The sequence below is a fragment of the Scyliorhinus canicula genome, chromosome 11, assembly GCF_902713615.1.
Source record: "Scyliorhinus canicula chromosome 11, sScyCan1.1, whole genome shotgun sequence".
NCBI lineage: Eukaryota > Metazoa > Chordata > Chondrichthyes > Carcharhiniformes > Scyliorhinidae > Scyliorhinus > Scyliorhinus canicula.
In genome coordinates, this window is record NC_052156.1 from 33343908 (window position 1) to 33632265 (window position 288358).

A 288358-nucleotide genomic window follows, 5' to 3' on the forward strand; every position below is an offset into this window, starting at 1 on the left:
AAGCCGAACAGGGTAAAGACACTGTGCAGGGCTCTGATGACTGTATGGGAGGTCATATCGGGGCACGGGATGGCAAAGGGGAAGCGGGAGAATTCGTCTATGACGTTGAAGAAGTACACATTTCGATTGGTCGAGGGGAGTGGCCCTTTGAAATCGATGCTCAGGCGTTCAAAGGGCCGGGAAGCTTTTACCAGGTGGGCCCTGTCTGGTCTGTAGAAGTGCGGTTTGCACTCCGCGCAGATCGGGCAATCCCTGGTGATGGCTTTTACCTCCTCGGTGGAGAAAGGCAGATTTCGGGCTTTGATGTAGTGGGCGAGCCGGGTGACCCCCGGGTGGCAGAGGTCGTTGTGGATAGCCTTTAATTGGTCGTCTTGCGTGCTGGCGCATGTGCCGCAGGACAGGGTATCTGGGGGCTCGTTGAGCTTCCCCGGCCGATATATGATGTCATAATTATAGGTGGAGAGTTCGATCCTCCACCTCAAGATTTTATCGTTTTTTATTTTGCTCCTTTGCGAACATGAAAGCAAACGATCTCTGGTCGGTGATGAGGGTGAACCTCCGACCTGCGAGGTAGTGCCTCCAGTGCTGTACGGCTTCCACAATGGCTTGAGCTTCTTTTTCGACTGAGGAGTGTCGAAGTTCTGAAGCGGAGAGGGTTCCGGAGAAGAAAGCTACAGGTCTCCCTGCCTGTTTCAGAGTGGCGGCGAGGGCGACCTCTGAGGCATCGCTCTCCACCTGGAAGGGGACGGATTCATCCACCGCCCGCATGGCGGCCTTATACCCCCCTCACTTTCTGCAGCCTCACGTCCCTCAAGGTCGAGGGCCTCAGTGTACGAGTCGGTACTGTTGAGTTGTGTAGAGATGCGATGGCTCACCAGTGCGTGCAGTAGGTTGAGTTTCTGCTCATCTGTAGTAGCGGAAGTAGTCGACGCAGCCAGGTAGGCCTTGAAACATCGAAGCCAGTGTAGAAAGATTTCCTTCGCCTCTGCAGCCTGCGGGTCGGGTTCTAGTCGATCAGGTTTCAGGGCTGATTCCATAGTAGTTTTCTTAAGTCTATTAAATTGATGTGACCATCAATTCACTCGAGACATGATAGGAAGTAAACTGTGGCTTTAATAGACTTACAACTGAGCCTGCCTGCGACCAGAAGAACTGAGGGCAGACTCACAAGGCTGCAGCACTTTATACTTCCGGTAGTGGGAGGGGCCATGAGCGGAGCCATGGGCGGAGCCGAGGGTGGAGCCCTGTACAAGCTCCTCATCTCCCCCTGTGGGCAGATGTACATTCATCACAGGCTGGTGTTACAGTGTGAAGATTGGATAGGTGGTCTTTTGAAGTGTTAGTGCAGGCTTGATAGGCCAAATGGGCTCTTTCTGCACTGTACGGATTCTGTGATTTTAAATAACCCCCTACTGGAACCTCACTACTGCAAAATCTCCTTTCTACAACCCACCGGTAATACCACTTGATGAACGTCTGTCCATTTCTCATCTGCTTTAATTGGTAAAGGTCTCCATTCTCATCAATACTTTATTTATAATGTAATAACATTCTGGTATACACTCAGATTCCATTTCTGTATATGCTTTCTGATATAATTGCTTTATCTCTGAATTTTTCTATTGTAATTCAACCAACTTGAACTAAAGATATCCACTTCATGCACCATCTGCTCTTGTCCTTTACTAACCATCTGATAAAACATTGCTTTATTGGCACTCCTCAAGTCTCCTCTTCCTCCTGTCACAGCCTGTGGCTTTTTGATCTGGTTACCACACAATCAGGAAACCCTCCGGGATATACTTCTTACAACATCCAGTTGTTTGACTCTCTACTGGCTTTTTAACCACAGTAGGCTGCACTTCCACATGTGATCCAACTATATAATTACCGGATAATTTGTACCCCTGAAAAAGATAATTTTTCTATTACTCCCACTACCACTTCGCCACTTTTCAATGGACTCTCTAACCTTACCTCACATAGTGGCACACTCCTGCCCTCACCACTAATTCCACATATTACCACCTTTTTTGACAATACTCCATCCAAACTACATATCTCCATTTCTCCCACCATTAGAGATTGACTTGCTCCTATATCCCTTAAGATGTTAATCTCCTTACCTACTCCACCTTGTACATGAGTAAACCTTACGCTCACCAATAAAATCCTTAAAACGTTCAGAGGCTGCATTCTCCGACTCCCCCGCTGGGTCGTAGAATCGTCGGGGGGGGGGGGGGCAGCGTGAATCCCGCCCCCGCCGTCCCCCGAAGTCTCCGGCACCAGATATTCGGCGGGGGCGGGAATCACGCTGCGCGTATCGTCGGGACCCCCCTCGGCGATTCTCCGGCCCACATGGGCCAAAGTCCCGCTGCTGTCATGCCGGTCCCGCCGGTGGGAATCAAACCACCTACCTTACCAGCGGGAGTGGCGGCGCGGGCGGACTCCGGGGTCCTGAGGGGGGGGGCGGGGCGAACTGGCCCCGGGAGGTGCCCCCACGGTGCCACCCTCGGCTGGCCCACCCCCTGGCCCACCATCGGAGCCCACCGATCGGCCGGCGGGCCTGTGCCATGGGGGCACTCTTTTCCTTCCGCGTTCGCCATAGCATTCATGATGGTGGACGCGGAAGTGACCCCCTCCTCAGCGCATGCACGGGGATGACGTCAGCAGCCGCTGACGCTCCGGCGCATGCGCGGACTTCCGCTGGCCGGCGAAGTCCCTTCGGCCCCGGCTGGCATGGCGCCAAAGGCCTTCTCCGCTGGCTGGTGGGGCACCAACCACTCTGGCGCGGGCCTAGCCCCTCAAGGTTAGGGCTTGGCCCCTAAAGGTGCGGAGAAATCCGCACCTTTGGGGCGGCCCGACGCTGGACCCCCTGCCCCACTGGGTAGGGGAGAATCTCGGCCAATGTTTTTTTTCTCCCCCTTTAATAAAGCCCACTGGCTTGTCCTGTTTTTCTGAATTTGTCTTCCCAGTGCTCTTTGTAAACCACCAACACTGCGACGTCACATGTCCAACGTTATTACAATGAAATCACTTAAGTTTTCTTATCTCTCTACCACTATCATAGGTTTCCTTGTTACTCTGAGGCACACTCTCTTTAACATCATCAGCTAAACCTCCTTTGCACTGACCACCTGTGAATTTCTCAATTCCCCTATTCCTATCCTTCACAGATTGAAATTGATGTTGAAAACCAAACATTGTTTTATGAACCAATTCAAAAATATTGGTCATTTCCACGTCCTGTCTAACAGTTTTAACTCTTTGCTCATCCACGTGAGTTTTCACTATTTTGGAAAGTGAATCTTTAAATTTGTCCTAAATAACTATTTCCCCAAGAGCATCATAAATTTGGTCTATTTTTAATGCTCTTATCCACCTGTCAAATTTATTTTGTTTAATTCTTTTGAATTCTATATATGTCTGACCTGGTTCTTTCCTTAGATTTCTAAACTTTTGTCTGAAGGCATCTGGCACTGGTTCACATGCACTCAATGTGGGTTTCCTCCCTCATTATAATCTCTACATATCTCCTCTGATAGTGATGTAAACAGTTGTTTCACTCAACCTACCAACTTTGTTTGAACCAACACTAGCCACATGGTCTTTGGCAAATTCAATTATTTATCCACTTTCTCATATGAGATGAAATAGGCTTCCACATCTTTCACATCAAATCTTGGCAATGCTCGAATACATTTAAACATACGCCTACTAAGCTTTTCAATAGGAAGTATTTCTTTTTCCTCTAGAACTTCCTCAGCTCCTGCCTTTAACTCCAACCATTAAGTTGATGTTCTCCTTGCCCAGCACATATGTGCAAAAGACAAGACTGAGGCATTCGCAACAATTTTCAACTAGAAGTGCCAAGTGGATGATCAATCTCAGTCTCCTCCAGAGGTCCCCAGCATCACAGATATCAGTCTTCAGCCAATACGATTCACTCCATGTGATATCAAGAAACAGCTGAAGGCACTGGATACTGCAATGGCTACGGGCCCTGACAATATTCCACCAATAGTACTGAAGACTTGTGCTCCAGAACTGGCCGCATTCATAGCCAAGCTGTTCTAGTACAATTACAACGCAGGCATCTACCCGGCAATGTGGAAAATTGCCCAGGTATGCCCTGTACACAAGAAACAGGACAGATCCAACCCAGCCGATTACCACCCTGTCAGTCTACTCTCCATCATCAGCAAAGTGATGGAAGGAATCATAAACAGTGCTATCGAGCAGCCCTTACTCAGCCATAACCTACTCATGGACGCTCAGTTTGGGTTCCGCCAGAGTCACTCAGCTCCTGATCTCATTACAGCCTTGGTTCAAACATGGCTAAAAGACCTGAATGCCAGAGATGAGGTGACTGCCCTTAACACCAAGGCAACATTTGACCGAGTATGGCATCAATGAGCCCTAGCTAAACTGGAGCCAATGGGAATCAGGGGGAAAACTGTCATTGGTTGGAGCAGACCTGGCACAAAGGAAGATGGTTGTGGTGGTTGGAGGCAGCGCCAGCCCTAGGGTTGCTGGCTCCCCGGGCAAGCTGAACATCGGCGCCCTTGGGGGGGGGGCGGGGCTGATGGGGGGGCGGGCGGGGCCGAGGGGGGGGCGGACCCGAGAGGGGGGGGCGGACCCGAGGGGGGGGGGCGGACCCGGGGGGGGGGGGGCGGCGCCCTGGGGGAGGGCGGCCACCGTGGGGGAGGGCGGCCACTGCGGGGGAGGGTGGTCACCACGCATGCGCTGGTTGGCACCGGCCCAACTGCGCATGCGCGGGACCCGAGTCTCTGGCGCCCCCTAGCACATAGCACCCCGGGCGACTGCCCGAGTTGCCAGTGCCTTGAGCTGGCCCTGGTTGGAGGTCATCACTGCAGGAGTTCCTCAGGGTAGTGTCCTCGGCCCAACCATTTTAGTTGCTTTATCAATGATCTCCCTTCCATCATAAGGTCAGAAGTGGGGATGTTGGCAGATGCACAATGTTCAGGACCATTCGCGACTCCTCCGATAATGAAGCAGTCCATGTCCAAATGCAGCAAGACCTGGACAATATCCAGGCTTGGGCTGACAAGTGGTAAGTTACATTCACAGCACACAAGTGCCAGGCAATAACCATCTCTTACAAGAGAGGATCTAACCATCGCCCCTTCACATTCAATGGCATTACCATCGCTGAATCCTCCACAATCAACATCCGGGGAGTTACCATTGATCAGAAACTGAACTGGACCAGCCATATTAATACTGTGGCTATCAGGGCAGGTCAAAGGATAGGAATCCTATGGCGGATAAATCACCTTCTGATCCCCCAAAGCCTGTCCACCATCTGAAAGGCAGAAGTCAGGAGTGTAATGGAATACTCTCCACTTGCCTGGATGAGTGCAGCTCAACACTCAAGAAGCTTGACACCATCCAGGACAAACAGCCCACTTGATTTCACCCCTTCCACAAACATTCAAACCCTCCACCAACGACGAACAGTGGCAGCCATGTGCACCATCTATAAGATGCACTGCAGTAACTCACCAAGGTTCCTTAGACAACACCTTCCAAACCCACAACCACTATCATCAAGAAGGACAAAAGCAGCAGATACATGGGAACACCACCACCTGGAGGTTTCCCTCCAAGTCACTCACCATCCTGACTTGGAAATATATCACCATTCCTTCACTGTTGCAACATCCTGGAACTCCCTCCCTAACAGCACAGTGGATGTACCCACACCTCAAGGACTGCAGCGATTCAAGAAAGCAACTCACCACCACCTTCTGAAGGGCAACTAGGGATGGGCAATAAATGCTGGCCTAACCAGCGATGCCATATTCCGTAAATGAATATTTAAAATGCCAGTTTCCGATGTTCAAATTCTCTCTCCTTATCCTTTTCTTCCTTTGCTAATCTGTCCATTTCTATATCAATCTTCCTCTCTTCCTCATTTCTATTTCATTTTGAGAAGCTCTCTTTTTCCTTTTCTTCCATCATTGCTAATCTCTCCTTTTCTTCCATTTCCAATTTCTTAGATTCTATTTCTTTCTGTTTATCTTTTTCCAGCATTTATAATTATTTCTTTTGTTATTGAATTCTAGTTAAGTCTAATGATTCAGTCGGTGTCTCTAGAAAATGTAAATATCAAGCAATGGCGTGCATCATCTCTACCTTTCTCACCGCTTTAGATAGGGTTAACTTAAGCTTCTTTGCCACACCCAAAAGTTTTGCTTTAGTCTTCCTTTGTAACTCATCCCGAGTAATCGCTTCCATCCCAGGATACGTTTTGCAACGGAAAGGGCCATCTCCAGTCACTCCCTATTTAAATTTCAAACCCTGAAAGAATGCAATCATTCCACACACACTCACTGTCTTTAAATTCAATAATCCCAAGCCAAACAAGGAATTATACTTACACATCCCGGTAAAGAATCCCCAATTTTATTACCATCCAAGACCAGACCCCAACAGTGGTTAGGATACTGGACCTAGACCCCAATATTTTAATTTGTTTATAAGACTGTGCAGAAAGAATGATTTGCTCCAGGAATGATTTCATGAAGAAATGAAATGAAATGAAATGAAAATCGCTTATTGTCACAAGTAGGCTTCAAATGAATTTACTGTGAAAAGCCCCTAGTCACCACATTCCGGAGCCTGTTCGGGGAGGCTGATACGGGAATCGAACCGTGCTGCTGGCCTGCTTTCAAAGCCAGCGATTTAGCCCTGTGCTAAACAGCCCCTTAAAAAAACTTGCTCCAACACAGAGCTGCGGTCTTGGCTTTGGTACTTTTTAGAACAACACTTTATTATGAAGACAGTATTAAACTTTTTAATTTCACACCCGAAAAGGAAAGTTTACAACTACACCTGAAACACTACTACTCAATTTCCCATTAAACAGCAAGAAAAGAAACATACAGCTCTCAATCTATTTTACTGTGGCAGAATTGTGGATTCAGTGTCATACAGATCAGATCGGTGGGCCGGCCTCTCTGAAGGAGGACCTCCATTCCTCCACCGCCCCGCAAGATCCATCCGACATCTTCTTGAGGGGCGGCTGCAGCGAGGACAGCAACCCCGCATTCGTGGGTTGGCGCCGGCCAACCTGCGCATGCGCGGGTGACATCATTCATGCGGCGTTGGCCGCGTCATTTATGCGGTGCCGCTTTTACGCGGCGCTAAGGCCAGGCGCGCGTAAATGACGCGGTGCCGCTCCTAACCTCCCCTCCGGGGGCGGGAGAATAGGGGGCTGGGAGCGGCCTCCGACACCGGAGTGAATCACCCCAGTTTTCACTCCGACGTCGGGACTTAGTCTCCCGATGGGAGAATTGCGCCCATTAACTCCCCAGGGCAGCCAGGCCCTGTATAACATCAGTCAAACACACTCTAACCCAGGTGTTTAACCCTTAAATTGCTCAATACTTAGAATCTAATATTCCGAAAGTCTTCCAAACGTCACAGGAGAGGTTGGAAAATTTAGGACTGTTCTCTTTAAAACTGAAAAGATTAGGAGGTGACCTAGTAACGGTTTACAAGATGATTAAAGGTTTTGATAGAGTAGATGGGACAAACGTATTCCCTGCACTTCATGGGTCAATAATCAGAGGTCACAGATTGAATAGTTCCCAAAAGATCTAGAGGGGAGATTATTCACTCGGTTGTCAACATCTGGAATGCTCCAACTGAAACGGTGGTGAAAGCGTAGTCCATAAATAATTTTGAAAAGGTGGTGGACCAACAATTGAGGATAAGGAGCTTTCAGGGCTACAGCCGAAAAGCTGGATGTGGGACTAAGCACAGCAGCACTTTCCAAAAGCCAGCACAGGCAGGTTGGGCCATATTTAACTCCTTTTCTGTTGTAAGTTTCTATGACCCTATGCTTGTTCTGCCATTTGTAAAGTTAAGGCTGTATTCACGAGAGCAAACAAGGTTTCAGGAGGATCAAATAGAAGTATCCAACATTTATGAAAGGATAAATGATGAAAGATCACTTCCATTAGTTAGTGGATTACTAATCTAAGATTAGTATAGAAGTATAATAGGGAGGCAAGAAGAATTACTTTGACAATGGGATTATGGATGCCCTACCCCTGCTCTTATTTCATCTGTTTGTATGTAATACCATAAATATGATTGAAGCGGTCAGTACAACATTTAAGAAGAGATAAATATTCATAAAAATATTAAAGGATAAACAAATTACAGTACATAGGTCTGTGAAAAATTGGTACTGATACTGACATAAACGGTTTATTTCTGGACTCAAATCGCTACGATTCTATTACATATAATATAGGATGGTAATGTCAAACAAACTCTACAAGCTAGTCACACTAAATGAATGGTTAATTCTACTAAGCAAAATTAAAATAAACAATGGATATTCATGGACAAACCTTTGACCTCACTAGTTCAGGCCTCTGAATTTACATTGACTCAATCAAAGGTATGGTCATCTCTAATTACTTCCTGTATCTATCACTATTCGCAACTTTATTTCTTGCTGTATCTGTATTTTCAAATTGTCCAGTGTCTAGCCTTTGGCCTTGCAAACATCAAATTCCTCCAACAATAGTATCTATGAGTGGCTGAGAGAAGCCCCAGGCTAAATCCTTGGGTCACTCCAGAGATAATGTTCAAGGGTTGGAAGATGGGTAATTTCTGGGAATTATCTGGATATGATTGGACAGGTAAGATTAGAACCAGCAAAAGACAGTCCCATTTAATTGGAGAATGGACAGGTTGATCTAGTTGATCATGTCAAAGACTGAGAGATTGAAAAGGATCATGACGAGGACTGCTTCAGTCCTCTGGCAAGAACAAAAACTAGATTGAACCAATGTGCTGCTGTGGATGTAGCTCTGCATTTTGCAGAAAACATGTTCGAAGGTCTGGAGAGGAAGGATTAAGAGAAAAGGGAGGTTGCAGATGATGCAGTAGCTTATAAAAACAGAGGCATTGAGAGTTTAGGATTTAGACATTTTATAAATATGAATGTTGTTAGCCAAAGAAAATCTCGATGGTTTATTTTATTTGTGTGGGCTTGTGCACAAAGTCAATTATCTGTTGAATTGTAACCACCTGAGTTAAAGCTTCCTGGGACTGGAAAAGAATGTTCCTTACTTGAAACATATAAATCAATCTGCATGCATATTTTTTTTGCACTTAGCATTTATTGTTGTTCTACGGTGTGGAAGTTTAACAAACTAAAGCTAGGGCATGTAATGGTTAAAATTTGAGGCAAGCTGGAATCTTTTGTGGTTAGAGCCCAGGGAGTTGGGTTTTTTGTATGAGGTCCAGACCTTTCTGCAAGGTGGTCTTAAATGTTTCTGCATCAGAGTTTGGATTTTTGCATATGAAGGCTTACCTTAGTGTCATATTTTTGTATATGGAGAATGAACAGTTTATGGAGAGCTGTGGATTTTTTTTCTGTTGGAGAAAGATTGACTGTTTTTGTATGTTGGAGTTTAGATTTTTTTTTGAGTACGGTGGTTTCCAATTTTTTGTACAAGATATTAAGAATCCCTTTTCACTCTGGTTTATGGTGAACCTTTGAGATTTGATTTATCTTCTGTCAGGAAGGAGCTTCGTGCAACTTATTTTGATATACAGTTGTTTTAAAAAGAGGAACGTTGAACACAAGAAACATACTGCAAACTAAATTAGACCTTTGGGAGCTAATTTGGAGTTTAAATCATGATAAAATGCTGCCCAAGAGGTGCACATTCCAACAAACTTCAATCCTCCAAATGCTCAGGTCAATAACACATCTTTTCTCAATCAAAACATATGCCTCAATGTTACTCTGGAAACAACTGCAAACTTCATTTTGTTGTTAAAAAGCAAGTCTGGTTAGCATTTGTTTTTCACATGATGGTTTTATCCAGGTGAAGCAATACTTGAAAAACGTCAAAGACATTAAAATCTTGCTCCTGTGAATTGGCTTTAAATGTTCAATTGTGTACCATTCTGCAGATGATCTCAGCTCAGTGTGCTTAATATTGAACACTCTAGTCTCTGTCATATTATATTGCTACTCCTGGTAGCATGTTATATTACTGGGTTCAAAGTAATATATGTCGTTACTAACTGTAGATGATGTTGAAGAACACACGAGTCTTCAAAGTAAACTGAACAAATTTATTAAGTGACGATAAAACTAATAAATGAGTTCGACACTCCACTGAACTAACTCTAGCAATAAAGTAAGGATAACTAACTGTACAAACTGTATCTAAGCTACACGTGGTGGCTCGGCTGAGATCTTCTCTGCTACACTGCTGTTCTCTGGTACCTCCTGCTGGAAAAGAGAGCTGAAAAGAGAGCTAGAGCTTCTGGGAACTAAGTTATATAGTAGTGGATCTAGTAATGCCCTCTAGTGGTAGTGTTACAGCTAGGTGTTGTATTAACACTTTAGTTATATGTCTGTCGACATATCATTACAACCTCCAAGCATCATATTTCTCTGCAAGTTGCAGAAGAAACTCATTTGTTTGGGAGAAATAACTTGAAGACATGTCATGGTCCCAAAATTATTTTTGGTAAGCCTCCTCTCCTCCCTATGCCACTTCAAAAAGTGCGCTGCATTTACATGTAAATGTACCAAAATTTTCAACTGCAGAGTTGGATAGGCCAGCAGAGGTCAGACAAACTAAATTCTAAATTTCGGAACCTTGTCCTCCTCTATTTGCATATACACTGTGTTCATGTTTAATTTTAAACCAGCAAACCTTGTTGCTGTTTTTGCACACTAACAAATAGAATTAATTAAATATATTACATTTTCAGGTGCCGATTAAAACAGTAAAATAGTTAAAATTAGTTTTAACTAATTTATGAGAGGCCTTCCATATTTTCGCTAATTTTAAGTACTATATAATGAGGTGAAGGACAAAGAACAATACAGCACAGGAACAGGCCCTTCGGCCCTCCAAGCCTGTACCGGTCATGATACGAACCTTGACCAAAACCCTCAGCACTCCCTTGTGCCGTATCCCTCTATACCCATTTTATCTATTTATTTGTCAAAATGCCTTTTGAACGTTGCCTTTTGTGTTGCCCACAATTCTTATATATAGATGAGTGAGGTGTCAAAAAAGGCATAAAATAACTTGAGCTGTTCGATGCATCCTGTTGTTGTTGTACTTCGGGATATTGCGATTCAGCTGAAACACAGTTCCTTTAGAATATCATTGGATTTTCTAAACTGGTGTTGAGTTAACACAGACTAATTAAACTAGTTTGTAGATTATTTCATGTTCAATGCCAGTTGTAACAATTTTGCTTCAGATCTTTGAGAAATAATTATAGTAAATGAAGGCAGAAAAAAAAAATGCCTTTTGAACATCGGTAATGTATCTGCTTCCACAACTTCCCTTGGCAACACTCACCACCCTCTATGTAAAAAGACCTGCCTCACACATCTTCTCTAAACTTTGTCCCATGGACCTTAAACCTATGCGCCCTGGTGACTGACCCCTCCACTCTTGGAAAGAGTGCTTGCCCATCCGCTCTATCCATGCCCCTCACATTCTTGTAGACCTCTATCAGGTCACCCCTCAACCTCCGTCATTGTAATGAAAATAGTCTGAGTCTATTCAACCTCTCCGCATAGCTAACAAACAGTACTTATTGAAATTTATCATAGAAATCATAGAAACACTACAGGGCAGGAGGACATTCGGCCCATTGATTCTGCACCGACCCTATGAAAGGACACTCTACTTATGCCCACTCCCCACGCCCTATCCCCGTAACCCCATTTAACCCTTGGACACTAAGGGCAATTTAGCATGGCCAATCCATGGCCACTGAACCGGCACATCTTTGGGCTGTGGGAGGAAACCGGAGTACCTGGAGGAAACCTACGCAGACATGGGGAGAACGTACAAATTCCACACAGATGATTATCCAAAGATGGAATTGAGTCTGGGTCCCTGGCGCTGTGAGGCAACAGAGTAAGCCATTGTGCCACCCAATGGCACTATTAAGTAAGTAACTATTAAGGAATAAAATGCAATAATATGTACACAAAAAGTCTGCAAACAGGAAATGAGACAATGAGCAGCTACTTTGCTTTTGATTATATTGATTGCAGATCTAGGACACATGAACAAATAGTGCTATGGGGTCTTCTGTATTCAGTGGAGCAGGTGGACAGGTCTCTATTCAAGAAACCCCCAAAAAAATCTCCAAAAGAGCAAAGAGATGCAGAAAAAAGTTTCAGGGCAATCCTGGGGCCTGAATCCTAAACATTGGGGTTAAGCCAAATGTTGGGGCACAATGGTGGGAATTTCATTTTGCAGCATATGCCAAACCCGACAGAGAAATGCTTGATGCAGACTCTAGGTGCCAAAGCCAATAAAATGCATCAATTGCCCAACACTAACATCTCTTCACCTTGCTGAGTAAATACTGAAAAACAATTTCAAGGGGAAATTAAGAAAAATAGCTTGAGTTTACACTCACACTATGCCTTTGCTAAGTTTCTGTTTGCATTGTGCCCAGAGGATGGGTCTGCAGTTGAAGATAATAATAATAATAATCGCTTATTGTCACAAGTAGGCTTCAATGAAGTTTATTCATAGTGGAGCAGTTAAAACACAAACACAAGAACAACTAGATTGCTCTCCCGCTTCTTCTAGTGGCTAGCAAGATAATGTGCTAACCACTGTGCTATGGACAATCATATGCAGAGCACAAAGACATTAATAACACTCTCAACCAAATAAATGAATTGTAACATGGGATATTCTTCCTAAAGAGGGAGAAGGAAATGACATCCATATGGATATAATTGTAAATGATTTACATGACACTGTGCATGTTGAATCAACACCAAGGAAAGTATTCATGGCAATGTTAGAAAGATCATTGAATAAGGCTGTGTAAGTTGAGGGAAGGCTGCAGAGAAGAGGAGCGGCACTAGGGAAAGGAAGGGGAGATGAGAAAAGGCACAGTGAGGAAAAGGTGAGGAGAGGTTCATGGAAACTGTCTCTCAATATGGAAAATTCTCTCCAGGAGAGATAGGGCGGAAGGCATAATCAGACCAAAAATAAGATGCAGGTGCAGAAATAGGCCTCTCAGCACATCAAATCCACTCCACCATTCAATGAGATCATGGCCGATCTGATATAATCCCCAACTCCACTTTCCTGCTTTATCCACATAACCTTTGATTCCCTTACTAATTAAAAATCTGGCCATCTCCCATTGGGTGGCAATCATCGGTTCATCCCAGGGAACAGGGATGGGGGATTTAGGCGGTGGCAAAGTGCGGGCACAGTAAATTGAGGGACCTGTTTATTGGCGGGAGGTTTGCGGGCCTGGGGGAACTGGAAGATAAATTTGGCCTTCCCCAAGGGAACATGTTCAGATGCTTGCAGGTAAAGGCGTTTTCTGGGCGACAGGTAGAGGGATTCCCTTTGCTGCCCTCGCGGGGGACGATGGACAGAGTGCTTTTGGGGGTGTGGGTCGGAGAGGGGAAGGTGTCTGACATCTATAAGGTGGTGCAGGGGGTGGAGGAGTCGTCGGTGGAGGAGCTGAAGGCTGGATGGGCGGGGAACTCGGGGAGCAGATAGAGGACGGGACTTGGGCGGATGCCTTAGAGAGTGTCAACTCTTCCTCCTCATGTGCAAGGCTTAGTCTCATCCAATTTAAGGTGCTGCACCGGGCCCACATGTTCGGGACTAGGATGAGTAGGTTCTTTGGGGGTGAGGACAGGTGCACCAGATGTTCGGGGAGTCCAGCGAACCATGCCCATATGTTCTGGGCATGCCCAGCACTGGAAGAATTCTGGAAGGGGGTGGCGGGGACGGTGCCGAGGGTGGTTGGATCCAGTGTCAAACCAGGGTGGGGACTCGCAATTTTTGGAGTTGCGGTAGAGCCGGGAGTGCAGGAGGCGAAAGAGGCCGGTGTCCTGGCCTTTGCGTCCCTAGTAGCCCGACGAAGGATCTTGCTACAGTGGAAGGATGCGAGGCCCCCAAGTGTGGAGACCTGGATCAGTGACATGGCGGGATTTATAAAATTGGAAAGGGTCAAATTTGCCCTGAGAGGATCAATACAAGGGTTCTATAAACGATGGCATCCTTTTCTGGACTTCCTGGCTCAAAGATAGGTATCTTGGTCAATAGCAGCAGCAACCCGGGGTGGGGGGGGTTGTTCCTTATTGTAGTTTCTATTATGTAACTTTATATTGTGTTAATTTGCATTGTTGTTAAAATGCTGTGTTGTCCATGGAGGTGTGGCGAATGTTTATAATTGATAATATTATTGTTATTTTTGGTATTTTACTATGGTGCGTTATTGTTGTATAAATTCAAAATTTTTCAATAAAAATTATTTCAAAAAAAAAAAATCTGTCCATCTCAGCCTTAAACATAGAACATACAGTGCAGAAGGAGGCCATTCGGCCCATCGAGTCTGCAACGACCCACTTCTACCCTATCCCCATAACCCAATAACCCCTCCTATCCTTTTTTTGGACACTAAGGGCAATTTAGTATGGCCAATCCACACAACCTGCATATCTTTGGACTGTGGGAGCAATCCGGAGCACCAGGAGGAAACCCATGCAGACACGGGGAGAACGTGCATACTCCGCACAGACAGTGACCCAGCAGGGAATCGAATCTGGGATCCTGGCGCTGTGAAGTCACAGTGCTATCCACTTATGCCACAGTGCTGCCCTTAATGATTAATGATCTTCATGATCCAACCTCTCCAGCTCCCTGTGATAAAATATTCGACACATTTACTACCTCAGAGAAGAAATCTCCTCATCTTTGTCTTAAGTGGGGAAAACCCTTACTCCGAGATTATGCCTTCTGGTCCCACACTCTCCCACAACTGGAAACATCCTCTCAGTATCTACCCTGTCTTGCCCACTAAAAATCCTATACATCTCAATAAGGTCACCTCTCATTCTTCTAAATTCCAATGAGTACAAGCCCAACCTACTGAACCTCTCCTCATAAGAAAATTCCTCCGCACCAAAGATCAACCTAGTGAACCTTCCCTGGACTGCTTCTAATTACAGTATATCTTTCCAAGGGGATCAAAACTGTTCATAGTATTCCAGGTGTGGTGTAACCAGTGCCTAGTATAGTTTTAGCAGGGTTTCCCTATTTTTATACTCGTTTCCTTTGAAATAAAGGCGGAAATGCCTTTGCCCTCCCAATTATCTAAACTTGCATGCAAGCTTTTTGTGATTCATGCAGGACCTCCAAATCCCTCTGTGCTGCCGTTTTCTGCAGCCTTTCTTCATTTAAATTTTCAGCTCCTTTATTCTTCCGACCAAAGTACATAACTTCACATTTTCCACCATTATATCCCATCTGCCAAGTTTTGCCCACTCAACTAACCTGTCTATACCTGTCTGTAGACTCTTTGTGTCCTCCTTCCCACTTGCCTTCCATCCTATTTTTATGCCATGCGTAAACTTGGCAATAGTGCATTCACTTCCCTCATCCAAGTCAATATATATTGTAAATAATTGTGGATGCAGCACGGATCCATGTGATGCTCTACTAGTCACAGATTGCCATCCTGATAACACCCCTTTACCCAACTCTGTCTTCTATTAGTTAGCCAATCTTCTATCCATGCTAATATACTAGCTCCAATACCTTGGACTCTTATCTTATTAAGTAGCCTTTTGTGTGGTACCTTATTGAATGCTTTTTGGAAATCCAAGTATATTACATGTACTGGTTCCCCTTCATCTATGCTGCTCATTACCACCTCAAATAATTTAAATAAATTTGTCAGGCATGATTTCCCCTTCATGAAGCCATGCTCTTTGATTACAGAACCACTACAATGCAAAAGTAGGCCATTCAGCCGAAAAGGTCTGCACCGACCCTCTGAAAGAACACCCTACCTAAGGCCCACAACCCTGCCTTATTCCCATAACCCCACCTGACTTTGGACATGAAGGGGCAATTTAGCATGGCCAGTCCAACTAACCTGTACTTCTTTGGACTATGAGAGGAAACTGGAGCACCTGGAGGAAACGCACGCAGACCTGCGGAGAAAGTGCAATTCCACAGAGATAGTCACCCAGGGTGTGAAGGGGTACATGTCTATCTTTGTCAGTCTAATATGGAATACTGATCTCCCAGAACTAAACTTGTAGCGTGAAATACACTTACAAAGAGAGTAATAAAGTAAATTGTCTATCATTTGAGAGTGATTGTTGCCAAACACTGCCAAGACACTTTTAGCCCGAGAGTAGATTGATTTGGGCCGTGGTTGAATTTATATACATTTCTATCTCTGTTTCACTCACTGATCCAACTCGGTAGTGATTTATGCTACCACTCCCTACTTCCTAACTGGGTCAAGCATGGTGAACATTTCATCAGTAGAATTATTTTTCTTATCCCATCTCTTTCTGATAGTTAATTCACTGGCAATTTTGATCCTGTCTTGGGGAAGATGTGGCCTCTCCACCTGCATCACCCGCTTATCTTGTGGGCATGGCAACAGTGGATCTACTATTCATTATTTCAGAGGTGGGTTTCCTCCGGGTGCTCCGGTTTCCTCCCACAGTTCAATGATGTGCAGGTTAGGTGGATTGGCCATGGTAAGTTGCCCTTAGTGTCCAAAACGTTTAGGTGGGGTCACTGAGTTGCGGGGATAGGGTAGACGTGTGGGGTGCTCTTTCCAGGAGCCGGTGCAGACTCTATGGGCCGAATGGCCTCCTTTTGCACTGTAAATTCTATGATTCTATGAGGACATATTAGGCATATCATATTATATTACGCATTTCTAAATGCTCTGCTTTTACATCCTTTACAAAGGACTCTAACATTTTCCCAATGACAGAAGTTAAGCTAACTTAACTTAACTTAGTTAATTGTTGTCTCCCTCCTTTTTTGAATAAAGGTTACATTGGCAATTTTCTGATCCTCTAGGACTTTTCCAGAATTTAAGGATTCTTGGAAGATTGCTGCTAGTACATCCACTATCTCTGCAGCTACTTTCTTTAATATCCTGGGATGCAACCCATCAGGTCCAGTGGAGTTATCAGCTTTTAGTTCCATTGGTTTCCCTAATACCTTTCCCCCAGTGATTGATATTGTATTTATTTGCTCCCCCCCGGCCCCTTTCCCCCAGTGATTGATATTGTATTTATTTGCTCCCCCCCGGCCCCTTTCCCCCAGTGATTGATATTGTATTTATTTGCTCCCCCCACCCCTGATTATTTAATATTTTTAGAATGTTATCCGTGTCTTCCACCGAGAAGGCTGACGCAAAGTATTTGTTTTACTCCTCTGCCATTTCCTGGTTACCCATTATTATTTTCCCAGGCTCATTCTTTGGGGTGGGGGGTGGGGGGGGGGGGGGGAGACATTCACAATGGCCTCGCTGTTCCTTTTTAAATATCTAAGGAAGCTCTTGCTGTCCATTTTGTATTACTTCCTAGTTTACCCTCATAGTATATTTTCTCCCTCTTTATTATTTTTGGCCATCTTTTGTTGGTTTTTGAAACTTTCCCAATAATATGTTTTTTCTTTCAGTTTAATACTATCTTTCACTTCCTTGGTTAACCATGGTTGATTTGTTCCCTTCATCAAATCCCTTTTCATCACTAGGATATATCTTTGTTTTTAGTCATGAATTATTTTGAGAAATGGCTGCCATTGCTGATCAACCATCTTCTCTGCTAGGTTCCTTTCCCAGTCCACGCCAGCCAAATTTGTCCCAATTCCTTTACAACTACCCTTATTTAAGTTTTTCACTCTCAAACTGACTGCGAAATGCCACCATATTCAGAGGCGGGATTCTCCGACCCCCCACCGGGCCAGAGAATCGCCGGGGGCCGGCGTCAATCCCGCCCCCACCTTGTCCCGAAGTCTCCGGCACCAGAGATTCGGCGGGGGCGGGAATAGCGCGCGCCTGTCGGCGGCCCCCCCCCGCGATTCTCCGGCCCGCAATGGGCCGAAGTCTCGCCACTGTCATGCCGGTCCCGCTGGCGGGAATCAAACCACATACCTTACCGGCGGGACCAGGCGGCGTGGGCAGGCTCCGGGGGGTGACCCCACGGTGGCCGGGCCCGCGATCGGGGCCCACCGATCGGCGGGCGGGCCTGTGCCGTGGGGGCACTCTTTTCTTTCCGCCTTCGCCATAGTCTTCATGATGGCGGAGGCGGAAGTGACCCCTCCCCTGCGCATGCGTGGGGATTACATCAGCAGCCCGTGACGCTCTGGCGCATGTACAAACTTCCGCCAGCCAGCAAAGTCCCTTTGGCCCCGGCTGGCGTGGCGCCAAAAGCCATTCCTGCCAGCCAGCGGGGCGCCAACCACTCCGGCGCGGGCCTAGCCCCTCAATGTTAGGGCTTAGCCCCTAAAGATGCGGAGACGTCTGCACCTTTGGGGCGGCCAGACGCTGGAGTGGTTCACGCCACTCCATCCCGCCGGGACCCCCCCCGCCCCGCCGGGTAGGGGAGAATCCCGCCCCCAGTTTCTGATATCATGGGGATCTTTTATTCTGAGATGTTTATTAAACCTGTATGATTACACAGTACCAAATCCAAAATAGCCTGATCATGGTAGGATTCACAGCATATTGCTCGAGGAAATTGTGCCAAATACACAAAATGAATTCTTCCTCATGGCTACCTCTGCCAATTTGATTTTCCTAATCTACATGAAGATTACAGCCACCCATGATTAAAGTACTGGCTTTTTTACATGCCTTTGTACACTCTGTCCCTTTCTGTCACACTCTGGGTATCATTACCTAAATAGCTGTTTTGTTATGCTGTCATATCCGTTTGCGTTGTAAGCCTCCATAGCCCCCCTCTAGATCAGCCCCCATCCCCCTATTAGTTTAAAGCCCTATTTCCTTAGTTACGTAGTTTGCAAGAACACTGATCCCAGCACAGTTCAGATGTAGGCCATCCCAACGATACAGCTCCCGCTTTCCTCAGTACTGACGGCATTGCCTCACAAACCAAAACCCATTTTTCCCCACACCAGTCTTTGAGCCATGTATTCATTTCTCTTATGTACCTATGTCAATTTTCACATGGTTTGGATAATAATCCAGAGATTATAAACTTGGACGTTTTGTTTAATTTAGTGCCTAGCTCCTGAAACTCTCTATGCAGACCTCTTTCCTTGTTCTACCTATTTTGTTGGTCCCTAGGACCTAAACAATGCGATCCACCCCCTCCCACTACACCTGGAGCAGATGTCCTGAACCCTGGCACTGGTCAGGCAACACAGCCATTGGAAGTTTTGATTCTGTCTGCAGAACAGTATCTATCCCCTAACTATACTATTCCCGACTACAAATGCATTTTTCTTTTCTTCCCCTACTTGAATGGCTCCCTGTACCATGGCGCTATGGTCAGTTTAAACATCCTCTCTGCAATCCCCATTCTCGTCCACACAGGGAGCAAGAATGTCAAGCCTGTTGGACAAGGGCAGGGCTGTGGCTCTGGCAATGCTACTTCTTGGATCTCTCAACCTGCCTCACTTGGTAGTTACACCCTCCTTTCTCTGACCATTGACCAAATTGAAGATAGTTGATTTAAGGGGTGTGACTGCCTCCTGAAACACAGTATCCAGGTAACTGTCATCCTCCCTGACGTATTTCAATGTCTGAAGCTTGGACTCCAGCTCATTAACTTCCCTAAGCAACCAAAATTTGCTACAGATGGAGTCCACCATTTCCCACATGCTGCAGCTGCAACACATCGCCTTGCCCTGCATCCCTATTTTATTTAATTAGATATTCAATTTGTTTTTAATTTTATTACTGTAGTTTTCACACTAACTTTTTTCTATCTTGTCTTCAATCTCAAAGCAAGTCTGAAAAGGTAGAAGAGAGAAATACTCACCCACCAAACACTTGCCTGTGATATTACAGGGGTGTGCTTACTCGATGTTGCAGAACTGCTGCAACTTATCTCCCAGCTCTCTGGCCTTGGTCTGCTGCTGCCACCACTGATCTGTGAGCATAGTAATGGGATCAAGGCACAGTAAAACCTCCCTACCCCACTTCACTAAACTCCCACGGTTAACTAAATCCCAGAGTTTCACTCACTGAAGCTAGCACTCCATAATGATGTACATAAAATGGGCGGAGGGGATATGGATCCCTGATAGGTCCAGGACAGCTTTACCTGAATCGAAGAGGTTCCAAAAGCTGGAAAATTCAGTCAACATGGACTGATGGAGGTGACAATGCCTGAAAATTCAGTATGTTGTTGGATTAAATCGGACTCAATGCCAGCAGGCAGTGGAGTCTTCTGGGTGCAGGTATTAACTGTATAGTTTGGGAAAGGTTGGGCTGCCATTCTCTTATGAGATAATGCTGCTTAATAGTCAATAGGCAGTACAGAGAAAAGGTGCTGGACCAATGCTACGAAGTGCTAAAGGAGAAAGAATGGGCAACAAGCTCAAGAATAGCAATAACACTTCACAGATAACAGCACAGGAATCAGAATGGGGTTATGGCCAGAAATCATGCTGGTACAGGTCTGGCAACAGTGAGGTGAGCGTTTTATTAGCCCAATAATAATTTATGAACAGAACATATATTTTATCAATATCTCTGATAAGGGCTTCCTTGTTCCAAGGCTATCAACCAGTGTCTTGGTAATGAAACTGCATACTGATACTGACTCGAGTCCCAAATACTATTCAGTGGAGAATTTTGCACCCACTTAGCGGATAAACATTTAATACTACAAATGTTGTACAAGGTTGCACTTACAGGCATTACAGGTACTGCAGGTAAATGGTAGCATATTTAAAGTATCTCTTCCCATCAGCAAAACTTAACTTTGGATTATTTAATGTATGAAGAATCTGAATGTTTTGGGGCGCCATGTTGGCGCAGTGTCGCACTATTGCCTCATAGTGCTGAGTACCCGGTTCGATCCTGGCTCTTGGTCACTGTCCGTGTGGAGTTTGCACATTTTCCCCATGTCTGCGTGGACCTCATGCCCAAGACCCAAAGACGTGCAGGGTAGGTGGATTGGCTATGTTAAATTGCCCCTTTATTGGAAAAAAAATGAGTCTGAATGTTTTGAACCAGCTCACTCTTTCCCACACTAAACACATGGCTTTGCCATAAACATTATTATAAAATTTGTATGTTTCGAAGTGCCTTTATACATCCATATTTTCCCTGTGATACCAATAAGTGGTATTCCAGTTGGAATTTTTTTGATTATTGTATAACTTGCTTGTCACAACTCTATCACAGAGTGCTGAATCATGCTTTTCTCAAAAATCACTCAAAATGCTGTATTGAATCAAATTATTGTCCATGTAAAATGTCCAATTCCAAATTCCAAAATAAGCTTTCAAACAAACCAAAACACTCAAAAAATCTGCATATTTCACAACAATCCAATTGAATTATTTGTTGTCCAAAAGCCGGAGTGGGACTTGATATTTTTGCTAAGAGCTTAAGTAGTCTGCACATGTGGCAAGCATCCAATTTCTGTGAATGTATCAGCATTGGTCAGTCAGATGAACCACAACCTTTTCCTTCATCCTTCAACAGTTTTGCTCAGTTATTTTTAAAAATTATTTAATGGAAAGCTCTGGGGCAAATTTCAAAACGTCTATCCAGGCAAAGTATACAAGGGGCGGGATTCTTCCCTACCCGGCTGGGTGGGCCGTACCAGTGTCGAGGAGTGGCATGAACCACTCCGGCATCGGGCCGCTTGGAAGGTGCAGATTCCACACCTTCAGGGGCTAGGCCGGCGCGGAACGGCTTGGAGCAGCGCCAACCGCCGCCAAAGGGCCTCTGCCAGCCGGCGCGAGTTGGCGCATGCGCGGGAGTGCCAGAGTGTGCTGGCGCCATCCCAGCGCATGCGCTGGGGGGTTCTTCTCCGCGCCGGCCATGGCAGAGGTTGACAGCAGCCAACGCGGAGGGAAAGAGTGCCCCATGGCACAGGCCCGCCCGCGGATCGGTGGGCCCCGGTCGCGGACCAGGCCACCGTGGGGGCCCGCCCGGGGCCAGAACTCCCCCCCCTCCCGCCCCGAGGACACTGCAGGCCTTTAGAGCCAGGTCCCACCGGTACGGAACTGGTTTGATTTACACTGGCGGGACCGGCCGAAAATGGGCAGCTGCTCGGCCCATCGCGGAGCGGAGAATCACCGGGGGGGGGGGGGGGGGGGGGCACTGCCCCCGACCTGCGCGGCACAATTCCCGCCCCCGCCAAACCCCGGCGCCGGAGAATTCAGAGAATCTATGATTTTGTCTTGCCTGTTTGTGTTGTCTTTGACTTGCTAAGTGTGCTTGGTTCTTTTGCTTTTATCTTTGTATCTCAGTTTGCATTTTGAATGCTTTGATGTTATGTTCATGCAGGGATGCTGGGAAAACAGGTCTCAAGAGTCTAAACTGTAGTGTGCAATTCCAATTTTGCCAGTTTACAAATCAGAACAAGAACTCCGAAATTGAGACACCACTGAAATGAGAATCTAGCTGACCTGATGTTTAAGGTCAGATGCACATATAGAATTAGCCATTTGACCAAAGCAAACAAACAATGCAGATATTCTAGATTCTGAACTTCTTATACCACAGCAATGATGTTCAAAACCATTTGGAATTTTTCAGATACTAGATGCTGAAGCAGCCCATGTCCAAATACAGGTTTGGGGCTGATAAGTTCAAGTAACATTCACGCCACACAAGTGCCAGACAATGGCCATCTCCAACAAGATAAAATCTAACCATTGCCCCTTGACATTCAATGGCAGCAACATTGCTGAATCCCCCACTATCAATATTTTGGGGGGTTACCATTGACCAGAAACTGAACTGGATTAGCCACGTAAATACTGTGTATACAAGGGCAGGTCAGAGGCTAGGAATCTGGCAGCGAATAACTCATTCGACTCCCCAGGGCCTGTCCACCATCTGTAAGGCACAGGTCGGGAGTGTAGGAATATTCTCCACTTGCCTGGTTGAGTGCAGCTCTAATAACACTCAAGAAGCTTGACGTCATCCAAGACATAGTAGCGCACTTGCTTGGCACCCCATCCACCCACAAAAATTGCATGGTCGCAGCAACGTGTACCATCTACACGAAGCACTGCAGGAACCCACCAAGAGTCCTTTGACAGCACCTTCCAAACCCATGACCGCTACCAATCTAGAAGGACAAGGGCAGCAGGCATGTGGGAAGACCACCACCTGAAAGTTCCCCTCCAAAGCACTCACCATCCTGACTTGGAAATATATTGCCCTCCCTTGTTACTGGGTCAAAATCCTGAAACTTCTTCCCTCACAGCACTGTGTGTATAGCTACATCACATGGCTTGCGGCGGTTCAAGAAGGCAGCTCACCACTGCCTTTTCAAGGGCAATTGTGGACCGGCAATAAATGTTAGCCTAGCCAATGACACCCACATCCCATAAATGAACAAAAGAAAGGTTACTCACACATAATTCCACAAACGTCTGCACATGATTATGTAAGCCTGGTTAGTGGAGATTTTCCTGGAACTGACTATGGATGATGCCATTCAAGATCATGTCAGCTGGAAATACTTCAGCTCTGGCCCACCTCCCACCATCTTCGTGCCCGCATCCCCCCAAACAACTGTGAGGGAACATCTGCTCATGGTAATTGTGCTCATGAGCAAAATCATCAAGAGCTACAGTTTATGGGAAAGAATAGGTGTTGAGGTGTGGTTCTCCTCCTCCATCTGTATCTTTTGTTTCCCTGTGACGAAGAAAAAAAAAATCCCACATTGATACAGCACATATTCTGGAGTAGAATTGACGGAGGTCAAAATTCTTGGAATGCAAAAACATTAGTCTAAATCAAGGCCCCAACTGTAGAATAGTTTTATTATGTAGAATTATTCAAACATCCATCTTCACTCCTTTTGAAAGAAAGTAAGACGACTGAGGGCAGACCAGGAAACAAGCTGAGACACAGTGGGCTGGATTCTCAGCCGGAGAATCAAAGTACCCGACCAAATTGTGGGGCGGCACCGCTTTCGCAATGCGCCGCCCCCTCCAAAGTGGCAGACTCAGATTGTATGCAGCGCCACATATCAATGGACTCAGGACATTGCCTGAGGCCCGCCCCCTCCCAATGTTCTGTCCCCGACCGGCCGAGTTCCCAACGGCGTTGGTCGCATGTGGTCTCATCCGTTGGGATCTGGGCGTGGTGCCTGCGGACTCAGTCCAGCGCTGCCACTGTCGGGGGAGGGCCGATCCGTGGGTAGGGGGGCACTTCATCAGGGGCTGGGGGCACTGCAGGGCGGTGGTACGGGGCACGCGAGCCGGCCGAAGGGGGGAATTATTTTGCAGGCCGGGTCCACGAGCAGCCAGCGCCATGTAGCACGGCCCGGCCTCTGCAGGCTGCCACTGTGCACATGCGCAGCTACGGACCCAGCAATTCTCCGGGCCATATCGGCAGCTAAAGCCAGATGCTCTACGCTGCAGGCATGCTAGCCCCCAGCAAAACGGGGAATCAGTGTCCGTTTTACGCTATTTTTTCTGGCCATTCCCACAACGGCGTGGGGAAATAGCCTCAGAATCGGAGAATCCAGCCCAATGTTATCTACCTCGGAGGAAAATTCAACTGCTTTGCTTTTTTTGCAAAGAACGAAAGAAGGCAATGAGGAATGGAGGTGGTGAAGAACAGGCTATTTGGGTCATTGGAGTAGATGGTGCAGAATTGCAGCTCATAAATGTTATCAGATAGGGTATGGTGAAGTTCTGAAAACAGGGTAAGTACTTTAAAATTGATTCACAGGGCAAAAAAAACTAGCTTCCTCAGCAAGGTCAAAGAATATGTAGGATCATCTGCAGGTCACAAAGCAGATAGGCTGGAGTTCATAGATGGGGTGATCAGCAGAGTATTGAATAAATCAATCGTCAAGGTGATAAAAGCGATTGATTTATCCAAAGTTACACACAAGTTAAATAAATTGGAATTTTTTTGTTTTACAACTACTTTTACTCGTGCAAAAATTACACTTTTAACTTTAAGAAGAACAACCATAGGGGCTGGTTTAGCACAGGGCTGAATCGCTGGCTTTGAAAGCCGACCAAGGCAGGCCAGCAGCACGGTTCAATTCCCGTACCAGCCTTCCTGAACAGGCGCCGGAATGTGGTGACTAGGGGATTTTCACAGTAACTTCATTTGAAGCCTACTTGTGACAATAAGCGATTTTTCATTTCATCATCTTCTCTGAACATATTACACTACGTATATTGGTGGTTGAAACAGGTAGAATTGTATTTTTAAAGAATTTATAGAAAATATGAGGCCCCACATAATAAACTGAAGCTGCAAAAGGATCATATGCTTTCAATAGAAACATTATGAAATATTTTACATTGCTCATATTCTATAAATTAACATTCCTATGACATAGGTATGCCAGAGGGTAATATCTTCATACATCTCCTCACACAAAAGTCTGCTGACCAGCACTTTTTAAGATTGGGTTTGAATTCATAAACATCATATTTCCATCATGCTTAGTTGTGAAAAATACATAGGGAGCTATCTGTTCAAACCATCATACCAATTAAATGGTACTTAATATGCTTAGGGAATAATTCAAACTCAGTAATAAATAATTCAGTGCCACATGGTGTATTCCAACCTAAAGACAATTCAAACGCATTTATTAACATCTCAATTACATATATTTTGTTGAAGTTTTAAATACACTAAGAATGTAATCATTAGTATAAAATACAGTTGCTGGGTAATGCATTTATTAAAAGTTCATACAAAGTCTAAACTGTCAAGAGTTTTCTCTTCCTACATTTTTCAAGTAGACTTTCATTTCTCATGTAACATTGGATTACTGCATTAGACAAACAAACACTTGACATGGAAAGCAATAAAATAAATATTTCACAAATAAAAAACATTTATACAAAATATACCATATGACTGTAAACAGTAAATGTGTTCAAAATAATAAAACATCTTGCCACATTAATATTTGGCACTTAAAATCATGGCAGGTTTTAAACAATTTGTTCTGACACCTCATTTAATGCTGGTGGCCAGTTCATATATTTAATGGGCAAGTTTGAGAGCAGGGTATTTTTCATTAGGATATCTTGTTCTTTTAAAACAAAACTATAATTTTCATAAAACATACACTGTCAACAATCAAATGTGTGATACTGGAATTTATTTAAATTTTTACTGCCTAATTATAGTGCGTTATTCTACAATATAGAGCTTTTCAAATACTCACTGTAGTTCCTATCTTTTGGGGAATTATCACAGGAACAGTGATAAAAGTGAATGGTTTACATTCTTGCTCAGTGAATCTGCAAATCTACATTTTGTGCACAGTTATTAGAAACATCACAATCTGCAAGTTTTGCTTGTTTTTCTTCTAAGATTGGCTTTAGTATGGTCTTGAGCGTATTGTAAACCTTAGGACCTTCATCAGCATCAAAACTGACCTGGGAAAACAAAAAAACAGAAATACCTAACATTAACCAAATGACAATTTAGAAATACGAATGCAAAGGTTCCTGTCTCTCCTGTGGCAGTCAGTCACAATAAGGTTAGATTCAAGACACAATAATTATTAACGAAAGCTAAGCAATTGGGACAACCATATCAATTTTTTTTCTTTTTATTTTGAAGTTTTCCTCTTTCAATCTCCTCCCTCACCCACCTGAAGGCATTGAATAGTTTTTTAAAACAAATTCAGAGTACTCAATTCTTTTTTTCCCAATTAAGGGGCAATTTAGCATGACTAATTCACCTACTCTACACATCTTTTGGGGTTGTGGGGGCGAGACCCACGAAGATATGGGGAGAATGTGCAAACTCCACACGGACAGTGACCAGGGCCGGGGTCGAACCAGGGTCCTCAACACAGTGAGGCAGCAGTGTTAACCACTGCGCCATCTTGCTGCCCTGGCATTGACCAGTTGTAGAAATGCAGTTTCCCGTGTACAAATTGATTTTATAGCTGAGATTTCTGTACATGCTTTGACATTGAATGTCAGAAAACACTTTGATGGCAGAGTGGATCACATTGTTGTCATTCAATGCCAACAAATGTGCAACTCGGCAGAGGTTCCTGTACAGAAATCAGAAACAGGAATCCTGGTTGGCTGTTCCCTCCCAAATGAATTGTAGCCCCCATAACTGTTCTGTTGTGCTGAGCCCCTTATTACAGGTCAGGAATAGACGCATGAACCTCCACGATTTCATTAGCTCCACTATTGAGTGTGTTGTTTGCTCCTTTTTTTTAATAAATGTTTTTATTCTCCATTTTCGCATTTTCCTCCAAAATTTACACCCCACCCACAAACAGTAAACGGTAACAAATACAAAATCAATCCCCTTAACAATAACAACTATCCCATCCTCCCACCACCCCAAACAACGGCCCACCTGTCAATATATGCATCCAATAAAACAAACCATCCCAAGGTGGAAACAAAAAGCAAAGGAGAAAAAGAAACAAAAAGGAGTCTGGGACCGCTCATAATCACCATAGAGTCCACCCCCCCCCCCCCCCCCCCCCCCCACACACACACACACACACTCAACGCTGTCCAACCTCTGAAAGAGTGCCGTACATGATACCCAAGAGTTGTAAACCCCCCCCCCCCCCCACTCCTTCCCAACTCCTCCCGTCCACTACCTCTTGTAAAACTCCTTCCCCCAACCTCGGTTCCTTCCCCTCCAACTTTCCATCCCGGCTAGAGCACTTGGACCCTGTTCTGCCAGGCTCCGATGGCCGCAGCCCCTCCTCCCACCTCACTCCTGTTCACTGGCAGGCATAGACCGGCCAGCGTGGAGGCCCCCGCCCTGGTCCCTTTCCCCCTTGCCCAACCCTAGGAAAGCCCACAAATCCCCCTTTTAGCGCACAAACCCCGCATATCCACCTACACCCCAAAGAGCCCTCACTTCGAGTGACAGTCCCATCACTTCCCTTGTCCAAATATATACAACATTGGCTCCTGTAGCCCATACACCAGCATGCAGTGAAACAAACAAACAAAAAAAAAAGAAAATACAGTCATGAGATTACATCAGCACATGGTCATTTCTTAATTTCTCAGTTCTGCCACAGTCCTTCTGCCTTCGCAAACTCCTCCGCTGCCTCCGCCGTTCCAAAATAAAAGTCCTTGAGCTTGTAAGTCACCCTCAGCTTCGCTGGATCTACAATGCCGCACTGCACCTTGCTAATGTACAGTGCCCTCTTCACCCGGTTGAAAGCAGCCCGCCTCCTCGCCAGCTCCACTGTAAAGTCCTGGTATACACGTATACCAGCTCCAGCCCACTGCACCACCCGCTTCTGCTTGGCCCAGCACAGGACCTTCTCCTTCACACTGTACCTACGGAAGCACAGAGTCTCTACCCTTGGCGGATCACTCGCCTTTGGTACAGGCCTCCACGACCGATGAGCCCGATCCAGTTCATATCGGGAGGGATCCTCCCCCTCCCCCAATATTTTCGCCAGCATCGCGGCAAAATACTCAGTCGGCCTCGGCCCTTCAACTCCTTCGGGCAGCCCAACAAACCTTAAATTCTGTCGCCTGGACCTGTTTTCCAGGTCTTCCATTTTTCCTCGCAGTTCCTTGTTAATCTCCATCACCTTCTGCATCTCCTTCCCCATCGAGGTAAGTTGATCATTGTGCTGCAATAATGTCTCCTCCACTTCCTTCAGTGCCTCCCCTTGCTCCTGCACCTCTGCCACTGCACTCGCCACCGCCGTCGTCACCGGGGAAATTGCCTCCTCCACCAGCACACTCAAAACCTCCCTCATCTCCTTCCTCATTGTCTCCATGTATTTTGTAAACTGCCTTTTGAATTCCGCAGCCATTACCTTAGTTATTTCTTCAGCCATAAGCAATGTGGCCTCCCCTGATGCTCCAGCCTCCACTTTCCTTGGTGACCCCGCGGTGACCTTTCCACCCCCCGACGAACTCCCTGGCCTTCACCGCCTTCGCTGCCCCTAGGACCGGGCGTCAATCCCCGACAATGCCGTTCCCGAATGGGAGCCTTCCAACGCGCGGCTGCCTCCCGCCCGCCGTCACCGGAAGTCAGCCGTCACCGCTTCTTTAATGGCCTTGGTGAGATCTTTTCACTGTTGTTCCCTCTGCTGCTAGAATTCAGCTTTCATAAAGGCCCTCAAGTCAGCCTGAGGCCTTTAAGCTCTCCCTTCACCCGCCTGCATGCTGGAAGAAGCTTTTGTCTCTGCTGTAGCTTCAGCCAAATCTTTCACTGTTTCTGCGGGTCTGGTAACCAAGAAACATACCATTCCTGGGGGAAAGTACTCCTCCAACATTCACCTACGCCTTTTCATCAAAATTCCACACCGTATTGCTTAAAAAAGAGCTCTTTTTTGTAACCTTGGGCAGGAGCTGCCTTTTGTGTGACCACTTACTCCATGGTGCACACTGGAAGCCCCGTGTTGTTTGCTCCTTTCACAGATTTTCATGTGATCAGGTAATCCTCCATTACAACAGCTGCAAAAGCAACACATCCTTTTTCTAAAATCACTCAGATCATTTGATTGAAGGCTATACCTTAGTTTAGTGATGTGGAAACAATATGCAGATCCAGTTACATTCAGCAAATAGCCAGCAAATTTAAATGCTGAGCTATGACTTGTACTATCTCCATCTTTCTTACCCCTTCAGGTAAAATCAAGTGCCAATTGTCTACCAAACCCAACCACCCTTTGTAAACCAGCCTGAGTGACCTCAACCACACCCAGAATTTTATTTGTAACAGTGAGCACCATTATCCAGTCACTCCCTATTTAAACTTCAACACTTGAAAGAAAGCAACAGTTCCACACATACGCACTGTCTTTAAATTCAATAATCCCGAGACAAACAAGGAATTATACTTTTAAATCCCGGTAAGGAGCCCACAAATTTATTACGATCCCGGACCAACCTCCCATTTTATTACAATCCCCGGCCAGACCCCAACAGTTGCTATCTGGACAGCACCCCAATATTTGGACAGAACCGGATATAAACCCAATATTTAATCTAATTTGTAAGATTGTAAAGAAAGGATTACTTTGCTCCAAGAGTGATTCTGCGCAAAAATAGGGATATGGTATATTAACATATGGATATGGTATATTACTAACACAAATAACTTTAACATCATACAAGAAAACAGCTTACGATTACCCATTAAACAATGCTTAATAATAACAATGAAACACTAACTCCTAATTGCTGTATTTTATCTCCACTCAAGCAATACACATCTCAGGCCAAGGTCCACTTTTAAATACATTTAGCCAACCCAGGAATATTTGCTGTGAAGAGTTGTCTTGGAAAAACCATGATGAGAGATCCTCCAGGAAACAGCTTGCAGATTCTTGCCTGTGTCAAACTACTGTTTAGCCTGCCAGCCTTTTCAGAAACTGCTATTCTGTCACAGGCAAAAGTTTTTTAACTAAACTGCTTCGAGAGATACTGCTAGTCTGTTCACTGACAGAAATAAACTGAATTTAAACCCCTAATTGCTTCAGCCCCTGGCTCCACCCATGAACTACATCATGTTACTAAAGCTAAACATAATGGGCTAGTCTCTTCGTTGGCAAGATACCCATTTCACCGGCAGCACACTCACGCCCGCGGATTTTCCGACGGCGTGGGGGTGCCCACAATGGGAACCCCATTGGCTGGCTGCCGGATGGAGAATCCCGCCCAATGTCTACTCCCCAGGGAACAGTCATTCCATAACAAAATTCCATTCGCTCAACTTTTATGATGCTTTAATTGCACTTCTTGGAGCCACAAAGCCTGACTGGCTTGCAAGCCAGGATTTTTAAAAACAATACTACAGTTGTCACATACTAACCCAGGCTTTTAACCCTTACTGAACCAAATACATATAATACAATATATCTGAAATTCCTACATTGATCAAAATGGGAACATCACCACCTACAAGTTCCCCTCCAGGCCACACACCTGACTCGGAACTATATACTTCACTGTCACTGTGTCAAAATCTTGGAACTGCCTCCCTAACAGCACTGTGGGTGCACCTCTACCACATGGACTGCAGTGGTTCAAGAATGCATTTCACCGCCATTTTCTCAAGGCTATTAACAATGGACAATAAATGCTGGCCTAGCCAGCAACGTTCACATCCTGTGAAATAATAAAAAATCCTCTCTTCCAGAAAGTGGCCATCTGGTAATATGGAGTTGTGTAAAGGTATCTAAGTCTGGGATTGCTTTATAATTTCTTGATGTTCTTTAAAACATTTGCAAGATCACCACTTGATTCCCTGATTAAATCCATGTATGTCCACATGTTTATTTGCTCAGTTCTTAGCTGAAAGGCATCAAAATCTTAGAAAAGTCTATCTCCAGCACAATATCACATGTGCTCATCGAGGCAACAATTGCAGATTGTTTTAATAGTTTTGTAGCTAGCAGAATACAAGTGGGTTGTCACGGCCCTGATTTTTCTCATTGTGGCATTTCTCTACATAATTTGCTGGCGAAAGAACTTGGCACAATGGGGTCAAAAAGTTATGGTCTTCATATTGGGTTCTTGCTTTGATGGGCGATAGCATTCAGACAAATATCACAGAAGAAGTTATAAAAAGATGCAAGAAAAGCAATGACCAGAGACAAATTTACGTAACAAATGTTTCAGAGAAACAGATTACAGTCACCATGTAATCTGAAACCAGATATCCTACTTTTTCCTAACTGTATACCTTTGATCCATTGTTTATTCCTCAGCTAACACCAACAAAAAAATAACTGGTCATTATCTCACTACTATTTGTGGTATATTAAGCAAATATAATAGTGAGTTGACTTCAGAAGTAATTAATTGAATGGGAAACACTTAGGGACATTAAGGGAAAAGCTTCTTGATTAATTTGCATGCAATTGGAAAAGACATTCAGGATTGAACATCGGAATAAAACAAACTTCTTCAGTTCTATTCAATCAAAATGTTTTTCTCAATTTTTTTCAAGATGCAGTACTTGCCTTAGTAAAAGCTCTAATTGCCCGAGTAAGTATAGCATCTTCTACATCAAATGGCAGGTCACGCAATTGTGCCATACAATCAATAATGCAAAGCAGTGTCTGATATTGGCCCTGTTTAAAGTGATAGAACACTCTGTAAGTGATGATTATGCTAACAATACAACCATGCATGATTATACTATGTTATTCAATTATTTCCATTTCACACAAAATAATCACATTTTAAAAATTCATTACAAAATTAAAGCCAATTAATTCTTAAATATGGATGAGTCACACCCCATAACAGAGTACTTCTCTCCCTCTTTTCTTAGTGAGAACTGTTTAAACTGTACAATATATAGGTTTAATAAAATAATGCTAGTGAAAAACTTATTTTACTATGGTAATATTTAGAATATATAGATATGAAAATAAAAATGCTGAAGATTACCTTTCCCAGTGAGTAAAAAGCTTTATTGGGGTCCATATATTTATGTGCTAAGGATTCCACATCTTCCTTACTTATAACAGGTTCTTTCAACTGCTCAAGCCAGGACCACATAAGACTGCACAATACATAAGGATTCTTCTCTGTACGAATCCTTTCCCAAGTTCCTTCTCTGACATTTAGTTCACGCTAAAACAAAATGAAAATATTGGTTACAATTAATTTTAACAAAACTCTTGACCAGATGATGTTAACAATCAAATCTACAAAAACACACACCTATTGACAGGCATATACAAATAATGAGAACATAAGAATTCTAAAATAATCCCTGGCACCGCTCTAACAATGGCCTTTTCCAAGATCAACTTTGGAATATTTGAGCTTCATTAACAGGTAGTTCTGAAGTTTCCAAGTATAGCGAGTAGCTAAAATGGATTGTCATGCAGTCTCATATATAGAAATTCACATTGAAAGATAGATTTATTCAATCTTTGAGCCTATTCTTCAATCTTCAATTGCGTAATCTATTCAGAATTAAATGAGTGGGTAGAGTACACATGATGTTATTTTAGCGTTGATGCATGGTTTATCTCTTTGGAAAAGAGTGCAAAGAGGAATAATTTCAATCTGATGTCACTGTTTCTGTCCCATACAGACAAACAATTACACAGTTTCTCCTCTAACTAGAATTGGTGCAAGACATTGGTTAGGCCATAGTTGGAACACCACAGACCTCAAAGACACAGAAAGTATACAATAAAGATTCACCATTATGATGCCAAGAATGAGTCATTATAGTTAAGAATTTGTCTTTTGCTCAGATGTGTATAAGGTTCAGGGGCAGTCTGATTTTTGTTTTCAAAATTATGGCAGAGTTTTAGGGGATAAATGGTAAAGATTGTTCCCAGTTCTTGGTAAATGGGGTTAACTTAGGGTTGAGTGGGAAATTGAAATAATATTTTTCACACAAATGATTATTGGAACATGGATATTTTTCTGTATGTGGTTATGAGTCAAAGACTGTGAAATTATTCAGTAGCAGACTGGATAATTATTTAAAATTGAAGAATTTAATAAAACATTTTGGGAAATATTATTCAAGCAGAAAGCTTTAGTTGAAGAGAGAGCACAGGTATATACATGATGAGGGAAATAGTGTTCCTCTGCACAATACTTTCTGCAAGGATACCTTTCATCTTACTGTTTGGGCAGTGAATTGGTGAAGTGGATCAGTCAAAATGAAAATCTGGTGAGTTCTATAACAAGGGGAGTGATCTGGTTCATTAGTTTACCAACCAGGCTACGAAGGTGAAAAATACCCCATGAACTGACTGATCCCAGCTGCGTAGTTTTAGCAGAGGCTCTGGAACACTTCGCATTCAACTTCCTGGATCACTCCAATGCTGCTGTGCAGAATTTCCTATGAAATTAATTGCTAACCATAATAACAAAAAAGGTTAATCATCGACCACATATGGAGATTTTGAAGTATGGGACTTACCATACACACTTGTGTAAAAGTTGAGTTCCTGAGACTAAACTTTTAGCCAAAAGGTAGGGGGTTGGCTTTTACATGAGAACATTTGAGGGGTAGAAATCCACCCTATCCCATCATCTCATTATAGTAGTGTTGCCAGGTCAGAGGCTGTCTCTGCCAATTCCACCTCCAAAAGTAGCCAAAATGTATTCTTGTTATTGAATTTTTATGTATAAATAATAAACCCCCACAAAGACTAACATTAATTTTGTACGCTAAATTAATCAAATTCACCAAAAACAAAAGCCATATCTACAATTTAATTCAGTTTTTTCATGGTCAATTGGCCTCACTAACATTACTTCCTCTCCCACTTTGTTCACAGTCTGATTGGCTGGGATGTCAAAACTCATGGGAGTCTCACCCACATTCCCAGTACAGGCCAATCTGTATCAAATTTTTAGTCGATGTTTGATTCTAAAGTGCTGAAATGTGATATGCCTGTAATCAAATTCTGCTGCGAGACGCTTTGAAATCTTGGTCTTCGACTACAGGATGAAATTGTTTCTCTTCATAAACCTGGTACACCATCCAGGGTTGGCTTTGAAATCTGCAGTGCCTAATTTATTTGCAAAGATTCATATCCATGAGAAATAGAGTCCATTCTGGTGATTTTCATTTAAAAATATATATATTGTTATTGAAAAGTTTCATTTATAACCATCAACATCAAACAGCTCAGAAAATGAATATTACACAGAATATTATCACAAAAACAAAAAATAAACTAAACAACCGACCATATAAGTCCCACCCAAATACTGGCAAAAATAACCTACCCCAATAATAATAACTACCCCCCTCTCTATTAACAGCTGATCGGGTTAACTCTTTAAGATAGGAAATGAATGGCTGCCACCTCAGGTATAATCCTCCACCGACCCCCGAACGGTGTACTTGACCTTTTCCAGAAATAAAAATTCTATGAGGTTACCCAACCAGGCCGAGACACTGGGTGGAGCGTAAGATCTCCACCCCAATAGAACACACTTCTGGGCTATCAACAACGAAAAGGCAAGAACATTGGCCTTCACCCCGGTGTGCAGCCCCATCGAGTCCGATATCCCGAAAATGGCCACCAATGGACAAGGCTCCCTTGTCCAGATCAATGTTAAGAATCGCTGACATGGTGCTAAAGAAGGAGACCCAAAGGCTTACCACTCTTAGACACAACCACCTTTGATGATGTACTGTTGTATGATTTGATCCACGAAGAGTGGGTGGTAAGAGTTTGGATCTTTTGCCCAAAAGCCAGGAGTCAACCTTTACAAAAAATCAGCCATTATAATAATAAACGTTATTATTGTCACAAGTAGGCTTACATTAACACTGCAGTGAAGCAGTGAAGTTACTGTAAAAAGCCCCTAGTCGCCACAGTCTGGCGCTTGGTTGGATACACTGAGGGTGAATTCAGAATGTCCAATTCACCTAACAAGCACGTCTTTTGGGACTTGTGGGAGGAAACCGGAGCACCCGGAGGAAACCTACACAGACATGGGGAGAACGTGCAGACTCCGCACAGACAGTGACCCAAGCGGGAATCGAACCAGAGACCCTGTGTAGAAGTCAACTATTTCCTAACACACCTAATAGGTAAAAGATAGCTATTTAGAATAAATATTAAGCCCCAGTTTTACCCATTTTACATTAAGGATTTCAACACTCATAATCTCAGGTCATCTCAAAATTTACAGCTTACAAAACAGCACAACACAGCATAATTTACTTTACTCCATTATTCTAGCAAGCCAGTACAACATAAAAACAACAGAAACAGAAAAAGAACCAGATACATGCAAAAGCAGTAGAGATTAAAACAAACACTTTAACTGAACTAATGAATACATTTTTCAAGACAGTGTCCATGGGCAGGGCAGGCTGTATAGCAACAGCATAGCAACGATACATTAACATGAAGGCTCCATTGTTATAACAGCTAAGTCAGCAAAAGACCAGTTCAAACTGGTCTTGATAGCAGCACAATATTGCATTCCTTAACATACACAAGTATGCAGACACAAAACAATTAGAACTAATGTTGCATATTAAAGATGGACGGCTTGCCGTCAAATCAGATGTGTTTTGAGTCTAACCCAAACCAATTAGGATTATATTGGGGTGTAATTAGATGGCTAAAGACAAATATGAAACAGTATAGCTGTGAAGTTTTGTTTGGCCATTTTTAGATGGCGCTGAATCATCTATACTTTGATCTGAACTATTCACTGTCTCCCTGTCTTCATATTTCATTTTCATACTTTGACTTCTAAAGTTATTGCGAGGTGTTTGCCTAAGCAAGAAGATCATTTCTGTGATTCTTTGAAAGCTTCAAATTGTCTACGAATTGCCTTTTAAATGACTTTCAATTGTAATCAATAGAAGACAAATAAAACAATTCTTATTTGCACCTGAGAAGTTTTAACTTAAATTTCTATTGAGTTCCAGTAATCGCAAAGTGCTATTGAAACTGCATGGTAGATCTATCACCCTGGCGCTGTGGAGCAACAGTGCTCACCGCATATTTGGGTATATCGACAGCATTGCCTCTCCCACACATTATACTTCTACTTTAATCACATTGCTATATTTTAATAAGTGCAAAAAAAACAAAGAATTAATAATTTATGTAGCTGCAATATAAAGGCAGTGATGAGGCCAAATTAGATTTGTTTTAAAATCCATTAATTATATGAGAAACAAACAAGGCTGTAGTCCACTAAACACCATCAGGCAATTTCTGTGCATGAAAACGTAACTCATTTAGGTTATGACTCTATTATGTAATGTCATTATGTGTGTATTCACCAATATAAAAAACAGGAATATTAATATTTCAATCATTATAAATGATCTGTCTTACAAAATAACAAACCATGCAACCCCGTGAGACTGCACCGCCACTTAATATTATTAATGTGCTCATGGCTGATCTTCTAGCTGAATTCTATTTTTCTGCCTGCTCCCCAAATCTCGATTCCCTGAGAGAGTCAAAAATCTAGGGTGCGATTCTTCCAAAAGGGAAAAAAGTCCCCGAGCAAGCGTGTTTAGCCGCATGTTTCCCGGCACTTGCAGTGACCCGCGTTGAACAAGGGATCTGAATGGGGAGGGCGTGGCTGAGGTCGCACATAGCCCTATTTTGTACAGTGGGGAGCTCTGCTTGCTGGAAACCTGTTGTAGCAAGCGATCTCCGAGACCCCTGAAACAGTCCCCGACCTCCCCCGCAGTCGAATGCACTATGAGAAAGATCCCCAACGCCGGGCAGCCCTGGTTCGAGCATGTGCACAAAAAAGCAGGGTCTCCCGGCTTACAATGGCCACGCTCGCCGCGGCAAGATGCTTTTCGGCCACAGTGTGGCCGTTGAATTGCATCCCTATTCAATTTCAGTCTTGATTATACTCAACCATGGAGCATTCACAATCCTCTAGCGTAGACAATTCCACAGATTCACAACCCTCAGTGAAATTTCATTTCAGTTCGGAATGATGGACATCTTATCCTGAAGCTGTAGCCATGTTTTAGATTCCCCAGCCAGGGGAAACAACTTCTCGTTGTCTATCGTTAAGACACTTCACAATCTTGCATATTTGAATGAGATCACATTAAATTTTTTTTAAATTTAATTTTATTGGTTATCAATGGGAGGTAAGGAGCTGACGAAAAAGTGTGATACAATGAAGCAACTCCCCCACAGTATACAAATAAACACACACAAACAAAAAATATCCAAAAGATATAATTTAAAAGTCAATAAGGCTGCCATCTACGATAAAAATTCTGAGTAGATCCTCTTGTAGCACATCTAATTTTCTCCAAATAAAGAAAATTCTTCTAACCAGAATGAAACAGTGGGTGGCTTGGGGGTCTTCCAAGTTAATAGAATCCGTGTGCGGGCTATAAGTGAAGCGAATGCAATGACATTTGCCTTAGTCTTAGTAAGTCCAGCCAGTTCAGATGAAACTCAGAATATGGCTATCAAAGGACAAGGCTGTAAATCAATACGCACCTTCTTTACTGTGATAGCACTGTATGCTTCACCCGATGTCTGTCTGTATTTACACTGTATCTCCTATGTATGGAACAGTCTGCCTGGACTGTATGCAGAACAATACTTTTCACTGTACGTCGGTGTACGTGACAATAAATCTAAATCTAAAATCTAAATCAATATCTCAGGGTTTGGAGAGAGTGTCAAAAAAGAGTGACCAAAAATCAGCCAGCTTTGAGCAAGACCAGAACATGTGGTAATCTCTGCAGGGGCAGGTAAACACCTATCGCATTTGTTATTTACGTTTGAAAAAAAAATTGCTAATTCTGGCCTTGGTGAAGGGAATTCTGTGCAAAACGTTGAATTGAATTAAGCTTAACCGAGCTCTGTATTATGATCCCAGATCAGTGGCTAGGACACTGGACTGAAACCCCAATATTTTAGTTTATTTTAAGACTGTGCGGAAAAAATGATTCGCCCCAGAAGTGATAGCATGAAAAAATAGGACTTGGGTATTTCTAAACCAAAACCTTCAAGAAAACTAAACTTTTAACTTCACACCCGAAAAAAAATCTTACAATTACCCCTGAACAAAACTATACAATTTCCCATTAAACAACATGAAAATAAACATACAGCTCTTAATCCAGCTTAAAAATTACAGGGCATAGAATAATACTTGTGGTAGAGAACAGGTTCTGGCTCTTGTTAGAACCTCTTCAGACTCTGGCTGAATATCTTCAAATAGCTGCTTCATCTCGGTTGTTTCAGCCTCTTGTCTTCAGACAAGAATGTTCTGCTTTTAAAATATTATAATGCTTTTCCCTATCCAACTGGGAAAGAAAGCTGCCTTTATCTTTGTTCTAAAAACACAAGATTGCCAGATCAGAATTCATTTCCAAAAGCCTTTTCTCCAAACCACAGCTTCTCCAAATGTCTCTCTGCATCCTTTGGCTCCACTCAGGAATGACCTCATCGCCCCAAGCTAAAAAAAAATCTCTCTGCAGACTACAAAAGCACATTATCTCCCGAGGGATCTCCCCACTCAAACCACAGTCCATTAGCCTCGACTGAAAAATACATTCCATTGTGAATTTCATCTGCTGGCTGCTAAAACCATCCAGGCTCTAAAAACAAATTATTATTAAACCAACATAGTCTAACCCCGGGCTTTAACCCTTAAATTGTTCCAATATTTATCAGCCAATATTCCTAAAATGTTCCAATTGTCACAACTAGAGGACGTGGCAATGTCCCTAAGAAGGGCTTCCTCCCACCAGTCATCTATAGGTTCAAACCCAAGTTCTGCCCTCCAGACATCTCTTATCTTGTAAAGAGGAGAGGGTCCAGAGGATAGCATGAGATCATACAGTCTTGAGGTAAGACCTCTGCGAGTTCAGGGCAGTGACAAAATCTCTCCCAATTGTGTGTTTAGAGGTAGTTGAGGAAAGGATGTGAAATGAGGGTGAATAAAACTATGGGCTGGAAAATAGCAGTGAAGACTAGATTGAGACAGATTAAAATTGGTAGCAAATTCACTGAAACTGGCAAAGGTCCCATCTACAAACAGATCAGTAAAACATTCGAGACCCCTCTCCCTCCGCAAGACAAACGCCGGGTCAAGCTTGGAAGGCAAGAAGAAGTGGTTGTTTCAATAGAGGAGTGATAAGTTTAAAATGTTGATGAAATCGTTTCCATAGTTTTTAAGTAGAAATCAAATCGGGGTTTGGTGTGGATTTAGAAGGAGATAAGGATAGCAGATCAAAAATTAAGGCAGGAAGAGAGGATGAACTACAGGAATGCGCTTCCAAAAGACACCAGTTTATACTTGGATCATGACACCATATTAAAATCATTTGAATATTGACAGCCTAATAGTACAGTAAGTAGGTAATGTTAGTCCACCATCCCAACTATCCCTCGGGAGATAATCTGCTTCTCCGAAGTATCGCTCTACAGGTTCTGGGTGTTTGCCTACCCAGATAAATGTTGAAATCAGCTGGTTTACATAACAAAAAATTATTTAGGTAAAAAGATATGAAGATATTGAAAAATAAACAAGAACCTGTGCAAGATGTTTATTTTTATAGGTTGAATTCAACCAGCTAAGGAAAGAGGCAAACTATCCCAGCGCTGTAAATCTGATCTTATTTTGGTAACCAGGTTTGTAATGCTTGTTTTATGAAGAGATGCAAGAGAATCTGTTATGTTCACATCTAAGTAATGAAAACCAGCAACAGATATACAGAACAGCAAAGCTCCTGGGGGTATTTGTCTGACAGTAGAGTTGACCAGGAAACATTCACTTTTGTTGATATTCAATTTACAGCCAGAGGATGAGCCAAAGTGCTGAGAATATTCGTTACATTGTCAGCACAAGCAACAGGGTTAGTAACATAGAATAGGAGATCATCAGCATATAAGGTCACATGGTGTTCCACACCAGCTAATGGATACACTTTTACAGTGTTGATGACTTTAAGGCTATGGACAGGGGTTCTATTGCCAAAGCAAAAGAGAGCGGAGTCAAAGGGCACCCTTGACAGGTTTCTCTGGTTAGGAGGAAGTACTTTGAGTATGGAGTGCTGTGGTAATACAATCTGGGCCTTGTTTTAAGGCCGATTAAATTGGATATCCTAAATTAAAGAATTGGGCACTTTGAACTAAAACCACAGGCCGCTCCAGCAAGAAGCCTGCAGAATCCAAATATACAGAACTCAGACAGGCTGCTGGGGCATGAATGGAGCAGCCCCTGATAACCTATCAAGTAATTATCGCTCCTACTATCGGGCAGCATGGTAGCACAAGTGGATAGCACTGTGGCTTCACAGCGCCAGAGTCCCAGGTTCGATTCCCTGCTGGGTCACTGTCTGTACAGAGTCTGAACGTTCTCCACATGTCTGCATGGGTTTCCTCCGGGTGCTCCGGTTTCCTCCCACAGTCTAAAGACGTGCAGGTTAGGTGGATTGGCCATAATAAATTGCCCTTAGTGACCAAAAAGGTGAGGAGGGGTTGTTTGGTTACGGGGATAGGATGGAAGTGAGGGCTTAAGTGGGTCGGTACAGATTCGATGGGCCGAATGGCCTCCTTCTGCACTGTATGTTCTATGTTCTATATACTTGAGATGCATTGGCCTATTGTCCACAGTTCCTGATACCCCATCAAGTGATTATCGCCCCAACTTAAGATGCATTGGCCTATAGTCCAAAGTTCCTGATAACTCATCAAGTAACCATCGCTCCTCCTAGGGCGGGCTCAGTTGCCCTTCAACTGGTCATTGGGCGCTGAGACCTTGCCTCCAGAGACTCCATTGACAGAACATAGAACAGTACAGGCCCTTTGGCCCACGATGTTGTGCCGACCATTTATCCTAATCTAAGATAAACCTAACCTACACCCCTTCAATTTGCTGCTGTCCATGTGCCTGTCCAAGAGTCGCTTAGATGTCCCGAATGACTCTGACTCCACCACCTCCGCTGGCAGTGCATTCTATGCACCCACCACTCTCTGCGTAAAGAACCTACCTCTGACATCTCCTTTATACCTTCCTCCCATCACCTTAAAATTATGTCTCCTCATGACAGCTATCTTCGCCCTGGGGAAAAGTCTCTGGCTACCCACGCCTCTCAATACCTTGTACACCTCTATCATGTCACCTCTTTTCCTTCTTTGCTCCAGTGAGAAAAGCTTTAGCTCCCTCAACCATTCTTCATAAGACATGCCCTCCATTCCAGGCAGCATCCTGGTAAATCTCCTCTGCACCCTCTCCAAAGCATTTGCATCCTTCCTGTAATGAGGCGACCAAAACTGGACACAAGTGGTGTCTAACCAGGGTTTAATAAAGCTGCAGCAAAACCTTGCGACTCTTAAACTCAGTCCCCCTGTTAATGAAAGCCAGCACACCATACACCTTCTTAACAACCCTATCAACCTGGGTGGCAACTTTGAGGAATCTATGTACGTGGTTCAGCGATGATACCTCTTAAAACTGAATTACTTTATTATGGATTGAGATGAATTATAGAACTGAGTAATCATTATTAATCATTAAACATGCATTTTTAGGACATAGCAGTAATAAGTAATCAATTGGGATTTTGGATAGCTAACTTGTCCAGAAGGACGTCACTACTGATATCTTGGGCGGTATTCCACCCACCCCCCCGCCGGGTGGGAGAATCGCCGGGGCGCCGTGCGAATCGCACCACACCGCCCCGACCCCCGCACACGATTCTCCCCCCCCCCCCGAAACCAGCGCAGCGCAAATTGCACCGGGCCACTCAGAGAATCGCCGCAAACGGCGGGCGGCGATTCTCCGGCCCGAATGGGCCAAGCGGCCGCTCTGACACGACAGGGTCCCACCGGCGCCATCCACCCTTGGTCGCTGCCGGCGGGAACTCTGCGGTAACGCTCGGGGGGGGGGGGCTCCTTCACCGGGAGGGGCTTCCGTAGGGGTCTGGCCCGCGATCGGGGCCCACCAATCGGCGGGCCGGCCTCTTCCCCCCCCCCCCCCCCCCCGGGTCTACATTCTGCCGCGGCCGGCCCCTGAACGCTCATGCCATATTGCGTCCGGGCCGGCGCGCATATGAAGTTCCCCAACTGCGCATGCGCAGGATTGAGCTGCCCCAACTCCACATGTGTGGGTTGGCACGGCACCCATTTGGCGCCGCGCAAGGACGCTGGAGTGGCGTGAACCGCTCCAGTGCCGTGCTGGCCCCCTGTGGGGGCCAGAATAGGTTGTGCCCGGGCCCTGTTCGCGCCATCGTGAAACGCGACGGCGCTCATGAGGGCGCGGGCACTTTGTCTTTGTGAAACAATGCAGGATGCGGGTTTTGCTGTCCTGCTTTTCACAGACATGAATGCACAGCAAATTACTAGTAAGCATAGCTGTCAGGATGAGGATCAATCGTGTGCTGCTTGCAATTCTATTGGGTGAAATTTAAACATTGCTTGCAATTCTATTGGCTAAGTTTAAATGTAGCAGCTTCAGGGATTGGATCGCTTCCAACTGGGGTGGGCCATTCATTTTTGAAAATTGTATAAGTACTATGTTCAGGCCTTTGTTCGGCAGAATAGATCTTGGCAGACATCCAGGTCTGTTCTCCGTGTACACGTAACAAGCTTGATTAAATAGCCATCTTGTCCAGGTCGTTGTTGCATTTTTTTCCTCTCTGTACGGAGTTGAGCCACAGGGAATAACCTCACGTGGAAGCTGACTCAATACACAGGTCTTGAAACCGCTCCTACACGTGGACCCCAAGATCCCTCTGTTCCTCCACACTTCCAAGAATCTTGCCTTTAGCCCTGTATTCAGCATTCAAATTCGACCATCCAAAATTAATCACTTCACATTTATCGAGGTTGAACTCCACCTGCCACTTCTCAGCCCAGCTCTGCATTCTGCCAATGTCCTGTTGGAACCTGCAACAGCCCTCAACACTATCTACAACTCCACCAACCTTCGTGTCATCAGCAAACTTACTAACCCACCCTTCCACTTCCTCATCCAAGTCATTTATAAAAACCACAAAGAGCAGAGGTCCCAGACCAGATCCCGGTGGGACACCCCTGGTCACCAACCTCCAGGCGGAATATTTTCCATCCACTACCACTCGCTGCCTTCTTTTCGTCAGCCAATTCTGTATCCAGCCAGCCAAATTTACCTGTATCCCATGGTCTCTGACTTTCTGAATGAGCCTATCATGAGGAACATATCAAATCCCTTCCTGAAATCCATATACACCACATCCACTGCCGACCATCATCAATGTGTCTCACATCCTCAAAGAATTCAATGTAGGAAGTGAAGACTCGAAGCGGAGACTCGAGTCTCCGGGGGGGGGGGGGGGGGGGGGGGGGGGTGTCAAACCCATAGAGATTCGTGTATCCAAGGGCTAAGGGGTTTTCTTTTTTTCCCACGTCCATTGGGTCTGCTCCAGGATTTACTTCATTTTGGTGGATAGGTGTCTTCCTGGGGAGGGCAGCCTTCGTTATCCCGGATCATGCTCCGCATTTTGTGGACCTGACAGTGGAGCTGGGCTCTCAGCGACCCCCGAGGCGATTGGACACAGCTTTGCTCATGGATAAGAGATTTTGTGAGTATATATCCTTCACCATTGGGGAGTATGTTGAAGTTAACAGAAACAATGTGGTCTCGTCTTCCAAGCTCTAAGGAAGCCCTGAAAGTGGACATTGGGGGAATGATAATCTCTTCAAGATGCATTGGGATAAATCTGAAGGGTAGAGGGGCAGCGGTGGGTGCATGCCATTCTCGAGGTGGACCACCAGTACTCCATTGTCCGACACCACAGTTGATAATAATAATAATAATATAGCTTATTGTAACAAGTAGGCTTCAATGAAGTTACTGCGAAAAGCCCCCATTCCGTGAATTGAACCCGCGCTGCTGGTCTTGTTCTGCCTTACAATCCAGCAGTAGTGGGTCGGATTTCAAACAATGCGAAACAGAGTACAGAATGAGATAGAGAATCTGGTGAACTGGTGCGATGACAATAATCTCTCCCTCAATGTCAACAAAACGAAGGAGATTGTCATCGAATTCAGGAAGTGTAGTGGAGAACATGCCCCTGTCTACATCAATGGGAACGAAGTAGAACGGGTCGAGAGCTTCAAGTTTTTAGGTGTCCAGATCACGAACAATCTGTCCTGGTCCCCCCATGCCGACACTATAGTTAAGAAAGCCTACCAACGACTCTACTTTCTCAGAAGACTAAGGAAATTTGGCATGTCACCTATGACTCTCACCAACTTCTACAGATGCACCTTAGAAAGCATTCTTTCTGGTTGTATCACAGCTTGGCGTGGAGCCTGCTCTGTCCAAGACCGCAGGAAATTAAAAAAAGGTTGTGAATGTAGTCCAGTCCATCACGCAACCCAGCCTCCCATCCATCGACTCTGTCTACAATCCCCGCTGCCTATAGTTAAGAAAGCCCACCAATGACTCTACTTTCTCAGAAGACTAAGGAAATTTGGCATGTCACCTATGACTCTCACCAACTTCTACAGATGCACCTTAGAAAGCATTCTTTCTGGTTGTATCACAGCTTGGCATGGAGCCTGCTCTGTCCAAGACCGCAGGAAATTTAAAAAAGGTTGTGAATGTAGTCCAGTCCATCACACAACCCAGCCTCCCATCCATCGACTCTGTCTACAAACCCCGCTGCCTCAGGAAGGCAGCCAGCATAATTAAGGACCCCACGCCCCCCGGACATACTCTCTTCCACCTTCTTCCACCTTCTTCCGTCTGGAAAAAGATACCAAAGTTTGAGGTCACGTACCAACCGACTCAAGAATAGCTTCTTCCCTATTGCCATCAGACTTTTGAATGGACTTACCTCGTATTAAGTTGATCTTTTCTCTACACCTTGCTATAACTGTAACATTATATTCTGCAGTCTCTCTTTCCTTCCCTATGTACGGTATGCATTGTTTGTACAGCATGCAAGAAACAATACTATTCACTGTATACTAATACATGTGACAATAATAAATCAAATCAAAAATTTAATCCATTGTGCTAAACCAGCCCCCAGTTGTTATCGAGCAGAAAGAAGTTGCAGACAGAATTTGAGTTGTTGCCAACGGGCAAGGCGGTGAACCAGTTGCGAGACTCGAGGAGGACTTTTTATGAATATAGGGAGAAGGCTAGTCGCCTGTTAACGCACAGCTGAGATCAGGGACTCGGGCAGGGGGCTGTATTCTGTCCCAGAGAAGGTTAATGAGGTCTTTAAGGCCTTTTACCGAGAGCTGTATAAGTCAGAGCCCCCAGAGGAGAGATCATCAATTATGCAGATTTTGAATGGGTTGATCTTTCCTGAGATGGAGCAGGAGAGGAGGCAGGAGTTGGAGGCATTGATAGGGCTGGAGGAGGTCATGAACTGTATTAGGTTAATGCAGACAGGCAAAGCACCTGTTCCAGATGGATTACCTATCAAATTTTACAAACAGTTTGCGGGTCAGTTCATCCCATTTCTGCTGGGTGCGTTTAATGATTCCATGTCCCGGGGGATGTTGCCAGCCATGTTGGCACATAGACGAAAGAGAAAACGCTGGAAAATCTCAGAAGTCTGGCAGCATCTGTAGGGAGAAAAAAGAGCTAACGTTTCGAGTCTGATGGCTCTTTGGCCAAGCCATCGGACAGTCATCGGACTCGAAACGTTAGCTCTTTTCTCTCCCTACAGATGCTGCCAGACTTGCTGAGATTTTCCAGCATTTTCTTTTCCGTTTCAGATTCCAGCATCCGCAGTAATTTGCTTTCATTATGTTGGCGCATAGATTTCCTTGATCCGGAAGAAGGACAAGGATTCCTCGAAAGGTGGTTGTATCGACCTATTTTGTTGTTAAACGCTGACGCAAAGTTGTTGGCTACGGTGTTGGCAACACATTGTGAGCCCTGCCTCCCTGGGTGATTTTGGAGGAGCAAACTGGTTTTGTTAAGGACTGGCAGTTGTCAGCCAACATTAGAAAATTATTAAATGTTGTGTTGTTGCCCGCCTTAGAGCCCAAGCCAGAGGTGATTATTTCGATGGATGCTGAGAAAAGGTTTGATAGGTGGTACCTCTTTAAAATCCTTGGAAGTTTTGGCTTTGGCCTAAAATTTATATCATGGATTAGACTTTTGTACAGGGCCTCCACCGTGAGTTTGCGTACTAATGACCTGAGTTCGGGGGATTTTTATCCGAATTGGGATATAATTGCAGGGGTGTCCATTGTCCCCGCTTTTGTTTGCTTTAGCAATTGAGCTGCTGGCCATTGCATTGAGGTCGTTCACTGGATAGAGGATAGGGAGAGGGAGCATTAAGTGTCCTTATATGCAGATGATTTGCTGCTGTATATCACGGACTCACTCTCCAATGTGGAGGAGATAATGAAGTTACTCAGGAGTTTTTCCTCCTTCTCTGGTATACCCCCCGGGAGGGGAGCTGATCTAGGGAGATTGAAGTTTCTTCTGCCCAGGAGTACCTTCCGTTATCTGGGTGGCCCATGATTGTGCCTCATTCTATAAGCTTAACTTTGCTAGCTATGGTGGATTGAGTGAAGGCTAATTTGAAAAGGTGGGATGCCCTCCCTCTGATCTTAGCGAGAAAGGTACAGACGGTTAAGATGAACATTCTTCCGGGATTTTTGTTTTTGTTCCAGTGTCTCTCAGTCTTTCTTCCCAAGGCTTCCTTTTGCTGCGTCAATAAATTGATATCTACTTTTGTTTGGTCTGGTAATACCCCTCAGGTTCATAGAACATTTCTGCAAAGGGATAGGCAGTCTGTTGACACTACCTAATTTGTTATGTTACTATTGGATGGCAAATATTGATAAGATGCGGGGGTGGCTTAGGGATCCAGATTCTATTTAGGGGTGGATGGAGGAGGATTTGTGCATCGGGTCAAGTCTGAGGGTTCTGGTTACTGCCCTACTCCAGTTTTCCCCTGCAAGATTCACTTACAGCCTGGTGGTGATAGCCACTTTGAGGATTTGGAATCAGTCTAGGCAGCATTTTAAATTGGGCTCCATGTAACTGTTAGCTCCGATTTGCAGGGACCATAAGTTTGTGCCATCTGGCTTGGATTTGTTATTCAGGGAATAGGAGAGGGAGGGGTTGGAGAGGTTTAGGGAAATGTTTCTGGAAGGCAGGTTTGTCGATTTGGATGAGCTTTTAGACAAGTTTCAGCTCCCGAGAGTGAACGTATTCAGGTACTTGCAAGTCCGTGACTTTCTACATAAGGAGCTTCCTTCATTTCCCCTGGCACCATCGCCATCTCTTATGGACAGGGCCCTGTCCTTGGATGAGTTAGGGGAGGGTATGATTTCGGATATTTATGGGCAGATGTTGTCGACGGAGCAGGATTCGTTGGAAGTAAAGGGGAAATAGGAAGATGAACTGGATTTGCTTTTGATGGGGGGGTGGGGGGGGGGGGGTGGGGGGGGGGCGGTTGGAGTGACGATTCATAGAGTCAACTGCACTTCCCCATGCGCGAGGTTAAGCTTGATCCAGTTCAAAGTGGTGCACAGGGCACACCTGACCAGGGCGCGTATGAGTGGGTTCTTCTCGGGGGTGGAGGCTAGGTGTGAACAGTGTTCAGAGGGCCAGCGAATCATACTAACGTGTTTTGTTATTGCCCCAAGCTTGTTAGCTTCTGAGGCTCCTTTTTTGACACAATGTCAGGGGTTTTGGCCATTCAGCTGGAATTGTGCCAGTTGGTAGCCATTTTTGGAGTATTGGACTTGCCAGTGTTGCTGACGGGGACAAAGGCAGGTTTCCTAGCCTTAGCCTCATTAATAGCCCGGAGGCAAGTTCTGCTTGGGTGTAAGTTCCCGGTGTCACCTAGGGCCTCGGCCTGGCTGGGGGACCTGATGGGATTTTTGTATCTTGGAAAAATTAAATATATCCATGAGGGGGTCGGTGAAAGGGTTCTACTCAAGCTGACAGCCTTTTGTCTCCTTTTTCAGGGAACTAGTTACTGTCAGCTGTTGGGGGGGGGGGGGGGGGTTGTCTTCTTATTAATATTTGCTTTCTTCACGGATGGCTGAAAGGGAGGGGGTGGAGTGGGGATTGTGTGGGTGTAGTTTGTATTTGGGTTTGCTGTATTGTTGTTACTTTGTTATAATTGAAATCTTTTATGAATAAAAATATATTTAAAAAAAATAAATGTGAAGAGAGCCCTTGAATCGCTGGAAGGGGTGAAAGCCTTTGGAGCGGTTTAGCCTTGGGTCCATAACACAGTTTGGATTCCCTCCGAAGATAAGACAGTGGGCGCTAGATTGGGAAGGGAGGATAGAAGCAATGTAATAGATTTTGTATCGTCCCAGTTAGGGGCATAGACATTTATCAATATTAAAGGGGTTTGAAAAAGTGTTCCACTAACTGTTTATAATGTCCTCCACGATCTGAGATTATGTTTAAGGAGGAGAAGGGCTCCACGGTGGCGTAGTGGTTAGCACTGCTGCCTCACAGCACCGTGAACCTTGGTTTGATCCTGGCCCCAGGTCACTGTCCGTGTGGAGATTGCACATTCTCCCCGTGTCTGCTTGGGGCTCACCCCCAGAACCCAACGATGTGCAGAGTAGGTGGATTGGCCATGATAAATTGTCCCTTAATTGGAAAAATAGAAAAAATGTCCCCCTAACTCTGCTGTTAAAGCTGAAATAAAAACTTGGCAAACCCATGCTTTACACAATCTGGTGTGAACATTAATACAACCGTGCGTCTCCGGAAGGAATCTAATTGGGCGGCACATTGGTTAGCACCGCTGCCTCACAGCGCCAGTTCAATTCCGACCTTGGGCGATTGTCTACGTGGAGTTTGAACTTTCTCCCTGTTTCTGCGTGGGTTTCCACTGAGTGCTCCGGTTTCTTTCCAAAGATGTGCAGGTTGAGTGGATTGGCCATGCTAAATTTTCCCTTAGTGCTGAAAGGTTAGGTGAGGTTTATAGGGGAGTGGGCCTAGGTAGGGTGCTCTTTCAGAGGGTCGGTGCAGATGGGCCGAATGGCCTCCTTGTCCATTGTAGGGATTCTATGATTCAGTGTTAAAGGCCTAACATTTCATGTAACTAGTCTGATTGAGAGCTTTGTGCGACCCTGACTGTTTGAACTAGTCATGTGTAGAAAAAAGCTTTACAAACTGATCAGTAAAATGAGAGGAAAGGAAAACAAGACCGAGAATATCCATTACAAAATAAGAATGGTCAAATACAAAAAGGTCCTTGGTTATTGTCAACATAAAAAACCCTCCCACCACCCTCCGTCCCCAGAACAATCACCACACTCCGAAGCCACTTGAACAAAAACCAAACGGTATGATAAACCTTTAAATAGACCCATAAATGAAACCCTAAGCTCGCTATTATGAACAAGACGAGCAGCAGGTAATCAATCTTAGATAGCATCCGTTGACTAAACAAACTCATTAATGGGGCGTACCTCCGACATGTGAACTACGTTATGTAATTTGCCATTGAAAAGTTTCTAGTTATAGTCGCATAGTAAGATCTCTAATGCAGTTGAACATGCCCTTAGTTTTGAACATAGGACATGACTGATACAGTCATTCAAGCGCAAGATAATGCAAAACAACAGCTAAAACTTAACGTCCCCTTGGTTAGCTCAGTAAATAAACTAGGCCATGCCTTCCCTCTCAGTTTAATATGGGGTAGCCTAACAATCTGACCATAACTGACAGGATCAATCAGGCCAAAATGACCTCACATTTCCCATAGCCGGAATACAGTCTGAAATGAAAATGGACCCCAAATCCACATTCAACAGTCCATCTTTAACAACGCCAAGTGTAAACAACAAAGCTCGGGTTTGAAAAAATGTAATTTCCAGTTATTACTTCCATAGAATCCAACAAGGCATCAAATAGCTACCCAGTCAAGAATTAAGTGCGCACCAGTGAAGGAAAGAATCTGCCTCATCTGGTGTGTCAAATAATTGATTTTCTCTGTTAAGTGTGATGCGGAGATGGGCACCCTTCCTTTCTTGTACATCATGGATTTGACGTTGTTAGATGCTGCTCGTCTCCCCCAAATCTGCATTCATGTCTCGGTAAAACCCGATTGGGTGGCCTTGGTAGGTGACATTGCAGTGTTCCTTTGCCCACCGAAGAACAAGCTCTTTCTTCTTGTGATGGAACAATGGCTCGTGAGGGGGTCGCCCAGGCGAGGTTTCGGTCGAAGAATACGGTGGGCTCTGTCTAGCTCTGGGGATTTGGGGAAAGCCCCTTTTCCCACCACCTCTTGAAATAAATCCAACATTAACTGTGATGGGGTTCGGTCCTCGGTCCCCTCTGGTAATCCAACATGCATAGGTTTTGTCATCTGGACCAGTTTTCCAGGTCACCGACTTTAACCTGCAGTGACCACAGTCAGCTTGAACTCGTCTGTAGTCGCTGTGGTCCGAGAGGACTGTCTCAATGTCAGTATGGGTGTTGGCGTGAGAATCCACAGCCAGACAAATGATGTAGAGGGAGAACCAAATTGGACCCAGTGACTCTTCCAATGAAATTTCCAGAACCAAACTTTGTTGGGATTTCTCGAGCTCAGTGACAAGAACTTTGCTCAAGTGTTTCAATCATCAAAGGCGCAGGGCAGCTGTTTGCCATCTTAGGTGAGGTCCTTATCTTTCGACTTGTATGTTTCAAATTCTTAGGCATGCTTGGGTAGACTTGATACCTGGGTGTTTAAGTTAGCTTTTGACGTAACAAATAAAAAATTATATCGGCGTAGTGAAAATTAATTTACAAAATATTGTCGAGAGATACAGCTCGTGTGTTTCCAAGACATCGGTCAACCGATAAACTCTAGAGTGTATATGCCCAATTTAGTCATCCTCTCATCACAGAACAACCCTCTCATCCCAGAAACTAATCAAATGAAACTTCAGCAGTACACCCTCCAAGGCAAGAATATCGTTCCTTAGATATGAAGCCCAAAAATGCACACAAATCTTCAGATTATTTGAATATACTTTCACAGGATGTGGACATCGCTGGCTAGGCCAACATTTATTTCCTATCACTTATTGCCCTTGAGAAGGTGGTGGTGAGCCATTAATTGGGCCATTACAGTCCATGTGGAGTAGGTACACGTATTAGGGAAGGAGTTCTAGGATTTTGACCCAGTGACAATAAGGGAACAATGATACAATTCCAAATCAGAATGGTGTGCATCATGGAGGGAAACCTGCAGGTAGTAGTGTTCCCACGTGTCTGCTGCCCTTGTCCTTGTAGGTGGCAGAGGTCGGTTGTTTGGAAGATGTTGGCAGGTCTTGGTGAGCTGCTGCATTGCATCTTGTAGATGGTACAGACTGCTGCCACTGTTCGTTGGTGGTAGAGGGAGAGAGTGCTGAAGATGGTGGATGAGGGTGCTAATCAAGCAGGCTGCTTTGGATGGGGGTTAGGTGGGGTTGCGGGTTAGAGGAAAGGTTGGAGCTCGACCCTGGGTGGCGTGCCCTTTCAGAGGGTCGGTGCAGAATCGATGGATCGAATGGCCTCCTTCTGCACTGTACGGATTCTATGGATGCTATCGAGCTTGTCAGTTGTTGGAGCTGCGCTCATCCAGGCAAGTGAAGTGTATTCCGTCACACTCCTGACTTGCGCCACGTAGATTGTAGCTTTTTTTCATCTCAGTCTTAAATGAGATAACCCTTATTTTTGGGGAGTTAAGAGGCAAGTTAGTCGCAGCCGAATTCCTAAACTCTGACCTGCTCTTGTAGCCACGATATGTATAGTCCAGTTCAGTTTCTGCTCAATGGTAACCTCCAGGATGTTGATATGGGGGATTCAGCAATACGAATGCCATTGAATGTTAAGGGGCAATGGTTAGGTGTTATCTTGTTGGAGATGGTGATTGCCTGGAACTTGTGGTGCAAATGTAACTTGCCACTTATACCAAGCCTGAATGTTGTCCAGGTCTTGCTGCATATGGGCAGAGACTGCTTCAATGTCTGAGGAGTTACAAATGGTGCTCAACCTTGTGCAAACATCAGCGAACACTCCCACTTTGATCTTATCATGGAGAAAATGTCATTGATGAATCAGCTGGAGATTAATGGGCCAAGGGCACAAACTCGAGGAATTCCTGCAGCGATGTCCCAAGGCTGAAAGGATTGACCTCCAACATCCACAATCATCTTTCTTTGTACTCGCTATTGTTTCACAGAGCCCTATTCAATTGCAGCAAGTTTTCCTTGTACTCCAATTTCCTTGCAATAAAGGCCCTAACGCCACATTACTACCTACACTCAATAACTTTTGATTCCCTTATTAGCCAAAAATCTACCTCCATCTGCCTGGCACGCTGAAAGGGCATTCTACTCACTCCCCTGCATTAACCTCATAATCGTGCACATTATTTATTTTCATATAGCAATTTAATCCATTTTGACAGAAGGACAAGGGCATTCTCCATTGTAAAGATTCTGTGATTCTGGACATGATCCAATGTCAATGCTGCGCCACAAAAGCAGTTCGCTTGATGCAGCGTATCCGATGGCACAGTGGGTTAGCCCTGCTGCCTCACGGCGCTGAGGTCCCAGATTCGATCCCGGCTCTGGGTCACTCTCTGTGTGGAGTTTTCACATTCTCCCCATGTTTGCGTGGGTTTCGCCCCGACATCCCAAAGATGTGCTGACCTTGGTCACGCTAAATTGCCCCTTAATTGGAAAAAAATGAATTGGGTACTCTAAATTTATGTAAAAAAAAGCCGGGTGACCCCGCTCCCGGTATCTATCTAGCTCGTCTCGCCTCGTGAGATTCATCACGATCTCGCGAGACATTGCAATGTAAATCCCACCCATTGTGGACGGGATCACTTTTTGGCAAATCATGTTCACTCGTTCAAAACCTAACACGACCTTGGATAGGAAATTAAACTTAAAACTTCCACTTCAGAAACAGGAGCCATAAACTGCTGAACTAAGAACACAGAATGTCACTGGACACCTGCCAGTACCGTTTCCCAGGTAAATATCTAACAGACTGAAATCATGCTAAAAAAACTACAATGCTGGGCACAGCTCAGCTGACCAATATGCAAAATGTGCAGACACATTCCATTCCGTACACTTGCAACATTTTACCGGCTCCTGTATACAGGAGTACAGCTAATGCTATTCTTGGCGAACAATAGAAGTCCCGATAAAGGTAGAAGTAAAAGAACTTGCAGTACAGGAACCAATTCAACTGATGGAGTCCACGTAGCCGCACGGCAGAGACAGATATTTGGGGATGGGTGCATTGGACGAGGGGGTGTATAACGGTGGGGAGGTGATGAGAAAATGAAGTGTCCTTGAAGGACAAGAGCCCCGGTGTGGAGAGACAATTTGGAAGCGGAAAGAGTGGACATAGGGGCTTGTAGGGGTGAAGGTGGCTGTATATCCGGGTTAACTCAGAGAATGATAAAAGACGCACGGGGTTTATTAGTAACACACTGAACTCAAGAAATAATACAGATCCTGACGCTGCCCTTTTGGCGACCCATTCTACACCATCCTGTGACCCATCCAATGGTCACGACCCCCACTGGTGTAGAATGTGATCCTGCCAGACCCGCTGCGTTTATCCAGCATTTTCTGTTTTTTTCTTTAGATTTCCAGCATTCACACTGTTTTGCTTTCATTGCCTCTTCTTCAAAGAACCCCAATGCATTTGGCTAAACATAGATTTCCCTTTCACAAATCCATGCTGACTCTGCATGAATGCATTGCAATTTGTTAAGTGCCCTACCGTAACCACCTTAATAATAGATTCCAGCAATTTCCCTATGCCAGATGGTAAGCTCACTGGCCGGTAGTTACATGCTTTCTGTCTCCTTCCTTTCTTGAATAGAGGAGTTAAATTCACTATTTTCAATCTGATGGGACCTTTCCAGAATCTAGGGAATTTAAAAAAGTTAAAACCAATGCATCCACTATCTCAGCAACCACTTCTTTTAGAACCCTAGGATGAAGTTCATTAGGATCTGGAAACTTGTCCATTTTTCCAAGAAGAGATTAAATAGTTTGGGCTTATACTCACTGGAGTTTAGAAGAATGAGAGGGAATCTGATCGAGGTGCATAAAATACTAAAAGGAATTGATAAAGTAAACATAGACAAAATGTTTCCCTTGTGGGGTAATCGAGAATGAAAGGTCACAGATGTTGGTTGAGAAGCGGTAGACTTAAAACTGAGATGAGTAGGAACTACTTCTCACAGAAGGTGGTGAATTTGTGGAACTCGCTGCCCCATAGTGCGATGGAATCTGAGCCATTAAATGGTTTCAAAAAGAAGATAGATATATTTCTGATAAAAAAAACGGGTGGGGAGGTGGATTTGAGATTAGGAAGAGATCAACCATGATTTGATTGAATGACAGAGCAAGCTCGAGGGCTGAATTGCCTACTTCTGCTCCTAATTCTAATCTTCCTGTGTTCCGATGTTCCCTTACCCTGATGATTGAATTTGTTTTATGTTCCTCCTTCCCTTTTACCTCCTTATTCACGATTATTTCTGGGGTGTTACTTGCATTTTCTAGTGAAAACAGATGCAAAAATTGTATTAAATTCATCCGCCCTTTCCTTATTTTCCATTACTAATTGCTCAGGCTCCCTCTATAGAGGACTAACCCCCACTTGACTTACCCTTTTCCTTTTTAAATACCTGCAGAAACTCGTACTGTCTGTTTTTATATTTCCAGCTAGTTTTCCCTTGTACTGTAATTTCTCCCTCCTTATTAATCGTTTAGTCATTCTTTGCTGTTCTTACTGTCCAATCTCTGACTCACCTTTACGGAATTACATGCTTTTTCTTTCAAGTTGATACTATATTTAACTTGCTTAGTTAGCCAAGGATAGTGCGTCATTCTCCTACAGTCTTTCTGCCTCTCTGGGATTTTCTGATTTTCCTGAAATATCGTCTTAAATGCCTGTCACTAAATCACTACTGACCTATCCCTTAACCTAATTTCCCGGTTCACATTATCCAACTTTGTCTTCATGCCCTTATAATTGCCCTTATTTAAGTTTAAAGCATTAGTCTTAGATTCACTCTTTTCTCCCTAAAGCTGAATGTGAAATTCAATCATATTATGATTCATGCTACATAGGGGTGCCTTCACTATGAGGTCATTAATTAATCCTGTAGTATTGTACATTACCAGATCTACGCTCTGGTTGGTTCTTAAATGTGCTGCTCTATGAAACTGTCCCGAAAACAGACAAACTCATCATCCAGGCTGCCTTTGCCAATTTGATTTGACAAATTTATTTGAAGATTAAAATTATCTATGATTATTACTGTACATTTTTCACAGGACCCCATTATTTCTTCCTATATACCCTATACTATAGTGTGATTCCTATTAGGAGACCTATAAACCACTCCCACAGGTGACTTCTTACCTTTACATTATCAACATTTAAAAGTTTAATGCCCTTTAAAAAACATCCTGCTTTTCTTTTCTGATTATCAGAATGAATAAGTACACACTTCCCCACTTCATACTCCATTTTCCACCTTATTACCCACTGTATATATATCACTTTGCAGTCCTCCTAACAGTTTATATTCCCAACTAATTTTGTATCATCAGCAAATTCAGATACATCACTCTCCTCTTCATCTAAGTAATTAATATAGGTTGCAAATAGATGAGGCACAAGCACAGATCCACGTGGCACTCCAATAATTACAGTCAGCCAATTTGAAAATGCCCAGTTATCTCCACTCTCTGTTTCTTGCCCATTAACCAATCCTCCAGCCTTTCCAATATATCATCTCCAACTCCATGAGTCCCTGCATATCAGCCTTTTCTGTAGCACCTTATCGAATGTCTTTGGACATTCCAAGTATACATCGTCTACTGGTTCTCCTTTATCTACCCTGCTATTTACAGCCTCAAGAAACTCAAATAAATTTGTGAAACACCATTTCCCTTTCATAAAACTATGCTACTTTGTTTGTCTGACCATATCAGCATGGTGGCACAGTGATTAGCACTGCTACCTCACAGCTCCAGGGAATCGGGTTCAAGTGGAATTTGCACTTTCTCCTCGTGTCTACGTGGGTTTCCTCCAGGTGCTCCGGATTCCTCCCACAGTCCAAAGATGTGCAGGTTACGTGGATTGGCTATGCTAAATTGCCCCTTTGTGTCCAAAACATTCGGTTGTGTTTCTTTTTTAAAATAATTTTTATTCAGATTTTCACAAAATATCAATAACAGAAAATATTAACAAACAAAAAATATTTACAACTAAGAAAAACAAGAACCCCCCCCCCCCCCCCCCCCCGTTAAATACAAAAAGAAGAAAAAGATTAACACCCGTCATAACCAAAGAACACATGTACACGCCCCTTCAACCCAACCCACCGAAACGAGCCCCCCCCCCCCCCCCCCCCCCCCCCCCCCCGGGCTGCTGCTGCTGCTGGCCTTTTTCCGTACCGTTCTGCCAGGAAATCTAGGAAAGGCTGCCACCACCTGAAAAACCCCTGTACTGATCCCCTCAGGGCAAATTTCACCCTCTCCAATTTGATGAACCCCGCCAGATCGTTGATCCAGGCCTCCACGCTTGGGGGCCTCGCATCCTTCCACTGAAGAAGAATCCTCCGCTGGGCTACTAGGGACGCAAAGGCCAGAACACCGGCCTCTTTCGCCTCCTGCACTCCCGGCTCCACTGTAACCCCAAATATTGCAAGTCCCCAGCCTGGCTTGACCCTGGATCCTACCACCCTCAACACCGTGCTTGCTACCCCCTTCCAAAATTCCCCCAGTGCTGGGCATGCCCAGAACATATGGGCATGGTTTGCTGGGCTCCCCGAATACATAGTACACCTGTCTTCGCCCCCAAAGAACCTACTCATCCTCGTCCCGGTCATATGAGACCCATGTAGCACCTTAAACTGTATGAGGCTAAGCCTCGCACATGAAGAGGAGTTCACTCTTTCCAGAGCATCCGCCCACGTCCCCTCCTCAATCTCCTCACCCAGCTCCTCTTCCCATTTACCCTTCAGCTCCTCCTCCGAGGCCTCGTCTACCTCCTGCATCACTTGGTATATGTCCGAAATCCTCCCCCCTCCAACCCACACTCCCGAAAGCACCCTGTCCTGGACCCCACGTGGGGGCAACAGAGGCAACACCACCACCTGCCGCCTGGCAAACGCCCTTACCTGCATATACCTAAAAATGTTCCCCGGGGGAGCCCGGAATTCTCCTCTAACTCACCTAGGCTCGCAAACTTCCCATCTACAAACCGGTCCCTCAACCTCCTAACACCTGCCCTGTGCCAAATCAGGAACCCACCATCGATTCTCCCTCGAACAAACCGGTGGTTCCCCCGTATCGGGGACCCCATCGAGACCCCCACCTCCCCCCTGCACCGTCTCCATTGCCCCCAAAGTTTGAGGGTAGCCGCCACCACCGGGCTCGTGGTATACCTCGTTGGAGGGAGCGGCAACGGCGCCATTAAAAGCGCCTCCAAGCTCGTGTCCACACAGGACGCCATCTCCATCCTCTTCCATGCTGCCCCTTCCCCGTCCATTACCCACTTACGCACCATCGCTGCATTGGCAGCCCAATAGTACTCACAGAGGTTGGGCAGCGCCAGCCCCCCCCTATCCCTGCCCCGCTCCAAAAACACCCTTCTCACCCTCGGGGTCCCGTGCGCCCATACAAATCCCGTAATACTCCTGTTGACCCTCCTAAAAAAGGTCTTCGGGATAAGGATGGGGAGGCACTGGAACAGGAACAAAAACCTCGGGAGCACCGTCATCTTGACTGACTGTACCCTGCCCGCCAGCGACAGCGGCAACATGTCCCATCTTTTAAACTCCTCCTCCATTTGCTCCACCAGCCTTGTAAGGTTAAGTTTATGTAGGGCCCCCCAGCTCCTGGCCACCTGGACTCCCAGGTACCTAAAGCTCCTCTCCACCCTTAGTGGGAGCCTACAAATCCCCTCCTCCTGGTCCCCCGGGTGCACGACGAACAGCTCGCTCTTACCCAGGTTGAGCTTATACCCTGAGAAGTCCCCAAATTCCCTGAGAATCTTCATCACCTCCGGCATTCCTCCCACTGGGTCCGCCACATATAGCAATAAGTCATCCGCATAAAGCGACACTCGGTGCTCCACTCCACCCCGCACCAGTCCCCTCCAGTTCCTCGACTCCCTCAACGCCATGGCCAGGGGTTCGATCGCCAACGCAAAGAGCAAGGGGGACAAGGGACACCCCTGTCTCGTCCCTCGGCATAACCGAAACTACTCCGACCTCCTCTTATTCGTGGCCACACTCGCCATCGGGGCCTCATATAACCTCACCCATCTGAACAATCCCTCCCCAAACCCAAACCTTTCCAGCACCTCCCACAAGTACTCCCACTCAACCCTATCAAAGGCCTTCTCCGCGTCTTGCGCCACCACTATCTCCGCTTCCCCCGCTACCGCCGGCATCATAACATTCAAGAGTCTCCGTATGTTGGTGTTCAGCTGCCTTCCCTTCACGTACCCAGTCTGGTCCTCGTGGATGACCCACGGCACACAGTCCTCTATCCTTGTGGCCAAGATCTTCGCCAACAGCTTGGCGTCTACATTTAACAGCATGATCGGCCTGTATGAGCCACACTGCAGGGGGTCCTTGTCCCGCTTAAGGATCAAGGAAATCAGCGCCCGGGACATAGTCGGGGGCAAAGCCCCCCCCTCCCTTGCCTCGTTAAAGGTCCTAACCAACAGGGGACCCAGCAGGTCTGCATACAGTTTATAGAATTCGACCAGGAACCCATCCGGCCCCAGCGTCTTTCCCGACTGCATGCTCCCTATCCCTTTGCTCCTCCAACTCAATCAGCGCCCCCAGTCCCTCCACCTGCCCCTCCTCCACCTTCGGGAACCTCAGCCGGTCCAAGAAGCGCCCCATTCCCCCCCCCCCCCCCCCTCCGCTGGGGGTTCAGACCGATAAAATTCCCCATAAAAGTCCCTGAAGACTCCATTTATGTCTGACCCCATTCGCACCACATTCCCTCCCCTATCCTTAACTCCACCAATCTCCCTAGCCGCATCCCGCTTACGGAGCTGATGCGCCAGCATCCTACTCGCCTTCTCCCCATATTCATAAACCGCTCCCTGTGCCTTCCTCCACTGAGCTTCCGCCTTTCTGGTGGTCAGTAAGTCGAACTTGGCCTGAAGACTACGCCGCTCCCCCAGCAATTCCTCCTCCGGAGCCTCCGGGTATCTCCTATCCACCCTCACCAACTCCCCCACCAGCCTCTCCCTCTCTCCTCTCCCTATGGGCTCGGATGGAGATCAACTCCCCTCTAATCACCGCCTTCAATGTCTCCCAGACCGTCCCCACTCGAACCTCCCCATTATCATTGGCCTCCAGGTACCTCTTGATACATCCTCGAACCCACCCGCCCACCTCCTCATCCGCCAGCAGCCCCACCTCCAAGCACCAGAGCGGGCGCTGGTCTCTCTCCTCCCCCAACTCGAGGTCCACCCAGTGCAGGGCATGATCCGAAATGACTATCGCCGAATATTCGGCATCCTCCACCCTCGAAACCAGCCCCCTGCTCATAATTAAAAAATCAAACCGGGAATAGGCCTTATGCACATGGGAGCCAGTCCAAGACTCCCTGGCCCTCGGCCTCGCAAACCTCCAAGGATCCACCCCTCCCATCTGGTCCATAAACGCCCTCAACACCTTAGCCGCCGCTGGCCTCCTACCCGTCCTGGACCTGGATCGATCCAATGGGGGATCCAGCACTGTATTGAAGTCCCCCCCCCCCATTATCAGGCCCCCCCATCTCCAGATCTGGAATGCGGCCCAACATGCACCCCATAAAATCCGCATCGTCCCAGTTCGGGGCGTATACGTTCACCAGCACCACCCACTCCTCCTGCAGCTTGCCGCTCACCATCACATACCTTCCGCCGCTGTCCGCCACCACATTTGACGCCTCAAATGACACCCTCTTTCCCACCAGGATCGCCACCCCCCGATTGTTTGCATCTAGCCCCGAATGAAGCACTTGGCCTACCCATCCCTTCCTCAGTCTAACCTGGTCCGCCACCTTCAGGTGCGTCTCCTGAAGCATGGCCATGTCCGCCTTCAGCCCCTTCAGGTGTGTAAACACACGGGCCCGTTTGACCGGCCCATTCAGTCCCCTCACATTTCAAGTTACCAGCCGGATCAGGGGGCTCCCTGCCCCCCTCCCTCGCCGACTAGCCATAACCCTTACCCTGCCTGCCACTGGCCAGCGCCCCCCCGCTCGGCCCGTTCCCCATGGCGGCAAACCCCCGTCCCGACCCCCCCTGCATACTCCAGCTCCTTCCTGGCCATTCCAGCAGCTACCCGGTACCCCCCCCCCACCCCGAAAGCTAGGACCCCTCCTAGCCACCTTACTCCCTCCATAGTACTCCCGTAAGCCAGCTGACTCCTGCTGACCCCGGCAACTCCCGCCACTCCTCCGACCCCTCCCAGCGTGGGGCTACCCCTGCTCCCCAGTACCCACCAGCAGGCTCTCCTCCTCCCCCTCCTGCTCTCACGCGGGAAAAAAAAAAGCCCGCGCTGCTCAGCTCCAACCCCGCCCCCATCAACCTTCAGCGCGGGAAAAAGCCCGTGCTTTCCACCTACCCAACCCCGCCTCCTCTAAGGCAGCTCCCATTGTCGGCCCAAGCCCCTCGCGGGGCCCCAGCCCCCTCCCCACCATCAGCTCCCCACACTGCAAATCTACCCCACACCTCGAGCCCATCCACCGAACCCACGCAAAAAGACAGAACCAGCATTAAACAGAAAGCCCCCCCTCGGAAAATAATAGTTACATACAGACCCCCGCACCCAACCCTCAGATTGAGTCCAACTTCCCGGCCTACAGAAAGGCCCACGCCTCCTCCGGGGACTCAAAATAAAAGTGTCAGTCCTTGTAGGTGACCTACAAATGCGCCGGCTGCAACATGCCAAACTTTACTCCTTTGCTATGTAGCACCGTCTTTGTCCGGTTGTACCCGGCCTCCGCTTAGCCACCTCCGCACTCCAGTCCTGGTAGATCCGCACCACCGCGTTCTCCCACCTGCTACTCCGCTCCTTCTTGGCCCACCTGAGCACACACTCCCGGTCAATGAACCGGTGGAACCGCACCAGCACCGCCCGTGGCGGCTCATTTGGCTTGGGCCTCCTTGCCAATATTCTGTGGGCCCCCTCCAGCTTCAGGGACCCCTGGAAGGACCCAGCTCCCATCAGCGAATTCAGCAGGACGACCACGTAGGCCCCCAGGTCCGACCCCTCCAGGAGGCCCAGGATCCGCAGATTTTTCCGCCTCGACCGGTTCTCCATCTCCTCGAACCGCTCCTGCCACTTTTTGTGGAGCGCCTCATGCATCTCCACCTTTACCACGAGGGCTGAGGCCTCCTCCTCTCTTTCAGAGGCCTGCTGTCGGATCTCCCGGATTGCCACCCCCTGGGCTGTCTGAGTCTCCAGCAGCTTGTCGATGGAAGCCTTCAACGGCTCTAGCAGCTCCATTATGAGCTCCTGAAAGCAGCGCTGGAGAGTTTCCTGCTGCTCCTGCGCCCACTGCCTCCATTCCTCTAGGTCTCCGCCTGCCGCCATCTTGTGCTTCTTCCCTCGCTTTTTCTTAGGCGCTGGCACCGCTCTCTTGCTTGCCCCTCTCCTGGTCCAGGCCATATACCGATGGGGAACTGCTGCTGCCTCCTTCCCACGTCGGGAATCATCGAATAGGTACCGCTGGGGGCCCTAAAAAGAGCCCAAAAGTCTGTTCCTGGCGGGAGCTGCCGAACGTGCGGCTTAGCTCCGCATAGCTGCAACCGGAAGTCAACATTTGCTTGAGTTAGGGCGGAGGCGTGAGCTTAAGTCGTGGCTCTTTCCAAGACTCGATGGGCCGAATAGCCTCCTTTTGCACTGTTAATTCTGTGATTCCATGACACTATGATTTGCTTAGTTCATTATTAAGACTTTGATAAGAAATAAATTCCAATATTTTCCTGATGAATGATGTCAGGCTAACTGGCCCATAGTTCTGTTTTATCTCCCTTTCAATAGCAATGTTATATTTGCTAACTTCCAAACTGTTGGGACAGTCTTAGAATCGAGGGACTTTTTACAAATCATTTTTTAATATAAATCTAGAGTACCCAATTCATTTTTTTCCAATTAAGGGGCAATTTAGTGTGGTGAATCCACCTATCATGCGCATCTTTGGGTTGTGGGGGTGAAACCCATGCAAACACGGGGAGAATGTGCAAACTCCACATGGACAGTGACCCAGAGCCAGGACTGCACCCGGGACCTCGGTGTGTGAGACAGTAGTGCTAACCACTGCCCCACCGTGGTGCCCTGACCTTTTACAAATCATAACCAATACATCCACTAACTCGGCAGCTATGTTTTTTAGAACCCTAGAATTCAGGCCATTATAGTCCTGGGACTTGTTGGTATTTCAGTCCCTTAAGCGTCTCCAATACCTTTTCTCTGCTGATATTAGCTACCTTATTTTCTTCACTCTTACTAGCCTCTTCCTCATCATTCTATCATGAAGACAAACACAAAATATTTGTTCAGCGTCTCTGCCATTTTATCATTTCCCTTGACAATTTTTCCTGTCTCTGCCTCTAAGAGACCAATGTTTACTTCAGCTACTCGCCTTTTTCTAGAAGTTTTAAAATATTTTAGAATTAGTTTTATATTGCTAACTAGTTAATTCTCAAATTCTATCTTTTCCATTAACTTTTTGGTCACCCTTTGTTGGCTTCTAAAACATTATCAATTCACAGGCTTAGCATTATTCTTTACAAAAGTCTCGTTGTTTCAAGAATCACCCGAGCAAGCCATAGATGGATGTCCACAGATGTTTCTTTCTGAGGTTTTGTTTATCAATGTGATGTATTTTTGTTGAACATTTTGAATGGTTTCTTTAAATGTTTCCCACTGTTTATTTACTCCATACCTTTTAGTCTATTTACTCATCTAATTTAGTCTGCACTCCTCTCATACCCATGTAATTGGGTTTGTTAAAGTTTCTGATTTTTGTTTGGAACTGGGTTATCTTACTTCCAAATTTTGAATGGAATTAAATTGTATTATGATCAGTTTTCCCTCAGATGATCTTTTACTCTGCAATTACTAAATAAACCTGCTTCCTTGCACAATACAAGGTGAAAAAAAATTTGTCTCGAGTTTATTCCACAATGTATTGGTTTAGGAAATTGTTCCAAAACCCATCTGCCAGATGACCTTTGACAATGTGATTTGTCCCTTCTATCCTAAAGATTACAGTTCACCACAGTTATTATATTGCCTTTGTTAAAATCGCCATCTGTGACTTGCTTAATGTTTGTCCAACTGTATAACTACTGTTCGGGGCTATAAATGAGTCCCAACTGTATTTTCTGACCCTTGTTAAACTGCACCAGAATAAATCCATAAAACAGTATTATCCTGTTTAATTATACTAACAAACGTCGTTCCGAGTAAACATATAAAACATCTGGGTATAGTTTCCATATCTGTCACCTTTTTGTACAACTTTGAAAGAACACAAAAATGGCTCTATGGTGTTATGCAGTGAAATTATACAGGCAGCAGCTAGAAAGCTTTTTAAAATTTAAAAGTTAGCTTCAAACATAACTTATCAAACATCCACAACTCGAGGCAGCAATAAATGATTTTCAGTAAGTTATAATTCAGTTCAAGGACTAAAAGATTTAAACCGACCATGGAATTGTTCCAAAATTTATTCAGTTCAAAGGAATTCAGCCTTAAATGGGAAGGGTTTTGGCTTGTCAAAACATTTGTCAAACTGTGTAAACATATCTGTACAATCACCACAAGAGTGCATGCATAATTTATGGAAACAGGATACTGGTTTACAAATGACTTCTTGCCATGTCTTTGGAGATCAAAGCCATGGTGAAAATTTTGAAATTGAACTCTTCAAGTTCAGAAATAAATTCTTAAAGTCACAGATGTTCATTTTAATTTGAAAAGCAATTCATTCGTTAATTTTAAATTTTCATTTAAAACTTCAAATATATGATATTCATCCTGAATAAAGCTCCCCATAATTTTCCCCCAATTTCCAAGAGCATCTCACAAACGTACCTGTTATATATATATTATATATAAACAATGTAAATGCCTTATTTCCCATCAATTGGTTGTAAATCATGATTCAACATCATTTTTGTGTTAGAAATATTTTTATAAATGTTTTTAACAACTTTAATACAAACCTACAAAGACCAGACTAACAATTAAACAATAAGAGTCCCCTCCCCTATCCTCCTTCTTCCCATACGACTGTAAAATTTAGTTACTAAGTCACTCCCACCCACCCTCTTTCAACGTGCAGTAAAAGCCTCCCGCTGACCTTCTCACGGTAAACTTAACCCTCTCGAGTGGTTAGCGCTGCTGTCTCAGCACCAGGAACCCGGGTTAGATTTTGACCTTGACACTGTCTGTGTGGAGTTTGCACTTTCACCTCAGCCGGGATTCTCCCCTACCTGGCGGGGCGGGGAGGTCCCGGCGGGAAGGATTGGCGCGAACCACTCTGGCGTCGGGCTGCCCCAAAGGTGCGGATTTCTCCACACCTTTAGGGGCCAAGCCCTAACCTTAAGGGGCTAGGCCCGCGCTGGAGTGGTTGGTGCCCCGCCGGCTGGCGGGAAAGGCCTTTGGCGCCATGCCAGCTGGGGCCGAAGGGACTTCACCGGTCGGCGGAAGTCCGCGCAGGCGCTGGAGTGTCAGCGGCTGCTGACGTCATCCCCTTGCATGTGCAGGGGAGGGGGTCACTCCCGCGTCCGCCACTGTGAAGGCTATGGCAAACGCGGAAGGAAAAGAGTGCCCCCACGGCACAGGCCCGCCCTCCGATCGGTGGGCCCCGACTGCGGGGGCCAGGCCACCTTGGCGGCACCCCCTGGGACCAGATCCCCCCCCCCCCCCGGACCCCAGAGCCCGCTCGCACCGCCTGGTCCCGGCAGTAAGGTAGGTGGTTTGATTGCATGACAGCAGCGGGACTTCGGCCCATCGCGTGCCAGAGAATCGCCGGGGAGGGGGGGGGGGGGGGGGGGGGGGGGGGGGGGGGGGCGCCTCACCGCCGAATCTCTGCTGCCGGAGACTTTAGGAGATGGCGGGGGCGGGATTCACGCCGTCCCCCCCACGATTCTCCTACCCGGCGGGGGTTCGGAGAATCCCGCCCCAGATGTCTGCGGTTTCCTCCCACAGTCCGTAGATATGCGGGTTAGGTGGAATAACCACTCTAAATTGGTCCTCAGTGTCTAAAGGTTAGGTGGGGTCATGGGGATATAATCGGTGCAGACTTGATGGGCTGAATGGCCTCCTTCTGCACTGTAGAGATTCTACGATTCAATGTAAAAACGCCATCAGGTCACCCAGCCACGCAATCTCCAGCCCATGAGGATCTGCCATCTTGCCACCTGTGAGGCAAATGCCAGGACGTCTGCCCCCGTCCCTGTATGGAGTTCTGCCACAACCAAAACCCCAAATATCGGCACCAATGGGCAAGGCTCTAACCCAATGTTCAGGATTGCCGACATAGTATCAAAAAGGGACCTCCAGAAGTCCGCCAACTTTGGGCACAACCAGAAAATGTGCGCATGATGTGCCAAGACCTCCCCCTCCAGACACTGATCGCATCTATCATCCATCCCTTCAAAAAATCAACTCATTCTAGCTTTTGTAAGGTGTGCTTGGAACACTACTTTCAGCCGGATGAGACTCAGCCTCAGGACGAGGTCGAGTTCACCCTCCTCAGCGCCTCATTCTAAACCTCCTCCTCTGAGAGCGGACCCAGCTTCTCCATCCACTTTGCCTTGACACACTCAACAGAGCCCACCTCCTTCTCTATTAGCCACTGGTATATACCTGACCCACTGGCCATCTCTGAACCAGAGCAGGATAAGATCCTCTTGAACAAGGCAGAATGCTGCTTAATTCAGAAGGCTGAAAAGTACTTTTTAACCCAGCTGCGAACCTGGAGATACCTGAACACATCAGCATCTGTGAGCCCATATTTTTCTTTCAGTTCCCCTAAGCTAGTGAACTGACCTTCGCAAAATAAGTCCCCCACATTCCCTAAATTTCACATCCAACCTAGCAAGTTCAAATAACCAATTCGCACAGATAGGGGTCAGCCTAGAGGCGGATCTAAATTATGGCGGAGTTCCCTCCACATTTTTAACGTGACTACGACTTCCAAGTTAGTTGAGTATTTCTTTGGTACCACTCGTAAAGGAGCTGATACCAGCACCGCTAGGCTTACGCCCCTCACAGACTCTGCTTCCACCCAAACCCAAGCTCATCCGAATCTCCAAACCATCTCGCAACTTTTCAGCATTAGCTACCCAATAATAGCACTGAAAGTTTGTCTAGGCCAAGCCACCTAATGGTCTCTCCCTCTGGAGCAACGTCGTCCTGATCCTTGGACTCTTACCCACCCAAATAAACCCAGACGGTCAATCTCTCTGAAAAAAACCCTTGGGTAAGAATATTGGAAGGTATTGAAATAAGAATAGAAATCTCGGCAAGGTGTTCATTTTGACTGATTGCACTCAGCCCGCCAAGGATAATGGGAGACCATCCCAATTTTGCAAGTCCGCTTTGACCTTTGCCACCAGATTCATATAATTCATCCTCCGGAGCTTCCCCCAGGCCCTTGCTCTCTGGACACCCAAATACCGAAAATGCCTTCCAGCTAGCCAGAACAACACTCCCCGAACCCACAGCCCCCCCCCCCCCCCCCCCCCACCCCCCCCCCCACCCCCCCCCCCCCCCCCCCACCCCCCCCGCCTCATCAACCCAACCACAAAGTATTCACTCTTTCCTACATTTATCTTGTAACCAGAAGAGGCCCCAAAACGTTGCATGATTCCCACAATGTTATCTATTGATGCCTCTGATCCCTCACATATAATAGTAAGTTGGCGGCGTACAGCGAGACCCTTTGTTCCACCCCATCTCTAACTATTTCTCCCATGTATTCGAGGACCTCAGGGCCATGGCGAATGGCTCTATCACTAGGCAAATAGCAAAGTTGACAATGGACATCCCTGCCTGGTACCCCAGTAAAGACGAAAGGGGTCGGAGGTCATTTTGTTAGTGCAAACACTGGCAAATCAGGCCATCTATAACAGCTGCACCCACACTACAAAGTCTGCCCCAATTCCATTTTTTTCTAAAACCACAAACAGACAATCCCACTCTACTCAGTCGAATGCCTTCTCCGCATGGGGAGAGATTATGATCTCCGGGACCCACTCCCGGAGCAAGCACCACATTCAACAATTGTCTCAAGTTTGCTGCCAATGTCCTGGTAAATCCTTACCATGTTGCCATCCCAGTTGGTGTTCTGGGCTTTCTTGGCCCATTCTAGGACCCACTCCTTTCTCGAAAAACTATGAAGCCAAATGATCACCGCTTGAGGTGGCTCATTTGGTCGCGCATTGTGCCTCAAGGCCCTGTGTGCCTATCGAACTCTGGCGCAGCAAATACCTCCTCACTGTTTCTCAAATGGGGAAACTTTGCAACAAAGTATTTGCTCGGCCTTGTGCCCTCAACTCCCACGGGTAGACCCTACAGCCTCAGGTTCATGCGCCTGGACCTATTTTCTAAATCGTCCAGCTTTGCCTTGAAGCCCTTGTCCCTAAGGCGACACAGTAGCACAGTGGTTAGCACTGTTGCTTCACAATGGTCCCAGGTTCTATTTCCGCTTGGGTCACTGTCTGTGCACGTTCTCACTGCGTCTGCATGGTTTTCCTCCGGATGCTCCGGTTTCCTCCCACAAGTCCTGAAAGACGAGCTTGTTAGGTGAATTGGACATTCAGAATTCTCCCTCTGTGTACCCGAACAGGCGCTGGAGTGTGGCGACTCGGGGATTTTCACAGTAAATTCATTGCAGTGTTAATGTAAGCCTACTTGTGACAATCTGAAAGATTATTATTATTATTTCTGACAATCGCTGGTTCTTTGTGCTGGAATACAGCCTCTTCCTCATTTTTCAATTTCTCCTCCTGCGTACCTACCACTTTAATTGTTTTCTCAGCTGCTCCCTGACTGGGCCCAAAGCTTCATCCACCGTGGATTTAAATGAAGCCTTCAATTCCTGACTGTGCTTCTTGAAGTACTCATCCATTTCTTCACCAAATTTATTTAATTCTCTGGTTACCACCACTGCCATCATGTCGAGGGTGATGGGCACGGCCGCTTCTTCCACCATCTTTGATGCCTCGCTGCTTGGGCTCGATGTTGTATTTTCACCCCTCGGCCCCTCTTCGATGTCCATTTTGACATCACACTCTTTGCGGTCAATTTCACATCCGGGTAAGTTTGCTTTTTAAAAACATTCTTCTGATTGGGCACATAAGCCCAAAGTGCCAGAGCCTGCGTGGGAGCCACTCGAGATGTGGTTGCTACTTCATGCCACCTCACTGGAATTCATGATTCAACATCATTAATGTGATTGACATACATCAGCTGCATAGCACTGTATGATCATTTCTGACAATAATGCCTGCTATTGGCGAAAAAAAGGACTAAAATTAATCAAATCTGCCTGAGCCAATCCAAAATGTAAAAGTTATTGAACACAATAAATTAGAGGACTGATGAAAGGAAATGGCTTCAGCGCAGCATTCAGATGGTGAGTATAAATTGCCTGATCAAAATCCTTGCAGCTTATGTCATCGTATACATTTTGTCAAAATACAAACAGACGGAGACAGAAAACACAGGATTTAAATGTAAGCTGCATTTATCAGATATAAATTTTGACTCACTACCAACTGTATAAGTTTAATATGCAAGGAGTGACTGTTTTAATCAGAAATTAATGGAGGCAAGGTGGCACAGTGGTTAGCACTGCTGACTCACAGTGCCAGGGACTTGGGTTTGATTCCAACCTCGGGTGACTGTATGGAGTTTGCACATTCTCCCAATGTTTGCGTGGGTTTCCTCCCACAGTTTAAAGATGTGCAGGTTTGGTGCATTGGATATGCTAAATTGACCCAGGTAGGGTTATGAGGATAGGGCATAGGCAGGGTACTCTTTCAGAGCGTTGGTGCAGACTCAATGGGCCGAATGGCCTCCTTCTGCACTGTAGGGATTCTATGATTCTTTGACATGGTCTTGAGCACAAAAGCTCCCACGGTTCAGTACTAAATTCACAATTATAGCATAAAAGAAGCCAAGAGTAGTTAACAAGGGAAGTAGAAAAAAATCATAACGGTACATTAGTGGGAAGCTCTTGAAATTGGGGAACAAGTAAAGGGAGCATTATTCTGGATCTGAGTGTATCGTACATTCATCAAATTATACAGCACAAAGGAGGCAATTCAGCTGATTGTAATTATGGTGCCTCTTTGAAAGAGCTATGAAATTAGTTCAACTCTCCTGCTCTTTCACTAAAGCCTTCTAAATGTTTCAACTTCAAATATTGTATGTAGATTATGGTATACAAGTCAGCCTTTGAAGCTTTGAAAAATCCATCCAAAAAGGGTTGACTTTTACTTTGAATATAAAATGTGAACCACAAATAACGTTTTTAAAACTGTCAAATTCATCGCCTTTGGCATCTAATACAAAGCGTTCATCGAATTAATCTGAAGTCACTTTTCTTTCTTTACTCTTTCATGGGGTGTGGGGTTCGCTGGCAAGGCAGTGTTTGTTGCCCATCCCTAAATGCCCTTGAACTGAATGCTCTGTCACTGAAGAGAGAAATTAAGAGTCAACCACACTACTGTGGGCTGGAATCACATGTAAACCAAGCAAGGATGCAGATTTAATTCCCGAAAGGATATTAGTGACCCAGATGGGTTTTACAACAATAAATGATAGCTTTCATGGTCACCTTAACTGAGACTAACTTAATTGTGGGGCTGGGCGGAGCGCCGAGAATGGCACAGTGGCTGAAAATGCTATCCCACAGCATCAGGGAGTTTGGAGATTGATTCCGGCCGTGAGTGACTGCCTGTGGAGTTTGCATGTTCTCCCCGTGTCTGCTTGGATTTGCTCCGAGTGCCCATGTTTCCTCCCACAGTCCAAAGATTTGCAGGTTAGGTGGATTGGCTATGTTAAATTTCCTCTTTGTGTCCAAAGATGTGCAAGTTAGGTGGATTGGCCATGGTTAGCCATTGGGCAGTGGTGTGGATCTAGGTAGAGTGTTATTTTAGCAGGTCGGTGCAGACCTGATGGGCCAAATGGCATCCTTCACATTGTAGGGATTCTATAGTATTCTATCAGGCCACACATGCATTTTGGCACCAAAAATGCAGTTGACAGAACATAGAACATACAGTGCAGAAGGAGGCCATTCGGCCCATCGAGTCTGCACCAACCCACTTAAGCCCTCACTCACACCCTATCCCCATAACCCAATAACCCCTCCCAACCTTTTTGGTCACCAAGGGGAATTTATGATGGCCAATCCACCTAATCTGCACATCTTTGGACTGTAGGAGGAAACCGGAGCACCTGGAGGAAATCCACGCAGACACGGGGAGAACGTGCAGACTCCGCACAGATAGTGACCCAGCAGGGAATCAAACGTGGGACCCTGGTGCTGTGAAGCCACAGTGCTATCCACTTGTGCTACCGTGCTGCCCAATACATTGGGCCTTATACTTGCACCCTGTGATCTTTGTTATTTGTCCAATTCCTATTTCAGTTATTGAATGTGCTTCCACCACTCTTTCAGGCAATACATATCAGATCATAACAACAACTCGTGTCACCTTTAGTTCATTTGCTAATTACCTTAAATCTGCTTTCTCTGATTATCAACCATTCTGCCACTGAAAACAGTTTACCCATCAAAACCTTCATGGCCATGAGAACCTCTATCAAATCTCCCCTTAACTTGTTCTACTTTAAGGAGAAAGATGCCAGTTTCTTGATGAAAGGTCATCAACCTGAAATGTCAACTTTGTTTTATCTCTCCTAAGAGTTGCTTGGCTTGCTGAGTATTTCAGTACTTTGTTTTTATTCCTGTTTTTCTAGTTTCTTCATATAACTGAAGTCCCTCATCCCAGGTAGCGTTCTAGCAAATCTCCTCTGTACCCTCTTTACATCCCTGACATCCTTCCTAAAGTGTACACCCCAGAATTGGAAACATTACTCCTTCTGGGGTCTAATTAGTGTTTAATAAAGATTTAGCATTACCACCTCACTGCCATAATAAGAACCATGAATGCATTTTTGGTAGCCTTAACTTGTCCCACCAAGTTTCCACACCCTTTATAATGGTATAATTTAGCTGATACTGCCTCTTCTCATTCATCCTAACAAAATGATTCACTTCACACTTCGAAGTCTGTTACTATCTTCTTCACTGTTTCGTACTTAGAAATTGTGATCTACGTACCCTATGTTTGGTCATTAATATTGATCTAGAATAGCAATGCTCTCAATACTTGAGGAGCACCACGACACACTTCCCGCTCTGATGTAAAATAACTGCTCATCACTACCCTTTCCTTTCTGTCTCTCAGCCAATTTTGTATCCATGCAGCTACTGCCCTTTTAATCTCACGAGCTTCAATTTCGCTTGCAAGTCTATTGTGTAGGACTCAATCAAATGTTTTTGGAGCTCCATATACGCAACATAAACATTCAAACAAGTTCGTCGAACATGATTTGCTCTCAATAAATGCATGCAAACTTCCGTATTTTATCAAGGGTTATGGGGAAAGGACCGGAAAGTGAATGAGGAATGACAGATCAGTCATGATCCTATTGAATAGCAGAGCAGACACAAGGTGCCGAACTGCTTACTCCTGTTCCTATTTCCTATGGTCTTAAGTGCAAATTAATTTTTTTCTGGATTTGTGTCTGAAAGTTGCCCTACCACAGGTATTCATCTAACTGGTGTGTAGTTGCTGGGTTTAGCCCTCTTCCTTTTTAGAGAAGGAGAATAAAATTTGAAGTCCTCCAGTCTTCTGGCAGAACTCCCCTGCTGGAGGATTGGAAAATTGGAGCCAGAGCCACCACGATTTTCCCCTTATTTCCCTTAACAACCGAGAATGTACCTCATCTGAATGAGTTGAATCTTCAACGTTTGAGTGCTGCCAACGTTTTAGTACAGTAAGAAGTCTTACAACACCAGGTTAAAGTCCAACAGGTTTGTTTCAAACACGAGCTTTCGGAGCACGGCTCCTTCTTACCTGAAGAAGGAGCCGTGCTCCGAAAGCTCGTGTTTGAAACAAACCTGTTGGACTTTAACCTGGTGTTGTAAGACTTCTTACTGTGCTCACCCCAGTCCAACGCCGGCATCTCCACATCAACGTTTTAGTACACCTTCATTATCTGTATTTATCTTATGCAATTTATTTGCTACTTCCTCATTTCTGTAACATTGACAGCTTGTTCTTCCAGTGAAGTACTTAGTAATCTAGCCATGTTCTAGCTCCCTTGCTCTATCTAATCAGCCCCACCGTTAATTTGTTTATAAAAGACTTTTGGGTTCCATTTTATGATACCCGCTAATCTATTTTCATGCACGCTCTTGGCAGCTCTTATTTCCTTTGTCAATTCTCCCCTGCACTTTCTGTATGTGGGGTGGTGCTCATAGAATCTGGTATTCATCATAAGCCCCGTTCTTCTCATTAATTTTAATGTTTTTAAAGTGATTTCAAGAGTGCTCTAGCTTTGGATGCTTTCCCCCCCTCAGTAGAATGTTCCTGGTTTGTATCCAAACTCTCTCTTTTTCATATGCTGCCCATTACTCATTTACTGTTTTCCCAGTGTTACAAATATGAAGTTTATATGTTTATCTTATGTTTTGCAATTGTTTAATTTTAAGTTCAATGGAGTAATGAAGGGGGGTCATGTCAGACTTTATAAATGGTTATACTTTAAACTGTCTATTTTATCCTAAGATAGAATGGGATTTTGGTCTTGAAGTAGTTAATTAATACTTCTACTTGGATACAAGGCCCATTTGGGAAATCATTGTAGAATCAGTTTGTAGGTTTTTCCTAATATATCATTGAACATGACAAGGACAGATCAGTCTTCAATAATCAGAGAGAGAGTGAGAGAGAGAATGCAGAGGGATCAAGATAGTTCTTCTCTATTGTTCATCATAAGAATGCAGGTGGGAGTGTGCTCAATTGAAGAGGCAATAGAAAGGGTGCAGAAGAGATTCACCAGGATAATCCCCGGGCTGGAGCCTTTCAGCTATAAGAGAGGCTGGTTAGACTGAGATTGTTTTCCTTAGAGCATAGGAGGTTTAAAAGGAGGCCTGACTGAAGTGTATAAAATTATGAGGGATATACATAGGGTAAATAGGAAGAAAAATTTTCCCTCAGTAAAGGGGTCAGGAGCCAAAATCTAATTCTGTCTTAGGATAAAATAGACAGTTTAAAGTATAATCATTTATAAAGTCTGACTGTTATAACCTGCCTGCTTACCATTGGCTGGGGACTAATGACAATCCCACAATCCTATGGGAGTATGAGCTTCCCCAATGAGGGGGGGGGGGGGGGGGGGGGGGGGGGGGGAGACATCATTAGCAGGCTCCCTGCATAAATAGAGCTGGCCAGTTTGGAACCAGCAGAGAGAGAGAGGAGTGAGCAGCAAGGGAAGTTGCTGCTGCTGTTGCATATTATGTTATTGTAAATAAATGTTATTTCTTTGTATCCTGAAACCTCGTGCTGGATTCTTCATGGCCCTCACAAAACTGACATAATCCCCCTTCATTACGCCATTTAGAGGCAGGAGATTTAGAGAGGATTTGAGGAGAAACGTTTTCACTCAGAGGGTTGTGAGAATCTGGAACTCACTGCCTGAAAGGGTGGTAGAGATGGGGACCCTCACAACATTTAAGAAGCATTTAGATGAGCACTTGAAACGCCATGGCATACAAGATTACAAACCAAATGTTGAAATTCAGAATAGGTGATGGCTGCGCCAACACAATGAGCCAAAGGGACTCTTTCTGTACTGTAAAACTCTGGGCGTGATTCTCCCAACGGGAGACTGAGTGCCGAAGCCGGAGTGAAACCCGGAGTGTTTCACTCCGGCGTCGGAGGCCGCTCCTCGCCCCCTATTCTCCCCCCCCCGGGGGGCTAGGAGCGGCGGCGCATGAATCCCGAGCGCCCGGCCTTGACGCTTGCGTCAAAGCGGCGCGCCGGGAATGACGCGGCCGGCGGCACCGAAGTGACGTCAGCTGCGCATGCGCAGGTTGGCCGGCTCCAATCCGCGCATGTGCGGATGCCGTCTTCCCCTCCGCTGCCTCGTAAGACATTGCGGCTTGATCTTGCGGGGCGGTGGAGGGAAAAGAGTACGTCGTTTACAGATGCTGGCCCGATGATCGGTGGACACCGATCTGCTGAGCACGCCCGTGGTGCTCTATCCTCCCTCTGCCCCCCACAGGCCCCACACTCACCTGTCGCGCGCTGTTCACGCCAGCAGCGACCAGGTATGGTTGGCGCCGTTTGGCAGGCCGCTCGGCCCATCCGGGCCGGAGAATCGCTGGTCGCCGTGAGAAACGGCGAGCGGCGATTCTTCGAGCGGCCTGTCGAAAAACGCAACACGCCATTTTGGGGGGGGGCGGGGGTGGGAGAATCGTGGGTGTGCCAGGGCGGCGTGGCGTGATTCGCCCAGCCCTCCCGCGATTCTCCCACCCGGCGTGGGGTGCGGAGAATCGCGCCCTCTATGACTCTACTCCAGCGTAATCCTTAATGTACAAAATTGTGGATTAGCAGGTGGGATCAGTGAGAGGAGATGTAGGGACTTGGGAATTGTGTGTATAAGTTATGTTGGCGCCGTATGGTTGTTGGTTGGGGGGGGGGGGGGTGATACGTACTGAATTATGTATTTGTATCTTTTGTTGTTATAAAACCATAAATAACTTAATATAATGTTTGTTAAAAAAAAATTAAAAATTGTGGATTAGCTGTTATCTGGCAGGAAAAAGAAAAAGGAAGCAAGCCATTGGTAGGTGAGAATAGCTTTGGACTCGTTCCTGGAGAATGAACCACTTAAAGGATAGAGTAAGCTATATTAAGAAGGGGGCATTTCTGATCACTTTCATAGTTAAATGGGGGATCTTTTCTATAACTAGATAAGTTGCCTGACTGAATGGTGTTTACATAATGTTACTTTTACTTTGTTTATTACAATAAATGGGTTAAAACTCAAAATTTTGATTGATGATCTTTTCGGCTGGTCATCAGAAATTTATATATTTTTTCAAACATTATTGGTCTGTACAGTGATTGTAACAACAGCCAATCTTGGATTCCAGTTACCCAGGCCAGAAACCAATTCAGCCCATCGGGCAGCATTTTTTGCGCAACCCACCACAAGGCGGCTCACCATTGGCTGGCAGCGGGATCTTCTGGTCCCACCGCGGTCAAAGTTTCCTGTTCAATGCACCTTCCGCTGCTGGAAAATTCCAGTCAACGAAACTAGCTCTCCTCTAGTGGAGGATTTTCATATATGATCGCTCCTTCTCCTTTTACATAACTACTTTTAAGTCCAACAGCATTGTGATCACTGTTTCCCAAAGACTTTCCCAGTCAAATATGCTCTATTTGTTCCAACTCCCTCGAACTAGATCCAGATCTGATTCCTTCCTCATTGGGATGGAAGCATATTTTCCCAGTCGCTATTAGGATAGCCCTTTTAGCACTCTTTTGTAATGCTTCCATCTTTCTGAAACTTGCCGATAGATTTTCTCCCTGATCTCCTTCCTGCTAATTAAAATCCTGTAGCATCTACTGAACTGCTTAATAACTCCTCTATTGTTCGTTAATTCTAATCAATCAAATTCTGTCTTTGAACCCCAAAGTACAACATCTGTTTCCAGTGCTGTAACAATACTGTTGATCAAAACTGCCACCCCACCTCCTTTTCTTAATATGAAATCTTCCCCGTCCTTCCTGAATGTATTGGAGCTAGGCATATTGAATAAAAGCAAATTACTGTGGATGCTGGAATCTGAAACAAAAACAGAAAATACTGGACAATCTCAGCAGGTCTGACAGCATCTGTGGGGATGGAAGGGAGATAATGTTTTGAGTCTGGATGGCTTTGACAAAGAGTCATCCAGACTCGAAACATTAGCTCCCGTCTCTCAGATGATATCAGGCCTGCTGAGATTGTCCAGTATTTTCTGTTTTTGTTAGAAATATGAAATACCCATGTCTTCCCTTGTTTGAGCCAAGTCTCTATTATTAATAACATATAATCTCATGTGGCGACTTTTGCTTGTAGTTGATACATCTACTCTAAAATCTTCTTGGTCTTCCTTACATTTCTGTATTTGATCATATTTCCAAACTACTCTTCATTCTCATGCTGTTTGGCTCTCCAAGTCCTCTGCGCACCTTGTAGTTCCTCTCTAGTGCCCCTCCCTTGTCAAATTTGTTAAAATCCTCCCTCCAAAACACTAGTTAATGTCTCTGCACGGACATTGATCCCAGCTCTGTCCCAACAAATCATCCATCTTGTACTGTCCCAAGTCCAAATGTCCCAAGATTGTGAAGTCTGTACCAATTCCCCACAGTCTTTTTTTTTATATATCTGCAGAATGTGGACATCGCTGGCTGGGCCAGCATTTATTGCCCATCCTTAACTGCCCTCCATTTTAGAGGGCATTTGACAGTCAACCACATTGATGTGGGTCTGGAGTCACAGGTCAGGAAATTAGTGAACCAGATGGGATTTTATGTAAATTGACAATGGTCATTAGAGTTTTAATACCAGATTTTTTTATTCAATTCAAATTGCACCATCTGCCGTGGTGGGATTTGAACCCAGATCTTGCCCCAGGTCTCTGGATTACTAGGCCAGTGGCGGTACCTCTACACCACTGCCTCCCTATCCAACTGCTTGAAACACTCAACAGGTCAGCAGCACCTGTGGGGGGAGAAACAAAATAAAGATTTCAGGTTTATGACATTTAATTTGCTGAAGAGGGAGCAGAGGAGGCTCAAGTGGAGCACAAGCACCAGCACTGACCGGTTGGGTCATCAAGCCTGTTTCTGTACTTAAAGTCGATGTCATTCTATTTAGCTGTGTCACTGGTTTCAACATGGATCACACAACACCTGGCTGTTCCCCTTCCTACCAGAAAATGTTCTGCACGTATTCAGTGATGTCCTTCAACCTGACTCTAAGAAAGGAACACATCAGTGAGACTTATGTTGGCAGTTACATTAAAGCCTTAATCCCTTGAATATCAAATCCCCGAATATACATTTTATGTATCCTTGTGCAGTCATTTTCCCCACAGTGCCATGAATCTGCTCTAAACTGCACTCCAATGTGGCACCATCACCTTCAGCGGATTTCACCATCACCATCATAGGATTCCAGCACTCATTGCTTCATTCTACTCTCCGGATGGCCACACACTTACTACCCTCCTGAACTCTCTGTAGCTCCAGGATAACCAACACCTGAAGTGTACTCTCCAGGAGGTTCTCAGCCTCCCATATGCCCTACAGAGACTTCAAAAACCCTGAGCTTCTGTTCAAACTGTTGGAATTTTTTCTGCACACCTGGACATAAAGCATCCCAGAGTTCAGACATGGCACAGGAATTTCAGGGAACAGTTGCACCAGTCATATATGTTTTCAGTTTAGTATCCAGTTACTCCTGCTTATATACCAAATTTTTATTCACTGTAATTCAGATCCCTTTAATGTTGGCGCCCTCTTAGTTAATTTTTATCTTACTCCGCTGGATCTAATTAATACATCTAACCATATATTTAGATATGTACTTATGGGCGACACGGTATCACAGTGGTTAGCACTGTTGCTTCACAGCACTAGGGACCAGGGTTCGATTTTCGGCTTGGGCCATTGTCTGTGTGGAGTCTGCACGTTCTCCCCATGTCTGCATGGGTTTCCTCCGGGTGCTCCGGTTTCTTCCCATAAGTCCCAAAAGACGGCATTGTTAGGTTAATTGGACATTCTGAATTGTCCCTTAATGTACCCGAACTGGTGCCGTACTTTGGCGACTATGGGATTTTGACAGTAACTTCATTGCAGCTTTAATGTAAGTCTACTTGTGACACTAATAAAAATTATTTACTGCTGCACCTTAATTTAAACTACTTATCACCTCCTCCTTCCCCGCCACAATTTCCGACTTAAGCAGATTCCTGTCGACACTCTGTTTAGCAGATCTATCCAAATCTCACCCCATGCTTTTTCAGATATCCTTCCAAAAGAATGTTCAGCCAAGCATCCGCAAGAAAGTTTCAAAGGCACCACACACTATCCCTCCCTGGCATTTCTCCCAATATCAATCTAGCCCCTGGATCAGCTCAGCTTTTAGAAACTGATCGGTAGCCATCACAGTTACTACCATACCAGTCATGTGGCCTGAATGCCCGCCCCTGCCACCTCACGCTCATGAACCAGTAATTAATTTACAAAGTTCAACATTAAAACTGAATTGCTGATAATATTTTGATAATTTTCATTGTTTAGGTTCAATAATAAAACATTTCATGGCTGCATGGTGTTTATTACCATTCTCTTCCAATGCTGCTCCCAGCATCCTTGTTTCTGGATGCCATGAGCCCACTCTTCTGTTTGAATTAGTGCCATGTGTGGGATAAAAGCTTCAATAGAGAGAGATTTCTGAATATTAAAAACATGGAGCGACAAACCCAGAGCCAAATGAAGCATTTGGATGGGAACAGTTTAAATAACAGTTTGAGGCATCAGGGATCCCCAGAAAGAGGGACCAGCTTACAGAATTGATCACTCTCAAGAGGGAAACCTGACAAAAACAGGACGCAAAAACAGCCCGAAAAACAAAGTTGTCTTGAAGCTACAGACAGGGGAAAATGGACATGTTAATTCAGTGTGAAGAACATGCGTGAGGCTGGAGTTACTATAAATAGATAAAAATATATAGGCAAAGTGATTGGATTAGCTCAGAGAATCAGTCTCCAAGAAAAACATACATTATTTACTCAAACATAAAAAAAGAGGGAAAACTGAAGCAAGAGAAGGAAAATGGTGAGCAGTCATTCCAAACCCTCTGCTCGTGGAAGGTGGTTAGGAATACCGGTGGTATCCTGGAGCTATGAGGTTATTTGAATAGCTCTTCTGTATGCACAGGTAAGGGTATGTGCAACTCATGGTGTCCCTATGGCAACAGGTAGTTTCATAATGCCTGATATTAGCTTTTAAAAGAAAATTGGATTAAAAATATTTGAAGGTGAAGAATTTACAAGAGTAAGGTGAAGAGCTGTAGCGTGGAACTAACTGGATTGTTCTTTGAAAGAACCAACACAGACCTGATGATAAAATGGCCTCTTGCTGTGCTATACTGTCATGTGAGAGTACCTTTAAGAAATGGGTGTCTATAAAATAGCTGTAGTGGGTGTACCTTTAGGGAATGTGTGTTTATCGGATGACTGCAGTGATGTCAGTGGAGTTGGGCTGTCTGTCTGCTTATACTTTCGTTTTGGGCTGTCTGCTACAGGGTGTGTTTTAGTTTTGTTTTGAGAGCTGGATCGCTGCAGTCACAGCAAGAAGGTGTATTAGTCTCTCTCTCTGCAATCTAAAGACTGTCTCCAGATCCTTTGGTGATTTAACAATAATACCTGTTTCTGTAGAGAAGTTAAACCTGATGTCTTGCTGCAAAAATGTTTTTTTTTGTCTTTTGGATGTTGCAAGGAAAGATTAAGAGTTACTTATAGAGTACTGTATTATTTGGGGGATTTATTGGTGTTGATAGTTGTTAAGATGTTTACTGTGAGTTTATAAAGTGTTAACTGGTTTCATAAATAAACACTGTTTTAATATAAAAGTACTTTGTTCTCTGTTGCACTACACCTGTAAGGTGGGCCTGTGTGCTCACCCATAACCACAATCTATTAAAAGTTATGGGTCAGATGAACTCCATGATACATTTTGGGGTTCTCTAAACCCTGGCCCATAACAATACTAAGGTTGGAGGCAGTGAGGTTGGCAGGAATTGGAGGCAGTGAGGGTATCAATGTGAAGGACTGCAGCAAGGATTCTTCTATAGCACTGGAAATGTTGGTTCCATTTCACACAAGCTGATTAGGTGAAGCTGGATTGTCAGCAATGACATCAATGAAAAGAAAGTACCGAGTCAAGGTGAACATTGACCTTAACATAGGTTTTGTGAAAGATACCGCCACATCACCACAGAATTATTACTTAGCAGTTGCATGTTTAATATTAAGTAACATACACACACTCAGCCTTTCAGCTGCTTGTCCTCAGTTCTGCTAAGGAAACCTGCGCTTTAAACATACAAAGTGTTGGTTTGTCACGTTATTGTTCTCTCCAATTGACCAGTAATTCAAACATCATTACGTATTCCAATTGTAATTTCATTAGGTCAGGTCTGAAAATTCCCGCTCTTCGCCACGGTCCAATTTTCCAAGTGATTAGGTTTTATGGTTTGTCTCCACCCATACATCAAACTCCTATTTATTGACCACAGCTCCACCATCAACACCATAATCCCAGCCAAGTTCACATCAAAGCTCCAAAACCTAGGACTTGGCTCCTCACTCTGCAACTGGATCCACAACTTCCTAATCCATAGACCACAATCAGTAAGAATAAACAACACCTCTTCCATGATAGTCCTCAATACCGGGCCGCCACAAAGCAAGGCTGCGTATTTAGCCCCTACTATGTTCCCTACACCAGGCATTGTCAAACTTGGAGCTGCCTGTCGCGGCGCTCCCGATTGCGCAAATCTACGCGCAACAGCCGCAGAAGCCGGCTGTTAATAATGCCAGCTGCAAGCGGCCTTCAAAACGGCCGTAAACATGTAAAAAAAGTGCGACCGCACTGTGCATGCATGCCAGATCACGGCGCACATGCACAAAGCTATGCGCATACGCACCGATGATCGGGCACGCATGCGCAGTGTGGCTGCTTTTTTTTAAACGGTCGCAGCTTTTTGTTTTACAAGTTCGGGGGGGGTTTTATTCATTTATTTTATTCATTTTATTTTTTTTACAAGTTCGGGGGGGGGGGGTTTATTTGATAAAATTTTACCAGAAAAAATTGCAGAACTTTGGACAGATGGAGACTCCATACATTCCGACACTTCATCCAACAGGTTCCATTGGAGGAGCGTGTACAAGGGCCAAAGGGATCCAAAACCATTTCCTCCACTTTTGTCAGCAGCAAACAAAGTAAGAGAAAATGGTGGGTCACGCAAGTCGGCCGGCGTGGGTCATGAAGGTCGGCCGGGTTGGGTCCCGAAGGTTGGCCGGGTGGTAAAAATGGGTCCCTGGAAAAAAAGTTTGAAGAATACTGCCCTATACACACTCGACTGCTCCAACTCCATCCACAAGTTTGCTGACGACACGACCGTAGTGGGTCGGATCTCAAACAACGATGAGTCAGAATACAGGAAGTAGATAGAGAACCTAGTGGAGTGGTGGAACGATAACAATCTCTCACTCAATGTCAGCAAAACTAAAGAGCTGGTCATTGACTTCAGGAAGCAAAGCATTATACACACCCTGTCTGCATCAATGGAGCTGAGGTGGAGATGGTTGACAGCTTCAAATTCCTAGGTGTGCACCCACGTCGACGCTATGACCAAGAAAGCACAACAACACCTATTCTTCCTCAGGAAACTAAGGAAATTCGGAATGCCCACATTGACTCTTACCAACTTTTACAGGTGCACCTTAGAAAGCATCCCCTCTGGCTGCATCACGCACAAGTGACACAATTAACAATGGTCCATAACTTCCAGCTAGCATCAGAAAGAGATGGCCCACAGGAATGATAAGAAATAAACACACACCTACCTGCCTTTGAAAATTATGCTGACATTTCTTATCAGCAGAGTTGCTTGAGGCCCACATTGAAAGATTCCTCAAAACCCAGTGCAGTTCAGCTCAGTCAGATTCAAGGTGGTCACGCCCCCTTTTTTTACTGCACTAGCTGCCAAAAAACGCAGACAAGTTTGTGGTAAACCACTGTTACACCTGTATTAGGTGATGTAAGGTAGGACATGTACTACAGGTTCGCCGGTAGCCCCTGCCTGCTGGCTCCGCCCAGTAGGAGGAGCGTGTCCTCTATTCAGCAGACATTTGGCCAGCTGCTGTGGGAGGCCACACATCTTACTGCAATAAAGCCACAGTTGTTTCCAACCTTAGTCTTTGTACAATTGATCGTGCATCAAAGTTTAACGGTCGGGTTGGGTCCGTGGGCAGTGGGTGGGGGAATCCCCCATGGGTCGGGTCAGTGGAGGGGTCAGGTAACCCCGGGGATCAGCCTGGATGTTTACAATAGTAACACAGAAATCTGAAGAGATTATAATTCTTCTAACTTTTTCTGGGTAGCTATTGGCCAAACCATCCGAAGTTTGTGATTCAAACTGCATTTTCAGATAGTTCCCACAGGGGTAGTTTGCACATTTGGGCAATTGCCATGCAAACCCTTACCTGGGAACGTCTGAGAGGGATTCTCCAGCACACTGTTGGGGTATACCTCAAAATCGGATGCTGGGCAGCTCAGAAGCTACCCTTCTGCAGTGTATGCAGCAACGTTCTCCTGGAATGAAATGAAGTGAAATCGGAAATCATAAACCATAATCTTGACAGTTCAATGGGTTACATACTTTCCATAAACTATTTCAAGTGTTCTTTAAACTGTGAAGTTAACGGTGGTTGGCAAAAATAAACAAAAATGCATCTTTACACCATCAGAATGTTGCAGAGGCAGGTAGAGGCATGGTTTTGTGAAGGCCAATAATGGTTAAAATGGTTGTGAATCCTGGGTTTGACATTACAGCAGCGGTTTCCTTGGCTATCATAGAGCAAGAACTAGAATAATAGAGAAAAGTTAATGAGAGGCAGTCTTGCATTGAAGGGTGGTTGATGTTTGAAACATGGGAAAGAGGGTATTGGTCGGAAAGAGATGGCACAGGTAGAGGATGGGAATTAATCACAGAAATGGCATCAAATATATGTTAATGACAACATTCAAGTTATACATCTATGTATATTGCAGAATAACTCACCTGCCACATTTCTACTTTATCTATGAGATCTTCATCAAAGTTCATGCAAAATGCCATGGCTTTTCCTGCTGCCAATCTCCTTTCTTCAATGCTCATTTCTGATTGTAGAGTGATGCATGGAATATCTTCAGCTGACCAGTTGGCTTTTCTTTCTTCATCGCCAAGCGCAAACACTTTTTTGTGATTTACAGGAGCTTTCTCTGCAGATTTTTTGCAGAGTGGAGGAGGGAAAAGGTTTCCCTTAGCAACCCTGGCATTCTGTTTACTCGTGGCATTAACCCTGGTACATTCTTCCTCATTAACGTTACCAGTACCATGAGAAGTGACAACTGTATTTGGTGCTTCAGAGATTAAATATTTTAGTGCAGCAGCTGTAGTTGGTCTTGAGGAAAGTGTTCTGTGGATCTCTTTTGATAGTTTCCTCCTTATAAAAAGCGGAGATTCCACTTTTTGGTCATTTGCATTAGAAGGTTTCTGACATTCCCAGGGATTAGATTTGAAGGTAATTGATGGACCTTGCTTCATAAGGCAAAGCTCTGGTACTTTCAGAACAGATGGGCTGATCTGGTTGATTTCCATTGGTATTGGACTGGGCTGTCTGAGATTGAGCTGAGACAAGCTTTGCTGATGAAACTTGCCAGGGAAAGCAACATGAGCTGGTGCTGTAAAAGGTGTCTCACTTTGTTCTGCGAAAAGTTCAGCTCTCTGAAGGTCTGACTCACTGTAGCTTAGGCGCTTTTTCAAGTGGGACAAAGGCTGAAGGAAGTCTGCATTACGACGTTTCCAAAGAGGGTCGAATTCCTGCTCGCTCACCAATACTGAATTGTTAGGAATAAATTCAGTTGTAGTGTGCTCAAAATGATCTCCCATATCAAAGCCTTGGCTGTCAAATTCTTTATCCAGTTGCACTACGCCCAACTGTGATACCGTCTTTTCAATTTCTGCTGAAAGATCTGGGATTTCTATATTCCCTTCTTCAATCAGTTGCCTGTTTTCCGCAAAGTCTAATAACCATTTGCAAATCAGATGAATTATTTTTGGGACATGTCTGAGTTGCCGTGCTTCATATCCATGCAGCAGATGGCGCTGGCGAATGAGATACTGAGAAACTGTAACAGCATGAGCTCTTGGGTCACAGCACGAAAAAACATTTCGGAATGGAATCAGGAACTGGGAAAATTCCCGAACACACAGCAACTGCCCGCGGGTCTGAATTGCATTTGGCCTCTTGGCACGAACGAACAGTATTGCTTGGTCTGCACTCATCCTTGTTGCAAAGACTAGGTAACAAGCTATTAAGACTCCTAAGGAGATACAAGGGAATTTCAAAGTTAAACAATACCATTCTTAATGTAATGATCTTTTTATTCAAATATACAGTACAGAAAGAAAAAGATGATTTTTTTTGGTTTTATTACATCAAATTGGAGGCATGCCAGAAAATTTCAGTTGCGTGGGATAAAGCATCTCTAATCCAAGTAGTAAAGGAAACAATTCCTACAAAGGGGTCATTCAAATCTCAGATTCAATGCTCCTCCCAAAAGGATGAGAAAAGAAAAATAAGAGGGGAGATCTGGCATAATTTCTCATACCCAACTTAAAAACTGACATTGGCAGAGGTCTAGGACTGATGGACCCACTCCCTTCTAATCCACAGGGCAATGCATGGCCTGGTGATAGCCGAAGGAAAAATTGTAGTAAACATTAGGCAACATACTCTGAAAAAAGACAACAAAACAGATTTGTATGTTACTGAACATCAATATCAAACTTTGCTCTCCAAATTGGGATCTACTGCTTATTGAGCACCTTAAGTCACAAGGGGAAAAATATGAATTGATGTGCAGTTTTTAAAAATTAATTTACGGGATGTGGACGTCGTTGGTTAGGCCAGCATCTATTGCCCATCCCTAGTTGCCCTACAGAAGGTGGTAATGAGTTGCCTTCTTGAACTGCTGCAGTCCTTCAGGTGTAGGTACACCCACTATGCTGTTCGGCAGGGAGTTCCAGGACTTTGCCCCAGCGACAGTAAAGGACCGACGATATATTTCCAAGTCGGGGTGGTGAATGACTTGGACGGGAACCTCCAGGTGGTGGAGTTCCCAGATATCTGTTGCACTTGTTCTTCTAGATGGTAGTGGTTGTAGGTTTGGAAGGTGCTGTCCAGGGAACCTTGGTTACCGCAGTGCATCTTGTAGGGAACCTTGGTTACCGCAGTGCATCTTGCCACTGTTCGTCGGTGGTAGAGGGTTTGAATATTTGTGGAAGGAGGAGCAATCAAGCGGGCTGCTTTGTTCTGGATGGTGTCAAGCTTCTTGAGTGTTATTGGAGCTGCACTCATCCAGGCAAGTAGAGAGCATTCAATTACACTCCTGCCTTGTGCCTTGTAGATGGTGGACAGGCTTTGGGGGATCAGGAGGTGAGTTACTCGCCGTATGATTCCTAGCTTTTGACCTGCCCTGGTAGCCACAGTATTAATGTGGCTAGTCCAGTTCAATTTCTGACCAATGGTAACCCCCAGGATGCTAATTGTGGAGGATTCAGCGATGGTAATGCCATTGAATGTGAAGGGGCAATGGTTAGATCCTCTCTTGTCGCAGATGGTCATTGCCTGGCACTTGTGTGGCATAAATGTAACTTGCCACTTGTCAGCCCAATCCTGGATATTATCCAGGTCTTGCTGCATTTGGACATGCACTGCTTCATTATCTGAGGAGTTGCAAATGGTGCAACATTGTGCAGTCACCCGCAAACATCCCCATTTCTGACCTTATGATGGAAGGCAGGTTATTGATGAAACAGCTGAAGATGGTTGGGCCGAGGACAGTACCCGAGGAACTCCTGCAGTGATGCCCTGGAGCTGAGATGATTGACCTCCAACAACCACAACCATCAAATTTGTGACAGGTCCAACCAGCGAACAGTTGTCCCCCTGATTCCCACTGACTCCAGTTTAGCTAGGGCTCCTTGATGCCATACTGGGTCAAATGCTGCCTTGATGTCAAGGGCAGTCATTCTCACCTCATCTCTGGCATTCAGCTCTTTTGTCCATGTTTGAACCAAGGCTGTAATTAGGTCAGGAGCTGAGTGACCCTGGTGGAACCCAAACGGAGCATCCGTGAGCAGGTTATTGCCGAGTAAATGCCACTTGATAGCCTTGTTAATGACTCCTTCCATTACTTTGCTAATGATGGAGAGTAGACTGATAGGGCGGTAATTGGCTGGGTTGGATTTGTCCCCTTTGTGTACAGGACACACCTGGGCAATTTTCCACATTACCGGGCAGATACCAGTGTTGAGCTGTACTAGAACAGCTTGGCTCGGGGTACAGCAAGTTCTGGAGCACAAGTCTTCAGCACTATTGCTGGAATATTATCAGGAACCATAGCCTTTGCAGTATCCAGTGCCTTCAGCCATTTCTTGCCACCATGTGGAGTGAATCATATTGGCTGAAGATTGACATCTGTGATGCTGGGGACCTCTGGAGGAAACAGAGATGGATCATCCACTCGGCACTTCTGGCTGAAGATTGTTGCGAATGTCTCAGTCTTTTCTTTTGCACATATGTGCTGGGCTCCTCTATCATTGAGGACAGGGATATTTGTGGAGCCTTCTCCTCAAGTGAGTTGTTTAATAGTCCACCACCATTCACGGCTGGATATGGCAGGACTGCAGAGCTCAGATCTGATGCGTTGGTTGTAGAATCTTTTAGCTCTGTCTATTACTTGCTGCTTATGCTCTGTGTTTTAGCTTCACCAGGTTGACACCTCACTTTTCGGGATGCCTGATGTTGCTCCTGGCATGCTCTCCTGCACTCTTCATTGAACCAGGGTTGATCCCCTGGCTTGGTGGTAATGGTAGAGTGGGAGATATGCTGGGCCATGAGGTTGCAGATTGCGGTTGAATACAATTCTGCTGCTGCTCATCGCCTACAGCGCCTCATGGATGCCCAGTCTCGAGTTGCTAGATCTGTTCGAAGTCTATCCCATTTAACATGGTGGTAGTGCCACACAACACAATGCAGAGTATCCTCAATGTGAAGACAGGACTTTGTCTCCACAGGGACTGTACAGTGGTCACTTCTACCAATACTGTCATGGACGGATGCATCTGCAGCAGGCAGATTGGTGGGGGTGTGTTTTTCCTTCTTGTTGGTTCCCTCACCACCTGCTGAATCCCAGTTTAGCAGCTCTGTCCTTTCGGACCCGGCCAGCTCGGTCTGTGGTGGTACTACCGAGCCACTCTTGGTGATGGACACTGAAGTACTCCACCCAGAGCATATTCTGCACCCTTGCCACCCTCAGTGCTTCCTCCAAGTGGTGTTCAACAACAAGATTCATCGGCTGATGGTGGCCGGTACCTGGTAATCAGCAGGAGGTTTCCTTGCCCATGTTTAACCTGAAACATGAGACTTCATGTGGTCCAGAGACGATGTTAAGGACCTCAGGGCAACTCTTTCCTGACTGTATATCACTGTGCCACCACCACCTCTGCTGAGTCTATCTGGTGAGACAGGACATATACAGGAATGGTGATAGTTGTGTCTGGGACATTGTCTGTCAGGCATGATTCTGTGAGTATGACTAGGGGCAGCACGGTAGCATTGTGGATAGCACAATCGCTTCACAGCTCCAGGGTCCCAGGTTCGATTCCGGCTTGGGTCACTGTCTGTGCGGAGTCTGCACATCCTCCCCGTGTGTGCGTGGGTTTCCTCCGGGTGCTCCGGTTTCCTCCCACAGTCCAAAGATGTGCAGGTTAGGTGGATTGGCCATGATAAATTGCCCTTAGTGTCCAAAATTGCCCTTAGTGTTGGGTGGGGTTACTGGGTTATGGGGATAGGGTGGAGGTGTTAACCTTGGGTAGGGTGCTCTTTCCAGGAGCCGGTGCAGACTCGATGGGCCAAATGGCCTCCTTCTGCTCTGTAAATTCTATATCAGGCTGTTGCTTAACTAATCTGTGAGACAGCTCTCCCAACTTTGGCACAAGCCCCCAGATGTTAATAAGGAGGACTTTGCAGGGTCGATAGGGGCGGGGGCTTGCCGTTGTAGTTTCCGATGCCGTCCAGTTTCAATCCTTTTTTGTGTTTTTGTCGCAGTTGAATACAACTGAGTGGCTTGCTAGGCCATTTCAGAGGGTATTTAAGAGTCAACCCCATTTCTCTGGGTCTGGAGTCACATGTAGGCCAGACTAAGTAAGGATGGCAGATTTCCTTCCCTAAAGAACATTAGTGAACCGGATGGGTTTTATGACAATCAACCATGGGTTTCAAAGTCATTATTAGACTTTTAATTTCAGATATTTTATTGAGTTTAAATTACACCACTCAAACCCGGGTCCCCAGATCATTAATGAGAAGAGAAGAAAGAGGAGCAAGAAAGGGTCACAAAAGCCCCCTCTAGTCTATTCTACTATTCAGTAAGATTATGGATGATTTTTAACAATTCCTCCACTTTACCACCCAATCCCAACATCCCTTGATTCTTTTTGTATCCAAGATTCTATCAATCACAGCCTTGGATATACTTAATGACTGAGCTTGCAGGGTCCTTTTGGGTAGAGAACTCTACGCTTCACAACCATCTGGGTGGAAAATATTTCTCACCTCACACTAACTGGCTGATCACATGTCCTGAGACGATGTCCCTAATTATAAATTGTCCAGCGAGGGAAACAGTCTCTCCGCATCCGTCCTTTAACCAATAATCTTTCCATGCTAATATTACCACCAACCATAGGACCTTGTCTTGTGCACTAAACTTTGTTGGCACCTTATTGTATGTCATTTAAAATCCAAATATACTACATCTGCTAGTTTTCCTTTTATCTAATCTTCACCATACATGCTCAAAAAAATGAATATATTGGCCAATTAAAATTTCCCTTTCACAAAATCATGACAGCTCCACCTAATCATATGATTTTTAAGTGCTATATTACCAATTAATAATGAATTCCAGCATTTTACCGACAACAGATGTTAGCCTATAGTTGGCCTATACTTTTCCCTTTTATCTCTCCCTCCTTTATTGAAGTCTGATGCTACATTTGCTACCTTCCAATTCACTGGGACCATTCCAGAATCTGGAGAATGTTTGGAAGATCACAATTAGTGTGGGCCATCAAATCCAAGGGATTTGTCATACCTACTGCCATACCTTTCAACCCAATTGCCTGATCTACCTTAGCTAACGCATCCCTCACACCAATGGAATTGGAGTTACCTAACTATAATACACCAGTTGCAGACTTGGGTACATCACTCATGAACTCGATATGAAATTGTATCAAATTATGGTCAGTTTCCCTATAGGATCCCTTGCAATGCGATTACTAATTAATTCAGTCCCATTACTCAAGGCACAATTTAAAAATAAATAGCCCCTTCCCTGGCTAGTTCCATGATGTATTGTCTGAGGAAACTGCCTTAAATGCATTCAATGAATTCATCCTCGAAACTACTTTTGCTGATTTGATTTGTCCAGTCCATAAGATGATTAAAATCACTGCAATGCCTTTGTTGCAAACTCCTATTATTTTTCTGTCCAATAGTATAACTACTTTTTGAAGCCTATAAGTTATTCACCCCATTTCCTGAATCTTGTTACTACTTATCCTCTCCACCGATATTGATTATTTTTCCTGATCTTCTGAGCCGGGATATCTGCTCACAATTATCCTTGTCATCCTTTATTTTCAGGGTTTCCCAATTCAGACTCCAGCTCAACAGGTGTGAGCTGAAATTCCTCATGATGGACTCAGTTACAGCCAGAATGGTTGCCCAGAGTCACAATGTTCTCCACAAATTCCCACAATTCTGCAGTTGCGGGATATCACTGCACTGTTTACTTGTTTTACTTATTAAATTAATTAACATTTATGTATATAATCAATTCAGCTTAGATTATTCTAAATAATTACTCTTATTATGAGCATTAATATTGTTTGGAAAATGATATAATTAATCAAATAAGTATTTTGTTTATGCCTGAATTCTAAAATCCACAAACTTCTACAGAAACAAGATCTACCAGAAGGGTTACCTGTCCTTCCAAGTCCAGCATGACAATGAATAGCCAGTTTTCCTTCTTGTAGGGCAAAAGCCATAACTTTGACCATATCAAGGATAGTGGTGAGAGAAGCCACACCATAGTCTTTCCATCCAAAATTATAAAAATAATCTGAAAACAAAGTTAAAATTATTATTTTTTTAAATCAGTGCTGTAGTTATAAATTTAGAAATAGATCAAGGTAAGCCATGCTGGTATTTACATACATGCAACAGGGCCTTAAAATTCTACCCATTCTGCAATCTCCAAACTGCTTTTGCTGCCCTTCGTTTGGTACCATCTACAAATGTAACCACTTTGCATTGAGATTCAAAATCATGTGATTACATAAATCCAATCTGACATCACTTGAACACATATTCATTGTTTCCTATGCTTCAACTAGTTCCTTATCCTTTTCTAGGGTTTACCCCAGGTTCCTACAGTTTTGAATGTAATCATTAGGCTTTCCTTGTGTAATTTGTTGGAAGTTGGATAGATTTACCACAGTTCACTTGAGTAGTCACTTCCTCAAATAAGCTAAGATCAATATGCTACCTAATTGTGCAGACTTTTGATCCTCAATCATTTTATAAAGGCACATGATAAGATGAAAAACACACAAAATGAAGAAGTGGCATTGGTTGGAAGGTAGATTAGGAATAAAGAGAAAGTTCTGTCATTAGCAGGATGTATTAAGTGGTATTAACCAGGGCGTAGCTTTTACCCTACAAAGTAGAAAAGTCACCCAGATCTGGTCAGGTGCATCCTAGGTTTCTGAGATTGATGTTGCAGAGGCGTTCGTCATAATCTTCCAATCTTGCTTGCACATTGAAGTAGTACCAGAGGATTGAAAATCTTACATTCCTGTTCAAAAAAGAATAACCCCAGCAACTATAGGCCAGGCAGCCGAAAGTTGGTGGTGCAGAAACCTTTTACACACACAACAGGACAAAGTTAATTTACACTTGAAAAATATAGGTTGATAAATGAAAGCCACCATGACCTGATTAATTTGATTGTGGATTAATGAGGATATGTGGACTTTCAAAAGGCTTTTGATAGAGTATCACAAATAAACTTGTTAATAAGATTGAAGACCATGGGATTAAAGGGACACTGGATACAAGGATAAGAATTTGACAAAGGGAAAATAAGCAGAGAGTAGTGACAAATGTTGGCTTTTCACTGAAGACTGAAGAGAAGTATATAGTGGTGCTGCCCAGGGATCATTATTGGAACCACTATTCTTTCTGATTTATATAAATGGCCTTGATTTGGGCATACATGACATAATTTCAAAGGCTGCAAATAACACACAACTCAGAGTAAATAGTGAGGAGAAAAGTAACAGACTTCAGGAGAAGTGTAAAGTGATTCATTTCATTAAGAAGAATGAGAGGGAGACTTCCGGTGTGCATCATGAAGTGAGTGAGCACACAGAGGCAGCTCCTGCCTAAGGTTGCAGAAAAGAGCTCTTTTTTGGGCAGCACGGGTTGGAATTTCGATGAAAAGGCGTGGGTGAATGTTCAAAGAGTATTTTCCCCCAGGAATAGGATGTTTCTTAGTTATCAGACCCTCAGAAACAGTGCAAGATTTGTCTGAACAGCAACAAACAAAAGCCTCTGCAAGCATGCTAGCGGGGGAAGGGCCAGCTTATAGGTCTCAAGCTGACCTGAGGGCCTTTATGAAAGCTGAATTCTAGCAGCAGAGGGAAGAACTGTGAAAAGATCTCACCAAGGCCATTGACGAAGCGGAGACGGACTTCCGGTAGCGGTGATGCGGAGCTAAGCCGCACGTTCAGTGGCTCCCACTATTTTCGGACTTTGGGGCTCTTTTAAGGGCTCGTAGTGGTGCTGTTTGGAATTTTCCCCGTGTGGGAACACTCCTTCTCAGATTCTCCACCGGTGGATGGCCTGGACTAGGAGTGGAGCGGTCAGAAAACCGGCTTTGCAGTGCCGCACCGCAGCTCCCGCTACTTAAGGACTTTTGGGCCGATTTGAGGGCCCCAAACTGCGCTGTCTCGACAAATCCCGGTGGGGGAAGGTGTCTAGAGGAGCATTCCCCATTATTTATGGTGCTCACCCGGAGTGGGGCAAAGGAAAAGGCTGCAGCAGCTCCACAAGACAAGCGGGGGAAGAAGGACAAAATGGCGGCCGGCGGAACACCCGAGGACTGGTGGAAGTGGGCGCAGGAGCAGCAAGCTGCTCTTCTGCGCTGTTTTGCGGAGCTGAAGGCTGAGTTGCTGGACTCACTGAATGCGACTACCAACAAGCTGCTTGGAGCTCAGGCGGCCCAGGAGGTGTCTATCCGGGAGTTGCAGCAGCAGGCCGCTGAGCGGGAGGAGGAGGCCGTGGTCCTCGTGGGGAAAGTGGAGTTGCACGAGGCACTTCACAAAAAGTGGCAAGACCGCTTGGAGGAGCTGGACGTTCGCACGAGGCGAAAGAATTTGAGGATCCTGGGCCTGGCGGAGGGGCTGGATCTCCCGTGGTACGTGACCACGATGTTGAGCTCGTTGATGGGAGCGGGGTCCTTCCATTTGCCCCTGGAGCTTGAGGGAGCTCACAGAGTGCTGGCCAGGAGGCCTAAGGCAAATGAACCCCCGCGGGCGGTGCTGGTGCGGTTCCATCGATTTAGTGACCGGGAGTGTGTGCAGCGCTGGGCCAAGAAAGAGAGGAGCAGCAAGTGGGAGAATTCGGTAGTACGAATCTACCAGGACTGGAGTGCGGAGGTGGCAAAGCGGAGGGCCGGGTTCAACCGGACGAAGGCGGTGCTGCATGCCAAGCAGGTCAGATTTGGAATGCTGCAGCCTGCGCGTCTGTGGGTGACGTATAAGGACCGGCACCACTACTTCGAGTCCCCGGAGGAGGCGTGGGCCTTTGTACAGGCGGAGAAACTGGACTCGAACTAGGATCTGGGGACACACTATGGCCGTTGCTGTTTTCGCTGTTGCTGTTCTTCAATTTTGACACGTGTTTTTTTTATGCTGCTTTTCTTTTTGCTCTGTTTCCGGGTGGGTTTGTCTGTTGGGTATGGGTGTGGTGTATGTGGGGAACGTTGGGGGTATGTGCTTTATATGTTCTCTTCTGTACGGGGCCGGGGGTTGGGGTGAAACTGGATTTCGAGGAGCTGCGTCGGAAGGGTGGGGTGTGGCAGTGTGAAAGCGCAGGCTTTCCTCTGGTTGTCCGCGCTGCGGGGCAGGGGGGGCGGAGCTGGAGGTGGGGGCGTGGCCTCTACTGGTTTTCTTTCCGGCGCTGAAGCGGTGCCAAGGAGGTGTGGCAAGAGGGGGATGACCCCATGCCGGGAGGAGATGGGTTTTGGCAGGAGCTGCCGGGTCAGCAGAAGTCAGCTGACTCACAGAAGTACCATGGAGGGTGCGTCGCGGCTAGGTGGGGTCCTAGCCTGGGGGGGTGGGGGGGGGATACCGGGTTGCTGCTGGAATGGCCAGGAAGGAGCTGGCGTGGGCCGGGGGGGGGTAGAGGAGAGGCGTTATCGCCATGGGGAACGGGTCAGGCGGGGCGAGCTGGCCTGGGGCGAGCAGTCGATAAGCTATGGCTAGCCGGCGGGGGAGAGGGGCAGGTTGCTCTCTGATTAGGCTGATTACCTGGAACGTGAGGGGGCTGAATGGGCCAGTTAAGAGAACCAGGGTATTTTCTCATCTGAAGGCGGACGTGGCTATGCTCCAGGAGACCCACTTGAAGGTGACGGACCAGGTTCGTCTGAGGAAGGGGTGGGTGGGGCAGGTTTTTCACTCAGGATTGGACGCGAAGAACCGGGGGGGGTGGCGATCCTGGTGGGGAAGAGGGAGCCTTCGAGGCGGCTGAGGTGGTGTCGGACAAGGAGGGCAGATATATTATGGTGAAGGGTAGGCTGCAGGGAGAGAAGGTGGTGCTGGTTAATGTATATGCCCCGAATTGGGATGATGCCGGCTTCATGAGGCGCTTGTTGGGTCGCATTCCGGACCTGGAGGCAGGGGGCCTGATCATGGGGGGAGACTTTAACACAGTGCTGGATCCCCCACTGGACCGGTCCAGTTCAAGGACGGGTAAGAGACCGGCGGCGGCCAGAGTGCTGAGGGGGTTTATGGACCAGATGGGAGGGGTGGATCCCTGGAGGTTTGGGAGGCCGAGACCGCGGGAGTATTCCCTTTTCTCCCATGTCCATAGGGTCTATTCCCGAATAGATTTTTTCATCCTGAGCAGGGGATTGATCCCGAAGGTGCAGGATGCAGAGTATTCGGCCATAGCGATCTCAGACCATGCGCCGCACTGGGTTGATCTGGAGATGGGGGAGGCGCGGGACCAGCGCCCGCTCTGGCGCCTGGATGTGGGGCTGCTGGCTGATGAGGAGATGTGTAGGAGGGTCCGGGGAAGTATTGAGGGGTATCTTGATACCAATGATACGGGGGAGGTCCGGGTGGGGATGGTCTGGGAGGCTCTGAAAGCAGTGATCCGGGGGGAACTGATCTCCATCCGGGCCCATAGGGAAAGGAGGGAGAGGAAGGAGAGGGAGAGACTGGTGGGGGAGCTCCTGGATGTGGACAGGAGATACGCGGAGGCACCGGAGGAGGGGTTGCTGGGGGAACGGCGCAGTTTTCAGGCCAAATTTGACTTGTTGACCACCAGAAAGGCGGAGACACAGTGGAGGAGGTCGCAGGGCATGGTATATGAGTATGGGGAGAAGGCGAGCAGGATGTTGGCTCCGCAGGCGAGATGCGGCTAGGGAAATTGGTGGAGTGACGGATAGGGGTGGGAATGTAGTGCAGAAGGGGACAGAAGTAAATGGGGTCTTTAGGGACTTCTACGAGGAACTGTACCGGTCAGAACCTCCGATGGGGAGAGGGGGGATGGAGAGCTTCATGAACAGGCTACGGTTCCCAAGGGTTCAAGAGGAGCTGCTAGAGGGGCTGGGGGCGCCGATAGAGTTGGAGGAGCTAGTCGGGGGGATTGGACAAATGCAGTCAGGTAAGGCGCCGGGGCCGGACGGGTTCCCGGTGGAATTTTATAAAAAGTATGCGGATCTGGTGGGCCCCCTGTTGGTGTGAGCTTTCAATGAGGCATGGGAGGGGGGGGGGCTTTTGTCCCCGACGATGTCGCGGGCACTGATCTCTCTGATCCTAAAGCGGGATAAGGACCCTTTGCAGTGTGGATCATACAGGCCTATCTCGCTCCTCAATGTTGACGCTAAGTTGCTGGCGAAGATCCTGGCCACCAGGATAGAGGACTGTGTGCCAGGGGTGATACACGAGGATCAGACTGGATTTGTCAAGGGACGGCAGCTCAACACGAATGTGCGGAGACTGCTAAATGTTATTATGATGCCGGCAGTGGAGGGGGAGGCGGAGATAGTGGTGGCGCTGGATGCGGAGAAAGCGTTTGATAGAGTTGAGTGGGGGTACCTGTGGGAGGTGCTGGAGCGGTTCGGATTCGGGGAGGGATTCATCAAATGGGTGAGGCTGCTCTACGCGGCTCCGATGGCGAGTGTAGTTACAAATGGAAGGAGATCGGAGTACTTTAGGCTCTACCGTGGGACCAGGCAGGGGTGCCCCCTGTCCCCCTTGCTCTTTGCACTGGCGATTGAACCTTTGGCTATGGCGTTGAGGGAGTCAGGGAGATGGAGGGGTCTGGTGCGTGGTGGGGAGGAACATCGTGTATCGCTGTATGCGGACGACCTGCTGTTGTATGTGGCGGATCCAGAAGGGGGAATGCCGGGGGTGATGGAGCTGTTAGCGGAATTTGAGGGCTTCTCGGGCTATAAGTTAAATTTAGGCAAGAGTGAGGTATTTGTAGTACACCCGGGTGATCAGGAGGAGGGAATTGGGAGACTCCCATTTAAGAGGGCAGTGAAGAGTTTCAGATACCTGGGGGTGCAGGTGGCCAGGAGTTGGGGGACTGTCCATAAGCTTAATTTTACCAGGCTGGTGGAGCAGATGGAAGAGGAATTTAAAAGGTGGGACATGGTGCCGCTATCGTTGGCGGGTAGAGTGCAGTCCGTCAAAATGACGGTTCTCCCGAGGTTCTTGTTCCTTTTTCAGTGTTTGCCCATCTTTATCGCTAGGGCCTTTTTTAGAAGGGTTACGAGCAGCATCATGAGCTTTGTTTGGGCGCATGGGACCCCGAGGGTGAAGAGGGTCTTCTTGGAGCGGGGTAGAGATGGGGGGGGGCTGGCGTTACCCAATCTCTCGGGGTATTATTGGGCGGCCAATGTGTCGATGGTGCGCAAGTGGGTAATGGAGGGGGAGGGGGCAGCATGGAAACGGATGGAGAGGGCGTCCTGTGGAGATACAAGCCTGGGGGCCCTGGTAACGGCGCCGTGGCCGCTCCCTCCTACAAGGTATACCACAAGTCCGGTGGTGGCGGCTACCCTCAAGATTTGGGGGCAGTGGAGGCGACATAGGGGAGAAGTGGGGGGCTCGATGGAGGCTCCGTTAAGGGGGAACCATGGGTTCGTCCCCGGGAACATTGATGGGGGATTTCAGGGTTGGTACAGAGCGGGCATCAGACAGCTGAGGGACCTGTTTATTGATGGGAGGTTTGCGAGCCTGGGGGAGTTGGAGGAGAAATTTGGGCTCCCCCCGGGGAACATGTTCAGGTATCTGCAGGTAAAGGCATTTGCTAGGCGGCAGGTGGAGGGATTCCCTTCGCTTCCCGCGAGGGGGGTGAGCGACAGGGTGCTTTCGGGGGTCTGGGTCGGAGAGGGGAAGATATCTGATATCTACAAGGTTATGCAGGAGGCGGAGGAGGCGTCAGTAGAGGAGCTGAAAGTTAAGTGGGAGGGGGAACTGGGGGAACAGATCGAAGACGGGACATGGGCTGATGCCCTGGAGAGGGTTAATTCTTCCTCCTCGTGTGCGCGGCTTAGCCTCATCCAATTCAAGGTGCTGCACCGGGCCCACATGACTGGGACAAGGATGAGTAGGTTCTTTGGGGGTGAAGACAGGTGTGTCAGGTGCTCGGGGAGTCCAGCGAACCATGCCCATATGTTCTGGGCATGCCCGGCGCTGGAAGAGTTCTGGAAGGGGGTGGCGAGGACAGTGTCGAGGGTGGTGGGATCCAGGGTCAAGCCAGGATGGGGACTCGCGATTTTTGGGGTTGGGGTGGAGCCGGGAGTGCAGGAGGCGAAAGAGGCCAGTGTGCTGGCCTTTGCGTCCCTAGTAGCCCAGCGAAGGATCTTGCTACAATGGAAGGATGCGAGGCCCCAAGCGTGGAGACCTGGATCAATGACATGGCGGGTTTCATTAAGCTAGAGAAGGTCAAATTCGCCCTGAGAGGGTCGGTACAAGGGTTCTTTAGGCGGTGGCAACCTTTTCTCGACTTTCTGGCTCAACGATAGGGTACGGGGACAGTAGCAGCAGCAACCCGGTGGGGGGGGGGGGGGGGGGGGGGAGGGGGGGAAGGGGGAGGGAAAAGGGGGGGGGGTGGACGATGACTATGTTTGTTTATTTAATTTAAATTTATTTTGAAGTTCTTTTGTTGTTCATTGGGGTTGGGGGGGTTGGGGATGGGATACATGCGTCGATACGGTCTGGGGGTGGTACGGTTATTATGGGTTATTTTGTTGCATTTCATTGTTTGTCACTATGTTTTATATTTTCTGTAAAAAATTCCAATAAAAATTATATTTAAAAAAAAAGAATGAGAGGTGATACAAGCTAAATGATGAAACGGTAAAAGTGGTACAGTAACAGGGACAAAGAGACATGGAAGGGTGTACATAGTAGGCTGTTAAAAAGGCATGCATGATCCCATGGCTTTATAAATAGACGTATAAAGATCAAAAGCAAGGACGTTATGGTCCATGTTTTTAAAAATGCTGATTAGTTCCCAGCCTATGTCCAATTCTCTATCAACTTCAAGGAGGATGTCAAGGTCTGAGAAAGTGCAGAACAGCTTTACTGGAATGATATTACAGGGAAATAACTTAAATTATGTGGAGAAATGAAAGAAACTTGAGTAGCATTCCTTACAGCAGAGAAGGTGAAGGGGAACTTTGATAAGAGGTGCCCAAAGTCAGGGAGAGTTTTGATAAAGTAAATAAGGAGAAACTGTTCCCAGTGGTAGAATGGTCAGTAATCAGAGGACAGATTTACAGTTCACGGGTACTTCCTGTTGGTAACTGCAAGAGGCCTATTCCTTTAATTCAAACAGCAGGATCCAGAGGGCTGTGTTGTTTTAGATTGGTGACTGGCTGACCTCAGCGATGACTTAATTTGATTGATGTGATTGGTGGCTAATGAATTGGCCCAAAAGGCTGTACTCTGCCTGGTAACAGGTGCTAATTGGATGTGATCTCATGAAAATGGTTCAGGGACCCAAGGAGCTTTCAGTTTCATTTTGGCAGGTTACAGGGAAGACCCACTCTCTTTCCTCTTGTTTTTCTCCAGAAAGACTGTGGTTTTGATCTAGCAGGAAGCCTGGATGAATCTGGTTACAGGAAAACCATTACAGAGTGTGCAAGGAAAAGTTCAGAATTGGATAACTTATTCTGCAGAAAAAAGGCTGATGTGAACCGACATCCTAGATTAAAAGTTTGATGTGAAGCAAAGGGTCTCTCCAGGAGAAGCTGTGAGAAATATTGTTAACCTGCTAGGGAGATTATTGCAGGCTGTAAACCAGAGACCTAAATCCACAAGCATACTGTGAAGAAGCATGCTGCAAACCACCATTTGAAGCAAAACTATCTTTTGACCTCAACCCTTATTATTTTCACCCCTTTCCCCCTCTCTGTGTTTATCTGTCTTGTGTGTGTGTGGGGGGGGGGAGGGGGACAGTTAAAGGGGGTAGTAGGTTAGCTTGTTGATTTTCAGTTTCATTTATTGCATATTTCATCATTGTTATAAATCAACAGTAATTGTGTTTCAACTTAAAAACTTGGTGACTGTAATTATTGGGTAGCCAAGGGCCAAAGATTTCAGGATTTTTAATAAGAATTATTGATTAATTCACGTGTGTTGTGCCCCCAGGACATGTTGGGCTGGAATTGACCACACACTTGCCCAGGGTGTCGTATAAACAGTATTGACAAAAGCACCAGGAGGTGTCATGATGAAAATCTATTTAAACAAACCAGAGTTACGATTCTTACGAATGCACTTCCTGGAAAGATGTGGGGACAGATTCAATAATAATTTCTCAAAGGAAATTAATAAATACCAAAAAGATAAAATTTACAGGGTTATGGGGGGAAAGCAGGAGAGTGGATCAAATTGGAAAGCTCCTCCAGGAAGCCAGTCTCCTTCTGTACTGTATCATTCTATTATTTTATGATATTATGACTTGGATGAAAGAATTGAGAACTGTATATCAATGAGTTCTGTAAGCAAGTTCAGGAAATTACAAATGGACATAGACTATGTCTGACCACCTTGATTGTATTAGTATGTATTATTAAGTATTAGTAGAGAAATGGTTTTGTGGAAATTAATAGGATTGAAAGCGGATAATCTCCAGGGTCTAATAATCTTCATCCAGAGTATTTAAGGAAGTTGTCTAAGAAATGGTAGATTCAATGGCGTTCAGTTTCCAAAATTATTTGGACTCTGCAATGGTTCCTACATATTGGACGGCAGTGAATATAAGTCCGCTATTCATAAAGGGAGGTATAGAGAAAACAGGGAATTATAGACCAGTGAGCCTAACGTTGGTAGTAGGCGAATTACTAGAGTCAATTATCAAGGATTTCATAGCACAGCATTTGGAAAGTAGTGGGAAAATCAGACAAAGTCAGCATGGATTTATGAAACAGAAATAATGCTTGATAAATCTACCGGAATTCTTTGAAGATGTAACTAGAAAAGTTGACCAGGGAGAACCGGTGGATGTGGTTTATTTAGACTTTCAGTAGGCTTTTGACAAGGACAGCAGATTACTATGAAAAGTTAAAGCACAAGGGATTGTAGGTAGTGCCTTGAGTGGATAGAAAGCTGCTTAGCAAACAGGAAGCAAAGGGTTGGAATAAATGGGTATTTTCTGACTGGCAGGCAGTGACTAGTCGGGTACCACAGGTATCTGTGCTAGGATTCCAACTGTTCACATTATACATTAATGATTTGGACAAGGGAACTAAATGTGTTGTCTCCAAATTTGCAGATGATACAAAGTTGGATGGGAGGTTGAGCTGTAAGAAGGATGCAGAGCTGCTTCAGCATGATTTGGACATGCTGAGTGAGTGGGCATATGCATCGCAGATAAAGTATAATATGGATAAATGGGAGATTACCCACTTCGGTAACAAAAGTAGGAAGGCAGATTATTATTTGAATGGGTGCAAATTGAGAGAGGTGGGTACTCAGCCAGACCTTGGTGTCCTTGTGCATCAGTCGCTGAAAGTAAACGTGCAGGTACAGCAGACAGTAAAGAAAACAAATGGTATATTGGCCTTTATAGCGCGAGGATTTGAGTATAGGAATAGGGATTGTTTACTGAAATTGTATATGGCATTGGTGAGGCCACACCTGAAGTGTTGTGTGCAGATTTGGTGTCCTTATTTGAGGAAGGATGTTCTTGCTATGGAAGGAATACAGCGAAGGTTTATCAGGCCGGTTCCTGGGATGGCAGGACTGTAGGGCGCGATTCTCCGCCCCCCATGCCGGGTGGGAGAATAGCGGGAGGGCCTCCCGACATTTTTCACGCCCTCCCGCTATTCCCACCCCCCCCCCCCCCCCCCCCCCACACCACGAATCGGCGCTCGCCTTTTTGTACGGCGAGCGACGATTCTCCAAGGCCGATGGGCCGAGCGGCCGGGCCTTCACGCCCGTTTCAACACGGCAGCAAACACACCTGCTCGCTTCCGTCATGAAACGGGCGCCAGATGCCCGTTTGGGGCATCTGGGGGCCCAAATGACACGGCAGTACCACGGCCGTGCCAAGGGTGGGCATAGGCCCACGATCGGACAAACTCTTTTCCCTCCGCCGCCCCGCAAGATCAAGCCGCCACGTCTTGCGGGGCGGCTGAGTGAAAAGACGGCAACTGCGCATGCGCGGGTTGGCGTTGTCCAACCTGCGCATGCGCGGCTGACATCATCGGCCGAGGCAGGCGGCGTGACGCTTGCCGTCTGGCCTTGACGACCGTCACGGTAGCATGGTGGTTAGCATCAATGCTTCACAGCTCTAGGGGCCCAGGTTCGATTCCCGGCTGGGTCACTGTCTGTGTGGAGTCTGCACGTCCTCCCCGTGTGTGCGTGGGTTTCCTCCGGGTGCTCCGGTTTCCTCCCACAGTCCAAAGATGTGCGGGTTAGGTGGATTGGCCATGCTAAATTGCCCGTAGTGTAAGGTTAATGGGAGGATTGTTACGGGTATACGGGTTACGTGGGTTTAAGTGGGGTGATCATTGTTCGGCACAACATCGAGGGCCGAAGGGCCTGTTCTGTGCTGTACTGTTCTATGTTCTATGTTCTATCTCATAGAAACTAATAAAGTTCAAACAGGATTAGACTGGGTATATTCAGAAAGAATGTTCCCGATGGTGGGGGGAGTCTAGAACTCGGGGTCATAGTTTGAAGATAAGGGGTAAACCTATTAGGACTGAGGTGAGGAAAATTGTTTTCACCCAGAGAGTGGGTGATCATGATCATAATGGTACGCGGAGCAGGCTCGAAGGGCCGAATGACCTACTCCTGCTTCTATGTACGACTGAATTTTTCGAAGAGGTGACTAGATGTGTAGAAGAGGACAAGGCATTTGACGGAGTCTCCTTGGACTTCAGCAAATCTTTTGATAAGGTTCCACATGGGAGACTTAGAGCGAAGGTAAGAGCCATGGGATCCAATGGAATTTGGCAAGTTGGACCCAGAATTAGCTGAGTGGCAGGAAGTGGAGGCTGATGTTTTTTCTGACTGGGAGCCTGTGTCCAGTGGGGTCCTGAAGAGAGGCTCTTGTTGTGGTGGTTTATATAAATGATTTAGACATGAATGTAGGAGGTTTGATCAGTAAATTCACTGATAATATGAAAATTGGTGGAGTGGTAAATAATGAGGAGGATAGCCTTAGATTACAGGAGGATAGATAGGCTGGTCAGATGGGCTGATCAGTGACAAATGGAATTCAATCCGGATAAGTGCGAGATGATGCATTTGGGCAGGACAAACAAGGTAAGGGAACACATGATGAACGGCAGGGCCCTGGGAAACACCGAGGATCATAGAAACCTTGGTGTGCATGTACGCTGGTCCCTTAAGGTAGCAGGGCAGGTGGATACAGTGATTAGGAAGGCATATGGTATATTTGCCTTTATTAGGCGAGGCATAGAATTTAAGAGCAGAGAGGTAATGCTGAAACTATATAAAACGTTGGTTAGGCCCCAATTGGAGAGAATTGGGTGCAGTTCTGGAATCCACATTATAGGAGGAATGTGAGGGTGTTGAGGAGATTTACCAGGAAGTTGCCTGGGCTGGAGAGTTTTAGCTATGAAGAGAGATTGGATAGACTGAGGTTGTTTTTTGTTGCAGCAGAGGAGACTGAGGGGTTGAGATGTATAAAATTCTGAGGGGCATAGATAGAGTAGACAGGAGTGATAAATGGCCAGGGGGAATAGATTTAAGGTAAGGGGAAACATGTTTAGAGGAGATGTGAGGAAAAACTTTTTCACCCAGAGGGACTCATTGTCTTAAAGAGTGGTGGAGGCAGAGACCATCATAACAATTAAGAAGTATTTAGATGTGCACTTGCAATGCCAAGGCATACAAGGCTATTGGAATACTTAGGTGATTGTTTTTGACCAGAACAAACAAACCCGAGATGCCAAAGGGCCTGTTCTGTGCTGTAGACCTCTATGACTCGATGATATTGGGCAAAATTATGGAAGGTGGCGTTGAACTGTGTGAAAGTGTATCCGTTTTTGTATCCGAAAATAAATTTGAATAGATTTCAAAGAACCCCGATGAACGTTTATTGAGCTAAAACATTAGCTATGTTTCTCTCTCCAAAATATACTACCTAATCTGCTGAGTATTTCCAGCATTTTCCATTTTTATTTCAGATTTTCACCATCTGAAATTTTGCTTTTAAACAAGTGTCCATATAAACAATTCACTAAAAACTCGTGCATAGTTCAAAAAGTGAATGGAACGTTGGTCTTTAATTCACTGGGATTTAAATACAAAAGCGAGGAAGTGATGCACAAGCCTTGGTTTTGGCCACTGGAAAGGTACAATATGTTGGCTCTGGACGGGGTACTGCGCAGATTCACCAGAATCATAACTGGGTCTACAGGGTGCATAAACTTGACTTGTATTCCCTTGCATTTATAAGGTTGAAGTGTGGTCTAATTGAGTCTTTAAGCATAAGTTCCAAGGGATATGGAACAAAGGCAGATAAATAAAGCTGGGGTTCAGATCAACTGAATGACATGACAGGCTCAAGGGCTAGTCCCTCGATTCTTTAGCGGCCCTCTTGGGCTGGTATTAGTGTTACTCCTTCTTTCCTATAATCAGTGTTGCACTCACCCATACTACCATTCCTATTTACACTATTCTCCTTCCAGTCAATGTCACTCGAAGTCTAGTTGAAATTCTCTTTCTGTCATATTCTCTTTGGCCACTATTCTCAACAACTCAAATTTAACTTAATTTAAGTTGGACCCTTTTACTTTTCAGTGTTCTGTTCTATCCCCGCTAATTCGTCACCAGCATAACTCTGTGTTCCAGTAATCAATAAATATAAATCCAGAAAATGCTGGAAATACTTTGCAGGTCAGGCAACATCTGTGGCAAGAGAAAGAATTAACATTTCAGATTGAAGACCTGTTGGACATCGGTATCAAGGGATACAGAACAAAGGCATGGGAATGGTGTGCAAGCACAGGTCAGTCATGATTTAACTGAATGGCAGAATAAGCTCAAAAGCACATTCATTAATTCTTACCAGTCAGTGGCATATTCATTGATTCTCAATTGTATTACGATCCCAGATCAGACCCAACAGTGACTAGGATACTGGACAAAAACCCCAACATTTTATTTTAATTTTGGGACTGTGAGGAAAGGACACTTCACTCCTGGAGTGATTGCACGCAGAAATAGGGATATGGTATATTAAAACAAACCTTATAACTAATACAGTATTACAATCTTTAACATCACACCAGAAAATAGCTACAAATACCCCTTAAACAAGTGTATACAATACCCTTAATTGCTATCTTTATTCCCACTTAAACAACAAGTAAAACTCATCTCAGCTCTCACTTCAACTTAAATACCAATGGCACAGAGGAATACTTGTTTTACAAAGATATTACGGCTATGTTCTGACTCCTGTCAGACCCATGCAGAAACTTTGTATGTCTTCAAAAGCTGTTTCAACTGGCTTGTTTCAGCTCCCCCTTGTCCTCAGACAGGTCTGCACTGCTTTAAAGACTGTTAATCTCTTTTTAACTGCACTGCAGAGAGCAAAACCTGACTTATGGTCCCAGCTTCATCCAGAACGGAACGCAACTGAAAATGCTTTCTCATCAATTTTAACAGATGCACCATTGAAAACAACTTATCCGGCTGCATCACAGACTGGTATGGAAACTTCTGGGCCCAAGACCGTAAGCAACTACAGAGAGTTGTGAACACAGCCCAGTCCATCACGCGAAACTGCCTTTCATCCATTGACGCTGTCTACGCCTCCTGCTGCCTTGGGAAAGCGGGCAGCATAATCAAAGACCCCTCCCACTCAGGTTATTCTCTCTCTCACTTCTTCCTTCGGGCAGAAGATACTGAAGTTTGAGAACACGCACTGACAGGTTCAAAAACAGCTTCTTCCCAGCTGTTACCAGACTCCTGAATGACCCCTTTATGGACTAAACTGATCTCTTCACACAACTTCTCTACTGAGTAGCACTACACTCCTTGTTTACTTGTAGTAGTGCTACACAGATACCTGTGCCTATGTATTTACATTGTGTTTTTATGCATGTCCTATGTTTTTCATGCATGGAACGATCAGTCTGGTCTGTACGCAGAACAATACTTTTCACTGTACCTCGGTACACGTGACAATAAATGAAATTCAATTCAATTCTCAAAATGCCTGATGCCTTAGCTCCATCCAACAATTACATAATCTCACCAAGCTGAAAACTAATCAACCCTCGGGTAATCCCCTTAATCAAAACAAAACTTAATTAGCCCAAGTTTTTCCGATGACTAGTTGCACCCCTGGCTCCTAAAGTATGCGTGTCTTTCAAACTAGGATTTCTTTTAAAACATGACTGCAGAAGTCAAACGCACTCTAAACTAGGCCTTTAACCCATACGTCAGCAAATACTTATAAATATATATATATATACACAAAATTCCTACATTCATCACACCAGTCAGTGATTCAAAGAGAACAAGACCTGAAAAAATACATTGACATTACTGAGGTGGAGGAGTTTCTGCAGAACATTTGACTGCAAAGAGCAGACTCCTGCTGGTGTTGTGTTTAAAAAGACAGAAGAAAGCCTGCTTTTTCATTGATATTAGAGCTGAAATGATAATCTGCTCCATAATGAAGGAAAATTGAAGTCACTGCAAACTGACCTAAATCTATATTCAACAAGCGATGGTTGGCATTATTTATAAATTTCAGGTACCCAATTCTGTTTCCAATTAAGGGGCAATTTAGGGTCACCAATCCACCTAGTCTGCACATCCTTTGGGTTGTTGGGGTGAGACCCATGCAAACACAGGGAGAATGTGCAAACTCCACATGGGCAGTGACCCGGGGCCAGGATCGAACCCGGGACCTCAACGCTGAGGTAGCAGTGGTAGCCACTGCAACACTATAGAGATGGATGGCATTAATGCCATTCCTCTTTTTTCCTTACAGTATACGTCAACTCCTAACAACCTAAAATGTTAACTCTATTTCCGCTTCTGCATCACAAATCTATGTCTGCCATGACATCAGTCCCAATATTAGTGAGCTTTTATTTATTTAAATGGAGGTCATCTTTCACTGTTCTCTGACAACGCGTCTCTAGGGGTGGAACAATCCCCATATTCTTCCAGAGACAGAAGAGAAAATATTGAGCAAAATAAAGCCTGGTACAAATTGATAAGTTACTTTATTCCAAAATCAGGTGAACATTAGTGGTTGTAAAATCAGTACAACTTTATTTTCTAACAGTCCATGTTTGCTTACATCAGTACATTCTGCAGGCCGGACCAGTGGTTGAGGTGGTGGTGGGTGAGCATTTTAGTGTGGTGCATTTTATGTTTGTTATGAACAAAGAAATAGACAAGTTGCAAAAAAAAGGTTTGGATTTGGGGAGAGCGGATTTTAGTAAAATACAGCAGGATCTGGCCACGGTAGACTGAGAAGAGTTACTTGTGGGGAGATCTACAGGAGAGCAGTGGGAGGGGAGTTCAAAAAGGAATTGGGGAGGCTACAGGCCCAACGTGTTCCTTCTAGGGTGATAGGAAGGAGTAACAAGCCCAGAGAACCATGGATGACCAGAGATATTGAGGATTCGATAAGAAGGAAAAGAGAAGCTTTTAGCAAGTACATGGGGAGCAACTCAGCAGAGGCACCAGTGGATTACAGAAAATGAAGGATGGAGTTTAAGAAAGCAATTAGAAGAGCAAAGGGGGGATATGAGAAAGCTCTGGCTGGTAAAAGAAGGAAAAATCCCAAGATATTCTATATCAATGGGAAGAGGATAACCAGGGAAAGATAAGGACCCATTCGGGACCAAGGGGGCAATCTGTGGGTAGAGCCAGAGGACATTGGTAGGGTATTGAATGATTACTTTATATCAGTTCACCCAAGAGAATGAAGATGTAGGTATGGAACTCAGAGAGAGAGACTGTGAGGTTCTTGAGCACATTGACATATGGAGTGACAAAGTATTGGAGGTGTTGGCAGGCTTAAAAATGGACAAATCTCCAGGTCCAGAATAATTGTGGCCCAGGGAGGAGATAGCAGGGCTCTGACCCAATTTGTTAATTCCTCCCTGGCCTTGGGAGAGGTGCCACAGGACTGAAGAACAGCTAATGTGGTTCCACTGCTTAAGAAAGGTTGAACAGATAAGTCAGGGAACTGCAGACCAGTGAGTCTCACCTCAGTGGTAGGGAAACTATTGGAGGAAGTTCTGAAGGACAGAATCCATATCCACATGATCAGGAATAGTCAGCATGGCTTTGTCAGAGCGAGGTCATGCCTAACAAATTTGATGGCATGTTTTGAGGAGGTGACAGGTGTGTAGATGAGGATTTCAGCAAAGCCTTTGACAAGGTTTCACATGAAAGACTTATGAAGAAGGCAAATACACATGCCATACAGGATAATTTGATACGGTGGATTCAAAATTGGCTTTGTTGTAAGAGAAAGAGGGTGATGATAGATGGCTGCTTCAGTGACTGGAAGCCAGTGTCCAGTGGAGTACCACAGGGATCTGTGCTGCAATCCCCCCCCCCCCCCCCCCCCGATATTTGTCATTTCAATAAATGACATAGATGATTATGTGGAGGGTAGGATCATTAGGTTTGCGGATGACACAAAGATTGGCCGACTGGTTAACAGTGAGGTTGAGTGTCTTGGGTTACATGAAGATATGGGCAGGTTAATCAAATGGGCAGAAAAGTGGCAAGTGGAATTTAACCCTGAAAAGTATGAGGTGATACACTTTGGAAGGAGAATTTTGACAAGGAAGTATTCAATGAACAGCATGACACTGGGAAGTTCTGAGGAACAAAGGGACCTTGGCATGTTTATCCAATGATCTCTGAAGACAGGAGGGCAGGTTAATAGGGTGGTGAAAAAGGCATATGGGACATTTGCCTGCATCAATTGAGGCATAGATTACATAAGCAGGGAGGTCATGTTGGAGTTGTATAAAACTATGGTGAGGCCACAGCTGGAGTACTGTGTGTAATTTGGGTCGTCACATCATAGGAAGGATGTGATTGCACTGGAGGGGGTGCAGAGGAGATTCACTAGGATGTTGCATGGGATGGAACATTCAAGTTGTGATGAGAAGTTGGATAGGCTTGGGTTGTTTTCATTGGAGCAGAGAAGACTGAAGGGTGACCTGATCGAGGTGTACAAGATTATGAGGGGCATGGACAAAGTGGATAGGGAGCAGCTGTTCCCCTTAGTTGAAGGGTCAGTCACGAGGGGATACAAGTTCAACGTGAGGGGCAGGGGATTTATGAGGAAAAACATTTTTACCCAGAGAGTGGTGACGGTCTGGAATGCATTGCCCGGGAGGATGGTAGAGGCAGGTTGCCTCACATCCTTAAAAAAATATCTGGATGAGCACTTGGCACGTCATAACATAGAAAGATATGGCTATGGGCCAATGCTGGCAAGTGGGATCAGGTAGGTAGGTTCGCGGTGTTTCATGTGTCAGTGCAGACTCGATGGGCCAAGCGCCCTCTTCTGCATTTTCTGTGATTCTCCCCGACTTAATGTCCTCCAGCATTTCTAATCTCAAAAGTCCATGCAATCTTGTATTTAAAAACTTGAAAATCATGAGCATATTTAATTCATGAGCGTAAATCTATTTTCCGGTCGATTTTTTAACCAATCCTTAAATCATCCTCTTTCCTTTCCATGGAGAAATGGTCACAAAAAAAATCAACAGGAGGTCTGCTCTTCGCTGAAGCAGCTAATCTCAAGTTTTAAAAAGAGAATCAATATACTGAAGTGGTTTACTGCAACTGTGACCAATTATAAACATTCTAGCCACTGAGATATCAGAAGGAGTAGGCTAAACATCAGTTAGAGTGGAGTTCAAATGTTTGGCTTTCATGGTCAGATCCACAAAATGTAAAGTACATCTGCAAACTCATTATGAGCAGACACACATGCTTAGCACCAGTGATTACCCTTGTGAGCTGCAGTCATGTATTTAAAGTTGGATACATACACAGGCTAGACAACATTTCTGAGATGCCAGATCAAAAGTGCTTTGGTAGAACATTTCATGATGAGGCGTGCCACATCACAATTTCCATATCACATCCTGAAAGCATCAGGAAACCCAGATGTAATGTCCAGAGATTTTGTACAATAACTGGCAGAACAGACCTCCTAAAGTTGTTGCATGAAAAACAATAGATCAACCAACCAGTTACTTTGTTCTATGCACCAAATTTATAAAGCTCATCTTCACCGGATATAGGGAACTGTCATTAATCAGATCATGCTGGAAAAAAATGGTTCAATTGTTTACTACTGTTCCCCACTAGATGTGGTAGGCTACAGAGCTTTGACCTAATTCACAAGTAGCTTGGCTCTTTAACTTTAGCTATGCCCTGATGCTTGTGTATCCTTTTTGCATACATGTAGCCCTGTATTGTTGGTAGGTTGACATTGGAGATGAAATGAAAGATCTTGTCCACAATAAAGGAAAATTGGGGCTGCCACAAATTGACCTAATTCTATATTTAACCAGCAATTGTTGGTACTGGTGTAATTTCTCCTTTTACTTACAGGAAACGTGAACTCTTAACAGCCTGAAATGTTAACCCTGTTTCTCTCTTCACAGATGCTGCCTGATCTTTTGAGTATTTCCAGCATTTTCAGTTATTTGTTTCAATTTTTCAGCATCTGCAGTATTTTGATTTTGCATTCCAAATTCAAGTCTGCGATAACACCAGTTAATCCCATGATCTTCACTAGGTAGTCGTGGATTCTAAAGAATGCTTGACACTGCATTCTCACTGAACCAAAATTTGATCACCTGGTTTGATATTGGTCGAAATGTGTGGGATATGCCATGCCATGAGGTTAAAGATTGTGGTGGCATAATCACATTTCTTAAATAAATTTAGTTTTTTCTATTGTTACGAGCAAGGCGAATAATCCCATCTCTCCACATTATACTCCACACTGCCACCTTGTTACGCACTCACTTAATCCCTCTACATCCCTTTGCATACTTTTTGTGTTCTCCTCACAGCTTACATTCCTTTTAACTTTGTATCATCACCAAACCTAGATACATTACTCATGGCCTCTTTGTGTAAGTCATTAATATAGATTGTATATAGCTGAAGGCCTAGTACTGATCCTTGCAACACTCCACTAGTTAGAGCCTGCCAACTTAAAAATGTTCCGTTGCTTGGCTGTTGACCAATCCATGCTAATATATTGGCTCAGATCTTGTCAGTGGTAAGAATATCGTGCTCTGTTCTGGCCACAATCAAAACTGCAGCCAGTCCATTATGCCCTGAAGCTTTATGGACTTCCTATCCTAGCTGCAAGTCACAGCACCAAGACTGGCTTAGTGGTAGGAGACAGAGGGTGGTGGTAGAAGGCTGTTTGTGTACCTGGAGGCCGGTATCCAGTGGCGTATCATATGGATCAGTGCTTTATGTTAGTGATATAAAATAAAACAATATAGGTGAAAATGTGGGAGGATAAGTAAGTTCACAGATAACACAAGGATTGGCAGGATGGTTAATAGTGAGGGAGGAGGTCTTAGATTGCAGGAAGAAATAGACTGTTAGTTAGATGGACAAATCAGTGGCAGATGTAAAGTGTGAAGTGATGCACTTTGGAAGGAGTAACAAGACAAGGAAGTACTCAATGAATTGCAGGACTCTGAGGAACTGAGGGATCTTGGGGTACTTGTCAACATATCCATAAAGGTGGTAGGACTGGTTAATAGAGTAGTTAAGAAGGCATATGGGACACTTGCCTTTATCAGTCTTGGCATAGATTATAAAAGCAGGGAGGTTATGTTGGAGTTGTGGTTAGGCCACAGCTGGAGTACTGTGTGCAGTTCTGGTCACCGCCCTATGAAAATTATGTGATTTCACTGGAGACGGTGCAGAGGAGATTCACCAAAATGTATCCTAGTGTGGAGCCTTTGAACTATAAAGATACTCAGAATGCTTTATATAGAGGATAAAAGGCTGAGGGAGAGAACTGATTGAGTTGTGTTGAATTATGAGGTGTATGGGTAGGGTGGATAGGAAGCAGCTGGTCCCCTTAGTTGAAAGGTCAATAACAAAGGGGCAGAATTTTAAGGTGATGGGCCGGAGGTTCAGAAGGGATTTGAGCAAAGTATATTTAACCCAGATGGTGGTGAGAGTCTGGAATGCACTGCTTGGGAGGATAGTAGAGGCGGGAAACTTCACAACCCAAGTACAAGGTGAGCACAATAAATGTCATAAGATTAAAAGGCTGTGGGCCAAGTTCTGGAAAGTGAAATGAGTGTAGTTTTATTGATAGAGACGTGATGGGCCTCTTCTCTACTGTATGACTCTATGGCCGGGATTCTCCCACTTTGTTCGCAGCTGGGATTCTCCTGTCCCACTGAACGTGAATGCAGTTTTGGCTGGAATGGCAAAACTCCCTGTTCTCGCTTGCAACGGGGCAGCAACGGAGGAGATCGAGGAATTCCGGCCTATGACCCGATGGCCATGCATCCTTTGATATCAGCATAACAAAGAACATCCCAGAATAAGGTCCAGCAGGCTGACACTGTTATACTGAGGTTTTTAAATCTTTCAAAGGCTTTTAACAGCTTTCATTAGTTTGTATAGCTGTACATCTTGGCATGCATTGAACGCATTTTTCATTACTTGTTTACTCAATTAATTATAAGCAGACACAGCTGTGCCAATACAATAGATCTCTGAGTGCATTGGATTTTTTTAAATTATGAAGCTGCGTGGTGATAGAGAGCAGAAGCCTGGGAGATGTTTTGGGTCGGACGGAGGGCAGGATCCTGGTGAGCACCTTGTTAATTCTCCATCAATTTTAGCTTCTGCTGTTAATCATTTTCAACCCAGGTCCGAAGTGATTAGAAGCATGAACATCATAGAACATAGAACATAGAACAGTACAGCACAGAACAGGCCCTTCGGCCCTCGATGTTGTGCCGAGCAATGATCACCCTACTTAACCCACGTAACCGGTATACCCGTAACCCAACAATCCCCCCATTAACCTTACACTACGGGCAATTTAGCATGGCCAATCCACCTAACCCGCACATCTTTGGACTGTGGGAGGAAACCGGAGCACCCGGAGGAAACCCACGCGCACACGGGGAGGGCATGCAGACTCCGCACAGACAGTGACCCAGCCGGGAATCGAACCTGGGACCCTGGAGCTGTGAAGCATTGATGCTAACCACCATGCTACCGTGAGGCCCCTCATGTCGTACATTTCTGGGCAAGTTCAGGGCATCTAGCCCAAGTCAACAACGGCAGGGTCAGCATTGAAGGCATCCATGCAGGGTTCCAGGTAATATATTTCTTCCCATTGGAAGTTTCAATTTCACAAGCAAATGCCAACGTGCTTGTCAGGACTTCCTCTCAGTCCCAACGCACAAGGGCAGTGGGCTTAAGTTTGCAATTAAATCAATCGGAAGTTCTTGGCACTTAATCCCTTATCTTGTGTATTAACCTTTTGTATGGAACCTTATTAAATGCCTTTTTGAGGTCCAACTCTACATCGACTGGCTTCCTTTTATCTACCCGACAAGTGGCATCCTCAGAAGGCTAATACATTTGTCAAACACAATTTCCCTTTCATAAAACCATGTTGACTTTGTTTGATCATACTGTAATTTGCTAAGTGTAAATGGCTGATTATTTATGTCCACTGCTGTTATGGATGAGGAAAATGCTGTAGCACAGCAAATAGTTTAGCATAAGAACAGGCAACCAGATTTTAGTTTTGGTGAAGACCTTGGGTTTGCTGAGGTCTTTAAGTCAGTGTGTGATTGGGGTTATGAAAGAAAAAGCAAGCAACCAGACCCCTTTCCTCTAACTATATGTTTAGTGACTGGTTGATTATTGATGGAACCATCAATTCACCAGACACATGTTTCCGATGTAAATCTAGGCTTTAATCGACTTACTTCAGAGCCAGCCTGTTACCTGTCAATGAACTCGTAGTGAACTCAGGCTGACTCTGGACACAGGTATTTATACAGCTGCACTAGGGGGGAGGAGTCGTGGGCGGAGCCAAGGGTGGAGCCCAGTACAAGTTCCTGAGTGCTCCCAGCGCTACTCCCCCTAGTGGTAGGATAGCGCTACTGTGCTTACAAAGACAGTGTGAATTAACATATATACATCTATATTACATTCACCACAATTATATCTACCCTCCTCTACATCTTCATATCTGCACCCTATGTTCCCTTTAAAATTTACTTCTTGTGCATGACCAGCTTTTTTCAGTGTGAAGACCTTTACATTTTTTGCACGTTTGCACACATGCATTACCACGGAACAGAGCTGTTGCAGTACCTAATATTCTGCTGCACATTCATCCACATAGTTTCATAGAATTTACAGTGCAGAAGGAGGGCATTCGGCCTATCGAGTCTCCACCGGCTCTTAGAAAGAGCACCCTACCCAAGGTCAACACCTCCACCCTCGCCCCATAACCCAGTAACCCCACCCAACACTAAGGGCAATTTATCATGGCCAATCCACCTAACCTGCACATCTTTGGACTGTGGGAGGAAACCGGAGCACCCGGAGGAAACCCACGCACACACGGGGAGGATGTGCAGACACCGCACAGACAGTGACCCAAGCCGGAATCAAACCTGGGACCCTGGAGCTGTGAAGCGATTGTGCTATCCACAATGCTACCGTGCTGCCCCTAGTTTAATGAGAACATTGTCGTCATCTACCGAAAATAGTGTCTTTATATAAAGGGTAATGTTGTGCAGCATACAGTAAATCATAATGATTTTGTCAACTCTTTCTGGGGCACATTGATAGATACTCTGAAGTGGCCTCAACATCAAAAACTTGGGCAGAATTCTCCGAACCCCACCGGGTCGGGGAATCGCCCGGGGCCGGCGTCAATCCGCCGCTGCTGTGTCCCGAATTCTCTGCCCCCCCCCCCACCCCAGAGATTCGGCGGGGGTGGGAATCGCGCCGCGCCGGTCTGCAGGCCCACGCAGCGATTCTCCGTCCTGCGATAGGCCGATGTCCTGCCGCTGACAGGCCTCTCCCGCCGACGTGGATTAAACCACCTACTGACCGACAGGATTGGCGGCGCGGGCGGGCTCCGGGGTCCTGGGGGGGGGGGGGGGGTGCAGGGTGATTTGACCCCGGGGGGAGCACCCCCCCCCCCCCCCCCCCCCCCGTGGCCTGGTCCGCGATCGGGGCCCACCGATCGGCGGGCGGGCTTGTGCCGTGGCGGCACTCTTTCACTTCCACCTTCGCCATGGTCTTCACCATGGCGGAGGCGGAAGAGACCCCCTCCCCGCGCATGTGCCGGTATGATGTCAGCAGCTGTTGACACTCTGGCCCATGCGCGGACTTACGCCAGCCGGCGAAGTCCTTTCGGCCCCGGCTGGCATGGCGCCAAAGGCAGTTCACGCCAGCTGGCGGAGTGGGAACCACTCCGGCGCGGGCCTAGCCCCTTAATGTGAGGGCTTGGCCCATAAATGTACAGAGAATTCCGCACCTTTGGGCGGCCCAACGCCGGAGTGGTTCACACCACTCCAACACACCAGTACCCCCCGCCCCGCCGGGTAGGGGGGAATCCCGGCCCTTGACTTTCCTCATCTACACATAACCTCATTGCAACTACAGTCAGCTAAAGTTTAGGGATAGTACTGTGATTTGAGAAACCTGTATGGCAGCAGAGGTACCACACCATAAGCTGTTTGTTCTCTCTTAAGAGTTTGTGAATTAAAAAACTGCGTGAACTCCCAAGCTATATATTACTGATATGCATGATATTAATCTGTTTCTCATTGTTCATGGATAATGCCATTTTTTATTCACATGCATCAGGTCATTGTTTTGGGGTACATGAAATACTACATTTCAGGCTCGTCAGCTTCCTAGATAACACCTATGAATTGAATACAATGTTGTGATGCATATGGCAGATGGTAATGATTTTGCCAAATTTGCAAGTGAATTAAGTGCAAGAAGATAGTGGCTTTTGTGCAACAAATACTGAGATGTGAGGCCATTCCTTTCCCAGCTCACGAGTCAAACCTTCACTCGATTTCACTCGAATTTACATTTAGTCTGTCAGCTCATCCTGTAAAGAGACCCAGCCTTCTGCTTCTTCAATCCTATTCTGACCAAACTACAAATAACATAACTTCCCTTTCCAAGTCCCACACTAGTAGATTTTTTAAAATTGATCTGCAGGATGTGGTTGTCGCTTGCTAGGCCAGCATTTATTGCCATCCCTAATTTCCCTTGAGAAGGTGGTGGCCAGTTGCCTTTTTGAACCACTGCAGTCCCTGATAAATAGGTACACCCACAGTGCTGTTAGGGATAGAGTTCCAGGATTTTGACCATTCCAACATCCCTTTCCACTCCGAAGTCCTTGAACCTATTGTTGCCTCCTAAATCTTTGGCATAATCCCATGCTTGAACCCCTCCAAGCAGGTTTCCGTTCCTGCCACAATATTGACACAGTCCTCAACAGAATCACAAATGGCACAAATGGTGACCATGCAGCACTATCCCTCCTCAGCTTTTCTATCTTTCTGAAGCCTTTGACACATCTAACCACACAATCCTTCCCTAATGACTCCCTGTTGTCCAGCCACATGGAACTGTCCTTGCTTGATTCCATTCTCATCAAATGAACTGTAGCTAGATGATCAATCACATGTATTGTCTTCATACTTGTGCAATGTTACCTCTGGAATGTCCAACAATCTATTCTTGGTCCCTTTCTATTCATCAACTAGCTACCCCTTAGGAATATGAAATGAAATGAAATGAAAATCGCTTATTGTCACGAGTAGGCTTCAATGAAGTTACTGTGAAAAGCCCCTAGTCGCCACATTCCGGCGCCTGTCCGGGGAGGCTGGTACGGGAATCGAACCGTGCTGCTGGCCTGCTTTATAAGCCAGCGATTTAGCCTTGTGGGCTAAACCAGCTAAACCAGAATATCAACGAACATTAACAAAGCTGAAAACACATCAGGTCCACATGGGCTGTCAATGTTCAGCTCTATCTCACCATCACCTCCCTGTAACCTTCCACACCCTACAATCCCTGTGTGCTCTTGCTCCTCCCTATATTTGTAAACTCCCCCTAGTTCTCAAAGCATTTGTGATCTCTGCACTCCTCTAATTCTGGTATTTTTCATTTTCTTCTGCTTTAAATCGCTCCACCAATGGCAGCTACACTTTTGCCTAAGTTCTGGTATTCCCTTACCAAACTTCACCAGCACTCGTATCTCTTGATCCTCCTTCAAGTTGTTTCTTAAAGCCTTCCTGTTTGGCCAAACGCCATCTGTCCTGATATCTCCTTCTGTGGCTCACTGTCAAAAATGTTTCTATTGATACTGCTCTTATCATTCTTCTTGGGAATTTTTAATCCAGGAAACTATAGGCCAGTGAGCCTCAAGTCAGTCGTAGGTAAATTATTGAAGAGAATTCTCAGGGACAGGATTTATACCCATTTGGAAACAAATGGACTCATTAGCGATAGACAGCATGGTTTTGTGAAGGGGAGGTCGTGCTTCAATAACTTGATCGAGTTTTTGAGGAGGTGGCAAAGATGATTGATATGGGAAGGGCGGTGGATGTTCTTTTCATGGACTTCAGTAAAGCCTTTGACGAGGTGCCTCACGGCAGACTGATACAAAAGGTGAAGTCAAACGAGGTGGCAAGATGGTTACAGAATTGGCTCAGTCACTGAAAGCAGAAGGTAGCTGTAGAAGGGTGTTTTTCCGACTGGAAGGTTGTAACTAGTGGTGTTCCACAGGGATTGGTGCTGGGGCCTCTGTTGTTTGTAGTATACATAAACTATTTGGAGGAAAATGTAACTGGTCTAATTAGTACATTTGTGGATGACACCAAGGTTGGTGGAGTGGCAGATTGTGTTGAGGATTGGCAGAGGATACAGCAGTACATAGATAGGTTGAAGACTTGGGCAGAGAAATGGAAAATGGAATATAATCCAAACAAATGTGAGATAATGCATTTTTGTAGGTCTAACATAGAGGGGAAATATACAGTAAATGGCAAAACTCTTAGGAATATAGAAAGTCAGAGAGATCTGGGCCTACAGGTCCATAGATCTTTGACAGTGGCAACACAAGTGAGCAAGACAGTCAAGAAAGCATTTCGAATGCTTGCCTTCATTGGATGGGGCATCAAATATATAAACTGACAAGTCATGCTCCAGTTGTGTAGAACCTTGGTACGGTCGCACTTGGAATATTGTGCACAATTCTGGTCGCCACACTACCAGAAGGATGTGGAGGCTTTGGAGAAAGTGCAGTGGAGGTTTACCAAGATGTTGTCTGGTCTGGTGGGTGTTAGCTATGCCGAGAGACTGAATCGACTCGGATTTTTCATTAGAACGACGGAGGTTGAGGGGTGACCTGATAGAAGTGTACAAGATTATGAGGGGCATGGATAGAGTGGATGGGCAGACATTCTTTCCCAGGGTGGAGGGGGTCAGTCACTAGGGGGGAATAGGTTTAAGGTCTGTGGGACAAAGTTTAGAGGAGATGTGTGAGGCAGGTCTTTTACACAGAGGGTGGTGAGTGCCTGGAATGTGCAGCCAGGGGAGGTTATGGAAGCAGACACATTAACGACATTCAAAAGGTATCTCGACAAATACATGGACAGGATGGGTACAGAGGGATACGGCGCTAGGAAGTGCTGAGAGTTTTAGTTAACGGTGGTATCATGACCGGTACAGGCTTGGAGGGCCGAAAGGCTGTTCCAGTGCTGTATTGTTCTTTGTTCTATTAAAAAATGCCAAATAAATGCAAGTTATTGTTGCATATGATGGTAACACAAATAAAATATACTGTAAGAAAGTCGATGTAAAGGAAATACTGTTGTTAGCTTTCCTGCTGTTGTAAAGGTGGCTGCATGTCTCAACAAGGTATTTTTACATCCCTCATGTCATTGATGTACTACAAATTGGCTGGCAGCGGGTGGTACATCCTGAGGGGCACTGAAAAGGTCATGTCTATGGCAATATTTCTAATAATGCTTAATTGCCAACTGTGTTGGCTGTAATAGGTGAACATGCTAATGATAGCTTCCCCGCTTTATCCACGTACTTTACTTCAACAAACTGGTGATTCTGAATCTCCTCAAGACTTTACCATGGTTAAGTATTACATCAATCTAAAATATACTCCAACTTACATTTCACAGGTATAAAACAAAAAACTTGCAGGTGGAAAAAGCTTCTCCCAGGACGAGGAGGAAGGGATGATAATTGTTTTAATGTTATATTGGCAGAAAGTACACATTTATTACAATGGCTCAGTGGTTAGCACTGCTGCCTCACGGCGCTAAGGTCCCAGGTTCGATCTCTGTTCTGGGTCACTGTCCGTGTGGAGTTTGCGTGGGTTTCGCCCCCAGAATCCAAAGATGAGCATGGTAGGTGGATTGGCCACACTAAAATTGCCTCTTAATTGAAAAAAATGAATTGGGTACTCTAAATTTATTTTTTTAAAGTACACGTCTACAACACTATTATTATTTCCTTAGCCTCAGCATGAAGAATTTCAAACATATGCTCTCTTTTAATCTCATCTTTAAGTGACAAAAAAGATCATTAAGTCTTGCACATTAGCCATAACCTGATCCAAATCCATAGGGATCCTGCTAATTGCGAACAGGGGAAAAGACTTACTTCCAGCTTCCATGAACACCTCTGGTAGGTAAGTAAAGCCACTCACTGGCTCCAACGGATTGCCACAGCGTGCATGCTCCCCAGGACGCTGAAGATTAATTACTGTCTTTATGCCGTGCCTGAAGCAGGGAATACAGGAGTCAGATGGTAATTGAAATATAGATCAGCAGTTAAAGACTAGCATTTATATAGTGCCTTTCACAACCATTGAATGTATCAAAGCACTTTATCATCAATAAAGTACAATTGAAGTTTGCTTTTAACAATTGAAGTGTGGTCAGTGTTGTATTATAGGAACCACAGCAGCCTCCCACATACACATATGTGATTATAAGCACATAATCTGTTTTTTGATGTTGGGCGAGGCGGATGGATAAATATTGATCAGGATACCAAGATAAATGTATTTGAAAATAAATCTTATCTGCACACACAGATGCCCATTCGCGCACACACTAATACAATTATATTTTGAGAAATAACGGTGTCCTAAAATTGGAATTCAGATACTGAATAAAGTTGTGTATGGAAACTTAGTACATTTAAAACAAACTCATGCAGTGTTTAAAGCCGGGTCAAATGACAGAGGGGAATCAGGACATGCTGTGTTCCTGCAAATTCTCTGTACTAATCAGCTTGAACAATGAAATCACCTAATGAAATCAAAGGAATTCATGCATTTCTCATTATCTGGGTTTATAAAAGATTACAAAACAAAATATTGAACTAGTGCTTTCATAGTTCCCATAATAAATAAGAATAAAATCTAAAATAATTTCTGAATCCAGTGGTTATGACTACTATTCATATTTAGAAACAGCTTTTTGATACTGTAATAATAGTTCCTTAAATGTACTATTTTCTACCAAAAATATATATAGAATTATATGTATAGAATTATATAGAAGCAAAAACATTACAGCAAAAATTACAGCACAAACGGTGGACAGTCATGCCTGCCAGTTATTACTTTATTTTAGTTATTATTTCAGGGGCTACTTCAGAATTCTGATGAAGGGTCTACATTCAAAACATATTCAATCTTTTCTCTTTATAAATACTAATAGAGCTACTGTGTATTCATAGCAAATTGTTTTTGTAAATTTTAGATTTCCAATAATACAATTGTGTTTATTTCTAAATGCTTCAAATTGATCATGTCAGCACGGTAGCATAGTGGTAGGCACTGTTGCTTCACAGCAGCAGGGTCCCAAGTTCGATTCCCCGCTGGGTCACTCTCTGTGCGGAGTCTGCACATTCTCCCCGTGACTGCGTGGGTTTCCTCCGGGTGCTTCGGTTTCTTCCCACAGTCCAAAGACGAGCAGGTTAGGTGGATTGGCCATGCTAAATTGCCCTTAGTGCCCCAAAAGGTTAGGAGGGGTTATTGGGTTAGGGGGAGAGGGTGGAAGTGAGGGCTTAAGTAGGTCGGTGCAGACTCGATGGGCCAAATGGCCTCCTTCTGTACTGTGTGCTCTATGTTTTATGTGTATATTTAAACGGAATTAAAATGTTCTGGAAACAGGCATTACTTTTTTTTAAACCATAAATGCCATATTTATTGATAATGGTTCAGGAGTTGGTGACATAGTTTGTGCTACAAGGAATCTTCTTGTTTTTATCGATCCATAGGAACTAAGTTCTTATTGCTTTATTGCTTTCCATGTTGCTCACAGTTTTTCCGGTGCGTTGGTCATTTCTGCTGTGGCAGTTTTATCAGTCTGTGGAATTTTGAAATACCCAATAATTATTAATAAGCTAACTGCACTGAGTGATGGAAACAAAAAATCAGATTTAATAATATTGATTATCATCATAGGCTCATCCAATTTTTGGACATAAATTCAGCGAAACTGTTGGGTCTGATCAACTTTGAAATCAACTATGGTTACTCAGTTAAATAACCTGCAGGTCCTCGTTGTTTGAACTTGAACATAAAAATTATCACTAAAGAACCTAATGGCTAGAGGCTTCATTAAATATATCCCAGATATTGTCTGCAGGGAGAACAGGGAGAAATGTGGAAAGGGAAAGATGCAAAAAATTTCTCCGAAAAACAACACATTAGAAACAGATACTCCAGCAAAAGGATACCTTTGAAATTGTTCAATAATGCTGTATTTTTCAATAATTTCAGTGGAGGGACGAGCCATTGCCAATATATTGTCAGTAATCCTGTACATACAAAAAAAAAAGTTAGGATGAACTGCATAAGTTACTCTCGAGGCCAAGTACTCTACTTACTTGCCCATTACTTGCAGATTGCTCAGTAATTTACCAACAATGAAATGCCTTCAGACAGAATGTGCATTTACAATGTTTCAATCTGAAGCCACAAATGAAAAATAATGGCCGGGATTCTCCCCTACCGGGGGGGGGGGGTCCCGGCATACCGGAGTAGCGAGAACCACTCTGGCATCGGGCCTCCCAAAAGATGCGGAGAATTCCGCACCTTTAGGGGCTAGGCCCGCGCCAGAGTGGCTCCCGCTCCGCCAACCGATGCGAACAGCCTTTGGCGCCCCGCCGACCGGCGCCACGGCTGGCCGAAAGGCCTTCACCAGTCGGAGTCCGCGTATGCGCCGGAGCGTCAGTGGCTGCTGACGTCACCCCGGCGCATGCGCGGTGGAGGGGGTCTCTTCCGCCTCCGCCATGGTGGAGGTCGTGGCGGTAACGGAAGAAAAAGAGTGCCCCCACGGGACAGGCCCGCCCGCCAATCGGTGGGCTCCGATCACGGGCCAGGCCACCATGGGGGCACCCCCCCGGGGTCAGATCGCCCCCCCCCCCACCACCCAGGATCCTGGGGCCCGCTCCCGCCTCCTGCTCCCGCCGGCACCAGAGGTGGTTTAAACCACGTCGGCGGGAGAGGCCTGACAGTGGCGGGACTTCAGCCCATCGCGGGCCGGAGAATCGCCGCGGGGGGCCCGCCGACCGGCGGGGTGCGATTCCCGCCCCTGCCGACTCCCGGGTGGCGGAGAATTCTGGCCACGGCAGGGGTGGGATTTACCCTGGCCCCGGCCGATTCTCCAACCCTGCGGGCGGGTTGGAGAATCCCCGGCCGGGCGCAAGAATCGTGCCCAGCCGTACGCTTCCTCATTCTCCGTTGCCGTTTTTCAGGTGCCGGCGGGATCGCCGCGACGCCGTTCGGGACCGTTGACAGTGGCCCCCCTGGTGAATCTCCGGGCCCTGATGGGCCGAAGTTTGGCCAAGTCACTTTTCAGATGTGAAGTTAAAAAGTTTAATATTGCATTCATAATAAAGTTTTGTTTTGAAATGCCAAATCCCTATTTATTCGTGCAGTCACTCCTGTAGCAGATTATTCTTTCCACACAGTCTTACAAATAAACTCAAGTATTGGGGTTTCAGTCCAATATCCTAGCCACGATTGGGATCCTGATCTGGGATTGTAATACAAGACTGGAATAACTTAAACTGGTCAAATAAAGCTGCATTTAAATAATCTGGCAATTTATGGTTGACAACATTTTAGTTTCATCCAAAACTTGAAGCACCATTTCTGCATACACAGGCACCCTTTTCATACAAATAATTGTTACCTATAATGTGTGGTTCACACCTAGAAAAACATGAATCAAACGCTTTACCACGAGGGGAGGGGTGCAGACAAGCAGGGGTGTCAGATAAGACTCTTGGTTTTCTAGCCTGCACTTGCATTTTACCAGGTTGGTTCTAAGTTTTTCTTCTGCTGTTGAGAAACGTGACTAATGCTATTTTTGGATACTGAGGGGATAAACAAAATGAGGTAGCAATGAAAGAGGGAACAATACATTTTATATATGTCTACATTTGGTGCCAGAATGATAACGCAAGTGAGGATAATTTGATACTAAGATACCAGTATGGCAATATCAAAGCCGTTTCTTAGTAACCTGTCAGGGCTTTCAGTGATAATACCGTAGAAACAGAAACTGCAATTATATATATATATTCATTTTACTTTCATAATGACTATAAAGTGGAAAATGGACACAAACTAATAACTTCTGGAATTCTTGACGCTTGCAAAGGTCAAATTTGAACTGAGGGGAAGGATGGAGGGGTTCTACAATTCATGGGCATTATTCATTATGCACTTTCGAGAATTGGATCACGTCGAACATGGGGGGGGGGGGGGGGAAGAGGGACTGTTTGTATTAATGGTGACTATGGGTGATTCCTGATTCCTTTTAGTCTTTTGTTTATGTTAACATGCGGGCTAATGTTTGGGGTTTGGTGGGAGGATGGGATCGATGTTATTGACATGGGGATTGACATTGCATTCGTTACTGATTATTGTTTATTGTTGGGTGTAAATTTGGGAGAAAATGTGAAAAAGGAGGAGAATAAAAATATATTTTTTTTAAAAACGAATAACTTCTCCTTAACTGCCAATGTTGATAAGAAACAGCATTAATATTAGAACAAAAAGCAATACATCTAGTTCAGATATTAGTCATAAACTTTGCTGCTGTGTTTTATGGCAACACTTAATTATTTTTTAGTAATGAATCCCTCGTATCCATTATTCTCTTTAGTTTTTTATGTCACATAATATACTTTTTAGACTCTAGTATAATAAAAACAGGTCAAAGGTAAATTGGAGTTAATGATAAGGATTGCATTGGTTTTCTAGGAGCTGAAATCATGACTGCATGAAAAACAGCAAAGAATCACAAATATGTGAAGTTGGTACACTTCTACTATGAAAACAAGTTGGCATTATTTGAACTTTCAATTATGTAAATAGCAAATCAGGGTGAGTTGAATCAGGTGATTATTTAATATCATTAGAGAAAATAGATATGTGACTGATGGACACAAAATAAAAAATGAGGGTATTTTGATCTGAGAGATGGAAAAGTTAAAGAATACTATCCTGCATGAACACATAAATGCATGAATACAAAAGTTCCAGATATTTTTTAGAAAATAAAGACAAAATTGTAATCTATCTACAAACAAAAAATAACAGCTTTCGCAAACTGCAATGCAATCAAGAAAATTAAACCCAGTTTTCAAGAACTCTTGCAGTTATTTGAAAAGAATTAAGCTGCATTAGTAATTCCGTTGTGTTTGCAATAGAATCAGTGCAAAGGGTTTTAAAAAGCTTCCTCAGGTGACTTCTACTTCCCAGTCTCATCTCAGACCCAAAATATACTGATTTTATCTCCATCATTAAGGACATCTCTTTAGTAGCCACTAGGTACTAACTTCTCTGTCCCTTAACTTTCAGCTTTCGACGCTGCTCTGCAACCAACCAACCATTATCCTGTTCTTTGCTGTTCTCCCATAATCATCTCTCAGAACACTCATTCTGTCTATTGGATTGGATTTTGTTTATTGTCACGTGAACCGAGGTACAGCGAAAAGTATTTTTCTGCGAGCAGCTCAACAGATCATTAGGTAAATGAAAAGAAAAGAAAATACATAATAGGGCCACACAAGGTACACAATGTAACTACATAAACACTGGCATCGGGTGAAACATACAGGGGTGCAGTGTTAATGAGGTCTGTCCATAAGAGGTCGTTTAGGAGCCTGGTAACAGCAGGGAAGAAGCTGTTTTTGAGTCTGTTCGTGCGCGTTCTCAGACTTTTGTATCTCCTGCCCGATGAAAGAAGTTGGAAGAGTGAGTAAGCCAGGTGGGAGGGGTCTTTGATTATGCTGCCCGCTTTCCCCGGGCAGCGGGAGGTGTAGATGGAGTCAATGGATGGGAGGCAGGTTTATGTGATGGACTGGGCTGTGTTCACGACTCTGAAGTTTCTTGCCATCATGGACTGAGCAGTTGCCATACTAGGCTGTGATGCAACCAGATAGGATGCTTTCCAAGACCTCCATCACCTATTCTCTTAATCTGTTTCCATTCCAGTCCTTGGTCATTTACTTTCACCTCCATAACCCGAATCTTGCTGACATTATCAAGCAGTACCCTTCCTCTGACAATGTTCCCACCTACTTCAAGACCAACAGTATCACGACTTCAAGACACTGCCCCTTTCGTTCTCTCCAACCTTCACACTTTGAACCTGTTGCTTGACAGCCAACAGTTCTTCATAATTTACAGACAAAGCCAACTCCAATAGATTCCGAGAATTCATTCTTCAAGTACTTTACAACTCTAAGTCTCATTTTCAAATCCATTATGCCTCACCCCATCTAATTCTCAATCATTCGTCAGTTTAGTTCTCAATCCTTAAATCCTAATGGTTAAGGAGATACCCTGTTGGTCATGTCATTCCTTAAGTTTCGAGATGAGCTGATCCCCATGGCTGTTCTCAGCTTACCCTTCCAACAACTTTGTGGTCAAAAAATATTTGAGTTGAAAAGTAAAAGAACTAGAAAAAATAACAGGGAAAGTCGCAAGATTAATTTTAAAGAAGTTACTAAAATTACAGTTCAAAAACAGGAAAACGGCATGTCTTCAGCTACTTACAACAGAATGGAGAACAGAACTCCTGTCTTAAAACATTGTCGGTCTTTTTAGGTTGAACATATTTTTTAAATACATTGAGTCCCCTTGATATTCATTCCCCTGAAGACTGTGCTTGAAAATATAAAGAAAATTACATTTGCTTCAAGCCAAAAAAAGGAAACTAATTTATTTGGTTTGCCTTTTGAGGTGAGATTATAGATGTGCACATGAACGGTCGCTTGGTGGTACCGAGCTTCAAATGACAGACATGTTGATCAAACTTTTTGTCTTGCTGTCATCAAGACCAATGCAAGAATGCCAAATTTCAAATGATCTCAACAACAAATACCACAGAAGAAAAGGGTGCTGATTGTTTGGCAAGTCAACTCCAATTGGCCAAGGCGTTGCCATGGTGAAAGCAATGAGGAATTATACATTTCCCAAACTCCCAAGTAACTGAAAAAAGGTGCAAGGTTCAAACATATTCCTTCCGTCTGTATAAAGGTGTGTCGCTTCTAGCCACATTACAAGCTCAACTGACCATCTTAAATTGGTTAAAAACAAATTACTGCAGATGCTGGAATCTGAAACAAAAGAGAAAATGCTGGAAAATCTCAGTAGGTCTGGCAGCATCTGTAGGGAGAGAAAAGATCAACCGTTTCAAGTCCAGATGACCCTTTGTCAAAAGATGCTGCCAGACCTGTTGAGATTTTCCAGCTTTTTCTCTTTGGTATCTTAAATTGGTTGTTAGTGTGGCCATTAGTGCAGTCGGGATTACTCAGCAAGTTCTGCCCAATCGTGGAATCACAACTAACAGTAGACATTTTGTTTTGGGTTTTGCAAGCATGGGCCGGTTGAGTATAGTCTATTATGAACACCCAAAGCAACTTGTTGTTTCATTTGATCAGCCAATCGTTGGGACATATGGCCCACACACCTGGCATCATACCAGCAGTGAAACTCAAAAGCAATGCTGATCAATTGTAATAGAGGTAAAATGTCTTTTTGGAGTGTCATCAGCATCATGTAGGTGACACTTGCGTAGCCACTGCATTGTAGCAGCATGAAATAGCTTGCTTACCTATTTGTTCATATTTTTGAGATACTTTCCCTTTTTGGAGTTATTCAAGATAGGCCGGACATTTTCAGCTGACAGCCATTTGTCCATTTGCGGGTTTGCATGAGACACAACGAACAATAATCTGATCAGGATAGTTTTAATTTCTACATCAAGCTTGCAAGATGAACAAATGGCTAGGACTCTATTCACAAGATTGTTGACAAGGCTAGACTGTCTCTCTATTTACCAACATTCCCACGATGTATGTGAACTTTTGAACTACCTATATATTTCATTTGATTTATTGTCACATGTACCAAAGCAAAGTGAAAAGTATTTTTCTGCGGCCGAGGGAACGTACACACCACAATGGATTAATTATTAATCATTATACAATGGGTTCATTATTAATCTCCATCAGTGAGAAAAGTAAATGCAAGCAAGAAAACTGATTTCTGATTTGAAAGGTTTCTTTAGCCAGAATTAAAGTTTGAAATATGTTTAGGTGAATTTTCAACATTAATTAGCTTTTGTTATATATATATATATATATATATATATATATATATAGATTTCACAAAATATATTCTGAAAAGGTCAGTTCCCAAATTATGTGAAAAAGTACTTCCAATTATTTTTTGAAAGAGGAAATTACTTTTGTCATGAATGCTGTTACAAACAAACAGTCCGACAATGTGTTAATATCCTTTACTTGATAACTGCAGTAAAGGTTCCCATCCTTTAAGCCAGTAAACTGCATATATTGGAGCATAAGGAACCAATCATGTATCCGTTTTTAAACTGATCTTTTAAAATTAAGAAGCATAATACCATGAGGAGTATAAGCCTTTAAGAGCTTGTTCCTCTTCACTCCATCGAGATGGATTTTCATACTTGCAGGCACGACCACCACATGCCATTGAGCATTGCATATGACCAGGGATAACATGTCGCAGGCGTTCTCCAACTTTGGTATACTTAGCTGTTGGACGTCTCATACTGCCTGAAATTAAAAAAGCAGAGATCACCAGGCAAATTTGAAAATAATGCATGTCATTAAAATGAATTAATCTAATGCATATTCTTTCAATCATGCTGCAAAAACAGCAGATTCTGCAACATTTATTTTCTTATGGTCAATGTACATTAAGTGAGACAAAATCTCAGAATACTAAAGGACAATTTTACAAAATTTGAAACAAAAATTTGTTTTAAATAGATGAAGTAAATAATCAACTTCCAAAAATACAAATTTATATCAGTAATAATTTTACAAAATCACACCCCAAATGCAGAGTGTTATTGAGCAGGAATGCATATCAGGAAATCAAGCTCATGTTTCCCACAACTTTCCATTCAGTAAGATTCCTGATATCAGCTCAAGCAGGCAAAGCTCAATCTCCCTTTTAACATTCATCTTTACTATGTTTGTGTACTGAGGTCCAATTTACATGCACATCCAGTATTTTACAGCTGACAATTTGGTTTAAAAATAAATGTAGCTTTATCAACATCCAGGTAATTCTTCAACACATTCCATAAAATATGTGCAAAATAGTAGACATACTCCAAAATGAACATTTGTGCAACATAACACAAAGCAAAAATCTAAAAATAATGCAGTCTGAAAATTGTGCAGGCATCTATTATATTGAAAGCCTAATCACAGCATCACAGTGAAGCATTTACATTTTCCAGGTGATAAACTGGTTTTGGCCTCTTCAATACTGACTGAAGATACAGCAACCATAACCCGGTGAGTCGAAGACGAAAGCATCTCTATGGCTGAGCTCCGACGTCTCTGCAAAACTCTGACCAAGGTATCAGAAGCAGAGCGACTCTGACTCTGAATGAAGCTGCTCAAACACTCCACTGCTGAATGCCTTCTTGAAGATCTCTGCATGCTGATGTGCTTGAAATACTTAAGACTTGCAATTGTCAGTACTGAATAGCAACGGCTTGTAAAATCAACAAATTATACTGCCGAAGTTGCACTCCAACCTGATAATACTCTGATAGACTCTCCTTTAGGAGAGGCTAAGGGGTTTCCATGGTAACAAACTGCAAAGCCAATTATGTTAGTCTATGGCTGCAGCATGCTATGTAGTGCGACAGCTGGAAAGTTATCATTCTACTATGAGTCAATATCTAGCAGTCCAACAGGTACATTTTGCAGCTAACTCATACCATGTTCGAAGCGTTATGCTTCTGTGTATCAATGTAGCATGTGAAAACAATTCATAAGTATTCCCAAATCCATTTCTCATTCTGATTACTACAGAGGTAGACTATGCAATGGAATAATAAACTACTTAAGAGAAAATATACGATTCAGAAGGAAGTCATTCAACACATCAAGTCTGTACCATTCCTCAAGTAGGTATCCAAAGTACTTTATAAATATGGTGAGTTTCTGCCTCTACAACCCTTTCAGGTAGTGTACACCAGGTCCCACTTGGCAGGGGCGGGAGGGGGGTGGGACTTTCCTCATCTCCCCTTTAATCCTTCTATCAATTCCTTATGCCCCTGGTTTTTAACTGCTCTGCAAAGATAAATAGGTCATTCCTATTTAATCTATCTGGACCCCTCATAAGGTTATAAATCTCAGTTGAGTTATCTCTCAGCATGTTTGGTTCCAAGAAAACCAACATCAGCCTATCCTAACATTCCTCATGACTAATATTTTCCAGTTCTTGCAGAATCAGCTCAGTGGGCTAGACTGCTGGTTTGTGATACAGAATAAGGCCAGCAGCACGGGTTCAATTCCCATACCAACTAAGAATTCTGAATTCTCCCTCGATGTACCCGAACAGGCGCCTGAATGTGGTGACTAGGGGCTTTTCACAGTAACTGCATTGCAGTGTTAATGTAAGCCTACTTGTGGATATACAAGTATTTATTTATCCTCATAAATCTCCCCCTTGCTAGTGCAATCAAAACTTTCCTGTAAGATGGTGATGAAGATTATTCAGTATTCAAGCTGTGGTTTAAGTAGCATTGTATATATACCCAGCATAACCTACCTATTCTAATATTTTATGCCTTGACGAATAAAGAAAAATAAGTCATATGCTTTCTTAATCACCTGATCAGCCTGTACCTCTACCTTTAAGGATCTGTCGACATATACTCTAAGGTCCTCCACAATATCCTTCTCAATATCCTCATATTTATTGTGTATTCCCTTGCCTTGATTCATCTTCCAAAATGCATTCCTCACTGTCATGAATCTGCCTGGAGACAACAGTAGACAGTATTCAAAGGTCCTCAATTGGCATATGTCCTTCTCCCAGTAACGAGTTTAGAACAGCTGTTTAGATAATCTAGTGTGAATAATTTATGGAGGAGAAACAGATAATAAATAGATACTGGATTACGGGGACAGGGTTGAGGCATGGGCTTAAGTAGGATGCTCTTTCCAAGGACCGGTGCAGACTCGATGGGCAAATGGCCTCCTTGTGCACTGTAAATTCTATGATTCTATATGTTAATGTTTAGTCAAGGAAGTTATTGGGGGCAGACAGCAGAAAACACAGAAGGCATAATCATAGAACAGCAATGTATAATTGACCAGTCCCAGAGAAGACAGGGAGGCAATTATCATCTAGCAGTCTCAGAAAGTGGCAAGGCCAGTTTCCAGCCACCAAGACTGAAGGCCAAATTTAGAGTAAGCAAGATTGTAAGCCAAGGTGGTGCAGAAGACCTTTGAAACAACAGTTTTAAATTTCTTCGCTGGACCAGGAAAAAGACAGTTCCCAGATATGAGTATCCTCCCTGTATTATGTGGTAACTATAGCTGATTATTCAATTTGGACATTGTTTGGGTAACAGGGGAAGTCTTACAGAGTTCAGGTATTGTAGATATATTTTGTAACAAGGAGCATTTTCTACAGAAATTGTGCATATTAAGTAATTCATACATCCTAATTGGGTGAAAGCTGAGTAGTTCTTCGGCACGGTAGCACAGTGGTAAGCACTGTTGCTTCACAGCGCCAGGGACCTGGTTTCAATTCCCGACTTGGGTCACTGTCTGTGCGGAGTCTGCACGTTCTCCCCGTGTCTGCTTGGGTTTCCTCCGGGTGCTCCGGTTACCTCCCACAAGTCCCGAAAGACGTGCTGATAGGTAATTTGGAAATTCTGAATTCTCCCTCTGTGTACCCGAACAGGCACCGGAGTGCGGTGACGAGGGGATTTTCGCAGTAACGTCATCGCAGTGTTAATGTAAGCCTACCTGTGACACTAATGAAGATTATTATTATGTGTCTAATTGTCTTTTCTTTAATAAATAGTCTTCAATAATTGTTACACAACAACTGGGCTATTTATTCTCATTGGGGTTTTATTGTCGGCTCACACCAAAACAAAACAAAACAAGACAAAATGAAACTATACACCCCCACGAACCAGTGTTCTAAGTCAGAGACCCTCGGAGCTAACATCAGCGTGCTATGTGGCACTCACACTCCTCCTGATCGAATTCCATTTTTCACTTTTCTGCCCATTTGACATCCATATTTTCATGTGGGCTAAACTTACTTTCTCATTGTCAACAACGTGACCAATTTTGTAAACTTCTTTATCATGTGTTCTACATTTTTAGTCTAAATCATGAAGCAAACTACAAAAAGCAAGGAATGAGTACCGAGTCCTGCTGATCCCCACTAGTAACAGCCTACCAGTTTCAAAAACACCCGTCACCATTACCATTTGCATCCTGCTACTAAACCAATTTTGGAACTAATTTTCCATTGTCCCTTGGATTTCCCTTTGTGACCAGCCTGCCATGTGGGATCTAGTCAAAAGCCTTGCTCAAGCCCATGCAGACTACATCTATAACATTGCCCTCATCAATCTTATATTCCACCTTCTTAAAAAATTCAAATATGTTAATCCTGGAACATAGGAGTAGGCCATTAGGCTTTTGAGCCAGCTCCGCCATTCAATTAGATCAAAGCTGATCCTCTACCTCATTGCCATTTTCATGCACAATTTCCAGATCCCTTGATGCCTTTAATATCTAGAAATCTATCATTCTCCTTATTGAACATACTCAATGATAGAGTTTGAAATGAAATTAAGTGACATGAAAATGAAAATGAAAATCGCTTATTGTCACGAGTAGGCTTCAATGAAGTTACTGTGAAAAGCCCCAGTCGCCACATTCTGGCGCCTGTCCGGGGAGGCTGGTACAGGAATCGAACCGTGCTGCTGGCCTGCTTGGTCTGCTTTAAAAGCCAGCGATTTAGCCCAGTGAGCTAAATCAGCCCTGAAGTAGAAAATTCAAAAGATAACATTCTGAGTGAAGAAATTCCTCTTCATCTCAACGGCTTACCTCTTATCCTGAGACTATGTCTTCTGGATCTAGAGCACCCAGCCAGGGAAAAAATCCTTCCTGTATCTGCCCTTTTGAGCCCTTAAGAATTCAGTATGCTTCAATGAAATCACCTCTCATTATTCTAAACTCCAGACAATATAGACCCAGTCTCCTCAATCCCCTCATGGAACAATCTATCCAACCCAGGGATCAGAGTCGGACCTAATCTTCCCTCAACAAATCCATGTTGACTTTCCTCGATTAATTTATGCCTTCTAAGTGAAGGTTCATACTTCACTGGCTAGGAGAAAAAAATACATTGAGAATTTTAATAATTTCACACCTTCCAAAACTGCTTTCTGTATACCCAGACAGTACAACTATTATGTAAATTATGAATATTTATGCTAGCATAAAAATCATACACGAACAATGATGACAGGTTAAACTGTTTCAAAAACTTGAATAGTTTTGAAAATAACTACACACATTTACAAAATTGAAACAAATTGATTTGTTAACCATGCCCATAATACTCTATGCCCACAAATGCACTAAAATGGCATAAGTCAGGTTGAGATGACACAGTGCCCAGCTGACTCACACTGGCAACCTGGGGGCACGCCTACACTAACTTTTATGATCGACGTATGCTTCCTAATTTGAACTATTAGCACAAGTACAGCTTGCTCAATGAGCGCGTGCCTGGGGCTCTGAGTGCAAAATCGTATGACATAAAGAGATTTAGCTCAACATTCTACTTGATCAGGCTAAGTTTTAGGGCCCATCATGTAGCTAACTTTGAAGAACTTACACTGTGGGTAGAGCTTTTTTTGACGGGAAATGTATTTTGGCTTTTAAATTAGGTATTTAAGTTTTTTTAAGACTAAGGGCGCGCTTCTCCGCACCCCACGCCAGGGCGGGAGAATCGCGGGAGGGCCGGGCGAATCACACCACGCTGCCCTGGCACCCCCCCCCCCCCCCCCCCCCCCCCCCCCCCGCGATTCTCCCACCTCTCCCAAAATGGCGTGTTGCATTCTTCGACAGGCTGCTCGGAGAATCGCCGCTCGCCGTTTCTCACGGTGACCGGCAATTCTCCGGCCCAGATGGGCCGAGCGGCCTGTCGAACCCGACCGGTTCACGCTGGCGCCAACCACATCTGGTCACTGCCGGCGTGAACAGCGCGCGACCTCTGTATGTGGGGCCTGGAGGGAGGATCGAGCACCGCGGTCGTGCTCAGCAGATGTCTGGCCCGCGATCGGTGCCCAGCGATCGTCGGGCCAGCGTCTCTAAAAGACGCACTCTTTTCCCTCCGCTGCCCAGCAAGATCAAGCCGCCATGTCTTGCGGGGCAGCGGAGGGGAAGACGGCAACCGCGCATGCGCGGGTTGGCGCCGGCCAACCTGCACATGCGCTGGCTGCGTCATTCCCGGCGCACCGCTTTGGCGCAAGCGTCAAGACCCGGCGCCCGAGATTCACGCGGCACCGCTCCTAGCCAACCCCCCCCCCCCCCCCCCCCGGGGGGGGGGGGGGGGGGGGGGGGGGGGAATAGGGGGCGAAGAGCAGGAGCAGCCTCCGACGCCGGAGTGAAACACTCTGGGTTTCACTCCGGCGTCGGCTGTTTGTCTCCCGATGGGAGAATTCCGCCCTAAATATTTGAACACACCAGGAGTGCAACCTCAATTTCACCTCTCCTAATCAACATGGAGGTGTGGTATTTATATTCCTGTCTGTGATTGTGGCTGGTTTAGCACACTGGGCTTAAAGCAGACCAAGGCAGGCCAGCAGTACAGTTCAATTCCCATACCAGCCTCCCCGAACAGGCGCCGGAATGTGGCGACTAGGGGCTTTTCATTTGAAGCCTACTTGTGACATTAAGCGATTTTCATTTCATTTTTCATTTTCAATTGCAAGAGATATTTGACCCCTAAAAGTGGAACATAAATGCAACTTATTTTTATGGTTATCAAAAACACTCTTTATAGCATTCGGCCCCAACAACTCCCTTATCTTTGGGTATTTTCAGCATATTTCACGCCAAAGTAAATAATTCATTTGATTAAACAAAGGATAGAGCTAATTGTTCTAACTAGACTGTAAAATTATCTCCTGGGACATTCGCCTGATCTTGCTCGCATCATGCTGTGTTAAAAGTTTGTTGTCTCCATTAACCTTTAAACTGAATTTAATTTTAAATTGTTAAGCAGACTATACAGAACGAAAACTGGATATCTCAAAACTGAATAACTGGAAGGGCGACACACGGTGGTGCAGTAGTTAGCATTGCTGCGTCACAGTGCTGAGGACCCAGGTTCGATCCCAGCCCCAGGTCACTGTCCATGTCGAGTTTTCACATTCTCCCTGTGTCTGTGTGGGTCTCACCCCCACAACCCAAAGATGTGCAGGGTAGGTGGATTGGCCACGCCAAATTACCCTTTAACTGGAAAAAAAACTGGATACTTTAAAAAATTTTAAAAACTGAATAACTGATGATTGGTCAAAATCATTTGGCAACTTGAAATTGTGAAGTTTGCCTCTTCTTGGTTGTTTGTTCCGTACCAAAATGGCTAAGCTAGTTTATTAAAACATTCTTTTAAATTTAATTTACCTTTTTCTGAAGTTACTATATACCTCCTGTGTTCTAATGAAGAGTAAGGCAGTTCAGGATGTAGGGAAATTCTTGTAGCCATGGCAGTATCTGTTGAAATACAATATATATATAGTTTATTATATCTTCACAGGCTTCCTGTCTGACTTGACTTCCTATGCTACCTTTTGTCTATCACCTTTTCCATTATATATTCACTGAATCAGAAAATTCTGATCCTATGGATGGAAACTTTAAATAAAAATACATTTTTCAGAGTTAATCATATGATGATTGAACAGACAGTCTTTACCCCAAATGCTATATTATTGGGCAAATCACCTTGCCTGCTCTGACCAGGAAGTATTTATCCCTAGGTGCAAAGCACAGAGGGAAAACATGACCACGACGTGTGATGTCATGCATCATTCCTTTTAACAATGTCATGAGATTTCTACGGCTAACTGAGCTGTTTTCAGAAAACGAGCCAAACGCACAAAACTGCCAAGACATACACTGAAACATACCTCGAGGGTGACTAATGGGGAAACTGAATTGTTACTCTGGTAAAGTAGGCAAAACATGACAATATTTGTGCCTGATCCTGTCTAGTAGCTTAAGACAATGAGGGAAGAATGTTTGAAACGTATGATCAAAAATGGTGACCCAATTATGGATGTAAATAGAAAGAGTTGAATCATAGCTCAAACGGCACATTGGACAAGCAAGTGTGCATGGTAGTTGTGTTAAACTTTCAGAAGTTACCGTGGGGCAGCACGGTAGCACAGTGGTTAACACAGTTACTTTACAGTTCCAGGTTCGATTCCCGGTTTGGGTCACTGTCTGTGCGGAGTCTGAACGCTCTCCCCGTGTCTGCGTGAGTTTCGTCCGGATGCTCCGGTTTCCTCCCACAGTCCAAAGATGTGCCGGTTAGGTGGATTGGCCGTGATAAATTGCCCTTAGTGTCCAAAAAAGGTTAATTTGGGTTACGGGAATATGGTGGAGCCATGGGCTTAAGTAGGGTGCTCTTTCCAAGGGCCGATGCAGACTCGATGGGCCAAATGGCCTCCTTCTGCACTATAAATTCTACGATTCTATGATTCTAACAAAAACGGGCTGCTTGCCAATAATTTCCTGAATGTTCTTGTCCATACTTCTGCCACCTCTGGAGTCAGTTGTTGGAAGCATCTTCTTGCGAGTTTGCATGCTTACACAAAATTCAATCACCTGTAACCTGTCCTGCAGTCTCATCATCCTGTTCGTGTCTAATATATATGGACTCTTTGTCCCCCTATGCATTGGAGTTAAAGTACTTTTTCAATTTTCAGCTCCTTCAACAAACATACCCACCCGACGTCTACAACCCTCTCTCGGTCTATAATCACTTCCCATTTCCTTTCTGTACATTCTACCTTCCACCACTAACCACCTCCTTCGTCCCCACCCCCCACTCCCTCCCCTCAACCCTAACCTACTGATAACATTTGATGAAATTCTACCATCTGAAACTTCCTCCTTAATCCCCTCCACTTTACCATTTCTCAGCTGAATTTCCAAAATTACTATCAAAACCCACCTTTTCCTGCTGAAGTTCTGCATCATTTTAACCAATTCATTTGTTCATTTTCTTCCCCTTTGTAAAGCATCTTAACGCATGTCCTTTGCTGAATCATTAAATCCATGCAAATCACCATTGTAGAGATGTATAATTTATGAATCCAAATTGAGAGCAAGTTTATATTGAAGTTTTATATTGACCAAATTCTCAGCCATAACACACCAGAACTGGATACGAACTGTTTGCACATTAGTACCTTAAACATTGTTAATAGTACATTTGTATAACATTTCTTCCTATCCCTGCACACAACCCACCCAATTATTTCCACCCAAGAATGTGAAATTTGCATTAATCACGGTGACTGTAACTACGCTATATATATAAAGTGAATAGATGCAAACAACCAAAAGAGAAGCATTAGTCTATTTACCAGATCAGGTGACAGAAGGGAAGGACATCCAGAGCATAACATGAGGAGAGCTTAGCTTGAAGAAGGTGGAGGGCCCTGACATTGTTGTTCGAATATCTGCGACAGCAAATCCACCCTGTAAACCTGCATGAAAATTATAACTTTTACTTAGATTTAGAATTTCTTAAACATGATGTCCAGGCCCAATGGAAGCGCATCAGGATAGTTTGGGCTTCTTCTATTCTATTTATTTAACAAATCCTAGGAATAAAGGTGAAAGAAAGAATTGGATACAAGAAAACTGTATATAACTTCTGCAGTTCACTGCATTACATTTCCAGATATCCTTCCTTGGAGAAGTTCTCAGTTGATAACACCCCATACTGATTACGGTGAATTTTGCCGTTGCTCAGAAAATCTAACGCAACATCAATCATTTCAACTAGGTATTAGTTGAAAGCAATCCTGACACTGCTAACCAATCACTATACAGCAGTGTTTTTCAAACTTTTTTTCCCAGTAACCCACATTTACAGAATACCCGACTCATGCGACCCACATCATATTCACAAAAGATTCTCCAGTTACTTTTTAAAATGTCACACTCACTGTTGGAACTTCTGTATTATTAAATGTAAAATTGTAAATTGAACTGCTGTTAAACCTTAAATGACAGTTCCACCCTGACACCTTGCTTGAGGGTGTAATTTAGGATAATTTGATTATTTCATATCTTCACACCCATCGTTACCATTTGGAAAATTGGCTGCAAGCAACGTCATGTTTTAACAACGTCATGTTCACTTGTTCAAAACCTAACACGACCTTGGATAGGAAACTAAACTCAAAACTTCCAATTCAGAAATAGGAGCCCTAAACTGCTGAACTAAGAACACAGAATGTCACTGGACGCCTGTCAGTACCGTTTCCAAGGTAAATATGTAACAGACTGAAAACATGCTAAAACGAATACAATGCTGGGTACAGCTCAGCTGACCAATATGCAAAATGTGCAGATGCATTCCATTCCGTACACTTGCAACATTTTACTACTCCTGTATACAGGAGTGTAGCTATTGTCATTCTTGACAAACAACTGAAGACCCAATAAAGATAGAAGTAAAAGTCCTTGCGGTACAGGAACCAATTCAGCTGATGGAGTCCACGGGCGCGATTCTCTGCTCCCCACGCCGGATGGGAGAATCGCGGGAGGGCCGGGCGAATCACGCCACACCGCCTTGGCATCCCCCGCGATTCTCCCACCACCCCCAAAATGGTGTGTCACGTTTTGTGACACGCCGCTCGGAGAATCGCTGCTTGCCGTTTTTCCCGGAGGCCGGCGATTTTCCGGCCCGGATGGGCCGAGCGGCCTGACGACCCCGACCGGTTCACGCTGGCGGCAACCACACCTGGTTGCTGCCGGCGTGAACATCGCGCGACATGTAAGTGTGGGGCCTGTGGGGGGCGGAGAGAGGATCGAGCACCACGGGCGTGCTCGTGAGGTGACTGGCCCGCGATCGGTGCCCACCGATCGTCGGGCCGGTGTCTCTAAGAGACGCACTCTTTCCCCTCCACCGCCCTGCAAGATCAAGCCGCCACGTCTTGCGGGGCAGCGGAGGGGAAGACAGCAACCGCGCACACGTGGGTTGGAGCCGGCCAACCTGCGCATGCGCAGCTGACGTCACTTATGCGCCGCTGGCCGCGTCATTCTCGGCGCACCGCCTTGACGCAAGCGTCAAGGCACGGCGCCCGAGATTCGCACAATGCCGCTCCTAGCCCCGTGGGGGGGGGGGGGGGGATAGGGGGCGAGGAGCAGCCTCCAACGCCGGAGTGAAACACTCCGGGTTTCACTCCGGCGTTGGCCGTTGCGGAGAATCGCGGCCCACGTAGCTACACGGCAGAAATAGATGTTTAGGGACGAGTACATTAGACGAGGGGGTGGATAACGTTGGGGGAGGTGATGAGAAAATGAAGTGTCCTTGAAGGACAAGAGCCCCGGTGTGGAGAGACAATTTGGAAGCGGAAAGAGTGGACATAGGGGCTTGTAGGGGTGAAGGTGGCTGTACATCTGGGTTAACTCAGAGAATGATACAAGACGCACGGGGTTTCTTAGTACAAAACTGTACGCAATAAATAATACAGATCCTGACGCTGAACACAGTAGCAGGAAGTGCCACCCAAAGAGAATTTTACAGATCTCTGACCTCAAACTGCCCAACTACACTGTGGCCCAAAGAGGCAAGACACCGACTTCTACATCAGCCTCATGTGGTCATACACTGTACTGCAGAGAATTTACCTAGAGAGAAAATAGAAAAACAGGTCAGGAGATGCTTGGGGATCATTTTTGTTGACCTTTTGGTGCCCCATACAACATCATCCCGCGACCTATCCACAGGCCGCAACCCCCATTTTGAAAATTACTGCTATACAGGAATGGATTTCAAGCACAGTCTAATGCTTTTTCCACTATGACCATGCTTACTGACAATTTTTATTTTATTTGTTGATGGGATGTGGGCATCACAGGCTGTGCCAGCATTTATTGGCCATTCCTAATTATCCTTGAGCATTTATTAGGCATCCCTAATTGCCCTTGAGTTCAGAGTCAATCACATTGCTGTAGAACATAGAACATACAGTACAGAAGGAGGCCATATGGCCCATCGAGTCTGCACCGACCCACTTAAGCCCTCACTTCCACCCTATCCCGTAACCCAACAACCCCTCCTAACCTTTTGGTCAGTAAGGGCAATTTATCATGGCCAATCCACCTAACCTGCATATCTTTGGACTGTGGGAGGAAACCGGAGCACCCGGAGGAAACCCACGCAGACATGGGGAGAACATGCAGACTTCGCACAGACAGTGACCCAGCGGGGAATCGAACCTGGGACCCTGGCGCTGTGAAGCCACAGTGCTATCCATTTGTGCTACTGTGTAGGCCAGACCAGGTAAGGACAGCAGATTTCCTTCCTTAAAGGACATTAGTGAAGCAGATGGGGTTTTACGACGATCGACAATGGTCATCATTAGACATTTCATTACAGATATTTTATTGAGTTTAAATTCCATCACCTGCCCTGGTGGGATTCAAACCCAGATCATTATCCTGGGTCTTTGGATTACTAGTCCAGCAACAATACCACTATGCCACCACCTCCCTGTAATGTCATTGTAACATTTACATGGCTGGAAATGCATTGTATAACATTGATCCAGATTGTGGAAAAACAACAGCGGACAGAGCTTACAAAACTTATGTACTGCTTTGAATCTACATGTCCAATTACATTATTGATGCAAGTCCATTCTATATGATTAAAAGCTATTGCAAATTTCTTTGGTATGAGAATATACAGTTAGTACATAACTCTCCGAAGACAGCCATTTATGTAATTACACATGGCTTTAATGTGACAGAAATATACTGACAGCAGGAAACTGAAAATTGAGCCAGTCCATTAAAGGTTTTGCCAAGACTGAAGGAAAACACTTTTAAAAAGTGCTGAACAAATATGAGCAAAGCAAATTCAACGTTTACACGTAAATCTGCAGTTAAGTGATGAGTAGACCAGCCCAAGCCTCCATTTTGTGCCAGACGTGGAACTGGTGCTGTGTAAAGTGATCGCAAATAGGATGACCCTGTGAACCATTCTACAGAACATTGCCATGGCCACCACTGCAGCAGATCTGCAAGCAGGTGGTGTTGGGGCTACAGCTGCAGCTAAACATCATGACTCGATGCACCTGCCCGATTCTACTTGTATATCTGCAAACAACGCTATCCTTTCTGGTGACTCAGAGCCGTGAAGACTACCCACTGTCACTGCCAGGAAGGTATGCCAAAGATATAGCACCATGAAAGGTGCAGCTAATCAGGATATGTTGGTTGTTGATCATTCTGACATCTCTTATTTCTTGGCATGTCACTCAGATTAGTTATAGTCATTGGCATGGGCCAGGCATTTACCGTCTATATTAATTTATGCTCTCCATCCTCTGTGCCAGTTTCCTTTCTGAAGAGCAGCTTTTGTATTCACCAATTGCCTCTTATACGAGATGCATTGATATCTCCAGAGGTAAATTAGAGCTTTGAACTTGCACAAATTACCTTCTGAGCAGCCAAACTGGTGAGCAGGGTTTCGCCTCGGCGGTGCTGTGTGAGTCCTGTTGATCGCTGTCGTTGAAAATGGTGTCCTGGTTGAAGACCTTAGCTCCGTGGTACAGGTCTTTCGAGCTCACTTTGATGATTTTAGAGGTATCCTCGAGAGAATGGTGGAGGCACATAAGATAGTCCTTGCATTTGGAAAAGCACTTTCCCTGGTAAGGGCCCACCTTCAAGACATGTTGTTTATCCTGTCGGGTTCAGGAGATAGGGGCCGTGAGCCCGGTACCTGGCGAGAAGTCGGAGGCAAGTTCTCAATTGAGTTTGAAGATTGGCTGCCATGCTTTAGTAATCTTCATTTTGAGGCTGGGTGCATCAGGCTCGGTAGAGCATAGAGTATCCAGTCTTTAAGGCCTGTGGCCCGTTTGGTCCCCTCGACCACTAGGCCTATATTATCCTATCCTCAATGTTCGTCACGAGGGATTGGAGGTGGCTGAGCGGACCAGGTCTCTCATTCTCCCTCCCTCCCAAGGAACTAGGCTGTGGGTTGCTTGGGCGCCAGAGTGGCAACACAGTGAAATTGAAGGTGCTTCCTTAATCGGAATCCTTGAGAGATGCTGAGGAGTGTTCATTTATCTTGTCTTGGTGTCAGTCTCCTCGGGCAACATGGATGGTGTCACAATCCTGCAATTCTTCTATAATCCTTAACGTTATTCCATTGCAATTATTTTGTTGATTATTTATTGTTGTTTTTTCTCCTGAAAGGGCATGCGAGATGGGAGCACGAGATGAGTGTAGTCTGTTGTCCTGTTCCAGCAAAAATCATATTGAGTCGATATGTGAAATGTAATTAAATCAGAGTGTCTTTAAGACAGAGATTGATAGGTTCTTGCATAATAAGGGGATCAGGGGTTATGGGGAGAAGGCAGGAGAATGGGGATGAGAAAAATATCAACCATTATTGAATGGCGGAGCAGACCCGATGGGCCGAGTGGCCTCATTCTGCTTCTATGTCTTATGGTAGTGTGTGCACTCTTTTCACCCTTTTTGTCATTGTGTTATAATTCTTGTGGTTATGGGAGGGGAGTTCCTTTTATTGATACCCCTTATCTTGTTTATAAAGAAGCTGAGTGGAGCCAGGACAGGGTGATGATGGTGGTGGAGTTGGATGATAGAGTTAGACCTCACTGAGATTGAGGGTAGAACCCCCCCCCCCCCCCCCCCCCCCCCCCCCCCCAGTTAGAGCTCACCGTATCGGGTTTTAACTTTGGATTTTGTGTTATTTTGAAATGAAATGTTTCAATCGCAATTCAACAAGCTTCACACATAAATCTGCAGCTAAGTGATGAGCAGACCAGTCCAAGCCTCCATTTTGTGCCAGACGTGGAACTGGTGCTGTGTAAAGTGATCGCAAGTAGGATGACCCTGTGAACCATTCTACAGAACATTGCCATGGCCACCACTGCAGCAGATCTGCAAGCAGGTGGAGTTCTATAATCCTTAACGTTATTCCATTGCAATTATGTTGTTGATTATTTATTGTTGTTTTTTCTCCTGAAAGGGCATGCGAGATGGGAGCACGAGATGAGTGTTGTCTGTTGTCCTGTTCCAGCCAAAATCATATTAAGTCGATATGTGAAATGTCAATTCACTAAAGTTTTCAGTTAGGAACAGACTACGGTAAAGTTAACTTACTGATGTGTGTACATCGACTTGATCAAATGAGCAAATAATACATTGCACTGTATTAAAAATCTTGATGTGGAGATGCCGTGTTGGACTGGGCTGGGCACAGTAAGAAGTCTTACAACACCAGGTTAAAGTCCAACTGGTTTGTTTCAAATCACTAGCTTTCGGAGCACTGCTCCTTCCTCAGGTGAACGTGAATGAGATTCACCCGAGGAAGGAGCAGTGCTCCAAAAGCTAGTGATTCGAAACAAACATGTTGGACTTTAACCTGGTGTTGTTAAAAATCTCAGGTTTCATCGAAAACATCCATGTCAGCCTGTACCAAATCTCATTAAAGGGTGAACCTTTTTCTGCAATGGTTTTACTCCTATAGATGGCACAATAATATAACTTTCAATTATATAAATGTTATAACGCCCTCTATCTCATTAAGTGAATATGGTTTTTGAAAAATAGCTTTGTGTTTGCATGTAATTTCACGTTCTAATTGCTGGATGACTGGGTGCATTGTTTTCCTTCATCATCCTTAATAATACTCTAAAATCTTCCCAACAACGAAAGTCAGGCTAAACAGCCTGTAATTTCCTGCCTTCTGCCTCCACAATCTCCTCAGTTATCTCCTTCAGGCAGGGAAGGTCCCAGAAGATTTAAAAATGGCTATTGTAACACCCCTCTTTATGAAGGGAGGAGGTAGAAGGCAGGAAATTATAGGCCGGTTAGCCTGACTTTTGTTGTTTCTTTTTTATTTTTATTCTCCATTTTCACATTTTCTTCAGAATTCACACCCCACCAACAAACAGTAAATGGTAATGAATACAATGTCAATCCCCTTATTAATAACAACGATCCCATCCTCCCACCACCCCAAACAACGGCCCACCTGACAATATAGGCATCAAATAAAACTGAACCTCCCAAGGTGGAAAAAAATAGGAAAAAGGAATCAGGAATCGCCTGTGGTCACCATTGCCATATATAGTCCAGCCCCCAAACCACCCCCCCCCCCCAATTAGTCAACGCCATCCAATCCCCGAAAGAGTACCATAAATGACACCCATGAATTGTAGACACCCACCACCCCCCACCCCAAACTCCTCCTCTCCACTTCCTATTGTAAACTCCTCCCCCCAACTTTTCACCCCGGCTACACCGAAACCTGTTCTAGCAGGCTGCAATGGCGGCAGCCCCTCCCCCCACCTCACTCCCGTTCACTGGCCGGCTTAAACCGGCCAGCATGGAGGCCCCCGCCCGAGTCTCCTTCCCCCTTGACCCGGTCCCAGGTAAACTAAGAAATTCCCTTTAGCACACAACCCCGCATACACACCCAAGCCCCAAACAACCATCGCAAATGAAAGTCCCATCTCTTCCCTTGTCCAAATATATACAGCGTCAACTCATTTAGTACATACACCAACACGTAGTGAAAAATAAAGTTACATGACTCTACATCGGTACATGCCCATTTCTCAATTCTGCCACAGTCCTTCTGCCTTCGCAAACTCCTCCGCCACTTCCTCTGTCCCAAAATAAAAGTCCTTGGATTTGTAGGTCACCCTCAACTTAGCTGGATATACTATGCCGCACTGCACCTTGCTGATGTACAGCGCCTTCTTCACCCGGTTGAAGTCAGCCCGTCTCCTCACCTGCTCCACCGTAAAGTCCTGGTATATGCATATACCAGCTCCAGCTTACTGCACCACCCGCTTCTGCTTTGCCCAGCACAGGACTTTCTCCTTCACGCTATACCTACGGAAACACAGTTACTACTCTTGGCGGCTCACTCGCCTTTGGTATAGGCCTCCATGACCGAAGAGCCCGATCCAGTTCATATTGGGAAGGATCGTCCCTCTCGTTCAATAGCTTCACCAACATCGTGGCAAAATACTCCGTCGGCCTCGGGCCTTCCACCCATTCGGGCAGACCCACAATTCTCAGATCTGTCGCCTGGATCTGTTTTCCAGGTCTTCCATTTTGTCTCGCAGACCCTTGTTAGTCTCTACCACCCTCCGCAACTCCTTCCCCATCGAGATGAGTTGATCACTGTGCTGCGATAATGCCTCTTCCACTTCCTTCAGTGTCTCCCCTTGCTCCCGTACCTCCGCCACTGCGCTTGATACCGCTGCCCTCACCGGGGCAATCGCCTCCTCCACCAACTCTTTCAATACCGCCCCCATCTCCTTCTTCATTGCTTCCATGTCTTTTATGAACTGTTTTTCAAGTTCCACGGCCATCACCGTAGTCATTTCTTCTGCTGGTGAGCGATGTGGCCTCCCCTGGTGCTCCAGCCTCCGCTTTCCTTACAGTTCCTGCGCTGACTTTTCCACTCACTGGCGGCCTTTCATTAACCCCCTTTTTCTCGGCCATTTTTCTCCCAAACTTGAACATTTCTCCTCCCTGTGCCTTCTTACAGCTTTTTCAGCCCCCTTTGCCCCCGGGACCGGGCGTTAAAACTCCGAAATTTCTATTCCCGAGCGGGAGCCGTCCAGTGTGCGGGTGCCCCCCGCCCGCCGTCACCGGAGGTTAGCCTGATGTTTGTTGTTGGTAAGATTTTAGAGACTATTATTAAGACCATAAGACATAGGAGCAGAATTAGGCCACTCGACCCATCGAGCCTGCTCCGCCACTCAATCATGCTGATATTTTCTCATCCCCATTCTCCTGCTTTCTCCCCCTCTTAATCAAGAACCTATCTATCCCTGTCTTAAAGACACTCAGTGATTTGGCCTCCACAGCCTTCTGCGGCAAAGAGTTCAACAGATTCACCACCCTCTGGCTAAAGAAATTCCTCCTCATCTCTGTTTTAAAGGATCATCCCTTTAGCCTGAGATGGTGTCCTCTGGTTCTAGTTTTTCCTACAAGTGGAAACATCCTCTATCCAGGCCTCGCAGTATCCTGTAAGTTCCAATGAGATCCCCTCTCATCCTTCTAAACTCCAACGAGTACAGACGCAGAATCCTCAAACGTTCCTTATATGACAAGTTCTTCATTCCAGGGATCATTCTTGTGAATCTCCTCTGGATCCTTTCCAAGGCCAGCACATACTTCCTTAGATACGGGGCCCAAAACTGCTCACAATACTCCAAATGGGGTCTGACCAGAGCCTTATACAGCCTCAGAAGTATATTCCTGGTCTTGTATTCTAGCCCTCTTGACATGAATGCTAACATTGCATTTGCCTTCTTAACTGCCGACTGAACCTGCACATTAACCTTAAGAGAATCGTGAACAAGGACTCCCAAGTCCCTTTGTGCTTCTGATTTCCTAAGCATTTCCCCATTTAGAAAATAGTCTATGCCTAAATTCCTCCTTTCAAAGTGTATAACCTCACACTTTTCCACATTGTATTTCATTTGCCACTTCATTGCCCACTCTCCGAGCTTGTCTAAATCCTTCTGATGCCCCCTTGCTTCCTCAATACTACCTGTCCCTCTACAGATCTTTGTATCATCTGCAAACTTAGCAACAGTGCCTTCAAGTTCCTTCTTCCAGATCATTAATGTATATTGTGAAAAGTTGTGTGCCCAGCACAGACCCTTAAGACACACCACTAGTCACTGGGTGCCATCCTGAAAAAGACCCCTTTATCCCCACTTTCTGCCTTCTCCCAGTCAGCCAATCCTGTATCCATGCCAGGATCTTACCCTTAACACCATGGGCTTTTAACTTATTTAAGTCTCCTATGCGGCACCTTGTCAAAGGCCTTCTGGAAATCAAAATAAATCACGTCCACTGGTTCTCCTTTGTCTAACTTCCGTGTTGCCTCCTCAAAGGACTCTAACAGATTTGTCAGACACGACCTCCATTTGACAAAGCCGTGCTGACTCAGTCCTATTTTACCATGCACTTCCAAGTAGTTCGCGATCTCATCTTTAATAACAGACTCTAAAATCTTACCAATGACCGGAGTCAGGCTCACCGGTCTATAATTTCCCATCTCCCACGGGAGGCTCCCTTCTTAAACAGTGGTGTTACATTAGCCACTCTCCAGTCCTCTGGGACCCTTCCCGCCACCCTTCCCGCCTCCCGTGATTCCTGAAATATCATCACCAATGCCTCCACAATTTCCTCAGCAATCTCTTTTAGGACCCTAACGATTAGATTGCGGAGTACTCTTTTAAGGATTTCTTTGAACCCTATTACTACTTCTCCAGCCTCATTTTCCAGTGGTCTAATGTCCATTCTTGCCTCTCTCTTACCTTATATATATTGGGGGAAAAAACTTTTGCAATCTTCTTTTGCATTACTAACAGGCTTACACTCATATTTCACCTTAACCCCCCGTTTTGCTTTTTTAATTGTCCTCGGCTTGTTTTAAAGGCTTCCCAATCCTCTGGCTTCCCACTAATCCATGCCACCTTGTAAGCTTTTTCCTTTGCTTTTATGCTGTCCTGACTTCTCTCGTCAGCCTTGGTTGCCTTGTCCTCCTCTTAGCAGGATTCCTCCTCCTTGGGATGAATTTCTGTTGTGCCTCCCGAATATCCCCCAAAAGCTCCTGCCATTGCTGTTCCATTGTCTTCCCTGCTAGGTTCCCCTTCCAATCAACTCTGGCCAACTCTTCCCTCATGTCTTTGTAGTTACCTTTACTGAATTGTAAAACCATTACATCTGATTCCAGCTTCTTTCTCTCAAACTGCAGAGTAAATTCTATCATATTGTGGTCACTGCCCCCGAGGATTCCTTCACCTTAAGTTACCTAATCAAGTCTGCCTCATTTCACATCGCCAAATTCAGAATTGACTATTCCCTCCGGGCTCTACGAGAAGCTGGTCCAAATACCATCCCATAGACATTCCACAAATTCCTTTTCTCGGGATCCACTACCAACCTGATTTTCCCAGCCCACCTGCATATTGAAGCTCCCCATGATTATTGTAATATTGGCCCATAACATCCTTCTTGCGTCGGGAAGCCAAGGGCCGCCAATTTTAAAAGCACACTTACCTGCACTCTGATGATGCTGGCAACCTTCCTTTCCCTGTGGCAGCCTCGGGCCTCCAGCGCGGCGCAGAAGTACAGCCCCACTCCCTTATGATGCAGCCAGCTTGGGAACACCATTGTGGGCAGGCATTTAAACAATAGATTGAGATAGGAAACAACAGGCAACTCTTAAGTGCTTTAAAGGTATGTAGACATTTTTTAAACAGTTTTTTTTTGCTCTTCTTTTAAACAGTCATTGCTATTGCTGTTGATTCTTTTAAAGTAATTTTTAACTTTATTTTTTATGATTAAACGTCATTATTTATAAGTGAACATCAGTTTGGTTATTTGTTTTAGATCTGGGAAACTATTTAAATCTGCGCTATATAATTTTACGTGTGGCATGCTTAAAATGTTTTTAAAGTTTTAATTTAGATTATGGTCATAAGATTTTTAAAGTGTTTTTAAACGGCTTTTTGCTGTCACTGTCCTTGTAATATCTGAATTTTTTTATCAGTGTTTCTAGAATCAGTGCAGTGCACAAGAAAGCCATTCGGCCCATCAAGTCTGCACTGGTACTCGAAGGAGTACCTTACCCAGGCACCAGCCCCATTCCCATAACCCCACCTAACCTCTGGACACTAAGGGACAATTTAGCATGGTTAATCCACCTAACCTGCATATTTCTGGACTGTGGGAGCATACCACACCTGGAGGAAATGGGAGTGGCCTGATGGCATAGTGGTTAGCACTGCTGCCTCACAGCGCTAGGGACCTGGGTTCAATTCCAGCCTTGAGTGACTGTCAGTGTGGACTTTCTCCCCATGTCTGCATGGGTTTCCTATGAGTGCTCCAGTTTCCCCACAGTCCAAAGATGTGCAGGTTAGGTGGATTGACAATGCTACATTGCCGTTTAGTGTCCAGGACTGTGCAGGTTTAGTTTCCAGGAACGTGCGGAGGTGTGAACCCAGGTAGGGTACTCTTTCAGAGGGACGGTGCAGGCTTGATGGGCTAAATGGCCTTCTTCTGCGCTGTAGGAATTCTATGGTTCTAATCCATGGTTCTAGGAGACCCATGCAGACACAGGGAGAATGTACAAACACCACACAGTCACCCAAGGTCCGAATTGAACACAGGTCCCTGGTGTAGCGAGGCAGAAGTGCTAACTAGTGTGCCACTGTGTTAAGTACATTTCTGCTTTGTTTCCTTCAATTATCTTATTCATTTATAATTATCTGAACTAATTGTGGTGTTCTGATGTTTCAGTAAGACTTGTAGAAGCTTGTAAAGTTTAATGTGGAAAATGTATTAACGAAAATTATTTCATGAATACAAAACTTTGAAACCAGTTAACATTCAGCTTAATGTTTACCTTTATCAGCTAAACAATGACATAAAACTGCCTCAACTTTTACAAATTTCTTCCAATAAAATATATTTCCTCACAAACGGTCCTGTCTATTTGCAAAGAGGAGGGAGGGAAGAGGGAAGGGTAGGGGAGGGAGGGGAGAGGACGGAGAGAGGGAGCGGTCGGGGGGGGGGGGGGGGGGGGGGGGGAGGGTTTTGACGATTGTTAATTGACAAGCTCAACATCCGAAAGCAGCAGCTGCTGAAGCAGTGTCCTGGCAGACATATCCTCTGACAATCTTGACATTAAGCCCTCAACATTATCTTTAATGTCTGATGCCACCGTTCTAATGCTCCCTGCGATTCTGGGTGGTACGCAGTTGATTTAAATTGTTTTACTCCTAAGCTATCCATAACCTCCTGGAATAACTTTTATGAGGTAAAATTTGATCCTTGATCCGATTGTATTTCTGTGGGTAGTCCATATCTAGTAAAACATTTAAGTAACTCCTCCACAATATTTTTAGCTGTAATATTGCATAATGGAATCGCCTCTGGATATCCTAGTAGACACATCCATTATAGTCAAAAGATATTGATTCCCACTTTTCGTTTTCGGAAGCAGTCCTACACAATCAATTAAGACTCTTGTAAAAGGTTCCTCAAATGCTGGAATGGGTATTAAGGGTGCTGGTTTTATCACCGCTTGAGGTTTCCCTATCACTTGACATGTGTGACATGATCGACAAAATTTAACTACATCTTTATGTAGTCCAGGCCAATGAACATTTTTTGGTTTTCAGTTTGAGTTTTCCTTACTCCCAAATGGCCTCCTACTGGTACTGCATGTGCCACTTGTGACACCTCCTTTCTATACCCTACCAGCAATACCACTTGATGAACTTCTGCCCACTTTTCATCCACCTGCATATGTAAAGGTCTCCATTTTCTCATTAAGACATCATTTTTAAGGTAATAACATTCTGGTATACACTCAGATTCCTCTTCCATGTATGCTTTCTGATACATCCGTTTTATTTCTATATCTTTCTGTTATAACTCTGCCAACTAAAAATATCCACCTGTTCTTATTCTTTTCCAACCATCTGATCAAAAATCGTTTCTAATAATTGAACTTCAACTTTATCTTCACATTTTGATTTCTCATCTTGTCTTAACCCGTGACTTTGTGACCTTGTTACTACACAATCAGGAAAAATCCTAGGATATACGTCCGTCAACAATTCAGTTGTTTAATTTTCCACTGGTTTATCAACCACAGTAGGCATCACTCCCATCTGTGATCCAGCTATATCATTACCCAAGATAAACTATATTCCTGTCTAATTAGAGATAATTTCTCTACTACTCCTACTACCACTTCACCGCTCTTCACTGGACTCTCCAACCTCACCTTATGTAACGGAACACTACTCTTCTCATATTCTGAATTCTTCATATTACCACCTTTTCTGGCAATATTCCTCCCAAACTAGATTACTCCTCATCTCTTACCATCAAAGATTGACTTGCTCCACTATCTCTTCAAATTTTTATTTCTTCTTGTACATTTCTTGTACTCCTCCTGGTACATTACCCATACAAGTAAATTCTTTAAAGAGATCTGGCCTTCTGGCCTTCAATCACCTCATGATCAGGCTGTACATTCTTTTGCACCTCTTTACTTCAACTGGGCTTTCCTTTGCCACTTTAACAAACCCCACTGGCTTATCCTGTTTTACCACCATCAGCCTTCCCAGTGCTATTCGACACTGTGACTTTACATGGCCTAGTTTATTACAGTAAAATCATCTGAAACTTTTCATGTCTCCTCCACCCTCCTGGGTTTCCTTTTTAATCTGAGGTACGCGATCCTTTTTATCTCCCATTAGATCTCATTTGCTTTTACCACCCGAGTATTTCACTTTTCCTGTTTCCATCCCTCACAGGTTGAAACTGATGTCGAAAACCAAACTTTGATTTGTGAACTAATTCATAATCATCTGCCATTTCTGCTGATAATCACGTATTTTTAACCCTCTGCTCTTCCACGTGAGTTCTCACTACATCAGGAATTGAATTTTTAAACTTCTCCAAAATTATCATTTCTCTAAGAGCTTCATACGTTTGGTCTATTTTCAAAGCCCGCATCCACCTATTGAAATTATCCTGTTTGATCCTTTCAAACACCATGTATATTTGACCAGGTTCTTTCCTTAAATGTCTAAACCTTTGTCTGTAGGCTTCAGGCACTAGTTAACATACATCGAAGATGGATTTTTTCACCTCGTCTAATAGTGATACAAACACTTCACTTGCTCTACCTACCAACTTTGTTTGAATCAGTAATACCCATATGTCTGTGGCCATTTCATTTGTTTAGCCACCTTCTCAAATGAAATGAAAAAGGCTTCTACATCCTTCTCATCTAACCTTGGCAACGCTTGGACGTATTTAAATAGATCCCCACCAAGCCTTTGACTATGATACTCTTGCTCTTTCTCACTATCCTCATCACTATCCTCTGTACTTTGCTCTTTACCTCTGCCAATTTTAACTGATGTTCACTTTTCATGGCCCGTTTCCAAAGTTCAAAGTCGCTTTCTTTTTCCCTGATCTGTAATTCAAGCAGTTTCATTTCTTGTGCTTTTTGTTCAACCCATTCTCTCGCTTTTTGTTCTGCTGTTCTTTCATTTTCCTTCATTTCTAATTCAAGCTGCTTTAATTCTTTTTCATGTTCAAGTTGATTCATCTGTAATTAAATTCTCGCCATTTCCAATTATTCTGACTGCGTCTCCGGTAATTTTAAATGCTCAGCTACCGCCACAATTACTTCTCCTTTCTGTACTCTGTCAGGCATTGTTAACTGTAATGTTTTTGTCAATTCTAAAAGCTTTGTTTTAGTCACCGTTTGTAAAGTACGTTGCGTGACCTTCTCCACCCCCAAAAACTTCTGAACCTCTGAAAGTGCCATTGTCCATAACACACACTCTATTTAAACTTGAATACAACACCTGAAAAGCAAATACAAAGATGCTCATCCCTCGCTGTCTTTGACACTAATCCAACTCAATCACAAAATATAGACTTTTATCCCAATGAGCCGCAATTTGTTATGGGCCAGGGCTTAGAAACTCCAGAGTGCATTATGAAGCTCACATGACCTATAACTTTTATGTTGAATTTGGCTAGGATGGGCATAAGAGCCTTCACTTCAGGTGTGATTCATCAGACTCCCTTGGCACTTTCATCAAACAAAGTTTATTATAAGAATGTAGTTAACATATCTAAAACACTTAGCAACAATTTGTTATCAATTACAAACATGAAAAACACAACAGCCACAGTAATCTATGTATTTAACTCTTAATAAATCCCACTTAGCTGTTCCAATTCAATACAAAATCCAATAAAGCCAAAACCCCTTTCAAGGCAGCACATTGTAATCTCACTTGAATGGGACTGGTCGTTCCTTGAGATTCTGGTCCAGTTTCCAACCCGCAGATTCAAAACTCCTTCTGGAAAGCAACTCTAGCTTTAAGGTTACTAAGGCAGTTTGCCATATCCAATGTGCTTTCAGTTCACTGGAACAGCTTTAAAATAAAACAGAGAAAACAGGGGAAACTTCCTGCAGCTTAGCACAGTGCTTTTCAACACTGCTTCTTCTTCTACAGTCCAAGCGAACAAAACAAAAATGAAACCAAAAAAACTAAGCCCCCTCTCACCTGACAGCCACTGCCCAGCTCCACCAACAAATGACATCTCTGAAGCCGTGCTACAAGCCATGTGGTAAAACAAAACCTTTCTTAAAGGGACACTCACATGACATACTATGTACAGGAGAACATACTGATGAAAAAATGGGGACCACCACATGTTAGTGCAGAGGATACATGGGAAGAAATGTACCAAATTTTTTACCTCCCAAGTACAGGCAAGAGATTCTGAGGATAGTTCATGAGATTCTATTAGGGGGAATACCTCGGAATCAATAAAATCCAAGCCAAAATTCAAAGACAGTTTTATAGTCCCAGAATACTGAAGGATGTAGTCACCTTTTGTCGAACCTTTCATCTCGTTAGGAAAACAGCAAATGGTAATCAAGTCAGAACCTCAGATCCCTATCCCAGAGTTTGAAGATCCTTTTACCAGAGTGCAAATCGACTGCAAACGGATGTTGCTGAAAACACAAACTATCATGGATATATCCACCTGATTCCCGGATGATATACCCTTAAGAACCATTACTGCAGGAGAGTAGTAGAGTTAGCCAAATTCTTTACCTGATATGGCTTACCAAAGGAGATACAAGCAGACCAGGGGTCACATTTTATGTCAGGATTATTCAAAGAGGTCATGAATAGCCTGGAGATTGGGCGGCACGGTGGCGCAGTGGTTACCCGGGTCCGATCCCGGCCCCAGGTCACTGTCCGTGTGGAAGTTGCACATTTTCCTCCATATCTGTGTAGGTCCCACCCCCACAACCCAAAGATGCGTGCAGGGTAGATGGATTTGGCTACGCTAAAATGTCCCTTAAGTGCAAAAGAAACAAATTGGGTACTTTAAATTTTAAAAAATGAATATCCTAGAGATTAAACAGTACAAATCATCAGCCTATCATCAAGACTCCCGGGGAGCACTAAAGAGCTGGCACCAAACTTTGAAAACCATGATGAGGGCTTATAATCAAGACTACCCTCATGATAGGGACAACGGGATTCCATTTTTATTATTTGCAATTGAGGGATGTACCAAATGAGTCTACCAAATTGAATCCTTTTGAATTGGTCTATGGGCATGAGGTCAGAGGACCATTGAACTTAATTTCTCCAATGTTACTAAATACAAAGTCATACTATTTCTGACTACGTCTGGCTACATCAGACTACATCTCAAATTTCAGGGAACGACTGACTGGTGCCTATGATGTGGTGAAAAAACATTTAAAGACAGTCTAGCAGGGAATGAAAGCAAGGGCTGATAGGAAGGTCCAGACTCATAGTTTTACAACAGGACAGAGTTATTACCTGTGTCCGGCAAACCCCGAAAGCTACGTTCCGTGGGTCATATCACATTAAAAGGAAATTGAGTGATGCAAACTATCTGGTACGCACATCAGCTAGAGGAAGATCACACAGAGTGTGTCAAGGGAACATGTCAGAAAAGTATTGGGTTGGAGGCGATGAGAACAAGCATGACATCTTGTGAGATGAGGGGTCAAACTCTGACAGTGACTTCCCTATAATTCATTTGGGGAATGAAGAAGACTGGAAAATTTAAACCAGTGGTTCGGTCATCTCTCAGATAAGAGCTGGGGCGAACTGAGAGTTACAGCAGACCTATAAATATATTTGCTGGAATAAGCATGGTAGAACGGGGTTAGCAACGCATGACGTAGATATAGATGACACCATTCCAATCAAACAATATCCATCTAGGTGAAGTCCAGCTACGTTATCACAGGTATAGAGGAAATTGAGTATATGCCCCAGAATGACCTTATTGAATTGAGTTTTAGTGATTGGGGCTCCCCTATCATCATGGTGCCCAAACCAGATATAACTCAAAGACTTTGCATGGACTACAGGCTGGCAAATGCCATATCCAAGAGGGATTTGTTTCCTATTCTACGTTTGGAAGACTGCATCAAAAATGTTTGACAGTCAAAATTGATCACCAATATAGACTTTCTAAAGGGTTATTGGCAAGCACCATTGGCTGAGAGGTCAAAGGAGACCTCAGTGTTTGTGACGCCACAAGTGACAGACCGAGTTTGCTAATGAGCTGTCAAGACGTAAGACTGTGTTGTATTGTGATGATGGTACCAGTATGCATTGTAGAGAAAGATACTTGGAGAAAATGATCAACGGAAGATTGAACAGTGACACCGTCCGCAGAGTAAAGTCTGTAGTCCTGGGTCAGTGCAGAGTTAAGGACAGAAATCGGAAAGCAGCAAGCCTGTATGGAAGAGTCCCATGCAAGACCATATTTGGAACTACGCATAGCTGAAGCCTATGAGAAGAAATGTTATGCTAACGCATGCTCTTGAATATTGTAATGTTTAATACAATAGAACTAACAAGAAAAGGATTGAGAATCACAGAATCACAGAGAAATGAAACATCTTTCAAATTAAGACATTTCATTTTTAAAAAGGGGTGTGTGTCATGGATCTGCCCAGCAACAGAGAAAAATCTGTCTTGTAACAACTGTAACATGAATGTAAAAGGGCGTAATGGGATCCGATGGGCCCAGCAATAGGTGTCATGGGTCTGTCCAGCAACAGGTAGAAATCTGCCCAGTGACAGCAATAGCTAGAATTCAAAAGGCATAATGAGATGCAATTTTAAAAGTAACGAGATGCAGTTGTATGGACAACTGATATATAGTTGGCAGCACCCTCAGAAGCAGAGAGGCGAGTTTACATCTAACATCCTGTGAAGCCAGAATCCAATCAAACAGCCAGGAGCCTAAGCTAGTATCTACGTCTTAGAGCAAAGGTTGTACAGAAACCTTCATAAAGGAAGTTTCAATATCATTGCTGGACCAGGAAAAGACATTTCCCAGACTTGACTATCCACACTACTGTGTGGTAATAATAAACTGGATTTGACTTACAGATTTACTTAATTTAGATGTTCTTTGGGGAAAGGGAAAGTATTAAGGAGTTCAGGGATCATAAATATAGTTTGGAATAAGGGATGCATTCTACATAAATTGTGCGTGCATTAGTATTCATATACTTAATGGTCTCAGAGTATTGTAGTTCTGTTAGTGTGTATTTGCCTTTTCTCTACTAATTGTTACACGACGACTGGGTTGATTGTCCTCACTGCGGCTTCACTTGATTTCTCACAGCATTGCAAAAAAAAAAAACTATACACCACCACGAACTGGTGTTCCAAGTTGGGATAGTCTCGCAGATATCATCAACGCGATTCATGATAATGTCCTTCCTACCAAAATGCATCACCTCACACTTTTCCACATTGAACTTCATTTGCTACCTATCTGCTCACTGCACCAATTTATCCATGTCCTTTTGAAGTTCCACACTGTCGGCCTCGCAGTTTATAATACTTCCAAGTTTTGTGTCATCTGAAAAACTTTGAAATTGTCCCCTGCACACCAAGATCTAGATGAAAATGAAAATCGCTTATTGTCACGAGTAGGCTTCAATGAAGTTACTGTGAAAAGCCCCTAGTCGCCACATTCCAGCGCCTGTTCGGGGAGGCTGTTACGGGAATCGAACCGTGCTGCTGGCCTGCTTGGTCTGCTTTCAAACCAAGCGATTTAGCTCTGTGCTAAACAGCCCCTTCATGAGGGCAGCACGTGGCACAGTGGTTAGCATGACTGAACTGATGTAATAATCCTCAACTCCACTTCCCGCTTTATCCCCATAACCCTTGATTCCCTGTCCGATGAAAAATCTGTCTATCTCAGACTTGAATATACTTAATGACAACGCCTCTACAGCCCTCTGTGGTTAAGAATTCCACAGATAGGGTGGCACAAGGCACAGTGGTTAGCACTGCTGCCTATGGCGCTGAGGACCCGGGTTCGAATCCCAGCCCTGGGTCACTGTCCGTGTGGAGTTTGCACGTTCTCCTTATGTCTGCGAGGGTTTCACTCTCATAACCCAAAAGATGTGCAGGTTAGGTAGATTGGCCACGCTAAATTGTCCCTCTATTGGGGAAAAAAATAATAATTGAGTGCTCTAAATTTTTTTTTTTTAAAAGATCTAGATCATTAATATACATCAGGAAAAGCAAGGGTCGTAATGCTGATCTTGGGGAACTCCACTACAAACCTTCCTCCAGTCTGAAAATTGCCATTGGCTATTTACTCTGTTTCCTATTATTCAGCCAATTCTGTATCCACATTGCTGATGTCCCTTTTATTGCAGGACCTATAACTTTTCTCACAAGTCAGTTGGGTGGCACCGCATTGAATGTATTATTATTTTGAAAGTCCATGTGCACCACAACAACAGCATTACCCTTTCTCGTTAACTAACTTGCTGGAGTTTTTTAAAGTGATTTCCCCTTTAGAAATCCATGCTGACTCTTGCTAATCAACCTACATTTTTCAATGTGCCTACTAATTCTTCCTCAAACAAAATCCAACACAATTCATCTGTTCTTTGCAATATCTTGTCCATATTATCATAGCTACATCTATTTGAATAGGAAACTTCATTAATGTAGATTTTTTAAAACTTGTGTTGAAGCAGCATGCTTCATATCTATAGAATGCTTGATAAATACCAATGACCAACACATTTTGCTGTACTTGTTTTCCAGACAATTGAGTACGTTACCTAACAACTAAATAATAAGACGTGCAAAGGTAACATAAACACAGAACAGAATGCTTCACACTAGTGTTTAACAAGAAAACATATTACTGTACCTATCAAAAAATGAATCTTCAAACTATGTAATCACATAGATGTAAACAGCAACATCTACTTTTGTTTCAGTTCAATTTTCGCAATATACATTCATAGAATGAACGCTCTAAACAGTAGCAAAATAATACAATTGACATTTAACAGTAAACAAGAGTAACACAGACAAGTAGCATACCAAATACTGCACCCAAGAATATATTGATACAGACTGTTAATTTTAACTGTGGCAAACATTTTGAACAAGTAACAAGCATGAAAGTATAAAGCAAGTATGAAAGATGAGATGAAGGATACAAAAATGTCTGGTGCTTTGCTCCTGACTCAGGACTGGAATGTGTCCTCCAATAATCTCTCCCCATTACCCCAGTAGAGCATTTGGGGTCAGAGAGAGGGTTCCTCTCCATAAATACTTTGTTAGTTAGGATACTATTTTCCAGGGACATTAAGTTCAAGGGGGGGAGGGAACAAAATATGGGGCTACACAGTCTTCTGCTTTTGTAATCCCATTATAGAAAGGACAATAAAGCCATTGATCATCCAGGATTCTGTGGCTCATATATTTGCTTTGCTTGGCCCCTTTTTCCGCACTGTAACTAATCACTGTTTGTCAATGTACCATTGTCAATGTTCTCTGTTGATTATTCTTTTGTCTACCATGTACATACTGTGTACGCTCCCTCGGCCGCAGAAAAATACTTTTCACTGTACTTCGGTACATGTGACAATAAATCAAATCAATCAATGATGGCATGGTTGGAAACTATAATTGCGAAGAGACACTTCACACATTGGAATAATTTCCACTGCAGTAATTTAAAATGGTCTACAAGAGGGTTTAGGAGTAATATCTTTAGCAGAAAAACATAAGAACATGGGCCTTTCCACGGGCAGTGGATGAGTCAAAGGCCTTGACTCAATTTTGTCTTAAATATGCAATGATAAAGTTGAGAAAGATACAAGACTGTGGGAAGAGAGCAATACATTGAAGATTAGACTCTGATTTCTCCAGTTAAAAGCTAGCAGAGGCAAAACATTGCCATGTATTACAATGTTCTCTGGTATATCTTATTTGGTATATTCTGGTACAGTTTACAAGGGAATCAAGCTTTCACATTAATACCATCCAACTCCCTCAAAAACCAAAAAGACAAAGTAAACTTTAAACTTTTAATTCCAGCAAGTAGGACTTGCGATATTCCATATCATAATATTCAAATTGTGTTGTACCTGTAGCAGCTCTTCATTTATTCATTCATAGGATGTGGACATCGCTGACTAGACGAGCATTTACTGCCCATCCATCCCTAATTGCCCTTCAGAAAGAATTAAAGGAGAAGTAAGTTCAATCACCTCGATTCTACAGGGAGCATGCAACCTGAAGGTTTTACAGGAAAGGCCAGTTTAGCAGCTCTGCATGCTCCAGACTACCCATGTACAGCATCGCAAGGGAACTAGTGGTGTCACAAATTATCAGAAAAACAGAAAAAAACGACTCCAGCTCCCTGAAAGTAGCAGATGAATTCACTGGGAAACAGATGGTTTTGGGAAGCAGAGCAATTAGATATTAATTATTATAACTAGAAATTACGTCACCCACTGTACATACATTGCTTTTCTATATTGGCATTGGAAAATAGAGTGGAAAAGATTACAAGCAGCTGTGTTTATATTAAAACTACTCAAGATAAAAGAAACTTCAAAATTTAATTATGTATGAATGTGTTTGTCTGTGACTAACAGTCCTTCACAAAAACAAAGTCACTTGGTAGTAAAAACTTAGTATTGCTGAAAATATTCTGTCAAAGCTTTTTGCCTTGCTTTCATCATGAACACCACCATTTCCATTTCCAACACCACCAAATTTCAAAGAGAATAAAAATGTATACTGCATGAGAAAAGGGTACTTTGGTTAGCAAATGCATTTTGATTGGTTGAGGCGTTGCCATAAAGAATGTACCAATGAATAGTTATCCCCCAAAGCTTTTGTTTAACTTCAGACCAGGAAGTCAACTCCAATTGGTAGGGGCATTGCAAAAGCGAATGCACCAATGAACAATTGTCCCCAAAGCTTCTGTTCAGTTAAAAAAAAACGCAATGCTTGGACATGTTCTGTTTGCATTGTACATGGCCCTGCATATGAATATACATTGCTTCTAGCACACATAAATGAGCTATATTGTGAGCCCGATTGATTCTTAAATTGGTTATTCGTGTAATTCTTAGCACAGTCACGGAATGACATCTAATGTTGGGCACAATGTTCTGCACTTTTCAAGCACAGGCTGATTGGATACAGTAAGTACTCCGCCTGTTGCCAACAGCCGAAGGAACATGCTATTTGCCCTGTTCCACCAGGACTGGGATGGACGGCCTACATAGCTGGGGTCACACCGGCACTGAAATTCATACACCATATTGCTCATTTGTGGTTTCCTTTTTAGTTTGACAGCAGCACAGTGGATAGCACCTCTGACTCACAACTCCAGGGACCCGGGTTCAATTCCGACCTTGGCGACTGTCTGTGTGGAGTTTGCACTTGCTCGCCGTGTCTGTATGGCTTCCCTCTGAGGGCTGCGTTTTCCTCCCACAATCCAAAAATGTGTGGGTTAGGCGGATTGGCCATAATAAATTGAACCTTAGTGTCCAAAAGGTTAGATGGGGTTGCTGGGTTACGGGGATAGGGTAGAGGCGTGGGTTAAGTAGGGTGCTCTTGCAAGGGCTGGTGCAGACTCGACTGGCCGAATGGCCTCCTTATGCACTGTAGATTCTATGATTCTAGAAGTGGAGAATGCCACTCATATTGCTACTTCATAGAATTTACAGTGTAGCAGGAGACCATTCGGCACATCGAGTCTGCACCGGCCATTGGAAAGAGCAGCCTACTTAAGCCCACGCCTCCACCCTATCCCTGTAACCCAGTAACCCCACCTAACCTTTTTGGACAGCAAGGGCAATTTATCATGGCCTATTTCACCTAACCTGCACATCTTTGGACTGTGGGAGGAAACTGGAGCGCCTGGAGGAAACCCACGCAGACACGGGGAGAACGTGCAGACTCCGCACAGACAGTGATCCAAGCCGGGAATTGAACCGGGACCCTGGAGTTGTGAAACAACTGTGCTAACCACTATGCTACCGTGCTGCTCTATTACAACATAAAACAGTATGAAGCATGAAAACTATTGAGTTTCATCATTGCTGTTCTGATAGACTAAAGCAGAAAAACTGTGAAAGCTGTTTTTATTCAATATTACACTAATGTAAAAAGAATCCCCACTCCCACCATTCTTGATAACCCCTTTCCACAGTGTTGTGTGATCTTATTCCACATCAGTGTTGCAGCTGTTATTTTAGAGAAGACGCTATTTACAACATAGCAAAGTATCGTACATCAAGTACATACTTCAAGATTAATTTTATTATGCATTCTTCTTATGAATCACATTTTCAGTTTTGTGGTCACATTTAAGCACATGTAGCATAAATACCAGCTTTGATTTTGGAGCAGTTTTACACATTGTTACAATACCCTGGACTAGTACACGGTCACTTCCTGCCCCAACTTGACCCAGAGTCACAACACAAGTGGATTAACCAATAATTCTTAGAAAAATACCCAAAGTCTTTGGCCCTTGCCTGCCCAATAATAGTTTTAAGTTTAAACACAATTACTCTTTATTTATAACAAGAACTATAATGGAATATGCAGCAAAACAACTGGTTAACTATTATCTAATTCCCCACTTTAACTTGTTCCCCACACTCTACACAAACACAAGACAGACAAACAGAGAGGGGAAGAAAGGGATAAGGAAAACATGAGAATAAGAGTCTTTGTTTCAAATGCCAGCACCTTACTCCACTTCAGACTTTCTTTCAGTTCGAAGTTTTTACTGTAGATTCATTCAGATCGTTGTAGTTTCAGGAATACAGCATTCACAGACTTTCTAGCGAGAATGAGTGAGTTCTGGTCTTTGCTTGCAGCCTGTAATGGTTTTCCTGGAGATTCATTCATTCAGGTCTCTGCAAATTCAGGAATACAGCCGTCCGACTTTCTGGAGAGGGAGAGAAAAGCAGGTCCTGGTCTTTCTGTGCCAAGGACTCAACTGCTCCCTCAGTTCTCTGAGAACCATTCCCCTGGGATAGGATCCAATCACTATCTGTTGCCGGGTTCTTTCCTGTAACTTCTCCCTCATTCTCTCTGTTGCTTGACTTAAAGGTACATGTCCATTAATCACCCATAGATCAAAAAGAATAACAGCAAAATAAAAGAAAGGGGAAGTAAGAGATAAACAGGAAGGATCCTTACAACATATACTCTACTACCTTCAGTCGACACAATTTCTAATCCTCTCACAAGTAACAGCTTAATTACTATGGTTTGATCATCACCATGTTCTTTAAAAGGTCAATAAAAATATAATTCCTTTCAATATTCCACATGTCACAAGTCCAAGCAACAGCCATCACTTCTTACTTTTCATAGCTACACACACCGGGCGCGATTCTCCGCTCCCATGCCGGGTGGGAGAATCGCGGGAGGGCCGCTCTGGCAACCCCCGCGATTCTCCCACCCCCCCAAAATGGCGTGTCGCATTTTGGGACATGCCACTCAGAGAATCGCGTGCCGCCGTTTTTCACGGTGGCCCGCGATTCTCCGACCCGGCCTGCCGTTCCTGACCGGTTCACGCCGGCGGCAACCACACCTGGTCGCTGCCAGCGTGAACATGGCGCTAATACCTGGTTTGTGGCTTGTGGAGGGCGGAGAGGGGAGTCAGCACCACGATTGTGCTCGGGAGGGGACTGGCCCGCGATCGATGCCCACCAATCATCGGGCCAGCGTCTCAAAGGGACGCACTCTTTCCCCTCTGCTGCCCCGCAAGATCAAGGGTTGGCGCCGGCCAACCTGCGCATGCGTGGCTGACGTCATTAGGCGCGCCGGCCACGTCATTCTCGGCTTGCCGGGCCTTGACGCCAGCGACAAAGCCCAGCCCGGCGGCCGAGATTTATGGCACGGCCCTCCTAGCCCCCCCCCCCCCCCCCCCCCCGTGGAATAGGGGGCCAGGAGCGGCCTCCGACGGCGTCGTGAACCTCTCCGGGTTTCACAATGGCGTCGGGCCTTGCGGAGAATTCCGCCCACCATCTTTATAAGTTTCATTATTACTTGACCTCTAATTAATGCCCACAACAATTCCATTGCTTGTGCATTTAAGGAAGTGGATTTTCTCTGCATAACAAATACTTATTCTTCCTACAACAACTCCCAAGATTTCAATAATGCTGCCATATCGTATTCCTTCCCCTAAGCTTCATTATGTTGAAACTGAAACTGAACATTTTCCACTTCAATTTAGGACCTAAAATTATGTAATTTAACTCCTGCAATATTTCCTTCCTCCTACAATCTTCAAGCTTTGAAAGCCAAAGCTTCCCTTCATTTAATTGCTGCTTACTAATTTATCTCATCATCTTTCATTTTCTTCAAACTTAGTGGCATCCTCCATGTGAGTCTTGGCCCTTACCCCTGGTTGCATCCAATATTATATTTCCCCAGTATAATGTGGCACACTGTATCCACTACTATGTTTGTAATCATGTCATTCCTCCCTCATTTAATTTTCTTTCTGTCAATGTCAATACTGGCCTGCAACACTGTCAGGAAACAAGGTAACAGGAGGTTTTACAAGTACAATGCGCTATGTCAGATACTACAAAACAGTGGGTGAAAATTATTGTTTAAAACTAAAGTGGTATTTAACATTGTGGTAGTGAATTCATAAAACAACTAAACTGCTCCTGAATTAGTAGTTAAACCTGTCCATAATTCAGCAAATATTGGCTATCTTTGGAAGGCCTAGTATAGGATGTGAAAAAAATTAACCCATTTGAGTGCAGTGAAGGAATTTTTCTGAATCTAGAAAGTCAGGGGTGCTTTCACCTCCCCCTGACTGCCAGGCTGGGACACTAAGGATAATGGCCCTTAAAAATCATGGGTGCTCCGCATTCAGGGGGTGGGTGAGGTGACTATGGTGGGTGGGAGCACGCAAGGGGGTAAGCGAGAGGTTATGAGTGAATGACCACCAGAGAGAAGGAAAGATCCCCTGAGGTGAGAGGGAAAGAGTACTCCCCCTGTCGCCGTGCCCGCCCCGTCAATCAGCAAGAGAGTGGGGGGGGATAAACATATCTTCCCAGCCCACCCACCTATAGCTAGATATTCACATTCTGTCTTGGCACTGAGTCTTCTAACAAAAGCCCTGCTACTGTAGCCAACTAAAAGATGATCAATTGATATATCTGGCTCGTAACAGGTTTGAAAAGGACTTGCATAGTAGAAAGAGCTGTCAACCTAAATCTTGAATTGTAACTATTGAAACCATTTAAGGAATTATTATATTTCACTAATAATTTAACTTTACTAGTTTATTGCCCATCAAATGAATAAAAGATTAACTTTAATACTAAAAATGGCAAGCAAGAAAAGATTTAAACAAACAATTGGAAAAAAATGTACTTAAAAGCATTTCCTTAAGTAACCATAATTGTTCCTCATGCAAGACATTACTAGTAGCAGATGAGTGAATTATACAATGCATTACTTTTCTACCATAATAGTACTTATTCGGCCAAGTTCCTTTCCCTTTTACTAGACAGCACGTTCATTTAAAATGCAGGAAGAGCAGGTCAACCACTTACTAATATTAAACAATTTAAGATGACCTAACCCTACCCACAGTACTGCAAGAATTTCCTCTCTGTTCAGGTCTGCAACCTGCTTAAATAGTAAAAACAGTTAACAATCAGGGAGGTCTCAGTCAATCATGTGAGTTTGCATGTCAGAAACTTATTGCACAATTCTCGGTATGGATATGGCATTAAGGAGGGTCAAACAAGCAATTATAATTATGTAAAATTCTGAATTAATGAGGCCTTAGAGGAAAAGCCATTATCAGAAACAGGAAAAATTAAGCCTCTGTTCATGTTCACATACTACACGAATCTTTCCATTTCACTTAAAATCTTGTACATTCATTGCTAAACATTTCACCTTTTAAATATTGGATTTGTGGTTGTAATGAAATGGATTTGTGGCTGTTAATGCCATCAAAATCTGTTTCCCTTAAAACCAGCAAGGTCTTATTCTAAATCAGGAAAATTCCAGCTGTATTAAAAAAGATTAATAATACTCACTATATTGGTGGAATTACTATCCACTGCTCCTAGTGTACACATGATTGATGGGCCTAAAGAGACAAATGAGACATTGCATTACACAGGTTACTGAATAGATATTTACAGACGCAATTGTCAGCGAAGAGAACTATCAATGCTAAGAAAATATATTATGATCTTGAGGTACCTTGCACAGATCCAATGTAGATGTATCAAATCAACTGCACATTGACATTTAAATATATATCTTTGGCACTTAATGTGACTGACCAGGAGCAGCATACTTGACCTTTGTTAAATTTGCAGATTGCTACTTAATTGATCCTATTAAGGATTTTGTCGGTGATGTAAAAATGTTCAGACATTTAAAGGTTTATTAGTTCAGCTAAGGTAACAGCAATTATGAGCTCTAATTCAGATACATTTTTACCATCCTCCATCCATCTCACGTTAATCACTTTTCAGTTGTGATTTTCATTTCCTTCCTGCATTGATCATCATTTAATCTTGCTATTAGTCAATATGACAATGAAAGCTTCAGGAAACTGTGTCTTTAATTTCTAAAATTTTCAAAGCTGACTAGTTCTCCAGTGTACAGTTCAATGACAATTGGGCAATAATGTTCAACTTCTCTGCTAAAACCACAACTAAAATTCAGCATGACACAAGCAAATGCAACTTTATTAAAAACATCACTTGTGAATTACACAATTACAATGCTCAGTAAACTGAAATGTAACAAACATAATTTACACAGGAATTAAAATGTTAAAAAAGTTTGAAAACTATTAAGTCGATTTTCAAGTCGTAAATGTACTTGGTAAAACTGATGCTTAAAAAAGCCATCCAGAACAATTTTAATGATGCCATTTTTTCAGGAATCATTTTTTTAAAAATTGTTGTAGGATACCACCAACACAGCTAATCTATCTCCACTTGTTGACTCTGGATTAGATGGTGTACTTATTACATCTGTTCCCGGATAGAACAGTTTCTAGAAAAGAGGATCAAGCTGCTTATAAACACAACAACACAGCCACAGTGACTTCAACTATTAATGTTTCTCAACAGAGGTGAATCTGACAGGAGCACCTAATTGTTGTTACACTTCTGCAGGGGGAATTGGGAGTCTGAGTGTTAATTTGATGTTTCACACCATTCACACAAGCAATTCAAAAGAAGGATTTGTCACTTTTTTAAAGAAAACCAGAGTAAAATATACATGATCATCTCTAGAATTAACTTTTTAAGGGCATAAATAGGCTCATGATCACACAATGTTCTACAAATTATTTGATTCTTGTCAAAGAAAATTGTGGAAATTGATGCAAAACAGTTCTCATGTGCTCTCACTTACAAGGAACCATCAAACAAAAAAGGGAATATACTGTCTAATTACCAGAAATGGTCTGCAATTAAAAGGAGCCCTCATCACTCCTTCACCTATATTCCAAAACAGGTGATAAGCTTCTGTGCAAATCTAGAACAGAACTGGCACCTTTTCACATGAACCAAGGGGCCTTTAGAGTTTCAGATGGATTGTCTGACAGCCTTCATAGCTATCTCAGTAGATCAGACTGCATGACTTGATTTGTTATGCCAAATTATCAATCAGGTTTTCTTTTTTAAAATAATGTTTAAATCACTTTTGCAGAGACTAAAAAATCTGCACAATAATTAAAAACCTTTAAGTCAAATATGATGACCTAATCACAAAACGGTAAGTAGTATGTTTCAGCTGCATCATTACAGAAAGATAAGTTCTAATGATTGGATACTTTAGCTCAATCATAACTGCTATTCGGCAAGCACTACATATGGTAATAAAAAAGCAGCGCATTAGTTCATATTATTAAACTGGTTCAATTTCAAAAGGGACGCAGGAACTTGAGACACGCAGGATTGTACGTACACATTTTTAATTTGCTGTATAACAAATTCATTTATGCAGGAAAATATAATGAAATGAAATGAGCAAGTAATTATTGGAGGACTATATGTGGAGGAGGGGAAGGAGGGAGAACTATTCAGTATGGTCCTTACCAAATCTTAAGAGAAGCAGGGAAAACTAAGGCAGGATTTGATATGGTGTCCAAAATCATGAAAAGTTTTGGTAGAGTAAATAAAGAGAAACTATTTCCAGAGGCAGACGGGTCAGAAACCAGAGGAGAAATATTTACAGTAAGAGGGTGAAGAACCAGTGGTGGCATGGTGGAAGCAGATTTAATGGTAACCTTTATAAGGGGTTGGATAAATACTTGAAGATGAAAAAGTTGCAGATCTGTGGGGAAAGAGTTGGGCATTGGCACTGATTAGAAAGTTCTTTGAAAAAGGAAGCACAGGAATAATGGGGACAAATAACCTCCTTCTCTGCTGTATCACTGTATTGACTTTCTATCAAGCTACATCCCCCCTAATGTTTGGTTAGTCTGTCATCCGAAAAACACTCTGCCATTCCTATATCCGTCACCTTAAATGGTATTTGGATACTAACAAATGGACTTATACCTGTCATCGGGTCTAATCACTGTTGGAAGCACATTTTGTAATATCACAAGTGCCTCCTTCAAATAGTTAATAAAAGTTGTGAACTCAGAATGTTGTGAGAAGGAGCTGAAATAACTCTCTGGTGAATCTATTCCCAAGCATGGCAAAATGCAGTCATTCATAATTCCGAAGTATACAAGACACCAGTCCGGTATCTCCAACAGAGTGTCCGCATTGCAAATTTGTTTCTGCACTTGGGTGAGTGCAGAACAGGTATTTGGATTTTTGTGCAACAGGTGTACACCCTGCACAATGCAGGACTGTTTTGACATACCTCATCCCATTATTGCCATTTAGTTTATTTTAGCATTATATATATTTTTTTTAACTTCCAGAGTTTCAATTTCTTTGGTTACTTCAATATGCTCTCTTTATTAGGACAGCAAGCATGTTCTTGGTGCACAGTCAAAGCCCAATTAACAGTCTGAATAAATTCAAAAATTTACCGAAATGTCAAAAGAAGTGGACACCAAAATTCAAATTATTTAGGTGGAAATTTTTTACACTTCCTTCCGGCAAATTAAACAACGATGCAAGTACATTTAGGAAAATGCATGTCAAATTCCTTATGATAAAAGACATTCAATGCACTTGTAGAAGAAGCTAATGACACTGAATTCCAGAAGGTAGCTATAGCCGACCAAATTTATAACAGTAGCCCAGAATTCATTAAAAAGCAATTATGAAAGCCCACCTAACTGATTAACAGAAACAAACAGTAGAAAATTATTCATAGTAAACAGAGATGCTGGTGAATAAGGTAATAGAAAATGACTTCACTTCTGGTATTACCTTCCTCCTTAACAGTAAATCAGATTAGCATTCACAATAGTGGAATCAGAGCTGATAATTTAATTCACTCTTACTGAGATGCATAGGTTTAATTCTATACTCGTCACCAACTAACTTATATCTGTAGACCTTTGAAAGGGTTCAATGCATCAATGTTGCGTCATACATTTAGAAGAATATTGATTGCATGATATTTTTCAACATAATCCCAGTAACCTATACAAGATTAATGTAATCTGTTTCAGTTAGGCATATTTCTGTGAAACATTTCGCAAAATTTAATTAGTCTTGCTGATAATGGCTTCATATACATTTGAAATATTTTTTAAAATAAGGGTGAATTCAATATCTCTCTTTTTGGTCAGCCTTCAAACATTCATAGGTTTCACAGTTCAAAATGAATTACTTTAAAACTGTCTATGTTGTGGCAAAGAACTTAAAGGACTCTCTGGTGAATCTATTCTCAAGCATGGAAAAATGCAGTCATTCATAATTCCAAAGTATACAAGACACCAGTCCAGTACAGAGTGTCCGCATTTCAAATTTGTTTTTGCACATGGGTGAGTGTAGAACAGGTATTTGGATTTTTGTGCAACAATGCAAGGACTGTTTTGTCAAACCTCATCCCATTATTGCCATTTAGTTTATGTTCGCTGTATATATTTTTTTATGCTTCAAGAGTTTCAATTTCTTTGGTAACTTCAATATGCTCTCCTTATTAGGACAACAAGCATATTCTTAGTGTACAGGCAAAGCCCAATCAACAGTCTGAATAAATTAGAAAATTTACCTTCATTAAAAACACATCTGCCATTCTTATATCCGTCACCTTAAATGGTCTTTGGATACTAACAAATGAGCTTATACTCATCATCGGGTCTAATCACTGTTGGAAGCACATTTTGTAATATTACAAGTGCCTCCTTCAAATAGTTAATAAAGGTTGTGAACTCAGAACTCAACAAGTGATTATGTCACAGGCAACAATTCTGCATTGATAACTGCCTTGTGAAAATGAAAATGAAATTAAATTCACTTATTGTCACGAGTAGGCTTCAATTAAGTTACTGTGAAAAGCCCCTAGTCGCCACATTCCGGCGCCTGTCCGGGGAGGCTGGTACGGGAATCGAACCGTGCTGCTGGCCTGCTTGGTCTGCTTTAAAAGCCAGCGATTTAGCCGAGTGAGCTAAACCAGCCCCTATTGCTTCCAATTGTCAAATTTGTTTTCAATTCAGCCAGCTAACAGTTAATTTCACAGGTTTGTTATGAATAAGAAAACCCTCTTTATAATGGAATAGAAAAACTTTCATTAAATGATGGTTGCACTTACAATTTGTATGTGTATTCTCTAGTAGTTGGAAATACATTTAATTTCTGGACACACACAGTAAAGCAACATACATACTCTGCCCCTCAATACCCAACACTAAATTTGAGGCTATCAGGGTTCAGTAAATCCAGGCTGTAACTTTAAAACAGTATTTCAAATATTGAAAACTCAAATTTGTTCAGATCATTTAATGGCATAAATAATTTGTTTGGGGAGGCACTGACCATCACCTAATGCAACACCTGTGCTTCAACATACCTGACACCTGCCACCTGAATTGGCAAATTCAGAAAAAAAAGTGAAGAAAATGAAATCATTCCAACACACAAAATAAAACGATTGGGACATAGTCATGGTTGCTTTCTGCCTTCCTGCACTAGTACATTTTTTCAACACAGTATTATTACAATCACACCTAATCCAACTCAATTTTAACATGCAATAATAGTTTTATGGTAAACTTATTAACTCATCCTACATGATTTGCTAAGTGCAGGAGAAAATATTCTTTCTTCAAGGCTTGCTTTCATTTTAGAATGAAAATTGCAATCATGCCTATACTCCTCATAGACATTTTACCCCAACTTGCTTGTGTTAATAGTAATGTATAAATCAAATTGAAATTGGAAAAACCTGTGGTTTTACTTCAGGATCCAGTGAGGTGGTCCAGTGCTCAAAGCTATTCCTGCTTTTTAACCATACTGAAGTACTTAGGACTCTCATAAAGACCTTAATTCATACAAAGTTTTGAAATGGGTCACTCAGTAATTAGCACACATGGCTCTGGCCAAAAAAATAAACTCTCCATTTACTTGTACAGATTGACAGTAAAAGAGCTTGCATCTGTTTAGTGGATAATTATGCCACACCTTTGTAGCCCCAATTCAGTATGGGTTATATTCAATGTGCTTCAAACAATTCACAAGACCTAAAACAACTCTGGTTATTTTCCAAGTGTTGCACTTTAAAATGTAATTAAAAGGGCCAATTCTGCAACTCATTCTGGCACTATCAGCAAAAATACAGAAACCTTTGCTAAAATATTCCAAAACAAACATTTTAGACTGAGTATAGCATCCATTTCTCAATAATTTGGAAATTTTCCTGAGCCATCTTTTAGATTTACAGCTACAATATTGTCAATATAGGTCATGTGGCCAAAACAATTCAAATTACCCAGTTAGTTTGTTGGCAAATTTTGCAAATATAAATTGTTCAACAAGAAGGAAAAATCACAACTCTGAAATATCTATTAAAATGTTCTGGAAAAATCTTTATTGCACTTATTTTTGGTATCAACAGAATATACTTAAAACACTTCTACCCTGTACCAATTTAAAAACCAATCTCCTCAGTTATCACAAAGACCGGATGCAACAAAAATTGAACAAAATATCTTTAAAAGGTTTGTGACTAAAAAATCAGTCACAATATAATAGTTTTTCACTTTACCTTCATTTCAATACGCTAAAAAGAAAAAAGGCCTTTATTATCTCTCATGTTTATGCACAGTATTGATTATCCCACCCCACCTCACACCCTTGCAGCTGTGTACATTGCAGAATCTGTTTCAAGTGAGGTACCTCCATTTTTTAGTTATCCATCCACTGACTGATACTACCTGCCCAACTTCAAACATTAGAGATAGCAATACACTGCTGACAACCATACAACAAAGCTCCATCTTGAATCACCGCCTTCAGGATAGTAAGGAAGACAAGAGAGAGATGGGGAAGAGCCCTTCACAATGTATATTCATTCCTTAGTTCTTAAATTAACATCATAATTACCTTCAATGTTCCTATTCTCAGTTTCTTCTATCCTGGGTGGCAGAGGCTGGGTGAAGAGGGAAAGGAAAGTCTTCTTTGCTTTCCTAACTTTTCCACTCTGTAGTAATTGGTCCTTGTCTACCACAGGGGAAGAAATTAGCTATTTGGTATCTGGTGGGTGGTTAAGTTTATTCTATTTCTAAGTCTTAAAATAGTATATAAACTGGTGGTGAAGTTAATAAATACATTTAAAAGGGAAAATAATTAATTTAATTAAATTAAATAATTATCTCATTAATTAAAACAGATTAAGGATGGCAAGACAGTTCATGTGCCACGGCTGCAGCATTCGAGAGCTCCCGGATTCCATTGAGATTGTCTTGCGGCTGAAGGAGCTTCAGCTCAGAGTCAATGGGCTGCAGACACTGAAATGTATCAGGGAGTGGGAAAGTTATTTGACACTTTTTACCAGGAGGCAGCCACAAACCTTGGATAGGGTCTTCAGATTTGGTCAATGGTAGAAACGTGCGGCTGCTAGTGAGGCAGATAACGGGACCCAGGAGGCAGGAGTGCAAGAGCCTCAGCCTTTGCAATTGTCTGACAGGTTTGGGGTTTTTTTTCAGATTGTTCTGATGTGAGTGGGGATTCCAGGGTGGATGAGATGACTGGACATGGTACTGTGGTATAGAAAGTCATTCAAATGGTGGGAGGGAGCAATAAGGAATGTGGTGGTAGTAGGGGACAGTATAGTGCGGAGAATTAACACTGTTACCTGCAGTAAAGAGTGAGAATCCAAAAGGCTCTGACGCCTGCCCAGTGCCACGGTTCGGGCCATCTGCTCAGCACTGGAGAGGAACATTACAGTGGGAGAGGGAAAATCGAGTCGCCATGGTGCGTGCAGGTACCAATGACATAGTAGAGAAAATGCTGGAAAATCTCAACAAGTCTGGCAGCATCTGTGGGGAGAGAAAAGAGCTAACGTTTCGAGTCCGATGACTCTTTGTCAAAGCTAACAGACAGAGAAAGTGGGAAATATTTATACTGTGGAGTGAGAATGAAAGATGAGTCATAGCCACAGAAACCCAGGGAAACCGGGTGCTAATGGCCACAGAAACCAAGGGGAAAGAGTGCTAATGGCAATCCCCAGAGAGGACAAAAGATGTGAAAGTTCAAACAGCAGGGGAACTAACATCAGAGGATGAACTGTAGATGTGGGGGGAGGGGAAGGGGAAGCAAAGAGGAGAAAGGTGAAGGAAAGGTGGATATGATTGGGTGGGGGGGAAATTAAATGTATATTAAGAAAGAAAGAAATGGTAAAAGACAGTTAAAATGAAATGAAAACAAATGGGTTGAGGTGGAGCTGATCATCTGAAGTTGTTGAATTCGATGTTCAGGCCAGAAGGCTGTTGCGTGCCTAACCACAAGATAAGATGTTGTTCCTCCAGTTTGTGTTGCGCTTCACTAGAACATTGCAGCAGGCCAAGAACAGACATGTAGGCATGGGAACAGGGTCTTTTGTTAAAATGGTAAGCAACAGGAAGGTCAGGTTCCTGAATGCGCACAGACCGAAGATGCTCAGCAAAGCGATCACCCAGTCTGCGTTTGGTCTCTCCGATATAGAGGAGACCACATTGAGAGCAGCAAGTAGCTTTTAACCAATGTCATAGGCATGGCGAGAAAAGCAGTTCAACATAGTCAGTATGAGGAATCGGGCACCAAATTAAGAAGCAGAATCTCAAAGGATCCCTGGATTATTACTTGTACCACGTGCAAATTGGCATAGGATACATAAAATTAGCAAGATGAATGCTTGGCCCGAAGACTGGTGTGGGTGTAGTGGGTTCTGGTTTGTGCGGCACTGGCACCAGTATTGGCAAAAGTGGGATCTACACTGTTGGGCTAGTTTACACTAGAACCATGCTGGGACCAGTGTTCTTGCAAGCCACATAACTAGGGTAGTAGAAAGGGTTTTAAACTGAAAATTGGGGGCCAGAAATCAACTTTATGAGATGGTCGTAGAGTCATAGAGTCATACAGCACAGAAAAGGCCCTTCGGCCCATCGGTCATGAACCGTTAAAAACAACCACCAAACCATTCTAATCCCATTTTCCAGCACTTGGTCCATATCCTTGTATACCCTGGGATCGCAAGTGCACATCTAAATACTTCTTAAATGTTGAGGGTCTCTGTCTCCACCACCCTCTCAGAGTTTGGAACTGCAAACTCACACTAGCCTCTCGGTAAAATGTTTTTCCTCACATCCCGTCTAAACCTCCTGCCCTTTACCTTAAATCTACGTCCCTGGTATTAACTCATCCACCAAAGGGAACAGTTTGTTCCTATCTACTCTATATAAGCCCCTCATGATTTTACGCATCTCAATACTGTCCCCCCTCAGTCTCCTCTGCTCCAAGGTAAACAATCTAAGTCTATCCAATATTTCTTCATAACTAAAACTCTCCAGCCCAGGCAACATCCTGGTAAATCTCCTTTGCACACATTCCCGTGCTATCACATCCCTCCTATAATGTGAACTTTACACAATACTCTAGCTGTAGCCCAACCAACATTTTATACAATTCCAGCATGTCCTCCATGCTCTTAAACTCTATGCCTTGGCTAATAACAGCAAGTATACCATATGCTTTCTTAACCACTGTATCCACCTGCTCTGCTATCTTACGGGACCAGCAAACATGCACACCAAGATTGCTCTGATCCTTGGTGCTTTCCAGAATTCTACCATTTATCATGTCTTCCCTTGACTTGTTTGTCATGCCCAAGTGCATCACCTCACGCTTATCCGAATCGAATTCCATTTGCCATTATTAATCCATCTGACCAGCCCATCTATATCCTCCTGTAATCAAAGGCCATCCTCCTCACTATTTACCACCCCACCAATTTTGTACCATCTGTAAACTTACTGATCAACCCTCCTACATTCTTATCTAAATCATTTATATAAAGCACATCCATCTCCGTTGTGCTAATACTAAGTTCAGGAAGCCAGGATGTAAAAGTGGTTTTGGTAGAGATGAGCAATGTTAAAGGCAAGAAGTCCCTTGTGGGAGTGGTGTACAGGACCTCCAAGAGGAACCATATGGTAGTATTTCTCTTATTCATTCAGGGGATGTGAGCGTTGCTGGCTGGGCCAGCATTTATTGCCCATTCCTGAGGGCATTTAAAAGTCAACCACACTCACATGTAAGGCCATGACAGGTAAGGACGACAAATTCCCTTCCCTAAAGGGCATTAGTGAACCAGGTGGGTTTTTACAACAATCAACAATGGTTTCATGGTCATCTTTAGACTTTTAATTCCAGATTTTCTTTTAAATTAAATTCAAATTTCACCATCTACCATGGCAGGATTTGAACCTGGGTCGCCAGATAATGACTTTGGATCTCTGGATTACTAGTCCAGCGACAATACCACTATGCCACTACCTCCCCTAGGGGCAGTCTATGAAGGAAGAAAAAAAATGGAAGCTTGTCAGAAATGTATGGCGATACTCATGGGGGATTTTAGTCAACATATAGACTGGGGAAAGGCAGATGGGCATTGGTAGCCACCCAAATAAGGAATTTATAGAATATTTTGGACTAATTTCTTAGAATAGCATGTTCTGGAGCCAACCAGAGAGCATGTTATACTGCAGAACAGAATAGGTCTAATTAATGACCTCAGAGTGAAGGCACCCATAGGTAGCAGCGATCATATATGATTAAATATTATATTCAGTTTGAGGGGGAGAAGAGTAATAATAATAATAATAACCATAACTTATTGTCACAAGTAGGCTTCAATGAAGTTACTGTGAAAAGCTCCTAGTCGCCACATTTTGGCACCTGTTCGGGGAGCCTGGTACGGGAATTGAACCCACACTGCTGGACTTGTTCTGTATTGCAAGCCAGTTATTTAGCCCACTGTGCTAAGCCAGCCCCAGGGTCCAAGTAGGTCCAAGACAAGTATTTCAAACGTAAATAAGGGCAATTATGAGGACATGAAAGCAGAGCTAGCTAAAGTGAACTGGCAAATTAAGCTAAGGGATATGCAATTAGAGATGCAGTGACAAACACTGAGGGAGATACTTCAGAATGCACAGAATACATGCATTCCAACAAAAAGGAAAAACTCCAATGGGAGGACGCAACATCTGTGGTTAACTGAAAAAGTTAAAGGTATCGATGGTAGACATGATGTGAAGATTCCGGCGTTGGACTGGGGTGGGCACAGTAACTGTTGAATTCACCTGATGAAGGAGCTGCACTCTGAAAGCTAGTGATTCGAAACAAATCTGTTGGACTTTAACCTGGTGTTGTAAGACTTCTTACTGAAAATGTTAACGGTAGTATCAAACTTAAAGACAAAGCATATAATTGTGCAAGGATGGGTGGCTGGTCAGAAGATTGAGCAGAATATTTTAAGAAAGCAAAGAATGACTAAAAGATTAATAAGGAGTAAAAAATTAATGTACGAGAGAAAGCTAGCTAGAAATAGAGGAAACAATAAGATTTGCTATAGTTAAAAGAAAACAGAGCTAATAAAGTGAGTGTTGGCCCACAAGAAAGTGAGTCTGGGGAATTAATAATGGAAAATAAGGATATAGCAGATGAATAAAACAGGTATTTTGCTTCAGTCTTCACTATAGACAATACAAATAAAATCCCAGAAATAGCTGTAAATAGAAAATGGAAGAGAAAGGAGGAACTGAAAAAAAAATTACAATCACCAGGTAAGTGGTATTGAGTAAATTGTTGGAGCAGAGAGCTGAATTGGGTCCTGATGAATTTATTCCTGGAATCTGTGGCTAATGAGACAGTTGATGCATTGGTTATAATTTTCCAAAATTCTCTAGATTCGGGAAATGTTCCATTCGATTGGAAAATAGCAAATGTAACTCCTTTATTCAAAAGGAGGGAGAGACAGAAAACATGAAATTGCAGGCCAGTTAGCTTAACATTTATCTTCGGAAAATTGTTAGAAATTATTCTTAAATACCTGAGAACAAGACACTTAAATTCAGAGAGGGAAATCATGGCCCGTAGCGTCCTGGCTCCACAGCATCAGATATCCCAAAAAGGTGCTGAGGAATTCCTTTCAGATGTTCCCAGGTAAGTTTACATGGCAATTGTCCAGAAGCGCTAACTGCCCCCGGACAATTGCGCTGCACTGGGAATGATCCACCAAAGTGACTTCAATCGCTAACTTCAAATGGTTCTGCCAGTGTTACGCTAATAGTTGCTCTGAAAACGTTTGACAAAATAAAAGCACTTCTAACTTCAGCGTAACTATTTTAAAGACCCAAACCAGGACCCACATGGGCCACATTCCCAACAGTCCCAAACCCTCAGGGGACTCCCACCACCACCCTCCTCAGTCCTAAGCACTCTCACCCACATGGTATTCCCCAACCCCTGACCCCCACCCCCCCCCCACCCCACCCCCCCCCCCCCCCCCCCCCCCCCACCCCCCTCCCCCACCCTTCAACCAGATCCAATTGTTTAACAAATTTATTTGAGTTCCTTGAAGAAGCAATATGTGGCAAGCAAAATGAAGGGAATTCCTTCTGAACATTTGGGGCAGTCCTAAGCACTTGTAAATATAATGTTCTAAATCTCCAAAATTCCCAAAAGGAACCCGAGGATCAAGATTTTTACAGGGGGGTTGCTAGGAATCACTTGCAAATTTAAAAGTGGTTATTGTAAGGTACCTTGGGATGTTTCACCACATTAAAGACACTATATAAATACAGATTGTTGTCGTTATACTTCAAACCTGCTTTATCCAAAGTTTAATGTCCAGTGGGGTTACTTTTACCTTGCTCATATTGGCAGTACTATTAACGTGGAAAGACTTTTGACGCTGTAAATGGTAAACTGATATTCAAATCGTCTTCATTACCAGTACCTGCTTATTAATAAAGATTGTGTGAAAGCCATCCGAGGGAGACGCAATCTGCTCTGCAAGAAGCGTTGCAAGGAAAATAAATGCATTTCTGCCCCACCCAACCTATCTCCTTCATACAAGATCTTGCATTATTAATGCATATGCATAGCACAAGTTCAAGTTGTAGGAATTCCCACGTTAAGGATAATGATGCACGGGATTCGATACAATTTGGAAAAAGTGGAGATGACAGCTTCAAATTCCTAGGTGTGAACATCACCAAAAATCTATCCTGGTCCACCCACGTCGATGCTACGACCAAGAAAGCACAACAGTGCCTATACCTCCTCAGGAAACTAAGGAAATTTGACATGTCCACATTGACTCTTACCAACTTTTACAGGTGCACCATAGAAAGCATCCTATCTGGCTGCATCACAGCCTGGTATGGCAACTGCTCGGCCCAAGACTGCAAGAAACGTCAGAGAGTGAACACTGCTCAGTCCATCACACGCCTCCCATCCACTGACTCTATCTACATCTCCCGCTGCCTTGGGAAAGCAGGCAGCATAATCAAAGACCCCTTCCACCCGACATACTCACTCTCCCAACTTCTTCCATCGGGCAGGAGATACAAAAGTCTGGGAACATGCATGAACAGATTCAAAAACTGCTTCTTCCCTGCTGATACCAGACTCCTAAATGATCCTCATATAAATGCTCTGTTTAATACTACACTCCTTTATGCGGGTGGCACAGTAGCACAGTGGCGAGCACTGTTGCTTCACAACGCCAGGGTCCCAGGTTCGATTCCCGCCTTGGGTCACTGTCTGAGCAGAGTCTGCACGTTCTCCCTGTGTCTGTGTGGGTTTCCTCCGGGTGCTCCGGTTTCCTCCCAGACGTCCTGAAGAAGAATTGGGCTGGTTTAGCTCACAAGGCTAAATCGCTGGCTTATAAAGCAGACCAAGCAGGCCAGCAGCACGGTTCGATTCCCGTACCAGCCTCCCCGGACAGGCGCCGGAATGTGGCGACTAGGGGCTTTTCACAGTAACTTCATTGAAGCCTACTCGTGACAATAAGCGATTTTCATTTCATTTTCAATTGGACATTCTGAATTCTCCCTCTGTGTACTCAAACAGGCACCGGAATGTGCAACTAGGGGCTTTTCACAGTAACTTCATTGCAGTGTTAATGTAAGCCTACTTGTGACAATAATAAAGATTATTATTCACCCAATGCCAGTGCATGTATTTACATTGTGTAACTTGCGTAGCCCTATAATGTATTTTCTTTTAATTTTCTTTTCATGAACTAAATGATCTGTTTGAACTGCTTGCAGAAAAATATTTTTCACTGTACTTTGGTACACATGACAATAAACAAATCCAATCCAACTTGTAGTGTTGTGTAAAGCTGTACTTAGAGTTGGAGTCATACTTCTACTGGGATCCATACTCCCTGAAGAATTGAAGAATTATCCTGCTTGTTATTAGCGGGTCAGTTTTATGACATAACAATATATTGACTCTTTCTGTGCAGCTTCAGCCCACACAGATGTTTGATAATATGTTTATGTATAAACTATCTTTAAAAATATTTTTATAAATGTATGCTTGGTTCAGCACCTCAACCGGGCAGCACGGTAGCATAGTGGTTAGCATAAATGCTTCATAGCTCCAGGGTCCCAGGTTCGAATCCTGGCTTGGGTCACTGTCTGTGTGGAGTCTGCACGTTCTCCCCGTGTCTGCGTGGGTTTCTTCCGGGTGCTCCGGTTTCCTCCCACAGTCCAAAGGTGTGCAGGTTAGGTGGATTGGCCATGATAAATTGCCCTTAGGGTCCAAATTGCCCTTAGTGTTAGGTGGGGTTTCTGGGTTATGGGGATAGGGTGGAGGTATGGGCTTGGGTAGGGTGCTCTTTCCAAGAGCCAGTGCAGACTCGATGGGCCGAATGGCCTCCTTCCGCACTGTAAATTCTATGAATTCCTATCAACTATATTTTTGTGGCAATTCCCTGAAATATTGATCCATTATGAATGATGTATTAAGGGCTTCATGGACACTACAGCCTATGACTTATACCGTAAACTAATGTAGCAATATAAAAAGCAGCAAACAAATGCATCACTTTAATTGAATTGTATCATAGGCCAGTAACTTCTAAACTCATTTTAAAAGTGTTTTTATCTTTGTAAAACATTGTAAAAGATACTTTTGCATGTTCCCCTTTCAATGAGTAACAATGGGGAGACATAACTTTGAGGACTGGACATGCAGGCCTTCTTGGATGAGATGGAGCACAGGAAGGAGCTGCAGCTAGGAATAGCAAAAGGAAAGAGCTCCCTGCAACCAAGCAAGTCAAATCGACACTTGTAGTTCATGGGAGGCAACTCACATAGTATTTCCCCAACTCCTCCCCACAGGGCAAGCCAGCACATAACATATAGCAGAATTCTCAGAGTGCAGCCCCTTGTTGAAGGAGTTGTCTCATCACGATGACAGTGGAGCAAGGGATGAGAACAAACTTTGGGTCAGAAATTGCTATGAACTCCTATCAAATGATGCTCAACACACTTGAGCAAAATTATAGCTCATAGAATAAAAGAGACAGTAGCAGCATGGATACCGAAATTGGCTGAATGACAGGAAACAGATTGGTGGTTAATGGGTATTTTTGGGCTGGGGGAAGGTTTGTAGTGTAATTCCTCAGGGATCTGTGTTGGGACCCTTGCTCTTCCTGACATATAACCATGGCCTTTGTGTATAGGTCACAGTTTCAACATTTGTGAAGTGTGAGGAGGGTCGTTTGGAATTTCCAAAGGACACAGACAAGTTGGTGGAATGGACAGAGAAGTGGCAGATGAAATTCAATGCAGAGAAAGATGAAGTGATTAATTTTAATAGAAAGCACATGAAGAGACAAAATAAAATAAGGGATACAATTCTAAAGTGGGTGCAGTAACATACGGATCTGCATGCATATATACATTGGTCACTGAAGATGGCAGGATGGGTTGAGAGTACATTTAAAGTTTTATCGTTGGCTTTATGGACTTTATTAATAGAGGCTAAGACTGCAAGAGCAAGGCGGTTTCTTCAAAGGAAGACAGTGGCTTGGTGGTAATGTCACTGGACTGCAATCCAGAGGCTCAGGCTAATGCTCTGGGGACATGGGTTCAAATCCCACCACAGCAGATGGAATTTAAATTCAATTAATAAATCTGGAATATCAAGCTAGCATCATGACAATAACAATCCATCTCGTTCACTAATGCCCATTTTTTAGGGAAGAAGATCTGCCGTCCTTACCTGGTCTGGTCGAGATGTGACACCAGACCCACTGTAACATGGTTGACTCTTAATTGCCCTCTGCAATGGCCTAGCAAGTCACTGAGTTCAAGGACCATTATGGATGGGCACAAAATCTGGCCTTGCAACATCCACATCTCATGAAAGTATAAAAAATATTACAATAAGCAGATGCATGGGAACACCATCTCCTGCAAGTTTCCCTCCAAGCCACACACTATCCTGACGTAGAACTATATCACTGTTCCTTCACTGACACTGGGGGAAAAAACCTGAAATCCCCTTCCTAACAGCCCACATCCTGTGAAAGAATAACAAAAAGTTATAAAGGATAATTGCTTCAACTGGCACCATGCAGGAGAAACAAGACTATTTTGTCATAGAGAAATTGGGTGCAAGTTAAAAATGGAACATCCTCACACGCATCCTAGCCTTAAAAATATTCGACCAACTTCTGTAATTTCTATTTTACAACAGAATATATTATGGTAAATGTTTCAAGACAAATATCAATCCACAGCTTGTTGGAAATTCTGATCAATAAATGATTTAAACGCCCAAATAAAATACATTCCCACATTTTCCCAAAATACATGTGAGCTTACTCATCTTGGAAATCTATAAAATACACTTACAGTAGATCTCTCCCCTGCCATAAAAGTAGGATCCAGGCAATAGACCAGAAGTTCCAGGAGTTGTGGAGTACATGTAAAGCATATCATGGCCACCTTCCCACACAGTCACAAGATTTTCTGACCACCACTAGTATAGCATGGCTATACCAGTTATATATATCTTCTGGTTTTTTTTCAAATAAACAATTAAGCTAGAGCTTCAGTAGACCAACATTCTGAAGTGTCCAGTTCCATAAATACACAGATGCACAATTAACTACATTTGCTGAATACTAGTATCAAAATTTGTATTTCCATAAACTTTTAAAAAATAAATTTAGAGTACCCAATTCACTTGTTTTTCCAATTAAGGGCAATTTAGTGAGTCCAATCCACCTATCTTGCACATCTTTGGATTGTGGGGGCGAAACCCACGCAAACACGGGGAGAATGTGCAAACTCCACACGGACAGTAACCCAGAGCCGGGATCGAAGCTGGGACCTCGGCGCCATGAGACATCAGGGCTAACCCACTGCGCCACCGTGCTGCCCCGTATTTCCTTAAATTGAGCCTGTAATTTGTAGACATAAGAAAATGATGCATTTTTACAGTGCCTTTAATAAATCCAGGATATTCCCAAGCATTTAACAGCCACTGAACACTTTGAAATATGATCACTATTATAATCATAGAGAAAGACAGATTTTCAAAGAGATTTAGAACATTACTTCATATTTGTTTTTATAGAGAACAGAGCATTTTGGAAATAGTTCATCCAGTTCATCACATCAATTTCTAATGGAAGTGGGAAAATATACTGGGCGGAATTTTCCGCTCCCGGGAAAAATCGGGAGGGCCGTCGTGAACTCGGCCGAGTTTCACGACAGCCTCGGAGGCCGCTCCTCGTCCTCTATTCTCCCCTCCCGGTGGGGCTAGGAGCGGCGCTCCGTAACTCTCGGCCACCAGGCGGCGCGCTGAGAGTGACACGACGGCGGCGCCTATGTGACGTCAGCCGCGCATGCGCAGGTTGGCCGGCTCCAACCCGCGCATGTGCGGCTGACGTCACGAAGGCTGACAGCTTAAACCCACGTATGCGCGGTGGCCGTCTTTCCCCTCAGCCGCCCCGCAAGACGTGGCAGCTTGATCTTGCAGGGCGGCGGAGGGGAAATAGTGCGTCCGATTGAGACGCCGGCCCGACGATCGGTGGGCACCAATCGCGGGCCTGTCCCCTCCAGAGCAGTCGTGGTGCTCATTCCCCACCAGGCCCCCTACAAGCCCCAAAACGGGCATCTCGCGGCGATTTCACGATGGCAGTGACCAGGTGTGGTTGCCGCCGTCGTGAAACGGTCGTGAACGGCAGGCCGCTCGGCCTATCCGGGTTGGAGAATCGCAGGTCGCCGTGAAAAACGGCGAGCTGCGATTCTTCCGAGTGGGGGATGGGAGAATCGCGGGGGGCGCCAGGGGGTCGTGAAATTAGTCGGGGGACCCTACGCGATTCTCCCACCCGGTGTGGGGAGCGGAGAATTGCGCCCATTGTATTTTGCATGAACCTTTGTCACAGATGATCCTGCAAAAACCATCATAACACAGGTTATTCTGACAGAACGACATATTGTGAACCAGGCAGGTTTGGGTGCATCAAAATTTAGATAGGATTAATACATTCAGAAAGTACTGCTGAAAACTTATGCTGTGTACCTCAAGTTACTGAAAGAAGTTGAAGATACCAGAGATTCCAGCCATAACTTTTCAATACTGTTTTTACTTTTCAATAACTTTTTAGAATACTGTGAGCAATTTTGGGCCCCACACCTCAGGAAGGACATACTGGCACTGGAGCGGGTCCAGCGGAGATTCACACGGATGATCCCAGGAATGGTAGGCCTAACATACGATGAACCTCTGAGGATCGTGGGATTATATTCATTGGAGTTTAGGAGGTTGAGGAGAGATCTAATAGAAATTTACAAGATAATGAATGGCTTGGATAGGATGGACGTAGGGAAGTTGTTTCCATTAGCAGGGTAGACTAGGACGCGGGGGCACAGCCTTAGAATAAAAGGGAGTCACTTTAGAACAGAGATGAGGAGAAATTTCTTCAGCCAGAGAGTGGTAGGTCTGTGGAATTCATTGCCACAGAGGGCGGTGGAGGCCGGGACGTTGAGTGTCTTTAAGACAGAAATTGATAAATTCTTGATTTCTCGAGGAATTAAGGGCTATGGGGAGAGAGCGGGTAAATGGAGTTGAAATCAACCATGATTGAATGGTGGAGTGGACTCGATGGGCCGAATGGCCTTACTTCCGCTCCTATGTCTTATGGTCTTATGGTCTTAATTCTCATTCAAATGTGTAAATTGTGCCAAGTTTTGTAACATTTTTGCTAACAATAAATTGGGTAACGAAAGACCAATTAACCCATTGTTGGTTGTGAACAAACTCCTGGAATTAATTATTCAAGATGAAATTAATGAGCATTTAGAAATACATTGCTTAATCAAAGGTGGCTAGCACAGGTTTTAAGCAAAGTGCTAGCAGATACTAGAAATCGGAAATAGAACAAAATGCTGAAAATACTTAAAAGGTCTGGCAGCATCTGTGAAGAGAGCAGCAGAGTTAAGGTTTCAGGCTTGTGACTTTTCATATGACCTTATGAAAGGTATGCTGATAAAATGTCAAAAGCTACTGCCAGACCTATTTCCAAAATCTTCTGTTTTATGACCAATTTGTCAAGCTTGTCTAACACAACATGCCTTTAAGAATCTTTTTTTTGACGTGAATGAACAAGTGCAGTAGAAATAAAGTATATGAATTCTAGAACATAGAATAGTACAGCACAGAACAGGCCCTTCGGCCCTCGATGTTGTGCCGAGCTTTGTCCGAAACCGAGATCAAGCTATCCCACTCCCTGTCATTCTCGTGTGCTCCATGTGCCTATCCAATAACCGCTTGAAAGTTCCTAAAAAGTGTTCGACTCCACTATCACAGCAGGCAGTCATTATGGGTAAATGGATGTTATCAGACTAAAAAGGTTTTGTAAGTAGTTTTGCCTGTGGGGTCCGAGGATGGTTCTCAATATGGATAAATTAAAATTATGCATAGAGAAGCAAAATGGGGAGATTTAGCACATAGGCCTGTACTAGAATTCAAACAGACAAAGCCAAGTTATAAAATGGGCAGAAGGTGCAAGTTCAGATGAATATTTGTTACTAAAGTGATAACTAAATATTAAGAAGTCAACGTAACATTAGCACTAACCAAAAACAATATTCTGCTCCCAATTCTGGCATAAAGTACCACCTTGGGGACAACTCCACTTCCTGAATTATTCAATCACTTAATTCATATTTGAAAATATGTATCTTAAGATGAGCTGAAAATTATTTTATTTTATTAAAATATTTTACTCGCCATCTAATTCTGTACATTAGTTTATAGAATTGAGCTCATACCATGTAAAGCAATCTACTTATGCTTTTTGACATGTTCATTGAAAGTATATTTTACATCATAGCAAGTAGAAATGGTATTGTTTACGAGATTGTCATCTTTCACTCCTGTATATTTGGATTTCAAATACATATTTTTCACTTGAAGTTTTTCAAACAAAGAGATTTTATCATATGCATTGGGGGATCAAAGAGCGCGTCGCACAACTGGCATGTCTAAATTGCATTTATGTAGAACACATATAGCCGAAGAATTTCACAAAGATAAAAAGAACCAATAAAAAAAGAAGCAACACTTAATCAAAGGAGATCATCGGAATAGTAAACAAAAGCGATGTTAAAAAGAATGGGCTTTAAAAGAAAAATACTTGCATTTATATGGCAACTTTCATATCCCCAGGCAATCCAAAGCAGTGAATTTAGTACTTTTGAAATGCAATCACTGTTGTATTGTATGCAAATGTGGCAGCCAAGTAGCACACAAGGTCCCACAATGAGATAAATGATTAGATACCGTGGGCAGCACGGTAGCATGGTGGTTAGCATAAATGCTTCACAGCTCCAGGGTCCCAGGTTCGATTCCCGGCTGGGTCACTGTCTGTGTGGAGTCTGCACGTCCTCCCCGTGTGTGCGTGGGTTTCCTCCGGGCGCTCCGGTTTCCTCCCACAGTCCAAAGATGTGCGGGTTAGGTGGATTGGCCAGGCTAAATTGCCCGTAGTGTAAGGTTAATGGGGGTTGTTGGGTTACGGGTATAGGGTGGATACGTGGGTTTGAGTAGGGTGATCATTGCACGGCACAACATCGAGGGCCGAAGGGCCTGTTCTGTGCTGTACTGTTCTATGTTCTATGTTCTATAATCTGTTTTAATGATGTTCAATAAACTATAAATGTTAACCAGGACATTGAAAACACTCCTCTGCTCTATGACTTTACATCACCTGAGAAGGCAGACAGGGCTTCAGCTTAGCATCCCTTCTAAAAGGCAGCAGTCCCAACAGTACTGCACTGAAGCATCGCTTAAATTATGCTCTAAAATCTCTGCCATGTAGTTTGAATGCATAATCTTCTGACTTGGAGGCAATGCTATCACTGAGTTATGTCCAAAACCATGTAGGAGGCAATTAAAGCACAGGGCTAAATCGCTGGCTTTGAAAGCAGACCAAGGCAGTCCAGCAGCACGGCTCATAAAGTACCAGCCTCCCTGAACAGGCGCCGGAATGTGGCAACTAGGGGCTTTTCACAGTAACTTCATTTGAAGCTTACTTGTGACAATAGGCAATTTTCATTTCATTTCATTAAAAGGAAGAGTGGAAGAGGGAAAGACAGAAAAAGTAGGGTGAAAGTTCCAGGCGAGTCTGAAGATACAAAAAGAAGGAAATGCGTGCATTTATATAGCACTACATAGACTTCTTAAAGCGCTTTGCAGCCAATGATGCATTTTTTGGGGTGTAGTCACTTTAGTAATGGAGAAAACATGACAGTTAATATATAGCAAACCCCCAAAAGCAACAATGTGATGATAACCAGATAATCTTGTGATGCTGAGTGAAGGATAAATACTGACTTGGATATCAGGGATAACTATCCTGCTTTTCTTCAGAATAAAGCTTTGGGATCTTTAACAGCCCCATCCGATCAGACAGTAGCGTTGTGAGCTTATCTCCCTCAGTATTGCACTGCAGTCTCAGCTTTTTGATTTTTGTTCTTAAGCCCTGGACTAGGACTTGAACCCAGAACCTTGTGACTCAGAGCTGTTGTGCTGCTAATTGGGCCACATAGAACCATATATTGTGGGGCAAAGGGAGTTGGGACACACAAAAGGCCAGAGTCGGAGAATTCTGTGGAGAGTGCCGGATTCAAACAGGGTTGGAGATAGGCCATTAAAGGAAATCAGGCAAAAAAATGAGAATTTGAAATTTGGAACAATCAGCCACCAGGAACCCATGTGGATCAGTAAGAACAGGGGTGGTAAGACAAATGAGTTTTGAATGAGCTGAAGTTTACAGAGAACAAAAGGTGGAAGCTTGTAAAAAAAAATTAGAATAGTTGAGCTGGGAGGTAACAATGGTGTAAATGAGCATTTACATTAGTCTGCAAGCTCAGTGAGAATGGGTGTAATGTTTGAAATAAATGGTTGGGCACTCAGGGGGGTGGGGTGAAAGAGTACTGAGGAGTAGAAGCCATTTCAACTACCAGCAGTATTGGGGCCAGGAGGAAAGTTGGACAGCCGGTTTAGTGGAAATAGGATTAAGGAAGCCGGAAGTGATCACAAGTTGTGATCAAATAGTACAAAGGCAAGATGCGAGAGACAGCAGCTCATAGTCTAGGGTCTAGGCAGAGGTTCCTGAGTGGAGATCTGACTTTGTCAGGGGAATGCAGCAGAGCCAGCTGAATTGTTTGTCTCAATCATGGTAACAGGGACTCGATCTTGATCCTTGGACTTTAAATGAATCAGGCAAAGAGATTTGAGTGAACAGTTGCTCATGATGTTAAAAAAGCCTGGGGTTATCTTTACAATATGTCAAGAGCAGCACTGCATTTTGCTTGTTTAAGCTGTGGCAGTTTGAAATCAACTCCGAAGAAATAAAAAAATATTTTTACAGACATTTTAAGTATAACAATAATCTTTAATAGTGTCACAAGTAGGCTTACATTAACACTGTAGTGAAGTTATTGTGAAAAGCCTCTGGTCGGCACACTCCAGCGCCGGTTCAGATACACAGAGGGAGACTTCAGAATGTCCAAATTACCTAAGAGCACGTCTTTCAGGACTTGTGGGAGGAAACGGGAGCACCCGGAGGAAACCCACACAGACACAGGGAGATGTGAAGACTCCGCATAGACAGTGACCCAAGCCGGGAATCGAACCCAGGTCCCTGGCGCTATGAAGCAACAATGCTAACCACTGTGATACCGTACCACCCATATAGGGGTAGAGTTTCCACTTTGGGCATAATCAGCAATCCAGGTGTCAATGGCACCAGTTTTGAGTTGTGCTTTTTCTTCAAGTTTCCATTCAAAATCATTTGCATCTCACCAACGCAAAATTCATCATGAGCTACCGCAATCAGCAGCATTTCAAATTTTTACTTCTTGATATAGTTCAGTGGTAATTTGGTTCAGTTTTACTGATGAAGTTAAAATGGCAGGGGGGAGGGAAAGAGGAGAAAAGGCTGGAGGGACACATAAGGGACAACGTGGGAGGGAGGGGGCAACCAACCACCCCCCCCCCCCCCCTCCAATCACAGTTGAAACACAGCCGAAGTTGACGGAGAAAGAAAAGAAAAGGGGTGAACACCCCCCAAATAAAAACGACTGGGGGGGGGAGCACAGGGTGTGTGGGGGGGGGGGGGGAGCACAGGGTGGGGGGGGGGGGGGCAGGGAGGGGCAGGAGAGACCACACACCAAGCCAGAGGGCAGCAAAATGTAGAATAAACTAAGGGAAGAACAAGCCAAAACTTTCCGTATAATACAGTAAATAAACACGGCCAACAATGTATACAACTATTTATAAATTTTGAAAATGCCAATAAAAAGATTTCAAAAAACAGTTGAAAATAAATTCATCAAAAAATAAACATTTTTAATCACCGGCTCATCCACTACCTTTTAAATGCCCTGATATTAGGTAACTGACAAATGACTTCAAAATACATACTGAACTATTTGCTGGGGTATAATAGTGAGCTTATTAATAACTTTTTTTTTTAATTAAAGGTGCTTATCTCTGTCTCTTAGCACCCTTATGTCCAAGAGAACCAACATGAAGGGCAAACAACTTCAGTTGATTAAAAACTTGCAATAAATGATTAATTTGATCTGACAAAGAGGCCAGTTTTGTGGGCTTGAGATCCCTGTTGAGCCCAATAACTTTTGAAAAGAAATTCAAACTTCCAGTTAATAACCAAAAGAATTACATGCCAATATCTCATGTTTCAAGATGTTTCTTATAACAATTGAGCAGAAACATTTAACATATTTGGAGGCAACATATTCTTTAAACCACAAAAAGGACAAACTTCTTATTCTTAACCAAATTGAAAAAAACAGACTTCACAAGTACATGTTACACTGTCCTTGATAGACATTTAATTTTCCCAGAATCAGCCCAAAGTGGCTCTCAGCTCCCTATGGTTTATTCCTGTTCTTTTCTTTTCTCAGCCTGGTAATGTGCAATCTTAGAACTGTCTTTCACAGTGAAGTTTTCCTTTTCTGAAGATTCTACTTCCAGCCCAAGCTGGGCAACTCTTCAAGCCATGTTTTGACTTACCACAGCTTTGGTCTTTCCAGTTTGAGTACAAACTCAACCCACATTCCTGCGCAGCAAACCATAAGCACATTTTCAGCCTCTAGCTACTACTTCTCTCCTGGATCCTGGCCCAAAACAGTCTGTGACATTCAGTAATATTCTAGGAAAGCATATAACCTTTACAATGACTTCCTCTGCATTCTTCCCTGTATCATCATGAATCACATGAGCCTTGTATCGAAGTAGAAATGCTAATTAGCTATCCTAAGAGCCCAACGTTCTTTCATCTTGGAACTAAGTAGACAATTTAAAACACAACTGTTTACAATCTGACATTCTCAACAATTGTTGGGATTCTGGAGGCACGGTCTCCACTGTTAACTTGCAGGCTGCTACCATTGCCTCAAAATATATATACAATGCACCTTCTTCTCAGTAAAATAATCTAAACCGTCCTTTGATCTCTAAAAATCAAACCACCCAGGATTGCTCGACCATTAGCACAGGTCACATGGCCCTTTCATTTTACCTTATATTTAAAGACAGTTCCAAAACATCATAATTTCAAACCATTAATTGCAACACATGATTCGGGCCAATTTATCAAATCTCTACAGTGAATAAGGAGGCCATTTGGCCATCAAGTCTTCATTACCCATTAAAATGAGTACTCCACCCATATCGCACCCCACCCCCCTCCTCTTTTCCTGCAAACTCATAACCTAGCCTGCACATCCCTGGACACTGAGGGGTAATTTATCCACCTAATCTGGACGACACACATGCAGACACGGGAGAACGTACAAACTCCACAGTCACCCGAGGCTGGAATTGAATCCAGGTCCCTGGCGCTGTGAGGCAGCAGTGCTAATCGCTGTGCTACCATACCACTTCTATCACTTCTATTTAAATCTAGCACAAAATATTGTGGAAGCTCAATTTGTTCTACCATAATATGCATTTTACATTTCATGATCTTTTACACTGGTTTGGCCGACTTCGATGAATTGCACTTTTTAAAAAGTGTAACGCAGGGGAAATTTCTCCCAAAACTGTCTAATTATGGGGAAAAGTGGCAGCATTATGTTACTGGAGCCCAAGGCAAATCATTTTATACTGAACACGTGCACAGGTCAGATGGCAAAACAATTTCAGATATGTACAATCTACCTTTTAGACATTCTCCATAATTTTGCAGTCAGGCTATAGAAAAGTAACAAAATTAAAATAGAACAAATCTCGCTCGGGTAACTATGGTGCATTGTTAATCTGTAATTATCAGTAAGAATTTACTTTTTGGTTTAGATATGAAGGCGGCACTTGGGGAAAACACTTCTAATTCCTATCAGTTCCACTTGTGTCAAATACTAGATCAATCACCAAAGCAAATCCATCATTTGAGTGAAATGTGCCACAGAAGATTATTTTTGTTTCTGTTGCCTCAGTCCCAGTATTGAGAGGCCCAGTAAAGGATAGGACATAAATATAAAATGTGGAAAACAAAATATCAAACATTCGTAAAGCGCTGTATCAGAAGTAAATCCTATAGAGTAGCAATCATATTATGCTACCAGGACCATTATTCAATGTTGACACATTGGACAAATTGAAGCTACATATCATCACTCATCTGCAGCCTAGTTTTAAATTTAGCTGATTGCCAGGGGATAGAAACAAATCATTGGCTAATCTGTAACACCAAATGTTATGGTGTCGACTGAATTAGAATTGGTATTGAACTCTAAATGTATAAAAGAATTCCTCATTAATACGTGTACCGCTTCTTTACAAAACAAACACCAACCAATAAATATAAATTGAATATATTAAAGGGGTCCCTCATTTATTGAGGGTTTAACTGAGCAAATCTGTCAGTCAAAACAGATACCACACCAAAGTTATTTAAGGCCAAATTTAACCCCAAATTTTGTTCTTCCGAGTCAACACTACAACTGCATTAAGCCTTGTTGTGTCTTACCCACAGTGATAATTATGGCCGGTTGTCCTTAAAACTAATTGATTAGCAAGTGTAATCATTTTGCAACACAAGTACTAATAGCAGAGAAAACACAGAGAATCATGTAGGCAGGAGGTAAGAAACCAGACATTAATTTGCTCCGGACTTATTACTGCTGTTTTCATAGTCTCCAATGTCTCTTGAAACTGGTATTTCTTACATGTGTTTCCTGTTGGTATAGCTGTTAACAGTTAAAGTATACTGAATGATGGAGACATCTTTACAGTGTCAAAAACACAAAAGCTCCTGTCTGGTGGAAAGGAGTGCAGAATATAATCAAACTAGTTATTTTAAGCCGCAACTCCATTTTAAAAATGAACTAAACAGTGCAATCAGCTCTAATAAGTATTTTAAATTTTCCCATACAAAAACTGCACTCAGCATTTTATCATTAAGCCTATATATAAAACACTAGTTACCAGCTTAAGATGTGTATATATACAAGAAAGGGGTAATTCTTACATCAGCGTGGATATCCATGGCTAGCCTTCCAACCATATGTATTTGGGTCAACTCTTTCCCCAATTCATTTTCAATAGCAAAGATTACATATCAACATTGGATTCAGCACATTTTCTTTACACTATCTGTGTGGTAAGTTACTTTCATACCAAAACTTACATTTATTTCTTAATAATGAAATATTTAAAACTTTAAAACCCTATCTACTTTCACCTATCCAGTGGGCCCTATCCAGTAGGTGCAGGCTAGTCCGTTCACAATCTCAGGTCAAATGAATTAAACTCACAATGCTTTCTTTGGTTCATCATTGAGTGCACTAATTAATTGACTTGGTTGAAATTTTAGTTTTAAATGTGTTACAACACCGTGGGTTAGTGCAGGGTTGATTCCAGCCCCACAGACCTCAGAATCCCAGCACAACCAATAATTCATATAACGTTTCTAAAATCTTTGGTCCTTGACTGCTCCAATGACATACAGGTACCAGATTTGCAAGTGAAACACAACAATTTGTTTATAACAAAAATAAAACTAAAACGTGCAATACTTATATTGAATCTCGGCCAGCTAATCTACTACTCCCGCCCTTTTGCCATCCCACCTTTACCCAGACATACAGTAAACAGACACACACACAGGGAGGGGGAGGGGTAAATAATAAGAATGAAAATATAAAATGGAAGATGAGTGTCCTTGCTTCGGATGTTGAAGTTGTTACAGCATTAGGCTGTCCTTCCAGGACGCGGAGTGAGTGAAACCACTGGTTGGATTGGTAAGGAGGATCTTCCGGCAGAAAAATTATGTCGGAATTCCCAAGCTGTAAGATTCCCTCTGGGGAGTCACCTTAACTTTTATTAACCTGGGCCTTTACTCCAGAAGTAAAGCGTCAAGCCTAGGAGATTCTGATTTGTGTCCAATTCCACCAAAATGTCACCTGAGGAAGGAGCAGTGCTCCGAAAGCTAGTGATTCGAAACAAACATGTTAGACTTTAACCTGGTGTTGTAAGACTTCTTACTGTGCTCACCCCAGTCCAACGCCGGCATCTCCTCATCACGAGAATGTCGAACAGCCTTTCCAAAATAATAGCAAAGTTCCCCTCACAAGATTTCAAAAGGAGTTTTAAACTGGCCTTTCCTGCAGCTGGTGCTGGACTGGATTTTCTTTGCAACTCAAACTGGCTGCGCAGAGAGAAAGGTCTTTACTCTGGAAGGTCTTAACTTCAGAAAGAATCCATTAGGTGAGAGAGAGAAATAAAAGCTGTGACCCTCCAGCTTCTGTTCAAAATTTAGTCTCACAGAGGAAGGAACATTCCGGAATGGTCAGCACCAATCAGCATCAAATATCAGATAAGGCCCGGCAATTGTAAAACAGTTCATTGACCGCCAGCCAAGTTCATCAAGAGGTGCCATCACTGATGTTAGGCCAAATAGCACATAAACTGGAGTGTCCTGGTTTCATTAATTGTCCAGGTACAAAAACTGAAACAGCAGAATAACAGAAATTAAAAGAAAAAACAAGGGACAGACAGGGATTAACAGTAGGATCCTTACAAATGTAAACAGTTGAAGTTTGGTACCATATTAGATCAATATGTATTTCAACAATTACAAGCATTTAGGAACATAGGAAAGAAGTAGGCCATTCAGCCTCTCAAGCAATACTACTTCCCTATCTTTGCTTCATATCCCTTGACACACTTCCCTGGCTAAAATCAATCAACATTATGCTAAATTGCCCAGCATCCTCAATCTTTGTTGGGGCAAATGAGATTAGGATTTTTTTTTCATGAACAAATGTAATTGTTTATTTCAAGAAGGTTTGCTTCAATCAATCATATCTGCTCCGCCCACAGGAATAAACTTTATGGACATGAGAAAAACACGAAAACTCCTTCGCCCTCAGCCACTTGAGTCTCCACGGGTCTACACCCCCCCCCATCTGCTCCATAAAACCCCTCATCTCCTATGCCACGGCAGGCCTCCTTCCAGTCCTGGATTTTGACTGGTCCAGATCGGGATCAATGACCGTGTTAAAGTCCCCCCCCATGATCAGGCCATGAGACTCCAAGTCCGGGATCTTGCCTAACGCCTGCCTCATAAATCCCACATCGTCCCAGTTCGGCGCATATACGTTCACAAGCACCACCCGTACACCCTCCAACTTCCCACACACCATTATATATCTACCCCCCTTATCAGCCACAATTCTTCCAGCCTCAAACGCCACCCGCTTACTAATCAATATCGCTACCCCCCGGTCTTTGAGTCCAGCCTCGAGTGGAACACCTGACCAACCCACCCCCTTCTCAATCTCGTCTGGTAAATAATCTTTAGATGTGTTTCCTGAAGCATTGCTACATCTGCTTTCATCCCCTTTAAATGCGCAAAAACGCGAGCCCTTTTGACCGGCCCATTCAAACCTCTCACATTCCACGTAATCATCTGGTCGGGGGACACCCCCCCCGCCGACTAGCCATAACCTTTTTTGGCCAGCCCCGAGCCCGCACCCCCCGCTTCCCCGAGCTCCCCCACAAGCAGCAGCCGCCCCTGACCTCCCATTTGTTCCCCGATGATAGTTCCTCCCCTGTCAGCAAAGCAGCCCCCCCCCCCCCAACAACAGCACCCAAAACCTGATCCCCCAGGTCAAGCACCGACTTAGCACATGCTCACCCCCCACCTCACTTCTGAGAGTCAGCTGAACCATGCTAACCCCGACAACCCCCGCCCCTGGTGCCAAACAGTCTGACTCCCTATTGTTCAAACCCCTCTCCCAACATGAATAAACCATTTAACAACATTGCATTCACCAGTAAGTAAACAACCTCAAGTAAAAAGAAATTAGAATAAACCAATGAAGAAACAATCGCTTGAAACAGGACCCAACCTCCCACAGAATAGCACCAACTTTAGGGCCCCTACCCCCTCCGCATCAAATCCCTGCAAAACAAAGCACCTACAAACCACCATCCCAGCCCAACACTTAACCCAAAGCTACATACAATCTTATTTGAACCGATACGAAAATTACAAAGATTACGAACCACCGTCACAGAACTTCTTTGAGACTTAAGTGTCCTTTAAGACGCTGCTACCTTCTTTTCTTTGATAAATGTCCATACATCGTCCAGTGTTTCAAAATAAAGATGCCGGTCTTCGTGCATAACCCACAACCGCGCTGGATACAGCAACCCGAATTTCACCCCCTTCTTGAAGAGGATCGCCTTCACCCAATTGAACTCAGCACGTCTCTTGGCCAGTTCCGCTCCCAGGTCCTGACAGATGCGCACCTCGCTTCAAAACAAGTTCTTTGTCCGAAAAACAGTGGAAATGCACCACCATGGCCCTCGGCAGGTTATTCGCCTTAGGCTTCCTTGCGAGGGCTCTATGTGCTCCATCCACTTCCAGGGGCCAAGAAAACACCCTGGGCCCCATCAGCGTCTCCAACATGCCTGCCACATATGCTCCCGCGTACGACCCCTCAATTCCTTCAGGAAGGCCAACAATCCTTAAGTTCTGCCTCCTGACGTGTTCTCCAGGTCCTCCAGCTTCTCCTGCATTCTCTTGTGGCGCTCACCTAATACCTCCACCTTATGTTCCAGCACGGTTAGATAATCCTCCTGGCTAGATAACTTCGACCGCAGCCTTGATCAGGTCCAACGTTTCCTTTTTCAGCTCAGCAAAACAGTCCTTAAAGAACTTCATCTGTTGCTCCTTAGACCATTGAGCCACCGCTCCCTGGTCCTGACCCTCTGCCATGCTGCGCCGCAATACCAGCTCCAACTGCTTCACTCTATCCAGGCTGAATCTTTTCACACGATCACTTCTAGTCCAATTAGCCATACATCAGAGAGGGAATCCTTCTTAATATTGTCCACTGCACCGATCTATCCCCTAAAGTCTGAGAAAAGTCTTTGTTCTCTTTATCATTTAAGAGGCATCTAAGACGGGTATATGAACGTGCGGGAACAGAGGGAAGTAGACCTTGGAAAATAGGAAACAGGTTTAGATAAAGGATCTGGATCGGCGCAGGCTGGGAGGGCCGAAGGGCCTGTTCCTGTGCTGTAATTTTCTTTGTTCTTTGTTCTCTTTAAAAGTGGGGAAAAAAGGTCCGAAAGTCCATTCCAGATGGGAGCTATCAAATGTGCAACCTACTCCTCCATGGTCGCCTTCAGAAATCGTGAGATTAGGATTTTGACTCACTCATGGTGCAGAGATGTTTCTTGATTTCACTTTTGAATGGCCTGGTTCGAATTTTAAAAGTATGCCCCTTTGTTTGGGATTTCCCCATCAGCGAAAAAGATTTATCTATCTACCAACCTAAAGAATCTTATAGTTCTAAATACCTTGATTTGACCACTCCCCCAAACCTCTGTACTCAAGGGAATACTAGCCATATTTATGCGACATGTATTTATAATTCAATTCTAAGCCCCAATATATATATTTTTAAATTTAGAGTACCCAATTCATTTTTTCCAAATAAGGGGCAATTTAGCGTGGCCAATCCACCTAGCCTGCACATCTTTGGGTTGTGGGGGCGAGACCCACGCAAACACGGGGAGAATGTGCAAACTCCACACGGACAGTGACCCAGAGCCAGGGTCGAACCTGGGACCTCGGTGCCGTGAGGCAGCAGGGCTAACCCACTGAACCACCACGCTGCCCCTAAGCCCCAATATCGACCATCTGTGCTGTACTTCCTCCAAGGCCAAGTATCCTTCCTTAGTTGCCCAAAATGTTTGCAGTGCTCCAGAAGGAGTTGGATTAAAGCTCTACTCAATTGAAACACAATTTCCTACTCTTAGTATTGCAAGCCACTTGGATAAAAGCAGGCATTCAATCAGTATTTTTGATCTGTCCATGAGCGTTCACTAACTTGTGTACCAAATCTCACAGCGTCAAGCTTCTTGCCATGTAGAAATCAGTCTTTCTTGGATTTAAAGTGGATGACTTCATAGTTTCCCTAAAGATCAGAAGAATTAGGAGTGGACCATTTGGTCCCTCGAGCCTGCTCTGCTATTCAATAAGACAATGGCCGATCTGATTGTGGCCTCAAGTCCACTTACCTGCCTAGCTCCCATAACCTTTGACTCCCTTTTAGATCAAAAGTCTGTCCAACTGAGGTTTGAATATATGCAATGACCCAAACTCCATTGCTCTCTGTTGGGAGAGAATTTCAAAGATTAACTACTCACACTAGAATTTCCTCCTACTCCCCATTTTAAATGTAAGACCCCTTATTTTTAAATGGTTTCAGATTTCCCCCATGGGGTTAACATTCTGTCAACATCTACCCTATAAACCCCACTTAGAATCTTCTAATTTCAATAATATTACCTCTCACTCTCTTAAACTCGAATGAATATAGGCTCAACTTGCTCAAGTTTTCCTTATAAGACATCCCCTCATTCCAGGATTGGCCTCGTGAACCTTCTCTGAACTGCCTCCAATGCAAGTATATCCCTCCTTACTAAGGAGAAGAAAACTGTGCACAGTACTCTAGATGTGGTCTCAGCAATGTCTTGTACAGCTGTAGCAAGACTTCCTTACAGCATCGCTCTTGCAAATAAAGACTAAAATTATATGTGCCTTCCTAATCATTTGCTGTACCTGCATAACATTGAGAGTCATGTACAAGGACAAGCATATCCTTCTGTCGCGCAGCATGCTGTGGTCTCTCAACATTTAAATTATATTCTGCTTTTCCATAAACTATCTGCATTATTGAGTTCTATTTTCTACTGCATTGCTGAATCATGTAACCTGTCTATATGTTTTTGGAACTTCCTGCTCCCATCCCCAGTAGCGAAGTGCCTCCTATCTAATGCAATTGTAAAATTGGATATACAACTCTATTCCTTCAAGCCTTGAATAAATTTGATAGAAAGCTGAGGTCTCACACATTCCTACAATCTGAGTACTCATCATCCCTGCCTCCCAATAAATTTCCAAATCAGCTTGGAAGATTGCTTCCAATTTCAAATTGTAAGAGGCGGAGGAGACCTGACAAATTTCAGACGAGAAATGTAACAGCATCAGGACAATTTATTAAGCAACAGAAGTTATACTTAACAAAAGGTGGCAGTCAGTATCCTAGTTCAGGTGGTTCTTGATTCACACTGACTCCAGCAGTTATAGACAGCTTGTGACTCTGTCCTCTTTTCACATCCCATGTCTTCTTCAAATCTGCACACCAAATCTGTTCAAGTTAGTTCTTTTATCCTCTGTAGCCAAGGGGCCTCGTGCTGTCATGTTGTCATCGTGCTTTGATCTTGTTATTCCATTTGTCAATGGTCACAGATCCATGGTTCCAACCTGAACAGGATACTCCTAAACAGCCCATCATTAATATTTTTCCGGTATTACAATTTGCAAAACTTAATAATCCTTACATTCATTTAGTTATAGCTCCAAAGTCCTTTTATCAATACATTTTCAAGCATATCCTTTCATCACAACTGTCAACATAGTTTGAATGCCTGTCCCTACTTCCCTTTTGCTATTTGCACCATCAATTCTTGTTGAATGTGATCCTGAATTAACTAAGTCACACAAGTCTAAAATTAACTCTCACACACTAAGACCCATCCAAAATAAACAGAAAACGTAATTCATAACACACACAACATAAAAAATATAGAAGATACAAAAAGTATGGAATGGTTCGCATTTCTTATTAAGTGCACTTCCATTTTTGTTAATGATCTCTTGTTCAGAAGCTTATCAAATGCCTTCTAGAGCCTAGCTAGATAACTTCAATTGAAACTCATTATTCACCTTGTTAGTGACCAGTTAAAAAAAAATACTTGGACAAATTGGGCATGATTTACTCTTCAAAAATCCATCCTGGCACTAATCAGCTCATTCTTGCCGACATATAGATTCACGCTCAAGAATTGACCAGTTAGTATTTCACAGAAAATATTTGGAGGAATTCAACTGAAGATGAGAGGTTTTCTAACCGTCAATGGGAAAATTGCATTCAAATGTAAAGGAATACTTCAACGACAGAGACCTTCGAGCATGTTCCCCAACTCAGAAAAAGACAGAACAAAGACTTTCATCCTCATCCTCCCACAAGACATGCACAGAGGTTGCTTTATTCTGGCAGAATAAATGGATTTTTTTGTTCTGGGTGGCATGAAAGTAGCAAACCTAATTAACCCGTGGGGAGATTAAGGGATATTTTCCACTAAAAATAGCAGAAATTCTGAAATGCAAAATGAGACCCAAGAGATTTCAGAAGGTTCATTTATTTTTTCCCAACAAAATTGACTTTGTTCTACCCACTGTCAAATGAAAACTCGCTGCCCGTGATAGTGTTAAAGGAGAGGACATGAGATAGAAGCAAAGATTTGGTAAAAGTAAAAATAGAATCAAACATTTGACAAGTTTAGTCATTCAAAATGTTCTTTGGTATAAACATTTCAACACTATTGAAAACAAAGGTGTTTATATGCCTTTTCTTGGTACCCTTTCATTGGCATGTGCACAGCAAAATAAAGAGGCATCAAAACGCTGTTGGAAGTGGAATTAGGGCATTGGCCCCATTAAGTAGTGAAACATGCTCAAAGATCTTAAAGGATCTTGATTTACAAGTACCAAGGAAGATGTTAAAAATCTTACTCAAATTTAACAAGTGCAAATGTTTGAAACAAGTAGTCTGAATGTCGTAATCCACGAGAGGCAGGAGTGCTGTCACCACACCTATATTTATTTACAATAACGATATTACAGGAGCAGCTACAAACAGTGCTGCTATCAGTCCAGTCAACTTAAGACTGGCTCACAAAGCCTACACAGGTAATTATATGGGCCCCCTGAATGAGCTATCATTGAGGAAGCTCATACTCCAATTGGCCAACCAATAAAGCCAATTGGAGTTCATTACACTGAAGTATTTTGAGAAAGATATTTATTTATTCCTTACAAAATTTGATTAGGAAAAGAACTTTAGTAATAAGTGACCAATAAAATCATTTTCAATTGTTATGTACCACAAAACAATAACTTACACCACAAACAACAACACTACCCATGTGGAGTTTGCACATTCGCCCCGTGTTTGCGTGGGTTTCGCCCCCACAACCCAAAGATGTGCAGGCTAGATGGATTGGCCACGCTAAATTGCCCCTTATTTGGAAAAAATTAATTGGGTACTCCAAATTTAAAAAACACTACACAGGCTATTAAACTTTAGAATGCAGCACCTATGAATATGCAATCAAGTTGAGGTTAGCTTCGTAAGCGAAATAAATGTAAAGCACAGTGCCCAAAGCAAATATTTTCCTTGTAGATTTGTATCATATAGACAGTGAGAATAACGCTTTTAAAATTTGGAAACAAATATATATCTTTTATGTAAATTATTTCATCCAGTAAATTTTACGTTGAGGAATGCACAATAAATAAGCCTTCAAAAAGCAGAATAAAAAATGAACACATTTGCATTTCTAGCAGTCACCAGTTCCGAGGATGCCCTAGTGCTGAACAGCCAAAATATTACTTTTCCAATGAAACAAAGAATCAAGGTCCCATGAACAGAAAGTGAGATATCAAACTGATCGCTTTTTTGATGGAGGAGAAAAAAGTGACCAGAGAATGCTGCTGTTTTCCTTCAACGAATATCATAGGATCTTTATGTCCACTTGAAGGGGCAAACGTGGCCCAGTTTAACGTCTCTTCAGAAACACAGCACCTCTGACATTACAGTCTCCCCGTTCCCCCCACCCTTAGTATGTTACAGTACAGTAGTGACTACATTTCTTTATTGGGATAGTCCAACTATATAAAAGGTGATATACCACTTATTTCTTTTTAAATAAATCTGTGTGTTCTTGACCCTTTTTGCCTTGCTGCTTGAACTTAATGGTTATTTGTAAATTTTCTGACTGACAGTTGCATTAAACTAGTTATTGGCATTCTGCAAGAACAGAATGAAAGCTACAACTTCCATCCTGCATTTATCTTATACTTACACACATTTGCAGTATGACAGCAAAAGAACCCAGTTATGTTTCCAACTCAATTCCTGCAACCCAAACAAAATGGAAGACCAATGATGGGAACATTTTCTAACAGACATTTCCAATGTTAAATTACCAATTTTAAGGATAAGCTTAGTGATTTATTTCCCAATTATATTTAGTACATTTCTGCAGTAAGTGTTATTTCCAGCTATATAGAGATTCTGGAGCAAAAAAGAATAATGGCAAAAAAATATAGCATGACATGTCCAAGTGGATGGGTCAACTTGTGGTACTTGCTGGCTGCAGAATAACAACAGCTTGGGAAAAGTAGAACAATTAGTCACTCAGTTTTCTTTCCATTATTCATGCCTAATTGATATTTCGGTTATCTTTATTTGGTCACATTTTGTCATTTTTCCCCACAAATTACAAAAAGAGATCACCAGACTCATGAATTTGGTTATTAACTGACTTGGAGTCAGTTTTTTGCCTGAAGAAACTAGTGAGACTTGCACTGCAACCCTCATGGAACAGTGTCCGTATGCCCCTTGAGGCTAGGCTGAAGATCGGATGACAAATGGAGAATCATGGAAAACTACATAACTCTCACAGAATATTTGGACATTACAGTCTTCTTAAAGCCCACAACATTCAGTAGTGCAGCTGCAGGTCTCTTTCTAGCACAATCTCTACTGGAGGTTAACCTGCATCGGCAGTGTGCCTGGGCCATACAAATCGTCTAGATACGAGCGTTAAAACCATCTGACAGGTGTAGTGCACCTCAGATATGCTACCTCTGGCAGGTGCACAAAAGAAGCCAGCAGAGGTAACTTTACCATTTGGAGTCGAGGGAAATCACGTGAGAAACTCAATTTTATATTATGTTGACCCCGAATATCATTAGGTCTGCATACATCAACAAATGTTGTGTTTTCCAACACAAGAATTCAGTCTTCTAAAGGATGGGTAGTTTTTGAGGTATTTGGAGGTCAGCTGCTGTGATCTTCTTGCAGTCACTGGACATAGCTAGTCTAGTTAAGCTTCTAGTCAATGATGATCTCCAGGATGTTGATGCTGGGAAAATTGGCAATGATGATGATATTGAAAGTTGGAAAAATGATTGGGCTTTTTTCTTGTTGAAGACCATCATTACACGGCAGAAATTTTACCTACTATTTTGAGAGTCCATATCCCAATGTAATCCAGGCCAGCATGGGCTTTATCTTTAATTGGAGAAGTTGTGAATTGAGCTGGGCTCTGTGCAATCAGAGAGCAGCTCCATGACTAAGCTGATAGAAAGAAGCTCATTAATGAAGCAGCGTAAGATGTTTGGGATGTGAATGCTCCCATAATGCCCCAGCAGGGAATGTGCTGGAAAGAGACCTGCAGCTGCAATACTGAATGTTGGTATGAGGGCTTCAAGACCAGGGTATTTGGTCTCAGGTGACCACAACCATCTTCCTGTGCAATAGGTATGAATCCTGTTACTAGAGGGATTCCATTGGATTATTCTTTAATCACAGTTTCACTAAAGCACCTGGGTGCCACATTTGGTTGATTGCTGCTTTGATGTCAAAGGACAGTGTAAAGTATCAGGCAAGCAACCACCCAGAAGCAATGACTGTGGAAAGGTTCTGATGTATCTTCCTTACTACGTACACTAGGGTAGCACAATAGCACAGTGGTTAGCATTGTTGCTTCACAGCTCCAGGGTCCCATGTTCGATACCCGGGCTTGGGTCACTGTCTGTGCGGAGTCTGCATGTTCTTCCTGTGTCTGCGTGGGTTTCCTCCAGGGTGCTCTGGTTTCCCTCACAAGTCCTGAAAGACATGCTGTTAGGTAATTTGGACATTCTGAATTCTCCCTCAGTGTACCCGAACAGGTGCCAGAATGTGGCGACTAGGAGCTTTTCACAATAACTTCATTGCAGTTTTAATGTAAGCCTACTTGTGACAATAAATATTATTATTATTATTACTTCCTACTCCCTGAAGGGTCTCCCGCATCTGGCCCACACCCAGATCAGGGTACATATGGCCCAGCAGTCCAAGGAAAGGGGGGGGGGGGGGGGGGGTGGTAGCCCTGCCCTCATCTGGGTAAATAATACTCAGGTGAGGCCACAGGGACTCTGAGGCTGCAGATCCCTGGGCGTCCTGTAGGGTCATAACACTCTCCTTCCCCCGAGTCCAATACATTGTCAATTTCGACAGGAGGGGTTAAATCCTTTGCCCTCTTTGCCTGGGGTTATCCATCTAGCATCCGCCGTTATAGGCCCGGAGGGGTAGAATGGACCAGGGAGTGTCACTTCCTGGTCAAACATTTGGGCAATTCCTCCTTCCCTTGCTCGGCGGTCACTCCATGGACCAGCATCGACTTCTGTGGGTAAAAGCTCCATGTGCGACTCCTGGTCGGATTGGTCGACATCCCACATTTCAGAGTCGCAAAGTTCACCTAGCTGGGCATCACCGACAGATGTTCTGGAGGGAGGGGCACCACCAGCAGATGTTCTGGAGAGAGGCATTACCGGCCTCTGTGGCCTTGGTCGGTCCTCGGGCACCTGTTCCAACCAGCTTTGGAGATGGTTCATGTGTCAGTTGGAATCTTTACCTTGTACGCGCACCGTATACGAGACCGGACTGCTTAATTATCGTTCCCAGAATCCATAACGCCCTGTCTGCAAAATTCCGGGTTTAAACAGTGTCACCTGTAACAAATTCCCTAATGGACCTGGCGCGCTTCGCTCTGACCTGTTCCTGCTGGTCACAGATCGTATCCCCGATTTCCGGTGAAACAAGGCTCAACCGTATGCATAAGCGACGTCCCATCAAAGGTTCCGCGGGCGTCACCTCAGTGGTAGCGTGCAGCGTGGTTCTAAAGTAGAACAGGAAATGGGCGAAGCAGGTTTCTGGGGAACCCAAGGTCGGTTTTTGCATCCAGAGTTTGAATGTCTGTATGGCAGGTTCCGCCAACCCATCTGAAATGAAATGAAATGAAAATCACGTATTGTCACAAGTAGGCTTCAAATGAAGTTACTGTGAAAAGCCCCATTTGAGGACAGGTGATAATAATAATCACTTATTGACACAAGTAAGCTTCAATGAAGTTACTGTGAAAAGCCCCTAGTCGCCACATTCCAGTGCCTGTTCGGGGAGACCAGAACGGGAATTGAACCCGCGCTGCTGGCATTGTTCAGCATTACAAGCCAGCTGTTTAGCTCACAGTGCTAAACCAGCCCCTTAAGGTGTGTACAGACATGACGGACCCCATTGTGTTTCAGAAAATCCACGAAATCTGAACCTGTAAAAGCGGTGCCATTGTCTGATGGCACCTCCGGGAGTCCGTGAACACTAAATGTTTGCCTTAGCCGCTCGATGGTGCACATCTAGCCATTTGGAATGCGCATCTACTATCATTAGGGACATCATCCCTGGAAAGGCCCCGCATAATCTGTATGGAGGCGGGACTATGACCGGCTCAACAATTCCCATGGATGAAGTAGAGTGGCCAAGGGGAGCTTATGTATGTACACTGCTTTTGCCAATTTCTTCACATCCACGTCTATGCCAGGTCACCACACATAGCTACGGCTAAACATTTCATTTTCATTTTCATTTTAGGGACCCCTGGGTTTCCGCTGTGGAGGTCTTGCAAAATCGCTCCCTGGCCGCATTCGGGGATGACCATTCGGGGATGACTATTTAGGAACCGCAGAGCAGGATGCTGTCCACCATGCTGATTTCTTCCTCTTTTGTGGTAAAAGCCCTTAGGTCCTCTGGGAGGGCACGGTGCTAGGCCCCGTACAGCACGATGTGGCAGACACTTGCCAGCAACAGGTCTGTCCTGTGTCCGTGCCTTTACCTTTGACCACGGTTCAAGTAAAGAGTCCTTAAAATATAAGATCGCAACTAATTCATCCAATACCATCGGCGTTGGCGTACTGGTGGGTAACGGGAGGCGGCCGAGGGTGTCCGCGTAGGGAATTTTTGGCCCTGGCCGATGTTTCAAAACATCGGCAAGAGGCGGCCGATGCTCAATACGGGCAGATGCCACCGAGGGAATTGCCTTATTATCTTTGAACAACCCAATAGGGATTCATGGTCTGTATATTCTATGAAAGCATGTCCATAGATGTACTGATGGAACCATTTTACACCAACCACAAGTGCCAAACCTTCTTTTTCTATCTGAGCATAATTCCACTCTGCTGCCACCAATGTGTGGGAAGCAAATGCAATGGGCCGCTCAGTACCATCGTCCATCATGTGTGTCAGGAAGGCCTCAATCCTGTAGGTCGAGGTGTCGCATGTGAGCAACAAAGGGTTTAGATGGGTTGAAGTGAGTCAGCAGGTGTGAGGACGGCAGTCGTCGTTTCACTTAATCAAAAGCACTCTACTGCTGTGGGTGCCAAAACCACCACTGGCCCTTCTTTATCAGGGGCAGGTGGGGCCAACGCTGTTGCCAAGTTTTGGATGAACTTCCAGTATGTTTATAAGGCCCAAGAATGAGCGGAGTTCTGTGGGATCCTTTGGTATGCCCTCCTGCCGGATGGCCTGTACCTTATCATCTCTGTCCACCTTGTAGCTGAAACAGACTATCTCCTTTGCGTGGAAAATGCACTTTTCGCATTGCAGGCCAAACCCGGTTGCCTCGAACCGACTTAGCACGTCCTCTAGATTTTTCGGGTATCCCCGGTCGGTGGAACTGATAATCAGCACATCATCCAGGTACTCTGCCACCTGCAGCAATCCGCGTGGGATATTTTCCATCAGCTTTTGGAATATGGCATGTGCTGAAGAGACTCCGAATGGCAGCCAGGGGGCAGCCTCATACAACCCCGTTTGCGTGGTCATGATCACATATTTGCATGAGGACGGGTCCAAGACCAATTTAAGATAAGTGTGATTCATGCCGAATTTGGTAAAAGTCCTTACTCCACTAAGGCTTGCATATAGGTCCTCAATCTTTAGCACTGGGTAACGATCCAGTTGGGACGCTCAGTTGATGGTAATTTTATAATCTCCTCAGAGGCAGACGGAACCATCAGGCTCCATAACCGGCACAACCGCATGTTCCAATTGTAAATTGGACAAATGATTTCTAACTTCTCCAAACGGTCCAGTTCTGCTTCCCAGATGGTACCGAGGCTGTTCTGGAATACCCCCGGGAAGTGTAACAATACCTTGTCCAGCCCGGTGGGGTACATCCGGCATACTTGCTGCCAGTCCACACGGAGACGTTTCAGCCAGTCAGGCCCCAGCAAATTTGGGCCCGAACCTTTTACTACTGCTAGTGGCAAGTTTGCTTACCCAGCCCCGTATTCCTTGGGGACTTCCGAGGTGCCCGCAATCTCCAATGGCTCCCTGGTATATGTCGTCAGTCAGACATTGGTATCTTGTAACGTCAAGACACGTATACCCGTGCAAATTTGGCTGTAAGTGCGGTGGCTGATAACAAAAACCATGGCTCCGGAATCAAGCTCCATCCATATTGGGAAACTGTTGATCCAGACTGTCACTTAAATAGGCGCCACTCGTGGTGCTGAAATGCTGTAAAGGCATGGCCTCCTCTGGCTCATTGTCCACAAAATGAATCTGCCCTCTGGGACCATCATCGGTGTGGCAGTGGCGGGTGGATGTAGTTTCTAGCTGGCATCTGCTCCGCCGATTCCCTCTGATGCCGGCACATTAATCACATGCGTTAGAGGTCTCCTGTGTGCGGGAAGCACAATATCCCTGAGCAGGATAATGTTGCCGTCAGTCCTGGTCACCCGGAGTGCACCTCCAACGACAGGAGTCTGGAACTGCAGCACAGGAGAGCACCTGCGGCACTCTGCTACGTGCCTTGTTGGGCGACCGAGGTTCAGTACGGCCATCCCTCAGAGCTTCTGGACATCGCGTTCTGCGCCCTCCTGGGACAAAACTATCTTGGTCGCTTTCTTCAGATTCAGATTAGTTTCACCCAACAAACGTCTTGGGTCACCCCATCTCTGAACCAACGATCTCTGACTGTCTCAGATAATGTCAGGCCAAACGCAGAAAGTTTTTGCAAACAGACCAGAAATTACATTTGAAGTTCACCCAGGTGTTGGGAAGCTGTGTGAAACCGAAAACGGCGAACGATTAGCAGTGGTTTTGAGTCAAAATTGTTGCCGACCAGCGTAACAAGCTCCGCAAACTGGTGGGTGTCAGGTGAATCAGAAAAATTTAAACTTTTGATAATGCTGTAAGTCTCCTCGCTGCAAACTGTGAGTAGGTTCACCATCTGTCTGTCGTCCCCAACCATGTTATTCAGACAAAAAAACATAGCTCGTTCACTCAATGTACTGGGTCCAATCCTCCGCCTCAGCGTCAAACGCCTCTAACTTACCGATAAGTGGCATATCTGTTGTCTGAATGGAGGCCTCCTGAGGCCTAATCGAGGTGTGCCTGGTCCAGAGGAAATGGCATCTTCTGCAGCTCCACTTAATCCTTGTCGCCAGTGTAAAGTCTCAGGAAAGCGAACACACGGAGGTGGTGACTGTAGAAAAGTTTTGATTTATTCTCCTTTCTGTTTACACCTCCTACTCCCTGAAGGGTCTCCCAAGCCCGGCCCACAGCCGGGCTGCGGTATTTATGTTGCAGCAGTCCTAGCAAAATGGGGATAGCCCCACCCCACTCATCTGGGTAAACCGTACTCGGGTGAAGCCACAGGGACTCTGAGGTTGCAGATCCCTGGACCTCCTGTAGGGTTATAACAGACAGCTGTACTTCCAACACAAATGGCCTTCAAGCTCAGCTCCATGTTTGTCTGTGACGAGGTTGAGTGGCATGCAGTTTAATCATTTAATTGATTTCCACATGTGGGCATTAGTTGTATTCACTGCCCATAGTTAATTGCCATGAAGCAATGAAATAATAGAGTCACTTGCAAGGCCATTTTACAGGTAAGCTGGGAGTGAATCATGGTTGTGTGCCACTAAAATAGCTGAAGGCACTAGATACGGCAAACATTATGGGCCCTGATAACACCCTAGCAGAGGTGCTGAAGACTTTTGCTCAAGAACCATCCACGCCTCAGTCAATCTGTTCAAGTACAGCTACAAAACTGACATCACCTGACAATGTGCAACATTTTCCTAGTACGCCTTATCCACAAAAACGTCAAAGTCAATACAGCCAATTACCGCCCCATTAATCAACTCTGAAAGTAATGGAAGGTGTCATTGATAATGCTACAAGCAACACTCACTCAGCAATAATGTACTCACTGATGCTCAGTTTGGATTCCATCAACACCACTCAGCTCAAGATCTTAAATACAGCTTCGGTCCAAAGATGCCATGGAAAAATTAACAGGAGCAGTCAGATGTAATGAATGAACACGTGGCTAAAGGACTGGTGTGGGAAGTGGGATTCCTTTACACGGAACATAATCACCGGTTCTGGGACAGGAAGGAGTTGTAGTTATGGGATGCGTTCCACCTGAACCCCGATGGGACACATTTTTTAGCAGAAGGGGTAAATAGGGAGGTAGCAAAGGCTTTAAACTAGTAAAAGGGGAAGGGATGCACAAGAAATGTAAACAGTCTGAAGCATCACAAAATATGGTAGGAGAACATAAGGAAGAATAAAGTAAGGGAGCACACTAATAGCCAGGGAATAAATAGAGTAAAAGAATGGGAGTCTAAAAACACAAGCGGAAATCCTATTAAAGACTTCAGAGTGTCCATCATAAAACAGGGGAGCTGGAAGCAATTATATGCTGGGAGAAATCAGACAGAATATGGAAACTCAGACATGGCTACAGAAAAATGAGGATTGGGAATTAAACATCGCAGGGTACAATATATTGAGAAAAGACAGGAGGGTAAATTATGGAGCAGTTTCTGTGCTTATTCGGGATAACATAATGGCAGTAGTAAAAAGGGATGTGGCTGTTAGGAAAACAAAGGTAGTTTTAACACTTTTATATTTGTATTGCTAAACATTAGAAATAAGATATAGTCATAAGTGTGTTTAATTAACCATTTATGTGCCTGGAATGGTAAAACCTGTAGTTCGATTCATGCTGGATAAAGGTGTTTATTTGTATGTATAAGAATTGGTTAAGTTCCAACTGGGTTTCTATTGTGCTCAGAGAGTACTATTTTGTGAAAAATAAAATACATAGTTGCTTAGCAATTGGAAGTCCTTGTACGCTAAAAAGCTTTTTAAGTTATAGTTTAGGTAGAACATAGAACATTACAGCGCACTACAGCGCCCTTGATGTTGCGCCGACCTGTGAAACCACTTTAAAGCCCCTCTACACTATGCCCTTAATGTTGGCGAGTCCACTACTGTTGCAGGGAGGGCATTCCACGCCCTTACTACTCTCTGAGTAAAGAACCTACCTCTGACATCTGTCCTATATCTATCTCCCCTCAATTTAAATCTATGTCCCCACGTGCTAGACATTACCATCCGAGGAAAAAGGCTCTCACTGTCCACCCTATCTAATCCTCTGATCATCTTGTATGCCTCAATTAAGTCACCTCTTAACCTTCTTCTCTCTAACGAAAACAGCCCCATTAGCCCAGTACTCTGTCTGCCTGTTATTCCTTCCAAAATGAATCACCTCACAATTTTCTGCATTAAACTCCATTTGCCACCTCTCAGCCCAGCTCTGCAGCTTATCTATGTCCCTCTGTAACTTGCAACATCCTTCCGCACTGTCCACAACTCCACCGATTTCAGTGTCATCTGAAAATTTACTCACCCATCCTTCTACGCCCTCCTCCAGGTCATTTATAAAAATGACAAACAGCAGTGGCCCCAAAACAGATCCTTGTGGTACACCATTAGAAACTGAACTCCGGGCTGAACATTTCCCATCAACCACCACCCTTTGACTTCTTCCAGCTAGCCAATTTCTGATCCAAACTGCTAAATCACCCTGAATCCCATGCCTCCGTATTTTCTGCAACAGCCTACCATGGGAAACCTTATCAAACGCTTTACTGAAATCCATATGCACCACATCAACTGCTTTACCCTCGTCCATCTGTTTGGTCACCTTCTCATAAAAACTCAATAAGGTTTGTGAGGCATGACCTACCCTTCACAAAACCGTGTTGGCTATCGCTAATCAAATTATTCCTTTCCAGATGATTATAAATCCTATCTCTTATAAATCTTTCCAAGACTTTGCCGACAACTGAAGTAAGGCTCACTGATCTATAGGGGTTGTCTCTACTCCCCTTCTTGATCAAGGGGACAACATTTGCTATCCTCCAGTCTTCTGGCACTATTCCTGTAGACAATGATGACATAAAGATCAAAGCCAAAGGCTCATCAATCTCTTTCCTGGCTTCCCAGAGAATCCTAGGGTAAATGCCATCCGGCTCAGGGGACTTATCTATTTTCACACACCTCCTCCTTATGAACCTCTCGCCCTTCTAGTCTAGTACCCTGTATCTCAGTATTCTCCTCGACAACATTGTCCTTTTTCCTGTGTGAATACTGACGAATTTAAGGTAATTTAAGAGCAGTCAAAGACAAGTTCTTGTGGTGTGACATCTGTCAAATCGGCCAGAAAAACGACTGGACAGGACAGGGCTACAAAGGGCTACAAAGAGGCAGTCTTCGTAAAGTACAAGTTACAGTCCAGACATCCGTGGAACTGGGACTGACATACTGTCTAATAAGTCTGGAATTAAGTGAACAGAGACCAAGGTATTGTTCAGAAGATGTGGAGATGCCGGCGCTGGACTGGGGTAAACACAGTAAGAAGTCTCACACCACCAGGTTAAAGTCCAACACGTTTATTTGAAATCACAAGCATTCGGAGCGCTGCATCATGTGAAGTAGAGACAGGTTCACAATCACAGCTAATATATAGGAGAGACACAATTGCAAGATAATTATAGATTGGAATGTGAAGAAATATTGGAATGTGAGTCTTTACAGGTAAACAAGCCTTTACAAGAATGAACAGTTGAGAAGTCGGACGTCAAAGGTAGTATTCTCAGGATTACTACCAGTGCCACATGCTAGTCAGAGTAGAATAGCAGGATATATCGGACGAATGGGTGGCTGAAGCGGTGGTGTGAGGAGGAGGAGGGTTTCAGATTCCTGAGGCATTGGGGCCAGTTCTGGGGGAGGTGGAACCAGTACAAGCTGGATGGGTTACATCTGGACAGATTGATGTCCTGGGGGAGTATTTGCAAGAGTGGCTGGGGAACGTTTCAACTAAAAAGGCAGGGGTATGGGAATCTATGCAAGGAATCAGAGGAAGGGGACTCAAGGACAAAAACAAATGTCAGAAAAGGTAATAAGAAAAGTGATATTCAGAGAAACCAAGGACCAGATTCAAACAGAGCCACAGTGAAAAATGTTGGGAGTGGGGCAAGTAAGGTTAAAAAGACAAGCTTAAAGGCTTTGTGCCTTAATGCGTGAAGCATTCACAATAAAGTGGATGAAGTCATCAAGCTTCAATGAAGTCATTGGGGCCTCACGGTAGCATGGTGGTTAGCATCAATGCTTCACAGCTCCAGGGTCCCAGGTTCGATTCCCGGCTGGGTCACTGTCTGTGTGGAGTCTGCACGTCCTCCCCGTGTGTGCGTGGGTTTCCTCCGGGTGCTCCGGTTTCCTCCCACAGTCCAAAGATGTGCGGGTTAGGTGGATTGGCCATGCTAAATTGCCCGTAGTGTAAGGTTAATGGGGGGATTGTTGGGTTAAGGGTATACGGGTTACGTGGGTTTAAGTAGGGTGATCATTGCTCGGCACAATATCGAGGGCCGAAGGGCCTGTTCTGTGCTGTACTGTTCTATCTATCTATCTATCATGCAAATAGATGTAAACAGGTATGTTGTAATCAGGATTCCGGAGACACAACTGCAGGTGACCAGGGATGGGAACTGAAAATCCAGCAGCACTCAGTCTTTTGGAGGAACATACAACAAAGAAAAGTCGGTGGAGTTGCATTGCTGGTTAAAGAGGAAATTAATGCAATAGTGAGGAAAGATATTCGATCCGACAAAGTGCAATCTGTATGGGTCGAGCTGGGAAAACATTAGTGGGCGTTGTGTATGGAGTCCCAAACTATAGTCATGATGTCGGGAATAGCATTAAACAGGAAATTAGAGACACATGCAATAAAGGAGCATCTGTAATTATGGGTGATTTTTTGCAGATAGATTGGGCAAATCAAATTAGTCACAATACCATACTGGAGGAATTCCTGGAGTGTATACGGGATGGTTTTCTGGACCAATACGTTGGACCAACTAGAGAATAGGCCATCCTAGACTGGTACACGCAATGAGAATGGAATCATTGGCAATCTAGTTGTGCAAGAGACCCCTTGGGGGTGAGCGACCATAATATAACAGAATTTTTCATCTAGATGGAGAATGACACCGTTGATTCTGAGACTAGGGTCCTGAATCCTAAGAAGGGAAACTACGATGATATGAGGCGCAAATTGGCTATGATCAATTGGGAAACGTTAATTTCATAATATCAGAAACACTATGTTTCTATAGCCCTTAGGGCAAAGGGGATCAAAGGATAATGGGAGAAAGCAGGATTAGGCTAATGAGTTTTTAAATGTCCAATTAAGGAGCAATTTAGCATAGCCAATACACCTACTCTGCACAACTTTGGGTTGTGGGGGTGCGACCCATGCAGACACGGGGAGAATGTGCAAACTCCACATGGGCCCGGGATCGAACCTGGGTCCTCAGTAGGTTATTGAGTTAGATGATCAGCCATGATCAAGATGAATGGTGAAGTAGGCTTGAAGGGCCGTATGGCCGCCTCCTACTCCTATTTTCCATGTCAATGGGATGACTGCTGGTAGGCAATGGCAAACATTCAAGGAGCGCATGGGGAAGCTGCAACAATTGTTTATTCATGTCTGGCACAAAAGTAAAATGGAAAAAGTGGCTAAACCACAGCTTACAAGGGAAATTAGAGATGGTATTCGATCCAAGGAAGAAGCATACAAATTGGCCAAGAAAAACAGCAGGTCTGAGAATTGGGAGCAAATTAGAATTCAGCAAAGGAGGACCAAGGGATTGATTAAGAAAGGAAAATAGAGTACGAGAGTAAGGTTGCAGGGAACATACAAACTGACTGCAAAAGTTTCTATAGATATGTGAAGAGAAACAGATTGGTACAGACAAATGTAAGTCCCTTACAGTCAGAAACAGGGGAATTTATAATGGGGAACAAAGAAATGGCCGAGCAACTAAATACATACTTTCGTTCTGCCTTCACAAATGAGGACACAAATAAGATACAAGTAATGTTGGGGAGCGCAGGGTTTAGTGAGAGGGAGAAACTAAATGACATCAATATTAGTAGAGAAATAGTATTGGGGAGATTGATGAGATTGAAGGCTGGTAAATCCCCAGAGCCTGATAATCTACATCCCAGAGTGTGCAAGGAAGTGATTCTAGAAATAGTGGATACTTTGGTGGTCAGCTTCCTAGATTCTATAGACTCTGAAACAGTTGCTATAGCTTGGAGAGTAGCCAAAGTAACCCCACTATTTAAAAAGAGGGGTAGAGAGAAAACAGAAAATTATAGACCAGTAAGCCTGATGTCGGTAGCGGGAAAAATTCTAGAATACATCATCAAAGATTTTATAGCAGAGGACTGAGAAAACAGTGGCAGAATCAGACAGTCAGCATGGATTTATGAAAGGGAAATCATGCTCGACAAATCTACTGGAATTCTTTGAGTATGTAACTAGTAGAGTTGATGATGGGAGCCAGTGGATGTGGTTTATTTGGACTTTCAGAAAGCTTTCGGCAAAATCCCAAATCAGAGATTAGCATGTAAAATTAAAACACATGGGATTAGGGGCAGTGTATTGAGATGGGTGAAAAACTGATTTGATAGACAGGAATCAAAGAGGAGGAATTAGAAGATATTTTTCCAAAATGGCAGGCAGTGACTTGTGGGTACCGCAGGGATTGGTGCTGGGACATCAGCTCTTCGCAATATATATTAATGGTTTGGATAAGAGAACAAAATGTAATATCTCCAAATTTGCAGATGACACAAGGTTCGGTGAGAGGATGAGCTGTATGGAGGATTCTTCAGAGATTCTTCAATTTGATTTGGAGAAGTTGAGCGAGTGGGTAAATGAATGGCAGGTGCAGTATAATTTGGATAAATGTGAGGTTATCCACTTTGATAGTAAAAACGGTGTAGTAATCCACGGGAGGCAGGAGTTCCGTCACCACACTAATATTTACAATAACAATATTACAGGAGCAGCTAAAAACAGTGCTGCTAGCAGTCCAGTCAACTTAAGACTGGCTCACAAAGCCTACACAGGTGCTTATATGGGCCCCCTCAATGAGCTATCATTGAGGGAGCTCATACTCCAATTGGCCAACCAGTAAAGCCAATTGGAGTTCATTACAAACGGGAAGGCAGTCTATTATCTGAATGGCCATAAATTAGGAGGGGGAAATGTGCAACGAGACCTGGGTGTCCCCATACACCACTCACTAAAGGTAAGCATGTAGGTACAGCAGGCGGTAAAGAAGGCAAATGGTATGTTGGTCTTCACAGCAAGAGGATTCTAGTACAAGAGCAGGGATGTCTTGCTGTAGTGACACAGGGCACTTGGTTAGGCCACACCTGGAAAATTGTGTGCAGTTCTAGTCTCCTCATCTGAGAAAGGATGTTCTTGCTCAGAAAAATCAGCGCCAGACCTGCACCGATTTTCAACCGGTGAGGGCTAGCACTGGCACAGTATTGAACACCCTCGAAACCCGCGAGAAACAGTGCAGGAATCGTCGGCATCAAACCAGCACCTGCCGCGAGTTCGGCGTCGGGAGCTATTCTCTGCCCTATCGCACGCCCCGATTTTCGATCGGACAATGGAGAATCCTGCCCATAGTGTTTCAGAACTATTCTGATGAAAGGCCACAACCTGAAATGTTAATGCTGTTTCCCCCTCCACAGATGCTGCCAGCCAGGCCTGAGTACTTCCAACATTTTCTGTGTTTTTTTCAGATTTCCAGCATCCACAGTATTTTGCTTTGTAAAAATAGAATCCACGTAGTAAGGAGTAAAAAACCTAGAATAATGATCATGGAGAATTTCAATATCCTGATATTAAATGAACAGAAGAGGTAGGTCAAGGGGATAAAGAAACATAGTTCCTGCAATGTGTACAGGACTATGCACTCAGGTCATTTGATATCAAGTGAATTAAACATGGCTGGAATGCAGAGCTCTGAACTAATCCTTCGGTTGTTGGAATACTGAGCACAATCTAGAGCAGGGGTGGGCAAACTTTTCCGTGCAAGGGCCACATTCAGAAATTCATAATTTTAAAGGGCCGCATAGTATATTAAGTAAAATAATTACTTCACCCGGTTATGATTCTGGGCGCCTCATATAGAACATAGAACAGTACAGCACAGAACAGGCCCTTCAGCCCTCGATGTTGTGCCGAGCAATGATCACCCTACTCAAGTCAACGTATCCACCATATACCAGTAAGTAACCCAACAGCCCCCCCCCCCCCCCCATTAACCTTAAAATAAATAAAAAATATTTAATTTTTTAAAAAACAATTTTTTTTTTAATGACTTGGTGGGCCACATAAAGACCTTAGGCGGGCCGTAGTTTGCCCACCCCTGCTCTAGAGAATGCGGCTTCTTCGGTTCAATATGCATATAGTTTGGTGCATAGTTTTGCTAGGTTGGTCCCTCATTTACAAGCTTTGATGCTGCTTTGGGCATAATCTTCTGCACTCTGGCTGAAACAGGCTTGGTCACCTGGCTTGATAGTAATGCTGGAGTGAGAGCTATGTCGGGTCAGGAGGTTAAAGGTTGTGCAGGATGACAACTCTGCTCCACTGCATAGCTGTCCAGTTTTGAGCTGCTATATCTGTTCTGAATCTATCCTATTTAGCATCATGATCGTGCTAAATAGCACACTGAAGAATGTTTTCAGTGTGAAGCTGGGACTTTGGTCTTCACAAGAACTGTGTAGTAGTCACTCCTAGGAATACTAACATGGACAGATGTCTCTGTGACAGGTAGATTGATGACAGCAAGGTCCACAGATTTTTCACTCAACACCAGCTACCAGTTATAACCAGCAGTTTGTGTCCTACTCTTGCATCTATTTTCTATGTTTCTAGAGGCTATTGAGCGGGATGATCAGCCATGATCATAATGGATGGTGAAAGGGCGGATAGACTATTCCTGCACCTATTTTCTACATTTCTATTTCCTTCATAACTTGGCCAGCTTAATCAGTGGTGATACTACTCAGCTATTCTTGATGATGGACATTGAAGTCCTCCCACTAAGGGCAGCACGGTAGCACAGTGGTTAGCACTGTGGCTTCGTAGCTCCAGGGTCCCATGTTCGATTCCCTGGGTCACTGTCTTTGCGGAGTATGCATGTTTCCTCCGGGTGCTCCAGTTTCCTCCCACAAGTCCCAAAAGACGTGCTGTTGGTAATTTGGACGTTCAGAATTCTCCCTCAATGTACGTGAACAGGTGCCGGAATGTGGCGACTAGGGGCTTTTCACAGTAACTTCATTGCAATGTAAGCCTACTTGTGGCAATAAAGATTATTATTGAATTTCATACTCTTGCTATCATCAGTGTTTTTTCCAAGTGAAATTCATCATGAAAAAGTACAGATTCATCTGTTGAGGGAGGGAAATAAGTGATATTCAACAGGAGATTTCCTTTTCCAATCTGATCTGATGCCATGGGATTCAATGGAGTCTAGAAGTCTAAATTGAGAACACCACTTCCAACTTCCAACTGACTGCATACCTCTGCGCTCTCACCTCTGATAGTGGTTCTTCTCCGCTACTGTGACAGTACAATAGCCATTGGAAGTGTGGAACCTTGACTGATCAGTACAATTTTGAGAATATAAATGTTGTGCTGCTTCTTTACTAGTCAGTGTGACTGTTCAAGTTCCCACAATGTCAGTGAGAAGGATTTTGCAGGGTTGACTGGGCTGAATGCAAATCAGGCACAAACGACAAAACTGCGTGCTCCCTCAATCGGTAGTTTTATCATAATATCTCTTTGTAGCAGATTGGTACTGCTAAGTATCTTGCAATTAAGGATGTGCAATTAAGAGTAAATCACATTGCTGTGGTCCTAGAGTAACGTAGAGAGGTTACCCATCCTTAAATTGATGTTAGTGAAGCAGGTATTTACAACAATTTGATAGCGTATGGTCATTATTACTGATATAAAATTTGCAGCAAATGCATTATTTTTTTTGGCAGAATTATGAGCAGTCAAAGCCCTATGTACCCAGAGGACAAAAGAGAAGGGAGACAACCAAGAAAAGGGCAGAGAAATTCTCTCTCTTCAATTCCTCCTGGATGAAACTAAAAGCAGGAAGCACCAACCTCATCAAACTGGCCATAAATCTCAGTCATACCATGTGGAGGGAGGTGGCACTGGAATTGACTATCAACTTCCTCATTCCTAAGATTGCAGAGCAGGCAAAAATAAATTCAACGATTTAACCAGGGGGAGCAAGCTAACCCTTATGCCTACATCCACATTCATACCATCATATTTTAAATCTCCCAGTTACCGAACTTTCAGACAGCGGGGGGAATTGGATAGCACTTGGCACCAAGAAAATGAATTTTTGGAATGTTTAAGAAATGTTTTTTTGGAGCAGCTTGTGACAGAGCCCGCTAGGAAACAGGCAATTCTGGATTTGGTAATGTGTAATGAGGCAGACTTGATTAGGGATCTTAAGGTGAAGGAACCCTTAGGGAGCAGTGACCACAATATGATAGAATTTACCCAGCAGTTTGAGAGGGAGACGCTGGAATCAGATGTAACGGTATTACAATTAAATAAGGGTAACTACAAAGACATGAGGGAGGAGCTGGCCAATGTTGATTGGAAAATGAGCCTAGCAGGGAAGACAGTGGAACAGCAATGGCAGGAGTTTTGGGGGGTTATAGAGGAGGCACAGCAGAAATTCATGCTAAGGAGGAGGAAACATGCTATGGTCAGGACAAGGCATCCATGGTTAATGAGAGAAGTCAAGGACAGCAGAAAAGCAAAATAAAAAGCATACAAAGTGGCGAGGATTAGCGAGAAGCCAGAGGATTGGGAAGCCTTTAAAAGTGAGCAGAGGACAACTAAAAAAGCAATAAGGGGAGATAAGATGAAATATGAGTGCAAGCTAGCTAGTAATATAAAAGAAGATAGGAAGAGTATTTTTCAACTTACAAAAGGGAGGAAAGAGGGGGAAAATAGACATTGGAAACTGGAAAACGTAGCTGGAGAATAATAGAAAACAAAGAAATGGCAGGCAAACTGAATAGTTACTTTGCATCAGTCTTCATAGTGGAAGACACCAGTGGGATGCCAGAGCTCCAGGGGTATCGGGGGGCAGAGGTGAGTGCAGTGGTCATCACTAAGGAGAAAGTTCTGGGGAAACTGAAAGGTCTGAAGGTGGCTATGTCACCTGGACTGGATGGACTACACCCCAAGGTTCTAAAAGAGGTAGCTGAGGAGATTGTGGAGGCATTGGTGGTGATCATTCAGGAATCACTGGAGGCAGGAAAAGACCCAGATGACTGGAAAGTGGCTAATGTAACACCACTGTTTAAGAAGGGAGGGAGGCAGAAGATGGGAAATTATAGGCCGGTTAGCCTGACTTCGGTCATTGGTAAGATTTTAGAGTCCGTTATTTGTTAAATAATGGGTTACGAGACATTCCAATTAGTTGTCTTATTTATGTTAAGTATCCAATAATTAACACTGATTATGTAAAGAGGCTTCTGGTGGCCCTTGTGTCACGTGATGTGGAGATAGAGTTTTGTGCAGAGTCTGTTAAACTGAAATAAAGATGTTTGTGAAAAGGAGCAGAGTCTTTGACTCTTCATACAACAGCAACTAAACATCTAACAAACGGTAGCAGAGGATCTGAAACAAAAGAGAAAATGCTGGAAAATCTCAGCAGGTCTGGCAGCATCTGTAGGGAGAGAAAAGAGCTGACGTTTTGAGTCAATGACTCTTTGTCAAAGCTATGTCCTATTAACAAGCAGTTTTACACCGGTAATGAGGGTGTTGGTTGCAGAATCCTTCAATTGTGCTGTATTGGACAGTGGCTGCACATCTACTGTGTGTGGAATTGACTGGTTAAAATGCTACCTGGACTCCTTGACTGCTGAAAATCGTAACAAGGTTAAGGAATTTGAAAGTTCCACAAGTTTCAGGTTTGGGGATGATAATACTCTGAAGTCGCTGAAAAGAATGGTGATCCCTTGCAATATTGTCGGAGTGAATCATAGAACATAGAACATAGAACAGTACAGCACAGAACAGGCCCTTCGGCCCTCGATGTTGTGCCGAACAATGATCACCCTACTTTAAACCCACGTAACCCGTATACCCGTAACCCAACAATCCCCCCATTAACCTTACACTACGGGCAATTTAGCATGGCCAATCCACCTAACCTGCACATCTTTGGACTGTGGGAGGAAACCGGAGCACCCGGAGGAAACCCACGCACACACAGGGAGGACGTGCAGACTCCACAGAGACAGTGACCCAGCCGGGAATCGAACCTGGGACCCTGGAGCTGTGAAGCATTGATGCTAACCACCATGCTACCGTGAGGCCCAAAATCAATCATTTCATTAGCACGGATGTTGTATCAAGTGAGATGCCTTTGCTTCTGAGCAGACCGTCGATGAAGAAAGCGCACATGAAACTGGATATGGAACAGGATAAGACAACAGTTTTTGGAAAGACGGCGGGCTTACAATTTACACAGTTGGGACACTATTGTATTCCATTACTGACAAATAATATTTCAAGTACAGTTGTTAAAGATGTGTTAATGGCAGTTGAAAATGGGTCGTTAGCTGATAAAAAGCCTGTTGTATTAAAACTGCATCGGGTATTTGCGCATCCGTCTCCTCGGAGGCTGAAAAGTGTATTAAAGGATTCAGGGATAAGGAATGAAGACTATACAAAACTGATTGAACAGGTTAGTAATCGCTGTGAAGTTTGTAGGAAGTACAGAAGGACACCAGCACGATCGATAGTAACACTATGTTTGGCCAGGGATTTTAACAACATTGTGGACATGGACCTTAAAATCTGGGATAAAGCCAATAATATATTTATTTTGTAGATTTAGCAACCAGATTTAGTCAATCAACGATTATACGAAGTAAAGAAAGGGGAGTAATTCTGGTTCAAATCGTGGATAAATGGATAGGGACAGGAATGGGCCCATCGGCAAAATCCCTTACAGACAAAGGGGGAGAATCTGCTAATGATGAGTTTAGGGATATGTGTGAAAACGTGAATATCACAGTTATGAATACGGCTGCAGAAAGCCCATTTAGTAACGGTGCGTGTGAAAGACACTATGCGGTAATAGATGACATGCTCTGGAAAATTTTGGCAGATAGACCAAACTGCAAGCTAAATTCAGCTTTAGCATGGGCGGTACATGCAAAGAATTCATTGCAGATGGTTGGGGGCTATAGTCACTATCAATTAGTGTTTGGTAGAAATCTTAAAAGTCCGTCCATTTTAGATGACCAGCCTCCAGCTTGGAAAGGGACTACAATTACCGCTGCCTTTGCTGAGCATTTAAATGCATTACATAGCGGTAGTAAAGCTTTTTTGGAAGCAGACGTCTCTGAAAGAATTCACAGAGCTTTAAGACATAATGTACGGCCATCAGAAACAATTTTTCAGCAAGGAGACATTGTGTACTATAAAAGAGAGAATTTTAATGAATGGAAAGGCACAGGGACGATCATAGGTATAGATGGCAAAACAATTATTTTGAAACATGGCAATCAAACTGTTAGGGTACATTCATCAAGGATAATGGGTACAGATTACAAATTTTCAAATTTATACAGAGCAGTCAAAAATGACGAGGAACCAGAGTCATCTGGTACGCACGTGTTACAGAACTATGAGGACCAGTTAACTGATATAGACAGGTTTCTGTAGAGGAACACAACACTTCTGATGAATTAGAACAGGCCATTTTTCCGAAAGGACAACTGCCAAAAGTTGGTACAAAAGTGACATACTTGCCTGAAGGGTCTATTCAGTAGAAGGATGCAACTGTTATTAGTAGAGCAGGGAAGGCCACTGGAAAGTATAAACATTGGTTGAATGTACAGCATTCAGGGAAAGGAGTTAAGACAATGGATTTGGAACACGAAGTTCAAAAATGGAGGGCACAGAAATGTAGTGCCAGTTCAGATAGTATATCGGATAGTGAACAGGTCCACAGGAAAAGGTCGAGAACTATTGAAAGGACATCCCACAGCAGAAGGGACAGATCAAGCAGTAACAGTACAGCACGAGATACCAGGCGGGATAGGGGATGTAGTTTATCAAGATCTCGGAACATGAGTAAGACTACGAATACTAATAAGAGTAGAAGCACACATGCACGTGAGATTTTGGTGGCTTCCAATAAATTAGATGAAGAAGTTATCAAAGATGTCAAACTGCAAGAACTGCATAGTTGGAGTGAATTTGGGGTATATACAGAAGTACCGGATAGGGGACAAAGAGATCTATCCCACAGATGGATTTGCACGGAAAATGCTCTTCCGGATGGAACTTATAAGGCAAAGGCCAGGCTTGTGGCAAGGGGATTTAAAGAAAACTTAGAAGATCAGGATTTAAGGGTAGATTCACCTGCGACAGGAAAGGTTATTTTAAAGATCGTCTTGGCTCTATTAGCCCCAAAGGCATGGGGATGCAAATCTGTAAATATTAAAGCTGCCTTATTGCAGGGGCATCAGCTCCAGAGAGATATTTTTCTCCATCCTCCTAAAGAGGCAGCTAACATAGAAGGGGTACTCTGGAAGTTTAACAAATGTGTATATGGATTAAATGATGCATCTAGAGCAGGGGTGGGCAAACTACGGCCCGCGGGCCGCATGCGGCCCGCCAAAGGTATTTCTGCGGCCCACCAAGTCATTAAAAAAAAAAATTTTTTTTTTTTAAATTTTTTTTTAAAGGTTAATGGGTGGGGGGGCTGTTGGGTTACTTACTGGTATAGGGTGGATACGTTGACTTGAGTAGGGTGATCATTGCTTGGCACAACATCGAGGGCCGAAGGGCCTGTTCTGTGCTGTACTGTTCTATGTTCTATATGAGGCGCCCAGAATCATAACCGGGTGACGTAATTATTTTACTTAATATACTATGCGGCCCTTTGTGAATTGTGAATTTCTGAATGCGGCCCTTGCACGGAAAAGTTTGCCCACCCCTGATCTAGAGTCTGGTATTTTTTGGTAAGATCAGTTTTGTTAAAGTTAGGCTGTTGCCAGTTGAAAGTAGATTTGGCAATGTTTACTGGCACGATAAAGGAAATCTTTCTGGCATCTTTATGATGCATGTCGATGATTTTTTGTGGGGTGGGACTAGTGATTTGGAAGCTATTGTAATCTCTGGTTTGAGGAAAGAATTCAGGGTTGGAAGTCAGGCTTCCGGTGCATTTAAATATATTGGACTGGAAATCGGACAGACTAAGTTAGGGGCAACTATACGTCAGCAATCTTATTTGGAAAGCATCAGCCCAATAGCAATTAGTCATAGCTGGGTTTCACAAAAAGACGCACTGGTTTCAAAGATGGAAAAAGAGCAACTGCGAAGTTTAATTGGGCAACTGAATTGGTTAGGTAGACAGACTAGATTGGATGTGAGTTTTGATGTCTTAGAGTTGAGTACAAAAATGAATGATCCCAAAGTGGAAGACATAATAAGAGCAAATAAAGCATTGGTCAAACTAAAATTGCAGGAGTGTGTTTTGAGGTCCTCGGTTTTAGGTGACCTTCGGCACTTGAAACTCATAGTTTATAGTGAGGCGTCCTATGCAAATTTATGTGATGGGTTTCAAGCACAGGAGGTTTTCTAATTTTCCTTTTGGGGAACAATGGTAAATGTTGCCCTCTTGTGTGGGAAACAAAGAAAATAAGGAGAGTGGTCAAAAGCACTTTGGCTGCTGAGATGTTAGGCCTTGTGGAGGTGGTGGATAAGGCCTTATATAACTCAGATATTGACAGATATTTGGGGATTATGGGATTTGGGTAATATACCTATTGAATGCCACATTGATAATAAATCCTTTTGGGAAAACGTGCACTCTACAAAGAGTGTCAATTAAAAAAGGTTAAGGATAGACATCGCAAGTTTGAAGCAGATGTTGAACAGAGGGGCGATAGCAAAAATTAAATGGGTCGGCAGTAGCTATCAAATATCAGACTGTTTTACAAAAGAGGGGCTAGTTCACAGAAACTTTTGGATATTGTTAATGAAGGACGCCTGTTCTGTGACTGGTTTTTCTTTTCTTCCAAAGAAAAATGAAAAAAAGAGAAGGGGGGGGGATTTTGAGTTTCTTGTAATTTTGTTTTCACCTAATTTTTTTTTTCTCCAAGGGTAGCCTGTTAAGTGATGGGTTAAGAGACATTCCAATTAGTTCTCATTTATGTTAAGTATCCAATAATTGACACTGATGTGTAAAGAGGCTTCAGGTGGCCCTTGTGTCAGGTGATGCGAAGATAAGAGTTTTGTGCAGTCTGTTAAAGCAAAATAAAGGTGTTTGTGAAAAGGAGCAGAACCTTTGACTCTTTATACAACAGCAGCTAAACGTCTAACATTATTGAAGATGAGATCGCGGAGTACTTAGAAGTGCATGATAAAATAGCACTGAGTCAGCACGGCTTTGTCAAAGGGAGGTCGTGTCTGACAAATCTATTTGAGTTCTTTGAGGAGGTAACAAGGAAGTTAGACAAAGGAGAACCAGTGGACTTGATTTATTTAGATTTCCAGAAGGCCTTTGACAAGGTGCCGCATAGGAGATTGTTAAATAGGTTAAGAGCCCATGGTGTTAACGGTAAGATCCTGGCATGGATAGAGGATTGGCTGACTGGCAGAAGGAAGAGAGTGAGGATAAAGGAGTATTTTTCAGGATGGCGGCCGGTGACTAGTGATGTGCCTCAGGGGTCTGTGCTGGGACTTCACCATTTCACAATATACATTAATGATCTGGAAGAAGGAACTGAGGGCACTGTTGCTACGTTTGAAGATGATACAAATAGGGACAGGTAATATTGAAGAAGCAAGAGGGCTGCAGAAGGATTTGGACAGGCTAGGAGAGTGGGCAATGAAGTGGCAGATGAAACACAGGGTGGAAAAGTGTGAGGTTATGCACTTTGGAAGGAGGAATTTAGGCATAGACTATTTTCTAAATGGGGAAATGCTTAGGAAATCAGAAGTACAAAGGAACTTGGGAGTCCTTGTTCACAATTCTCTTAAAATTAATGTGCAGGTTCAGTCGGCAGTTAGGAAGGCAAATGCAGTGTTGGTGTTCATGTGAAGAGGGCTTGAATACAAGACCAGGGATGTGCTTCTGAGGCTGTATAAGACCATAAGACCATAAGACATAGGAGTGGAAGTAAGGCCATTCGGCCCATCGAGTCCACTCCGCCATTCAATCATGGCTGATGGGCATTTCAACTCCACCTACCAGCATTCTCCCCGTAGCCCTTAATTCCTCGCGACATCAAGAATTTATCTATCTCTGCCTTGAAGCCATTTAGCGTCCCGGCCTCCACTGCTCCGCGGCAAGTGCTCTGGTCAGACCCCATTTGGAATATTGTGAGCAGTTTTGGGCGCCGTAGTTAAGGAAGGATGTGCTGGCCTAGGAAAGGGTCCAGAGGAGGTTCACAAGAATGATCCCTGGAATGAACAGCTTGTGATATGAGGAACAGTTGAGGACTCTGGGTCTATACTCGTTGGAGTTTAGAAGGATGAGGGGAAATCTTATTGAAACTTACAGGATACTTCGAGGCCTGGATATAGTGGACGTGGGGAGGATGTTTCCATTTGGAAAAACTAGTGCTAGAGGACACAATCTCAAACTGAAAGGACGATCCTTTAAAACAGAGATGAGAAGGAATTTCCTCAGCCAGAGGGTGGCAAATCTGTGGAACTCTTTGCCACAGAAGGCTGTGGAGGCCAAATCACTGAATAACTTTAAGACAGAGATGGGTTCTTGATTAATAAGGAGATCAGGGGTTATGTGGAGAAGGCAGGAGAATGGGGATGAGAAAAATATCAGCCATGATTGAATGGCGGAGCAGACTCGATGGGCCGAATGGCCTAATTCTGCTTCTATGTCTTATGGTCTTATGGGATTTAATGGGCACAGGGACTGAGAATGTATCCAATTCTCACCAGAGACTGATGAAATGGTTGCCTATGTCTTTTGAGTTATGTGACCAAAACGTACTTGTCTGAAAAGGATATTTTAGAATTATTATATCGACACGTGTTCTTTGACACACGGTTCCAAGGATAATATCCCACAATGTGTAACAACTGACACGTGTAACTGCTCAAGCTTCTGCTCTCCTTCGTGACATCTCAAGCTTCCTGACCCTTGCACATACTAATGAAACGTGTAGTAGTTAAGAAGCAGCCAGAGATCAATCATGACCTCTAACTCCATGGAAGCACAGGCTGCAGTCCTGGAGGTAATATCAGTCCTGGAGGCTTCCATCAGTCATGCCTTCCGGATCATGTTCACACACATGCTTAAGGCTTTCAGGATCCAATAGCTGACAGTAAATCAACCCTTCTGTGGTGACTCAAGACAACACTCTGGAGACTTCCAGTAATAACAAAATGTTTATTAACGAAAGGCAAAGTTTAGTATCAGTACATATACAGGCACAGAACACTAAAGGATGGGTCTTAGCTCTCTGGCTATGGGATCACCACCACCCAGACTCCTGCTCCCAAGGCCACGCTTACTCACTATTGGTCAGCGTTCATGCGCCCCCACACATTTGGCCCCGTGCTGGTCACGTGGGCTGCCAGGGCCACCCCCTTAAAGGGGCTATGCTACCACACCTTCCATTGATTAGTGGGTTTGCAGATCCAGGATCTTACCTTTAACTGGAAATCCATGACAATTGCCATCCCAAAATAAAACTATGTCTTATTCACAATGGGGTACAGACTACCAAGGAGAAAGAGTAATGGCTTATATGAACTGGAGCACTGACATACTAAACATGCCTGTAATGCCCCAGGTAACAAGACACTTTTAGAAATGGCTGTACAAAGGGGCAGCACAGTGGTTAGCACTGTTGCCTCACGGCGCCGAGGTCCCAGGTTCGATCCCGGCTCTGGGTCACTGTCCGTGTGGAGTTTGCACATTCTCCCCGTGGTTGCGTGGGTTTCACCCCCACAACCCAAAGATGTGTAGGGTAGGTGGATTGGCCTCGCTAAAATTGCCCTTAATTGGAAAAAATGAATTGGGTACACTAAATTTTTAAAAATGACTGTGCAAAAAGACTGCAACATAAAAAAATTAAGAGATTAAAGCACGTAAAGTCAGCTACACAGAAAATAATCTCCACATTCAATCCCTGCATTATATGAGATAGCAATGAGAAAAGATAACAATCACGATCAATGCAAGTGGACTAGCCTCAAGAATCTGGATGTACTGCAGAAAGGGGTTTAAAGTCAGCCTCGAAATACCATATCCTTACAAATGAACCACTCGCTTATCTGTCAAGTAGCAGATCTTCAACACCCATGACTAAGGTTTGGGGAAAAATCAATAAGCAACCAAGATTCTCACTCTTGACTGCCACTGTTGGGTCATTGTGTATACATATCCAATAGGAATAGAATTGAAATGAGTGTGTTTTCATTGATTAAAGGATTCTTGCTGGTTTGAAAACGATGAAGTTAAGAAACATGTAATTCTACAGCAGACTTCACTTCAAGTACTAGTAGGATCTCCTGCTATTATTAACAAATGGGAATTGAAAATGAAATGAAATGAAAATTGGTTATTGTCACAAGTAGGCTTCAAATGAAGTTACTGTGAAAAGCCCCTAGTCGCCACATACCGGCGCCTGTTCAGGGAGGCTGGTACGGGAATTACAGAAGCAATTCAAGTTGAGTTGATCCCAGAGTAGATCTGCAGAAAACATCTTAAGGAATGTGCTCATCTGTTGGCAGTTCCTTTCTTTCTGGTCTTCAGAAATCATTCAACACCCAAAATGTTTCTTGCTATTGGAGATCAACCATTGTCGTCCTGGTCGTTAGGAAGTCACGACCTGCTGAGCTGAATGATTACTGACCAGTCGATCTTGCATCGAATGTCATGAAGTGCTTTGAATGTGGTATGTCAAAATATCTTTTAGATTTGCTTGTTCCACATATCGCTCAATTACAGTTTGCCTATCAACCTCATAAGTCAATTGACGATGATGTTCTGATACTGGTCCATCTGATTCAATAGAACATGGATAGATATAATAATGAGATGATTCAGTACTTGTGGGTCCCATGACGATTAAAGAAGGAAACTAGAGGAAGAAGTTTATAAAATGATGCAATTCTCCTAAACTGAACAAAAAAAAGACTAAAGAACTAGTGATAAACTTCAGTGGAAAACCAGTTCATGATATTGTTCCTGTAAAGATTCAATAAGTGGATATTTAAATAGTTACTAATTACAAGTAGCTAGGTGTCAAAGGAAATTAAAAGTTGAATTGGCGGCAACGGCTATACAGATGTCATGACTAGACCATTCTACCTCAGAAAATTTAAATATTTCAAATGCTACAACCATTGATAGCCCACAATCTGTAAGGATAAACAATGACACCTCCTCCATGATAGTACTCAATATCTGGGCCCTGTAAGGCTGGGTCCTTGGCCCCCTACTATATTCTCTTTACACCCATGATTGTGTGGCAAAATTCAGCTCCAACTCCATCGACAAGTTTGCTGATGACATGCCCGTAGTAGGGCGGATCTCAAACAGCGATGAGTCAAAGTAAAGGATGGTGATTGAGAACTTAGTGGCATGGTGTAATGACAACAATCTCTCCCTCAATATCAACAAAACTAAGGAGCTGGTCATCGACTTCAGAAAGCGAAGTGTCGTCCACACCCATCTGTGTCAATAGCGCCGAGGTGGAAATCGTTGACAGCTTCAAATTCCTAGGTGTAAACACCAACGATCTGCCCTGGTCCACCCACGTTGACGCTACGACCAAGAAAGCACAGCAGCACCTATACCTTCTCAGGAAATTCGGCATGTCCACAACGACTCTTACCAATTTCTATAGATGTACCACAGAAAGCATCCTGTCTGGCTGCATCATAGTCTGGTATGGCAACTGCTTGGCCCAAGACCTTATTGTTATTGTTTATCTGTGGAACTTTTAATAGACAACAAGATAACTACTTTATTTATAAAATATTTCACCAACAAGCTCCCAATTGCTGAGATAACAATTGCAAAATTTTTCTTGCATGTTTACGTTCATGTAGGGTGGCATGGTAGCACAGTGGTTAGCACTGTTGCTTCACAGTGCCAGGGTCCGGATTTGATTCCTGGCTTGGGCCACTGTCTGTGCAGAGTCTGCACGTTCTCCCCATGTCTGCGTGGATTTCCACCAGGTGCTCCGGTTTCCTCCCACAAGTCCCGCAATCCGTGCTGTTAGGTGAATTGGACATTCTGAATTCTTCCTCAGTGTACTGGAAGAGGCACCATAGTGTGGCCACTAGGGGCTTTTCACAGTAACTTTCACAGTCTTAATTAAGCCTACTTGTGACACGAACAAACATATTACAGTATTAGGTGTCACTGGAAGTCGTCCTCAAGGTGGGAGCAAGCAGCTAAACTAAGTTTTACATCAAATAACAGTTAAAGGAACGGAGGGTTTATTTTTCGAGTTGAAACATAAGACAGGAACAATGCACCTTCTAACACACTCATAAAATACAGTAGTGACTTCTCGGATTTCTTCATCATTAATATTTCATTAATACATACAATGCAGTTGTGTTTACAACTAGCTATTGTGCAGTTGTGTGTCCGATTTGTATGAGTAAAAAGAATATGGATTCAGAGATAATAATAAACAAAAAAAATCCAACATGCGCCACAGCACTGTTCCATCCTTGACGAAAGAAGCAACCGAACAATAACATTTTAAAATAGTGCTGTATCTGTCTCGTAACAGCTCGATCATGTTAGGTCTAACACAACTTATTTAAATACGGACAGGTAAAAATAAAGAGCTATCTGCGGTTGGCAGGGGAGGAGGGAGGGGAAGAATCAGGAATGTCAGTGTTTTCAATCTGGGTTAACGAACTCAGGAAAGATTTTAAAGGGGCACAAGCTTCAAGGGAAACATTGAAGGGTGAGCACACAACTGGCGTCCCATTCAAAAGCAAAGCGAGCCACTGCCAGGCGGGCCTTGTCCAGGTCGGGGCCGGGCGTGAGGATGGGACGGGCTGCATGGTCCAGCCGGCAGGGCGCCGTTACACTCAGGCCCTGGCTCCGACCCCCGCCCCCATCCCACACTGACTGACAGATAGATAAACACCCCCATCCACCTACCTTCCTGCCGCCATTTCTCCCTCTCCGTTATTCCAGTCAAGCCCTCGTTCGCTAAGGGAAGTTGCTCCCCCCCTGCCCGCCGAATGTTGGAGGCGGTGCCCGACGCGCTTGGGCTGGGAGCCGGTTCGGATCACGTGATTGGGCGCTGGCACCGGCGGGGGGGGGGCAGCAGCTCACACAGTCGAGCCGAGCTCGCAGAGGGGCATCCCCGAGCAAATCAGCCCACAGTATTTACAACAACCACTAAATGAGGAGAGGGATTTGTCTCAGTTGTTAGGAAAAGAGCAAATTTAATTTAACACTGAAATGTACACTGGGTACAATGAGCAAGGAAGCTTTCAGAAGGACCCAGTAGTGCCAATGTAGGCTCATTTTCAGAGTGCCTTTGCATTGACGTTTAACATCAGTGTGAAGCAATTTTAGCTTTTTCACTGACACAGTACTGACAATATAAATCCAGAGTCTGGAGCAGACCTCACGGGGCTGTCACCTCTCAGTTCATACTGACAGTGCATGGAGTGTAACTCTAGTACAGCCCCCACATCTGGTACGCAAACTGCTTCAACGCAGACCTCCTGTGCAGTTTGCAAACCTTCCTGACTATAAATGTCTAAAAAGTGGCGATTCTATCAACCCTGTTCCGTAAACTTTTAAATATCTAACTTTTAGGACATAGTGCCCCTGCATGTTTCCAGAATGCATGGAGCTCTAAATTACTGCGGATGCTGATTCTATCAACCCTGTTCCGTAAACTTTTAAATATCTAATTTTTAGGACATAGTGCCCCTGCATGTTTCCAGAATGCATGGAGCTCTAAATTACTGCGGATGCTGATTCTATCAACCCTGTTCCGTAAACTTTTAAATATCTAATTTTTAGGACATAGTGCCCCTGCATGTTTCCAGAATGCATGGAGCTCTAAATTACTGTGGATGCTGGAATCTGAAACAAAATTCGAAAATGCTGGACCACCTCAGCAGGTCTGACAACTGACCTGCTAAGATTGTCCAACATTTTCTGTTTTTGATGCATAAAACTGTCTGCATTGGGATACTCAAAGTTTCACCTACCCCAGCAGAGGTCAAGCAGAGTTTTGTCAAGCAGGAGCTTAAAATGCTTCTGGTCGAAGCACCATATTTCCGTTTGCACATCGGGGCGGCACAGTGGCACGGTGGTTAGCATTGCTGCCTCACAGTGCCACAGACCTGGGTTCAATTCCGGCGTTGGGTGACTGTGTGGAGTTGGCATGTTCTCCCCGTGTCTGCATGGGTTTCCTCCGGGAGCACCAGTTTCCTCCAACAGTCCAAATGTGTGCAGATTAGGTGGATTGGCCATGCTAAATCGCCCTTAATATCCAGGGACATGTAGGTTAGGTCATGAGGTTTTGGGGATAGGGCAGGGTGGACGGGGACTGTAAATGGGTAGAATGCCCATTCGAAGTGTTGGTGCAGACTTGATGGGCCGAATGGTATTCCTCTGCACTGTCGGGGTTCTATGAAAGGCAGTGTAAATGCACCAGAAATGTGAAGGTAATGTGCAGAAGTAATTTTTAAAATTTAAGTACCCGTAATGCAAAACCTGTATTGAAAATCTGGAATCAGGTGAGCCAGGAAGTGTCCCACCACTTGAGTTTGACATGGAACAGAGCATAAATTCAATATGGTGTCAGTCGTGATTCACAAATCACTCTGAGGATAAAGCACACACCCATCCCCATACCACTGCATTCCCACACCCACCCCTCCCCTGATGATCAATTTTTCCAATGGGCCACTGACAGTAATTAAAATGTTTTGGACACTGTGAATTCTTAGCCTTCCCTAGGGCACAGAAACACTCTCTGGGAATTATGGCTTGGATACCTTTGCCTTTGGTAATAAACCTCACATTCGCCATTGCCAAGTCATAAGGTAGAATTATGCTGTGTGATCTACTCATTAAGCTAGTTGTCAAATTTATTGACTAATCATACAAAATTATGAAACATAGAATATTTTTTACATTCACAAAAAGAGAGTCAGTGGTTGTTATAGTGGCCATGAAGGATACAGGGGATCAGCAAAAGATCTCCCCATGGACTTTGTAGAATACAAATTCCCCAATTGAACAGGCGGAGCCTCGTCCAATAGGAGATGCATGGCTGGAGTTTAAAACCCACAGTTCTGAATGGAAGTGAGATGGTGGGGGAGAAGGCCAAGAGGGGTTGCTGGGGGAAGGGGGAGAGGGGAAGTGGGGGGGGGGGGGGCGGGGAGAAGGGGAGCGGGGGGAAAGTTTCTGCAATGTGGCAGGGGGTGAGAGATGACATGGTCAAGGGTGGACCAAGGGGCCATCTGGGTTGGGCTGGAGATAGGGAGGAATTAAGGGGCAGGAGTTAAGTAGGGAAGATGACGGACGATAGAGAGGATTGGAGGCGCAAGCCTCCAGTAAGGTTGGTAACATGGAATGTCCAGGGACTGAATGAGCCAGTTAAAAGGTCACGGGTGTTAGTGCACCTCAGGAGCTTGAAAGCGGTGGTTGTCTTTCTGCAGGAGACACACCTCCGTGTGAAGGATCAGGTTAGGTTAAGGAAGGAGGTGGGTCAGGCAGGTTTTTCACTCAGGGTTTGATTTGAAATCGAGGGGTGTGACGATTTTAATGAGCAAATAAATGGGATTTGTGAGTGCGAAGGAGGTGAGGGATCCGGGAGGGAGATATGTGACTGTGTGTGGGGTATTGTAAGGGGCACCGATAGTGTTGGTAAGTGTGTATGCCCCAAATTCGGATGATGTGGGTTTTATGAGTGGGTTGCTAGCAGCAATCCTGGATTTGGCCACGCACCAGTTGATCATGGGAGGAAATTTTAATTGTGTTCTCATGCCGAGGGTGAACAGTTCGAGCCCCAGGTCGATGGGTAGGGGACGAATGGTGAGGGAGCTGGGGGTGTTTATGGAGAGGATGGGTATGGTGGACCCATGGCATTTTCAGAACCCAGGGGGAAGGGAATATTCCTTCTTTTCACACGTCCACAAGGTGTATTCGAGGACTGACTACTTTGTAGTGAGTCGGGAGATTTTGGTTGGGGTGGAGGGGGCAGAGTATGCGGGAATAGTTATTTCGGACCATACACCCGACTGGCTGGAGATTTGGTTTAGAACAGGATGAGAGCAGAGGCCGGTGTGGAGGTTCGACTCAGGGTTGTTGGCAGATGGAGGTTTTTGTAATAAGGTGCATTTGGCGATTAGGGATTATGTGGAGTCGAATCAGAATGGGGAGGTGTTGGCGGGCATTTTTTGGGAAGCAATGAAGGCAGTGGTCTGGGGAGAAAATATTTAGTTTATGGTTCATGCTGCTAAGGAAAGGAGGGCGGAACATGACAGTCTAGTGAGCGAGATAGTGGAGGTGGACAGGGAAGATTCGAGGGTGCCCACCGTGGAGGGATTGGTGAGGAGGAAAAGGTTGGAGGGGCAGTTTGACAGATTGACAACAGGGAGGGCGGTAGGGCAACTGCGTAGGGCAAGAAGGGTGCAATATGAGTATGGGGACAAGGCGAGCCGCATGCTGGCGCACCAGCTGCGGATGCAGGCTGCGTCCAGGGAAATATTGAAGATACGGACTGGGGCTGGGGATGTGGTGTCAGAGCCAGGGAAGATAAATGAGGCATTTAGAGAGTATTACCAGGCACTTTATGAGGTAGATCCAGGGGAGAGGAGGGAGACATGGGGCGGTTTCTGGACGAGCTGGAATTTCCCCAGGTGGAAGAAGCAAAGAGGCAGGCGTTGGAGGAGCCCCTGGGGCTGAGGGGGGTGCTGGATAGTATCAGGGGTATGAAGTGGGAGAAAGCCCCTGGGCCGGATGAGTATCCGGTGGAAATTTATAAGAAATTTGCAGCGGACCTGGCACCACATCTGTTAGGGGCGTTTAATGAAGCACTGGAGAAGGGGGAGTTGCCAAAGACGATTACACAGGCAGTAATCACACTAATCCCAAAAAAAGGGAAGGATCCGGTGAAATGTGGGTTCTATAGACCCATATCACTATTGAACACGGACGTAAAAGAAAATGGCTAATTTGTTGGTGGGGAGGATGGAGGACTGTATCCCGGGGGTGGTTGCAGAAGATCCAACAGGCTTTGTGAAAGTCAGGCAGCTCATGAGTAATGTAAGACGGCTGTTGAATGTGGTGATGAATCCGTCGGGGGGCTCTGGTACCGGAGGTGGTGGTGTCCATGGATGCGGGGAAGGCATTTGATCGGGTGAAGTGGCGGTACTTGTTCCAAGTTTTGGGAAGGTTTGGGTTTGGGCCAAGATTTGTGGTATGGGTGCGATTGCTGTATGTGGCGCCAAGAGCGAGGGTGAGGACAAATGATATGAGCTCACGAGCTTTGACTTTACAGTTGACTACAAGCAGTTTCTCCAAATGCCTTTCTTCGGTAAACATGAACATTATGATGTTAACGGAGAAGAATGGGCCCAATACGCAGAGCGCATGGGTTACTTCTTCCGGGCTAATAATATTGTGGGAGATGAGAAGCATAAAGTGATTCTGCTAACAGCATGCAGGGCCCTGACATTCAGCAGAATAAAAAGCCTGATTTACCCAGATGCCCCAATTCAAAAACGTTTGACAAGCTCATAGACCCAGTACGAAACCATTCTCCACAGATACCACTTTAATACGGCAGGGAGGACCCCGGGGGAACACATCATTAATTTTTTGACCAGGTTGAACAAACTGGCAGAACACTGTAAATTCAGCCCATCCCAAACATAATGTTGTGAGACAGGTTGGTGAATGAAATGAACAATGCAGCAACTCAAAAAAATTGACTGGCAGGATATAATCTGGATCTAAAAAAGGCCACTGAGACAGCCCTCCATCCCTATCCCTGGAGAATGCAAGAAAGGGGCTCAGTAGCTAAAGGGGGCATCTGATAGCTCTCCAGTTGGGGGGAGGGGCCTCATGTAAAGATACCCATCCCTCAGTTGAAGGCACTTACGTGAATTACCCATCACCAAGTTGGAGCTCAGCTGGTGTCCCCTAATAGTCAATGGAATTTTATGACGATCCTAAGAATGCTGGGGAAACTACTCTGGAAGAATGCAGGTGTCAGATGATGAGCCATTGTAAGCACTGTAAATGGGCATAATGAAGGCAAGGCTATAGGAATTGGTAATACATGTATTACTCAGGGAGGAAGCCAACGCCAACATAGGCAGGTATCGGGCAGGTATTCCCACTTCCAGGCAAAGAGGCAATGCAATTAAACTGTATTATCATGATCAAGGACGCCCTGATAATGGTTTAGCTCAGTGGGCTAGTCAGTTGGTTTGTGATGCAGAACAAGGCCAGCAGCGCAGGTTCAATTTCCGTACGAGCTTAACCGAACAGGCGCCGGAATGTGGCGACGAGGGGCTTTTCACAGTAACTTCATACTTGTGACAATAAAAGGTTATTATTATTATTAATGATAACGCTACTAGTAAATGGTCATCCATGCACTTTGGGTAATCCTTACAGTATGTTCTCCATGACTCGTTGGAAAATGGCGCCGACTGCTACCTGAAGGGCAAGCGAGCATACTCATACAGGTCCTTATGCATGTTCATCTTGATGTATTTGCGGGAAGGTGAATTTGAACTGAAGATAGGTGTGGGTCATTTCTAATTTAGTGGAAGTCTGGTGACCTGCTAGTTTGGATGTTCGTCTTCTTTTCGCAGCAAGCATGGAGTACATATACAATTTAGAACCCGATTCACCGTAAGCTTATAATCTGCACAAAGGTGGACTGATTTGTCTGGTTTAAGGTGTGCTTGGATGTCATTCTGATCACAGGGTCATCAGAACAAGTGCGCCTGGCAAACCTTGATAAGGTCTTGTGATGATTTTCAAAAGCAGGAGTACCTCACAAAAGGGAGAAATGCATTTTCTAAGTGAGCAAAGTGACCTATTTGAGCTACCGGGTGGACAAAAAAAGGGCTACACAGAGTAGAGGACAAGGTCACGGCTATCAAGGAAGCACCAACTCCAAGAAAAATCACGGATGTGAAATCCTTCCTGGGATTAGTCAACTATTATGGGAAGTTATCCCCAGCTTGGCCTCCTTTTTGTCTCCGTTATACACACCATTGCGAAAGTACCAGAAATGGTCTTGGGGGTGCACCACAGGTGGAGGGCTTCGAAAAAGTAAATCAGCAGCTGCCCTAGCCCAATTTATTGACCCATTTCAACTCCAAAAAGGAACTCATTCTGATTTGCGATGCTTCTCCTTCTGGGGTTGGGGCGATGCTCTCACACAACTGGAAAGATGGAACAGAAAGAACCATCGGTAAGCATTCAGGTGCTGAGTGGAGGGATTCTCAAATCCAGAAGGCGGGTCTGGCAGTTGATTCTGGTGTAAGTAAGTTTCACTAGTACGTCTATGGTAGGTGTTTTGTGATAGTGGCTGGCCACATGCCCTTATTAGGATCTGTTAATGAGGATAAAGAATTCAGATACAGTGCTGGTTCCCGTTACTTGCAGTTTATGGTCATCCATGCACACCGTCACTTTGGGTAATCCTTGGAATATGTTCACCATGACCCTTTGGAAAATGGTGCATGCTGGCAAGACCCTGAAGGGCAAGCGAGGATACTCATACAAGTCCTTATGCGAGTTGATCTTCACCTTGGAATGAGAATACCTAACGCTTGTGTCGTCTCCCACTGTCCACCACATAACGGCCACCCTAGAGTCACTCAAATGAAAATGTTCACCACTGGTGGGCCGGTCTCGACTCAGACATTACGGACATGGTAAAGTAGTGCAATTTAGACCAGGAAAACCAGAAACTTCATCCTTTGGCCTCCCTACACCCATGGGAATGACCAGGCAGGCCATGGGTGCACGTACCCATAGACTTTCTGGGCCTTTCTGGTGGACGTGTGCTCCAAATGGTTGGATGTACACTGCATGGGCTCCATGACCTCCCACGCTACTATCAAGAAACTACAATAGAGTTTTTGCATGCATGGCACACAGACATCCTAGCTTCTGACAATGGCATGGCCTTCACCAGTGGGGAGAGCCAGGCCTTCATGAAATCAAATGGCATCAGACATGTTAGAACAGCACCATATCATCTGTCATCCTATGGATTGGCAGGTTGGGCGGTGCAGACCTTTAAAATCAGCATGAAACATTAACAAGCAGTATCCATGGAGACTAAATTGATTTTTATTTGATTAAAGGACCACTCCTCACACTACGAAAAGAATTGCCCTGGTGAAATAATTAATCGGTCAGTGGCTTCACATGAGATTAAGTCTACTAGTCCCAAACCTAGCGGGAAGAGTGGAGTCACAGCAAGAGAATTGAAAAAGAAAGTATGCTTCTGCGAGATCTGAAAGAATATTCAAGACATGTAACTTAATTTATGTGAGGAATTCAGAATGTTTCCAGTTAGGTCCCTGGAGTCATATTGGAGAAAACGGAGCCCATATCCTACAAATTGGAAGTCCAGTATAAGGTCTTGAGGAAACACCTGGGCAACCTTAGAAGGGGGGAGTCCATCCTGGTGCAAACCTCACCACCGATCACAAAGCTGGCCACTGCCAGTGCTGGGCTACTGCCCATAGAGGATCCTGTGTCCGTCTCCCCTGATGACTAGGGCTCAGGTTCCAAGATGGAATCAGAGGAATCGAGTGTTCCATCAGGAGCAGACACCAAAGAGGAATCCTCATCGGTAACTATTCAGCGCTCCCTCCGGAAGCGAAGATCACCTTCAGATCTCATTCCACCCTGATTGGACCTCAGGTCAATTCAAAGGGGCAGAAGAGACCTCCTTGCCACAGGGGTACTGAAGGGGAAACTTAAGGTGGGAAGGATATTATAAAGACCAAGAAGGAAATTGGGGGATTGGCAATAGGTCTCCCTGTATACTTTGTGGAACACAAATTTCCCGATTGAGCAGGCTGAGGATTGCCCGAAAGGTGGTGCATGGCGGAAGTTTAAAACCTACAGTTCCAACCCGGACCATCATCTCCGTAGGTCCACAGCTGGGATGCCATTGTTGTTAGCCGCAGTAACCCTTTTTGTTACTTTATTAAAGGATGTTATTAATAAAAGACTGGCCTTCATGAAGTTATTACAGTGACGTTTTTCCAATATTCAGAAATAACTGGTCTAATATCAGTGCTCGGGAAACTTTGCGAGATAGTAACCAGAACAAAATGAACTGATACTTGAAAAAATTGGTTAATAAATGAAAGTCAGCACGGATGTGCAAAAGATGAATTATTTTTGACTAACTTTATTGAGTTATTTAATAAAGTAACAGAGGGTGGATTAGAGTCATGCAGTTGCGTCTACATATATAGATTTTCAAAAGACGTTTGTTAAATTATCACATCATGGACTTGATTTTAAAAATTGAAACCCATGGAATTCTAGGGGCAGTGACTGCATGGGTACAAATTGTTATGGCAATGATTCTCAAACATTTTTGGTTTTAGGACCCTTTTCAGGTAGATTAGTAATCACAAGCCTCACCTGAATTACAATACGATGTTATATGCAGAATATGAGATTGCTGCATGTAAAGAATGTTTTAATAATGCTTTTAAGAAAACAAATTATTACTTATATCAGGGACATGAAGCTAAATTGTAAAGGCAGGGACAGAGGCAAAGGCACCACAAGAATGCCAGTGACAATCAAAGTCACTGTTGTCTTGAACCTCTTTGCTTTGGGCTCTTTTCAAGGAGCAGTTACGGACCTCAGTGAAGTCTCAAAAATTGCACATTACTGCAATTCACTGGTCACTGATGTTCTCTTTGCCAAAGCTGCTTAATGGCTGATGTGGCCTCGTATGGACAAAATACACGGAGTTACTCCTCCATGTTGGATTCCCCCAAATACAGAGCATCACCACTTGCATCAGCATTGCCATCAAGGCACTCAGTGACTGGCTAGTATGATCCATCAAAAGGAAATGCTTCCACTCCCTCAATGATCAACTAGTCTGTCATCACAGCAGATTCCTCTGTGTGAGCTCACTTATCTGACACCTGCCATCACTCATTAATCCTCCACCAATTCAGGTGCCTCAGATCTTCACTCTGACCCCCAAAGTGCGGGAGGATTGAGAGGTGAAGAGATCGCTGTTGACACATCTACTAGAGCCCAGACAAAGGCACACAACCAATGCCACCCACTCAATAGGTCAAACAAACGAGTTGGACATTGATCTTCTGAAGATGAGATTCCGGTGCATGGATCGGTTGATTGGTGCTCACCCATCCCCTCCGGCAAGGATCTTTGTCATTATGGTGGTTTGCTCTGCTCTCCATTACATGACTCTCCAGAGAGATGTGAACCTTGAAATCAGTGAGTCACTAGAAAGAGTCAGCACACCCAGGGAGGAGCAGGAAGGGTGACAGGAGGAGGAATTGGAGACAGATTGGAGAGGGAGATGATGCTGCTTGGAGGTCCTCCAGGATGATCACCTTTTTCCTCTCCTTCACAATCTTCAGCATTAGATCAAGGATCAAGGACAGCAGCAGGTGAGTTTCTGACTCAAAAACATACTGGTTCTTGTTTCCACCTCCGTAAGAAATATTCAGCTAATGGTGTGCCTGTCTGACATTGCAGAGTTTCCCTGGTCTTAGTCCAATATTTGACAATCGTATTCTTCTCCAATTCCAATCAGGACCTATACTTTGCCTTGCAACAATCTCTGTACTTTGCAAAAGCTTGTATTTCAAAACATAGAAAATAGGAACAGGAGTAGGCCATTCGGCCCTTCAAGCCTGCTCCATGAGATTGTGAGATATCCCTTTAAATCCAAGGTGAGATTAAAGATATTTATGGAAAGACGAATGTTATTAGATTCCTGTCTATAGGTCATTAGAATACCAGAAACCAGTGGCGGACTGGCCAAGGTGCCAGCTTGCCCGATGGCAAGTGGGCCCCTGATGAAGTGGACCCCCTATATCAAATAAAAATGCAATAAAGAAACAAACACAGACAACTGTTTTAGTAATAAAAAGGATTAAGAAAAAAAAGAGAACAGGACACAAATAAGCAGTGCATGAAAAGGAACGAAGCAGGGGAGGTAGTGGAAGGATGTGGAATAGGGGGGCCCGGGTCGGGCATAATTAAGGAAATTCCATGTTTTTAGCAAGAGTGTGTGAATTTAAAGATAAAGTTACAATTCGTGATTTGAGATGGTCGGCAACTTCAAAGGCTATCAAGCAGTAGTTTTGGTTCAGCTGGTACATCGGTCCGGGGCCCGGAGAGCCAAGAAGGGGCCCATGAATCTCTGAAGGGCCCTTAAAAATTATAATTAATTAGATAAATAAATCTCCAACTTCTTTCCTGAGATGTGTATTCTATTTCTGGCAGAAACTAACCTGACTCCCGGTTGCTAGGAAGTTGGAATACAGATAAGAGGCAAAGCCACAGACTGGGCTGTTGCTATGGAAATGTGAGTTCGCTAAATAGAGACAAAAATAAATGAATTGAGGTTTCGAGTTACAGCATGTAATGTACGGAATTGCACATACAATTCTTGTGAGGAGAAGAAGCAAATCTCTCTCAGCAAGAGGTCAGTTTTTCTCTGTTTAGCAGAAAAGGAGACAGGAACTCTTGACAGTTCTGTGCAAGCTAGATAAAATATTTAAATAAAAGAAAATTACTGGATGTTGGAATCAGGAACAAAAACAGAAAAATTCTGGACAATCTCAGCAGCTCTGACAGCATCAAACCTTGACAAAGAGTCATCCAGACTCGAAACGTTAGCTCCCTTCTTTCTCCATAGATGCCCCTGAGATTGTCCGGTATCGGGGCGGCACGGTGCCACAGTGGTTAGCACTGCTGCCTCACGGCAGCGAGGACCCGGGTTCAATCCCCGCCCCGGGTCACTGTTCGTGTGGAGTTTGCACATTCTCCCTGTGTCTTCATGGGTCTCACTCCCACAACCCAAAACATGTGCAGGATTGGCCACGCTAAATTGCCTCTTAATTGGAAGAAAAAATGAATCGGGCACTTTAAATTTACAAATAAAGAGAGATTGTCCAGTAAATATCTATTTTTGTAAAATGATTTAAAACCTGTAAAGGTGTGTTAATAGCACAGAGACACACAAGAGCTGGGTGTTTGTGCCAGAAGTGGCTAAACGTGGACAATAGAAGCAGGTGGAGTCCATTCGGCCCTTCGAGCCTGCCCCACTATTCATTACTATCATGGCTGATCATCCAACTCAGTGGCCTAATCCAGCCTTCCCCCAATATCTATTGACGCCCTTCACACCAAGCGATATATCTAACTGCTTCTTGAAAACATAGTATTGTGGCCTCAACTGGATTTCCGTGGTCGCAAATTCCACAGGCCAACCGGCCATTCACTGGGTGAAGAAATTTATCCTTATCTAAGCCCTAATCTAGGTGTTATTAGTTGGCAGGTTAAAAACAAACTCTAGAAGCTACACCATAAGGATTGTTGTGAGTGTTCAGAGACGTATATCTTGCTGATAATCAAACCCATGAAGCCGGGGATTTTGACTGTTTGGTGAATACTTATCCATCAATACCTTTTCAGGATATTAGACTCTCTGGGGATTGTAACACTTTTCATTGCTGCCATTACATCTCCCTATATTTTGCTTCCTAGCTGCCACAATCAGAAACCATGTGCTGCATATTTGGTGGTCACACTTCACTCCCACTTCCTGGTTCACATCAGGCCTTCCCCCTCCAGCCACCACTCAATCACTTCCTCTTGACCATGCCATCACCACCAACTCAGTTTTAGGCTTCAAGAATATATATTTTATTCACTTCTTGACAGCAAGTTTCAGTCCTCGTCAGTCTCAGGAAACTTGCAACCAGATGTGGTGATCTGTAATGCCCTACCTGGAAGTAGATTGAGTACTGCATTTTTCAAAGGGAATTGGATTAATTGGACTGTGTTTTCCTCGGAGTGGAAATCAGCTTCAGATTGCCACTCGATTTCCAATTCCAGACGCAAAATTTCTTCCGTGCCCATCTTGTCCAACCTTCCAACTCAGGTCGGGCAAGATCCAGGTGGTGAAGCTTATCCCGAGACCCAGCATCAAAGTGCAGATGGGTCAAATTACCAGGTACGTTTAAAGGTCCTGTGAAATTGGCAGGACAGGGAGAAGGTAGGAGCCTAAGCCTTCGGCCCCAAAGTAAGTGGATAGGATTTCAGAGGTGGGGGAGATCGAAGGCCAGGTGGGGGTAGGGTAGTGGATATTGAGGTAGAATTGGGGAGGATGGGACATGTGGGAAGGGGTTAGACATCAGGATGGTCGGTTACCAGGGGGTTGGGGGTTGGACTCTGGAGATGGGTGAACTTGCATATTGTTATGTGGGGTATTAAACTTCGGGTGGGGGGGCGTTGGACATTAGGATATTGGGGTGGGGGGTCAGACATCAGGGGGCAAACAATGGAGGAATGGAGTGTTGCTCATCAAGGGAGTTAGACATCAGGGTGGTAGACAATAGAGAGATTGGTTGGGTGGTTCAGACATTGGGGTGGCGGGCAATGGAGGGGTGGGGTGGGATGGGTTGGATATCGGGAAGGATCGGACATTGGGAGAGTTCTGATTCTGTTGGGGTGGGGGGGTGATCAGGCCTGCGGTAAGGGCGTTGGAAATTGGGAGGGTGGTTCAAACAGCATGGGGGGGGGTTCAGGCCTGTGGTGGGATGGACATCAGGGGGTGTTGGACATTGAGGAGGAGGTCCAGTTGGATTGTTGGGGGGGAATCAGGCCTGCAGTACAGTGGGGTAGGACATCAGGAAGGGTTCAGCCATCAGGGGGAGGGGGGTGGACAGCAGGAGGGAGGTCCAGTCGGGATATGGAGGTGGGGGGTATGAAGGAGGGAACAATGTGCCCTGTGGTTCGGAGTTCTGGGGGATTCTTGTGTGGGAGAGCTAGTCAGTGGGAGATTCTCTGCAGTTTGGGGGTGTGGGGGGAATCTTACAGGACCTGTCTTTGTCTTTGCAATAGTTCCCACGAGTTAGAAGAGGTTTTAATTCTGCTAACCTTTTCTGGGTAACTAATTGTATAACACAGCACTAACCATCCAAAGTTTGCAATTTAAATCACATTTTCTGGTGGTTCCCAACACAGGATAATTGTCCAGAGGAAGCTAGCGCTTCTAGGCAATTGCCATATGAACGTTTACCTTTGATGTTCTGGGAGGGGTTCCCTGGTGCATCTTTGGTCTACCCCCTAAATCCGACATTAGGGAGCTCGGAGTTTATGGCCCATACCTGAAGGAGAAATATTTGATGCAGGAAAGAACAGCTCATGGTACTAATTGAATCGCTCTTTCAAGAAGTTGACACAAGCATGTTGGGCCATTGGCCTCCTGTGCTCCCTCCATCCATGACTCTAACCTTAAATTGGTTAATGAATGGAGCAAATTAGATAAAAATCCGGTATTTCCAATTTGACTGCTGATCACAGGTCCTAGAACTTGATCAAACTGTCTCACAATTAATGGATTGGATTGGATTTTGGATTGGATTTTGTTTATTGTCACGTGTACTAAGGTACAGTGAAAAGTATTTTTCTGCGAGCAGCTCAACAGATCATTAAGTACATGAAAAGAAAAGGAAATAAAAGAAAATACATAATAGAGCAACACAAGGTTCACAAAATAACTACATAACACCGGTATCAGGTGAAGCATGCAGGGATGTAGTGTTAATGACGTCGGTCCATAAGAGGGTCGTTTAGCAGTCTGGTAACAGCAGGGAAGAAGCTGTTTTTAAGTCTGTTCGTGCGCGTTCTCAGACTTTTGTACCTCCTGCCCGATGGGAGAAGTTGGAAGAGTGAGTAAGCCAGTTGGGAGGGGTCTTTGATTTGCTGCCCGCTTTCCCCAGGCAGCAGGAGGTGTAGATAGAGTCAATGGATGGGTGGCAGGTTTGTGTGATTGACTGGGCTGTATTCACAACTCTCTGAAGTTTCTTGCGGTCTTGGGCTGAGCAGTTGCCATACCAGGCTGTGATGCAGCCAGATAGGATGCTTTCTATGGTGCATTTGTAAAGGTGGTAAGAGTTAATGTGGACATGCCGAATTTCCTTAGTTTCCTGAGGAAGTATAGGTGCTGTTGTACTTTCTTGGTAGTAGTGTCAACGTGGGTGGACCAAGACAGATTTCTGGAGATATATACAACTAGGAATTTGAAACTGCTAACCATCTCCACCTCAGCCCCGTTGATTCTGATAGGGGTGTGTACAGTACTTTGCTTCCTGAAGTCAATGGCCAGCCCTTCAGTTTTGCTGGCATTGAGGGATGGATTGTTGTTGCTGCACCACTCCACTAGGTTCTCTATCTCCCTCCTGTATTCTGACTCGTCATTATTCGAGATCTGACCCACTATGGTTGTATCGTAAGCAAACTTGCAGATGGAGTTGGAACCAAATTTTGCCACCCAGTCGTGTGTGTACAGGTAGTAGAGTAAGGGGCTAAGTATGCAGCCTTGCCGGGCCCCAGTATTGAGGACTATTGTGGAGGAGGTGTTGTTGTTCATTCTTACTGATTGTGGTCTGTGGGTCAGAAAGGGTTGAATTGGGCAGCAGGGTAGCATGGTGGTTAGCATAAATGCTTCACAGCTCCAGGGTCCCAGGTTCGATTCCCGGCTGGGTCACTGTCTGTGTGGAGTCTGCACGTCCTCCCCCTGTGTGCGTGGGTTTCCTCCGGGTGCTCCGGTTTCCTCCCACAGTCCAAAGATGTGCGGGTTAGGTGGATTGGCCATGCTAAATTGCCCGTAGTGCAAGTAAGGTTAAGGGGGGAGTTGTTGGGTTACGGGTATAGGGTGGATACGTGGGTTTGAGTAGGGTGATCATGGCTCGGCACAACATTGAGGGCCGAAGGGCCTGTTCTGTGCTGTACTGTTCTATGTTCTATGTAAAGTCGAGGATCCAGTTGCAGAGTGAGGAGCCAAGTCCTAGGTTTTGGAGCTTTGATATAAGCTTGGCTGGGATTATGGTGTTGAAGGCGGAGCTGTAGTCAATAAATAGGAGTCTGATGTAGGAGTCCTTGTTTTCGAGATGCTCTATGGATGAGAGTAGGGCCAGAGAAATGGCATCTGCTGTGGACCGGTTGCGGTGGTATGCAAATTTCAGTGGATCAAGGCGTTCTGGGAGTATGGAGGTATTGTGCTTCATGACCAACCTCTCGAAGCAGTTCATTATAATTGAAGTTAGGGCTACCGGACGGTAGTCATTGAGGCACGTTGCCTGTTTCTTCTTTGGCACCGGTATGATGGTGGTCTTCTTGAACCAGGTGGGGACCTCGGAGCGGAGTAGGGACAGGTAAAAGATGTCCGCGAACACATCTGCCAGCTGGTCCACGCAGGCTCTGAGTGCACGGCCAGGGATCCTGTCCGGACCCAACGCCACCCGAGGGATCACTTTCAGGAAAGCCGATCTGACTTCAGAAGCTGTGATGGTGGTTATGGGTGTGTTATGGACTGCTTGGGCACTCGACAGTGGATCATTGGTTTCCTTCTCAAACCGAGCATAGAATGCATTGAATTCATTGGGGAGGGGTGGGCTGCTGCTGGAAATACTGCTCGGCTTCGCTTTGTAGCACGTTATGTTGTTTAGGCCTTGCCACAACCTCCGAGAGTCTGTAACGCTACTTTGTGACTCTAGCATGGTCTGATATTCTCTCTTGGCATCTCGGATGGCTTTGCAGAGGTCACACCTGGATTTCTTGTATAGGTTAAGGTTGCCTGACTTGAACGCCTCAGACCTATCCTTCAGTAGGGAGTCAATCTCGCGATTGAGCCATGGTTTCCAGTTGGTGAACATACATAGAACATAGAACATACAGTGCAGATGGAGGCCATTCGGCCCATCGAGTCTGTACCGACCCACTTAAGCCCTGACTTCCACCCTATCCCCATAACCCAATAACCCCTCCTAACCTTTTTGGTCACTAAGGGCAATTTATCATGGCCAATCCACCTAACCGGCACGTCTTTGGACTGTGGAAGGAAACTGGAGCACCCGGAGGAAACCCACACAGACACGGGGAGAACGTGCAGACTACGCACAGACAGTGACCCAGCAGCTAATCGAACCTGGGACTCTGACGCTATGAAGCCACAGTGCTATCCACTTGTGCTACCGTGCTGCCCAGTATGTACTGCTTCCTTTGGCACGCAGTCGTCCACACATTTTCTGATGACGTCTTTGATGGTGGTTGCATACTCATTTAAGTTGGTCGCTGAGTTCTTAATTATGGACCAGTCCACTGTCTTTAAGCAGTCATCGAGGACCCACTCAATAGTCCACTCATCATGTCATAAATATAATGTTCGGTTCTGTTCATTTTGAACTCCTTTGTCATTTATAAATTGCCTTAATTTGCATTGTGTTCTGCAAATTTAAACACATAGAAGTCCTCTATTTAGCTGAAACTGTTAAATATGTGTTCTGGGCTACCATATATCACCGTAAAGATGATAGTGTAACTAAATGCATCGAAGAGATAGCTATCAAGTTCCTTCTTAAGAACAATAACAATAAATTATATATTTCATTAGGTTATTCCGATTGATCCTAGCTTCCCAACAGAGCATATACATTTGCGGAAACATCAGAATGACATTTCAGGAAGCCAACCAGTCAAGGTTGAATAACTTATTTATTTTATATCACTTCAAGGGTTTTGGTTTGTAGTCCTCTAATTTTCCTCCCTTTTCTTCTCTGCTTTCCTGAAGCTAATTACTCTGTTTGGCTCCATAACCAAAGCAATTCTTTAATACCTTCCCAAGTGATCATACTCTTGTGTAAGCAGAATAGCTTACAGGAAACAGGTAGATTTGGGTTAAGCCTCCAGTTTTTATACCCTGGTCAATTTTACTCCCCATGAAAGTCAATAGAAAGTAAAATCAGGCTGGATGTAAAAACGAAGGCCAAACAGCCTGGACCTAGTAAATTAGGTTATAATTCATGTCTGAATGGCAGCAGGATATTTGTTCATGGGAAAGTGAGTTATCACAGTTAATTTTTCTCACAACCCTGAACTGACATCACAATCAGGTTAGCTTTTTCCGGTCCTTAAAATGAGGATATCAAAATCAATTTAGCTCCTCCAAGGCCATTCTGGATTCATATTCATTAGCTCAGCATAATCCAAAGATGAAACCTGGGCAAGTGTGGTTTTCACTGGCTTATTCCGGTGGTTTCACCAAACTGGAATTCAGGGGTCAGGAAGAAGGTTCACAGCACTTCATGTTTTTGGAAGTTCAACTTTTACACTAAATAGGGTGGAGGTGTGTGTGAAAGTACAAATGTAAGTGATTCAAATTTTCTTTATGGTAATTCATTACGTATGCAGCAATATACATTGAATATTTCTGTATATTCTAATTGGACCACGTTTTAAAGGGTAAGTAAAGGATTCATCCAGTTATAGAGACTGATATTGCATCAATTTAAATGTTATGGTTTTAGCTGAAATAACTAATTGCAAGAACAATAGAATAACTATTGTGTCCATGATTATCTCTTCATGATATTTTTTATGAAAAATATTTGTTGAACTTTCAAAAGTTAATTGACTAAATAGTTGTGCATTGATTAAGGCCAGCAGTTTAGTTATGTGAGTGTATTAACTAAATGCTCATAATCATTTTTTGAAGATTTTAAAATTAATTAACTTTTTTCAATGCAGCAATAAGTAGCCTTGCAATTAAAATAGAGAATTAGAAATCCACTTGGAAATCTTTGTCATGAACTTGAATCATGGCTTTAAATGAAAATGTTCCTCTCTAGCTGAATAGATTTTGTCATTTCTGAAGCAGACCACAAGGTGGAGGAATGCAAGAAAGCAAACAGCTTCATTTTGCATGTGAGTAAAACTGTCACAACTGAAAATTTTCAAACAGGACTGACCACCTTCTCCAGCCACGTTTATTCTGTCCTCAGCTAAAGGGATAAAACAGTTCACAATAATAGGCAGGTCAAGAGAAGAAATGTGTATATTTTGAAGGGAATAAGATCTCACACTGTATATTTTTATAAATAGATACTGATATCCTAATTTTTTTTTAAATGTGCAAAGACCTTTAAAAATGAATGAATCTACATCTGCCTATGACATCCGAACAAAAGAGGCTACCTGGCAGTATTGGGGAAACACGCACATCATTATCCCTGGAGAGCCAGTAATGACACACTGTGAACTGCACAAGCCAAACTCAAAGAGATCTATAAAAAGGCCATCTGTATTTCATAACCCATGGTGGCCAACAGGAGTCTGCTTGTCTGCTAAGATAAAGGGTCCTGAAACATTCCTTTCAATTCTTTTTTTTACACTTTTCCAACTAAGGGGCGACTTAGCATGGCCAATCCACCTACCCTGCACATCTTTGGGTTGTGGGGGTAAGACCAACACAGACACGGGGAGAATGCGCAAACTTCACACGGACAGTGACCCAGGGCCGGGATTGAACCCAGATCCTCAGCACCATGACTTCCTTTTAATTTTTGATTGTTGAGACATAAACAATCGTGGGAACCCAGACGAGGGATACACATCCCTTGTCAAAGGTAGACTGAAGAGGTGGGAGTCATGTGACATGGGTCTCTGGCTTGTGGAACCAGTAATATTGCCTTGTGGAAGTGAAAAGCTCAGTCTGCTGTTTACGTTCTGACTACCAGACTCACAGAATGGGATTTCTGCACATCTGGTCCCATCTACACTGCTTCTGCTAGAAATTCTGTACCATTGCCTACAAGATTGGTTCAGATCTGTATGCCGATCTCACTGTGTGAAGTTAACATCACTGGAAAAGTGAATTATACAGTATCAATTTTTAGTCCACCCACCTGCAAGAAGGAATACCTTAAAGGAATTAAATTCAGGACTCTGTAATCCATGTGAAATAATATTTATTTTCTCTGTGGTCTCTGCACTGTAAATCTTTATTTTCTCTATTCACTCTCTTTATTGTCTAAGGCAATGTTGCAACCCTATCCCCATGTTTGAGTCAGCAAATAAACCAACCCTTTGAGTTTGTCTATCTCGAGTTTGCTGTGGGGTTATTAATAGAAAATTGGATCACACCAAAACCGAGGGGTTGGGAAATGCAGCACTGCTTATAAATGGGGAAACACAGTAAAACGCCTTCCTTTTTATGGGAGGGTGGTGAGAGGAGAAATTAGTGCTGCTTAAATCAACCCCACTCCGGTCCGTAACAATATATAGAGAATAATATATATTTAATAACAATTGATTATTGATAACCCTCGATCATAATTAAATGCAGTTCAGAGTGGGTGTAACAAAAAACAATTTTGGCCTTGCTCCACTGCCAATTTCAGGTGATAACCCTGGAAGTTTACTTCCGCCACCCCACCCCTGCACTGGGACAAGCAGTGCACCCAAAGTTCCTGGGGCAAACAAAATACAAGAGAAAGCGGCCTCATCCAGTTCTACCAATCCCTCGCCAAATGAAAGGAAGCTCCTGTTGTCTCAGAGCAATGTGAAAGAGGGGTGAGTCAATTAAACAAATGTTTGCCCCTTTCTTTCTGACTTTGCACCCAGGGAAATGGGTTTAGCCGGGGCAGAGGTCAGCAAAGTCACTGCTTTATTTTTTCCCAATTGGAATTACTGTCATAATTGGTTTCACCAGATCATACATTTTATGCATTTTGTCTTTTTTTAATTTAAGAGTACCCAATTCATTTTTCCAATTAAGGGGCAATTTAGCATGGCCAATCGACCTACCCTACGCTTCTTTTGGGTTCTGGGGGTGAAACCCACGCAAACATGGGGAGAATTGTGCAAACTCCACACAGACAGTGACCCAGAGCTGGGATCAAACCTGGGACCTCGGCGCTGTGAGGCTGCAGTGCTACCCACTATGCCACTGTGCTGCCCTGCATTTTGTCTTTCATGCTAAGTTCTGTTTTCACTAGCCTACCTTCAGCATTTTGCATGTAAATACTAAAAATACTAATAGCTTAAGACAGAAAATATTTCCCAACCCTAAAGCAGTTATGAGTTGTTTAAAGTGGAAATTTGAACTAAACCAAATAGAGGAAATCTTACCTAATGTTAATGACATCAAAATTATAAGATTTCCTCTGATCACTGATTCCAGTAAAATCACAAACATGCTGTAAAAGAATGCTTTCATGACTTTTCTAAAAGGTAGCAATCAGATTCAATCTTCTCACTCGGTTAATGATGGTATGTGCTCTTCATTAGCATTCCTGTGTGCTTATGTGCCACCAGGATTGGCTGCTCCCATGATACACACAACCACCCCCCCCCCCCCGCCCCCCCCCCCCCCCCCCCCCCCCCGCCACACTCCCACCACCACCTCTACATTTAATGAGCAGAAAAACATTGGGTGGATGCATCTGGATTCTCAAATGTGCTACATGTGCACAAAGCTGAGTGCTGGCTACACTGAAGATGAACATTTACCCCACTGTCAGCAACATACTAACCTAAAAATGGTGAATTGCACATTCCAGACTTTTTCTGTCATCTCTGGGGGAAGAGTTAAATCGTTACAGGGTAACTAGAACATCAGAGAAAATAAATTGGCACTGTGTCACATGTCTTTATTCAATCATAGTTTGCTTAGTTTAGTGAAGATTTTGCAAACTATTTGCATACTATTTATGCATCCACTTAAAAGTTAACAAAGCACGTTGGCTTTAATTCCAGAACACTATGAAGTCAACAGTGTTCTATTACTTTGTAATAAAATCTTTGGCAAATTAACATTGCTGACATTCTGTGAAAAAAGGAGTGGGTGGAGTCCATCACATCATACAACATGGGCCACAAACACAATTTTCTGTATTTCAGTCTCAGCTGTAATATCAGGTGAAATGCTGATTTGAGAGCAGCTGCATCTCCGTAGAATGGAAAAGTCTGAGCAGATTAATCTCACAAGGGCATGTGATATCTAAGAAATTAAACATGGATTTAAAGCTTTAAAGATAAGCAAATATATTTTATGTAGGAGGGTGGACAAAGTCAAAAGGGAGGCATATTTTAAACTATGAAGTGGATGCTGCAGTCAACAGCAAAACAATAGACCTCACTGACACAGAGGAAAGCTGCCCACATCAATAATGCCATCTCTGTGGTGTGGTTTTCCCCTTTCCCGATGGCAATTTCAATCTGGAACCAAGTCAAGAGATCTGTTGGTGTGCAGCAGAAGTGATGTCAGCAACCAGGTAAGCAGCTGATCACATTTAAGTATTCACACAGCCAACTAGGAAATTAAAAGCACTAAACATCCTTCACTTCAAATTAAAATTTTCAGATTAAGATTAAATGATAAAAATGGGATTAAGAAAGGAGCTAAACTAAATTTTTTATCAGTATGAAGAAATGTTATACTCCACAAATATAAAATGAGCTTTACGGGACCAATGTGAATGTTTAGCAATAATTTTGAACTTCATACAATGTTAAAAACCAAATGATATAGAATTCAACAAGATGTAACCTTGTCAAGGGTTTTTAACAGCAAACTAAGAAAATAGAAGTTCTCATCAATTCATGGATTTCCCATTGATTGCAGTCTGGGGACTGCACATTCTGGAGAAGAGTAGAATAATTGACAGCAACTTCTGGATTTCTGTGTTGTTAGACTCCAGAGGTTCCTATCAGTTTCAGTGGAGTAATGGTGGTAAAAACTGACAGCGTCTCTATCATTACCACCACAAAATCCAGGGCTATGCCTTACCAACCTCTTGTCCGCCAATCATTGACTCTTCTCAAGCGGTTCCATTCCTGGGGCTCTCATCAGGATCTGTTTTCTGTTATTATTTAATAACAGTGATGGAATTAACAGTTATTAACTGATAGAGAACTGGGAGATAATCTGGAACAAATTTGTTTTGATTGCCTTTTTAGCACCTTTGCCTTTTCTTTGCCCAAAGGAGAATAAAAATCATCACATTAAAAAAAACTGAACTATTTGGTATTCACAAACTTGTATTGAAATGTGATATTTCCCACAATATTAATTTTCCAAACAGACATAAAATCCAATATTTTTTGTAAAATATCTACAGCAAAGGCCTATTAAAATGTGTTGATGACATTGTGGAGAAAGTAGCTGCAGTTTACCAATGGGAAAACAAAACTACTAACTTTTGTTCTTGTTTATTCATTCCATAATGACAAGCTTCATGTGCAGATGACTATATCTAGTATAATCACCACATTAAATTGGCTCTGGTAGATACTTGGACTTGAATGGCTTGGATACTGGCACTCAGTTTGAATTCCAAAGGACTGATGTCTATGTGATTAGTCCTTCAGTTTATACAAGTAAATCCAACTGTGTTATCCGCCCAGCAGAAGCATTGATCCTGGAGAAACTGGATGATGTGGCTCATTTGATTTAGTGATATAAATTCAAAGAGCAGGGTGCCCGAGATTGATCCCCCAGATTCTGAAGTAAACAAATGCTCATGCAAAAGTGGTTTTTGAGCAATTGTGCTGAGATATCACTGTAGTTTACCACATTCCATAACAACTTCTTTCAAGAAAACATTGCTAACTTTGACATTCCCCCCATATTTCTACAATCCTGCTTTTGAATTAGATCCCAGGAGACAAATAAGGACAAGAAAGAACCCATTTTCAGTTGTACAAACCTATTTTATCCTTATGAAGTTGTAAAGTGCTTCAAAGGCACTGAAGTACTTTTGAAATACAGTCACTGTTACAGAGAATGCAGCCAATTTATACACAGCAATGTCCCACCAACAGCAATGAGATAAATGACCAGATAATCTGTTATTGTGATGCTGGGTAAAGGATAAATGTTGATAAATGTTTAAAGAACTCTCCTACTCTTCGTCTAAGAGTACTATCTCACCATTTGCATTCACCTGAATGACAGATGGGAGCTCAGTGCAATGTCTTATCCAATATATTGCACCTCTGACAGTACAGCATTCTCTCAGTATTGCAATGAAGTGTTAGCTTGGATTGTGAGCACAAACCTCAGGGACAAGGTTGGAAACCCATGATCTCCCCACTCTACAGTCGGAGTGTTACTATGCTGCCAACCTGAGAATTAACAAAATCTTCAAAGTACATAAGATCTGGAGTGTGGTACAAGGATGCATTCTGCTGGTTTTCAAAGCACACTGGCATTCACTGATAAAAGATGCACAAAATTTCTCCAGGATCAATGCTTCTGCTGGGCGGAAAACACAGTTGGATTTACTTGTATAAACTGAAGGACTAATCACATAGACATCAGTCCTTTGGAAATCAATGAAACAATTTGTCATTCATTTTGTTAAAATATTTTAGTTTATTATAGCTGTTCTGTATTTGAATAGCTGACTTCTAGAGTCTTGCCATGTAAATTAACTAATGAACCATAAATCACTCTGTGAAATATCCAGTAATATTGCGCAATTCTGAAACAAAATAGCGATATAATTTCAGTTGTTTGACCAGTATGTTGAAGTGGCAACACGGCTATTTACAGCCAGACATGTGGTGCTATTTGAGATTCTTTCAGTGCTCGGTTTAAAACCCAAAAGCTTTAGCAAAACCCGAAAGCGTTTTGAGTTATTTAGGTGACAAGTTAGTGTCATGGTCTGAATCGGTAATGTGGTCGTCAGGAAGTAAACCTTCTATTTCTGAAGGAAGCTAGAATACTCAAGGGAGAAAATCATCTGCGTGATTAGTAAAACTGTTTCACACCGTATTTGGACACACTCAGCTGATGTATTTGTGGTGGGAAGTGTAGCGTTGTGGATACCATTTCAGAAATGTATAAAAAGTGCATTGCAATAATGAGGAATTTCTTCCACGGTATTTGGGTTTCCACTGACGAGAGACAGGAAATCAGTGCGTTCAGGCGATAGCTGACAGGGTGGTTTGAATCATTTTGGAGATGCTGCTTGAATTATCATTCATAATGAGCACCAATACGATCTTTAAGGATCTTAGAGATCCATTGGATCCCCACGATGAAACAAAAATTAAGCAAAGCTTGTTGAAATGGTTTGAGAGTGTCTCGGATAATAAATACCACGGCTACCTGCCATATATCATTATCTACCGTAACAATTGCCTCCGAAAATAATAATAACCTTTACTAATGTGACAAGCAGGTTTACAACACTGCAATGAAGTTACTGTGAAAATAGTGTGAAATACGGTGGGATTGTATGATCCAGCATTGGGTAGTTAGTTACGAGGAGGGATGACTGCAGATTTAATCGGTCTTTCTGAATGAGCTGAGTCGAATGTATAAAAGTTCGGATACGTAGGTTATTCTCTTTCGAAACCAGTGAAAGCGGTTGCAAATTCGAAAGGACTATGACTTTGAGGACATTGTGAGGTTTTCCTTTCTGCCCACCTCTTTAACATTATTGGGAGATATTTCACCACAAGGTTGAGGATTCTTTGAGGTGTAATAGGCTTACCGTGTCTATTATCCCCCTGCCCAAGAAGGAACATCTGTCCAGTGTGGACCAGACTCAGTCCATTGGGGGACAAGGTTTGCCCCATCCTCCTCTTACGGCTTTCACTTTGGTAAACACGGCAGTGGAGGTCCAAGAGGTTTGAAAGGTCACTGGGTCGGATAGCAAACTGGACTGGATCAACACGGTTGATCTTCAGACAAAACGGGCCTGTCGTGCATTTTCAATTATGGCGCAGCCACGGAATAACTGGCAACTCCACAAAGTACATTTAAATCTCTAGAATACAGATTGATCTTCCGCATACTTTAGATTATGTTGTACCGTTCCTGTGCGAGAAGACACCCTGTGGGTTTCCAGCATCTCCGAACCCGCATTGCCTCCACCTCCTGGCGTTTAAATATTCGCCACAGGGTAAAGGTATTCGGTCTTTCCAAACTGTACACGATAAATAACTGATGGAAACACAACTACTTCGCTGAAACCAGCTTGCGACATTATTTGAGGAATGACTTGACCATGATCACAATTACCTTGACCATACAGGTCATTGTTGAAACACGTGCAATCGCTTAAAGGACACAATAAAGACATGAGGCTAGTAAAACACACGGCAGTGACCTCCTTTTCAGATTAGTGGCTCCAGCAGGTTTCCGACTCGAACGCCTCTTTGAATCTTAAACTGACAAACGTTAAGATGTTTAGTTATTGATGATTACACTGTGAATCAGGACGTTCGCTGCACATTTCTGTAAACTAGAATCTTCAGCACTGTCTTTATCCGAAAAACAAAGGGTGTTTAAAAAAATCAAATGGTTAATCTTTAATATGAAATCTTAACTAAAATATTTCCTAAGTGTAAAAATGCACCAATTGCTCCTGAAATTTCAGACCTGTCTTAATATATGAAATATTTTTTCACCAAAGTGTTAAAAGACATGACTCATTATTAGAACAGTAAGAAGTCTTACAACACCAGGTTAAAGTCCAACAGGTTTGTTTCAAACACGAGCTTTCGGAGCACTGCTCCTTCCTCAGGTGAATGGCGAGGTACGTTCCAGAAACATTTATATAGACAAAGTCATATAAAGTCAAATTATTAGAAGGTCGTACAAGAGTTACCGGCTGGTTATTTGAGTTTCCAGTCCAATTAACTGAACAGCTAAAGATTGGACAGAAGTGACAAACCTGGGCAGGGTGATTTGACATTGGAACTCGAAAAACTGGAACTTTACAAACAAAACAAATCAAGAAAGCAAAGAGTCGGTGCCACTACAATGAATAGCCGCTTTACAAAGGCAACAGGAATGGAATCAACCCGTTATATTCTCTGTACCTTATATCAACTCTAATAACAATAAGAACCTTTATTAGTGTCACAAGTGGGGTTACATTAACATTGCAATAAAGTTACTGTGAAAATCCTCTATCTTGTAACATGGCTTCCATTTTGTTCTCTTACTCAAAACACTTGTGTTGCTACAATGTAATCACATACTTTAACTATCAAGCGCCATTCCATTTGCTATATGGATTTTCTCTCTATTTACTCTGTTCCCACAACCACCTGTAGCACCGCAGCACCTCATTTGGTATTCCCAGTATCGGTGGTGACACGGAACTTCACATGGACAACAGGCAGACCCAATGAGTGTATATGAGTGTAAAACAGGCGGGCTAAGATTTACCAGCAGTATGTATGTGGCTTTGTTCCTGCATTGGAAAATAAGTTCAATCGATGTACCCAGAAACAAACGCTTAGATACCGAAAGAGTTCCTCGTCGGTGTGTGACCATTTGCAAACAAAATAAATTCCCTTCCATCTTAAATTTTAAAGGAGACCTAACAATTGGCGATCAAATATTCTAATTGTAAATAGGAATAACAAGCGCCAAACATTTTGAAAATACTTTAGGAGAGTCATGTTGCTCCATTGCTGTATTTATTTAAGTTGATCAATTGGAAAAAAATCTCTAGCAGTCATTCGAAATGAATAGAATAGCTCGTCTAAAGTTAGTTCTCCAAGTCCCTTGGTGTTCGCATTTTAATTATAGCGGGTGAAAAAAGCGCAAAACCATAGTCTCCGATTTATTACAGATTATCTGAATCAAAAAGGTTCTGAATGGCTCTGAATCGCACCGTTAAGATTTTCGAAATATAGATGTAAACAAAAGTATATATCTTTTGTTGAATGAAGAGTTTGGGTGTTAAAAATCTAGTTTTCCCGGGCGAATAATGAAGATAAATACAGAAGCTAATAGAAAAAACAACTTCAACCTGTTCAGTTTTCATTCGTTAAGGGTACACTTTCGAATCTAAAATAAAGCCAGATGCTCAGAACAGAGATGATCTTTATTTTATTGATAGTGTAACGCGCTGTCAGATGCTGGCTTCATGGAGGAAAGCGACTTCTCGGAGGTTCTTATCTCGGAAGTTGGTTCCAGAATTTATCAAGTCCTTAGCAAATGGTTGACTAACTAAAATGCTAACTGAATCCCACTACTAATACCCACTTACCAACTTAATTATTAAGTGTTCTATAGAAACTGACATTTCTTGTAAAATTCGGTTTCCTGAAATTTGAACTTGGTGTAGAAGCTAACGTTTTTAAAAAAAGTTAAGCATCTGAAACTTTATTGGCCATGAGAAGTGATTGCTGTTCATAAGCAATATTCGTTTTGAAAAAAGATTTTTTCAGTAAACCCTTCGATAATTTAAACATGTTTGGTTGTGTGAAATATCCTAGTACGTACAAGTTCAGAAAACTCTTCATGATTCGCTGCTCCAGGTCAAATGGCCGCTGCCCATCCCAAGTTCTAATTAAGCTTATTAATATCGTGCAATCGAAAATCAAGCGGCATTTTCCGTCATTGGCTGTGGTAGTGAAATATCCCTTCATAAATAAACATGCGTCGTTATAAAATAGATTCTGTGCTTAAAATCTGTGTTTAAAACGAAGCGTCGTCATTTGACAATGAATTGAGAGAGAGACAAGAAAAGCAAACACCACGTTTACTATATGCTTTTAACATTTCCAATCGCTAAAAGAAATCACCTTCATAATATTACTGGATATTCATGATGGAGATATTGACATCGACTTTCATAAAAGGGCATTTCAAAAAATCATTACATCATTGTACAATTACATCATTTACATGTCCACTTAACTGAAATTACAAGGGCCTAATAAGCGCGTAAAAATAAACGGAGAGGACAAATCTAGCCGATGAAAAAAAAAACCTACCGGCGGGTTAAACAAACGCAAAGTGAACAAGGACATTCCTTAAAAGGTCATTTAAAAAAAGCTCACCTACGCCAGAAGTAAAGTAATTTTGGAGTAATTGTTATTGGGCTGTACCTGTGCTGTATCACAGTAACTTGATGTAACTCGGAAGCACTGGGATGTATCTAGCAGCTGAAATGACCGCTGCTCGGTCTAAAGGAAGTACTAGTTTGTTTTGAATGATCTCCCGTATGTGTTTCAACGAATAATCTATTTCAATGTAGTTTACATCGTTGGAAATGTCCACCAATTAAACTCTACTGTCAGTCCCCACGGATAGCTACAGCTTTAAGACTCGCTGTCCAACATCATTTAAATTGTCAGCAGATCACGACATGTAGTCCGTTTACAAGACGATCAATAAGCAATTAGTCTGCAGATTAGAACTAACATACGTATAACTATTGATATTAATTGGTAGAAATTTGAGTGGTCTTTTCTGGTTAGATAAATAATATTGTTTTACACGTGTGGAGGTATCTGATGTCTTAATGCCTAGATCTGACATCAAAGAATAGAAGAGCCATATTGATCCCTAACAAAAAACACTAGAGGTGGAACAGGTATCTTTAATCATTCGGTGAAAAAGCCGCATTCGCCTCTTGGTTAGGACGGGGAAGTGAAGGAGTTGAGATTATGTTGTAGACGCATCGATATTATATTGTTCGGCTCAATTGTCTGGACAGCTAGTTTGTGATGCAGAGCGGGTTCAATTCCCATACCGGCTGAGGTTATTCATGAAGATGCCGCCTTCTCAACCATGCCCCTCACCTGAGGTACGATGATCCTTCGGTTAAATCAGCACCACTGCACGGTGGTTAGCACTGCTGCTTCTCAGAGCCAGGGACTCGGGTTGGATTCTGGTCCTGGATGACTGGATGACTGTCTGTGTCGATTGTGCATATTCTCCGGGTAGTCAGGTTTCCTCCCACTGTCCAAAGATGTGTAAGTTAGGTGGATTGCACATGCTAAATTGCCCCTGATGTCCAAAGGTTAGGTGGGCTTAAGGGGATAGGACAGGGGACTGGGCCTGGGTGCTCTTTCAGAGGGTCGGTGCAGACTAGATAGGCCGAATGGCCTCCTTCTCAACTGTTGAGTTTGTCTGAATCTATGAATCACAGAACCTGAATTTCTATGATTCTATTAACACTATTTTGAAATATTATTTTCGGGACAATGGGAAATAGTTAACAAAACAGTAATAAAATAATAAGTCACTTTGAATCTTATACTGGAATATTATTTGTTAAGATCATTTCAATTGACCGTGTTATTTTCTACTGTTTACACTGGTCGATGACAGGCGCAAGTTACATCTGCAGAAACACATTTAGCTGTCTTTCTGAATTAATTTGAAAAAATAAATAAATGGTGTACTCCACGTGTCAATCAGAGACAAATTATAATAGTCCCAAGTGAACTATTTGTGTCACCCCAGATACATTGATCCCATGTGATAGACTTCGCTTCATATTTGGAAAAAGGTTTTGATGCTTTCCCCTGTCACATAGGCAACCACGACACTTAGAAATGTATGGAATATCGAAGCTTCATTTTTTAAAAAATGATTGAACCGACGTGCTTTCAATGCTAATAAGTCGCCGCGTTTATTTTTTTAAATGCTATTACCCAGTAAGTGTATAAGAACTTCTTCGTAGATAAGATGCATTTACTACACAAAGCCAAGAGAAATGGTCAGGTCAACTTTAACCGGGCCTTCAATTATATGTCCCTGAATTAATATTAGTAGATTTGATAATATTGTTAATATCCGCAAATTTAGCAATATAAAGAGAATCCGGGAATGCAATGTCTCAAGTTTTCTATCTCAATTACAACGTGGATCACATAATTTATTTGTCCACATTACATAACGCAATCGGTATTATTCAATACCGGGCTGATGATGTTCCTAATTTCTCAAAAGAAGGCATAATTCGTGCCCTTAGAAAATCAATTCTGTCTTCCCACCAGCAATCGATTTGAAAACATAGTGTGTCCTTTCAACAGCCGCAGCTCTGTTATGATATTGCATTGATGCAATTTCCTGGGTTCTCCTGCCGCTTGACGGAAGTGATACTGCTTTGGCCGTACAAAGCGGGTGTGTAACTCCGAAATCAGGTTGGCGACTGTGCCTCCCGAGCACATTAAAGCCTGCGAAATGAGATGGGTTTCATCAACGCTGGTGCAAATCAATTAGGTGTTTCTAAAATGAGTATATTGACTATGTGGTCGAAATTGAATCACCAATGGGAAGGATAAATCGTGATATGGATGATTAACACTAAGGTGCAACATTCGAATGCACCGAATTTGAACGAAGGAAAAACACAACTCTGGCTTTTTGAACGTTTTGCCTGTGTTTGAATGCCCTCCCTTAGAAAATTCAATTAACAGGCCACGTGATGCACACCTCATTAAAGGTGGCATTAGTCGAATGAACCTTTTACTACTCTATAGCCCCCTCATAATGTTATCTCTGATAGGCAATGCCACCCTCTAATGTTACACTTATACTCCATTTACTGGTCTCAAACCACTATCAGTAGAATAAAGTCCAGCCAGACTACATCCTGTTTACACCTCCCAGTTCCTGTCTGACTGGATCGCCATTGCTCCGACCAAGAACACTGTTGTGCCTGCATGGCTACACACCGGTTCCCCTCTCTGCAGCTAATATGTGTCAAAATATCTTAATTATACCCACAGCTCATTTTAAATTGTCCAGAAGGTCAACGGCCTTTTAAAAATCCACTTGAGTAACAGTGCATATTCAGACCATATTTAGCATTGCTCGGAAAGCGTTCCCTTTCACCATGCAGTAATGCTCAAGATAATGTGTAAACAAGGGTGATGGCACATTCAGCAGCATCTCCAGATTTGACTGTTGGGTTCTAGCATCTTCAGATACATTGCTGCAGATCTCAAACCCACGGTATGAACATCCCAGCGCCAAGCAGATTTTTAAATGTCAATTAAAAATTGAGGATGACGTTCAAACTATTCGGGGATGTAACTACAAATCGTTATTCACAATACATTAAAACAAATGCTTTATTCACATTGACATCATAACATCGCCACCAAAGAAATCCTAGTGGGCTCAGATTGAACTTGAGGTGTATTGTCTGAGTGGGGCCTTCACCCCAAAAGGACGTTGTGGACTTATGGGGGGGGGGGGGGGGGTGATTTTTCAAAGCCATGAAACATTTACAGTACAGAAACGGGACACTCGGCCCAACCGGCCCCAGACAGTATTTATTCACCATAGGAGGCTCCCCTTACCCCTCTTCACCTCTCCATCTAACCTCAAGAATATATCCCTCTATTCCTTTCTCTTTCATGTGTTTATCCAGCTTCCCCTTAACTGTCTCTGTGCCATCCCCTGCGCCAGTCTTTGCGATACCAAATTCCTTCCTCACTACTCCCTAGGAAAGGACGTTTCTCCTGAATTCTCTAAAGAATTGATTGCTGACGACCTTCTGCTTACTGGCTCGGATCTGGGCCACAATTGGAAATATCTCCTCTACTTCGACCCTGTCGAACATTTTCCTGATCTTGAAGACCTCCAATAGGTCACCCCTCAGCCTTTCCTTTTCTAAAGAAAACAGCCCTAATGTCTTCAATCTTCCCGGATAAGCAGAATGATCTCGGTTCTGCTTTCATTGTATGAGATCTCAAAACTGAAGTCAGGGTCTATTTCGGTTCTGGGTAAGGGGCAAGATTTGCTCTCTACTCCAATTCTGTCATTCCTACAGGGACGGACATTTCCAGTGGAAATACATTCTTTGATTTCACAGGGTCTGTTTGTGTCCCGCCTGCCGAGGGATTTCCTCAACTCCTTGTTCAATTTTTCATGCGAGGAAAGACGGCGATATTTTTTTATCTACCTCATAATAAGTAGAGGTTTCCACATGCACTGGGGAAGGTCCCCTTTGTAGCTGGAGTCGGTGCAAGGTGTAGCCGGCAGTGTCACTGGATGGACCGTATCTACCATCTGCACATCGCACTACAAGGGCGCAAGTTTGAGTTGGAATATCCCTGGAGCCAAAAGTGTTTGTGGGATAGGACAGAATGGTGGGAATTGTCATAGACCCGCAGAAGCAGCAGTTTCATCTGATAGCGTGTTAATACGTTCGTGTTTTACATTTCTTCAAATAACTGAATCTTTATCATCGCTTTGTGGTGAGCGCGTGTAAAAGTGCAAAATTATTTAGATTTGACAATCGGAACATAGAAACGTTTCAGAATAAGGTCGGTTTCAACAGTGGTGCTACAAAAGCTGCGTTTAAAAATACTTTAAATTACTCAGGAACTGTGGAGTCGGAATCTTCCTCTGCAATGTGGCTTTGGTCTGATCTACATTTAATTTCACACTTCCTTCAACTCTCAGTAACAACCGTGTGGAAGGGGAATCATTTCGTGTAAAGGGAACGTGCAAATAACTGTGAAACTTTGCTTTCTCGGTCGTTTGCCCGCGGAATTCCTCCTGCTACTCCCCCCCCCCCCCCCCCCCGACCTTCGATTCTATATTTCCAAAGAACAAAAAGTTATATTTTAAAATTTATATTTATATTTATAGTTAAAATTTATATAATAAATGCAGATGCTGATATGGAAATAAATCATTCTTATCCACCCTGATTTGCAGACATTTTTATGTCCATTTTCCACGCGGCGTGAGTTTTATTATCTGCAGTGTTGGTTGGCTAGTTTTTGGTTGTACTTTCCTATTAAGCTGCTGAGAGAAAATGAACGGGAAGGCAGTTCAGAGAGGCGCTGTGCTAATGCAGTGTGATTGTCAATTTTACGAACTTGAGTGTTTTCATGACTAATAGAGACTATAATACTGTATAGACTGTAAAATAATATTTCCCCATAACGCGATTTAACTCAGTCGTCATTAAACTCATAACTATGCAGTTCAGTAATTATTGAGATACATTTGAAAAATAATAATCGTCGTTTTTTTTTGGGACAATCTTTGTGCTGTCAACGCATAATTTGTTTTTTTTTAAACAGTCAATACAATTACTGGGTATTGGTAAGGAAACTTTATTGCTGGCGAGTTTTCCTGAGCTTCCGGAATATCAAACCCCGTTAGAATGTTAAAGTGGAAGTTATATTGACTAATTGTCCCATGCTGTTGCCCTTGAGCTATGGTTTTCCCTGGAATACCGTAGAGTTTCCCAGTGCGGATCACTTTCAATTACAAACATATGTTATGCAGGTATGCCACGGCTGCAATGGGCATATTGACTACCCACCCACATAGCGTGCCAACATGATGCCACAGCTGCTGCCAAACGCTACAATATTGTTCCCCATGCCGACTATGCACTATCGTTATACGTGACATTAATAATCCAATAACCAGAAACTTCGTCACCAATCGCAATTATATCAATTGCTGGGACGTGTTATGAGCCTCAAATACATTGAAAAAAGTTTTTCAAAATAAGTCATTCGTCTTACTGCACGATTCTTCTAACTTTAATGCGAACTCAAGATCAACCTACAGTATAACAACTTGGAGCCACGCTTTGTATTATTAACAGTTGACCTCGTTTCCTTGCAAAAAAAAGTAAGTTTGTCTCCTTGCAATAAAAACTTTATAATTTCCAGGCTACGCCAAGATAAAAAAGGCCAATTAAGTCGATGTTAAATTGACTCCACAATTGTAACAGTTGTCTGAAGACTCGATGGATTTGATGGAAATGACACGACCTCAATGGTAAAAATTGTGCTTCTATGCCAGGATAGTGAATCAGGTATAAATTCTAACAATGGATGCCTACTCGACAGTGGGCACTTGACGACGCATATACCTGCAATAAAGTAAGAAAACTCCAGCATACTTTCTTCTTTAAAACTAATCAAAATCCATTCACTATGTTAAGCGCCACTGACAGAATTACCTGTATGTAACAGTAAACATCTTCGGACAGCACCTTTTTCAAAATCCCGCACTCAATACATCTACAGCAACAAGTTACACTGAATTCGCACTGTGGCACTATGCACCAAGGCGCTTTCAAAGGAGCGATACAGAATGTAATCAGCACCCTTTCCTGACTGGGCCCGGGCAGGATACCTGCACATCTTCTGGAGCAACGGCTTGCAGAGGATTTTGAACTGAACCCTGCCTTATAAAGAATTTAACCGACTGAATGGAAAATGCACCGTCCCAATCTGAATTTCGACCATGAGGAATCACCCTTCAAAAAAGTTCATCGAGTAGTAATGGTTAATTATATCTGAATGTTGTAAGCATGTCTATAATGTGCTTCACCCACAGAAGAATTATTCAAATGCATCGAATTCGTTCCTTTCCTCCTCCATGACTTACACACACAGAAAAAAAGTTAACAATCTATACTTTTAAAATATCGCTTCAGCTTTAATCCAGCGCATTGAGTCGAGAAAGTACACGCTTCCTTACCTTCCATGACATATACCTCAAACACAATTGAAATGTGTGTGTACTACAGTCTGCTCCAGCCATTCCTCTCACACAGGAAAATCTCATCCAGCTCACAAGCTAAGGTCTAGGAATGCGGCTCCTAACCTTGTTAGTCGCATTTGAGTTTTGTTATAAGGCAACCGACACTTTAAAAAAAATTCTGCAGCATGTTAGCAGGAGACACCTGCAGGAATGAAAAGACCACCTGGTTAAAACAGCAGAGTGAATCACAAGCAGAAATCGATCAACAGGACAAATGCGCGGTCACTTGTCGTACCTATTGTTTTTTCATGCAGTCGTTTGGAATGACAATCTGGTTTGTTCCCACTGAAGGAACATTAGTTTATTTAACTTTTATTACTTACATGCAGGGTTGTCGCCAAAAAAAATTGCATGGTCCTCAAAATAGTTCAAATTAAATATAGAGTACGAAAAGATTGTTTTCGCTCAGAAAGTGGTGATACCTTGTAGAGCAAACAACACTGATAATAATGCGAAGAAACATAAACCGTGGACAGTTTATGCGTGCACAGTAATTGATATCTACACAACTCTACAATTCGTGATGAATCTGTTCCATTTCAAGCAGTTTAAATAAATCATTTATGTCAGTAGTTGACTCCTAGCAGGCAACAATAAAAGCTCTCAGACCCGTGTCATCCTGTGGGGAAAATAATGCAAAGTAATCTGGGGTTCACAGGTTGTATTTACTTGTGGAAACCTTCAGAAACACACTTGTAATCGTGGTGCTTTGTATGTGGCTCATTAATTGAATATATATTGCGTCACATTCACTCCTTCCATAATGTTTATTTTCCATTTTTTTGCGAAATTAACATTTAGTCACTTAGGGTTACAGCTGTCAAACCACAGTCACTCTGCCAGTCCTTACTGAACTGTAACCACAGTCTCTTTTTCGATTTTAACCGTTTCTGACTGCACACAGTGTTGAACACACAAAGGGTTCCGTGCATTCATTAGAAAATAACGAGGCGAAGGAAAACCCCGCTCCCGTGATGGTCGAAATCGAGCAATAACTGCACCTCGGAGGAGAGAGCCCGATTCAACCTGCGGGACTAAGGCCAAAAACAGGCGCCAGTCCTGCTCTGAATTAAAGAAGGTAAAACGTTCGACAGCGATTGGTCTACTTGCGGTGATAGATTTGTGCGTTAGTTTTCTGCGGTTGTCTTTGTGCCTCACAGTGAGACTCCACCTAGTGCACAGTGTGTAGAAACACTTCCTTAACGCGCCTGTGAGGGGGAAGTGGGGGGGGGGGGGGGGGGGGGGGGGGGAAGAGAGAACGGGATCCAAATTTCGCGGTCACCAATTTGATTTCACACCAATTTAAACATTACACCAAGAATCAAGGGTTTCCCATTTGGGATATTTCGCACGTGCCTTACCGACAAAATAAAACGTGGATATACAGGAGAGCAATCTAAGCCTAAAAGTGCGGATATAACGTCTCGGAGTAAATGCATGCAAGTCATAGAAACATAGAAAATAGAAGCAAAAGGAGGCCATTCGGCCCTTCTAGCCTGCTCAGCCATTCGTTATGATCATGGCTGATCATCAAGTTCAAAACACTGATCCCGCCTCCCCCCCCCCCCCCCCCCCATACCCATTGATCCCTTTAGCCCCAAGAGCTATATCTAATTTATATGGACGGGTGCATTGGGTTTTCTTCCCACTCAAACTTAATGTTGCAAACGTAAAACTTCGTTTACCTGAGTGAAATAATGAACAAAGAACAAAGAAAGATCAAAGAAAAATACAGCTCAGGAACAGGCCCTTCGGCCCTCCAAGCCTGCACCTACCATGCTGCCCGTCTAAACTAAAATCTTCTATACTTCCAGGGTACGCATCCCTCTATTCCCATCCTATTCATGTATTTGTCAAGATGCCCCTTAAACGTCGCTATCGTTCCACCACCTCCTCCCGCAGCGAGTTCCAGGCACCCACTACCCTCTGTGTAAAAAAACTTGCCTCGTACATCTCCTCTAAACCTTGCCCCTCGCACCTTAAACCTATGCCCCTAGTAATTAACCCTGCTACCCTGGGAAAACCTTTACCTTTGTGACTATAACAAAATGCAGAAGCATCAATATTCACTTTTTTAATGCAAAGGTTTGATTTGAGGGAATGACGATATAACCAGCAATGGGGATATTTGCATTCGTTTAATCAAAGATGAAGTAAACAAGACATTAATCAAAACTTGCCAACGTGTCAGGTGACCTAATTATGTTACAGGCATAATACATTATCCTGACATTTACATTTACAAAATGTATTTATGTAATGTCCTGGAGCCTTATCATTTCAGTTTAAAATTAAAACAAAAAATCTACCTGAGATGTGGATAGGGCCCGTTTCATTAATTTATCTAGCTTTCTCCTTTACCTCACGGGCACTGTGTTGTATAATCTCATTCGAATCGTCGTGGTGTTAGAATCTGTCATCAAACTTCGTAATTGAAGCACTTCGTTCACGTTGTGCTTTGTCTAGCTGAAGTGTCTGTTACAGTTAAAATATTCCATACAGAAGCGGTAATTCCAATCTGTATGGAGGGGTGTGATTTAGAACAACTCGAATATGTTTTACTCTCATGTTTGCCATGGAAAAACAACACAATTAGATGTCTTTTCGGAGCTGAACTTCAGGCTGGGGTGCGAGTGGAGTTGCCCTTTATGTAATGAAGTGGATGTGAAGTTTGCTTGTCGTTGGCAGCTTTCGATCATTCATTTCAGTCAGAGAACAGTGGGCGGATTAGTAAACTTTGCAAAGACGGAAAACACGTTCAATTACCCAATAAACTTGATGTATTTAATACATTGGAACGACATAATATTCCCCTGACAATTTTAATCCAGCATTTTTTCCTTATTGTGTAATGTAAAATGGAACAGGAAGTATCAAATTCGGGAACTGAACTGCTTTTACCCACACCTCTCAATTTTGCATTTTCCATTCAATAACTATAACAAGTAGCCAACTGTAAAACGGTATCTTTCTGATTACATCGAAACCTCATTAGAGGAAGTGTTAGAATTAGAAGCTACCTGGGAGGCAACACGCCGCTCCGGACTCTCCACTCTCCAGCGGTCACCCGTTTCTCCCGTTATTGCAATGTGTGTAACACAAGCTTATACTGGCAGGGAGAATTAGCTGTGGTCGATTTCTATTTCAGAAAATAGAAACGAGACTGAGATATTTGCAACGCCATGGTTAATGAGCCTTTATTTAGAAGCTGACTTATCCGCGGGGGGGGGGGGGGGGGGGGGGGAATCGGCCCAACAATTTCTACTTGTTCAAAACAAATAGGTGTATTTTCCCCCACAGTTGAAAGCAAGGTCAAAGATTGCTCCATCTTTGCATGGTGTAAGTATAAAACCAAACTGTTGACATGTTTTTCAAGCTGTTATTGAGGAAATGGACAAAAGAGACAAAGGTTACGAAAAAAACATTTTGAATGAGTGGATTGAGCGCACACACTTTGTTTTAACATTTAACGGCTGCAATTGGCAAGAAATAATTCTGAACCTGGCTTTTCACAGTAACTTCATTGTAGTGTTAATGTAAGCCTACTTGTGACAATAATGAAGATTATTAAAAAGATTATTATAATGCGGAGACGTGCTAGGCTGTATTTTATGGGGAAGGAGATATATCTGTACATATATATTTGTGTGTGTATTAATATATATATATGTGTGTGTTTGCATATAAATATATCTACTTGAGATCTGACATCTATCTACGAAGTGGTTTACCGGGATTGTGATTGTTGGAAAATATATGCCTAACTGGACGGTACCTGCTTGCGTCCTTTAACTTGAGACTTCTGGTTACAACTAACACTCTCAGCTGCCACAAAGTACCGTTAAATGAAGAGGACATCAGTGTACCTGGCCCGAAAGGTACGTTTCCAACTCCCAGGCGTCTCCAGTAGGATAATGTATTCAATAATGTACTGGAAGCGTTCGCGTAAACTATTCTGCTCTTCCTCAAAACTAGTCTCGAACCGGGGAGACCCGCCCAGGAGCGGTGCGGCTATGAATTCCAGACTATTTATGTTGTTACTTATTTGGAGAACTCGAGACACGAGTCCCTTAGCGCCAGGGTTCACCGTGCCCATTTCTCAGGGAAATCCTGCGGAGGTTGATGTACACGATACAAGCGGAAGACAAGTGGCATTGTGCTCAATGTCAATCCTCCATTTTCACCATCGGGAAGTGGCCTCTTTCGGGAGATTAGAAGATGAATTGCCGCTGTAAACAGGCTGATTACAAGAAAAACACATCTTAACTCATTATATCTTGTGCCTTGGTTCACTAGTCTCCTTCGTTGCTACTGGTTAGAGAACTTAACGGCGCGGAGCAGAGTAAATAAATCAGAGCCATGCGCCGTCCTTCCTGCCAGAGCTACAGAGTCCAGAGCACAAGCCTGCAGCCGTGTGCATTAATATCACATTCTCTTTCTGTAAAGTGCGCTGGATGGCCAATAACCTGCAGTGTCTGAAAAATGGCGAACTGGATCTCCCATAGTCAGCGAAGTCAATAGCCAGTGCTTTAATAATCGTGATTGCTATTAAACAGAACGGATTATTAGTCATTTCTGGAGAGTTTCAGTTCAGTGTGTTTAATTCAAAGGGGGACACGCTGCTGCTGGGAGCAGAGCAGGGGATTGACTGGTTTGTACTCCAACCCCTGTGATTGCAGCCGGGATATTTTGCAGTTAATGAGGAGTAAGGAGGGCTGCTATAGGCTGGAGGAAGTTCTGGGTGGTTCTTTCCAGAAAAGAGAGAGGGGGGGGGGGGGGGGGGGGGGAGAGAAAGAGAGAGAGGGAGAGAGACGAAATCACGTGGGCTAATGATGTTGCAAGTCTCCCAACTCTCGCTCTCTCCCGACAAGATCGTACGGTTTAGATATCCGGAAAAAGCTCCAAATCACTACAAGTGAATAAGCAAACAGCACGGCCGATCGAGCTAGCGACCGAGAGACGGGATCGCCCGCTTTAAAATTACCACTTTCCATCCTAAAAGAGAATGTGTCAAAATGAAGCCGTTTGTTGCCTCGAATTGAAAACTCGCTGTGGTGGGGAGCACTGACCAGCTCCGAACTTGTGGAGTTTAGTGAGCCGCCGGAGCAGTGTTGGAGGGCAACATCAACCTGCATTATTGGTGTCTTTCACCCACCAACCCACACTCCCACCCCCCCTCACCCTCAGCTGGATTGTGGCGTTCAAGAAAAATGATGCAGAACCCCCTGGAGCTGGAAGCTCATTATCTGCCTCACGAGCCGATCCATGATTACAGGTCTCACCGATACAGGAGCTTTATGATCGAGGAGATACTGACTGAACCCCCGGGCCCAGGCAAAGCCACGAATGGGGGAGAGCTCCTCAAATTTGGGGTCCATGCCCTGCTCAACAGTCGGCCCTACCACAGCCATCTAGGTAGGTGGAAACATTTCCTGACTGTTTGCTTCCTCAATGTAGGCTACATTATGAAAAGGTGGTTTACAAACTACTCTAATCTGCTCCCTCAGAATGCTTCCCTTTGTAACACATTAACAGTATTGCCCACTTGTCTAATTTCTCGGATGAGGCACCACTCTCTAGCAACCACTCTGGCAATTTATACTGGCTTTAGGTCGCTGGTGGCACGTTCAATGGAACAAATAACAGGGCATGGAATTGCCCGGGAGACAATCATCTCACAAATTGGGAGAGAGAGAATGAAATAAATCGAAACAATGCAATGAAGTGTTTATATTTTGAACAGGCCTCGGCAAAGCGGTCCAGTAATACAGGCAGTGAGGAAAAGCTGCCTGGGGGTTGCAAGCAGGCGGCGAGTTTACGATTATGCTATAACTGCTGCATATTTAGCACGATATCTGTCATCTAACAAAAATATATCCGGTGTTTAATTTCCTCGTAATATTATCCGGAACCTGAACCATGTATTCCCAGAGTAAACAGCGTGCGCCCAGATCGGAAATATATGCTTGAAAAGGATTCTAACCCCAAATACCCAGGATAATCGCAGCATTTATTTTAAAATAGGGGAATCTCATCTCTCCCAACTCTCACACACACTCACCCACTGAAAAACACAAATGCCCAGCCTTCTACCAAACTCAAACACTCTCCAAAAATCAACCCTTGCTCAAAATAGTCAACTTTTGTTTTCGCAAAACAAGGTCGCAATCGAATATTGCAATTCTTTCGATCTAGAGCCAGAGTAATGTCATTGCACATTGCGGAAAATAAATTGGTGAAAGGTGTGGGAAGTTGAATAATTTCCTGTTTCCTTAAGACAACTGGCGGGTAAAAACAAATGTGCAGTCCTGTTGCAGTGGGTAGTATTTCTGACTTGTAGCTGATTGAAATTATACTCAGTGTCCTGAAGGAAGGTACATGATTAACAGTTTCCTATAAACAAGTGTGCAATATAAATGTGAACAATATTTGCTTTGTAAATTACCAGCAATTAAATCAGCTGCATTGAAGAATTGCGAGATATTATGTTCCCTTAAAACCAAAGTTTGAATATAGTTTAGATATTGCATTTTTTTAAAAATCTGATTTTTTTCACATAATCAGATCAGCGTGACAGAACTCTTCTAGGGGGACTGATGGCTTCACGTCCCTCTATAAATACAAACTCTAAAGTTACGAGGGACAAAATGCTACACTGAAAATTGATTTTAAATTGTTCCAGTATTTCACTGATTTTTATCATTTTCTAAATTGATTGCGCAGTTCTACGATGTGTGGGCGAAGGCAGGTTTAATTGGAGTGGCCTAAAGTACAAGTTCTGAGCTCACTCCAAAACATTTGTGTCCATGTCCTTGCAGCTGGCCTGAAATCAGATCACACTGGAGTTTTTAAGTTCCCGCTGGGCCCGATTTCCTGCAGTCTTGCCGCTCCGTTGGGCTCTGCGTTGGTATCCGGAGGATCGAGCCTAACCACCGGGCCCGGAGGTCCGCATCTTCCCCTAGATCTGCACCTCCGCTCAAAACTCGAACAAGGTCCCGAACTAGGGAACAAGGCGAAAAAAGGCAGGAGGAGCAGAACAGTCTTTACTGAACTCCAACTCATGGGACTCGAGAAACGATTTGAAAAGCAAAAATATCTCTCAACGCCAGACAGGTAACTTTGAATATGGCCACTTTATTGTTTAAAAATATATTACATACATTTTCAACAGCGCAACATGGCACTTTGCAAGAATGATACAACGCAACAAGAGGACGCTCGTTTGCATTCTGCTACTCGGTAACATCTCATTTGATATTAGTTTAAACATTTCATTGCGAACAATGCTGTCTGACTGTTTTTTTAAAATATATTTTTGCTTCATTCTTAAAGTTACAAATCCAATGCGGAGAGTGGACAGGGCAAGCCCTCAATCCATCTCCATTTGCTTGCTCCAAAAAACAATTCAAATTCAAATTGAATCCAAGTCATGGTCTCCACACACAAGATCCAAGCTGACAAGGAAAAACATTGCACCTCATCTGATCTGACGCTTGATTTGCGCAGTTCCTCGGGTTAAAACTTAAAATCACCCGTAACATCACTTTTATAGTTTTGATCATATCCTCTGACCCTACTAATGAACAGTAGGGGGTAATTGGACAAAAACAAAGGAGGGTAGTAGAAACTAAACAAAAATACACAAACGGACTCACGCTAATCAGCAATCAACTGAAACATATACACTCAGACATGAGGATTCAATATGACACATCACCATTTCATCCTGATATCACAAGTGATATTCCCAATAAATATTCTCTCCACAACCTAAACATGCAGATTAATTCGAATAGCAAAGGGAGCAATTTGTATTTTGGAATATTTCTTCCGGGCTTCGCATTGATGGTAATCGGGGGATGTGGAGAGTTAATAACAAGCTGTATTACTTTTAGCTGCACCAAGGGCATGTGTGCACCATTTCCAAAGTACAATGTTCATTTTTACAAGACCATCCAGCGCGTGAAATGATTGCAACATCCACGCATTTACTTTCGGGGCCGTTGCAGTTTGAAATACACGATATCTCAATTTGCCCCAATATATTTACTTCTATTTTTAAATACAGAATAGACTTAGCAGAATCTTTGGGCCTCAGTCAACTTCAAGTGAAAACCTGGTACCAGAATCGGAGAATGAAGTGGAAGAAAATAGTAAGTATTGAATGTAAGGGGTTTATAACGTGAAGAATGTTTCTGAAAAAATATATATAGTAGCGGCTGATCGCTAAGCTGTTATTTTTTTTTAAGGTTTTGCAAGGCGGAGGCTTGGAGTCTCCGACGAAGCCGAAAGGACGCCCGAAGAAGAATTCCATTCCTACAAGTGAACAACTTTCTGAGCAAGAGAAGGCGAAGCAAGCCGAAAAACAAATCAAGAATTCCCCATCGCCTTCTGAAGTGAATCAGGAAGAATAACGTGGCGAGGTGGTGGAAACAAAACCATGTCCATCCTCATCTGGTGTCGACACCAATTTTACACACTGACCTTGAAACTCCAGAGGGCCACCTGTCTAACCGTGCTTGACGGGTCAAACATGCGGAATTTAGTCCCGGACTGTAAATGCCAGCTCCACCTTTGAGTTATTCTCTCTCCCCCCCCTCACCTCTCTTTCCAAACACCCAGTTGATGGAACCTATCGCTGACAGATTCACCCATTATTGTATTCTAATGAGCAATTAGTTACACTTGGGAGTTTGGATCGATTTTCCGTTGATATGGAAGTTTGTTGCCGATAGCATGTCCGGTTTTATGCAATTATTTTCATTCCCTGAGTAGGGTTCTCCAGTCAGGAAGACAGAACTGTTTTAGTGCGTCCAAATGATCGCATTTCTCCTCCAATTGCACGTAATTCCAGCATTTTAACGTCTTTCCCACACACGTTCTGGCTGCTTAACATTAAAGCTCAGGCTTACACATTGTGCCAACACCTTCTCCTACAAATTGTCAGTATTGTCGAGGGCGATGCAATTATCGTGAATTCTATTTTACGTTTCAGCCTACGATCCTGTGGTGCCTCTCTGTCAAGTTAGTTTTATAAATATTTTGACCAAAGCAGTTTGATAGTAAGTACAATATGTTATGGTTCAGTGCGAAAGAGCCACAGCTGCAGTAGCAGATCTGAAGTGTTTGTACCAAGTACCGAATTTATATATGATTTCATACACTTGTGAAAGGTGGGAGAAACTGTAAATAATTTTTGCAACCATGACTATGGCATAATGCCAAAGTGTGTCTTGTGCCTTTCGACAAGGGAAACGTACAGAAATTTTGATATCTAATTAAATGTGCTTGTATTTTTAAATTTATATTTCCGTTTATACTACCCTTACACGGATTCAAACAATAAAAGATTAGTCAGTCCTCGTATTTATATATATTCTTTTATTGTTTTAACGCTTTAAAGCGAGTCTGCGCGTGGCTAGGCTCGAAAATATATTACACTATTATAATCAGACGAGGGTTGGTATTTTTCAGGAGAAATTTAATCGTCAGGGCGAATATTGCAAAACAATTTCTATTCCTCCCAGGATCCCTTCCCTAAATCTTACAACGCACAGTGTAATTGTTTAGGTGGCTAAACCTTTCAGCTATCATACATAAACAACAAATAAAACTGTGAGTGGATTTAAGCGATTGCAAACTGTTTAGATTTCACATATTCAGCAAGACGAGGTCTCCGGTTAATCTTAAATTAAATGCATATGCAACTACTCGTGTTATATATAAAGTCAGCCTTTTTTGCAGTTTCGTGCGCTCCTTTTGCGAATCGTTGCTTTCCCCGCAGCTATTCATTCGCAGTTTGTTCCCGTTTCCGACTCCGATCATCATTCTATGATCCTGTTCCCATCGAATCCTCACGTTACTAGTTTTCTTTAACACACATTTGTTTTTTTTTTGGTTGCAGTCACACAGTTAAAGATTGTTATTTGTTTTACTCCTCGATGAAAATGTCACACGATTGAAATCACACAGTTAGACGTGGGTATGTGTTCTGACTGATTAGGCGTAAAGGTGCTGGCGAGTTGGTGGGTAACCCAAAGTTTAATCATGCTTCTTAATGTGAAATTGAGTGCCGCGGCTTTGCCGCGGCCTTACACTGTCACCAACTCGGGACAGAAGTGCACAGGCTCACTGAGAGGCAGTGTGTGTTAACGGCCTTCAGCCGAAAACTTGACGGTTCTACATGAAGTGGGAGAGGGGTGCTCACAAAACAGAACTGCCGCTACACGCAGGACACTGCTTCACCGTTACGGGCCTCTGATTTGTTTTTTAAGTGGTTCAGTGCCACATGCCTTGTGCCACGGTCAATTATTCAAAAAAAAAGTCTGTGTCAGTCAAAAAAAACATTACACAAGGAATAAAGATATGATCTACTCAAACATAACGTGCGATTGTCCGCCCGTTGTTCCAGTGGATCACATATCATTCCGGAGGGAAAATGTTGGAATCTATTATTAGGGACCTGGTAGCAGGAGATCGTAAAATATGATAACCAAAGTTAATACAGATTTATGAAATGGTAATGGTGTTTGACAAATCTGCTTGCGGCTATAGCCAGTGGGATAGATAAGGGATGTAGTGCATTTGGATTTTCAAAACTAAATGATAAGATACCACACAGGAGGTTATACAAAATTAGGGCTCATGGGAATAGGCTAACATATTAGCAAGGATTGCGAATTGGTTGACAGACAGGCAACAGAGTAAGAATAAACGGCTTAATTTCAGATTTGTGGGCTGAAACTAGCCGGGTACATGGTGCTTGGATCGCAGATATCGACAAGGTACCTCAATGACTTACATGAGGAAGCTGAGAGTAAAGCATCCAGGTTTGCTATGGATACAAAGTGAAGTAGGAAATTAAGCTGTGAGGAGGACACAAAGTAACTTCACAAGGATATAGACACGTTAAGTATGTGAGTGGGTGAGGTCATGGCAGATGAAATTTACTGTGGCAAAATGGAAAGGTATCAACTTTGGCGGGAAAATAGACAAGTAGAATTCTTTCAAATTGTGAGAGATGGAGAAATGCTGGTATTCAGAGGACCTGACTACTTGCATACACATCACAGACAATTACCATGTAGGTGCAGCAGGCTGGGAAAGGAAATGGCATCCTACCCTTTATTACAAAGGAAAATGTCTTACTTGCAATTAAATAGGGTGGTTGTGAGACCATACCGGAAGTACTGTGCACAGTTTGCGCCTGGTTATCGAAGGAATGGTATACTTTATTTTGATGTAGTGCACCAAAGACTCAGTAGACTGAGTGCTGAATGGTCCTATGAGGTTAGATTGAGCAAACGACGTTTTCTGCTGGAGCGCAGGAAAATCAAATGTCATCTCATTGAAAAACATAAAATTCGGAAAGGACTTAACAGAGTAAAAATTGAGAGGATATTTCCCCTAGCTAGGGAGTCTAGACCTATGGGTCATATAATCACAGAGCAAGGGGAGAGGTCTACGCAAGGGGTCGCACAGTGGCACAGTAGCTAGCACCGCTGCCTCACAGCGCCAGGGACCCATGTTCAATTCTGGCCTTGGATGACTGTGTGGAGTTTGCCGGTTCTCCCAGTGTCGGTGAGGGTTTCCTCCGGGTCCTCCCGTTTCCTCCCAGTCCAAAGATGTACAGTCAGGTGATTTGGCTATGCTAATTGTACCTTAGTGCCCATGTGTGGGGGGAGTGGGCCTAGGTTGGGTGCTCTTGGTAGGGTCCATACATAGTCGAGGGGATGAATGTACTGTAAGGTTTCTATGGGTCAGCCATTCAGACTGAGATGAGGAGAACATTTTCCTTGTAAATCTTTGGAATTGTCTACAATTGTCAACTATAGGGCTGTGGATGCCGAGCTGTTGAATACAAGTAAGACATAACTGGTAGATATTTTGGATAAAAAAGGAGTGAAGGAATATGGGAATAGTGTAGGAAGGCAGAGTTGAGGTAGAATTGAATGGGGGAGCAGGTTCAAAGGGCCAAATGATCTGCTTCTCTAGAACCAATATTTTTCATCTATTTTTCTTAATCTTATTGAAGGTTTAAGATGCCAATTCAGTTTTGGACAATGAAAAGAAATGGCTACATTATGCATCTATTTATGCACTGTATATTTGTGGATTACTGCCAATACGTACGTCAAAGGAAGGCACCATTAATTTAAACCATAAAACAACTTTCTCAGTGTCTGACAGCTCTCAGATTTCCTTAACACTTAAGATGCGTTTTTAACCAAAAGTGTTTCGACTTTTTCCTCCCGTCTATCGCGTGGAAAATAAACATAATTACAAAATCCTTAAGTTGTTACTCCTGAAATATAACTCCCCGTTTATCTTAAATGACGAAAGAACAACTGGTCCATAATCTGTTGTCAGGGATATTCAATCCTAAAACTAACACATTCATTAACTATAAGCAACAATTATTATTGAAGGCAGAATGGATTCTACATCCTGTATCCTGATTGCCCGTATTCAACCCGGACGGAGGTAACGGATGAATTCTAAACTGAAGTGGCCCACATCACAGGGTATAGGGTACATTCGTAAATTCATTACACAGACAATTTCTACCAATGGGACCTAAATAATCTTTGCAACACCCTGTGCTGAAAACTCAAAGCGTTTTAAATACAACAATCTAAATAATACTAAGAGATCCATTAGCACTCCAGCACCCCAGAATCAGAAAGGTTTAACTCTACGTTTGACTGATTCTGACTATCTCGATTAATCTAGTCTTCGTGCGAACCACGGATGTTATCTAGCTGCAAACTCAAACCTGGGAGCTGAAAACAATATCAACTTGGAAAAGTACTTCCGTGATTAGAAAATGTTTTAAATTTACAAATAATCACACTGTTTTAGTGTTAGCAGAATTATCAGTTGTCAGTATGGTTATCTTTAGTAATTCAAACGACATTCGATGAACTAGAAATGGGGGTTGATTTATTTTACTATGTTTAATATGCACACATTATATATGGGTAGTTTACACACAATTAGGGATCACTGGGATGGCGACAATGAATTCACATCCTATATTCTTGAATGAATTACAGGCTAGGGAGGCAAAGTAAAAATAAATATTTGCCACTGAAAATATTTTTTCATATTTGCTTTGAAAGTCCACACGGAGTTTGGATTTCGGCAAGGTGTGTGTTTGTATGTGTTGATGAGGGGGGTGGGGGGAGTGAGTTACTGAGGGGATGTTAACGGGCCAACACATTTATTTAAGCAAGGTTCATTGCAACAATTATAATAATAACATTTTATTATTGTCACAAGTAGGCTTACATTCACACTGCAAGAGTCAATTAGAACAATGTCATCATAAATAGTCACAATATTTGAAAATAGCCATTTTCTTCAAGTTCGGTTAAAACAATTAATGCATTACTAATTTACACCCCATCAGTGCAAGGAACTCCGGCTCCATGGAGTCAAGCTGTTTCCATTGTATTTAATACCCGCACTGAACCGCACGTGATAAATAAAATGAAGACACGCGGGGAAGGGGATGTGGATACCGGGAGGGGAGAGAAATCTAGATGGGAACTGCCCTTCTTCAAATGATACTTGAAGCATTTCCTCCGCATTTAAAGGGAAGCTGAAAACGAGGAACGCGCTAACTTCCCCCCAGAGTTCTATCAAATCAAGCTTTCTTGTAGCAGGCCAGGAAAGCCGGGAGTCAAAAGGTGAAAAGGTGCGGCATACAGGTGGGGAAAACCAGGACTCAGTCTGTGTGATTGACATTTGCAGAATAACAATGTCAGCACTGTGCTCCTGTGAAGGCTAAAACCTGATGGTTATCAGATGAGCTACTGACCGATTCCACTAAAATCAAACACAGCTGGCCAATATTATGCCAGCATCCTAACACTTTGCAATAAAGCCGAGTCCAAAATAAGCATTTTCCTCAGTCTCTTTAACCATATATTTTTTGAGAACCTATACAGCTTAGAGTGTACTGAACCGCAGTTTCCTAACCTTTTTAAAAACTTGATATTCAGCATAGTAACTAAAGGGATACATGCCTTTTTGTAATAAATATTTTATTGAGGTATTTTCGGTATAGTAACAACAACAAAATAAACAATATACATGAAACCATAAACATAGTGCAAAAGCCATTTACCTCTCATACAAGTCCCGCCCTTATGGGGCAGCACGGTAGCATTGTGGATAGCGCAATTGCTTCACAGCTCCAGGGTCCCATGTTCGATTCTGGCTTGGGTCACTGTGCGGAGTCTGCACACCCTCCCCGTGTGTGCGTGGGTTTCCTCCGGATGCTCCGGTTTCCTCCCACAGTCCAAAGACGTGCAGGTTAGGTGGATTGGCCATGATAAATTTGCCCTTAGTATCCAAAATTGCCCTTAGTGTCGGGTGGGGATACTGGGTTATGGGGATAGGGTGGATGTGTTGGCCTTGGGTGGGGTGCTCGTTCCAGGAGCCGGTGCAGACTCGATGGGCCGAATGGCCTCCGTCTGTGCTGTAAATTCTATGAAAAACCCCTACTCTAATCTAAACTACCCCCCCCCCCCCCTTCTGCTGATGATTAATTTCCCACAAAGAAGTCGACGAACGGTTGCCACCTCCGGGCGAACCCAACTGTGCCCCTCTCAAGGCAAACTTGATTTTCTCCAAACAGATAAAGCTAGCCATGTCAGATAGCCAGGTCTCCGACTTTGGGGGCTTTGAATCCCTCCAAGCTAATAGTATCCGTCTCCGGGCTACCAGGGAAGCAAAGGCCAGAACGTCTGCCTCTTTCTCTTCCTGGATTCCCGGGTCTTCTGACACCCCAAAAATCGCCACCTCTGCACTCAGCGCCACTCTCGTGTTTAACACCGTGGACATGATGTCCGCAACCCCCTGCAAAAACCCCCAAAGCTTTGGACATGTCCAAAACATGTGGACATGGTTCGCTGGTCCTCCCGCACATGTTGCACACCTGTCCTCAACCCCAAAGAATCTGCTCATCTGGGCCACTGTCATGTGAGCCCGATGAACAACCTTAAATTGTATCAGGCTGAACCTGGCACATGTTGCGGATGCATTGACTCTACTCAACCTGTCAGCCCATAGACCGTCCTCTATCTCACCTCACAGCTCCTCCTCCCACTTGCACTTCAGCTCCTCAGTCTGCGTCTCCTCAGACCCCATAAGTTCCTTGTAAATGTCTGAGACACTCCCTGCTCCTACCGACCCTCTGGAAACTAATCTGTCCTGAATCCCCCTTTGCAGTAGGAGCGGGAAGGTTGACACCTGTTTACATAGGAAGTCCCGCACCTGCAGATGCCTGAATTTGTTTCCCCTCGTGAACCCAAACTTTTCCTCCAATGCCCTCACACTCGGAAAGCTCCCCTCTATAAACATATCCCCCATCCTCTCAATCCCTGCTCTTCACCATAACCGGAATCCCCCGTCCATAATCCCTGGGGCAAACTGGTGATTATCACAGATTGGGGCCCAGATTGATGCTTCTGTTGCTCCCACATACTGCCTCCACTGGCCCCAACTCTCAGGGCCACCACCACCATGGGGCTGGTGGAGTATCATGCTGGTGGGAATGGCAGAAGCGCAGTTACCAATGCCCCCAAACTGGTGCCCTTACATGATGCCGACCCCTCACCCACCATCCACTTCCTGATCATGGCTATATTAGTCACCCAGTAATAGTTACTAAAATTTGGCAGCGCAGCCCGCCCTCTCCCTGACTCTGCTGAAGCATTACCTTCCTTACTCGCGGGGTCTTGCCCGCCCAGACAAAGCCCTTGATCACTCTGTTGATCTGCTTAAAAAAGGACCGCGGAATAAAAATGGGGAGACACTGAAATACAAATAGGAATCTCGGGAGGACCTTCATCTTCACCGATTGCACCCTCCCAGCCAGAGACAACGGAAGCGCGTCCCATCTCCGAAAGTCGTCCTTCATTTGGTCCACCAGCCCGGCCAGATTCAATTTATGCAGCCAGTCCCATTCCCGCGCCACTTGGATACCTAGGTACCTAAAGCTTCCCTTTACTAACCTAAACGGCCGCTCTCCCAGTCACCTCTCCTGTCCCCTTGCCTGGACCACAAACAAAAGGGAAACCTGCCTATATATCAAAGATACTTGACCATAATAAATTCAGTCCCCGAGGCTGAATTATGAGAAATCCCAGTCTAAATCGTTTTTCAACGTATTTCAGGGTTACAAAAGAGCCCAGACAGTTGTTTAAAATAGCTAACATTATATAAACTAACTATTGGCAGCGGTGTTTTCTCGCTATTGCTGCAATGCCCTGTTATTTATACTAACTTAAACTTGCTGAGAAATATTAGGTATGTGAAGAGAGCTTTTGTAGATATGAATTTGTCTGCAGAATCCGGCCCACACGGGTCAATTTTGGTACCCTGCCGATTCAATGATCTATTTGCCCAAGTTAAACACAAAAACGAAACGTGATGTAATCTGACGAGCTCAGAGCAAGAATCAACACGAATCATGCAGACAAATCACGCAGAGCTGGACACAACTGCATTGTAACACTAATGAGGGGGCAAAGAACAAGTCACACACCCAGCGATATACCGGTCGGTATGCAGCGAACACATGTTAGAATTAATGCACTGGGATGATTAGGTTAAATGGGCAATTAACCTTTCATTTCATTGGAGAATTTCTCCTAATTTGGCCTAATGGCTAAAATTATTACGACTATTTGGTAGAATGATTGTAATGACATAAGCCTTCTTTTAAAAAAATCATTCAGAACACATCGTTAAGAAAATAACTAAGACTTCCCAGGGAAGGAATGCCGAGTCAATTGTTTATTCCTGAAACTATCCTTCCAGCTCATGTTTCTAGCCTTGCACTACGTCATATCACTTTTTTAGGGACAGAAGGTGTGTGGCAAACACACTTCTATTGATAATTGAAGCATTTCCTTGTATCTTAACAGCTCGTTAAGGGCACGGCGCTCTGTCTTGATAATAAGGCCGGGACTGTCCCGTCAAACATTCAACCTCATTTGACATGAAATGAAAATCGCTTATTGTCACAAGTAGGCTTCAATGAAGTTACTGTGAAAAGCCCCTAGTCGCCACATTCCGGCGCCTGTTGCTGCTTTGGTTAAGTGGGTATTTCAACAAGCCTCAACGGTTGAATGTTATTTCCTCTGTTTCTGGTTGGGGTAGAGGAAATACACAAGAGCGCTCAATTCTCGTTAGCCTTTGCAAAGTATTGAACTAAATTGCTGAATTAAAATTCGAATCGGTCCCAGTGCGATTGTGACGCTGGATGCATGTGAAGCACTCGTGAACAGGATTTGAAAAAATAAGAAGTCGCACCGACCTCAAAGACTCACTTTAAAAAAAAATCACTTCAGCAAAATATAAACGAGAGTACTTGGCTGTGTTCACAATCAGACGCCCACAAGCTTGAATTGATTTGGTAATCCTTGAGACTGTCAGCACTCTCAATCTCTTCACCGCTCGGTCGGGTCGACTTGTCGATGTGTCATTTTAAAACATTAAGCTTCTGTAGAATTTAACTGTCTGTCCTGGGAGATGGCTATAGGCTTCCCCCGACATTGCACCATTCATTGACCAAAGAGTCGCCCCGAGAAATAAAAAGTGCTTCAAAGAAATGCAAGTTTATTTTCCTTCCATCAGAATATATTAAATATGTTTTCAATAAAGGGCACCACAAGAATACAATAATATGTGAATTACATTCTTTTTATTATTTAAATGTGACACAATTTAAATCGGAATTCTGCACCTCTTGTGAGATAAGTGTACAGTGAATCATTATATCCTAGATATCAATTATTTTGAGTTGGAATGCGAATATAATAAGCTTGCAACCGTACCGCAAATCTGTATACATCAAGTTCGATAAAAAGCATTCTACCTTGTAAAATGAGGTCTCGCGCAGACGCCGCTTTCCATGTTACATCTGACAGACATTCTGAATCACTGTTAGATGTGATACCCGTCCGATTTTTTCCCATTGTCATATGCCGTCATTATGTGGCATGTTGTCACGCAGCTCCCCATCTCAGGGGTATTAAAAAAAAAACATCACCACTGCAATAACACTACAATAAACAAAGACTGGTTTGTCGCCAGTTACCGGGCCAGATGTAATCGCGCCATTGAGATATTTCACTGGATAAATACTCGCATGCAATTCTGCTTCTTAAAAACGATTGCTGCTACTACATATCTTCACCGAACTGACCTCCCAGTCCCAGAGCATCGTTTGCCGAGGGGAGACAAGGCCAAAACTGACACCTTTTGATTTTCACATGCCAAAGTGAAAAAGATAGGGGTACAGCAGGGAGCAAGACCCAATGGCAGTGTTCATATTATCCAAGGATGGAGAGTATTCTGACGGCGAATACAAGCCTGTTTACACCGTGTCTGTGGGGACAACGGTCACATGCATTGAGCACTTTCTATGTTTTCCATCCCATTACAGGACCCACACGGTAAGAGTACAAGAGCGAGCACATTCTGAACAAGGTAACCCGACAGAATTCTGATACAGTTCCTCATCCTGCCGAATAACATGGCCCTGGTTTGTTTAAATGGACTAAAATATGTTATTAATGTAAACTGCAGGTCCTCCGATGCTGCCTGGCCCGCTGAGTGTTGGCAGTATTTTCGTTTTTGGTTTTAGATTTTCAGCATCCGCAGTATTTTGCATGAACAATATAGATACCCCAGCCTTAATTTTCCTCCAACTCTGCCACTGAGCCATTATTATTGTTATTAGACTAGACCAAAGACAAAACAGACGCAGAACCTCACCATCTTCAACCACACATGGAAATTCTGACACTTCCCGAAATAAACTCTTTTACCTAAATCGTCATTTAAAACCAAACTATCAGAGGCAGTTGAAATCGTGAAGTCTGTTCCAAAAGTCGTCTGGGTTGAATTGCAAATGCTGACTTGATGTCTGTTAGATTTCCATGGAGTCAGTTCGTGCATTTCTCTTTGAATGTTATTTACAGTTTAATCACGTTCTGGATTTCCATAGCATTGACCAGACAAAATGCAGTTAAAAAAAAACCCTCATGATTTGAAATCGATAGGTCACTCGGAGGTAGAACTTTATTTAAAATACCGAATTCTGCTGACGGACGAGGAACACTCGTTACAGTCGCTCCACCAGCCTATTAAATTTCCTAGTTGTTTGTGCTCTCTCTGTATGTGCGTCTGATAAAGACTGTATTTGCTATTCGTATCTTCCCAGATTCAGTAGAGTTTAGGATCTTTCCCTTCTGTGGTGGAATCTTCAAACTATGGACAGAGTAAACTGCAGATGGGATTTTTGAATTCAGTAAGTGGTAGTGTACATGATTTCAGATTTATCAATGCCCCACAAGCTGTACTGCATATTGCAAATCCATATTTTAAAATCCCAGATCTTCCGACAGGAATATTCTTCAACACCACTGTCACCAACACTCCGCATCCTTCAAAATCCATCCATTCAACTCTTACTAAACCCTGTCACATACCGCATAAGCGGCAATGGCCAATTTAAAGTGGGCATTGCATTTATGTTGGTATATCCGCTCGTTCTTTACGGAAAGTCGAATCCCCTGTGGAAACACACATTCATTTAGGCACTCGAGTTAATAATTCAACACAAGCGGCCACTTCCCGAAAGATAAAAGTGCAAACGTCCCCATCACTTTCAGAATAAAATACTTAGTTGAACTATTTGAGTTCCCACAAGGACTTTACTCCAGAACACCCACATCATCTTGAAATGCCGGAGAAACGGAATGTGGGGACAAGGTGCCGCATTCAAACTAATTTTTCCTATCGGAAATGCAACGTATGCGCACATGTACAAATTATAAATTGAAACATTTTCCCAGGAACACACATTATTATCTTTGACACCAGTTGGTATTATACTATCAAGGCTATGTGATCTGAAGTGGGTTCAGCTGCCCACTGACATGAATGAGGCAGGTGACAGAACACAGCTCACAATGTGAAGCCCAGGGTCCACAAATGCGGGGAAACCCCAGCACTCCCTTTCAGGACACCAAGGGTTGACAAGGAGCCGTTTAATTCCAGCCAGGATAACACCACATTTTTTTTAAAAATGCTCATGGTACCAAAAGTTCTCAGTAGATCTCCTGGGAAGTACTCGTGGACTTATCTTTGATTGCCTTTAACCATTAAAGAGAGAATCAGAAACATTGGGATGAAATTGTGTTGAGGTTAATATTTCATATTAAAATTAAAAATCAGCCGGTGGTTTCCTGTGTCTTGAACACAGTGCAGCCGAGAGTAGAAGGCAAATCCATTTCCTGTATAATGGATGAAGCTATAATCGGCGCTGATTGTTCCAGTATCACCTCAAACCTCAACTGCAAACCTTCAATCCGGGCAATCTAAAGAATCGCCTGCACTGTGCAACAAGGAAATGAATGGCACAGGATTTAACTAACCTGCACACTCACCTCTGACTGAAAGCGTTTGCAAAATGTTTGAATAAGATCTGCAAGGAAAACATATTTGACTAAATTTATGGAGAAACTGCACTGAACATATTTTGTTGCACCTCTTAAAAAGAGATTTACCCAGATTAACCTTGCCTAGATAATGGACACAGTCAACTAGCATTGAGATTCTGTATTTTATTTCAGCATCAATTCTCATCCAAGCTTGTTCCAAATGTGATTCAAAACACCCTTCAGGGGCAGCAGCCTTCTAATTCCAATAGTGAAAGTGGACACCGTCAGTCATTGTTAGAGCAAGCAAGAGGTAAATTAATCTTTCAGTTAAGTAGATCTGTTAAGCAGATTTCGTGTTAAAATCTCAGGAAAACACATAATTTTAACTACTTTTGAAAAACAAATCTGCAGCTCCTTACCTACATAATTAGAAGTCAAATCAATCCTAACAAGCATACAAGGAAAGGACAATATGAAGTGAAACATTTCCCAAATGGCAACATAATCTAATGCAAAAACAGTCAATTCTAACGTCTGCCCAAATAATCTGTGGACAGAATTGCTGCACTGATTTACAACAGGAACATTGCTCCTAAAGCATCACCAATTCATGATGCATAAAACTCACATCATGCTTTTTAATGACAGATTCTGATTCTAAGTAATCTAACAGGAAATTATAGCAGATAAGTACAGATATCTGTCCTTGTAATATCTAAAATGTTAGGTTTCAATTACGTAAATTAGTATTGTATTGTATTGTATTGAATGGTATAGATTTAACAGATTATTTTGGGAGGGGGAGGTATTTGCAAATTTCCAGGTATCTGTGAGATGGTGCTTTTAATCATTTTTTGCATGTGTTGCCATGAAGAGTCCTTTGTAAAAAATAAACTTAAATAGATATCAACACCTTTCAAATCATTAATTTTAAATAAAAATAGTAAGTGCTGGAAAACTCAGTAGGCCTGGCACCAAATATGGCAAATAAACAGTGTTAACATTTCAAGTCCAATATTTCTTTTCTGTTGAACCGAAGAGAGGTAGAAATATGATGAGTTTAATGCTATTGAAAAAGGAGAGGGGGGTGTCAGTGCAGGAGGTGGAACCAAAGAAAAGGTGAGGGATAGTTTAGAGTGTGGGCGGGATGACATACCAAATATGTCCCGGAACAAAAGGCAAAGGGAGTTGTAAAGTTAATAGTGAATAAATAAACCATGTGTCCAGACTAGATGTTAATAGCAGAATAAAGGTCAGCTCTGCCTGAAAGCAAAAACCTGAAAAAAACATGAAAAGCTAAATTGGTGTCCAAACGGTAACGTGGGGTTACTGGATTACGGGGATAGGGTGGTGGTGTGGGCTTAAGTAGGGTCCTCTTTTCAAAGGCCGGTGCAGACTCGATGGGCCGAATGGCTTCCTTTTGCACTGTAGGGATTATATGATTCTACGAAAACAAGATGCAAATTGGCACTTGTTGGGGTACTGGGGGGAGTATTCATTTTAACATTGCTTTGTTTGCTTACATTCTTCTTCTTGATTTGTTGTCAACTTGATTCAATTGTTGCAGATTCATCTCTGAAACAGAAGGTCATGGATTCAAGCCACATTCTGGAACTTGAACATATGATCCCAATGCTGCACTGAAACATGCTGTAACAATGATATATTAAACTGAGGTCTTTTCTGGTTGTTCCAGTGGTTCACATTTATAAAGCAAAAAATCTACAACACTATTTGAACAAGAGTTAATTTTGTATTTTGGCAGTCATTTCTCTCTCAGCCAATCCCATCTATAATTGATTATCTCAAACAACAATGGGGTTAATAACCATTGAAATATTTCCCCAAAAAGGACTTTTCAACATTCCCTGTGGTGCCACCATCGTTGTTGCCCAAGAAAGTTTTGTCATTTGCAGGGATGCAGGGATGGAGGAGTGGAGTACCTCGGGGATTATGGAAGGATTACGGTGGAGGACCCAGTATCGGTAAGGGGGGGGGGGGGGGGTAAAGGCCAAGTGGGAGGCAGAGTTGGAATTGGAGCTGAAAGATGGGGTGTGGTGCGAGGCTGCACGGAAGGTTAATGTTTTTGTGTGCAAGATTAGGGTTAATGCAGTTGAAGGAAGTGAATAGGGCTCATTTGACTAGGTCTCAGATGAGTATTCTTTGCAGGAATGGAGGATAAGTGTGAGCATTGTGGGAGGGGTTGGTTAACTATATGTACATATTCTGATCGTGTCCCAAGGTCCTGGGGTTCTTGATCCCTGCCTTTAGCACCATGTCGACAATTTTGCAAATTGAACTATAGCCCCATACCTTAGGGGTGTCAGACATGCCAGAGCTGCAGATGGGACTGGAGAGCCGATGTCCTAGCCTTTGCCTTGCTGATTGCTCGGTGTCGAGTTCTGATGGGATGGAGGTCAGCTTCTCCACCCAGTGCCTCAGTGTGGCTGGGGGAATCTTATGGAGTTTTTATACCTCAAGCAAGTCAAGTACATTATGAGGGGGGAAATTGTGGGGTTCTACCAGAGATGGCAGCTGTTTATTCTGTATTTTAAAGAGCTGGTCACCGTTAGTTGCTCGGCAGGGGGGAGAGGGAGGAGGGAGTTGAGGGGGTGCATTTTTGGTGGGGGTCTTATTGGTTGTGGGTGGGAGGGATGATTTGGGGTTGTTTGTTATTGGTTAATTGTTATGTTTAAAATTGAAAACATTGCATAAAATATTTACAATAAATCATAATCATTAAAATAAAAATGTTCATCTCCATGGAATTGATTTCAGTGAAATGGAAATGTTGGTCTTGATACCAGTCAGGCAATTCATTCTGCCTGGGATTTGACAAAGACTCACCCAGACTCGAAACGTTGCACCCTTCTCTCTCTACAGATGTGTCAGACCTGCTGAGATTGTCCAGTACTTTCTGTTTTTGTTTCAGGATCCAGCATCTGCAATAATTTGCTTTTAAATTCATTCTGCCAGATTACTACCCATATGGAAATGACAACCATTCTCTTTATTGTCTGCCAAATTTGCACATATGACAATGGTAAATCCACTTCAAAAGGGAAATCATTATGATTGCGATGCTTTGGGATATTTTTGAGCTATGTGACAAAGGAGCCATAAAAATGCACAGTCTTCATTTTTGTTAACTTTGTAAAAAAAAAATAAACTGACACCATCAGGAACTCTACCTAACATGAATTACTGAGATGAATCAAACAGACACCAGGAGAAATGAACATATCAATTTAGCTTACATTTACTCCCTCACTGCAACATGCTATTGAAGTAAAGTAGCATAAAAAAGGAATATATTAATTGAACATAAAAGTTAATAATAACTTCTGAGAGTTAATTTTTTTGAGTCCTAATGGTATCACTCACACTTTAAGTAAATCATTTTTAGTTGTATTAATTAATCATTGGGAGAGCGCTGCACTCTTTTGGTCTTGATCTTAAATAGATTCCAGCCAACCTCTGAAGTTTCATGGACATAAAAATGAATCTAAGAACTATAATGGACTCAATTTTGAGTACACTTTGATCAGAGAAGGTGAATTGTGCCTTACATGCACTCCTTCAGGAAAATATCTGCAACATATCTGCAACGCCTTTTGTTCCATTACAACATACTCACTGGTCATTTCCTAAATAGCCAATGAAGAGTTACAGTGCACTATGTTTTTTATGCCACTCATACATAGATAAGACCATGTATTGAGGTGTAGAAGAGATTCAGCACATCAACATTTACAAAGCCATATTGTCTCCCAAAGTAAAGAACACATTATAGTATTATAATTAAATGCACACATTTATATACTGCAGCAGCATCACGTGGTTGCTTGTCTCAAAATAAAATGAAAGCAGCTTTTGATTAGAGCATTTCATTGTCATGGAAAGCTTGTGCAATATTTTAATTCGTTTAGAGCCTGTCCACTTACACATAGTGTAATCAGGTGCTACTTTCAAATGTCTCAGATTTTAAAATCAATTCCACAGACAATTTTAACTGGTTATATGAAAAACAATCAAATTAATAAAGTTTTACACATGGCATATGCAATTTTTCCAAGGCAGCAGAAGACTGTTACCATAAATGTATAATAGGCAAGTCAGATTTGTCCCATTTTCCTCTTATTGGATAGAGGTTGGGCCATGTGATTTAGAATTTTGTAGCTCCATCACAGATTCAAACTCCAATAACATTGTGCAACAACTTTCAGTAGAATATAAATGTAGGTACCATTTCCTGTATATTTCATTTTGTTAAATCTAAGTGCTGAAGTTATTTGTTAACCATTTCCCCAAAGTAGATATTTTACTTTAATTTGGTATCCCATGACAATAGGATTATTATTGTACAAACTAGGTAGGTATCAGAATAGCTCATCGCATTCCACAATTCTAAGTAATTTACTGCACTGTCATTTGTGGCTTTTATCAGTCTATTATTCATGACATAACTCCTTGCAAGTAACAGGTCACTTTATATTCCAAATTGGTTAGATTACAATGGAATCCAAAGTAATATCTGTTACATTTCTGCATATATCCAGCAGGAGGCTGAATTAATAAGTAATTACTCCTAGGAAGATCTGAAACTGAAACGGGGCAGAGTCTTGTTGAGTTGTCGGAGGTCTCGCCTGCCACAATGCCTCTTATAGGGCAGGACCGCAGAACCACATGCCAAACAGACAGTGGTGAGACTACCAGTGGGCTTTCTCCTGGAATCAGGACCTCAGGATTGAAGTCCTTCCTCGTGAGAGCTGCCAGTCAGTCAATCAGAGGCCAGCAGCTCTTGTGCTCAGCAGTGCCACAGAGGAGGTGGCTGCTGATGGATGGACTGGCACTGGAGTGCCAGGATCACTGAAGACCCAGGCTACAGGTAAATAATGTTAGAGGGGTGATATTGTGCAGAGTAGGAGTCACAAGATGGGTGTAGGTTGTTCAGAAATGGGGGAAGGGGGCTAGCTCTCAATGGTCCCCTCTTCCCAATGCTCAGTCCCTCGATCAGGCATTAATTGATTTAATTGAGGGAATCACCCTATCACCGGCAGTTCCTCGCACCACCATCCCAACAATGTGACAAGCTGGCCTTGCAAGTTCACCTGTCATGCATGCCCCATAATGATGAAAATGAAATGAAAATTGCTTATTGTCACAAGTAGGCTTCAAATGAAGTTACTGTGAAAAGCCCCTAGTCGCCACATTCTGGCGCCTGTTCGGGGAGGCTGGTACGGGAATAATCCTATCTAATAGCAATAATCCTAGCTGAAGTGGGATGAGCATCTTAAATGGTCATCAAATTGGCAGGTGAGCAGGAAGGTCAACTATATGCCTTCTCATCCAGAACTTAAAAGTGGTAGGGTTCTGGTACACCACCATCCTGCTTAAGTAAATGCCCTTCCCACCTCCAAGCTCACCACCAGTGAATAGAAGATTCCATCTATGGTTGGTGTTCTGTGCTATTAATAGTCACTAACGTTAGTAACAACTGGGCAGTGGTTTTGGAAGTATGATCAGCATGTTTGCAGATGACATTAAAAATTGTGCAAGGGCTAACAGACTATATGGAGTAAAATCAAATGCAAGATAGCTTTTGATGCACCAAGGCAGTAGACACACAATGGCAAATGGTTGTTAAATTGGATAGATGATGCAATGCATGATGGTAGGGCCACATGTATCATTTGCAGGGGGAATTACTCTGCATGATCTCAAGAGGGAGCTAGTGAGTTCTTGAAGGGGCAGAAATCGTATCAGAAGGAAGGTATTTTTAGAGATACATGGTCAATATTTTCTGGATTGATTTCTAGCACCTGAAAATCTGTCTGTCTTCATAAGTTTATATTTCTGAGAATTATTTTCCAGAGCATTTCCCCCCAATGGTGTTTAGGATTTTC

The 288358-nt window shown here is 43.7% G+C and overlaps 2 protein-coding genes and 1 non-coding gene across 18 annotated transcripts; 2 read left to right on the forward strand and 1 right to left on the reverse strand.

Moving 5' to 3' along the window:
• The first annotated feature begins 11035 nt into the window (after positions 1–11035).
• Positions 11036–11169, forward strand: LOC119974070. Its single transcript, XR_005462457.1, has one exon. It is a non-coding gene; the product is annotated as a small nucleolar RNA SNORA13 (small nucleolar RNA).
• A 14427-nt stretch (positions 11170–25596) lies between these two features.
• On the reverse strand, positions 25597–227900 carry LOC119973993 (protein tyrosine phosphatase domain-containing protein 1-like). Of its 16 annotated transcripts, XM_038812735.1 has the most exons (15): positions 227778–227900; positions 202105–202331; positions 199367–199419; positions 163982–164034; positions 160647–160848; positions 136341–136463; positions 134371–134460; positions 127281–127452; positions 121075–121155; positions 118984–119102; positions 90447–90584; positions 83407–84710; positions 32391–32576; positions 31958–32068; positions 25597–26414 (listed from the first exon to the last, which is right to left on the reverse strand). In XM_038812735.1, the coding sequence occupies exons 7-15, from the start codon at positions 134450–134452 to the stop codon at positions 26268–26270; spliced, it is 2340 nt and encodes a 779-aa protein (XP_038668663.1). In that variant the 5' UTR covers positions 134453–134460; positions 136341–136463; positions 160647–160848; positions 163982–164034; positions 199367–199419; positions 202105–202331; positions 227778–227900; the 3' UTR covers positions 25597–26267. The 16 variants fall into 16 exon arrangements, 15 of the variants coding, with proteins under 15 accessions (XP_038668663.1, XP_038668665.1, XP_038668664.1 ...); XM_038812737.1 differs by lacking the exon at positions 199367–199419; XM_038812736.1 differs by lacking the exon at positions 160647–160848.
• A 38906-nt stretch (positions 227901–266806) lies between these two features.
• Positions 266807–271350, forward strand: barx1 (BARX homeobox 1). Its single transcript, XM_038812748.1, has 4 exons — positions 266807–267405; positions 268809–269103; positions 270059–270143; positions 270240–271350. The coding sequence occupies exons 1-4, from the start codon at positions 267201–267203 to the stop codon at positions 270402–270404; spliced, it is 750 nt and encodes a 249-aa protein (XP_038668676.1). The 5' UTR covers positions 266807–267200; the 3' UTR covers positions 270405–271350.
• The last annotated feature ends 17008 nt before the right edge of the window (positions 271351–288358 follow it).

Coding starts and splice junctions, on each gene's coding strand:
- barx1 (XM_038812748.1), top strand. CDS start 267,201: ATGATGCAGAACCCCCTGGAGCTGGAAGCTCATTATCTGCCTCACGAG. Junction 267,406..268,808: donor GCCCTACCACAGCCATCTAG/GTAGGTGGAAAC, acceptor ATGTCCTTGCAG/CTGGCCTGAAATCAGATCAC. Junction 269,104..270,058: donor TATCTCTCAACGCCAGACAG/GTAACTTTGAAT, acceptor TTTTAAATACAG/AATAGACTTAGCAGAATCTT.
- LOC119973993 (XM_038812744.1), bottom strand. CDS start 134,452: ATGGCTACAAGAATTTCCCTACATCCTGAACTGCCTTACTCTTCATTA. Junction 90,585..118,983: donor GGTGTTCATGGAAGCTGGAA/GTAAGTCTTTTC, acceptor CTTTGTTTTCAG/ATTATTTTTATAATTTTGGA. Junction 32,577..83,406: donor ATAAAGTAGAAATGTGGCAG/GTGAGTTATTCT, acceptor ATTTTGTTTTAG/CGTGAACTAAATGTCAGAGA.